Source organism: Dromiciops gliroides, chromosome 2, assembly GCF_019393635.1.
Source record: "Dromiciops gliroides isolate mDroGli1 chromosome 2, mDroGli1.pri, whole genome shotgun sequence".
Taxonomy (NCBI): domain Eukaryota; kingdom Metazoa; phylum Chordata; class Mammalia; order Microbiotheria; family Microbiotheriidae; genus Dromiciops; species Dromiciops gliroides.
In genome coordinates, this window is record NC_057862.1 from 121,966,175 (window position 1) to 122,254,532 (window position 288,358).

The 288,358-nt window shown below is 41.0% G+C and overlaps 9 protein-coding genes and 1 pseudogene across 14 annotated transcripts in view; 6 read left to right on the top strand and 4 right to left on the bottom strand.

Moving 5' to 3' along the window:
• Positions 1 to 17,648: 17,648 nt before the first annotated feature.
• On the top strand, positions 17,649 to 19,127 carry MESP1 (mesoderm posterior bHLH transcription factor 1). Its single transcript, XM_043980471.1, has 2 exons — positions 17,649 to 18,371; positions 19,065 to 19,127. Exons 1-2 carry the CDS (start codon positions 17,649 to 17,651, stop codon positions 19,125 to 19,127), a joined length of 786 nt encoding a protein of 261 aa, XP_043836406.1.
• Positions 19,128 to 42,085: 22,958 nt separating this feature from the next.
• WDR93 (WD repeat domain 93) lies at positions 42,086 to 90,459 on the bottom strand. Its single transcript, XM_043980387.1, is given in 18 exon segments — positions 42,086 to 42,586; positions 46,598 to 46,787; positions 52,618 to 52,774; positions 53,461 to 53,524; positions 53,912 to 54,122; positions 62,926 to 63,057; positions 65,020 to 65,148; positions 69,494 to 69,564; positions 73,466 to 73,626; positions 73,628 to 73,638; positions 74,270 to 74,351; positions 75,058 to 75,090; positions 78,803 to 78,918; positions 80,595 to 80,673; positions 83,016 to 83,080; positions 85,150 to 85,345; positions 87,828 to 88,212; positions 90,335 to 90,459. Coding segments are annotated over 17 exon segments (2,061 nt in total). The 5' UTR covers positions 88,092 to 88,212; positions 90,335 to 90,459; the 3' UTR covers positions 42,086 to 42,486.
• Positions 44,963 to 45,404, top strand: LOC122738337 (60S ribosomal protein L36-like). The gene has a single exon (XM_043980388.1). The coding sequence runs from the start codon at positions 45,013 to 45,015 to the stop codon at positions 45,328 to 45,330; it is 318 nt and encodes a 105-aa protein (XP_043836323.1). The 5' UTR covers positions 44,963 to 45,012; the 3' UTR covers positions 45,331 to 45,404.
• Positions 90,460 to 90,559: 100 nt separating the features above from the next.
• Positions 90,560 to 100,913, top strand: PEX11A (peroxisomal biogenesis factor 11 alpha). The gene is made up of 3 exons (XM_043988221.1): positions 90,560 to 90,903; positions 93,897 to 94,012; positions 98,901 to 100,913. Exons 1-3 carry the CDS (start codon positions 90,848 to 90,850, stop codon positions 99,470 to 99,472), a joined length of 744 nt encoding a protein of 247 aa, XP_043844156.1. The 5' UTR covers positions 90,560 to 90,847; the 3' UTR covers positions 99,473 to 100,913.
• A 1,803-nt stretch (positions 100,914 to 102,716) lies between these two features.
• Positions 102,717 to 120,963, top strand: PLIN1 (perilipin 1). 6 transcript variants are annotated; one of them, XM_043990332.1, is made up of 9 exons: positions 102,717 to 102,844; positions 103,589 to 103,647; positions 107,992 to 108,196; positions 109,200 to 109,282; positions 110,547 to 110,811; positions 112,516 to 112,700; positions 114,297 to 114,482; positions 114,959 to 115,198; positions 117,913 to 120,963. In XM_043990332.1, exons 2-9 carry the CDS (start codon positions 103,603 to 103,605, stop codon positions 118,309 to 118,311), a joined length of 1,608 nt encoding a protein of 535 aa, XP_043846267.1. In that variant the 5' UTR covers positions 102,717 to 102,844; positions 103,589 to 103,602; the 3' UTR covers positions 118,312 to 120,963. The 6 variants fall into 6 exon arrangements, with proteins under 6 accessions (XP_043846267.1, XP_043846271.1, XP_043846272.1 ...); XM_043990336.1 differs by lacking the exon at positions 117,913 to 120,963 and adding an exon at positions 117,236 to 117,495; XM_043990337.1 differs by lacking the exon at positions 117,913 to 120,963 and adding an exon at positions 117,239 to 117,495.
• A 2,842-nt stretch (positions 120,964 to 123,805) lies between these two features.
• On the bottom strand, positions 123,806 to 128,088 carry LOC122739437 (ras-related and estrogen-regulated growth inhibitor-like protein). Its single transcript, XM_043981179.1, has 4 exons — positions 127,950 to 128,088; positions 127,503 to 127,556; positions 126,062 to 126,138; positions 123,806 to 124,231 (listed from the first exon to the last, which is right to left on the bottom strand). Exons 1-4 carry the CDS (start codon positions 128,086 to 128,088, stop codon positions 123,806 to 123,808), a joined length of 696 nt encoding a protein of 231 aa, XP_043837114.1.
• A 9,970-nt stretch (positions 128,089 to 138,058) lies between these two features.
• KIF7 (kinesin family member 7) lies at positions 138,059 to 160,542 on the top strand. Its single transcript, XM_043980096.1, has 19 exons — positions 138,059 to 138,111; positions 139,149 to 139,498; positions 141,695 to 141,895; positions 142,385 to 142,790; positions 143,948 to 144,488; positions 145,672 to 145,794; positions 146,441 to 146,668; positions 147,294 to 147,412; positions 148,778 to 148,902; positions 149,985 to 150,137; positions 150,452 to 150,654; positions 152,183 to 152,380; positions 152,955 to 153,080; positions 153,280 to 153,456; positions 156,393 to 156,608; positions 157,747 to 157,953; positions 158,313 to 158,511; positions 158,613 to 158,759; positions 159,188 to 160,542. The coding sequence occupies exons 2-19, from the start codon at positions 139,171 to 139,173 to the stop codon at positions 159,559 to 159,561; spliced, it is 4,071 nt and encodes a 1,356-aa protein (XP_043836031.1). The 5' UTR covers positions 138,059 to 138,111; positions 139,149 to 139,170; the 3' UTR covers positions 159,562 to 160,542.
• A 758-nt stretch (positions 160,543 to 161,300) lies between these two features.
• TICRR (TOPBP1 interacting checkpoint and replication regulator) lies at positions 161,301 to 201,261 on the bottom strand. The gene is made up of 22 exons (XM_043986537.1): positions 200,247 to 201,261; positions 197,369 to 197,660; positions 196,445 to 196,683; positions 195,484 to 195,715; positions 192,833 to 192,962; positions 191,112 to 191,251; positions 188,504 to 188,725; positions 184,860 to 185,020; positions 183,729 to 183,829; positions 183,319 to 183,412; positions 183,141 to 183,220; positions 182,677 to 182,904; positions 182,084 to 182,180; positions 181,826 to 181,883; positions 179,358 to 179,501; positions 176,454 to 176,544; positions 176,000 to 176,061; positions 173,697 to 173,831; positions 172,953 to 173,107; positions 164,037 to 166,245; positions 163,694 to 163,816; positions 161,301 to 161,968 (listed from the first exon to the last, which is right to left on the bottom strand). Exons 1-22 carry the CDS (start codon positions 200,904 to 200,906, stop codon positions 161,853 to 161,855), a joined length of 5,769 nt encoding a protein of 1,922 aa, XP_043842472.1. The 5' UTR covers positions 200,907 to 201,261; the 3' UTR covers positions 161,301 to 161,852.
• Positions 201,262 to 205,295: 4,034 nt separating this feature from the next.
• Positions 205,296 to 206,596, bottom strand: LOC122738386 (annotated as a pseudogene).
• Positions 206,597 to 271,067: 64,471 nt separating this feature from the next.
• The window catches only part of RHCG (Rh family C glycoprotein), a 25,186-nt gene continuing 7,895 nt past the window's right edge, over positions 271,068 to 288,358 (top strand). The window contains exons 1-5 of the mRNA XM_043987949.1: positions 271,068 to 271,254; positions 281,500 to 281,686; positions 284,021 to 284,171; positions 285,033 to 285,180; positions 285,643 to 285,809. Coding sequence (XP_043843884.1) covers positions 271,068 to 271,254; positions 281,500 to 281,686; positions 284,021 to 284,171; positions 285,033 to 285,180; positions 285,643 to 285,809 — 840 coding nt within the window. The remainder of the gene's footprint in view (positions 271,255 to 281,499; positions 281,687 to 284,020; positions 284,172 to 285,032; positions 285,181 to 285,642; positions 285,810 to 288,358) is intronic.

A 288,358-nucleotide genomic window follows, 5' to 3' on the forward strand; every position in this document is an offset into this window, starting at 1 on the left:
TTCATATGTCACAACTTAACCTTTTTTTCAGTACCTGCTGTCTTTAAGGGACTGCCTGACTGTTCTGGGTATTTCCTTAAGGCCAGACCTAAAAATACAGAAGAATGCTTGGCACACTGTCCCAGAGAGCTTCAAAGGGGAAATTATATAGTTCTGGCACAGGAGTGTTAACAAGTCCTGCCTCCTGCCTCTCTATTGAGGAGAGCTGGGGACAAAAAGTTGTGGAATATTGGGGCAGAAGGACAATTGTAAAATTGCAAGGGATTATATTTTACCACCAAGGCATTTCAAAGATTTGACACATAGCCTTTTTTTTTTTTCCACATAGCTTTTTTTTTTAAACAAACAAATCTCATATGGGGAGAACACCTTTCCATATTGCAAGTGAAGAAACTGAGACATAGAGAGCCATGGTTTCACCAAATACCCATCCTGCTCCAGGTGTGCAGCTGAAAAATAGTACTTATGCTCTAGCTTCTTAAAGCAGGACTCTTGGTGATTAAGGTATACTACTTGTCTTAAAAGGGCAGCTAAGTGACACAGCAGATACACTTCGGAAGCCTGGAGTCAGGAAGACTGGTCTTCTTGAGTTCTCATCCTGCTTCAGACAGTTACTAGCTGTATGACCCTGAGCAAGTCGCTTAACCCTGCTTGCCTCAGTTTCCTTATCTGTAAACTGAGCTAGAAAAGGAAATAGCAAACCACTCTAGTGTCTTTGCCAAGAAAACCCCAAATGAGGTCACAAAGAGACATAAATGAAAAATGACTGAACAGCAACACTGTACTAGAAACTCAACACAGAATTAGAGGATCAAAGATTTAGGGATAGAATCAATGGATGAATGAACAAGCATTTAACAAGTGCTTACCAAGGCACTGTGCCTGGAGGCTTAAATACAGACCTTGCCCTCAAGGAGCATATGCTCTAACATGGAGACAACATTCAAACAACTGTACAAGATGGATTAGATATGGCGAAAATGGGAAGTGAGGCCAATTAATCTAACCACTCAGACCCAGAAGGGACATAAGGTGGTTAAAGTGTCAGAAGTAGGATTGACGCTGAGATATAGGAGAATCTAGTTTTTTATTTTTATCTTTTAGTGAGGCAATTGGGGTTAAGTGACTTGCCCAGGGTCATACAGCTAGTAAATGTTAAGTGTCTGAGGCTGGATTTGAACTCAGGTACTCCTGATTCCAGGGCCAGTGCTTTATCCACTGCGCCATCTAGCTGCCCCAGTGCGGGATCTAGTTTAAGGAGGAGTCAGAGCAAGAAGATCCTTGGGCGAAGGTCTAGGGTTAGGAAGACCTGAGTTCAAATTCAGTTATAGACACTTATTCACTGTGTGACCCTGGTAAAGCCCTTAACCTCTGTTTGCCTCAGTTTCCTCAACTGTGAAATGGAGTTAATAATTGCACCTATCTCCCAGGGGTGTTGTGAGGATCCCAGGAGATAATATTTGTAATGTGCTTAAATCAGTGCCTGGCACATAGTAGGTACTAGATAAACGCTTATCCCCTTCCTTTCCCTTTGGGTCTGGACCCAGCTCTATTGCAAAATAGCAGTGGAACTTTGAGTATAACTCTCTTAACCACTTTGGTAGGCTACATTAATAGGTGGCAAAGCGAATAGAGCACTGGACTTGGAATCAGGAAGATTCATCTTTGTGAGTTCAAATCCAGTCTCAGACACTTCCTAGCTGCATGACACTGGGCAAGCCATTTAATCCTGTTTGCCTCAGTTTCTTTATCCATAAAATGAGCTGGAGAAGGAAATGGCAAACCAATATCTTTGCCAAGAAAACCATGTCACGAAGAGTTGGACATGACTGAACACTTCCACCACCACCACCACTACCACACCACCAGGATACATTAAAACCATTATTACCACCACCACCACAGGATACATTAATAGTACCACCACAAACAACAGGATACATTACCTCTTCTTCCTTCCTCCAAGAACCCCATATCACATCCTCCTAACAGGAATGTTGTGAGGATAAATGAGATAATGCGAGGGAAGGGCGGTGAATATCTCTGAAGAGAAGTGCCATTTATTCAAGACAGGTTTATCAGCAGAGCCTCCAATAGAAAATGAGGGGCTTCAGCTTGATCCTAGCCTAGTCTCTACTAATTCCCTCCTCCTCCCTCTCTCCCCTTGGTCCCCCTCACTGTCCTGGGATTTCCACTCTGATGCATATCCAGTTGATACTGTGGAAGAGATAACCAGATTATCATGGCATTGGAATAATTTATTCCATATGGTGACCTAATTTAGGAAGCTGTGAATTCTTAATATCCTAACGGAGGGAAAGGAGGATGTGGGGGAGTCGCTGCCACCAGAAAAGTCTAATATAGGAGTCCTAAGAAGTTACCCAAGACTCAAATGGGTCTGTGATCTCATGGATTCGAAGGTTCCCTCCTACCATGCAAATAACAACCCAGCCCCACAAGCCCTAAGAGATCAGGGCAGGGAGATTGGTGTTTTAGCTGGAAGATAGTAAACAGTTTAAAATGCAAATTTTAAAGAGGGCTTCAATTACTGGGATCTCACCAAGTGTTTCTTTTAATTAATTCATGGTACAGTGGAAATACTGGGAGTCAGGGGACCTGGTTTTAATACTGCTAGCAAGCTGTCAGAGGCACGCATTTCAGGTTCCTGAAACTTGATTTCCTTATTTGTGAAATGAGGGGATTGAATGATTTCTAAGTTTTCTTCTAGATCTAACATCCCATGATTTAGTTATTGTTACCTTCCTCCTACCCTGTCCTGAACAATTCCCACCTACGTAAGATGTGAGAAAAATGATTAGATAGGAGGTGCTTTGAGATCTCCAGAAGTAAAAATCTCATGTGTTTTGAAATGAGGCCACCCAAAGAATTGGAAATTGAGGGGATGCCTATCAATTGGGAAATAGCTGAACAAGTTGTGGTATATGATTGTAATGGAATACTATTGTACTTAAGAAACGATGAGCAGGATAATTTCAGAAAAACCTGGAAAGCCTTATGTGAACTGATGCAGAGTGAAGTGAGCATAACCAGAAGAATATTGTCCATAGTAACAGCAATAGTGTATGATGATCAATATGAATGATTTAGCTATTCTTAGCAATGAGATGATCTAAGACAATTCCCAAGGACTCATGAGGAAAAATGCTATCCACCTCTAGAAAAGAACTGATAGAGTCTGAATGCAGGTTGAAGTATACCATTTTTCATTTTGGGGTTTGGGTTTTTTTGTGTGTGTCTCTATTTTCTTTTACAACATGACTAATATGTAAATATGTTTTGCAGGTTGCACATGTATACCCTACATCAAATTGCTTATGGTCTTGGGGAGGGAGGAATGGAAGAAAGGGAAGGAGATAATTTGGAACTCAAATTTGGGGGGGGGCGGTGAGGCAGTTGGGGTTAGGTGACTTGCCCAGGGTCACACAGCTAGTAAGTGTCAAGTGTCTGAGGTCAGTTTGAACTCAGGTCCTCCTGACTCCAGGACCAGTGCTCTATCCACTGTGCCATCTAGCTGTCCTGAACTCGAAATATTTAAATATTTTTACAAATGTTGGAGAAGCTGTGGGAAAATTGGAACATTAATCCATTGTTGGTGGAGCTGTGAACTGATCCAACCATTCTGGAGAGCAATTTGGAATTATGCCCAAAGGGCGATAAAGCTGTGCATACCCTTTAACCCAGCAATACCACTTTTGGGTCTTTTTCCCAAAGAAATCATGGAAAGGGGAAAGGGACCCACATGTACAAAAATATTTATAGCTGCTCTTTACGTGGTGGCAAGGAATTGGAAGTTGAGGGGGTGCCCATCAATTGGGGAATGGCTGGACAAGTTGTGGTATATGAATACAATGGAATACTATTGTGCTGTAAGAAATGATGAGCAGGAGGAGTTCAGAGAAACCTGGAGGGTCTTGCGTGAGCTGATGATGAGTGAGATGAGCAGAACCAGAAGAACATTGTACGCAGTATCATCGACATTGAGTGTTGATCTACTGTGATGGACTATATTCTTCTCACCAATGCAATGGCACAGAAGAGTTCCAGGGAACTCGTGATGGAAGAGGATCTCCAAATCCAAGGAAAAAAAAAAGAACTGCGGAGTATAGATGCTGAATGAACCATACTATTTCTTTTGTTTTTGATTCTGTTGTTTTTTTCTATTTTGAGGTTTTTCATCATTGCTCTGTTTTTTTCTCTTATAACATGACTAATGCAGAAATATGTTTAATGTTATTATGTGTATATATATATAACCTATATCAGATTACCTGCTATCTAGGGGAGGGAGGGGAGGGAGGGAGAAAAATCTGAAATTGTAAAGCTTGTATGGACAAAAGTTGAGAACTATCTTTATATGTAACGGAAAAAAATACTTTATTAATTTAAAAATAAATAAATAAATAAAAATTTTTACAACATGTTAAATTGTTTTTATATGTCATTGGGAGAAATAATAAAATACTATTCAAAAATTTTTTTAATTTAAAAAAAGAAATGAGGCTACCCTCTTCTTTTCATTCTTCTCCTCTGAGAGATGGGATGGGTAGAGAATCTGAAAGGTGAGTACAATTTGAATGAGGGGAAAAGTAGGGAGACCTGTCAATAACTAGCTACCTAAACTTTTTTTTTTTTTTTTGGTAAGGCAATTGGGGTTAAGTGACTTGTCCAGGGTCACACAGCTAGTAAGTGTCAAGTGTCTGAGGCTGGATTTGAACTCAGGTCCTCCAGAATCCAGGGCCAGTGCTCTATCCACTGCGCCACCTAGCTGCCCCCTTCTACCTAAACTTTTTACAAGTCACTTCATCTCTTTGGGCCTCAGTTTCCTCCCCTGCAAAATAGGATAGGGATAGGGATTGGACTTGTCATTTAATTGGGATAGGGAACTCAGATGAGGAACCCCCTCCACTAATTCAGTCAGCACTTTGTAATTTATAGTCCATTTCCCTGTTGTTTTTTTTCCAAGTCTCAGTTAAAGTCTTACCTTCTGCAAATAATCTTTCCCAATACTTCTTAATCTCAGTGCCTTCCCTCTGAGAGTGCCTCCCCCCCCATATCTGCTATATGTCTTGCTAGTACATAGTTGTTTGTGTGTTGTTTCCCCCATTAGGTTGAGAGCTCCCCAGCACTTGGCTCAGTGCCTGGCACAGAGTGTTCACTGTCTTGAGAGTAGCTGGAAGCTTACCCCATCCTTCTGGGCTCCAAAGCCAGTTTGCTATTTATTCTCCATGCCAGGCTCCTTCTATACAAGCGTTAATTAGAACAGATGACTTCCAAGGATCCTTTTTTCTCAGCTCTGCAATCCTTTGCTGAGGTTGTACCTCCTGGGCCCATCACCTCGATTCTCCTAATGCCCTTTTCTCTAGGCCTATACAGACTATGGAAGTACCACCCTGACTAGAGTTGAACTTGACCTTGGATTTGGACAGGGACGCATCTCTCTTTCAAGAACACAGAATAAGGTAGTTTTTCTTAAACAATCAGATCTTCCTGACCTTTATGTAGTGAGTCCCATGGGGACACAGAGGCACGGAGAGCTGACCCAGAGAGTCCATGATCCAGTGGTGACCAATGATCACTCATGAAACTTGGTTGTTGTTTTTTTTTGCTGTAGAGGACACTAAGCTTAGGAGCCTTTGAATAATTGGGAATCATTTACTCAGTATTCCAATGAGGCCACTTGTCTGAGATGAGAAGCTGTTTCCTTCCCCTGGGGCCTCTGGCTCCACTGGGGAAGTCTTCAACCCCAATTACAGGATTAAGCCTTAGTTGGTTGGTGTTTACGTAGCACCTTTTATTAACACTCCTGTGTTGGGGAGGGGAGAGGGTGGAGGGAAGGGAAGGAACTGAGGTGGGAGGAAGGTGAAATAAATGGATGATCACCAAGTGAGGAGGTGGAATTCAACAGGTCCCAGGAGTCCTGACACCCAGCTCTTCGTGGAGGAGCAGCTCAGGGCTAAAGCCTAGGCTGGGATGGGGAGGAAAAGGGGGAGGTCCTGGGCCCCTGAAGCCAGTGACCTCTGGCTGTGCGTTTGTGAACTCTCACCTTTACTGTTGGTGAGTTTTTCTGGAGTCCCCGATTCCCAGCCTTACACTTCAGCAGCTTCAGCAGCAACCCCACTGCCGGGAGCGTGGAGGGAGCAGCTCTGGGCACTTGTCAAAACATCAGCAGCCTGGAGAAGGTGTGAAGTCCTCACCCCCAGCAGGAGGGGAAGCCCTTCTCCCTGGGTCCGGAGAACTCATTAACTCCAGCAGCTCCTAAATGAACTAACCAGCAAGGGCTTGTAGATAATGATACTTCAAAGGTGAGGGTAACCAATGGAATGGGGAAGTGGAAACTAAAGGTAGTACTGGAAGTGATGATACTAGACAGAGATCCTTAACTGGGGTAGTGGTCTCTGTCTGTCCATGGCTGGTCCAGTATTCCGGAGATCTCCTCCTCCTGGAATGTCGCCTCCATCCTAAAAACTCACCCTTCAAATTCTCTGGGAGATCTCCACAGTCAGATTTCCAGCATTCAGTCTCTCTCCAATGCTGGTAGCATTTTTATAAGATTTAACTTGATTATAGATAACTCAGAATAAAACATTGCACATTGTTGGGGAGACCTGGCCCAAGACACACTAAACTTATAGTCCTGGACCTTAAGCATAGCTCTTATCTTGGAATTATTGGACAGTTCTTTAATTTTTGAGGAGGGAGCAGGTTTCGGTAAAAGATTGCATCAGGTAGGAATAATCGATCTACTCCATAGGATTAATAGTTTTTTGGTGAGGCTAGTCTTTCATTTATTCAACTAGCATTTTTTAATGTAAAACATTACCATATTAGTTATTTTGTACAACGAAACTTGAATAAAAGAACAAAAAGAAAGTGGGGGGAAAAACATGCTCCAGTCTATATTCTTTTTTTTTTTCAGGGCAATGGGGGTTAAGTGACCCTTGCCCAGGGTCACACAGCTAGTAAGTGTTAAGTGTCTGAGGCTGGATTTGAACTCAGGTACTCCTGAATCCAGGGCTCTTTTTAAAAAATTTCCCCCAGTGTCTGGAGCTCCATTTCCTCAAGGAGTTTATACTATAGAAGGTGGTCATAAAAACTAGCTTTATTTTGGGGGTTTGCCCTGTGATTTCATGAAGGATGAAGGCTCCTGGTGGGGAAACCCTACCTATCCATGAAATCAGGGGCTTGTATAGAGCTCCTAATCTTAGGAAATTGTCTGGGGCACTGAGAGGTGAAGTATCTATGGTCACACAGCCAGTACATTTCAGAGGCAGAAACTGAACCCAGCTCTTTCTCATTACTTTTCTGTTTGCAAGGCCCTCCCGACCTCTATTCACCATGCTACACTGCTTCTCTAATCTGTTCCAATACAAATGACAATACCATAGGGGCAAAAGAAAAATAGAATGTGTCATCTTGAGCTCAGAATAACAGATTACTATCAGCTACCATCTTGTGGTGATGGTGGGGGTGGGGAGTGGGGTGTGGGAGACAAGAGGAAGTGACATTTGAGTTGGGCCATTAGGATGGGAATGCTTTCAAAAGGTGGCAGGAAACAAGGTGAGGGGAAAGGGAGTTCTAGATTTAGAGAATGGCTTCAGAAAAAGCAGAGACACAAGGGAGCAAACATTTTAGATCTGCTCACCCTCCCCCCACATACGTAACTCAGAATTAGGGTTAGGGTTAGTCTCCCCCCACACACACACACAAGCACACACAGGCACACACACCCACACCCCACTCCCACTCCCAAATTTGTCAGTGGTTCCCTATTAACTCTATGATGCAATGCAAATTTCTACCTACCTTTTCATATTTATTTTATATTATTTCCTTTCACACACTGTACATTCCCACCAAAGTGGGAATAACTTGACTGTTATTCAAATTCAGTATTCCATCCAGTGCCCCAAGCCTTCGCACAGGATATGCCTCATGCCTTAGCTGCACTGACTCCTTCCCTTCTCACTTCCTCCTCTTAGAAACCTTTAGTTTCCTTCTAGGACATTTCAAGTGACAGCTCCTATGGGAAGCCTTTTTCTGGTCCCTCTAGTTGGGGGCACCTCCGCCCTAAAATTATCTCTGTATCAATGTTGTAACCCCTCTCATCCCAGCATTGTAAGAATACGAAGTCCTCTCATGGAGTTTTTATCTTTTATCTCTAGTACTTATCATAGCAGTAGACAACTAATAAATGTTTGTTGAATGGAGAAATGGCCTTTGGAACCTCAAGGGAGTGGCCTAGATTGGCTAAAGAGTAGAGTATGGAGGGAAAATGTAGTAGATAAATTTAGAAAGGGAATTTGGAGCCAGATGGTGAAGGAAGGGCTAGGAATACTAGGATTCAGGATACTGGACTTTATCCAGCAGAGGATGAAGGACCACTTACAAGAAACTGTAACATAGCCCGATCCCTAAGAAGTCAAATACCTGAAGCTGTTATGTCGAAAAGGACTCATCACTTATACGTTTCAGGTTTTCCTGTCATGACTGGTCATGTGGGAAGGACCAGATCGATTACTTCAGTAGGAAACCTGAGTAACAGGAATAGACTCCGTCTGGAGCTGCCTCTGATCAAGCAGGGAAAAATTTTTAAATGATTGTCCTTTTGGTCTCATTGACTTTAAATTGGCCTTTAGGTGCTTTTCATGGTAGCTGAAAATCAGGAACGAGGCAGTGCCATCCTACTGGGGAATAGATGTGAAAGCAATATAATTTTATGGTGCCATAGGAAATGATGAAATGGAGAATTTCAGAGAAACTGGTAAGCTCTCTCGGAACTGATAGCGGAGTGAAGGGATCAGCCGGCGAATGCTCTATCCAATGATAACATTTTAAAACAAAACAACTTTGAAAGACTTTAGAACTCTGATCAACACGATGATGAATCATCAAAAGGATGAAGATAAAACATGACATTCATCTCCTGACAGAGGCGAAGCATGTAAAATGTGTAAAGAGATAAGCATTTTTAGACATGGCTAATGTGGGAATTTGTTTTGCAGGACTTCCTTTATCAAAGGTTTTGTTTTTCAGGTTTGTATTTTTTATTTGCTCAGTGGGGAGGGGGGCAGTGGGAGGAACAGATTAATTTTGAAAAGCCTGCTAATTGGGACAAACAAACAAGAAGCAGATAAACTGGCATGTGGGCTTCCGTTATGACTGGAGGAGATGCCTAGGAGAGGAGGTTGAAAGCTTCGCTTTGAGTGGGAGAAATCCAAAAGCGACAGAGATCTCCAGAGATTTTCTGGAAACCTTAAATCTAACCTCAGAGCCCTGGCAAAGGCCCTGAAGGGGAGAAAAACATTTAAATCAGACAGAGCAAGGGGGCATCATCCTCAGGAATCTATCAGTAACTGGTCCTAACTCTTCTTTGTGCACAGCTCAATACTGACTCCCAAGGACCCCCACCCACACTTCCCTCAGCAAGGACCTTTCTATAATGACATTTGGCTGACTTTGGATTAATGAAGATCTGGGTTCAAGTGCTATCTGACATATATTAACTGTGTCAACTAGGCACACTAAACCTTTTAGTGCCCCCAGGAGATTCCTTAAATTGGAGATAAATTAGGGAGAGTTGCCAGATGGCATTGGTAGAGGGAGATTCCACACCTTAGACTAGGGCAATATAATGAAGTCTTGAGTTATTTGCTGTTGTTCAGTCACGTCTGGCTCTCTGGGACCCCATTTAGGGTTTTCTTAGCAAAGATACTGGAGTAGTTTGCTATTTCTTTCTCCAGCTCATTTTACAGATGAGGAAACTGAGGCAAACAGTTATACTTCCTCATTAATGGAAGAAGAGCAACTTGGGAAATCTTTGGTATAGTGCCTCAAGGCTCCCTTCTCAATTTGTCCTGGGGTTGCCTTTGACTGAGGAGGGGAAATTTAAAAAATAGTTGTGTGACCCACCTATTGGTGGACGCCATCCCACTTTTGGTCCTCAAAGCCTGGTACCCATATGGAAGAACCGTTCTACTGACCCTTTCTGTGTCTTTTCTATTCTTAAAAATTATTCTTGCCAATATTGTTTGATCCTATGAATCACAGTGTACACTTTTGCACATTCAGATTTAGAGAAAAAGAGGTATCGAATGCTTACCTTTCAAATCCCTTTACATCTGAGAAGCGTCTTGGGTCTTTTCAATGTCATTTCTACCTGTGATTCTGTATTTTCGAATAGCCCTCCCATTTATTCCTACCGAGTTATATCACTGATTTGATTTCAGCCTTTGGAGTCAGATGTTTCTATCTAAAACTCAGGTTCCCCTCAGCTTGATCTAAAAGGTCAAAGACACTGCACTCTGTTCCAGGGGATCTTTTCAGCGAGTAGTTTTCTCAGTTATGGTTTAGCAGTGACCTTTAACATAGCCTGAGGCTGACAGAGGATGATGTTTCTTTGTTTTTTGTTTTGTGTGGGGCAATTGGGGTTAAGTGACTTGCGCAAAGTCACACAGCTAGTAAGTGTCAAGTGTCTGAGGCGGGATTTGAACACAGGTACTCCTGTATCCAGGGCCGGTGCTTCAGCTACTGAGCCACCTAGCTGCCCCCTAGATGAGGTTTCTGAGAGCAAAAGAGGGTATGAATGATCATGTAGCTTTTTCTGTGAGCTATCTCTGGCAACAGAATGTCTCCAAGTGAATGGATGCGCCATCTTCTCTCCTCCAATCAACTCCTCAGAGAAGAGTTTGTATTTTCTGAGAAGTAACTGGTGCGGGTGAGGAGTTGTCTGTGATTGGGGGCGTGGGGCAGGGTTGGGGGGGGGAAGGCAAAGTTACTCTGTGGGTGTTTAGGGGAAGACAAAGACTAACGAGAAAGGGAAGAATCTTAGGATTCCAGAATTGAAGGTACCTCAGAAGCCACAGAGTCAAGCTTGACTAAGAATCTTCTCTACAAAATCGCCAAGTAGTCACCTAGCCATTTCAGAAAAACCTTCTACGCATGGAACTCTCTAACTCTCCAAACAGCCCATTCCCTTTTTGGTCAGCTCTCCTTGTTGGGAAATTTTTCTTTATACCCTTCAAAGCTAAATCTGCCTCCCTGTAACCTCGACTCACTGTTCCTAGTTATTCTCTCTTGGGCCAAGCATAGCGAGTCTAATTCTTCTTGCACAAATCAGCTCTTGAATTACTTGAAGATAAGTTATCATGTTTGCCCTAAGCTAAGCATTCCTAGTCCCTTCAATCAATTCTCCTATTACATGGACTAAAGACCCATTACTCTACTGGTTGCCATTCCTTGAACCTAAGTCCTTTCCAGTTTATGAGTAGCCATCCTAAAATGTGGTGCGCTCAGCACAATAATCCAGATGTAGTCTGAATGGGGAAGAGGACAGGGGAATTAATAACAGTAACAACAGCTAAGAGTTTTAAGTTTTGCAAAACACCTTTTTTGGGGGGAGGGCAATTGGGGTTAAGTGACTTGCCTAGGGTCACACAGCTAGTAAGTGTCAAGTGTCTGAGGCTGGATTTGAACTCAGGTCCTCCTGAATCCAGGGCTGGGTGCTTTATCCACTGCACCACCTAGCTGCCCCAAAGCATTTTCTTTATCTGTAATATCTCATTTGATCCTCACAACTACCTTGTGAGATTGGTGCTACTTATCAGATGCTATTAATTCAGGAATTAGATTTCTTTGGCCCCCATTTCAAACCACTATTGACAATGAGCTTTCATTCCATTAAAATTTCTTGAGTTTTCCTTTATAGAAAGGAATTGTTTCTAGCCATGTTTCTCTTGAAAGGCACTTAGAAAGGTGATTTTCTGAACCCAAGAGCAAGAATTCCCATGTTTACTGAATTTCATTTTATTAGAATCCAACTCAGTTAGCATTTTGAGACTTTACTTGGATGCCACCCCTTTCATGCTCATTATCCCTCCTGGCTTTAAGTCACCTGCAAATTTGATAAGTATGCTGCGATATTCTAAGTGATATTTGTATAGTGCTTTAAAGTTTGCAGAATTCTTTATCTAGATTATCTCATTTGAGCCTTACATATTACCCCCATTTTACAGATGAGGAAAAAGGTTCAGATTCAGTGGTTTAACTAGTAAGTATCGGTAGAGAGAATTGAACCAAAGGTTCTAAATCCAAGTCAAGGCTTGTTTACACTGCACCATGCTGTCTATATCTTCATCAATGTCATTGATAAAAATAGTAAAAGCAGAGAGCCAAGAATGCATCCCTCAAGACACTTCACTAGAGACCTTCCTCCAAGCTGGCATTAATGAAGGAAGGAAAGGAAAGGGAGATTAGGGAAGCACTAAAAGGGGCAAAAGTTGGAGTTGAGAGGGAAAAGGAAGATTTTGCTTTTTAATAATTAATCAGCAATGCACATGTATAAGCTATATCGGATTGCTTGCTGTTATGGGGAGTGGGAATGAGAAGGAAGGAGAAAAATTTGAAACTCAAAATCTTAGAAAAAATGAATGTTGAAAACTAGCTTTACATGTAATTGGAAAAAATAAAATACTATTTACTTAAAAAAAAACACAAAAAATAATTAATCAACAAGGACCTGTGATGTTCTAGTCACTGTTCTAGGAGCTGGGATGCGAAACAGTCCCTGATCCCAAAGAGCTTACAATTTCATGAAAGGAGATAACATAAGCAAATACACAGTAGATACAAGTCAAATTTGAGGAAAAGGCTATTAATTAGTAGGTGGGTAGGATCACAAAAGGCTTCATGGAGAGGTGGATGGATCCTGAGCTGAGTCTTGAAAGAAGCTAGAGATTGTTATGGGTGGAGGTGAGGAGGGGAAAGTATTCCATGCATAGAGAAGGGAAAGTGTCATGTTTGAGAAACAGGAAAAAGGCCAGTTTGATTGGACTGTGGCGTGTTTGAAATAAATAATGTAATAAGGTAGGTTGGGCAAGGATGTGAAAGGCTTTATGAACAGAGGAGTTTATTTGATTCTGCAAGCAATATGGAACTGTTGTAGTTTGTCAAGTGACTGTTTCTTTTCTTTTTTTTGGTGAGGCAATTGGGGTTAAGTGACTTGCCCAGGGTCACACAGCTAGTAAGTGTTAAGTATCTGAGGCCGGATTTGAACTCAGGTCCTCCTAACTCCAGGGCCAGTGCTCTATCCACTGCACTACCTAGCTGCCCCTAAGTGACTGTTTTTAACCCTAATTCTGACCTTTGCCTTCAGAAAAATCACATTAAAATGGGGGACACAAAGACATTAAAAAAAAGGAAAAGGACCTATTTGTATAAAATATTTATAGCAGTTCTTTTTGTGGTAGCAAACAATTGGAATTTTAGGGGATCACCATCAATAGGGGATGACTGAACAAGTTGTGGTATATGATTGTAATGGAATATTATTGTGCTATAAAAATGATAAGCAGGATGATTTCAGAAACATCTGGAAACACTTATAGGAACTGATGCAAAACAAAGTGAACAGAACCAGGAGTACCCAGTACATTGTACACAGTAACAGCAATACTGCATGATGGTCAACTGTGAATGATTTAGCTAATCTCAGCAATATAATAATCCAAAATATTTCTAGAGAAAGAATTGATAGAGTCTGTATGCAGATTGAAGCATAATATTTTTCATTTTCTTTATTTTTTGTGGGTTTTTTTTGGTCTGTTTTCCTTTATAACATGACTAACATGTAAATGTTTTGCATGACTACACATGTATAACCTATTTCAAATTGCTTACTGTCTCAGAGAGGGGATATGGGAAGGAGGAAGGGAGACAATTTGGAACTCAAAAAAAATATTATAAATTGTTTTTACATGTAATTGGGAAAAATAATAAAATATTATCCCAAAATGGAGGTGGGGGGGATAGCTCAGAATGTGTGTGGGAGATCTGTGGAAAATACTGGGGAATAGAACGTAAGATAATCAATTATTATGGGAATGTTTATCCTAGAGAAGAGAGGGATTAGATGACCAATGGTTATCCTCAATCAGGTCTGTCAGATAGAATATAGATTAGATTTATTCTGCTTGACCCAGAGGGCTGAATTAGAAGCAATGGTAGATGCTGCATGGAGGTAGATTTCGGTTTAATAGAAGGAAGTCCTTCCTAACAGAAACATACAAAAGTGGGGTAGGATCCCTTAGGGGATTTGTGAGTTACTAGAGGATTTCAGTTGAAGGCTATGTGACCATTTATTGGTGATTACTCAGAGGAGTCTCTGCAGATACCATGATTCCTGAAGGTCCTTTCAACCCAGAGATTCTGTGAACAGAAAAGAAAATGTGGAATGAAGGGACAGTGTCATTGAGGACAGTGGCAACCTGGGGCTTAGGAGAGAAAACCATTATGGGGAAGATCAGAAAGCAGGGCAAGGCTAGATAGCTACTGTTCCACAACTCAGAAAGAGATCAATCAGTCAGCTCATTACATTGTGCTTAGCATTATGGGAGATCCCTCATCCAAAATCAGAGAATCTTTGAGCTAGAAGAAACCTTAGGAATAACCTAGTTCAATCTCCTTGTTTTGCTGATGGGGAAAAATACATATAATTATCCTTGCTTTTAAGCATCTTATAATTGAATTAAAGGAAAAAAACACATTTGCACATGAAACATTAGAGAATGACAGTCACTTAACAATATTGAGAAAAACCTTAAAATCCACTTATCACCTACTGTGTGCAATACATTGTCCGACATGCTAGGGGGGATACCAAGATTTATAAACATGACCCCCTTCTCTCAAGGAGTTTATAACCTAGTAGATTTTGTTATAAAGTGTTAGATTTAGTAGGAGATAGTGCAAAATGAATGTGCTGCAGAGGAATTGGGACTACAGCTGAGCTTTAAAAGATAGGTAGGATTTGGGCAGGCAAAGAAAAGTGGGAAGCTGCTTGGTCAATAGCAAGTAAAACAGGCAGCTCCCTAGCTAGAGTGAAACTCATAGAAGGTATATAATAAGGTCGATTTTCTAACATCACTTAGTTTCAGTGTTAGAAAATTCTGATCTCCATCAAAAGTAGGTGTTTATTTTGTGACAAGTAAAGAGAGCTGCATGTGCTCCATTCAGCTAAGCCTCAGAGCTTTCAGTGTTTTGGAAGCACACAGTAGAATTTAAAAAGGGGGTTGGGGAGGTGGAATTTAAAGACCTTACTTAGGGATGTAAATGGTTTGCTTCTACTGGAGACAATTGTCTTCTGAGTGAGGTAGCATAATTCTCTATCCCTGGTTCTATTTTTGAAATGGCCAGACCCCAAAGATCCAGGACCATGCCTCTATTTCAGGGGTTCTTAACTTGGAGTCTTCAGATTCCCCAAAGGCCTATGGATAGATTTCACAGAGCTTGTGAACTTGGAGGAAAAACATCTTTATTTTCATTAATCTCTAACCGAAATTTAGCATTTCCTTCAATTACTTAAAAACAATATTCTAAGAAGGTGGCCAAGGGGCAGCTAGGTGTTGCCATGAATAAAGCACTGGCCCTGGATTCAGTAGGACCTGAGTTCAAATCCGACCTCAGACACTTGACACTTACTAGCTGTGTGACCCTGGGCAAGTCACTTAGCCCTCATTGGCTGGGAAGAGAGAGAGAGAAAGAGAGAGATTGAGATTGAAATAGAGCTTCAGTACCCTAGATTATTATTCCTTAGGTTAACAAGACTGAGTGAAACCTAAGCAGGAGAATGACTATCTAGAATTATGTAGGAGGGAAAAGAAAATGGACAAATTGATGGATGGTAGGGTACTCTGAAGTGCTAATAAAAGAAATACACCTGGACCCAGAGGAAGTGTCCCTGAACTTCCCTGAGCTCATCTGACCTCATTTCTTTGGTCCACTAAGAGTCTTTCTAGGCTATGGGCCTTCAGCTAACTCTTTTTTTTTTTTTTTTTGGTGGGGCAATAAGGGTTAAGTCACTTGTCCAGGGTCAGGTGTCTGAAGCCAGATTTGAACTCAGGTACTCCTGAATCCAGGGCTGGTGCTTTATCCACTGTGCCACCTAGCTACCCCCTCCACCTACGTCTTGACTGCAAAGGAGAATAGCATCTTGCACCTCAGGAAATCTCCAATCTGCTTTCAAATTTGATCCAATGGACATTCTGGATCTGACTCACTGGTCTATTCTTCCAATCCCTGGCTCCTCCCTCCATCCTCCAGGCTGGACAGTACAGAATAATTTTCCAGCTTAGTGAGACCAGCAGAGCAGCTTTCAAGAATCCAGTGGCCTCCATTCCTACCCATGCTGAGGCATAGAGGAGTATTATAATTTAACCTTATTACCACATAACCACTTAGCTAACTAATTTTTCCCGACTGCATTCTAAGGAAACTGAATCCGACCTCTCTGAGGTTCCTTTTAGCCTTATGATCAATAGAAAGGAAATAAGCATTTTTTTAAATTAGTGAGGCAACTGGGGTTAAGTGACTTGCCCAAGGTCACACAGCTAGTAAGTGTTAAGTGTCTGAGGCCGCATTTGAACTCAGGTACTCCTGATTCCAGGGCCGGTGCTCTATCCACTGCGCCACCTAGCTGCCCCGAAATAAGCATTTCTTAAGTGACTGCTATGGTGTTACACTTTTACAAATATTTGATCATTTGATCCTCACAACAATCCTGAGAAGGAGGTGTTATTATTACCCCCATTTTACAGGTGGGGAGACTGAGGCAGACACAAGTGACGTGTCCAGGGTTGCATAGCTAGATTATAGGATCTGTGTTTATCATAAATCATGTTTAAGATCATGGGATCACACACAGAGCTGGAAGGGACATTAGCCACCAGCACCTCATCATTCTTTGACATATGACTGCCCTTCAGTATTCCGACCTCCTGGGGAAGGCTAATGGACCCTACATACAAATGAGCAAGCTGAGGCCTGGCAAGGTGCAACAACTTACCCAAGGTCACACAAGTTAGTAGCAGAGCCTGAAATCGAAGCTAGGTCCCCTTTCTTCCAATTCAGTGCCCCTTCCACCATACTAGGCTCCCTCTCAGGGTCCACTCAGATACACACACAGATCACCCCGAGAATTCTCAAAAACTAACCCTATTCATTCCTTAAACCCTTACCAGCCCAATGGAGATGTGAAGATGCTTCCCTTGAGCCCAGTCCAGCGGCACGGGAAGGTGCTCGGCTTCGGATCCCTCCTCCCTTCCCTTCCCCCATCCTTCCACCTAAACCCTGAGCCTGGGTGGCTCAGTCCTAGCCCTTCGCGGTCCTGGTAGATCCGGTGGAGACATGCGGGACAGGCGCCAGCCCCCTCCCCGGCCTCCTTCCTGCGGCCTTTACACCTGCGTCCAGATAGACGTCTGTGCTCTCACCCTCCTGTCAGGTCCCCGGCTGCCCCAGAGCTTCGCCTCACTGCTGGGATCTGCCTGCTGCTCCCATGCCCGGTCCACGTACTCGAGGGGCAGGGGCCAGGGGCTAGGGTGGGGGGCCCGCGGGCTGGTGGCCGAGGAGAGGTGGCCTCGCACCGGCCCTCAGATGGCCATCCAGCCGCGCCCCACGCTGACCAGCCCGGGTTAAATTCGACACCCCAGGTTCAAAGGGCTAGTCCCTCAGGCCCCAGCCCTGCTCTGCTTTGATGTGCTGATGGGGCCTGGAAGGTGCTATTTCGCACCTCCAGGCTCGGGATAAAGCGGGCTGCGATCCCCACCGGCTCCTCAGACGCCCCTGCTCTCTCTGCCATGGCCCACTCTCCGGCTCCGCTCCTCGGCCAAGACTCCTGGCTCCTTCCCCAAGGCTGGGGTTGGGGGGCTGCGCCCCAGCAGCAGCCGCTGCCGTCGGAAGGAGACTGCAGCTGCTCTCCGGCCTCCTCCTCCGACTCCTGGGGCCTCTCCCCCCCTGGACCCCAAGCCCGCTTCCACCCCTCCAGCCACACTCCCAAGCCGCCGGGCACCAGGACTGGCGTCGGGGCCGCGGCCGGCCGGCGGGCGGGCAGGGGCCGCCTGGGCAGCGGGCAGCGGCAGAGCGCCAGCGAGCGGGAGAAGTTGCGGATGCGCAACCTGTCCCGGGCTCTGCATGACCTCCGGCGTTACCTGCCGCCTTCTGTGGCTCCCGCCGGCCAGAGCCTGACCAAGATCGAGACCCTGCGCCTGGCCATCCGCTACATTGGCCACCTGTCGGCCCTGCTGGGGCTCAGCGAGGAGAGCCTGAGGCGCCGGAGGAGCGAGGCTGCACCCCGCAGCTGTCCTCTCTGCCCCGATGGACTGGGCTGCTGTCTCGACTCGACCCACGGCCTCAGCCCGGCCTCCCCGGTCCCCCAGGCCAGCTCTCCCCCGCTCCCCGACGGCTGGGAGTCCCCATCGTCCTTCCCGGTGCCACCCCAGCTTGAGCGATGCGGGGGGCAGATCCTTAATGCTGATACCCTGCTCCTAGAAGAACAGGTGGCAGATCTGGACTCGTCCTCGGTGTGTATCTCTTTCCCGCCTTTTCCCCACTCCCCTGGCCCTTGGTCACTTTCGCCTTCCGGCCAGTTTTCCTCCCATCCTCTCCCCTCCCCTCCTTCTGCCTGGGGTAGAATATAGTTTGTGCTGGTTATCCGCTTCGAAGTTCCTCTGCTGACTCCCACAGTCCTGTCTGGGGGCTCGGAACCAGTGTGGCTCGGGTGTAGGGTCACTTAACTGGTGCAGGATGGGAACTGAACAAGAGGGCCAGCCTGGGGGGAGGGAAGGAGAGGACAGAACAGGACAAGAAGGGACGGGACAGGACGGGACAGGATTGCTATCATGTGTCAGACCTTGGACAGGTTGTAAAATTCAGCACCACTTGAGTCTTTCTTTCTCATTCACCTGGGTACACAAGCATCATTCATCCCATCCCTCCCTTAGCCCCATAGAGCGTGTACCTCGGCCTCACCAAAAGTGGACTTCGGGAAAGGGGGGAGGGAAGGGAGAAAGGAAACAGGAAAAGGGTTCGGTGATCGAGGTTTCCTCCGTGTGGTATCCCATTAGTGTTTTTTTTCCTACCACCTTGACCATATCCCGTTCTCTCGCACGCTCTGGGGATCTCCTGCCGAGGGAGGCGCTGGTAACCATGGGGAGGTGGCGCCCGAGGGGACTTCATTTCTGACCAAGCATGCCCCTACCTCCTGTCCCCTACAGATCTTTCCCGGAGACGTACTATCCTTGCTGGAGACCTGGGTGCCTCTCCTACCACAGGAGTGACCAGGCTCTCGGAAAAGCAGAGCTCGAGTGGGGAGTCCAGCCCCATGGATGATGACACTGAGCCCTTCCCTGCCTTCTACAGCCAGGCGGAAGCGGTTGACACAGCTCCTCCAACTCAACTCGACCTTCCCCAGAGTTCCAGAACCGAGAAGCTGGGCATTAGAGAATTGAGATCAAGACTGGGAATGGAACGAGCCGGCAGGAAGAGCAAGATCCTGGTTAAAGACTCCAGGCTGCCTTTAACTTGAGTTGAGCTCACTTCTATCTGGGCCTCAGTATGCAGCTAAGGACTTTGGCTCCAATCCCCCAGCCATTGGGAAGCCGGGTACTACCCGCCCAGGTGTGATCTTGAAATACCACCTGAGAAAAAGACTAAGGGCATTCCCCCAGGAGAATTGGTTAGGAGCTGGAGGCATTGACTGGCACGTTGGGCCTTAAGGGATGGAGAAGGAAGGAGGGAGGAGATGTCTCCTCTGAATTTATTTATTTGTGAATAAAAAATCAACTGCTTTTGAATATTGTAAATTGAAAAATTCCTTCTGCCTCAAGGCATAAATCCTTTATCTAATACCCTTTCTGCAGTCTGAGTCTTCTACTGTCTGTGTGGGGACGACAATAACCCCTCTTTCCTAAGAGCTTTTCCTCTTTTGCATCTCCATATCAGAAAGGGAGAACATTTGTGGGGGTGTTACCCTCTCCAATCATCTACCATTCCTGGTAAAAGCATAAAGAGCAATCTTCACCCTAGCCAATTGAAGGGGCTTTGCACCAAGAGTAAGGGATTAATACCCTTCAGGAATTTTCACACTACTGAATGTAATAATTTTATTTAATATATACAGTATTTCATTTCATATTGTAATTCCTTCTGGATTAAAAAAGTATATGTACCTTTCTACCTACTAAGAGCCTCTCCCCTTCTGCATCACTCTGGAATGTGATCATTAAATGTTTGTTGTTTGAATGAATAAATGAGTATCTTCATTAGAGAATGACGTGCATTTGGAGAAAACCAAAGGGATTTGTCAGAAAATGGGTCCCAGAAAGGCTTCCTTCCATAGAACCAACCTAAGGGCTTTGAAGCGGATTGGGAGAAGTCCTGAGCTTGGTATCTATGGAATGCTCCAGACCTTGAGTTTATGGGTGGAGGGGATGTGGAGAGTTAACGGGTCAGTGATGCTCTTGGTCCAGCATATAGGGTGGGAATGGGATTCTTAGGACAGCTCCCTGAGAAAGCTAATGGTGCAGTGGTTAGAGTGCTGGGCCTGGAGTCAAGAATACTTGAGTTCAAATCCAGCCTCAGACACTTACTAGCTGAGTGACCCTAAGCAAGTCACTTAACCTGTGATTGCCTCAGTTTCCTCAGTTGTAAAGTGGGGATAATAATAACACTTACCTCACAGGATTGCTGTGCCGATCATATAATATTTGCAAAAAAAAAAGTGCTTAGTAGAGTGACTGGCACATAGTAGGCATTATATAAATGCTTATTCCTTCTCTCCCCTTCCTGAGGGCAGGGACAATTTCATATTTTGTCTTTGTCTCACTGGCTCTTGAAGACATTAAGATTTAATGTTTATTGTGTTTAGTTGCTAAATAAAGTTTACGAAGGTCAAAGATTCGTAAATACAAGTCCATAAGCAAAGGAATAGTACCACCATTTCTACACAGATCTGGGTGACTTTCCCAAGATCAAACCTATTTGAGAATAGCTTAGATCAGCTTTAATGTACTGTTCTCTTTATTGTCACATATTTCCCTTTTTAGTGGCTGCATTAATGCTTCTGTTCAAGATCAGGTTCATAGATTCTATACCATCACCACCTACCCCCTCTTCCCTCTCCCCTTCCCCATTAAAATTATTATTCTCTTTCATTGAGTCATATTCTACTTCCTGGCTTCTCCTATGTCTGTTTCTTCTCTCTTCCATTCTTCCTTCCTTCCCTCCTTTCCTTCCTCCCTCTCTCCCTCCTTTCCATCTTTCTTCCTTCCTTCCTTCCTTCCTTCCTTCCTTCCTTCCTTCCTTCCTTCCTTCCTTCCTTCCTTCCTTCCTTCCTTCCTTCCTTCCTTCCTTTCTTCCTCCCTCCCTCCCTCCCTCCCTCTCTCTCTCTCTTTCTTTCTTTCTTTCTTTCTTTCTTTCTTTCTTTCTTTCTTTCTTTCTTTCTTTCTTTCTTTCTTTCTTTCTTTCTTATCTGTCTCTGTCTCTTTCTGTTTGTTGAGACACCATTATTCTTCTAGTTACTCAGGTACACGACCTTGGAGCCATGAGTCATAGCCCTCTCACTCTTCCTCCCACAACCCACAGCCATCTGGAGACGGAAAATATATTTCAGTCTTCCGAATCTACATCTAGGTTGCAGTCTACATGCAACTATCCAGTTCTCCCCTTTCATACAGAAGAAGTGCCATCTCTAGTGAGCATTAAAGATGTTCCAATGATCTGGGAAGACTCCAGGGTGGTGACTGGTGGGGAAGCAAGGTGTTATCTGTTACCTCTGCTTCCAGACCCACAGTTGGCATGTCTTATTAAGTCTATCTCCTCAACATCTCTAGCATCTGTCCCCCTCTTTCCAATCTCACTACATTTCAGGCCCTCATCATCTCTTACGTGGACTACTGCAATCCTCTCCTTAGGTCTCTTCCATCTCCAATCCATTTCTTCCCACAGCTGCCAAAATGATATTCTTTAATTACAGGTGTCATCAAGTTACTCCCTTGTTCAAAAAACTCCAATGGCTTCTAAGCTCAAATGCAAATCCATCTTTTTCATATTTGAAGACCTTCCCAGTCTGGCTCTTCCTTACCTTTCTAGACTTCTTACACAGTGGCCCCCTTCATGCACTCAACAATTCAGCCAAATGAGCTTCTCTGTTCTTTGTCATACATCTCCCATCTTTGTGCCTTTTCACAGTCTGATGCCCTCTGTTAGGGTCTACTCTTTACTCTATGGGAGTTGCCTACTAGCCCATATCACAGATACAAGACACTCTAATGTGTGAAGTATTGGATAAGAAACCTAGACTGAATGTTAACATTCTCACTATACCTATAGTATGTTTTGGAGTATGGAGACTGGTTCATGAGAGTTGAATTGAATCAGAAATTCAGGCCATAAACACAAAACTTTGACATCTTCACTATTTATATGAGTTCATGACTACCTGTTCAGGGGAGAGTTTCTTGGAAGCCTAGTCAAGTTACTAAAGAGCAGGCTCCTGTCTCTTTGAGAACAAGTCCAAAATTAACGATGATATGATGATTCATCTCCCTTTCCCCTTACCTCCTTCCTTTGCCCTAACAACTAGCTATAATGCTTACAAATCCCAGACAACGGACCTGGAAGCGGAAGTAACAGATAACACCTTGCTTCCCCACCAGTCACCACCCTGGAGTCTTCCCAGATCATTGGGACATCTTTAATTCTCACTAGAGATGGCACTTCTTCTGTATGAAAGGGGAGAACTGGAAAGTTGCATGTAGACTGCAACTTAGATGTAGATTCGGAGGACTGAAATATATCTTCCGTCTCCAGATGGCTGTAAAAAATATCCTTTAATAAACTTCATTGGGAGGTGTAAATGTCCAAATTTGTAAATCTTGTCTAGTGTGGATGCTGATTTAATTAATCAATCAGTCAATCAATACACATTTATTAAGTTCATTCTATGTGTCAGACACTGAGCTAGGCACTGGAAATACAAAGACAAAGAAGGGGAGAGACAAAATGCAATAATTAAATATACCATTACATATATATATATATATGTATATATATATATATATATATATATACATACACACATGTATGCACATGGGGTGGCAGTTAGGTAGCAACATGGATAGATTGCTGGACCTGGAGTCAGGAAAATTCATTTTTATGAGTTTAAATCCGGCCTCAGACACTTCCTAGCTGTGTGACCCTGAGCAAACCACTTCACCCTGTTTGTCTCAGTTTCCTCATCTGTAAAATGAACTGGAGAAAAAAAATAGTAAACCATCCCAGTACTTTTGCCAAGAAAACCCCAAATGAGAGTTTAAGAGTTGGATATGATCAGGGGCAGTTAGATGGCGCAGTGGATAAATCACCGGCCCTGGATTCAGGAAGATCTGAGTTCAAATCTGACCTTAAACACTTGATACTTACTAGCTGTGTGACCCTGGGCAAGTCACTTAACCCTCATTGCCCCACAAGAAAAAAAAAAGAAAGAAAGAAAAAAAAGAAAAAAGAGTTGGATATGATCAAAGTGACTGAACAACAAAAATATGTGTGTATGTGTATATATACACATACACACATATACATATATACATACATATGTTTTGTAAATCTGGGAGGACGAGGAGGAGAAGAAGGGAGGAGGGAGGGCCAGCAATCAGGAAAAGCTTCCCGTTTCGGGTGATGCTTGAACAGTTTTGAAGGAAAAAAGATTCTAAGAGGCAGAGGCAATATGCAAATACATTCCAGGAGGGGAGATGGGAGATGGAGCAGCATTGTATATGAGAAGCAGCAAGGCAGCCAGGTGAGACTTAGGTTCTATCCAAGGAGACCAGGAGAACTGGATCTGAGTAGAAACTAGAGCAGTCCGTCGCAAAGCAGAGCCTGAATCAGGCAAAGTTCTGAATATCAGTGGCTGGTGAAAAGGTCATTCTGAAACCTGGTGCTCCCCTTCTCCATTTTCATCACATGCACCCCTTCTCTCTATACATACACACAGATGTATGTGTGTAATAATATAATGTAATAACACATCCTGTTCTTATAGTGACAAACAACTTCTTCCTTAATCCTTTTTATAACCTGCAGCAGCAGGTGGTACGAGACTGTTCCCTAGACATCTCAGAGGTGAAAGGGTAAGCAGGAGGAGGTTTGAGGGTGACTGGGAGGAGCTCCATAGGAGGGGAGCCCTTGACAATCTCTTTGTTTACTTACTATATTTAATAAACTACATGGCCACCAAAAAGTTGCTTATAGATAAAGAGTGGGTACAGAGAGCAAGGACTTTTCTGCAGGGTTGAGGGCAGAGTTGGGGTGGGCCAGAGATTTCACAATTTTAATAGCCCTAAGTGATTATTTTATATTATATTTTAGGGTAGTTCAGAACCAGGTCAGCAAGGTTTTCTTTTTATCTTTTTAAATAATAAAAGTATTTTGTTATTTTCCAGTTACATGTAAAGATAGTTTTCAACATTTGTTTTCATAAGATTTTTAGTTTCAAATTTTTTTCCCTTCCTCCCTTCCCTTCCTCCCTTCCCTTCCCCCTCCCTAAGACAGAAAACAATCTGATATAGGTTATATATGTACAGTCACATTAAACATATTTCTACATTAGTCATGTTGTGAAAGAAGAATCAGAACAAAAGGGAAAAACCTCAAAGAAGAAAAAAGAAAAGTAGAAACAGTTCGATATGCATTCAGAATCCACGGTTCTTTTTTTCTGGATGTGGAGAACATCTTCCATCATGAGTTCTTTGGAATTGTCTTGGATCATTGCACTGCTGAGAAGAGCCAAGTCTATCACAGTTGATCATCAAACAATGTTGCTGTTATTGTGTACAATGTTCTCCTAGTTCTAAGGCTTTCTTTCTTTCTGGGTCTTTTTAAAAAGTCTGAGGATTGGGTCTGCTTGCACATGAATATAGAGAAAATCTTTTGGGGGCTGTGAACAGCCCCCAAATTGGAATAGAATGCAACCTCGTGGGGCAAAATTATAAACTATGTTCCCTCAGTGGATTGGTAAAGTAATGCCTTGTCTTTCTAAGGGCTAAAGACTGAACAGGAATTGATGTGTGCTGCATAGTGTTTCAAGGTTATCTGGGACACCTAAGTGCAAGCTCAGCCTGCACCTATAGGTTTGTGTTTGACCCCCTTAAGAATCAGAAGATTTACAACTGGAAGGAACCTTAGTGACCACCTAGTGACTAGGTATTTTTTTGAGAGGTAGGGCAAGGAGGGTCAAGTGACTTGCCCAGGGTCACACAGCTAGTAAGTGTCAAGTGTCTGAGGCTGGATTTGAACTCAGGTCCTCCCGAATCCAGGGCCGGTGCTTTATCCACTGTGCCACCTAGTTGCCCCCATGACTAGGTATTCTTTGTTTTCTTTTAAAGTATTTTATTATTTTCCAGTTACATATAAGGATAGTTTTCAACATTTGTTTTCACAGGATTTTTAGTTCCAAATTTTTCTCTCACCCTCTTTTCCTTCCCTCCTCCCCAAGACAGAAAGCAGTCGGATATAGGTTGTATATGTACAATCACGTTAAACATATTTCTGCATTAGTCATCTTGTGAAAGAAGAATCAGAGCACAAGGGAAAAACCTCAAAAAAGAAGGGAAAAAAACCAGTCCAAAAGTAGAAACAGTATGATTCCATCTGCATTCATAATTCACAGTTCTTTTTTCTGGATGTGGAGAACATTTTCTATCATGAGTTCTTTGAAATTGTTTTGGATCATTGCACTGCTGAGAAGAGGCAAGTCTATCCCCATTGTTCATCACACAATGTTGCTGTTCCTGTGTACAATGTTCTCCTGGTTCTGCTCCTCTCAGGATGACTAGGTATTCTTAATCTTTGCGTGTGTGTGTGTGTGTGTGTGTGTGTGTGTGTGTGTGTGTGTGTGTGTGTGATGGAGGAAGAAGCATGTGAACTGGGGTTTGAAAGATAGGTAGTAATTCAACAGGCTAAGAAAAGTAGGAAGGGAGAATGGATCAAATTCATTTTAGAGAGTTGTCTAGGGATTTTTGAGTGCTTAAGTGACTTGCCTAGGGTCACACAGCTAGGGACATATAACATCAGTGGTGGGACGTGTGTCTGTGGTGGGACTTGAACCAAGATCTTCCTGACTCCAAGGCTAGCTCTCTCTCTACTAATTTGCTCAGGTAAATTTGTTGGTAATAGATAATGGACTATCCGAAAACAGAATGGACAAATAGTCTGGATTTATCTGGGTCACCAGCTTGAGCCGTAATTCCAAACCTAGTTTCCAAGTTATATTGATTGGACAGTGATTTATAGGTTCTCGAGGTATAGCCAGCTGGACCTCAGGCATCAAAATAAAGCGTCTTTGTGGGGTTATTTCTTAAAATACTTGTTTTGTTACCCCCACATATTTCTATCTACATCTTTATTGAGCATAATTTGGATAGTGTATCACCACTGATGACTTTCACATAAGAAGTAGACAAGGCGTCATCTAGAAAAGGAGAAGGCCCAATCATGTAGCAAGAACAAATGATAACCAACAGCCCCACTGGTATGCATAGAATGCTACAGTCTAGCCTTATAGGAGATGGCATTAGACTCTTATCTCATGGGATGAGAAGGCTTGGACAGGTTGTAATCTGTACCATAGGAATGGAAGTACTACCCACATCCATAACAAGATTGATCACTGATTCACTGACATATGCAGATTATAGTGGGGAGTGGAGAAGAGAAGGTAAGAAACCAAAGATAAGTATGATATCTGTCATTACTTAAGTGTATTAGAGAGTTGCAGAATCAAATGTTCTAAGAGGTTTGAGGTAAAAAAGACTGTCCCCTCCAGAGGGGTTCAGGGAGGGCTTCGTGGAGGAGGAAGCACATGAACTGGGAAGTTTGAAGGATGATAGGTAGCAATTCAATAGGCTAAGAATGGCCCAAATCCATGTTCTTCCAGTTACAATGCCACAGCAACAAGCTTGGTGACACATATTCTGCTGTCACAGGAAGAGCCCATCACCTACTGGGTGTTGCCCTAGGAAATGCAGGGAGCCTTCTCAGGGGAGGCCCCTTTCCCCAGAGGATGGAGCAAAGGTGCCCCATGGGGCAGCACATTTGGCTTCACCACATTTTGGAAACCAACTGTGGTACAGTGCTCGAGCAGGAAAGGGCTCTGGGCAACTGTTTGCAGAGCCCTCTGTACCCAGAAGGCCCTGCTGGAGCCGGGACCTATAGATGGCATTCATCTACATTTGACAAAAATATATGGTGTGTATGGAGGCTGTATACAAACCAGGAATGTTTCCTGGGAAGGCTGGAGCTCTAGCAGGAAGGGGGCGTGGGAGAAGGCTTACTTCCCAGCCCAATCTCTCTCAGCTCTGGACTACAGCTGGCTATGGAACTGGAGAACTGTCTGGGCCAAGTTATTAGCACCGAGGTGCTAATGGAGATTCACACCGAGGTGCTAATAAACAATCACCTCCTCCTTTCCCCTCCGCCAGGGCCTCAGAGAGGGGGGGAGGGGTCCACCACAAGGAATGGGGTGTGGGCTAAAGGGTCCCGGTTACCTGCGAAATGACTTGCTAATAACTTTAATTCCTTCGTTCTAGGAGCTGAGCCTTTGACATACAAATGGTTTTGCCTCCGCCAGCCCTAGTGTTAGGCTTTTCTCTTCATCCCTACACTGGAGTCAGTTAGGGCCCTGCCTTCCCAGCAGGTGGGACAGAAGCAGGATGGGACTGGGGACAAGCTGGGGAGCAGCTGAGAATCAGAGGACGGGATGACCTCTCTCCCTAGTTCACTGCCCAAACTTTGAGAAATCCTCCAATTTCTAGAATGCCCTCTCTGACCCAGCCAGCTTCTCCTCTCTTGTCTAAGTCTCTTACACTCACTACCTGCCCTGTGTAGTTTCCCTCTCTTAGTAAAGCACCTTCAGTCATACATTGATGAGAAAATGGAGGCCATCTATCTAATCTCCATCTCAAAGTTCCTTCCTTTCCGCCTTTGCTATAGTCTTGGAGGAAGAGCTGGCTCTTCTTTCCAAGGTCAACCCTTCCACTTGTATTCTTGTCCTTATCCTTTCCACTTCTTTTGGGAGCTTCCCTAACCTTCTCCTTTTCTAATCTTCAGTCTTTTCCCACAAGTCCCTGCCCAGCTGCCTCTCCCATCCTTAATAACAAAACAAAAAACCTTGTGACAACCCTTCTGCCTTCTCAAGCTATGTCACAGAATTACATAATCACAGAATTTGAAAATTGGAAGGGTCTTCAGCTACTATCTAGTCCAAGTCATATCCTAAAGTAGTGACCTCCAAATTTTTTGATCACACACCCCATCGGTAAAAATTTTTGAGCATGCAAGCCTGATATGTGTTTATTTACTTATTTGGAAATTATATATATATACATGAACTTCTGAACTAATAATTACGTATATTAGAAAACACGTAAGAGACAAATTTTAAAAGGATGATGTAAAGATGAAGTAATATTTGGTCTTAGAGCTGCACTTTAGGAAAATCGATTTGGCAGCTGTGTGGAGGATTGCTGGGAGAAGGAAGAGACTTGAGGCAGGGAGACTAATTAGGAGATCACTGAAATAGTCTCAGTAAGAAGTGAGGAGAGTCTGAAATACGGTGGTAGCTGCCGTGAGTAGAGAGGAGACAGATGCTGACAGCAGATAGAAACCACAGGCATTGATAACTTATTGAATATGTGAGGTGAGTGATAATGAGAAGTTGAGGATGATACTGAGATTGTGAACCTGAGTGACTGGAAGAATGGTGATAGATTTGACAGAAATAAGGAAGTTCCAAAGAGGGATGGGTTTTGGGGGGAAGATAATGTAATGAGATCTGAGAAACAGATCACAAACAGTGAATGCCTATTTATCTTTTGAGACCCACTATTCTACCTAAAAGGAAAGGTATTATTGTGGTGCAAGAGTCTGCCTCCTAAGGAGCACTGGTGGCAGTCACCAGGGAATCTGGGAGGTGGAGGGTGAATACTTGGAGGGAGAGGACATTTTCCCAATGGGACCTGCACTGCTGTTGCTGCTGTGGTCATTTCAATAGCAGTTAGGTTAGTAGTTTTTTGTTTTTTGTTTTTTTTTAAACAAAAGAAACAGTATGGTTCATTCAGCATCTATACTCCACAGTTCTTCCCCCCCCCCCCCCCCCCCCCCGCCGGATTTGGAGATCTTCCTCCATCATGAGTTCCCTGGAACCCTTCTGTACCATTACATTGGTGAGAAGAACATAGTCCATCAACACACAATGTTGATGATATTGTGTACAATGTTCTTCTGGTTCTGCTCATCTCACTCATCATCAGCCCACGCAAAACCCTCCAGGTTTCTCTGAACTCCTCCCGTTCATCGTTTCTTACAGCACAATAGTATTCCATTGTATTCATATACCACAACTTGTCCAGCCATTCCCCAATTGATGGGCATCCTCTCAACTTCCAATTCCTTGCCACAACATAAAGAGCAGCTATAAATATCTTTGTACATGTGGGTCCTTCTCCCCTTTCCATGATCTCTTTGGGAAAAAGACCCAAAAGTGGTATTGCTGGGTCAAAGGGTATGCACAGCTTCACAGCCCTTTGGGCATAATTCCAAATTGCTCTCCAGAATGGTCGGATCAGTTCACAGCTCCACCAACAATGTATTAGTGTTCTAATTTTTCCACAGCTTCTCCAACATTTATTATTTTCCTTTTTTGTCATTTTAGCCTATCTAATAGGTGTCAGGTGGTACCTCAGAGTTGTTTTAATTTGCATCTCTCTGATCATTAGTGATTTAGAGCACTTTTTCATATGGGAATAGATAACTTTGATTTCTTCATCAGAAAACTGCCTGTTCATATCCTTTGACCATTTCTCAATTGGGAAATGACTTGGATTCTTATAAATTTGATTTAGTTCCCTATATATTTTAGAAATGAGGCCTTTATCAGAAGTACTGGCCATAAAAATTGTTTCCCAGCTTTCTGCCTCCCTTCTAATTTTGGATGCATTGCTTCTGTTGGTACAAAACCTTTTTAATTTAATGTAATCAAAATCATCCATTTTGCATTTTATAATATTCTCTATCTCTTGTTTGGTCATAAATTGTTTTACTTTCCAAAGATCTGAAAGGTAGACTATTCCTTTCTCTCCTAATTTTCCTATGATATCACCTCTTATGTCTAAATCATGTATCCATTTTGACCTTATTTTAGTATAAGGTGTAAGATGTTGGTCTATGCCTAATTTCTGCCATACTATTCCATTTTTCCCAGCAGTTTTTGTCAAATACTGAATTCATATCCCAGTAGCTGGAGTCTTCGGGTTTATTAAACACTATATTACTAGTGTCATTTACTACTGTGTTTCCTGTGCCTAGCCTATTCCATTGATCCTCCACTCTATTTCTTAGCCAGTACCAGATAGTTTTGATGACTGCCACTTTATAGTAAAGCTCCAGGTTTGGTACTGCTAACTAACCCCCCTTCCTGTGCTTTTTTTTTTTCATTATTTCCCTTGATATTCTTGATTTTTTTTGTTTTTCCAGATGAATGTTGTTATTATTTTTTCTAGCTCTATAAAATAATTTTTAAGTAGTCTGATTGGTATGGCACTGAATAAGTACATTAATTTAGGCAGTATTGTCATTTTTACTATATTAGCTCTGCCTATCCATGAGCAATTGATATCTTTCCAATTATTTAGATCTGATTTGATTTGTGTGAAGAGTGTTTGGTAATTGTGTTCATAGAGTTCCTGGGTTTGTCTTGGCAAATAGACTCCCAAGTATTTTATATTATCTACCATTACTTTAAATGGAATTTCTCTTTCTATCTCTTGCTGCTGGACTTTGTTGGTCATGTATAGAAATGCTGATAATTTATGTGGATTTATTTTATATCCTGCTACTTTGCTAAAGTTGTTAATTGTTTCAAGTAATTTTTGAATTGATTCTCTAGGATTCTTTCCGTATACCATATCATCTGCAAAGAGTGATAGCTTTGTTTCCTCCTTGCCTATTCTATTTTCTTTTGCTTCTCTGATTGCTAAAGCTAACATTTCTAGTACAATATTAAATAATAGGGGTGATAATGGACATCCCTGTTTCACCCCTGATCTTATTGGGAAGGGCTCTAATTTATCTCCATTGCATATAATGTTTGCTGATGGTTTTAGGTAGATACTGTTTATTATTTTAAGGAAAGCTTCACCTATTCCTAAGCTCTCTAGTGGTTTTTGTTGTTGTTGTTGTTTTGTTTTTTTGGTGGGGCAATGAGGGTTAAGTGACTTGCCCAGGGTCACACAGCTAGGAAGTATCAAGTGTCTGAAGCTGGATTTGAACTCAGGTTCTCCTGAATCCAAGGCCAGTACTTTATCCACTGTGCCACCTAGCTGCCCCTCTAGTGTTTTTATTAGGAATGGGTGCTGTATTTTGTCAAAAGCTTTCTCTGCATCTATTTAGATAATCATATGATTTTGGTTAGTTTTCTTATTGATGTGGTTGATTATGTTAATAGTTTTCCTAATGTTGAACCAGCCCTGCATTCCTGGTATAAATCCCACCTGGTCATAGTGTATTATCCTGGTGATCACTAGGTTAGTAGTTTTTTAACATGAACAAAAAAATGTGTTGTGAATCCCCAGGGTAATTCAATGTACAACTCATAATAGTTGTTAGATTTATTAAGTGCTTATAGTAACTATAATGATAACTTTTGGATAAAAAAGCTCCAAATTAAAATTTACATAATTATAAAATATAAATTTAATCCTACATATAGTTATGAAAGCTAAATGTAAAATGAATTATACATTACAAATATTTTATGTGAGACATTCTATAAGAATTTAAAAAGTCATCCAGCAAGACTTCATTTGCTTACTATTATCTGTAAGACTTCATTTAAATTTCATATTACAATTCTTTATTTTACATATTTTGTTGAATACAAATATCATTTTAATGAAATAAGTTAAACTTGGAAGATATCTAACACAATACAATAATCATATAAACTTAATTTTGATGTTAGACTTTTTTATTTGAACAAAGATTTGCACTATTTGGCTCAACATCAAGCACAATCTGAAATCTAGTTCTGCGTCAGGTTTATTTCTGTATTTCAATTTGAAACAATAATAAAGTAGAAATGTTTGCTCACACAAATATGTGTTGGGAAAATGGTGAGAAAAGCTCTCTTGCTGAGAGAAAGAAATTAATTTTTTGTTTTTGACCAACTAGCCAAATGACAAAAATGAGTGGCCAGTTAGGTTGTCAAATATTTATTTTTCTGCTGGTTAGTAAAAAGCACTATATTAAAAGATAAATGTGCTTGATGTTAAATTGTATATATTGCTTCGTTTTTAACAGTGTTTACATTTATAAACTTGACTTTCTTCTCTTCTACCATGAACTGAGAATTGGTTACACTACTACAGAAATTCCTCTGAGTGAATGACCAATGTGGCCATCCAGTTCATTTGTAAATCCACCAGCTAGAGGAAGAGTCTCATAAGCAGAGCATACACTGAAATTAGAAAAGAGCCTTAATATTATTGCAGTGAGAGACCACAGAAAGTTTGTGATGGTCTGTGATGGTGTGATGGTTATGATGCACATGCTGTGAGCAATCATAATCATGGTTTTCAAACAGCCTGACAATGGTATGATAAGATCAGAAATCTGACTGTCTCTTGGGACCATGACTGAGCTTGAATGTTTTTTTTTTTTTTTTTTTTTTTTTTTGCGGGGCAATGGGGGTTAAGTGACTTGCCCAGGGTCACACAGCTAGCAAGTGTCAAGTGTCGGAGGCCGGATCCGAACTCAGGTACTCCTGAATTCAGGGCCGGTGCTTTATCCACTGCGCCACCTAGCTGCCCCCTGAGCTTGAATGTTGAACCCTTGTGGTAGGTTGGAAACAATACATAGTCAGAGATGGTCAGAGTTTGATATCATTTTTGCATGAACACCAAAATCATTGTACATGTGATCATAATGGTTTAAAATTAATGCAAAAACAAACCTCTAATACTTGAAACATGCACATGCTTGTTGTCACAGGAGGAGAACGTTTTTAATTTTTAAAATTTAAAAAGCAATACATTTTTAGTGATAGCTTGAGGGCCAAAATTCAGAAGGGGGTAAGGTTGGGAATGTTTACAGCCAAAGGCCTGGGGAAAGTTTATGACACCCTACCTCACCTGAAGTAGCATGGTACCCTCAGGGAGAGATAGGAGGCAGCATGTGCCAGGCAAGTCAAATCACCACTGTCTCAACCATCACTTTCCCATCACAACTCCTGCAGATATCCCAGGTCTCTTGACCCAAGAGATGTTATATGTAATGTTTCACACTCATGAAGTCCCCTGCAAAGGCACAGGAGGAAGTGTTTTATCTCTTCTTTGGAGTCAAGCTTATTCTTTATACTTGTGCAAAATTATATTTCCATTGTTTTGTTCTTATTCTTTCTGTTTATGTTACCATAGTCATCGTGAGTATTGTTTTCCTGGCTCTGCTTATTTCACTTTGCATCAATTGAAGATTTTCATGCTTCTCTGTATTCATCACCTGAAACATTTCTTACCACAAAGTAATATTTCATTACTTTCATGGCCCACAATTTGTTTAATCATTCCTGAAGCAATGGGCATCCTCTTTGTTTCTAGTTCTTCATTACTATGGAAAGGGCTGCCATAAATATTTTGGTATATATGGATCCAGCCAACCAATAGCATTCATTAAGCACCTACTATGTGCCAAACACTATACTAAGCACCGAGGATACAAAGAAAAGCAAAACTCTGTCCCTTGAAGACAGGGACTCACTTTCTTTTCTTTTCTTTTTTTCTTTTTTTTTTTGTGAGGCAATTGGGATTAAGTGGCTTGCCCAGGGTCATAGAGCTAGTAAGCTTTAAATGTCTGAGGCCGAATTTGAACTCAGGTACTCCTGACTCCAGGACCGGTGCTCTATCCACTGTGCCATCTAGCTGCCCCCAGGGACTCACTTTCTAATCAGAGAGACAACCTGCCTTTCTCCTTCTTCTCCTTCTCCTGAGGCAATTGGGGTTAAGTGACTTGCCCAAGGTTACACAGCTAGTAAGTGTTAAGTGTCGGAGGCTGGATTTGAACCCAGGTACTCCTGACTCCAGGGTCAGTGCTCTATCCACTGCGCCACCTAGCTGCCCCCTGCCTTTCTTTTTGATGATGATCTCTTTGGGTTTTAGTGTGGGGTGTGAAATCTCTGGGTGAAAGGGATATTTTAGTCACTTTATGTGCATAATTCAAATTGCTTTCCAGAATGGGGCCAAGGGTCTCTTAATTGCTAGAGCCCAGGGCCTTTTCTCAGTTTTCATCCCTCTTGCTTTAGGTCAGGAAGACCGGAGTTCAAACCTGCCTTAGACACGCTGGTTTTGTGGCCCTGGGCAAGTTATTTAACCTCTCATCTTTTGCTTCCCTATTCACAAAAAGGGATTAAGAAAGCAGGATCTCACAGGACTATTGGGAGGATCGAATGAGATAACATAGAAAGCATGTTGTGAAGCTTAAATGATAGTTATTATTGTTGTCATTGCAATTTTTATTTATTTATTTATTTTTATAGTGAGGCAATTGGGGTTAAGTGACTTGCCCAGGGTCACACAGCTAGTAAGTGTTAAGTGTCTGAGGCCCGATTTGAACTCAGGTCCTCCTGACTCCAGGGTCGGTGCTCTATCCACTGTGCCACCTAGCTGCCCCATGTTATTGCAATTATTAACCTGCTTTGTATCATTTTGCATTGTTGACAACTCCTTTCCAAAATTTTTTTCCTCCCTAGGTTTTTAGAACACTACTCTCTCCTGCTTCTTTGGCTTGTCTGATGTTTCGGCTTGTTGGTTGACTCTCATTAGTCAGTCAACAAACAGGCATTTATTAAGTGCCAGGCACTGTGCTTGGCACTGGGGATACAAAACTAAGGTGAAACAGTCCCTCTCCTCAAAGGTTTTAATTCAATTGCGGGGAGACAACAAAGACATGTTTATACAAAATAAATACAGAGTAATTTTGAAGGGGAGGAGATTAGCCGCTGGAAAGATCAGAAAAGGTTTCCGTCAGAGAGATGTTCCAAAGGAAAACAAAAGGCAACTCATTTATTGTCTTATGCCCAACAATGTGGCAATGATGATTTTTTTTTTTTAGTGAGGCAATTGGGGTTAAGTGACTTGCCCAGGGTCACACAGCTAGGAAGTGTTAAGTGTCTGAGCCCGGATTTGAACTCAGGAACTCCTGGCTCCAGGGCCGGTGCTCTATCCACTGCGCCACCTAGATGCCCCAATGATGATTTTTTTAAAAAAGGAAATAGTAAATGTTAGAGAGGTTTCAGAACCTTTCACATAAACACAGTATTGGAGGAGCTGTGAATTGGTCTAACCATTCTCAAAAACAATTAGGGATTGTGCTAAAAATGACAAACATATTAATAGCTTTTGACACAGAGATTCTACTACCAATGAATGAACCCCAAGGGGGTCAAAGGCATAAAAGGTCACATATACACTTAAATATTCATAGCAGCACTTTTTGTAGAAAAAAAAAAGAATGTGAAACAAAGTAGCTGCCTATAGACTGGGGAATGACTAAATAAAATGTGGCATGAAAATATAATGGAATATTATTTCACCATATGAACAAATGAATATGAAGAATTCATGGAATGATTTGAAAACTTACAGCAACTGATTCAGAATATAGTAAGCAGAACTAGGAAAACAACATAAACAATGACTACAACAATCTAAGGGAGAGAGAGAATAAAGGAGAAAAGTTAAATGTACCTCCTTCCCTTCTTCACAGAGGTAGAAAATGATGGGTGTTACTACTATTAGACGATTAATATTTTTGTTGGTTTTGTTGAAATGCTTTTTTTTCCCCTTTTTTAAAAAAAACTTTATGATGAAGGATGACTTGCTGGGTAGCAAAAGAGGAGGGATATATTTGGAATGATGATGGAGCAATGAAAAGCATCAATAAAAATTTAGCAAAAAAAATTTTTAGGGGGCAGTTGGGTGGCACAGTGGATAAATGGATTCAGGAGGTCCAGAGTTCAAAACCAGCCTCAGACACTTGACACATACTATGTGACCCTGGGCCAGTCACTTAACCCTCAATGCTCCGCTCCCCTTCCCCCCCCATTTTTTTAAAGAAAGACCAGAGCTGAGTCAGGAAGGAAAGAAAAGATTCAGGAATAGAGAGATGGAAAGAGTGCTGGTTTTTGAGTTAGAGAACCTGCTTTCAAATCCTTTTCTTTAGCTGCAAAATTAGCAGGTTGGACTACATGATCTCTAAAATGTCAATGTTGGAGAAAAAAGTTTGGCAGACTGAATCACAAAATAAATATGTATTTTTCTCACCTCTTTCAAAACATTTAATGGTAGATGATATGATGGCAAAGTTGCAATAACCAGAGGAAGAACCAGTGAAACACCAGTGCTATGGCCCGTATCTTTGTAGGCCATGTGTAAGATGCTTGTGTACCTGGAGTTTCATTTCTGTATAATCTTAGATCTCTGAAGCCACACCAATTTTTATAGCTGCTTCATAGAAATAAGGTTTTGTTTCTCCTTCGGATTAACTATGATAAGCTAAGTCAGCAATCTGTCTCCTCTGAACCCTACTCTGGTCAATTTCCTCCTGTCATAGTCACACTTAATAGGCTCTGAACACATCTCTAAGGTATGCCTGGGTTTTGTAGCTTCTCCCTCTGTCGCTAGTTATATGAGTAGCACCTTTCCCCCCAGTCATTTAACTATGAAATGGACAACTAATGAAATGCATGTTGCATCAAGGATTCTAAGTAGCCACTAATAAAAACAGAACCTCCTCCTAACACCCTTCTGAGGCTTCTGACACATTCAACCTGAGAAGATACAAATGGGACACCTGGTAACCCAGGGACAAAAATAGAATTCCAGGATCTCAGAGACAGTTCACAATGGGGACTTAGAAGCTTTAAATGCTCCCAAAGTCTGATCCAGGGCAAAGTCTGATGGCTGCCTCCTGGTCTGAGCACTGCAACTTTCTGACTGGGTTTGGCTAAGAGCGTCAATAGAATGATATTGGATTTGAGTTAGTATGGGCCAGCTGGGAAGCTCTGCTGGTTCAGAGTCACAGCCCTGCAGGCTTTTCCTTGGGCTGGGATTCTTGCTCTGGCCATTCCTCTGGAGGCTTCAGATTGGGCAGGAGACTGGATCTAAGATCTTCCTCGGTACCTGGGGTGTGAGGCTCCTCACTTCTGAGCACCATTCCTGGCAGTCCCTTCCTTAGTCCGAGTAGATCTGTGACCTAGAAGTGGGTATGGGTGACAAAGCTGACAGTTGATTCCTGTTCCTGTTGGAGTTCAAGATGTTTTGGGATAAGTCTGGCACCTCCTTTTGCCCTCGTGCTCTGCTTCTTCCTAAACTGGGGGGCTGATCCCGTTCCCAGTATTCCCAGACTTGTCTGTCTCATTATGGTGACTTTGGCTGAAAAAATGGCTCACTGTGAATTTTTTTTTTAGTGAGGCAATTGGGTTTAAGTGACTTGCCCAGGGTCACACAGCTAGTAAGTGTTAAGTGTCTGAGGCCGGATTTGAACTCAGGTCCTCCTGACTCCAGGGTCGGTGCTCTATCCACTGCGCCACCCAGCTGCCCCAACTGTGAATTTTTTATTGGAAGTCTGGTGCATTTTCTAGATCTGTTTGAAAGAATTTTGGGGTTTTTTTGTTTGGTTTTGGTTTTTTTTTTTTTGTGGGGGTAGCTCACTGTACTTCTTCCTGGCACTCCACCATCTTCTAGCCTGCCATTCAGATGAGACTCATGATTTACCCCACCTAGAATTCATTTTATTTTTAATTTATTTTTTTTTTTAGTGAGTCAATTGGGGTTAAGTGACTTTCCCAGGGTCACACAGCTAGTAAGTGTTAAGTGTCTGAGGCCAGATTTGAACCCAGGTACTCCTGACTCCAGGGCCGGTGCTCTATCCACTGCGCCACCTAGCTGCCCCTAGAATTCATTTTTATGATAATTGTGCCAAGAGTTATATTGTGGAAGAGAATCATTGTCCTTCCTGATGTCACCCTGAACAAGTTAGGGAATATACTCACTGTAGGATAAGATAGATTTCTATACCCAACTGAGTGCATATGTTATTCCTTCTTTAAGACTGTTTCAATGATAGTAATGTTCAAGTGCTCCCTCCTACCCCCATCATTTTTCCCTTTACCGTAAAAGCTCTTTTACAACTCTTTTAGGTGAGATAATTTCCATTCTACCTCACCCTTTCTTTCTCCCAGTGCATTCCTCTGTCAGCCCTTAATTTTATTTTTTTAGCTATCATCCCATCATATTCAACTCACATCCATAGCCTCTGTCTATGTATACTCTTTTTTTTTTTTTTTTTTGCGGGGCAATGAGGGTTAAGTGACTTGCCCAGGGTCACACAGGTAGTAAGTGTCAAGTGTCCAAGGCTGCACCTGAACTCAGGTTCTCCTGAATCCACGGTCAGTGTTTTATCCATTGCGCCACCTAGCTACCCCCTATGTATACTATTTCTAACTGCCCTAAAAATGAGAAAATCCTTAGGAGTTACAAGTATCATCCTCCCATGTAGGAATATAAACAATTTAACCTTATTGAATCCCTTATGATTTCTCTTTCCTGTTTACCTTTTTATGTTTCTCTTGAGTCTTGTATTTGAAAGTCAGATTTCCTATTAAGCTCTGTTCTTTTCATCAGGAATGCTTGAAAGTCCTTGATTTCATTGAATATTCATTTTCCCCCCAGAAGAGTCATACTCAGTTTTGCTGGATGGGTGATTCTTGGTTGTAATTCTAGTTCCTTTGCCCTCCAGAATATCATATTCCAAAACCTCTGATCCTTTAATCCAGAAGCTACTAAATCTTGTGTTATCCCGACTATGGCTCCACAATATTTGAATTGTTTCTTTCTGGCAACTTACAATATTTTCTCCTTGACCTGGGAGCTCTGGAATTTGGCTATAATATTCCTGAGAATTTTTTTTTGTTTTTGTTTTTGTTTTTTTTAGTGAGGCAATTGGGATTAAGTGACTTGCCCAGGGTCACACAGCTAGTGTTAAGTGTCTGAGGCCGGATTTGAACTCAGGTCCTCCTGACTCCAGGCCCGGTGCTCTATCCACTGCGCCACCTAGCTGCCCCATTCTGGTTTTTAAGGTGTCATTTTCTTTAGTATTTTTGTGCCTCTTTTACCAAGATGTTGACATGCTTTTTTCATTATTTTCTTGCACCACTGCGATGTCTTTCCCCAATTTTCCCTCTATCTCTCCTATTGGATTTTCAAACTCCTTTTTGAGCTCTTCCAGAAAATTTTTTTGGTCCTGAAACATATTCACATTTTTCTTTGAAGCTTTGGATGTAGCAGTTTTGATTTTGCTATTTTCTTTTAAGTTTGTGTTTTAATTTTCCCTGTCGCCGTATTAACTTTCTGTGTTTAAGTTCTTTTTGTTGTTGTTGTTTGCTCATTTTCTAGACTATTTCTTGACTTTTAACTATTATGTAACTATTATGTTAAAGTTGGGCTCTGCTCCTGGGGGGGGGCACTGTCCCAAGCTTTAGTGGTTTGTTGCTGTTGTTGTTTATTGTGGAGCAGTTTTCAAAGCTCGTTCTGAAACTCTGTAAGTTTTCAGTTCTTCCAAAGTCATATGATCTAAGGAGAGGTATGTTTACTATTCTCGTGGACTGTGCTCTGGTCTGTGAGTGACCACAAGCACTCTTTCTGTCCTGGAAGCCACAAGTTCTGGTGTGCTATTGCTCCTCCTTGCCCTGAAACTACAATTCAGGACTATGATCTACATCTGGGTATAGGCGATGCAACAGAATTCTGCATCTAGTGCCAGGAAAGGATCTCCTATAATCTCTTTCTGACCAGTTGTCTGACCCCCTTACAGTCTGTGGGTTGAGAGCTCCGGAAGCCATAGCTGCTGCTAATTTGGTCACCTCCAAGGCTTGCTGCTAGAGTGCCCTCTACTTTACTCCACTGCAACAGACCTTTCCTGCCAACCTTATAAGTTGTCTTAGGCAATCGCTTTGTGAATTCTGCTGTTCCAGAATTCATTTTTGAGGAATTATTTAAAGTTGTTTGGAGAACAACCATCTTGATACCACCTCTGGGAATATACTCTCAAATACTCTTATTCTATTATTTGTTTCCTTTTTTGTAGCTTTTTTCTGTTTTTAGCATGCAGAAAAAGGTAAGAGCCTCGAATTCTATAACTCTATTAGACTTTGTCTTCAACATTTATCCTAAATTCATCCCTTTCACACTGGATTTGGTGAATAGGCCTCTAAACTTCATGATTTTGTAGACTTAAGTCATATTCCTGAGGCAGTGTGGAAATTTATTTTGATTTGGGGACCCTACCTTTAGGCTGAGATTAGAAAGCCTTAGGCCCTCAGGGTCTCCCCCCTCCTCCTCAGCTTCAGCTGAGCGAAAAAGCCCCGTGGGCTATACAAGACGCCAGGTCAGACAGCTGGGGGTGGGGGGAAAGCCCCCAGCTCCCTCTGACCTGAGTGGATCCCGGATAGCCTGTGCTGAGGCATATGAAACTTGGAGCACACCCCCCGCCCCCACCAGCCACAGCTCTGGCTGGCAGATTAGCTTGGTCTGTGGGGGCGAAGGAAGCCCCAAGATTTGAGTGGAGAGAAGAAAAGGTATATATAGACCTGGGAGTGAGACTAGGAGGAGGAAGGATGGACTAGAGAAAAGGAAGGAGACTGACTAAAAAAAGGAGGGGGACGGACTAGGAGAGAAGCTGACTAGAGGGGAGCCCGGACAAGGACGGAGGAGAGTTCGGTTCGGAAAAGAAGAGCCGGGTCTGACAAGGTTACAGGCCTTAATACAAACTAGGGAAAGTGTAACGTGCCCTGAGGCTGGAGGCGGCTAAGGCCCTTATTGTATTCAAGAAGTTCAAAGAGCAGCAGGTGCGAAAGAGACGCAAGAGACGCAGTGGAAAGAGCCCACAGGAAAGCAGTCAGGTTGTACACTTTATTTCCCTGTATTCCTAATTTTAAATAGTATCTCATAAATAAACTCTGATTATTTGGTTAAGAGGCTTCTTAATCTTTAGTCTATCAGTTTGGGAGCAGTGTGGTGGAACTTTATAAACAGCCCATATTAAATTAATGAAGTCAGATAGCCAAATAGTCACAGTCCCCAGATTAATCCTCCAGTCAGATTAGCTCCCCAAATTAGGCTAGTCATTTAAAAATATTCTAACATTTGAATGGCGGCCATGGCAGGACTTACGGCCCAATTATAATTTTTCTAAATTTATCATTTTTCATATAATCATAATTTTTCATAAATCCAATTATATATAAGTTTCCAGGTTAGTTATAGTTATGAATAATTAATTTTTGTACAGCAGGAATACAAATCTTTTTTTCTTTTTTTTTTAATTTTAGTGAGGCAATTGGGGTTAAGTGACTTGCCCAGGGTCACACAGTAAGTGTTAAGTGTCTGAGGCCGGATTTGAACTCAGGTCCTCCTGAATCCAGGGCTGGTACTTTATCCACTGTGCCACCTAGCTGCCCCTATTTATCTTTTTAAAAACACTTTTCTAGCTATATGCCTTTCAAGAATTGTAACAACTGGGGCAGCTAGGTGGCACAGTGGATAAAGTACCAGCCCTAGATTCAGGAGGACCTGAGTTCAAATCCGGTCTCAGATACTTGACATTTACTAGCTGTATGACCCTGGGCAAGTCACTTAACCCTAATTGCCTCACCAAGAAAGAAAGAAAGAAAGAAAGAAAGAAAGAAAGAAAGAAAGAAAGAAAGAAAGAAAGAAAGAAAGAAAGAAAGAAAGAAAGAAAGAAAGAAAAAAAATTATAACACCCCAAACCGTACTTAACTTGGTCCAGAAGGTGGGAGGATGCTCTCTTGTTTTAATACCTTTTCTACCAATATACAGTATTTCTGTTGGCTTGTTTGTCTGGAACAGTGTATAGTGGATTGATGTCTTGACCTAGCTACTGATTTCCCAATCCAAACAAGAACCAAATTCAGCTAGATGATTTTCCTGCTGACAATTGAATTGAGGATTTTTAATTACTGTTATGAAAAAATATAACCATACCTCCATAGAGTTCTGTAGACACTAGTCCTGTTAGGATTTGTTTTTGATTTGGGACAAGAGATCACAAACAGCTTTGGGACAAAGAGACACCAAACAACATTTGGTGACTAGAAAATAAATTGCTCTTTATTTGGATGACTCTATCCGATTTTCAATTCAATCTGTACAAGTGTGAGAGGAAAGACCGACCAGTTGGAGTCCCAATAAGTAGTCTTTTCACTCTAGTTTCCTCTAGTTGTCGTGTCAGACTGATGTCCTAATGCTAATTTTGGGAAGGCTGTTCCTCATCTCTGGGGTACCGTGCTAAATAAAGTGTTAGCCTTTTGACATCATATTCCTTCAGCAATGAACAGTCCTGAAGTCATCAACTGTTTGGGAATGGGTGGATACAAGTGTAAAAACAAACAAACAAAAACAACCAAAAATCTCTTGACAGCGAAACCTATAAATACCGGTCTAGGTGACATCTACGCGGAGCTGTAGAGCCGTAGTACCTTTCTCATAGGACCCTGAGGAGCAGATGACCGCGTCACTTTTTACGGCTTTCTTTCTCCAGAAGTAAGGAGCTATTTCGTAGTTGAAGCAAGCATTCTGGCCCACAGTCCTGGGTATTGTTAGAGTTCTTAAGTCTGCCAACAACATAACCAAGGAAGTGTGAGGCAATGTATTTATGTTTATTGTTCCTTACGTCCCTGGGGTTTTATGTGGATCAGAGCTTGGGTTAATAAATGAATACCTCAAGAAAGACAGGAATCATGTGCTGAATTTTGCCCACTCTGCAAAGTGATATAAATTGGTAAAGGGAATCTTTAATTCAGGGACCAGATAAAGACAGCCTTCAATAATGTGTATATAGTGTGACACAAACTAAAACCCAACAAAGTACAAACAGTGGGTCCACATTTACAATGATACCCAAATTCTAACCTTTTCTATTTAAAAACACTAATAAGTTTTTATTTTAATGTGGCTTTTTACAAAGGTCTCAGAGTGGGTGGAACAGTTGTAGGCAATTCAGGAAAATTTCAAGTTTGAAACTTTGACTGAAACTTTGAAACTTTGACTACAATTTAACTCCCTTAATGTTACACCCTAACTTTAGACCCAAATGAAGATATTTTAGTCTCCAGGGACAAGTGAAAACAAAAGATGGAAATGAAATTATTCTGAGAGACCTTTGCATTGAGTCCCAAGTGAGTGGGAGAGTAGAAGGTTCCCTCATGCGATGATGTACATTATTAATTTTCTCACCGGGACCTAGTCAGAAAATGTGGGGTAAACATGAGTAGCATTAAAATAATTTGTTGATCAAGCCCAAGGAAATATTGCTAGAAGGCATCTATAATTAGGATCTATAATAAGGACTGGAGGCTGAAGAGAAACAGTGTCACACATACAGTTAATCTTTGAGTAACAAATGTCCCTTACATATGAACTTCACTCTACTGAGGAGCTCATCTCCTCAGCTGGCACTGAAGGACCCGTTGCCCAGAGATCCCCAGTACCCGATTCAGAGAGGCCTTTTGCAGGGATTCTGTACTAATGGTGACAGTAGAAAAATTATGGGACACATAAATATGTAAATAACTGTGTGGGGTCTAATGGCTTTTACCTAGGATCTAAGTATCTTCAAGTAGGACAATGCCTCAAATGGTCTAGTAAAGTTATGATGTGGCCAGCCAATGTACTTCAAAGCAGTACCTGCAAAGCTCCCAGAGTCCCAGACTCCCACACAAGTTGTTACTGTAAAGCTTCACAGCTCCTTTGAAATAGCCCACATTAGCAGCTTTTCTAAACCCAAGGGCATCATGATGCCTGAAGCTTGAGGGAGCATATCAAGTTTACTCAGAACCCACTGTTTATAGGGTTCAGTTATATGGGCTAAATAGAAGTCTGGCCTCCGATACTTACTAGCTGTGTTAACCTGGGCAAATCACTTACTTCTGTTTGCCTCAGTTTCTTCAATTATAAAATGGGAGTAGTCGGGGCAGCTAGGTGGCGCAGTGGATAGAGCACCGGCCCTGGAGTCAGGAGTACCTGAGTTCAAATCTGGCCTCAGACACTTAACCCTTACTAGCTGTGTGACCCTGGGCAAGTCGCTTAACCCCAATTGCCTCACTAAAAAAAAAAAAAAATGGGAGTAGTTATAGCACCTATTTCTCAAGGTTGTTGTGAAGGTTGTGAGATATTGGTTTAAAAAAAAAAAAGCACATAGCACAGTGTCTGGCACATGGTAGATCCTATAACAATACTTAGTGCTTCCTCACCTTCCAGCCCCACTTCGCAGCCCCCCATTTAGCAACCTAATTACTTATGATTTTGTTTCAGTGGAAAAATGTATTTCTAAATCAGCAAGACCCACTGAAGACACCGAGATGGACAGGGCAAGCTCATGGTGTGTGGCAGAAAGTGCCCTGGCCTTGGAATAGACTCGTCTGGGCCCCAGCTCTGCCGTTCTGTGCCTAGGGGCTTTTGTCCAGGTCTCTGGGTCTCATCTGGAAAATGAGAGGGTTGGGCTAGATTGTGTCTAAAAGTCCCTCCTAGCTCTAGTGCTCTAAGTGTGAAATAACATGAGACACACAGAGGTTTCATGGCACCATCTACTGGCTACATCAAGAAGTTCTGTATTAACGATTGGACTCGGGCAAGAGTCCATTTAGGGACAGAAATCGGTACAAGGAAATGTGATCAATTAGGTGACAAATGTGTTGTTCGTTTAGAGCAGAGGTTCTTAACCTTTTTTGTGTCATGAACCCTTGGAAAGAGGAAGGGGTGTATAATTATCCCCATTTCACAGTTGAGGAAACTGAGGAACATCAGAGGTTAAGAGGTAAGTACCTCGGGTTACAGCCAGAAAGTATTTGAGGCCAGATTTCAGAAATCTATTTAGCCTTGTTCAGATGTGAACTATACAAACAATGGGTCCTGAGCAAACTCAAGTTTCAGGCATGATCATGATGCTTTTAGAAAAGCTGCTAGGGACATATCCCAGAGTTCAACGCTCTTTCCTTCCTTCTGTTGTGGCTGCCGTTGAGGCTACAGTCGCGCTGCAGCCATGGCTATCCGCTACCCCATGGCCGTGGGCCTCAACAAAGGCCACAAAGTTACCAAGAACGTTTCGAAGCCGCGACACTGCCGCCGCCGTGGGCGCCTGACCAAACACACCAAGTTTGTGCGAGATATGATCCGGGAGGTGTGTGGGTTTGCCCCTTATGAGAGGCGAGCCATGGAATTGTTAAAGGTCTCCAAGGATAAGAGAGCCCTAAAGTTCATCAAAAAAAGGGTGGGGACTCACATCAGAGCCAAGAGGAAGAGAGAGGAGCTCAGCAAGGTCCTGGCTGCCATGAGGAAGGCTGCTGCCAAGAAGGACTAGACTGGACCCTGCCTGCCTTGCCCCAGTTACCCAAGAAATAATAAAGATTTGACAAACAGGAAAAAAAAAAAAAAGCTGCTAGGGGCAGCTAGGTAGCGCAGTGGATAGAGCACCGGCCCTGGAGTCAGGAGTACCTGGGTTCAAATCCAGCCTCAGACACTTAACACTTACTAGCTGTGTGACCCTGGGCAAGTCACTTAACCCCAAATGCCTCACCAAAAAAAAAAAAAAAAGCTGCTAATGAGGCTATTTCAAAGAGGCCTGTGAGGCTTTAAAGTAACAACAACTTCTGTGGGCATCCTGAGGGACCCAAAGAGCTCCAGTCTGGGGGAGCAGATGGATTCTTTCTCAGAATGTTTTTCAATGCATAAAAACACATAAGATTCCAAAAGAATCCAAAAGAAACCAATTTATATCGAAATGCAATTATCAAACAATTTTTTTAAAATGGACCCGAGGTTAAGGATCCCTGGCTTAGGTAATGGAAACCAATGTTTTCTGAAGTTTCTGGGACAGGTTGTAGAATATCTTTCTTCAGAGGTTTTTAAAAAACCACATAATAAAGTTCCCATTTTTCTAAGATTGATTAGGCAGTCTGTTTGGAAGCATTCTGAACTGGATAATAGATTTGGGGCTGAAATGGACCTCCGGTAATAATAATCCTCTCACAGAGGCCATTCAGTCCCTCATACTCATTTTGCAGATGAAGAAACTGAGGCTCAGAGAGGTCATGTGACATGCTCTGGGTCACACGGCTAGTAAAGGCAAAAAGCAGGATTTAAACCCAGATCTTATTGCCTCTCAAGTATCCATCCTTTTGATTCTGTGAAAAATCAAGGAAGAAGTCTTAACTGGTGGCCTACCGTTAACATGCCAATTAAAGACTACTGAGTTGGGCCTGATTTGCAGGAAACTGTCAGCACGACTAAAGATGTTTATTTTCTCAAGATGATTAATAAAGTGAAGAACTCTGGGATCCTTCTCTTTAAAAAATGCATTGTTCCCTCAAAGTACATTTAAAAGATGAATTGTGAGAGAAAATATGAGATGAGCGGGAGAAAAAAAAGAAGAAAAGTCCTTCACACTGCCCTAAGCTTAATAATACTCTATTTCCACTAACCTATACAAGACATGAGAACAAGAGTGTGGAGCTGGGCGATATGCTGAAAATGCTCCTCCCATCATAAAACCCCAGTTTTTCTAAAGACAGAGAAAGTCCAGGCTACCTGTTTGGGTGAGATAGAAGGCTCTAACTGGAATTATTTACCGGTTTTGGAGGAAAATTTCACATCTCTTATTCAAGGACAACTGATGGGTAGAGTTGCTTGGTTCTGATGAAGAAGGGTGAGAAGATTCATCTTTAGATAAGGAAGCCTTTATTTGTTTGTAGGAATCCAATTTAAAAACGAAAATGCAGTGGCTATCACTCTGATATTTAGCACCATCTTGTTTGTCTCCTGAAAGAGAGAGAAAAGGAAACTCCATGTTCTCTGAGATGTAGCTTCTTGAAACTGTGGGTCACGATTCCATATGGGATCACATAACTGAATGTGGGGGTCATGAAAACTTTGGCAACAGTAAAAGGTTATGTGTATTTATTTTATATACCTATATACCTGGAGTCAGATTTCTCAGGCAAAAAGGGGTCTCAAGTGGAAAAAGTTTAAAAAGCCCTGCTCTAAGATATACTCTGAAGTCTCTGCAATGACAGATAGTTTGGATGCCAGCAGGCATGGGCAGTCCCTCTTTTAGAGGTGGCTTTATTTCTCCGATGGGACCTTTTAATTCTGCTTGCATTTGCTGTCTTTGAGTGCCTGGTTTATATAGAATAGAATGACTTAGAGGTGCTGTGGGCAGCTAGGTGGCTCCGTGTATGGAGCACCAGCTCTGGAGTTGGGAAGATCTGAGTTCAAATGTGAACTCAGACACTTACTGGCTTTGTGACCCTGGGCAAGTCACTTAACCTGGACTGCCTCCAAAAAAAGAAAAGAAAGAAAAGCATTGCTGTGAGGTACTCCCAAGATTAAAAACAAAACAAAACAAAACAAAAAAACTAAAACCATCATTCTTCAGGAAAAAAGTTAGGAGAAAGCCTAGTGACTAGAGAAGATCTACCTGACTATCAGTATCAAGGTGTCACAGGATGGGCAAATGTTATTAAATTACTGGATTGTCTTGGGTTCTTATGCTTCATTTCTAGACTGCTAAGTGAGTTAAGCTTTGTCCCTTCCTCACAGAGGCAGGAAGCCTAGCGTTTGAGTTATTTGGAGATCAGAAGCAAGGTGAAATAAATGAGGCAGATCTCATTAGATTTTTTTTAAATTCCCACCCAATTTTATTTTATTTTCAATTTCAGATTTTCTCCCTCCTCCCCCCTCCTTCCTCTACCTCTAAGGCAAGAAATACAAAACTCATTATAAATTTTGAAGTTACACAAAACAAATTTCCACATTAGTCATGTTTAAAAAAAAAAGAAAGGAAAAAAAGGGCTGTTAGTTTAGAGTGTTGGGACTGGAGCTGGGAAGACTCATTTTTGTGAGTTCAAATCTGGCATCAGATACTTAAGTTGTGTGAACCCTGGGCAAGTCACTTAACCCAGTTTGCCTCAGTTTCCTCATCTGTCAAATGGCAAACCACTCTAGTATCTTTGGCAAGAAAACCCAAAATGGGGTCATGAAGAATTGGACAGGACTGAAACAAGTGCACAACAACAAAAACTGTTTAAAAAAGAAAAGAAAAAGAAAAAAATGCTTAAATCTGAACTCTGAGTCCATTAGTTCTCTATTTGCAAGTTGATAGCATTTTTTATTACGAGTCTTCTGGAACTGCGGTAGGGATTAGATTTTAATCTCACAAATAAGAAGTCTGCCACAATAGTTAGTATTAAGTACTGTATGATATGATTATGGATTTGAGTCAGATTAAACTCTGAGGATGGGGTCTGGAAGGTACCCAGCCCTGCCCCAGTATAGTTCGTTTAGAAGTTTATTGCTTGTCAAATTCTCACTGTCTCCTTTAAGTTTTATTGCCAATTAACAGTATTTTTACTTCTGCTCAGTCTCCCCACTTGTCAGCTACATATTAGTTTTGTCTGCAATCCATCATGTGTCAGAACCCCAGTCAGTGGGTCAGGGAGTTAGCCCACCAATTCAATACTTGGGACTCAAGAAGAAAGGACGGGGCTTGGCACAGGATGCAGCAATTGAGTTGAGACCAGATGTTAAGTGACATGTCTCTTTTTCTCAGAGCAGAATCCCCTTGGCCCTGGGGTCCCAACAATGGATTATTCTTTTCTTCCCAACATAACTGAAGATAAATTTTAACCCTGTCATCCTTAACAATGCTGAAGCACCTGAGTGACTCTTCCTGTTATTCAGGTTGAATATCTTTAGCGATGGGCCTGGAGAGGGGAGTCAGTGGGAACTGTGAGATCTGAAACATCTGACTGTCACTCCCCTGTTTCCTCTTCCTTTGGTTTGACCTTGTTCCCCCTCCCCTTTTCCCCCTTGTTCCTGGAACACGTATGCATGTCTCCATACATTGATCACGAGCTGAACACGCACCCTGGGTGAGACAGGATTGGATGTTAGATGGTGAACTCGACCTTGTGTGCGTGGGGACTTCCCCTCTGACCGACATTCCTATATGAGGTCAAGGAATGTATTGGCTGGCGCGGCTCGGGCATTGAGCTTGCCCATTCCTATGGGAATGTAATAAATCTGTCTCTGCTTGACTTGGTGGTCTCCTCGGGTTATTTGGGTAAACTGAGGCAGTTTGCTCCATACAGTACTAACCAAGGAGCTTCCTAAAGGAGAATAAAGGATGGTGGAACTTCAAGCAACATGTAGGGGAAGGGTTGTTTCTGCCAGTATTAATTAACACTTATTTGTGCAGTACAGAGTTCAAGTTGGTCTCCGTCTTCAAGAAGAAAGTCAAAGGGTTGAAGGTACACATCTCTTTTCTCCTTTTCAAGGAGAATGAAGATCTCCTTGAAAGAACAGAGATATTTCAAGGAGGAAACAAAGAAGAAAAAGGATGTGAAGAGGCTGGGGGGGGGCGGCTAGAGAAGGAGGAAATGTTATTTACCAAGATACAGAAAGGTAGTAGAACATGACACAGACAAGGAAGTGAAGAAAGACCACTAAACATTTGCGTTATGTGATAGGTAATCATAAAAAGAAGAGCAGCACACATTTGTATAGTGCTTTAAGATTTGTAAAGCGCTTTACAGACACAGCATTTAATCAAAGCTTAGATAGGAGATTCCTTCCTATAGATGTGGGAATTGGAGCTTCTTTTTCTCCAAGGAATCATGACGTTGACCCACAGGTGCCACCATGAAGAATGAAGAATAGATAGAGGGGGTAATTCCCTGACAAAGCATACCAAGGGAGTTATTTTTCAACCTAAAATAAATAAGGGTCAGGAGTCCTCCGGCGGCAGGTATCTGGTACATAACAGAGGTTCTCCTAAGACTTGTCACTTGATAACCACTACTCACTTCTGACAGTTTCTGAAGGAACTCAACAGCCATACTAAGGACTATTGAATCCTAAGGGGGAGGGGGAAATGAAGTTCTTGGAGGTGGCAGTTTCTTCGCCATTCCTAATTAAAGGCAGGGACTTAAGAGAAATATGGATTTAGTCAATGGACAGTGGCTAAGAAGATGGTGCTTGAGGAGATTTGGATTTCTGAGCCATAGCTTAGTAATATGGAAATGGTGGGTTTTAACTAGGGATGGAGTGCACCTAACAAGGCCTTTTTTTTTTTTTTTTTTAGTGAGGCAATTGGGGTTAAGTGACTTGCCCAAGATCACACAGCTAGTAAGGGTCAAGTGCCTGAGGCTGGATTTGAACTCAGGTACTCCTGACTCCAGGGCCGGTGCTCTATCCACTGCGCCACCTAACTGCCCCCTATAAACACTATTTTAAAAGCCCTTGTTAAGGGGCAGCTAGGTGGCACAGTGGATAGAGCACCGGCCCTGGAGTCAGGAGTACCTGAGTTCAAATCCAGCCTCAGGCACTTGACCCTTACTAGCTGTGTGATCTTGGGCAAGTCACTTAACCCTCATTGCCCTGCCCCCCCAAATAATGTTTATAATTTAATAAAGAGGGATTTAAACTGAAAAGGGATGGAAAGGAATAAAACTATCTAGTTCAATCTAACACAATTAATTTTATATAGAACAGCAGGTCAACAAAGGAAGAAGAGGAGAAGAGAAAAACAGTACTTCATAGGAGACCATATCTTAGAAGAGAGGCTAGTAATTAAGCCCACTTAACTTATGTGCTTATGTACAAATGTGCAGAATGTGAGCAAGGAGCCAAGAGTCCCTGAGATCCTTATGCAAGATGACAAAATTAATCTTGTAGGTATCATTGAGACTAGGTGAGATGGGACTCATGATGGGAATATGTCTCTAATACCTTAATCCAATGCACAAAATAGATAAAAGATAGACTCACATGAGGAAAAATCCAGGAACATATGGTAGCGAGTATTTGGGAGAGACCCAATGAAGGAAAAAAGAGAAGTGGTTTTGTTGTGGGATTATACTATAAACCACTTAAAAGGAGGCATTAGGCGACAAATTTAAGAAACATCATGAGCTTGGTACAGAAACGGAATAGTGATGGAGGCCTGAAACTATTTGGATTTCTGCTAGAACTTTGTCAAATTCAGAGACACTAACCCATTTGTCCCTTGCCTTGGTGATAATTTCATTCTTTAAAAGGTGGAGAAAGTGATGAAAAGAATAAGTAGTCTCAATCAGACTCTGACTAACAAGCAAATATCTTGGTGTAGGGGATAGGGCTTTGGACTTGGAATTAGGAAGACCTGGGTTCAAATCCTATCTCAAACACCTACTCACTGTGTGGACCTGGGCAAGCCTCATAATCTCTCACTTATAAAATAAAGGCTATGGACTCAGTGGTCCCTAAGGTCTCTTCTAGTTCTAAATCTAAAATCCTATCTTCTTGGTGAGCTCGGAGTAACTATTCCAACTCAGAATTCATGGAAGAGAAGGAGAAAAAAGCCAGTCAGAATCAGACACGTCGCTTAGATTTTGAGACAGCAGACTTCAGGAGGGTCAGATAAATGACAAGTGTGACATGATGGCTTCACATTTTACATGGGGAGTGGGCCCAAGAGGGAGAGGAAGCTCTCTCAAGAAGAAAATTCGGCAATACTCAAGAAGTAGAAGCTATTCCAGTGAGGAGGAAAAGACAGAGCTCTCTAAACAGATCACTGTGCTACAAAGGGAATTCAACCTTCAAGTCAGGTTTTTAAAAGACAGAGAAGGGGGCAGCTAGGTGGCACAGTGGATAGAGCACCGGCCCTGGAGTCAGGAGTACCTGAGTTCAAATCCGACCTCAGACACTTAACACTTACTAGCTGTGTGACCCTGGGCAAGTTACTTAACCCCAATTGCCTCACTAAAAAAAAAAAAAAAAAAAGACAGAGAAGACATAGGAACACAGTCTCTGAAGAAATGATCGCACTGACTACAAAAGTGAAGTGTGTGGTAGTTGTGAGCGGGTGGGAGCATATAAGCAATGTGGAATTTCCAAGAGTGAGAGTAAACAAGGTTATCAAGGAAGTCTATGAACAGAAGGAAAGATGGGCTGGCCAAATGGCAATCCCAAGGAATAATAGGTGAACATTGTCTCATGGGAGGACATGGACAAGAGTAGCATTGGGCCAAGAGGCACAGATGGCTTAGGATCTGCATTCAGTTCAGTGAGATCACAGATGCATTACAGTATTCCTCTCACTGAAAGGCTAGAGGACCACTTGTTGAATATGTTGCAGAAGGGATTCTTGGCCAGGTAGGGTCTGGACTAGATTGTTTCAAGGGTCCTTTCCAGCTATGACATCCTTGTTTGTGTGTTGTTGTTTTTTTGTGTATGAGGCAATTGGGGTTAAGTGACTTGCCCAGGGTCACATAGCTAGTAAGTGTTACGTGTCCGAGGCTGGATTTGAACTCAGGTCCTCCTGAATCCAGGGCCAGTGCTCTATCCACTATGCCACCTAGCTGCCCTATGACATCTTGTGATTCAGTGAATATTAAAAGTAAAAGAGGTCTTAAGAACATTTAGCCACAGCTCTCCAGTCTTTACATTTACATTTATTTAATTTAATCATTTGACACCCTTTCTCACTTGGATCTAGTGCATTTACTTTGTGAATGGAACTACAAGCTGAAAAGAGGGTCCATTTGGCCACATTCCCTGGGTTTTCAAGCTATCCTCTATCCTTGAACAGCAAAGAATTATTCTTTCTTACCCCGGATAAACACATGTTGGCCCTCTGAAGACAATGCAAACACGGGCTGCCAGGGGTTTCCCAAAAGATAAGAGGGAGGGAGACCCAATTCGCAGATGATCTGTGACTTGGTCACATCCATGAGATATACTGATCCATCCCAAATAAAGAGCAGGACCTGGGGAAGCAAACAGATTTTGCAGTAATTACAAAGATAGTGTATTACATTGCCAATATACTTTCCTTTTTTAAAAAATTGTTATTTTTTGTGGGGCAATGAGGGTTAAGTGACTTGACCAGGCTCACACAGCTAGTAAGTGTAACGTGTCTGAGGCTGGATTTGAACTCGGGTCCTTCTGAATCCAAGGCGGGTGCTTTATCCAGTGCGCCACCTAGCTGTCCCAGCAGTATACTTTTGTTACAGAAAGATCTCTGGAGACTGCTGTGGGGTGAAAATGATTGGGAATCCTAAAGTATAATAATGGTAACCAATAGATAACATCATACTAAAGAAGAGTTGATATTGCTACTAGTAACCCAGTGCCTGGAGCCAACAAGAGCTTTAAATTAAAACAAGAAAAGTAGAAAACAGTCTATTAAACCGTTTGTTTGTGTGCTGGAGTATTACTTGTTATCTCATGGTATTTGTATAATAACCAAAGGGGTTGCAATTTCAGGCGCCAGCATTGGGCGAAGAATCAGGCACATCCTACCAGGTGCTAAAAACAGAACCAGGACGCAATAAACCCATCAATGCTTTGGAGGAGTTCCGGGTCCTCCAAAAGGATGAGCTCCATTCCTAGGAATAGTCTCTGCTTATTTGGGGTCTTCACCCCATTTTAAGATGGGAAGTTACTTACTTACCATGGAAGGTAAGAACGAGATGGGAGCCAAGGCACAAATGGTTTCATTTGGATGCTTCACAGGTCTGTGAAAAACAAGACAATGTTGTGTATCTTGAGAAGCTCCCTCAAGGAACAAGGACAACTAGGAGAGCCTTGCTGTTCAAAGGCACTGATCTGTTGGCATCTTCTTCTGACATTCCATGTGCCTGAAAGTGTGCTTGCTGTTGTACACACATCCATATGGAAGAAAGTCCTTGATTCTGACCTGATGGTATCATCCCCTTTCTATCCATCTACTCATTAAAAATGAGGATGACAATACAGTGTAGGAGAGAGATGATGAAGCAGAACTGCTTTTTTTTTTTTTCAGGTAAACAGTGAAACACAAAAATGCTTGCCACATAATATAGATGTGTTTCTCCAAATCCACAGAATGCACAGACACAATACATTTTGTCTAGATCACTAACCTCTCTACAACCACACGGATGCTGGGTTCCCTGCATCTTTCAGCTTTTATCAGGTGAAGAGACCCATCAGTGCACAACACCAGCACCTCCACTTTGGTGGCGGCCATGACTGGTGGGAATGAGCATTCCTTGGTGTTGTCAGGATTTTTCATGAAGTGAATACTTCTGCATAAACACCCCTCTGGGAGGGAGACCACAGCAAGTAGGAATCCTAGGAAAAGCAAATACGCACAGCCTGGTCAAAAACCCAGAGGCTGTGTACAGAGGCAGAAGATTCTTTCTCCAGAAGGGAATCAGGATAAGCTCCATGCAGAAGGAGGGTGCTTGAGCTAGGTCTTGAAGGAAATACAGATAGGTCTTGATTAATGCAGGTTTAAATCATGTGAAATTTGATTTAGTGTGAATTATAAAATGGTATCACATCACATAATGTAAGCCAAAGATATGAATGAGAGGAATGCCTACTGGCAAATCAGGATAGATTAGGTAGGGAAGAAACACGGGGCCAACCAATCTTCTTCTTCTTCTTCTTTTTTTAAAAATACTAAAAATTTTTATTTATAGTTCTGGGTTCCAATTTTCATCCCTCTTTTCTTCCCTCCCAAGGCAGCAAACAATCAGATAAGGCCAACCAATCTTAAGAGAGCTTTTAGGACTAAAGAAGGGGTTGTGGTATTAGCATAAAGAGTGACCTCATTCATCAATCAATCAGTCAATAAGAATTTATTAAGTTCCTTCACATCCCAGGCACCACAGACACAAAGACCAAAAGGAAACCATTCCCACTCTTGAAAAAAAAAATTTTTTTTTGGTGGGGCAATGGGAGTTAAGTGACTTGCCCAAGGTCACACAGCTAGTAAGTGTCAAGTGTCTGAGTCCGGATTTGAACTCAGGTACTCCTGAATCCAGGGCCAGTGCTTTATCCACTGCACCATCTAGCCGCCCCCTATTCCCACTCTTAAGGGAGAAAACATATATATTTATAAGCATATATAGAAAAAAATCCAAAATTTTTAAATTTTGGGAGGGAAGGAACTAACAATTGGGAGAATCAGGATAAGCTTCATATAGAAGAAGGTAGTGCTCGACCTAAGCCTTGAAGGAAATACAGGTATGTCCCAATTAGTGTGAGTTTTAATAATGTAAAATTTTATTTAGTGTGAATTATACAATTAAAAAATTATAAAAACAGGTCACATGTAATTCGAGCCAAAATTCAATTAATGAGATGCCTACAAACTAGTTGAAGGTTTTAACATGCCACCATATCTTCAGTCTAGACTTGCCTATCATCATGTGTGAATGTGGCATGCTGTGCACCATATTACTAAGACTTGTGTGAATTTTTTTAAGGCTCTTAACAAAATTGACAAAAGAAGAATACTTCAGAGGGAGACATTGCCAGTACAAAAAGAAGAGGGTCGTTATTACATTAGAACAAAAAAATTGATGTTATTGAACAGCATAAATGTGATCATTGTAAACTCTAAAACAGAATAATATGGCAGAATGCCTGAATCTATGGTATTGCATATTCTAAAACATACAGGTAGAAAAAAAGAGGAAAAGTTGCATCAGCTTTTTACGGTTTGCAAACAACTATAAGGAAGAGTAGTGTTAATATTTTATCCTAGTCCATCCTTCACATAGCTGGAAAAATGATCTTCCTCAAGCCAAGGTCTGACTGTGTGACTTGCCCCCTACTCCATAAACTCCACTGGCTCCCTATCACTTATGGGTTATAAAATCCTCTCTTTGGTGTTCAAAGCCTTTCATAATATAATGTTCTCCTAACTTTCCAGTCTTCCTACACTTAACCTCCTTCATTGTATTCTGGGATCCAGTGAAACAGGCCTCCTGAGCAGTCCTCAAACAAGAAACGCCATCTCTCAATTTCACCCGTTTTTCCTGGCGGTCCACTATGCTTGGAATTCTCTCTCTCCTCTCAATCTCTTCACTCCCCTGACCTCAAGTCTCAGCTGAAAGCTCACTGTCTACAGGAAGTTTTTCTCCATCTCCCTCAGTTCTAGTAGCTTACGTCTGTTGATTAATTCTAGTTTATCCTGTCTATAGCTGGTTTGTACATAATTGTTTGCATACTGTCTCCATCATCAGACTCTGAGCTCCTTGACAGCAAGGACCAAGTCTGGCCTTTCTTTGTATCTCCAGTGTTTAACACAGTGCCTGACACACAGGAGGCACTTTAGTCTTTACTGACCGACTAACTAATAATGACAGAAATGTAGTGTCTTTCTGCTGGATGGATTGAAGATCCCAATTAAAAAAAAAACTCCACCTATCCCTTCTTAGAGCAGCTACTCAAAACAAAAGCTTCAAGTTTACAGTATGGAGAGTTCAAGTTTTACAGTGCAGGCAGTTAAGTAAAATGAAAGTGATGTGCACAGTGAAGAAATTTTTACTGCAAGTAATAGTTGGTACATTAAAAATTGAGTTCAGTGGCATAATGTTAAAATTATGGGAGAGGTGCCTAGTGCAGACAAGGATGCTGCAGCTAAATACCCTGATGTTTTGAAGAAAATAATCAAAGAAAGTAGATGCATGATCAACACACTTGTTTTTGTTTTTGTTTTTTTGGGGGCCAGGCAATTGGGGTTAAGTGACTTGCCCAGGGTCACACAGCTAGTAAGTGTTAAGTGTCTGAGGATGGATTTGAACTCAGGTCCTCCTGAACCCAGGGCCAGTGCTCTATCCACTGTGCCACCTAGCTGCCCCCAACACACTTTTGATGTGGAAGAAATGGATTACTTATGGAAAGGAGGCCTTTCAGAGCTTACATTTCTTTTCTTTTCTTTTCTTTTCATAGTGAGGCAATTGGAGTTAAGTGACTTGCCCAGGGTCACACAGCTAGTAAGTGTTAAGTGTCTGAAACCAGATTTGAACTCAGGTCCTCCTGACTCCAGGGCCGGTGCTCTATCCACTGCGCCACCTAGCTGCCCCACAGAGCTTACATTTCTAAGAAAGAAAAAACTCAACCACGATTTAAAGTGTCCAAGGATCATTGTTTTCAGAGCTAATGGGGGGGTTATATATTAAAGCTGATGCTTATTGATTTCCAAATCTCTTGCTCCAAGAGGTGAAGCTACAATTATCCATTGCTTCTGGATCTTTGGTGGTCAAGTAAGAAAGCTGGGTGACTAAAGCTGTTTTCAAAGTCTGGCTTTCAAGTTATTTTAGCACAGCTATTGAAGAACATTCCAAGGATAACAATGTGGCATTTAAAGCATTACTGATTTTAGAAAATGCTCTAGGTCAGAGATCAGCAAACTATGGCCTGAAGGCCAAATCTGGCCTGCTGTTGCCTTCCTGGGTCCAACAAGTAAAGAATGGTTTTTACATTTTAAAATGAAGTTTTATGGTATTTTAAAATGTAAAAAAAAAAAAAAACCCAAACAAACATTCTGAGCTGGGGGCATACAAAAGTAGTAAAAAAGCAGGTGGTACAAAAGCAGTTGGGACAAGATATGGTCTCCAGACCATAGTTTGTTTGCCCAACCCCTCCCTCCCTAGGTCACCTGACTGCCCTTTATTCATTGTACGAAAATGTTAGCATGCAAATTTTTTGAGATGTGGATAAACCTCTCAGTACCTAGCAATGTATGTTTGAAGATTTAAAGAAAAACAAGACAGTTCATTCTATGCTACTAAGATATTTTAAATAAATTTTGATGTTTTTATTGTATAGTCTGTGCAGACATTACTTAGTTATAAACTGGAGTCAGAAATATATATTTTCTTATCTTTTGCCACTATATTATATTAATTGATAAACTTATTTTTTAAAACCCTCATTGTATATTTCCATTGGGCTAGAAACAACTGGCATATTTTACATATGATTGTACCTGTGAATAATGTGAATTCAAATAATGCTATGACTTCATGGGATTCATTATTCACACTAATAGGGACCTACCTGTAAGGTATTCAATGAGGAAAAAAGCATTCCAGGCATAGGTGATGATATAGATTAAGCAAAGGCACTGATATGGAGTGCCATGCATAAGGAAATAGTAAAGAGGGTTTGACTAGACTATAGTATTCAGGAAGGGGATTAATGTATAATGAAGCCGGAAAGTTAGATGGGAACCAGGTTCTGAAGAATTTTAAAGGGCAAACAGAGCAGTTTATATTTTATTTTAGAGGCAACAGGGAACCACTGGAGTTTATTGACTAGGGAAATGACAATGGTCAGACCTGTGCTTATGAAAAAATTATTAAATTTTTTTCTATAAACAAGCATCTGCTTTCTCCCTCTTGACTTACTCCATCCTCTTATTTTATTTTATTTTTGTTTTATTTTTTAGTGAGACAATTGGGGTTAAGTGACTTGCCCAGGGTCACACAGCTAGTAAGTGTTAAGTGTCTGAGGCCGGATTTGAACTCTGGTCCTCCTGACTCCAGGGCTGGTGCTCTATCCACTGCACCACCTAGCTGCCCCATGATTTCTTAAAATAGGATATGTAAGCTCTTTTTTGGTCATGGTTTTCAGTTAGTTCAATGATTCTGAAATTTTCTCTTTTCAATTTATTTTCCAGGCCAGTTGTTTTTGCCATGCAATACCTTATATTTTCTTCTAATTTTTCACTCTTTTAAAAATATTTCTTGTTGTCTAATGGAATCATTAGCTTCAATCTATCCCATTCCAATTTTCAGGGAGCTATTTGATTGGGCAAAGTTCTGTATCTCTTGTGCCAATTAATTTGGAATATCAATTCTCTTTCTAATTCTTTCTTCCATATTTCTAATTTTTCTGATTTTTCCCCTAGCATTCTCATTCCAGTTTTTTTAGCTTTTGTTCTTTAAACTCTTGCTTCATCTCTTACAAGAATTGTAGTTGAATTTGTGCCCAAGCTGTGTTTTTCTTTAAGGCTTTGCTTGTAGAGGTTATGAGAAAGGAAGTAAAGGTAATGCATACGGACTAATTTTTTTCTAAAAGTTTAAACTATGAAAGAGAGAAGAAATATAGAATGATTGTCTTGATGGGATGGTAGGGTCTAGCAAAGATTTTGTTTGTTTGTTTGTTTTTAGTGAGGCAATTGGGGTTAAGTGACTTGCCCAGGGTCACACAGCTAGTAAGTGTTAAGTGTCTGAGACCGGATTTGAACTCAGGCACTCCTGACTCCAGGGCCGGCGCTCCATCCACTGCGCCACCTAGATGCCCCTTAGCAAAGATTTTTTTTAATGATGGAGGAGGCTTGAGCATGATCGTAGACAGCAAAGAAGAGAAATGGTAAAATAAGAGATTAAGGATTGGAATAGGGATGGTTGAAGAGGCAATCTACTGGAGAAGACAACAAGGGATAGGATCAAGCACACATGTACAGAGAATGATGAGAAGGATTTTCTTATTAGAGGCTGCTATAAACGAGGGGAGAGTTGGGGAATTATGTCAAGAGGTTTGAGATGCCTTTATTTATTTAGTAATGTATGAAGCAAGGTCTTCAGTTGAGAGTGTAGAGGAAGGGTAAGTAAAGTTTGAGAAAAGAAGGTTTGAAACAGCCTCTGTGTAGAGTAGAATAAAGAATCAATTAGGGAGGGGTGACAGGATTACCTTGCTGCAATGAGGGCCCATTTAAGATCAGATAACATACATCAGGAGAGGACCTGGTCGGCTCAGTTACATGACCTCTAGCTTTGTTCAGCAGCATGTGAGTGGGAGAAGGGGCAGAGTGATGGAGTAATTAATCCAGGGTTGAGTTTTGGCAAAGCATGAACAATGACAAGACAAAGGGTTAACAGATTCAAGAATAGAGGACAGTGTAGAGTTGAACTGGATAACTATAAGGTAGAAACTAGGAAGGGAGTAAAGTGAATTGAGACTAGGACCCATGGCTTGAGAAATTATTGAGATATAGAGGAATTGGTCATGATAAGGATGGAGAATAAATTTGAGAAGGGTAAGGTATGGGAAATGATGGAATGATAGGAGTAGTGGTATACAGGTAAAAAGTTTAACAAACAGCTCTCTTAAAAAAAAAAGGAATGAACACATAACACACCTTTAAGTTACATCTGCATCATCAGCATTTTCTCCGTCATCTTCTTAAGTTTGGGTGATGAATAAAACAATAAATCCAACTCTGATTTTATAGTTTGACAATTCTGGAGGTATAAATGCTCACAATGAAAATTTAACGATTGGCTCTCGTGACTTGGTTTGAGCTGGCACTAGTTCACCCCAGATCAGAAGTTATGACCAGCTCAAGCAATGTTAATATTATTCATCTCAAGAGTGGAACATCTGTGGGTGATTATGGAGTCTAGACTGTGTATGGTTTAGGAGATTAAGGAATTGAAGGGTTAAGGTGTTTGAGGGAACATCAAGTCCTCTATGGTGAAGTCCTCTAGTAGAAGAGCAGGAATTAGGAGGAGAGGAAGAGTGAGCCAGGTACTGAACTCCTTGAGAATGGAGACTGTTCCCTAACTGATAATATGGTCAAAGGATATGAATAGGCAATTTTCAAAGGAAGAAATCCAAGCTATCAAGAACCAACTACATGAAAAAGAATGTTTCAAATGATAATTAGAGAAATGCAAATTAAAGCAACTCCAATGTTCCTTCCACCTCACATGCAACAGAATAGAAAAGTTGAGAAAAGGAGAAAATGACAAACATCAGAGGGGCTGTAGGAAAACAGGTACATTGATGTACTTTTGTGGAACTATGAATCATCCAGGCATTCTGGAAAGCAGTTTGGAACTAAGTACCCCCAAAATTACTAAACTGTGCATACCCTTTAACCCAGTGATACCAATACTAGGTATATAACACCAAATAAAGAGGAAAGGGACTAACATATGCAAAAGTATTTATAGAAGCTCTTTTTAATAGTTGCAAAAAACCCAGAAAACTTAGAGGGTAACCAACCATCTATTGGAGAACAGCTGAACAAACTGTAGGATATGAATGTAATGGAATACTAGTATGCCATAAGAAGTGCTAAAAGGAACAGTTTCAGAGAAACCTGGAAAGATTTGTATGAACTAATGTAGAATGAAGGGAGCAGAAATAAGAAAACAATTTATACATTCATAACAGCACTGTAAAGACAAACAACTTTGAAAGTCACAAGAATTCTGATCAATGCAACATGGACCAATTATAATTCCAAAGGACAAAGATGAAACAATGCCTGACAGAGGTGACAGACTCAAGATGTAAAATGAGGCATTGGCTTACGTGGGAATTTGTGAAGTTTAACTAAGCATGTCTGTTACAAGGTTTTTTCTCTTTATTTTTTTTTTTCATTTGAAGGGGCAGGATGGGAGTGAGAAAATAAATGATTGTTCATTTTAAAAAGTAAAATAAAATTACACTTTAAGAAGTAGGGGCTTGGAGGCCTTTTGATAACAGCTACCTTAAACTGAATTGAGAGAGAAATTTTATTAATAGTTAATTTATATAGTGATATAAGGTTTGTAAAGTGCTTTACACGTGTTATTTCATTTGATCCTCACAATAACCCTATGAAGTAGGTGCTATTATCTCCATTTTACAGATGAGGAGAATAAGGCAGACAGGGGTGAAGTGACTTGTCTAGGGTCAAACAGCCAGTAAGTATCTGTGGTAGGATCTGATCAGGTCTTCTTAGCTCCAAGTCCACTGTACCACATAGCTTAACAGGCTGAAATTCAAAGGGGGAGAAATTGCTGAGTAATGGAATCAAAGGGAAAAACCACGAAGAGTATTCCAATGCTTTCTTCAGGACCAGTGTGATGAGTGAGGAAAGAGATGAAAGAGAGTGCTGTTTAGCATGGTCAGGAGTGTGGTATCACCTTGTGGAAGCCAGTTCTCTATGAGTACTAAAAGACGGAAGAATCTCAAGGGGAAAAGATACAAAATGGAGGAAAATCTTTTAGCTTTGGAACAGGAATTTCAGAGAACAAAATTTCAGAGGGCAGGCAGAGAGGAAACAGGATATGGATATAGGAAATATGTTATAGAGTTGATGAGGATAAAGATGAAAGAAGGGAAGTAAAGATTAAGGATGGGGGTGATTAAGTATCACAGTGATTGGGAGAGTAACAAGCGATGGTATTTTGTTAGCTTTTTGGAGTAGGAGAGAACTCTTTTGAAGATGGCAGAAGTATCAGAGAACGCTATTTATGGTAATTGAGTCTTTTCCCTCCTCCTTTATATACCAATGCCCCCTTTTTAATATGTCCTAATCATTTCTGAATCCACTGGCCATTCCCTTAAAGTAGATGACAATGGTTAAGCAAGATTTATAAAAAAACAGGACTGAAAGCTTATTTGACACTGCTTTTCTGCAGTTCTCCACTTCTCTAATGGGGGGAATATAAGAACACTACTTGATCAAGACAAACTGAAAGATATGTATTCTATTTTAAATAATTTTTTTCGATTACATGTAAAAACATTTTTTAACACATTTTTAAAAATTCTGAGTTCCAAATTCTCTCCCTCCTTCTCATCTATCCCTCTTCTCTAAGATGGCAAGCAATTTGATATAGGTTATACAAGTGCAATCATGCAAAACACATTTCCTTATTAGTCAAAGACACGTATTCTAGCACCTAGCAAAGAACCTGCATATAGAACATGTTTGACAAATATTTGCTGAATAGAGAGTAATAAATGAATGGCAGGATAGTTCAATTGGCTCAGGATGGTAGCAACAAGAAACAGATATTGTGAAAAGAAGGCTAGATTTAGGATCAGAAGACCTTAGTTCAAACTTTGATTCTATTACTACCAGTGTGATCTTAGACAAGTCACTTTACTCTCTGGGCCTCAAGTTCCTCAAGAGGGTTGGCTTGAACCCTTCTACCTATAAATCTATGATACTGTGATCTTAATAAAGGTCACCTTCCATCAATGAGCTATACCAGGAGTTTTCTATAAGTTTTAAGACTACTCAGAAGACCCTTCCGCATTGAGACCTTCTTATATGTCACCATTACAAATGAGCCCCCCAAAGAGGCTGCTTACCTCAGTTAATAAGATGGAAATAGACAAATGGAGAACGCACCTTGGGCTCTATCCCACAAAGTAATTACTCCATCATCACAAGCCAGCAGTAGGTAAGATGTGCAGGGGCTGATGGCTGAATTGGAAATTGGTGCTGCCGTTGGCCACACTCCATCAGGCTTCTGATCAGGGTCTAATGGAAGGGATACTTAATTTACTTCAAACCTTTTTTTTTTACCATGAGTTCCTCTTATTTTTCAGTCCTTGTATGTTAAATTTTAAAAATTCAGCATTTTAGAACTTGTTCTGAGTTTAGGTTATCCAAACACATGGTCCCTAACCAGGTAGTAGTAGTAGTAATGAAAAAGTAGATAACAAGTGATATGGGCAGTAGGGATCTGATGAGAATAAAGTTATCAAAAGTTTAGGCATCTTTCACAGCTCAGTTGCTTTGATAATCTCTCAAGAATGATCCTGCTTTTCAATGGTCATTTCCATGGAGATTTGGCTCAGTACCTATACCTCTTGTGCCTTCTGAATAGATGGAGGCAATAGAAGAGCTTCTTAGAGAAGAAAGGAGGGAATAGAAGAGCTTCTTTAGAAGAATCTCCATCAACTAGTACAAGAGTTGTCACAGGAAGAAAGGGGCTCTGTGAACCAACCTTATTGACTGGTCTTAGCTTTAGGAAGCATCCCCTCCTGCCATCTACCAGGAAACCAGGGACTACTTGGCATCTTGCCACCCATCCTGCCACTGACCCACTTAGTCCAGAGAGCAAATCACACCCACTTCCTAAATTAATCTACTCAAGTTTTGGCATTCTGCCTGAGGGCTGAACTATCCTGATTGGTCAATGACTGAAAATTCACCTAACTACCTGCCTCAGACCAGGCTTTACATCCTATCCAATCATCCACCAGTACCAGGGCATTCCTCAGGCATTCTGCTATAGACTTTGATGTACAAATGCAATGCCCCACCTTACTCCTTGCTCTTCTCTCTGAAAACACCAAAAATTAAAATTAATACTACTCGCTTTCCCTGAAAAGGATAGAATCAGCTGATCTATGGCTCCACTCATAATCCCAGATCAACATTCCCTGCTCTGACCACCATTCCCCATGTGTTGTTGTTGTTTGCCCTTCATTTTTTTTTTTAGTGAGGCAATTGAGGTTAAGTGACTTGCCCAGGGTCACACAGCTAGTAAGTGTTAAGTGTCTGAGGCCAGATTTGAACTCAGGTCCTCCTGACTCCAGGGCCGGTGCTCTATCCACTGCGCCACCTAGCTGCCCCTTTCCCTTCATTTTTGAAGGGTACTAATAACATCTTGGATGATGTCTTGACTCACATATGAATTGGATTTAAGTGAGGCAGAGTTGCAAAAAGTTGTCAGCTTCCCTCTCTCTTCCAGAGTCATCAAAGTCTAGTGGCAAGACAAAAATCAGAATGACTGGCAATGGTCAGGGATGTGACGGATGACCTTGGTGTCTTTGATGTCTGACCAAGCTCTAAGCACTCCGCAGTGCCTGCTTCAGCCATCCTCTTGGCTGTTGGAACAAACTGTTCTCATCTACCCATTCCACCGGGAGAAGTCTTCCTATGCTTGGGGTACACATCCCCCTAGCTCACTAACAGGTTTGGGGCCTGTCAGTTACCCTCAATTTGGCTTAATATGCATCCCAAGATGGTTTTACTGGGGTGTCGCTGCTGCACATGCCATAGCTTCTTGGAGCCACAGGGAAGAGTTGGGTGATAGGTGGACATCAGAGGTGAATGAAAAATCCTGAAAAGGGTTCAGCAAGCCTACACAGCAGAGGTGCTAGTCCTCCCTGAATAGCTCATATACCCATGTGTAGTATTCTCCTAATAGACTGTAACCTTCTAAAGGGTAATTAATTGTCTCTCTTTGGTTTTTGTATTCCTACCATATGCAATAAACCCTTAATAAATGCCTTTCAATTTATGATGATCCAGGGCCCAAGCCATTCCATATTTTTAGAACATGTGCTACCCAGCTGCACCCATAGGTGGCCCTACTCACAGTTCCTAAAATCCTTCTGGGTGATACCGGAAGTTAAACTTCTAATAAGCCACTGAAATTAATGGAGAAATTTAGATCTGAGGAAGTTTCCTGTCAGCAGAAAATTATCATACCAATTTTCTCTTTCTCTTTCTCCTTCTCCTTCTCCTTTTCCTTGTCTTTGTCTTTTGGAGGTCGGATAAGCGAATAGAGGAAGAAATTATGATTTCCAGGCCAGTGGACACCCAGAGCACAGGCCACACCTGAGAAATGAAAAGAATGTTAAACAAAGCTGTGAAGTTGGCTTTCATTTACCTAAATGGCAGATGAGTTGTAACCCTTATTTATACCAGTGGTAGCTCATTCTGACAAATACTGACTATCCTGTTTATAGAGATGAGCCAGATAGGATCTTGGGTACCCAAGTGTGAACTCTCTTGGATGGAATATGCTGACTTTGTTGCTTAGTTTGTTGGTCATTACTGTACTTTATGCTGCTCTTGAGCCTTCTTACTATGTAATTCCCAAGGGATATATATTTTGGATTAATTTTTCTCAAAATATTTTCATTTGTATGCTTTCAGTTTGGGCCTTATGTGATCTCTCTAGAATTTACATCCTTTTCTAGGTTTGGAAAGTATAGTATGTGGTAATGTACTGCTATGAAAGTTTATCTCTTTAGGAGACCTGATGCTGAATCTCAAGTTCTGACTTGAGAAGGAATGAGCTCCTCATTCCTTTTTCTTTTTACGCCAAATTATGCCTGCTCTCTGAGATGGAGGCACTAAGGCAAGATTTTGGCACAAGGCACGATCTCCTTGTTAGGCTGGACAAAGGGTTAACCCAAGAAGGGAGCCTCCAAAGTAGCTGGTAGTTCATTAGTGATACAAGTACATGACGAAGTTAAGAATATATAAAAAGAACAAATGAAGAGGCCCGAGTAGAACAGGTAAGTCAGTATTGTGCCATGCCCTGCCCAGGCTACATGCTCATCCTTTTGTGGGTGGGAAACATGAAATAGTCTATCAAAAAGCAAGTACACACATATGTACACAATTGTTATGCTAACAACCAGGGGGATGTTTTAGAATGATGGGGAAATTACATGTAGCTGTTTTTATCTGTAGAATAATTATGTTAATTCTGTGGTTTTGGCCCCCAAAAAACAGAGTGTCTATCACATTCCTGAACAGGGAGCTCATTCTTGAACAGCAGAGGGTAAGGATGAGCACTAAAACCTTTCAAGCAATATAATGAACAAAGGTGAACTTGGTCAGTAAAGTTTTACTAACTATAAACTGTGCTTCTCAGAAAAAAGCTTATGCAGCACTAATCAGCAACAGCAGGAAACAATAGGGGATCATCCTGAAAAGGAAAGCTTGGAAGATCTTGAGTATCTGAAACCAATGTTGGCAGAGTTTGAGTTTTATACAAAGTCAGATTTCAATAACTGGAGAAATATTTATTGTTCATGGATGGACCAAGCCAATTTAATTAAAATGTTAGGGGGTTTTTTGTGTGAGGCAATTGGGGTTAAGTGACTTGCCTAGGGTCACACAGCTAGTAAGTTGTTAAGTGTCTGAGGCCGGATTTGAACTCAGGTCCTCCTGACTACAGGGCCGATGTTCTATCCACTGCGCTACCCAGCTGCCCCAAAAATGTTAGTTCTTAAAAAATAAAATAAAATGTTAATTCTACTTAAACTAATCTACTTATTCAATGCCATCCCAATTAAACTACCAAAAAGTCATTTTATTGAGCTAGAAAAGATAAAAACAAAATTCATTTGAAAGAACAAAAGTTCAAGACTATCAAAAGAATTAGTGAAAAAAAAATGTAAAGGAAGGAGGTCTAGAAGTACCAGATCTTAAACTATATTATAAAGTGGTAATTATCAAAACTATCTGGTACTGGCTAAGAAACAGAATAGTGGACCAGTGGAATAGATCTACAACACATTAGTAAATAACTATAGTAACCTTGTGTTTGAAGGCAAATCTCTAAGCTTTTGGGATAAAAACTCACTATTTTGTAAAAATTGCTGGGAAAACCAGAAAGCAATCTGGTAGAAACTAGGTATAGACCAATATCTTACACTGTTTACTAAGATAAGGTCAAAATGGATACATGACCTATACATAAAGGGAGATATAATTACAGAAGCATGGGACATGTTACCTATTAAATTTATTGATAAGAATTTATGAATAAAAAGATATAACATTGTGGGATATAAAATGGATAATTTTCATTATAATAAAGAGATTTTGTACAAATAAAACCAATGTAGCCAAAGTTAGAAGGAAAGTAGAAAATTAGGGGAAAAACTTTTTATAGGCAACCTCTTAGATAAAGGCCTCACATCCCAAAATATATATAGGACTGAGTCAAATTTATAATGAGTCATTTCCCAATTGATAAATGGTCAAAGGATATGAATAGGCAGTTTTTAGAAGAAATCAAAGCTATATATAATCATGAAAAAATGCTCTAAATCATCTTTTTTTTTTTTTCGGGGCAATGGGGGTTAAGTGACTTGCCCAAGGTCACACAGCTAGTAAGTGTTAAGTGTCTGAGGCCGGATTTGAACTCAGGTACTCCTGAATCCAGGGCCAGTGCTTTATCCACTGCGCCACCTAGCTGCCCCTAAATCATCTTTTATTAGAGAAATGCAAATTAAAATAACTCTGAGATACCATTTCACACTTACCACACTGGCTAAAATGATAGAAGGGGAAAATGACAATGCTGGAGGGGATGTGGAAAAATAGAGACACTGATATACTGAGGGTGGAACTGTGAACTGATTCAGCCATTTTAGAGAACTTAGTATTATGCCCAAAGAGTTATAAAAGTGTGTCTAGCCTTTAACTTAACAATTAACACTATTAGCTCTGTTTCCCAAGGTGATCAGGGAGAAAGTAAAAGACCCTATATGTTCTAAAAATAATGATAGCAGCTCTCTATAGTGGTAAAGAAATGAAAATTGAGGGGATATCCATCAGTTGAGGAATGACTGAATAAGTTGTGGTATATAGTTATGACCGAATACTACTGTACTGTAAGAAATGACCAGCAGATTGGTTTTAGAAAACATGGAGAGACTAAAATGAAATACTGCAGAGTGAAATGAGCAGAACCAAGAGAACACTGTATACAGTAACAGAAATATTGTTTGAAGAGTAACTGTGAATGACTAAGCTATTCTGAGTATTCATATCAACTATAAAGGACTTATGAAGGAAATTGCTCCCCACCTCCAAAGAAAGAACTGACATTTTGGCTTTCTCCAATATGGGGGTGGGAGGGAGGAAAACAAACTGGAACTTAAAACATAACAAAAATAAATAAATGAATGAATGCTTTTTTTTTAAGTGAGGCAATTGGGGTTAAGTGACTTTCCCAGGGTCACACAGCTAGTAAGTGTTAAATGTCTGAGGCCGGATTTAAACTCAGGTACTCCTGACTCCAGGGCCGGTGCTCTATCCACTGCATCATCTAGCTGCCCCCAAATGAATGCTTTTTTAAAAAAGGAAAGCTTGGAAGATCTCAAGTATCTGAATTCAATGTTGGCAGAGTAGAGACGTGGTGATCTCTGTGGCATTAACAGTAGAAGCTGTGAGAGGGCCCTGACATTTCATGCCCAACACTCAAATATAAGTTCATCCAGTCTCAAGAGTACAAGATGATTGATGTGGAGCCTCTAAGCCTGAAGAGAGAGCAATGAGAGCAAGGTTCTCCTCTGAGTTGCCTATCTCCTCCTTTCTCACACCTCTTCTATGACCAAAAATGAGCCCTCAGGGAAAATTCTTTATCAAGTGTTGGATCGTTCTCTAAAGTGGAATCCACACCTTTGGAATATTAAGGACAATCTAGCTTTAGAGACAGCTGACCGAAGTCAGCCTTTAATAATGATTAAAAAAATGTATTATCATCTATAATGGGCTAGCCTCACAACACCTGTGAAGTAAGTAGTAGAAATAGTATTATTACTCCCGTTTTGCAAATTGGGAAAACATTAGGAAATAAAGGAATATGAAGAAATTAAGATTTAGGGAGTTGGAAAGTATTTGCTCAAGGTCACACATAGCTAGTAAATGCAGGGTACTTAAACACAAGTGCTGTCACTCCAAATCCAGTGCTCTTTCCTCGACAACTTGGTGCTTCTCACCAGGTCCCTCTTTTCTTGTTCTTCTGAGAGAACACGATCAATACTTGCTCTCCAGAGGAGGCACTCAGGTGGAATTTAAACCCACAATCTCTTGCTTTAGAGACAAATGATTTCGTAACAAGGCATTTTTCTCTTTATCTTTAATAGTTTCTTTGCTCCGAAGGCATAAAGGTAAATAGACACTTTTACCACCACCACCACCACCACCCGCCCCTCCCCCCACCCTCCAATTGATAATTCCATGCCATCAGTGATAAGCCTTTGACTCTTATTCCCATTTTCCTTTCTCCTCTCCTATTCAAGATAAGACAGTACCTGCAGTATTGAGCCAGGATGGTGGGGCTGCAATTATAATATAAAATCTCTTTTAAGTGACTTGCTTAAGGGATTCCTCAAAGTAGCAACTTCTACAAAATAATAACCCACTTTTATTTTACCTGAGGGAACACTGGTTTCAGTTGGCAACATAAATATGTGTCCAGGGAGAAGAAAATGGAACACTGCAACACTAGGAGAGAAATAGATAATAAACAATGAGCTATGGAAGACTACCTGGCAAGGACAGAATCTTCTTCGGGATGGATGACAGATGGAAGAGATTTCAAGGCTCTATCTAGGGATGTGAGGGTTGAGCAAATTATACTGTATCCCTTGGGGATGACGGAGAAATTTATAAGCTGATTTGTATGTATACATATTAGTTTCAGCTGTCGGTCACCCATATTGAAATTATGTCAAAAGGTATTCCCTTTTTCAGAGAAGGTCTCTACACCCTCAGAAAGTATGCCTACATTACAGAAGGATCTGATTTTGAAACATCTTTTTTTTTCTTTGGATTAATCCAGACTCATTCTTGTTCCAATTCAGAAGACAACTGCAATCTTAATTATGGTTCAGCCCCGTGGGCTGGCATACTGAATATATACCAAGGAAAAATTCAAATTCAAGGTGTTTACTATACTAGCATTGGAAAGATTTAGTTTCAGATATGAAAATTTAGGTGATCTTGTGATCCAGCTGTTTGAACACCAGGAGAGTTTTCTGTCAAAGATATGCCAAATGACCCTAGTCACAATATTTGTCAAAATTTCTTCAACCATAACACAAAATTGCTTTTGTTTATTTGTTTGTTTTGGTATGGACCAGTGACTTCATTTTAACATGAATTTAGTGGTATTTAATTGTTAGATGGCATAGCCCAAATCATTGGTCCCATCCTAGTTATAGTTCTAGAAACACAGAAAGTCAGCCAGTCAATCAATAAACATTGAAGTGCTTAACATAGTCCAGGTACTGTGCTGGATGGATACAGAGAAAGGCAAAGGGCAAAAGTTCCTGCTCTTAAGGAATCTGCAGTGTATTAATAGGGGAGACAACATGTAAATCACTATGTACAAACAAGATCTGTCTGCCTATCTGCCTGCCTATCTATCTATCTATCTATCTATGATAAATTGGAGATAATCAACAGAAGGAAGTCACTAGCATTATGGGACACCAGGAAAGACTTCTTCCAGAAAGTAGAATTTTAGCTGGGAATTAAAGGAAATCTGTGAATTAAGAAGACAGAGATGAGGAAGGAAAGAATTCCAAGCATGCAGGATAGTCAGTGAAAATGCATGGAATTGGGAGTATCTCCTGTGAGGAACAGCAAGGAGGACAGTTCACTATATTGCAAAATACAAGGGGCTGAGTAAGGCACAAGAAGACTGGAAAGGTGGAGAGGGGACAGCTATGAATGGTACAACCAGGTATGAGGCAGAGACCAACCAATAGGCTACTGCAATAGTCTAGGCATGAGGTGGTGAGGAACTGCACCAGGGTGATGGCAGTGTCAGAAGAGAAAAGGAGGCATAAAGAAGAGCTGTTATGAAGGTAACATTGACAAGAGTTAGCAACATATTGGATAAAAGAGATGAGAAAGAAGAGTCAAGGATGACAACTAGGTTGCAATCCTGGGTGACTGGGAAAGCACAGAGCATAGTCCATTCATTATACAGAACCCATGCAAGCATGAAGTTCTCTAGGCAACAAAATTGTGTCTTGATCTTCCACAAACCCTCGTGAATGACAGTATCAAAGCCCTTTGTCTGAATGATGAACACTGCATACAGACCTCTGTTCTGCTCCTGGTATTTCTCCTGAATTTGTCAAACAGCAAATACCATATGGACCATTCCTTGGCCCTTTCTGAAGCCACACTGGCTCTTGGATAGAACTGTCCTTTTCCAAAGGAAAGGGAGTCCCATTTATATTTCAGTGTGTTTCTGTCTTTTGCCTGGGCCAACCTTCAACTTTGTTAAAGTGCAAGGAGGAAACCCCCAGCACTTATCTGTGTATATGCTATGTACATGCGGTAGACTTGGTATCCTCTAAGGAGAATATAAGATCCCTGAGAGCAGAGACTGCTTCAGATTTGTCTTTGTATCCTCACTGCTTAACATAGTTCCCACCATACAGTAAGTACCTAATAAATGCTTTTTTAAAATTATGGCACATAACAAACAGGTGCTAAGTAAAAATCTTACCTTGTTCTTTGTTGTCTTTGTTGTCTCTTTTACTGATCAACATTTTTTTTTTAATTTTTAGGGGGACAGGTTTTGAACCTGTGATTTTTATGGTCACAGAGAACTCCTGGGTGAGGAAATACTTATTCATTCATTCATACAGAAATGTATGGACTCATTCACTCATCCATTGGTTTGAAAGACAGAGTTGCCCTCTCTCAGCCAGCCTGGAAGAGCAGGATCCACTCATAGGCCAATGCTACTACAAATATCATAGGAGCTTTGACCTACTCCATTTCCACTCTGGGCCAGGTCACCTGTCCTTAGGCAACCTGGTGCTCCCTAGGGGCCATTATAATAACGCAAGACTTGCTTGGCCCACTGTAGTTCCCAACTCCCTTGGCCAAGAGATCCACCAACTATAGTCACCCTCCCTCAGGCAGGGATTATAGAAGAACACCCCACATCCTGAAATTCCTTCTGCTAATGCTGGTCAGCATCTTCCCATCTTTGCAAATTCTCTCCTATACACACTCCTTTTTCTCCTGTGACACTGCCACCAACCTGGTGCAGGTCCTCAACATCTCATATTTGGACTATTGCACTGCCTCAAGTTTCTTCCAACTCTGGGCTGCCCTCTCCTCAGTTATTAAAGTGATACTCCTCAAGTGCAGGTCTAACTAGTTCTAACTAGTTCTTTCCCCTTCTCCAAATGCCATTCAACAAATTGCAGTGGCTCCCTCTTACCTCCATGATAAAATATAAAATTCTCTATTGTTTTTTTTGGTTTTTGGTGAGGCAATTGGGGTTAAGTGACTTGCCCAAGGTCACACAGCTAGTAAGTGTCAAGTGTCTGAGGCCGGATTTGAACTCAGGTCCTCCTGACTACAGGGCCGATGCTCTATCCACGGCGTCACCTAGCTGCCCCTTCTATTGGCTTTTAAAGCCCTTCACAACCTGCCCTCTTGGTAGCTTTCCAGTCTTATTACAATTTGCTCACCTCCACATGTTCAACAATCTGGTGACACTGGCCTCCTTGCTCTTCCTCACACAAGACATTCCATTTCCTGACTCTAGGCATCTTCACTGACTGCTCCCCATGCCCGAAACTCTCCCTTCTCATCCCCACTCCCAAGATTCCCTGGCTTCCTTCCGATCTTAGCTAAGGCCCCACCTTCTGCAAGAAGCCTGCCCTGATCTTCCTTAATGCTAATGCCTTCCTCTATTGAATATTTCCATTCTATCCTAGCTTTTGTATATAGTTTTTTGCAATATTGGGTCCCCCATTAGACTGTGAGCTCCTCAAGAGCAGGGATTACCTTTGTCTTTCTTTGTATTAGCTGGAAATAGAGTCCCTTGTTGACTGTGAGTTTGAAACTCTACATGCACCTTAGTTTTACATTCGAGGTAAAATTGGCTCTCATCTGGTTTTCTAACATTATTGCATGAGAGCCCCACAAACACTCTACACTCTAGCCAAGCTGGACTCCATATCTATTTCTAATTTTACCCGGCCTTCAAAGCCCATCTCAGATGCCACCTCCTAAATGATGCATTCCCCAAGTTCCCCAGTTAGAAGATTTCTGTCTTTGAACCTCTCAAGACCCTCTATTTGACCTCTTCAATGCATTTAATCCTTTACTAACAGGTATATGATCTGTCCACCTACAACAGTGTAAACTCCTTGAGGGAAGAACTTATATTGTATTTCATCTTTGACTCCATAGTACTCCAATCATTGTCTGGTACATAGGGAGTGTTTAACAAATGCTGGTTGAAATGAATGGCATCCTGGATTAATTTCTGCCTGATTTCTAAGCCATGGAAGAAGATTAGAAATCTTGATTATACAAAGTTTCTAGAGATTATGAAAACCTTTGTTATTTTTCTTTTCCATCTCACCTTGGATTTCCCTCTGGGCATTCTAAATGCTGATACTTTTTAAATAAAACTTCAAAGATTGCTGCCTGGTGCTCCAATTGGCTATCTTTGATCATGTGGTTTTGCCCAGAGCCCAACCCATAAACCTCTTCTAACTTTGGAAAGACTTCCAGTGGGTTTTTTAAACGGAGTACCTGTGTGGAAAAAGAAGAAAATATTATTTGCACCATTCAACTTTATCTAACAGTTTGAGGACTAGATTGCCTATATGTATAAATGTAGTCTTTTTTCTTTTACTGTCCCCTCTTCTACCCTTCTCTTTTTCCTTCTTCCTGGCTTTCTAATATCTCTTCCAACATTTCTCATTTCTCCTGAAATTGCCTTCTACTCAGTCTTAAAAACTCAAGTACACTAAGTTATATGCCTATGTCTTCAATACTCTGTATTCCTCTCTTCTATGGGATGCAAACATTAATTGTTCTCTGTTTCTGTATCTCCACCATCTTAATTTACTCTGATCCATGGTTGAACTATCTCATAAAGTACATAGAATAGATCCTCACAATGCCTGGGCAGAGACAGTAGTAGTTCACTGCTACTTATAGGATAGAAGGCAAATATTTGTAAAACCCCACATTCTTTCTTTATAATAATCCTTCTTTCTTTTCCTCTTTTATTACTTTTATAATCTTTGTATTTGCAATACCAGAAATTAAGAGGCTCTTCATTTTCTTCTTGGCACTACACCTACAATCTGAATGGGCTGTCATAAGGTGGTGCCCAAGGAAGGAACAAATAAGTTGAATGGTATTTAATGGTATTTACCTGTAACTGGTTTGGGTGGTTTAAGCTTCATTATTTGAACTGGACCACTTAATTTAACGTCTGTTTTTATAGGATAATTTTCCTGTAAGAGAGAGGACTATAAACTCAAGAACTACAAGACATAGGGATATGGACCCATATCTACCAGCCCAATATAGAAAAGACCCTAAAGGAAAGCTTACATTTTGGAAATCCACCTGGGACTATGCGGAAATACCCCTGTAGGGTTGAATCTACTGTATCTTTGTGTAGAACATACTATATCTTTTTGTTACTCAGGGCTCATGCTCATTTTCATAACAGTATTCTCATTGATGGAAATTGATGCTCCATGCCTGTGTGAGGAAGGGTATTGGCAAGAACTTGGGAGAGGAGAGATCGGAGTTTCTTTTGTCTTTAGGCTTTAAGAAAGGACATGTGTGATTCCAGGCTCTCTTCAGGGAGAGGTTTTCAGAGGGGGTAAAAAGGACTTCAGGAGGGAGGCAATATATAGAGAAGCTAGCAGCAGCTCAAACACAAGAGAGGCATGGTTCTCAATCTCACCCAAAGGGAACTTCTCCATTTTCTCGAGTGTGGTAAGTTGGGAAGAGAGACATGACTTAAATGCTAGCTCCTCTACAAGTTGGCTTCTTCCCAGAGTTTCCCTCCAGGGACCTTTACCTGAAGGGAGCCTAGAACTGAATGGAGAGCTTACAACAAGTAAAAAAATTTGATACTAAAGGTAAATCTTCAAATAAATCTCTAAAATACAACCCAAATTTTGGAAATTTTCCTTAAAGCTTCTTTACCACATCTGAAAGATCTGATGATTCAACGGATTTCTGTAGGAATAAAAACAAACAAAAACAAAACAAAAATGTGTTCACCTTTGATATACATCCACTTTGTCCCTTCTAATTTCCCAATATGGCTCATGTAGTCTTAGATGCTTTGGGGACCAATAAGTATAATCATTCAACAAACATTTATTGAATTCTACCATGTGCATAACAAGGTAAAAGGGTTTATGAGTATATACAGAGTTTCAAAATAGAAAGATGGGGGGCGGCTAGGTGGCGCAGTGGATAGAGCACCGGCCCTGGAGTCAGGAGTACCTGAGTTCAAATCCGGCCTCAGACACTTAACACTTACTAGCTGTGTGACCCTGGGCAAGTCACTTAACCCCAATTGCCTCACCAAAAAAAAAATATATATATATAGGTGGCTTCCAGGAGATTATTACAATCTAGTTGAGAAGACATGAAACGACAAAATAATAATAAAAAATAGAACGTGATAAATACCATAGGAGTAGTTGTTTTAGTTGTTTTAATCATGTCTGACTCTTCATGACCCTGTTTGGGGTTTTCTTGGAAAAGATACTGGAGTACTTTGCCATTTCCCTCTCCAGATCATTTTATATTTTGAGGAACTGAGGTAAACAAGGCTAAATGAATTTGCCCAGGGTCATACAACTATGTAAGTGTCTTGAGGCTGGAACTGAATTCAGGTCTTCCTGACTTTAGGCCCAGCACTCTATCCATTGTGCCACCTAGATGCCCACAGAGTAGTACAAACAGAAAATGTTATAGGAGTTCAGAAGAGGAAGAAATCACTGTGGAGTAGAATGGCTAGGGAAATCATGGAGTGGTCATGAAGGAAATAGGACTTGAATTGAGCTTTGAAGGATGGATAGAATTTTGAATAGAAGGGGAAAGAAGAAGACAGGGCACCCCAGGGATGTTGAGGAGGGGGAGGGAGGGAAGAAGGGAGGTAGCATGAGTTAAGACTAAAGGTAAGGATGAACATGTTGTTTAAGGGACAGTGAGAAGAATGTCTTGGCTGGAACAGGGGCTTGATATCGTTAAATACTGGGAAAACAGAATGTAGTCAGATTTTGAATGGTCTTGAATTCTAAACTAAGTAGTTTGGGCTTTATCCCAGAGATACTGTGAAGCCACTGAAAATTTTTGCAGAGAGAAGAGCTCTTTTAGGAAATTTAATCTGGTGGTATTAGACAAGATGAATTGGAAGCAGGAGACACAAGAGATGAGCAGACTAGTAAGAAGGTGACAATATGAAGTGAACACAGTTATCTTTGTAATCGAGAAATATTTCGTAGTGGTTGCAGATTTATTAGGGCTGTTTATGGAATTTGCCTACAATAAGAGGACTGCTGTTAGCAATCACCTCAGCTAGCAATATCTCAGCACAGACACTGAATCACTTATAGTGAACAAACCTCTATTCCAAAGTCATCTTGCTACCTAAAGAGTAAACCAATAAATACTCAGGGAGCATCTGTTATGTGCAAGTCACTATTCTAGGAACTGGGAGAAATAAAGAAGCATAAAATGTGGTGACACCCTCAAGGATCTTATGATGTAGTTGGGGAGGTGTGAGCCATGGACGTAAAAAGATAACTGACAATAAGGGCAGTGCATGGTAAGTTCCAAATGAGTGGTGCAGAGAATACATACTACAGGAGTTCAGAAGAAGGATTTTAGTCACAGAATCACAATAGAGGTAGAGGACTTTACTACGTGGGGGAGTGTCGGGTCAGACCTATACTTAAGGAAAATCATTTTGGAGTAGGCGGACATGTGAGGCAGAAAGACAATTAGGGAATTATTGCAAGAGTCTAGTAAAGTGGTGATGAGGGCCTGACCTAAGATGGTAGCTGTTTTAGTAGTGAGAGGGTACTCATGTGAATTGTTGTGGAGGTGGAAACAAGATTTGGCAACTGACTGGGTATACAGGCTGAAGGAGAGTGAGAAGCCACTTTAGTTTCAGATCTAGGACAGACTGTAAGGATGGTGGTGCCTCAACAGAAATATGAAAGTTCAGAAGAGGGGGTGGGTTTGGGAGTAAAAATTAACAACTTCTGCTTTGGACATATAGAGTGTGAGCTGTCAAGAGACATCCAGTAAAATGCCAGTAGGCAATTTGTGATATGGAATGGGGCTTAGGAGAGAGAATGGGGCTATATATGTAAATCTGAGAGTGATATGCATGGAAATGATAATTAAACCCAGGAGGGCTCATGAGGAGAAGAGATATCAGAAACAAGAAATTAGATGATCCAGAATATAGCAGGGGAAGAGACTGAAAAGGGCCTAACCGCAAGAGAGAAAAATCACGGGTAAGCTTAGGAGCAAACCCCAAGAGGACACCAGATACACTGGCAAGGGAGGTGGGTATGGAGAGGAGTTTTAACCAGAACCCATAGAGGAATAAGACCCTAAAATAAAAACAGGAAGAGACCTTGTAGTAAAGGGGGTACTAGATAATGAATCAAATAATCTGGATTCATTGAATCCCAACGATGCTACTGTGACCTTGGGCAAATGACTTAACCTCTGGGCCCAGCTCCTTTGCCTATGAAATGGGGTTGGATTAGATGGCCTCTTTGGGACACTTTAGCTCTAAAATGACAATCTTATCGATGATGCTCTAATAATGAGACTGTATATATGACTTACTTTGAATGTCTATTTTCCCCTGAAATTTTTTTTTTTTTTGGTGAGGCAATTGGGGTTAAGTGACTTGCCCAGGGTCACACAGCTAGTAAGTGTCAAGTGTCTGAGGCTGGATTTGAACTCAGGTCCTCCTGACTCCAGGGCTGGTGCTCTATCCACTGCACCACCTAGCTACCTCCTTCCCCTGCAATTTTACTCTAATAAAATTTGATGTTGCATATGAACCGTTTTTGTATTGGTTCACAGCAGACTTTGGTGAAAGAAAGGCCAAGATCTAGATATTTTGAAAAGAACTCCCTCACTTTTGACCTGTGACTGGTGAAGTTGATCTGAGAAATGCAGGCCCAGGACAAAGTGTTTTCCAATCTCTTGTCATAGAAAGCAAACATACACGTGTATGTGTGTGTATATGTATTATGCATGTATGTGTATATGTGTATGTGTATGTATATATTATCTCTACCAGTGGACTACAGAGGTCATGCATCTTGCCTTCTTGCATATTCCTATAGCAATTAGCACAGTGAGAAATCAAGACAGGGAGCAGACCTGTGTGTGATTTCATTGGTGTAGAGAACTCTCCTTACTAAAGCAGGTTAGCATGTTCTCTGCAATTTATAGTGTTAGAGTAGCCTAGAGCACTGAGTGGTTGTGACTTGTCCAAGGTCCCATAGCTAGTGTGTATCAGAGGCAGGACTTGAACCTGGGTCTCTCTGGATTTGAAACTGGTTCTTTCTTCATTACATCACAATGCCTTTAAGAACAAGATCGATAAATATCTACTGATGAGAATTAAAGTTTTGAAAAATGTTCTTATATTAGACTTTAAAAATCCCACCAAACAATACAAAGTTAAGTCATATATCAAGGATTTCCCAGCTGAAAGCACTATGACTTGAATGTCAAATTCCAGCTAGAGAAACAGAGTTAGGAGAGCCAGACCAGAAAATAACCAGTTGGGGATGGACCTATGTTTCTAATCTTTTTCTTGTACTCTGGTATTCGGCCTAGAATGTAGTGAGGACTTGGGATGCAGAGAGAAACATACAGACTGAAAAATGAAACATTTTCTTACTATATGCAAGTGGCTAATTTTCTTCTTTGATAGAGAAGACGAATGGGGTTGCTCCATCTCCTTAAGCCAGGAGTCCTTGGGCAATCGATACACTTCTAGCCAAACATCCCCAGTTCCTGCATTGGGAAACCAGTCATTGAGCAAGTTTAAATAGGCAAAAGGTCTTTTGTAAAATAGTCTGCCTTCTCAGAACTTCTGGCAGGGGAATATTTATATCCTGGTAAGATGGAGGATGATGCAATCACTGTTGCAAGCTGTGACCCTTGAAGAGATTTTTCTACTGAGAGGAACAATACTTTAATAAGACCCTTTAGAATGGGATACTCAGCTATACAACTCTTCAATTGTCAACCAAACTATTGAGGTTACAGGCTAGAAAGATGAAGGATAGTTATATGAAGAAATGGAGTTTTATGAGAAAGCAGATCCCTCATACTTGAGCAGGCAATTTTGTTCAACCAGTCTCGGTGTTGGGCCCTTTTCTCAATGTTTTAAGTGTTCTAAACTCAATCTTATAAAAGAAAGATATCTGGAGAGGGAGATAACTTATACATGGGTGGGGAGGGATAATCATGGGATCCCTGATCAGTTGTGTTCCCTTTAGCCCACTTGATGAAACTAAGGGATGTAAGAAGCAGGTAATGGCAATCAGAGGCATAAAGGTACAAAGTAAATGTAAAGAAATTTGCCCCTTTACACGGTATAAAGATGGTGCTTCATTAATAAGACAGAATATAGGGCAGCTAGATATTGGCTGGCAAAGATCAGACTCAGTAAACTCCAATAGCTCCCTATTACCTCTAGGATCCAATATATAATTCTCTGACACTTAATGCTTTTCACTAACTGCCCCCTTCCTATCTACTGAATCTTCTTGCACATTCTCACCCCTCTACACTCTACAATCCAGCCATACTGGACATCTTCCCACACGCCATTTCCTCCATCTACACTGGCTGTCTGCCATGCCTGAGATGTTCTTCTTCCTTATCTCTGCCTCCTAGAATCCCTTGTGTCTTTAAAACTCTGTTTAAGTAGCACATTCTATGTGAAACCTTCCTCAATGTTTCCAGTTGCTAGTGACCTCCTAACTTATGTTCCTTTTCTATATATCTATATATTTTTCTCTATATATCCATGCATATATATGTTGTATGTACACTTGCAGGCTGCTAAGTGGCATGATGGAGAGAGTGCAAGACCTGGAATCAGGAAGACCAGAGTTCAAATCTGGGCTCAAATACTTACTAAATGTGTGACCTTGGGCAACTCATTTAACCTCTGCCTGCCTCAGTTCCCCAATATGTAAACTGGGGATGACAGCACCTACTTTCCAGGTGGTTGTGAGGATTCAATGAGATAATTTTGTAAAGCCCTTTTACAACCCTTAAATTACTATGTAAATACTAGTTATAATAGTGGTGGTGACGATGATAAACTTCTCGAGGACAGGGGCTGTTTCACTCTATTCCCAGTGCTTAGCACAGTATCAGGAACACAGCAGACACTTAACCAATGCTTACTGACAGGTCGACTATTATCAGACAAGATAACTTATTATCGAAGATTGCTGGACTGGGAAGGCTTTGAAAATATAGTCTCTACATCTAAAACCTGTTAATATGGAAACAGAAATTTCACATTCCTGACAGGAAGCTATATGAGAGCTGGACTTCTGCTCTTATGTGGAGTGGGATCTCATTTGAATGTTCCCTAAGGAAAAAAAAATGTATGTGTGAAAGAGATGGTAGGTCTGCACTCTTTAATAATAATAGTCTTTAGTTTGTCTTGCCTTGGAGAAGCATGGCCATAAAAATCCCTCCAGGAGAAACTTGCAAATTCAAACATGTAGTTTGCTTGCTAATATCATCCTGAAAAAAAAAAAAGAGATATCACTACAGATTAGGCTTAGCTCATAAGAGAGAAAAATATATTTCACTGTATTTTCTGGTTGACATTAGAGAGAACAAATCATTCAAATTTCTCATCCATATTAAAGGTGTTTCCCAAAAAGCATTTGATGAAAGGAGCAATACAAAATACCAATCTAGGCATTACATAAAAGATTCTTTCACTTCAATTAGGGAATAGGATAATAGCATATATCATTTTTATGTTCAAAATCTTTGGGATTTTCATCAATTTTCCAAATTCTTCTAATAGTTTAGGAAGACTTCATATCGCCCAATATCCTGGAAGACTAGCTGACATACACAGACCAAAGCCATCTAAGTCACTTTATTGAACTGAAGCAGGTTGCAGCTGACTCTAAAAATAAGGTCATTTTGCTAATCAGTGGCATATAGATTGTATATAGTTCTACTGAGTTTTTCTGCAACTTTACTCAACATCAATTTTTACAAAACAAATCAAAATTTTTACAAGGCAAATTTCTATTAAAATCACATATCATTAAAATAAGGTAGTGTTGGATGGAAGAAAATTGAGACATTAATGCACTGTTGGTGGAGTTGTAAACTGATCCAACCATTCTAGAGAGCAATTTGGAACTATGGCCAAAGGGCTATAAGACTATGTACACCCTTTGATCCAGCAATACCACTATTAGGTCTGTATCCCAAAAAGATTTTTTTAAAGGGGGAGGGGGGAGGGAGGGGGAAGAGGGAAAAAGTTGAAACTGGAAATCTTATGGGAATGGGTGTTGCAGACTATCTCTACATGTGGCTGGAAAATGATAGAATACTTTTATGGAAAAAAACATAATACTATTCTCTTATTATGTTGGGCTTGTAAGGGTACATTGTGAAATGTTCCTTGTTTTGTAAATCTGCAAAACTTTGCATTTGGAGATAATTGTGATTTTTATCTACACATGTGAGATTGCATATAATATAACATTGGCTGTTTTGAGACATTACTATATGGCACTGGGGAAGCAAGTGAAAGGACATTAATTATGCCTCCTCAGAGACTATAGAGAACTGTTCTGAAATTGGGACAAGGGCAGTGTTAAGTAAAATAAAACAAAATAATTTTTTTAAAAAGGGGGGGAAAGGGCCTTTCTATACAAAAAAGATCTGTAGCACCCTTTTTTTTTTTTTTTTGGTAGTGGCAAAGAATTAGGAAATGAGGTGATGCCCATCAACTGGGGAATGGCTGAACAAATTGTGCTATGTGATTGTAATGGAATATAAAAACCTGGAAAGACTTACATGAACTGATGCAAAGTGAAGTGAGCAGAACCAGAAAAACAGTGTATACAAAAAGAGCAATACTATACAATGATCAACTGTGAATGATTTAGCTATTTTCAGCACTACAATAATCCAAGACAATTCCAAAGGACTCATAATGAAAAATGCTATCCGCTTCCAGAGAAAGAACGGATGGAATCTGAATGCAAATAGAAGCACACTATTTTTCACTTTCTGTATTGTTTTTCATGTTTTTTTTTTCCTCTGGGTCTGTGTCTTCTTTCACAACATGACTAATATGGTAATAGGCTTTGCATGATTGAACATGTATAACCCATATCAAATTGCTTACCATCTCAGGAAGCAGGAGGTGAGGAAAGAAGTGATAAAATTTGGAAGTCAAAAATTTAAAACATTTTCTTTACATGTAACTGGGGGAAAATAAAATATTATTTAGCTGTGTGATTTGTTTGTTTGTTTTGGTTGGGCAATGAGGGTTAAGTGACTTGCCCAGGGTCACACAGCTAGTAAGTGTCAAGTGTTTGAGGCTGGATTTGAACTCAGGTCCTCCTGAATCCAGGGCCCGTGCTTTATCCACTGAGCCACCTAGCTGCCCCTAATAAAATATTATTTAAACAAATAAGGTGGTATTGTTACTATTCAATAAGATATAGATTGAATATAGCCCTACTATTAGTTTCTCTGTAAATCTGCTCATTTTTTAGGCATCAAAGTTACTCTAAAACAAATTTCTGTTTTTAAAAAATTGCATATTTCCTTTGGCCCTAAGGCCACTTTGGAGCAAGACTGTATTTTGGGGGGGGGCAGGGCAGGGGAACAGTTGGGTCAGTAAAAAGATTCTTCTCTTACTCTCTACCAGGGTATAGTATGTACTCTCTGGTGTGGAAAACATTGTTAATTGGGGGATGGGGCCTTTAATAGAGTAGCAGGGAAAGGTGGCTGTTTGGTCACACAAGCCCATTTTTCCTCCTAGCCCGACACATCCCTCCAGTGTTCTAATGTAGTTTTTGTATGAGTGACAAAAATGGAAGACTTACCACTTCATTGATGGCTTTTATTAGAAAAAGAAAATCCTTGTAAAAATAAAAGAGACGAACGACACCTGAAATAGAAAGCGAGTCGTTATAAAAGACAAGGCAGGCCAGTCAAGAATCTGTTTTCCTAATTATGTACTTGAATTCCTGCCCCAATTTACGTAAAATAATCTCAACTGGGCCCTTCCTGCATACTAGTTGTTTTTTTTTTTTGTTGTTGTTTGTTTCCTGATAACTCTCTGTTGAACAGCCCAAAGCTTTAGCTTCCCCAACCTTCTCTCCTCAAGCCACCTACGACACATTCCTCCCTCCCTCTCCGCTGAGGAGATGACTGTTATTTCCCTGGCAAAAAGTAGGCTCTGTGAAGCCAAAGGATGTCGCACTTTTGTCTTTGTATCACCAGTTGCCTAAGACAATGGCTGGCACATAGCAAGCCCTTAATAAATGCTTGTTGAATTTAATTAAACTGAAATTTAATGACAGGACAATCCCATGCATTAGCCCAGCTCCCCAACTGTCCTACCCAAACCTACCACTCTCATTTTAGCTTTCACCACTCCCCCCAACTTAAAATGTTGTTATCATTCTTGTCCCCTGAAATCCCCTCCATGGTTCTCTTTACCTATCTGAAACCTACTCATCTTTTAGGTCCCAGCTGAAGTGCCATGTCCTCCAGGAAGTTTTCCTCAATTTATCTAATCCATACTTATCTTTCTTTTCTGAACTGCTTCACAAGTTATCACTCACATCACCCATTTTGCCACTTTTAATCACATATTACCTTGTGGTTGTTAAAATTTTAAGTGTGTATATTTTTGCCCCTTCAATCAGAATGTAAGCATTTTGAGAATAGAGATCATATGATAAATTTCACACATTCTCCATAGAACCTCATTGCAGTACTCATTAAAAGCATGGACTTGCATATGTGTATATAATTTGTCTATATTTATAAAGTATATATGCTGAATTACCATAGTTCTTCTATTACCATTATTTGCACAGCCTAAAAAGGGCTTTACCATACGGCTGTATGGCAGCATTTTCCAATCCTGCAGACCTGGGTCCCTATTTCTAATCTGGTCTCCATCCCCACAAAATAGGATTACAAAGGGATTTGGCACACCACCAGTGACAGTTCGGGAAGGACCGTGGGTACCTAGTGTATTGCCCAAATTACGTTTAGACTTCAAATCAAGAAGTTAGAATAAAAAACAGCAACATTTATTTCTGAAGCTCCAATGTGAAGGTTTTATCAATAAAGAATAGGTGCAGATGGCTCCTAACACACTGGAAAAGCCTCAAATATGAGACCAATGATGGCTGCATGTCTGTTATATTGATGTACAGAACCAGCCTCACTAAATTCAAAGAGACTTGAGGGTGATTAATTTTTTAGCCACAACAACTTTGGGGGGCGAGGGGCAATGAAGGTTAAGTGACTTGCCCAGGGTCACACAGCTAGTAAGTGTCAAGTGTCTGAGGCTGGATTTGAACTCAGGTCCTCTTGAATCCAGGGCCGGTGATTTATCTACTGTGCCATCTAGCTGCCCCCACAATAACTTTTTAAGACCTCTAAAGGGTGGGGGCACAGCTAGGTGGCACAGTAGATAAATCACCGGCCCTGGATTCAGGAGGACCTGAGTTCAAATCCAGCCTCAGACACTTGACACTTACTAGCTGTGTGACCCTGGGCAAGTCACTTAACCCTCATTGCCCTGCAGCAAAACAAAACAAAACAAAACAAAACAAAACAAAAAACCTCTAAAGGGTTGCCCTCTGCGTCAGAAGAAAAACTATCCACTTAGACAAAACCATGGTTATTTTAGGTATAAAAGAAGCACACTGTGAATAATTTTCATATATGCACCAATGGGGCCAAAAAACCCTCTGCTTTTTTCCATAGTCTCACAACTGCTATATTACTTATACACAAGGCCTAACATTTGTTTAGACTCAGGAGTCGATGCTTAGATTTAGGGAGAAAAACAGACCCTAGTGTAGCCAATGAAATTCCACCCACACAGAAAAACATATACATCCCTACCAGAAGATAGGTTGCCTTTTGATCCAATGTAAACCTACAGGCATCTCTAGAATGAATAAAAAACAACAAACAAACAGGAAGAGTAAGTACCCATTTCATCCACAGTAGCAACAAATACTTCATTCCCAATTTCTGTAGCCCAGATGGACACGATCTCAACTTTGATTGCATCCCAACTACAAACCCGTGAATAATTGTACAAGGCATTGAAGACTCTCAGTCCTCTGGACGTCCCAAGAAACACAAAGCCTTTACAGATGGCAATGCAATTTGGTACACTTGAAAGCTGTGAAGACAAATCAGAGTGCAACAACATATGATCACCAGTTGTCACTGTTCTCATATTTAAGTACAGAAATCTTCTGTAATATGAGCTGCTTCCCAAGGAGAGAAGAATCTTCATGAATAGAATGTATGCTTCTGCCTCAAACCCCTCACATTACTCATTCTGATCCTCAAGAATTGACAATGATTTATTTTATCCAAGTACTCTTTCAGCTCTACAGGGTACAACTACCTAGCTGGGGGATATATGGAGGAAGAAGCTTCCCTCCCACCCTCCCTCCAACTCTTGTCTTTTCAGAGCTCAGAAAGAAAACTGCTGACTGGGGCAGCTAGGTAATGCAGTGGATAAAGCACTGGCCCCGGATTCAGGAGGACCTGTGTTGAAAACACTTGACACTTACTAGCTGTGTGACCCTGGGCAAGTCACTTAACCCTCCTTGCCTCACAAAAAAACAAAACAAAAAAAAGAATTCAGAGAATTTTAGGGGCAACTAGGTGGTGCAGTGGATAAAGCATCGGCCCTGGATTCAGGAGTACCTGAGTTCAAATCCAGCTTCAGACACTTGATACTTACTAGCTGTGCGACCCTGGGCAAGTCACTTAACCCCCATTGCCCCCCCCCAAAAAAAAAGAAAGAAAGAAAAAAGAAAAGAAAACTGCTGATCTCTAGCCAATAGCCTGCATTCCTGTTGGTTAAACTACTTTTCTATATGCCTTTAGGAGGTAATTTAAAAATATATCAAAGGGCTTTAGGGATAATTCCTTTCAGAAAAAAAAAAATTCTCATGAAGATGCTTTCAGGCACCAGCAAGGAAATAGAAAGCTATTAACCAAGAGGAAAGGGGGAAGGGAATAAGCATTTATATAGTATCTATTGTGTGGCAGGCACCATGTTAAGTGCTTTTTACAAATATTATCTCATTTAATTCTCACAACAACCCTGAGAGGTAAGTGTTGTAATTATCTGCATTTTACAGATGGGGAAACTGAGGCAGCCAGAGGTTAAATGACTTACTCAGGGTCACACAGTTCGAGGTTGGATTTGAACCCAGGTCTCCTTGATTCCAAACTTAGTGCTCTATCTACTATACCACCAAATACCTCCAGTAAGCTGGCAAAGGATGGGTAACCATCAAGGGGAACACAGAGCAATCTAGAGGTGTCAGCCTATGTTGGGTGAACATGTAGGGAAAGGAGTAGTACTGATGCCAACCTGCCTTCGCAGCCTGATTTCCCACTTCTCCACCTTGTCCTCTCATACTTTTGTGCATTTCTATAGCCATTCCCCACACCTAAAATGAAGACCACCTACCCCATTTGCCCATGAAATCCTTCACTGTTTTTTTTTTTTTTTGGTTGTTTTTTTTTTAGTGAGGCAATTGGGATTAAGTGACTTGCCCAAGGTCACACAGCTAGTAAGTGTCAAGTGTCTGAGGCCGGATTTGAACTCAGGTCCTCCTGACTCCAGGGCCAGTGCTCTATGCACTGTGCCACCTAGCTGCCCCCAAGACACTGTTCATGACGCCTTCCCTGATCCGTCCAGCCTGGAATCCCTCTCTCTCTAATATTTTATCTTTTTATTTGACCTCTCTTCTCCACTTATACTATAATTTACATCTTAGCTATTTGGGTAGCGGTCTTATCCTTCATACCAAATTAAGCCATTTTGAAGGCAGGGATTGTGTTGGTTTTTGGTCTTTGTATCCCTAGGGCTAGTACAGTAGCTTTCACCCAGCAAGTGTTAAATAAATGTTTACTGAATCAAATCATTGACTACCACAGATAAGGATAGGGACTGCATTTGTGATCTTACTAGTATTGGGAACGCCCCAGGGAAGAAATTCTCTTTACCCATACAGGTCCAGGTTACCTTTTCATTAACATAGTGTAAGAGGTTAAATGACTTGCCCAGAGGTTACACAATCAGCATGTATTAAAGCCAAGTCTTCTTGGCTCCTAGGCTAGCTCTCAAACCAATACATAATGCTATTTATCACAAAGAGACTAACAAAAAGAAAATACATCTAATACTATCTCTCACCAAAGATATGATAGGAAAATGTCTCCTCCAAACTAGATTCATTTTCCTCCTTCTTTTTCCCACTAATCAGAAGTCAACAAATAAGAACCTCAGTTGTCCCCAAGTTATATTTATTTATTTATTGTTACATTAAACTTGATATAATATTTAGGCAACCAGATGTTGCAGTAGATAAGACTGTTAGACCTGGAGTCAGGAAGACCTGTGTTCCGATTCAACCTCAGACACTTACTGGTTGTGTGACCCTGGTCAATTCACTTGACCTCTTCCTGCCTCAGTTTAGCACCTACCTCCCAGGGCTGTTGTGAGGATAAAATGAAATTATATTTTAATTTATTATATTTTAAAGTGCTTTGCAAACCTTAAAGTACTATATAAATGCTATTATTATTAAACATTGTAGTACCTATTGTACCAGCCTAATTTCAATAAATTTATATACCTGGAATTTCTGAGTTGGTAAGTAGACAGTTGGCTGGATTTTGATGATTGTAACTGCCTTTGTTGCTTCTCTCTCCTCAATGATTTCCCATGCCCGGTCAAACAGTAGGTTCACCAGTTTATTGATCATCCGGAAGGGCTGAGGCAGGGAATCGAGGATTTGATCTGGATCCTTGAGGAAATAATCACCTTCCTCATCCTTAATCCAATCCTGTTCTTCATAAGTGGGGATCTCTAGGGGTCCTTTGCGGATATATACTGGCATCTTGATCTTACTGGTCTACCAATTCTCATAACAAGTTTGCTTTGGGAGACATACTGGTAGAAAGTGGCAATTTTTTCCCAGAAACTTCTGCAAAGTTCTGAATTGTTGAAGGAATGAGACGCTTTAAAAGAAAGAAAAAATAGCTTTCTAAGGATAACACACAATTCAGATGGGTCTGATTTCCTAGAACTCAAACACAATGAGGATATTTCTTCTAGAAATCTGAACTTTCATTATACCAGGCTCCTTACCTTGTTCATTGTCAGCTGTGATATCAGGTGAGAATTTCTCTACTGATATTCAATAGCCTGCCTGATACCTTATCATTAAATCCCTGGAGACTTTTTTAGGTACTATTCAGGCATATTTCCTATCTTGAACCCAACAGAATGTATGACCATAAAAGAAGGAGACTGATTTTGCATATCACTTATAGAAACTGTTCTTATTACTTAGGGTTATTTCAGCTCCATTCTATGATTCAGTACTCTAATTGCATTGGGTCCTGGAATACCATAAAACTTGTTCGAGTAAAGTCATATATTCATTTAAAATAATTTATTCAAATATTTACAATGTAAAAATAAAGAAAATTTAAAATTCACATTGCAAAGATTACAACCTGCAGTTAGATGAGTAGTCCATTAAATTAATCCATCTATCTTGGGCAGCCACTGAAGACAGACAATGAGCCTGGCCCAGATCTAAATAAGAAGATGAGAATGAGATGGATTTATTTTTTAAAATGGAAGATCATGTTCATGTTCTCAAACAACTCGTCATCTTTTTAATATTTTTTTTTAAGTGAGGCAAGTGGGGTTAAGTGACTTGCCCAGGGTCACACAGCTAGTAAGTGTTAAGTGTCTGAGGCCAAATTTGAACTCAGGTCCTCCTGACTCCAGGGCTGGTGCTCTATACGCTGTGCCACCTAGCTGCCCCCTATCTTTTTAATATTATATGTTGCAAAGAAGCACAGATCTGCACTGGTAAAGGAATTCTTCACAAGGAACTCATAATAAAGATGAAATCACAAGTTAATTTTTTAAAAAAAGAAAAACAAAACTTCCAGGAATATTATAAGGCTATAAACAAGGAAAAACTATGATCTCAGAAGAATCACAACTGGAAGTGACCCAAAAGATAAGAGACTTTTAGTAGGCAGAAGTATGATGCAGAATATTACCATTCACCACTTACCTGCAGACATGTAGGACAGGGAGGTGGGGGGAAGGGTGCTCAGGAGAGAGAGGGGGAAATAAAAGAAATTTTAAAATGGTCAACTGACATCCACAAAACATTAAAAGAAGCAGAGGCCAGCCTCTAGCACATTGGTTGGATCCTCTATAAAAGGAATAAAATAGATGAGAATTATTTAATATTGGTAACCTGGAAAGAAGTTAAAATGAGAGGATTCTTAGGCATAGCTCTCCCCTCACCAAACCAAATAATACAAATAAAGAGCCACACAATAAAAAAATAATCCAATAATGACAAGAAGAAAAGTGAAAGAACCTGCCAATGTGATTTTTTTTTCTTTTTTTGGTGAGGCAATTGGGGTTAAGTGACTTGCCCAGGGTCACACAGATAGTAAGTGTCAAGTGTCTGAGGCCGAATTTGAACTCGGGTCTTTCTGAATCCAAGGCCGGTGCTTTATCCACTGCCACCTAGCTGTGCCCCCAATGTAATTCGGTTTTTTTGGGGGGGAGTTTGGTGAGGCAATTGGGGAGTCAGGAGTACCTGAGTTTAAATCCGGCCTCAGACACTTAACACTTACTAGCTGTGTGACCCTGGGCAAGTCACTTAACCCCAATTGCCTCACTTAAAAAAAATAATTATTATGGACGCTTGGTAAAGTACTCTTCAGAACGGATCTCGAAGGCCCTTTCCCACTCTAAATTCTTAGGCTATGACAACGTCGTTCAGTCAAGTCTGACTTTTCATGACCCCGTTTGGGGTTTTCTTGGCAAAGATACTGGAGTGGTTAGTCATTTCATCCTCCAGCTCATTTTTACAGAGGGGGAAACTGAGGCAAACAGTTAAATGACTTGTCCAGAGTCACACAGCTATTAAGTGTCTGGTGCCGGCTTTGAACTCGTGAATGAGTCTTGACTCCATGCCGGCGCTCTATCCCCTGCACTACCTAGCTGCCCATACCAGACAAAGAGAGGTCAACGGAAATTCTTGGGAGCTTTCTCGTGGAGAGGAGAGGGCTGGGGAGGACGCTACGGCGTGGTAGGACGCACCTGAGACACACGCGGGGACGGTAGGAGCAAACACCTAGGTGGCCACCAGCCCCGGAGGTTTCTGGGTTCCCAGTCGGACAGAGCGTCTTAACTAGAGCCTCGTCGCCTAGGTAACCTGCATATCCGGCTCAGCCTGGAAGTTTCGCGCTCTCCCATTTCGGCGTCGCTCAACCCTGTTGCCGAGGTAACCCTTACTTCCGGCTCAAGTCCGGAAATCCTTGAAGCTGCGACCTCTTCCGGCCCGGACGGGAGGCTCTAGGTGTGGGGCGGTCCGGGAGGAGGGGATGTTATATTCCCCTCCTACGGGACCTCTGTTCTCTACCCTCCCTCTTCCAGCCCCCGCCCTCGAGTAGTGCCCGCCCCAATGAGGGTGGAGGGAACTCGGCCCGGCGGGGCCTGGAGAGCGTCGAGTCACCCGCTCCCCGGGGGACTGGGGCGCCCTCTGTTCTGGTGGGGCTCCTCGGGCCACTTCTGAGCCCAGTGCGGTGGGGAAGTGGGTGGTGGGTAGGCGAGATGGACGCTTTCACTCGCTTCACCAACCAGACTCAGGGCAGGGACCGGCTCTTCAGGTGAGTCTGGGTTTCCGTCCTCCCACACCGGTGATCAGTGAGCTTCTCCAACCCCAACTGTGCCCATCCCAGCCCTGCTAAAGGCCCCGACTCCGTCCCCCTTCGCCGAGACGGGGTGCAGCTGGAGCCGACTCCCCGAGGTGACCTCTGTTCCTGCTAGCTTTCAGCTGCCTGGCGATCATATTTCTTTATGGACGTGAAAAGTGGCAAGCCAGCGAAAAGACAGAATCCCTGGGGCCCCAATTTAGTCTCTGCCCCGATGGGCCGAGCTAGCCCCATTAGAAGGAAGTGTTTGAACGGGGGCCAACTCCGATTCACTAAATCTTTTAAGTATATAACTTGGGGGAAAACGTAGATAAAATCCACAAAATCCAATTGGAGCGAAAACCTCTGCCCCGGGGCCCTTTCTCAAACTAAGGACGCGTTGTACTAATGCCTTTCAGTGTGGAACTCGGTGTACTCTTGCAAAATTCCTCATGGCATTAACTTGTAAAACCAGAAACAATGACTTTCTTGATAATTTTTCCCTGTGAAGGGAAACACTGGACTGACTCTCTTGGAGTTTTCTTAAAAAGGGAACTTTAGGGTCTGCCCTTGTAAGAAGGGAAACAACCCAAGAGGTGATCATGTCAGATGTCCTAGGAAATAATCCTGTGATGAATCCCTTTTTGTCACATACTTAGAAAAGAGATGCCCCTAAGAGTGCTCACTATTCCCAGCTTTTAATTAATGGGGATCATAGATTTAGAGTTGTGAGTGACTTAGAGATTATTGAACCTAACTTCGATTTTAAAGATGAGGAAACTGAGACTCATAGAATCTTAAATGATTTGCCCAAGGACACACAATAAAGTGGCAGAGCAGGAATTTGAACTCTGGCCTTCTGATTTGAGATACGGTACTTTTTTTCACTGCACCGCAGGATTTGACAGTTACATGTCTATAAAATGTTAATTAAGCACATATGGTTAGAAAGTATTTCACTGTGCCTCATAAAATCTTGGTTGGTAGTCAGCCTGATCAAATTCAAATTCAGGTAGTTAAATTTACAATTTCATTTGGCTATTTCCCCTTATTTTGCTAATACTTTTATAATGAGCTTCACAGCACATCAGAAATGCTACATTTCATCACACTTCTATAAAATATAAGCACACAGTGAATGGATACACACATGTTGATTGTACATCTACTCTGCCAGATCGAAGATCTTTGCTCTATCATTTTGCAGAACTTTATCTAATCTCCTCACTAACAGTTTGAGCAGACTTTCTTTAAAATGACAGGGTCTTCCTCTACTCTTTAAACTTGTCTTAAGGGAAACTTATTTTTCGACCTAATCAGAGGCCAGCTGAGCACCTATAGCCAGGAAGCACGTATATCTGAGTTTACTCAACTATACAATAAAAATTAAAATCTATAATAATGTAACCTCTTTAGCCTTATATGCTGAAATATTTTCAAAATAATTTGTCAGTATGTATACAGGACAATTCTATTTCTTATTCTTGATCAACTTTCATATATCTCTATATTCTTTGTATTTACCATTCTTTACAGCAACGTCATGCTTTTGTTGAATTAATATACCATAGTTTGTTTAGCTATTCCTAAATAACCGCAGGACATTTAGGTGATTAGGTGATTTAGGTTTTTTCCTGTTATAAATAACACAGTTATAAATGTGTACAACTAAATCTTTTTTTTTCCTGCTTGATTATTTCCTTGGATTATATTCCCAGGAGTGGGGGTTACCAAGTCAAAGGGTCTTATAGCTCTTTGGTGTACATCCAGATGGCTAGAAAGCACTTTTCTTTTTCTTCTTTTTTTTTTTTTTGCAGGGCAATGGGGGTTAAGTGGCTTGCCCAGGGTCACACAGCTAGTAAGTGTCAAGTGTCTGAGGTCAAATTTGAATTCAGGTCCTCCTGAATCCAGGGCTGGTGCTTTATCCACTGCACCACCTAGCTGCCCCCACACTTTTCTTTTTTTAAAGGAACTCCCTGTCCCCCAAATTTATCACCTTTGGCTCCCAAATCTTTGCTACAGCATTCTGAAAATCATTTTAAATTCGTCAGAAGGTTTAATGTATAGCTATTAAACTATGGTTAGAGAAATACAGTATAGAAAAACATTTTGCTATGAAGTAGTTAGCTAATCATATAGACTGCTAAAAGCATGGACTTGTGAATATCTGTGATTCACAGTTTCTAATTCATTGTGCCTGTATTAGGAAATAATGTTAGGAGCTGTAGATTGATACATGGAAATAACATTCTTCTATTGAACTAAGTATTAAAATGATATAGTATTCATTAAGTCGATTTCTATTTGTATATCCTTTTCCTATTTATTAGATTTAACCCCATATGAAAGCCACATATAAGAAAATATCTCTTTTTGTATATGTAATAATCCATATTGTTTTGCCTGGGACTGTCGTTTCTTCAGTGGCAGGAAGTCAGTCACTGGTGCTGGGATTTCCCAGTACAAATCAGCAAGATAGTTGCTTGATTTGTCAATGATTAACAGAGCTAGTATGTTCTCAGTGCTTGTACCTAGGGCTTCCTGACTAAGGCCAGTCCTCTCTATTCATTATGCCACCTGTGTTATACATGGCTTCTTATAGGTCCTTTATTTTATGTCTGGCCCCTTTTGTATACGTGATTTAAAGATGAGATGGTTTTTTGAGCAATTTTTTTTCCTTGATCCACATTAACTTTTATTCCCACCACTCATGTCAACAAAATGGCTGCTTTTTGCTGTTCACTGTATTATTTCAAAGCCCTTTGCCATCACCTTTGTGTTGCATTTTCATTACTTGTGCTACCCTTGGGCCTTGTGGAGTTGGTACAGAATATTCCTCTTATAAGTTCTGCTTCATAGAAATTATCCTAAGGACTTTGCCTTTAGCAATGTACCTTTCTCTTTTCCTCCTCATGAATTGTTTTGCTTAACTTGTAAATCATTTTCCTCACTTTTTTTTTCCATTCCAGAGCCATTCAATATACATGCATGTTGCTTAGATATTTATTAGAGCCTAAGGCTGATAGAGAGAAGGTGTTAATGAAGCTCAAGAAACTGGAATCTAGTGTGAGCACTGGCCGTAAATGTAAGTATCATGTCTCTTGAGGAACAGAGCCTCCCAGTTGAGAATCCTTAGCCTCAGAACCTTTGGCGTTCATATCAATTCCTAATCATGATTTATATTTGATAGTACTTGTTGATGTTTTCCAGTATTCCTGACCTCGTTGTACAGATGGGGCAACTGAAAAAGCCAAAGAAGTTAAATAATCTAATAACAAAGGGCCATCCCACAGGCACAATCCTGGGTTTTTGGTGCTATGCTGCTTCTTCCCACATAACCAGAACCAGTAGGACCAGTTCAGTAGCTTATTTTTGCACTAAAATCATCGAAATGTTTTGACAAGTCAAGAAAGATAAACAATTATTTCATATTTTTCTGGCTTCCAGGAGCTATAGTCAGGCTCTGTGAAGGAGTAGAGCAGTCATGCCAACATTTTCACCTGGCTAATGCCTACCCACTGCATGTTTCTGAATTTCTGTTTTTTTCTTCTTCACTTGGAGTGAATGATGGAGAGATGGGTAGCTCATTTTAAGCTTTTTTCCTAGCCACCTTAGTATGAAATATACAAAGTTAAGCCAGCATTTTACACCTATTTAAATCATTGCAATCACAAGTAATGGTAGAAAAAATCCATTATTGTTGTGTGTGATGTGCTAATTTGTGACAGGTGTTTTCTTCCTTCCTTCCTTCCTTCCTTCCTTCCTTCCTTCCTTCCTTCCTTCCTTCCTTCCTTCCTTCCTTCCTTCCTTCCTTCCTTCCTTCCTTCCTTCCTTCCTTCCTTCCTTCCGGGTTAAGTGGCTTGCCCAGGGTTACACAGCTAGTAAGTGTCAATTGTCTGAGGCTGGATTTGAACTCAGGTCCTCCTGAATCCAGGACCAGTGCTTCATCCACTGTGCCAACTAGCTGCCCCTTCTCCCTTTATTTCTTTCAGCTTTGAGAGACCATTGGCAATTCTGAACAGGGGAATGATGTATCAAAAATGTTATTTTAGAAAGATTGGTCTGAAGAACAAATGGTCAAGAATATTAAGGGAATTGATGATGAAAATGTGAAGGAAGGCAGCCTAGCAGTTTTAGATCTCAAACCACATTACAAAGCAGTAATCATCAAAACAATTTGCTACTGGCTAAGAAATAGAGTGATAGTTCAGTGGAATAGATTAGGTACACAGTACACAGTGATAAATGGCCATAGTAATCTAGTGTTTCATAAATCCAAATATCCAAGCTTTTGGGGCAAGAATGTACTATTTGACAAAAATTACTGGGAAAACTGGAGAGCAATTTGGCAGAGATACAGATCATCTTCTTACATTATATACCAAAATAAGATTAAAGTGAGTACATGATTTAGACATAAAGGGTGATAATATAAAAAAATTAGGGGAGCATAGAAAATCTTACCTGTCAGATCTATGGAGAAGGGAAGAATTTTGACCAAACAAGAGATTGAGAGAATCACAGGAAGTAAAATGGGTAATTTTGGTTAAATGAAATTTATAAGTTTTTGAACAAACAAAATCAATGTATCCAAAATTAAAAGGAAAGCAGGAAAATGGGGGGGTATTTTTACAGCAGATATCTCTGATAAAGGTCTCATTTCTCAAATATATTAGGGAGCTGAGCTGCATTTGTAAAAATAAGAGCTTTTCTCCATTTGATAAATGGCCAACAAATAGGAACAGGCAGTTTTTAGAAGAAGAAATCAAAGCTATCAATAGTCACATAAAAAAATGCTCTAAATCACTATTGATTAGAGAAATGCAAATTAAAACAACTCTGAGGTACCACCTCACACCTATCAGATTGGCTAATGTGACAGAAATTTATTCTACAAAACTTTTCAGGAAAAATTAGAATTGTTTCTACCAAAATCCACTTTGTCAGTGATTGAACAGGATCATTGTTCTATCCTGAAAGAAATGCCTTTTTTTTTTTTTTTTTTTTGGTGGGGCAATAGGGGTTAAGTGACTTGCCCAGGGTCACACAGCTAGTAAGTGTCAAGTGTCTGAGGCCGGATTTGAACTCAGGTTCTCCTGAATCCAGGGCCAGTGCTCTATCCACTGCGCCCCTCTATCCTAGCTGCCCCCAGCCATTCTTAAGAGAATTTGGAACTATGCTCAAAGGGTTAGAAAACTGTGCATGTCTTTTGACCTAGCAATACCATGACTAGGTCTGTATCCCAAAGAGATTTTTTGTTACTTTCTTTTTTTCTTTTCTTTTCTTTTCTTTTTTTTTGTGGGGCAATGAGGGTTAAGTGGCTTGCCCAGGGTCACACAGCTAGTATCAAGTGTCTGAGGCCTGATTTGAACCCGGGTACTCCTGAATCCAAGGCCGGTGTTTTATCTACTTCACCACCTAGCTGCCCCCCCAAAGAGATTTTTTAAAGGGAGGTGGAGAGGGGGAGGAAGAAGCTATTTATATAAAAATATTTTTAGCAGCTCTTTTTTTGTGGTGGCAAAGAATTGGAAATTGAGGGGATACCCATAAATTGGGGAACAACTGAACAAATTATATGATTGTGATGAAATATTATTGTACTATAAAAAATAACAAGCAGGATGGTTTCAGAAAATCCTGGGAAGATATGAACTGAGGCAAAACCAGGAGAACATTGTCCACAGCAACACTAGTATTTTAATAATGATCAAATATGAAAGACAGCTATTCTGATCAATACAATGATCTAAGACAATTCCAAGACTTAGGTTGAAAAATGCTTTTCACTTTCTCTCCTCTTGATCTGTGAGTGGCCTTGAATTGGATTGAGATAGCCATTGGAGCGATATGAGATAGGCACACAAAAAAACACTTTCATAATCATTCTAGCTACTCATTTTACACTCTACAGAAGTATTCTCCTCCTCAAGAGAGGAAGATCTCCTCAAGGGAGAGAAATCAGATTAACTCCCAAGTACAGATAGAAACATAATTTTTTCACTTTCTTTTATGTTTTATTTTGCTTTCTTTTTTTTGCAACATGGCAAATATGGAAATATATTTTGCATTACTTCACATATATAATTGATATAATTTTTTGCTTTTTCAATGAGGAGTGGGAGTGAAAGAGAATTTGGAAATAAAAAAATTTTTAAATGAATGCTATAAGTAAAGAAATATTAAGGGGGAAAAAAGAAAGATTGATCTGTCAAAGGTGTAAAAGATATATTGAAGGAAGGAGGCATGGGAAGTAAGTCTTAGAGTAATTAAATTGTAAAACAGCAACTCCCCTGAAAGATGTAGTAACTGCAGCTAAGATTAGAAGGAAAGAAGGAGACTGGGAGAAAAAAAAATTATAACAAGTTTCTCTTTTAAAGGCCTCATTTCTCAAATATATAGAGAACTGAATCAAATTTATAAGAATTTGATTGATTCCCCAGTTGATAAATGGTCAAAGGATATGAACAGGAAGTTTTCAGAAGAAATAAAAACTATAGCCATATGAAAAATGTTCTAAATCCCTATTGATAAGAGAAAGGCTAATTAAGACAATTCTGAGATAGCACCTCACAACTATCAGATTTTCTAACATGACAGATACTGGAGGGGATATGGAAAAGTTGGGACATGATTCACTATTTGTGGAGTTTTGAACTGATCCAACCATTTTACAGCGCAGTTTGAAACTATACCTAAAGAACTATAAAACCCTTTCACCCAGCAATACCAGTACTAGATCTGTATCCCAAAAATATCAAAGAAAAAGGAAAAGAACCTATTTGTACGAAATATTGATAGCAGCTCTTCTTGTGATGACAAAGATTTGGAAATTGAGGGGATGCCCATCAAGTAGAGAGTGTTTGAACAAGTTGTGGTATGTAATTGTGATAGAATACTAGTGTGCTCTAAAAAATGATCGGCAGGATGGTTTCAGAAAAACCTGGGAAGATTTATAGGAACAGATAGAAAGTGAAGTGAGCAGAACTAGGAGAACATTATACACAGTAACAACAATGTTGTATAATGATCAACTGTGAATGACTTAGCTATTCTCAGCAGTACAGTGATCCAAGACAGTTCCAAAGGACATATGAGAAAAAATGCTGTCTTCCTCCAGAGAAGTAACTGATGGAGTTTCAATACAGATTGAAGCATAATTTAAAATTTTTCTTTCTTTTTCTTTTTTCTTCCCTTTTTTTGCAAGATGGCTCATATGTAAATGTGTTTTGCATGATTTCACACATATAATTGTTATCGTATTTCTTGCCTTCTCAATGAGTTGGGGAGGGATGGGAGGGAGGGAAAGAGTTTAGAACTCAAAACTTTTAAAAAATAAATAATAAATTTGAGGGGGGAAAAGCATCACCTTCTTTTGGCAGGAGGTCTTTCCTGATCCTTCCCATCGCAGCTGCTGGTGCCTTCCTCCTCAAAGTTATCTTGCATTTACTCTGTATATAGGATTTAATGCTCATCTATATACATATTCTTTCTCATATATTGTAAGTTCCTTGAAGACTGGAGCTGTTTCATTATTGCCTTTGCGTTCCCAATGGATGGAACAAAGGCATTTAATAAATGCTTGTTGATTGGGAAAAAAAGAGAATGTAGTAATTGAAGGTTATGCTAGTGATAATTCAGCAACTCCTTCATGGCAGAGAAATGTTTCTGTATCACCTAGACATTGCAATCTTTATTTGTGAATGGCCTTGAATTGGAATGAGATAACCATTGGAGTGATGTGAGATAGGTACACAACAAAACACTTTCTTGCCTTTCATAATCATTCTAGCTACTCATTTTACCCTCTACAAAAGTATTCCCTTCCTCCACCAAGGTGCAGGATTTTTAAGACTGATAAATTGGTGAAAAGTAAAATTATACCACAATGATAACCTAGCTTTTCTCAGTGATTCTGTTTTCCCATTTCATTGTTAATGAGAAGCTATGTTAAAACTCATGGGTTTTTCTTACAGGGTTCAGACTGGGTAATGTGGTACATGCTGTCCAGGCAACTCAACAGAGCATCCATGTATCTGATCTTGTGCCCCGATTCTGCCTAACAATAGCCAACCTGAACCGTGTGATTTACTTTGTCTGTGACACTGTCCTTTGGGTGAGGAGTGTAGGACTCATCTCTGACATCAACAAGGAACAATGGAGAAAGTGGGCTGCACGTCATTACTACTATTCTCTCCTGCTGAACATCATCAGAGATGTGTATGAGGTCTCCTTACAAATGGAGAAAGCTGCACAGGAAAAGGCAAAAAGAGAGAAATCAATGCCCCCAAACCACCTAGGACCTTGTGTAGCTGATGAAGAAACAGAGTGGCTCCAATCCTTTCTCCTTCTCTTGTTTCATTCTCTAAGGAAGCATCCCCCCTTGCTATTAGACACAGTGAAGAACCTCTGTGATATCCTGAATCCTTTGGACCAGCTTGGTATTTATAAGTTGAATTCTGGCATCATTGGACTAGGAGGCCTCCTGTCCTCCATAGTAGGCATGATAACAGTAGCTTATCCACAGATGAGACTAAAGACTTGCTGAAGTTCTTTTGTGTTGGGTACTAACACCTATTTAAGAAGGTGACCCTCTGCATAGGATGGGCACCTTGCCTATGACTGATGTATTCAAACCACTTTTTTGTTCAATTCCCTATGCTTATGTGGGTACACGCACTACATGTGTGCGTATTCCTCTGTCCCTTTCCCCATTGCACTAAAAAAAAATTCAGAGGTGGTCTCTGAACCTACCTTGAAGGGTCGTTGTGAGAATCCAGTGAGATAATATAAAAAAAGCACTTATCACGGTGCCTGACACATAGTAGATACCATGTAAATGCTTATTTTTTCCCCTGCCTCCTGCTATTGAGGTAGGACAGAACTGAGTTTGCAGTTTTTAAACCCTCTGCTCTCTAATAAAGTTTTTGAGTAGTACATTTGATGTGTAAGAACTAATAATGGTATAAGGAGACTCACTCTGTTGATGAAGTTTTTCAGATACACAAAAAGAGTGAGCCCCATTTATTAATTATATATATCCTTCAAAATTTGAACTCATTACAAAAGTCATGTCTAAGCTGTCTAATTCTAGACTCCATAATCTGATGGTTAGTTGTTCTTAAAATAACTGCTTTCACAAAACAAAAGTCTGTTAATCTAGAAGCTGAGTATGAGTACGCCACTCACGGTTTTCTATGATAATCAGGTATTTAAGTTTATAGAGTATGGGGTGTAGTTTGTCCCTGGGGGAGAAAGAGCAGAGAGGAGGATGGATAGGGCAGAGTGTAAGGAGTGAAGTGCTGAGGAAAGAAAGACAAGCATTAAAAAGCATAATTTACTATGATCAGATTTGGAGTATTGAATTAAACTGGGAAGTAAGTTTTTATGCCATATGCTCACTCTATAGCAGCTACCTTCCTCAGACCTTAAGTCATTGGTGGATATATGCTAGTTCTGCTCTTGCAGATGTCATGGGATGGAAGTGAATTAGGTATGGCACACCATCAGTTAAGGGGTTAGTAAATGGTTTAGTTTAGTGGTCTAGTTTGAGTGGTTCTTAAAAAATATGTTTAATAGGACATATGAATTCAACTGCTAAAAGAAATTTGACTCCTATTCTTTATTTTTTTATTTTATTTTATTTTTTTGGTGAGGCAATTGGGGTTAAGTGACTTGCCTAGGGTCACACAGCTAGTAAGTGTCAAGGGTCTGAGGTCGGATTTGAACTCAGGTCCTCCTGAATCCAGGGCCAGTGCTCTATCCACTGCACCACCTAGCTGCCTCTGACTCCTATTCTTGAAGACGACATTCACATCCATGGCTTAATTCCATTTCTTAGGCAAGGCAGCAGATCTGGAAAAGAAATTGGGTTTGGGAATTTTTTAAGTAAAATGGAAGATGTCAGGCAAAGACAAATTTTCTCAATAACCCTATTTTTACATCATGATGCTCAATTGTAATGTAAATGAATTATGACCAATAAATTTTTGGACTGATTTGAATTCTTGTATTTTTTGTATGTGTTCGGAGGGTAGCATAAGAAGGTGAAAGTAAGGGATAACCCTTCTTCATTACAGTTAGGCTTCTTCCCTCTAAGGAAAACAATTCTCTAGAGAGAAAGAAGAGATCACTATTCATAGGAAGACTGTGATCTTGGAAATAAACCTCAAGACAAGATCAGTTCTGAAGTTTACCTTGTAAGGCTGATGAAATTTTATAGTTAGGTAAGATGGAGAAAAGCATTGTCTCTAGAATTAATATCAGAACTAATTGTGTGCTAGATTCTGAGCCAAGGAAGCTGCTCTTCCAGAAGGGTTCTTAGAACCAAAGAAATATAAAATAGACCTGTCGACTAGCTTAGGGGCTATCTCAGAAGAGTAGCTTCTGGTGCCCTTCAGCCTCCTATGTCGGGGCGGGGGTAGAAATGAGGCTCTTTCACACTCAGCAGCATTCCCAAGACCTTTTACCAATCCTCACCTCTTACTTACATTCTGGGCTCTAGGCTCCAGAGGGCAAAAAACACAGTTCCCTCAGCAAAGCTTGATTTTTACAACTGGAGCCCTATACTCCCCCTGGCCCCAAGCCATTCAAACATTTACTGACCTCTGTCCCCGACTGATTGCAGAACCTAACCTTATTAAGAATTTGTCCCGAAGCTGGGAGTGTGATCAGAGGGCATCTTCTTCATGCCTTTCACGCTTTTATAAATCAAGGACTTAAGCTCTGGTTAGGCAGATAAGTGCAAACTCCTTTGGAATTCTTTGTACTTAAAGCTTTAAGTGGAGGGTCACCAGCTTGGCTTTTTCGGTCGGTTGTCTTACCTATTTGTCACCACCAATGACCTATCACGGGTCACAGAGGCTTCACCAATCTGGCAGAAGTGAGATGATTATATTTCTATTGATAGCAAGGAAAATAAGTTTTTATCCTCCAACTTCTCAATCAGGGAATAACCCCCAAACCAAGTACCTTCCTACGAACTTAACCTTCCTGTTTATTTCCCTGGGGTCTGCCAAGTTAGCTCCTCAATACTATTGTTTGTTCTTCCCTTTTGTATAAAGAAGGATAGGTAGGTGTATATTCTTATTTGTCTGGATTCTTTTGTTAGCAGAACAAACCAGTCAAAATCTACCTCTCCAGGCTTAGGGGGGAAAAGTTGTCGCTTCTGCACTATGCTTTGGGAATATCTTATAATTTAAGACTTAAGAATTACCTGGTGAATTAAGTCCAGCAAAATTAAGTAACAGAGCAGAGCCTTAAGTTGGAAATCATTTGTCCAAAGGACACATGGTAAGTTTGGTGCTGAATATCCTATTCAAGATCCCTTCTTTACTTTGTAGCTTAGTTCCATATTCAAAAGTAGAGGTAATTCAGACAAACTCATTATGTATGAGATTATCTAAGGAAATTAACCAGTCAATAATCCAGCCTCAAGGTTTCCCCTTATGAACAGCTGAAAGAAACTGTAAGAATTGGATTGGTTAACTGAAAACTGACACAATTGAGAGCACCTTTTGTGGGAAGGGAGCTAGATTAGAAATAAGAGTTTAAGGGATATTGATAACATCATCTAGGGATCCAGGCTTCAAAAAGTCTGGAGTGTGCTTCAGAATATTTGTTGCCTTCCATATTCAAAGTTTGGAATAACAACTTCTCTAAACCTGGATCCCCTTCAACTCTAGGAACCACCCCCTCAGCTATCCAATCATCCATGTCAAAGTTAGGATTTGTCCAGGGGGACCATGGTCAGATTACCATGGTGGCCAGCTGACACTCCTCTTTTGTTCCCTCTCTCCTCCTTTGGCAGGAGAAGTGATTAGGACTTCCCAAGACTTGGCTCCCCAGAGCTACTGGAGATAATACTGCCTGAGAAGTTGTCCACCCTGCAACCTCTGCTATACAGCTGGCCCAGTGCAAGGTGACAGTCAGCTAGAGTGAGCTGGAGGGGGAGTAATTAGGGAGGTCTGCTGGGAAGGCATCCACCTTATTAGTGCTGCTTCCATTGCTTAGGGGGAACAGAGCTAGTGGTAAGTGTCCCTGGGAAGTTGTTGGGTGCCATGATAGCCCTCGAGGTAGTAACTGAAGGAGGGCACTGATTGTGAAGCAATTGGTACTCTGACACAAATGGATTTTCAGCTTGTGGCTGCATGTGTCAGGTACAGTGGAGGCAGGCAAATACCCCTCCATTCTGCCGTCCTTCAGAAGGAAGACTTGGTTTGTAGACTGAGTTCCTTTATTACGTAAGCATGGAAAAAAGGGACTTCAAGGCTCATTGGTCTGTAGAAAGAAGCATCCAGTACCTTTTATATTAAAGCTGGAAGCTGTGTCTTATCCCGTTTGCTTTTTTTCCTCCTAGTTTTACTAACAAAATAATCTACACCTCTGCTAATGCCCCTTGTTTCCTCCCTGATAACACCCACTTTTATCCACCTGGGAGTTTTGCTTTGTGCTGTCCTTACCACCATCACTGATTAGTAGAATCCTTGCTTGCTGAGGTCAATAGGAGGATTAAAGGTAACGGTAGTTCTGTGCCCTGTTTCCTATGCCAGAAACCAGAACCACCAGCTACTTACTGAGGTGGCCTGTCTCCAATACTGGGGGGACTGACCTTGGGAGCATAGGGCTGGACACTCTGATAGTCATGGGATCCTCTGCTTTTCAGACTGAAGTGTTGAGATGGCAGTCAACAGGAGCCCGACCACGATGGATGGAAACCACCCTGTAAGTTGTGCATGTTTAAGGCAATTAATGGGGACCTAAGGGAGGGGAACAAGATTAGGCAGGGAGTGTAGGTTTAGGAACTCAGTAACAGAAAATACCAGATTTTATTACCATTCCTGACTGTGAGAAAATTGTCTTGGTGTCTCAAAAAATTTCACCATGGTTAATGTATGATTTGAACTGATATCTGCAAGGTACTTAAGGAAGGTGGTAGAGAAATACTAGCTAGAAATATGTTTTTAAAAATTCTACAACTGTATTAGTAATCATAGTTTAAAAAGTCTTATAAATAGGATTATGGGATTCTAGAACGAGAAGGGACCTTAGAGACCATCATCTTCATTTTACAGATGAAGAAACCAAGATCCAGAAAAGGGAAATTAACTGGCTCCAACAGGGAGTAAGTTAGATTTCGAACCCAGCTCTTCTAACTCCAAATCCCTTTCTACTATACCACAATATAGCTAGTGTTAAGTGATTTAATGTGTCACCAGATTGAAATATCTTTAAAGTATCTCTGAACTTCTGTTACATGAAATGCTTCAACTCTTATAAGGGTATGTGCCAATGACCAGCAGGATCTCTCTGATTCAGACTCCTTTCGTGTCATTTGTGGAAATTGAGAATTACATACCCGAAAGAGTGTTCTTCCTCATCCTAGAGTTAGTCCTAAAACACCAATGTGCTAGAGGAATTCTTATAAATGCTACAAAGAACCAGAGACTGAGGAAGCTGGAAGGGACCTGAAAATACTTGGGCCAGCCAGGCCTCAGCCTCAGTCAGGTAAACATCTACATCCTTCAGAACAGGAGGCTCTATTCCCCTCTTAGCACCACTTTATATTTTGGCTCTGCCATAAATGATTCCTCTCAGCTGTGTCCAAATTTTCAGTTTAAGGTATCCTGAGTAGTGTTTTCTTGCTTATATCCATATAATTTTCTAGTTTCTGACTTACTCCAGGGGAGGGAACTATTTTTTTAGTTCACTCTATTCTATAAATGCCCAGGGTACTTTATTCATAAACACATAAAGTACTTGGCAATAAGTCATCTAACATATCTTCGTGACAGATATGTTTCTCCCTTTTGGATCACGAAAGTGCAGAAAGTTCATTTTAATCCCTTAAACCCAACATATGGCTGCCTGCCTTGATTGAATCTGCCTTCTCCTAGATTGTCCAAGGTACCTGGCCTCTGGTTGCTTGAGAAAATAACTTTACCACTATGTGTTTTAACACTATTTTGATTTATTTGATTTATTTATTTTTTGGACTGGGCAATGAGGGTTAAGTGACTTGCCCAGGGTCACACAGCTAGTGTCAAGTGTCTGAGGCCAGATTTGAACTCAGGTCCTCCTGAATCCAGGGCCAGTGCTTTATCCATTGCGCCACCTAGCTGCCCCTTAACACTATTTTGTTCATGCTTCAAACTAAAAGAAAAAATTGAAACTAAGAGTTACTGGTCCCAAGCCCACATAGCCTATGGACATCATAGCATTTCTCCAAAGACTTACAATGGCTAGTTGTCCCCAGTTGAGGGACAGAGATACAGCAGCTTTAGAATCAAGTTCAGTAAAAAGGAAAAAAGAAAAACAACTCACTGAATACGTAGTATAAGGAAAGGTGTTTCTTTTTTATTTGAATGGAGTCTATGGCAAGAAACTAGTTTGTACCATGTTTAGGGTTCTAACCAACCTTGGTTGGTTGGCTTGTTGGATTAGTGCAGGAAAGATATTCTAGCATTAAGGATCCATGTTCAACCCTCAGATCCCTGCAATTTGAATCTGGTCTTCCTCCTGCGTCTGTTGTCTATTTCACCATCATCATGAAAGAGAATTCAATACTACTCCTACGACTTAATTTTGATTAAAGGCTCAACCATCATCATCCAGTGCCCTCTAGTACTTAGTGACACTTAGATACAGAGATTAATCAAAGACGTGCCATTACCAATGAAGCTTACTTTTTGAGTCTAGCACCTGAGTTTATGATTATGCTAATATGTTCTCTTCCACTACTACACTTACAAGAGTACAAACACTGACATAGAACTCAGATATCTCATTTTCCTGAATGTTAGGCATATAGGGGAACAGGGGTATGAAGCAAAGTTGTACCATCAACTAGATGGTACAGTCATTTGCATTTGTTTACAACACCTGTATCTTAAGTTGTCCTGATTTTCAAAATAGGGAAAAAGAGCAAATTCTGGAAACTACAGGCTGGGAAGCTTGATATGATTTTAACAAAATTGAACAGCTTTTGTGATAGAAAAGAGTACAGTAATTACTAGGAGCAGCATAGGTTCACTGAAAACAAGTCATATCTAACTTCTTTCAATTGATAAGGTTAATCATTGGTAGTTCAGTATGTAAGAGATGTAGTGTATCTTAGTCACATGTAGATAAAATAATGAATTGTGGAGTAGATGATAGTGTAGATTCACAGATGACTGAACCAAGGAACCTGAGAAACATCGATTAGTGGCTGGGTCAACTTGGGATAAGATTTATAATTGAGTGCCACAGCCCTTTACCCTCCATCCAATACCATTTAACATTTTAGAAATGATTATCAAATTCACATATGACATAAATCTGGGAAGGGTAACTAATGCAATAGAAGACTGAATCAAGATTCAAAATTAACTTCCCAGGTTAGAAAACTGACCAAGATGGGGCAGCTGGGTGGTGCAGTGGATAAAGCACCAGCCCTGGATTCCAGAAGGACCTGAGTTCAAATCCGACCTCAGACACTTGACACTAGCTGTGTGACCCTGGGCAAGTCGCTTAACCCTCATTGACTCTCAAAACAACAAAAACAAACAAACAAAAAAGGTGTAAAAAGAAAACTGACCAAGACCAACAAAATTATATCTAACTAGTATACATATAAAGCCTCATATTTGGGTTCACAAAATTATAGATACAAGTAAAGGACAGGAGAAATCTAGTGCGGCAGAGAAGTTCCTTTGAAAAAAAGGTTACTGCTCATCACAAGCTTCATATGAGCCAACAGCATGATGAAGCTGCTAAAAACAATAATAACTGTAGGCTACATTTTAAAAGGTATATGGCATCAGTAGTATGGGAAGCAATTGTTCCATTGTACTATGTGTTGATTGTTTGGGCCACATCTGAAATATTGTGTTTAATTTGGGGCCTCATATTTAAGAGAGACTCTAACAAACCAGAGAGAAATGGGATGGTGAGGGATCTAAAAACCATTTCATATTAGGAAATGAGCTGTTTAACCTGGAGAAGTAAAAAAAAAAAAAATGAAGGGGGGATATAATACCTTTCTTCAGCTATTGAAAGGGCTGTCAAGTAAAAGAAGTAGTAGACATTCTGTGTTATTTCAGAAGGCATTACTATTAGCAAGGGATAGCAGTAGTGGTGAACATTTTCCATATATGTAGGAAGTTTCTGGTATTTTAGTTAGACACATCCAGTTGTAGAGGGACTGCTTCATTAAGTAGTAAACTCCCAATCATGAGAAGTATCCAAGCTATAGATCATTAACTCTATGTTAATTATTTTATAGAAGGAATTCTTGAAGTGGATGAGAAATTGGACTAGATGGCTTCCTTTCTAACTCTAAGCTTCCATTTTTATTCTATTTAATCTCACAAATTAAATCTATGTGCACCATTTCAAACATCTTTAACTGTGACATCAAGAAGTCCAAGGCGGGGCAGCTAGGTGGTGCAGTGGATAGAGCACCGGCCCTGGAGTCAGGAGTACCTGAGTTCAAATCCAGCCTCAGACACTTAACACTTACTAGCTGTGTGACCTTGGGCAAGTCTCTTAACCCCAATTGCCTCACTTAAAAAAAAAAAAGTCCAAGGGGCAGCTAGGTAGCACAGTGGATAGAGCACTGGCCCTGGATTCAGGAGGTCCTGAGTTCAAATGCGGCCTCAGACACTTGACACTTATTAGCTGTGTGACCTTAGGCAAATCACTTAACCTTCTTTGCTCTCCCTCACACACACCCTGAAAAAGATGTACTTTCAGTTGGGAGGAGGGAAAAACATAGCTTGGCCATTTGACAAAGAGAGACTAGTTTTTGCTGAAAACCTGGGCTATAATTAATAGGTACATTAATGTGCATCATCTTATTTTACCCATTCCCTTCCCCCATGGAATGAGTGGGTCTCCCAGAGGCCCCTGGCATGATAGCATTCTTTATTCCTTTGATTCTGACTGTGACTCTTCAACTTAGGCCCAATCTTATGTAAGGAAAAGGTGAGCGTGGAATTCTGCTGACAGAAATGGCAGGGTGGCAAGAGGGAGAGGGAAGAGTGAGGGGGAAATAAGGACGTCTTGAATGTTCCCTCTCCTTTCTAGGAGCAGGAAAATGTACTCCAGAGGGTCTTTCAGTTGCCTGTGGTGAGTGGCACCTGTGAGTGTTTCCAAAAGACCTACACCAGCACCAAAGAAGCCCACCCCCTTGTGGCCTCTGTGTGTAATGCTTACGAGAAAGGTGTACAAGGAGCTAGCAACCTGGCTGCGTGGAGCATGGAGCCTGTGGTCCGACGGCTATCAACACAGTGTGAGTTGCAGGGACCTGGGGCTCTCTGTCTGTCTGAATTTCCTTAGTCAGTCTCCGGAGAACCCTTAATTTCCACTGACGTTTCCACCGAGGTATAGAAATTGTTTTGGAAAGGTGGAGTGGGAAGAGATCTCCACCCACTGGGTAAGAGGAGATGCCAGTAACAGACAAGGCACCTCTTAAGCAATGCAGCCATTGGAAACAGTAAGGTAAGGTTGAGTCTGGTATGGATTCAGGGTGTGTAGTTCCAGCCCTAGAGAATTCAGAAGTTATTATAGCAGTATTGAAGAGTCCACTGTTCTCTCCACATTGAACATTTTCACTTATATTTCAGTAATCCCAGCACTTCCCACTGTTTTAAGGAGAGCTATATCTCAGAGATCTCCAGAGGTCAGTAATAAGAAGAGAGTCAGACTTAAAGACCTTGGCTTTGGACCCAGGCCTCTATAATCTTGAATAAGATTTTAAGCAAGACTTAACAGTCAAAGAACCAGAAATTTAGAATACTTCAAAGGACCAAGAGAATTTTTGCTTCAACTGGTATTCCTGGTCCAATGAATAAGGATTCTCAGGGCACTGTTTTCAGTTCCTTCACTCCTCAGGGAGTATGCAGCCCCTGAGATGTCACAAGCCAATAAAGAGAAAACTCATTAAAGGGAATGCCAATTCACCAGGTTCCTGCTAGCCTTCAATCCTAGGACACCACTATACACAAAAAACCTCTTTTCCCAATCTATCATCTATCCCCAAAGCTGACCTAGAAGTGAAACGGTCCCAGGATGCTCCTTCCTGACCCCAGGTCAATCTCAGGCCAAAGGACCCCAAGAAGATGATGTTATTTGGCATTAAACTCTAGGAATACACCTCTTCATGAGGTGTATTCATGAAGAGGAAAGATGTTCTAGATTTTCTTTGGCAATGTTCTGTAGCCTTATATATCTCCCAGTAAACTCTGGTTTCTCAAAGGGGGGTTTATTGACTTCAGTGCTGTTCTTTGCTTCAGTCACGGCTGCCAATGAGCTAGCCTGCCGGGGATTAGACCACCTGGAAGAAAAAATTCCTGCTCTTCAATACCCTCCAGAAAAGGTAAGGAAGTCTCTTCCCCATGTTTTGTATCTCAGTAACTGCTTCCTTTTCAGTCAATCAAAGCACTGCCCATGCCCCTTAGGTCTCAGAATTACTTTCTTCTACTTCCCAAAGAACATGATAAGGATGTTTTGGGGAAGGGGCATGGGAAGCTAAAAGATTCAGTCCTCATTCATGGAAATGCCACCTCATTGAAGCCTAGAGCTGAGCCCTACTTCCTCTTTGACCCTATGTTCCTCAGATCAGGTGTTTCTGTGGGTTTCATTGACTTCTGTAGCCTTGTTTTGGCCAATTTAGCAGAAGGAAGTAGTTCAGTTTGGCTGGGACAGAGAGCATGGATAAGCCCGGAGAGCTAGGTTGTGAGGCCTTGAATGCCAGGATCAAGAGTTTAAAGTCATTTGGTAGCTAATGGGGAATCACTGAAAGTTTTTGAACAGAGCGGTGGCAGCGTGTTAGGAAGATTACTTAGGGTGACAGCTTGAAGGATATATTGGAAGAGGCATAGACTGGAGCCAGGAAGATAGTACTTAGCGACTCCTTAACTGGCAATGAGGAGAGCTGAGGATTGAGAGTCAAAGGTGACTCAAAGTTCATGGGCCCAGGGGACTGATGAGGTTGTGCCCCTTAAACCTGTAGCTTAAAATAGGGGAGATCTCCTAGGTGCTGAGATCCATGTTCTTGAAATTTGGTTCTTTTGGGGTCCACGAGAAGAGGGGCTTCTAGGAAGTATGTCTGCCATCCCCTTTTGTCTTTTTATTTTTTTTTGCTCTGAGCCTTCAATGCCTGGGACCTTTACAAAGAAAATCCTTTTAGTCAACAAATAGGTATTAAGTCTTACTATGTACAAGACGATATAGTGCATAGAACAATGAACTCAGAGACAAGAGGACCTTGGTTCAAATCCCGCCTCAGATACTTATTAGCTGCGTAACTCTGGGCAGGTCACTTAACCTTTCTCTACCTCAGTTTCTCCAATTGTAAAATGAATAGGTTGGATTTGCTTACTTCTAAGGTATCTTCCAGCTCTAAACCTATAACCTGATGATCCTACTGTGCTTGGTAGTAGGAGAGATACAAAGACATGACATCGTCACTCCCCCAAAGGAGTTTATACTCTAGTATGGGAGTTGTGGTAGCTACACAGAGAAATACTGTACATGTCAGGGTTTGGTGGGTACATGAAAACGGCCTAAAATGCTCTGAAATAAAAATGTAAAAGTATGTTTTGGAGGGTGCTTTTTGTTGCCTTTTCATCTGCTTACAGATTGCCTCTGAGCTAAAGGATACCATCTCCACCAGGATCCGAAGTGCCAGAAACAGCATCAGTGTCCCCATTGCCAGCACTTCAGATAAGGTCCTGGGGGCAGCTTTGGCTGGCTGCGAGCTTGCCTTGGGCGTGGCACGGGACACAGCTGACTATGCCTCTAGCACCCGGGTGGGTCAGCTGGCAGCTGGAGGGGCGGACTTGGCCTTAAGCAATGTTGAGAAGGTGGTGAACTATTTGATGCCAGCACCCAAGGAAAATCCAGGTATCCGAAGCCCGGAAAGCTGGGGGGCGGGGGAGAAGGGAGGAGAGCAAGATAGAAATGAAGCAGAGGCATTCTACTGCAGAATGCCAGACTCTCACAGCTCCCAGAAAATCAGAAATGGTGTGGAAAGGTTAGGGATATGGAAGGAACCTGAACTATTACCCATCATTTTACAAATGAGTTCACTGGGGCAGCTAGATGGTGCAGTGGATAGCGTACGGGCCCTGGAGTCAGGAGTACCTGAGTTCAAATCCAGCCTCAGACACTTGACACTTACTAGCTGTGTGACCCTGGGCAAGTCACTTAACCCCAATTGCCTCACCAAAAAAGAAACCAAAAAACCAAATGAGTTCATCTTTTCTACTAGCTCGAATTCCATTGTGACTGAAAATGTGGGGCTAGGGAGCAAGGTTTCAGAAAGGAATCAGAATATAATAGATAGATTAGGAATCTGGAGACCACGCATCATTGTTCTGCCATTATAAGGCCCATGTAACTGTATTAATTTCTTTGGGTCTCTATCTCTCCATCTGCAAAAACTAGGGAACTGGACATCATGCTCTCCAAGGGTTCTTTCTTTTTTTTGGGGGGGGGGGCAGCGAGGGTTAAGTGACTTGCCCAGGGTCATATAGCTAGTAAGTGTCAAATGTCTGAGACTGGATTTGAACTCAGGTCCTACTGAATCCAGGGTCAGTGCTTTATCCACTGTGCCACCCTTTTCCAAGGCTTCTATGGGCATAACCTGAAAGAATGAAATGTGGAGTCCTCAGATCTTTTTCCAACATGCATTTGAGTTATAGAATGTTAAAGCCTAAGAAATTTTAGAAAGCTTCTAAATCCATTATTTTTTTTTTTTTTTGGTGAGGCAATTGGGGTTAAGTGACTTGCGCAAAGTCACACAGCTAGTAAGGGTTAAGTGTCTGAGGCCGGATTTGAACTCAGGTCTTCCTGAATCCAGGGCCGGTGCTCTATCCACTATGCCACCTAGCTGCCCCCACTATTTGATTTTGCAGATGAAGGCCCAGCATGAGAGTGATCTGAGGCCCAGAAAGTAGGAGTGATTTGTCTAAGATCACATCCCAAGTTAATGGCAGAATAGATTCTAGAACCCAGTACCCAATTCATCCATCTTTCCCGTAGACTAAGGGTTCTTCTTTTATGTCATCAGTCCTTTTGGCAGTCTGATGAAGCATATGGATACCTTCTCAGGATAATGCTTTTAAAAAATATAAAAGAAAATAATTGTCTTATAAAGGAAACCAATTCTATTGAAATAGTAATCAAAATACTTTAAAAATTATAATATAGTAATATTTCTAGCAGCAGGTTTAATAACAATCAGTCAATGCTAAACTTCAGTCAGAGATTAGTGAAATAAAAATTTCATTTTTTCCCCATTCTTTTTTTTTTGGCCAGGCAATGAGGGTTAAGTGACTTGCCCAGGGTCACACAGCTAGTAAGTGTCAAGTTTCTAAGGCCAGGTTTGAACTCAGGTCTTCCTGAATCCAGGGTCGGTGCTTTATCCACTGTGCCACCTAGCTGCCCCCTTTTTCACATTCAAGTTGACAGCCAGATTCTGTTCATAGACCTTCTGGGGTCCATGTACTGCAAGTTAAGAACACCTTCCTTAGACAGTCTCAGTATTTCCAGACATCACCATTTTTTTGGTTTTTCTTTTCTCCTCCTACCCCAATTCCAACCCAGCCCCAGTCCTGGAGCACCTTAGTCCTCCCCAAGTCCAGCAGAAGCTGCCAAAGCCAAAGCCCAACTTTCTTCAAAGAATTGGAACTTTAACCAACACCATCTCCCAGCACACCCTTGAGACCACAGTGCAGACTCTCCGCTGGGGCCATGCAGTAGCCAAGTGGATCCCCGGTGTGGCTCCACTGGTGAGTTTCCTCTTGGTCTCCAAACCAGTCAGCCCAAGACTTGGTATGCACTACCCATCTCTCTCTATCTCTACTGCTGCTGTTTTCTGCCCCTATTCTCTCAATCCTAGCTCAACCTTCTCAAAATCAAGAACTCATTCTCCAGTATGGACTGGGGGCTCCTGAGCACAAAGGCTTGTTGGGATCCTAAGATAAAACTGCAAGGAACCTTGGAGGTCCAACACCTTCATTTTCACAGATGAGCCCAGCAAAGTTAAGTTAAGCTCAGGGAGATGGCCAGTCATCTGAGCAAGGTTTGGGAGAGGAAGTGAGAGGGGTGAATAAAGGGTGGGCCTGGCTACCTTGTTCACATGGTATTCAATAGTAACTCACATTATATAACCCTTGACTGTTTCCAAAATGCTTTCCTCACAGTGACCTAGGGAGGCAGATAGAACCAGTATTATTATCCTTATCTTACAGATGAGGAAACTAAGGCTCAGCTAAGGAAAGGGATTTGCTTCAGAACTGCTTAAAATATGTTTTCTCTTCGTGAAATTGGAACTGTCTTTGAAAATCTCTTTACCTACAGTTTTTTTTTGTGTGTGTGTGTGTGTGAGGCAATTGGGGTTAAGTGACTTGTCCAGGGTCACACAGCTAGCAAGTGTCAAGAGTCTGATGCTGGATTTGAACTCAGGTCCTCCTGAATCCAGGGCTGGTGCTCTATCCACTGCACCACCTAGCTGCCCCTAAATAGGATGAAAGATAGTTTTTGTTGTTGTTGTTGGCTCCATTTGACTATTTTTTTTTTTGTGAAGCAATTGGGGTTAAGTGACTTGCCCAGGGTCACACAGCTAGTAAGTGTCAATTATCTGAGGCCGGATCTGAACTCAGGTCCTCCTAAATCCAGGGCTGGTGCTCTATCCATTGAGCCACCTAGCTGCCCCCCTACAGTTGTATTTACATACATGGACCTACCTGCTAGGCAGCTATGTGGCGCCATGGATAGCATGTTGGCCCTGGAGTCAGCAAGACTCAAACTCAAGGGGCAGCTAGGTGGCCCAGTGGATAGAGCACGGGCCCTGGAGTCAGGAGTACCTGAGTTCAAATCAGGCCTCAGACATTTGATACTTACTAGCTCTGTGACCCTGAGCAAGTCACTTAATCCCAATTGATTCACCAAAAAAAAAAAAAAAAAAAAGACTCAAACTCAAGTTCAAATCCAGCCTCAGACACTTATAAGCTGTGTGACCTTGGGCAAGTCACTTAACCCTGTTTGCCTCAGTTTCTTCATCTGTAAAATGAGCCAGAGAAGGAAATTGCAAACCACTCCAGTATCTCTGCTAAGACAACTCCAAATGGGGTCATAGACAGTCGGATAAACCTGAAACAACTGAACAACAATAGCAAATACCCATGCCTTCTTTCACAAAGGAATATTTACCCTAGAACTTAGAGAGTCTATGTAGTTCTGATTCTGAGTATCAGGAGGATGAGCAAGGTCTTTATGCATTAGCCCCCTTGGGAATTATTGGCCCTTTCTTTTCTTCCCTTCTAACCCCCTTTCCTTCCCAACACACATCCTTGCTCACCTTCTGCTGTTTGGCCTCCTCACAGAGCACTATGGCCCAGTGGGGTGTGTCAGCTGCCATGCAGGTGGTGTCGAGACCCCGATCCACATCAAGGGGAACTTGGCAGTACAACCAGGCTCAGGAAGAGGAGGATGAAGAGGTGGAGGAGGAAGAGGAAGAGGAGGAAGAAGAAGAACTAGAAGTGAGGAAGGAAGAGAGCAAACTGAATGAGGTGAAAAGAATGAGCCAAGTAGAGTGTGGTGTCTTTTAGGGCAGGCAAAGGGGGAGGGCCAGGCTCATTACATTTAGGATAGAAGGGCTGTGGATGATATTTCTGATCTAGCATTGTTCCCACCACACACCAAACTGGCTCAACCCCTTCACTTTACAGATAAGGAAAGGTAAGGCCAGAAGGCTAAGGGACATGCTCAAAGACACACAGGTGGTAAATAGCCAAGACAGGATTTGAATCTAGCGCCTTGACTCCAAAACCAATGACTATTCTTTCCATTATTATTGCCTCCCCATAGAGAAAGGTCCCCAGATCAAGGTGGGAGTAGAAGGAGCTGGTAGGGACAGGATGGCTGGACATAAGAAGAAGGTCTAGAAGATGTAGGGGATGCAGAGTAGCAGAATGGGATGGGCAGCAGGAGGGTGTTGGGGGTCAGGGGTTGCAGTGAGGTCACTAACATGAGTTCTTGCTCACAGACCGTGCCCAATAACCAGAGCCTCTTGGGCAGTGTGGTTCACACTTTGCAGTCTGCCTACTTAACCACTGTCTCCACTGTAAAGTGGGCACCCCTTGCCATCTGGAACAACACTGCTGGAAGACTGTTTCACCCCAGTTCTGGTCAGGAGACCTTTGCCAAAAGCAGGGCAATGTCATTATCAGATGCCCTGAAAGGAGTTACAGATAATGTGGTGGACACTGTGGTGCACTATGTGCCGGTGAGTAGTCCTCTGTGGCCACCCCCACCCCGGGAGGCCTGGAGAAGGGCCAGTGGCAACTGGGAGGATGCAGAGCCTAAGACCAGTTGAGGAAGGGCACTGAGGGCTAAGTGCTGAGTCTTGTGGTCAGGTTGGACAGAAGGGTCACGTCCTCTAATCAGGCCTGGAGAAGGAAATGGGAGGATTGGTTCAAGTCTCAGTCCTCATTAACTAATTTAGGAAAAAATTTGAATTATGGCATCATGGAATTTTGAAGCCAGAAAGGATCTTAGATCAATATTCTAGTCGACTTTTCCTCTTTGAGCTTCAAATTCCTCATTTATAAAATAAAGGGGTTAGCCTTGATGACTTCAGAATTCTTCTCTGCTCTGTGACTCTGTATTTAACAATTCTTCATCTTTAGATTCCCTCTTTTCTTTTTCATCTTCCCCTCTCTGGCCCATGGGACTGAGGATCATCTGAAGTGGAGGTCAGGGCCCCCATGTGGAGACTGGAAGTCTTAGCCTCAGGAGTCTCTGAGGAAAACAAACCCAATTATCTTAGAAGTCAGGGAACAGGGGCAGCTAGGTGGCACAGTGGATAGAGCACTGGCCCTGGATTCAGGAGAACCTGAGTTCAAATCCGGCCTCAGACACTTCATACTTACTAGCTGTGTGACCCTGGGCAAGTCACTTAACCCTCATTGCCCTGCCCCCCCCCAAAAAAAAAAGAAATCAGGGAACATTAGAATGTGAGAGCCAGAATAGATTTTAGAGATCATTAGGCTACCCATGTAATTTACAGATGGGGAAACTGAGGCCCAGAGTCGTTAAATGATTTGCCCAAGGTCATAGGAATATACATTTAGAGTTGGAAGGGACCTCAAAGGTCATATAGTCCAACTCTCTCCTCTTACAAATCAGGAAACAAAGACTTCCCTGAGGTCACAAGTAATAAGAGTCAGGGCCAGTTCCTCTGATTTCTTCTGCCTGCACACCCTGATAGTCAATGGTAAAGTTAGAACTAGATTTCTGATTCTCCTGATGCTCAGTCCATTGGGCTACAACCAAAACCTACTGAACTGTATGTCCCTCAAACTAAGGCCTAGTTCCCCAAGAGGCTCCTCTCCCAGCTCCAGCTGGAATGCTTTAAAAGGAAAAGAAAATTAAACTCTCCCCCTCGCCTCATTGTCAGGGAAAGTCACAGTTCCTGTGTTTGAATTCTCTAGGTGTCATTCAATTCCCTCCTCCTCCCTCTTTGTTCTGATTCCCCTACCATGGGTTTATAATTAGTAGCTGGCACTTATATCCCACTTTAAGGTTTGCAAAGCACTAACATCTACTGCCTCATCTGATCCTCTCAATAACCCTAAGAGGTCGGTGCTACTTATTATTCCTATTTTATAGATGGGAAACTGAGTCTGAAAAAGGTCAAGGGACTTGCTTAGATTATTATTATATTATTATAGAGCTAGTAATCTTATCTGAGGCAGGATTAGAACTCGGGTCTTCCTGTCTCCTTGTCTAGCCCTTATCCACTGTGACAATTAGCTGCTCTATTCTCGGACAAAACAGGGCTTTTTAGAATACAGATATAATTGCAAAGGAAAGCAATTCATCCAGAGGCTGCCCCAGAGATGATGTAAAGCACTATAATATCCATTCCAGGCATTATTAAGCTGTCAGGAACAACTACTGAGCTAACTATCCCTTCTGAGAAAGGATTTACTGTGACAGTCATGCCCTAATGGGCACGTGAAGGCCTTCTGAGGGACCTTAGCTATCCTGGAGGCCTTCAGCTTGGCTCCTGCAGAACCTCAGAGTCAGAGGGGCTTCAATGGTCATCTAAAGTCAAAAGCCCATTTTCTTTTTTTTTTAGTGAGGCAATTGGGGTTAAGTGACTTGCCCAGGGTCACACAGCTAGTAAGTGTTAAGTGTCTGAGGCTGGATTTGAACTCAGGTCCTCCTGACTCCAGGGCTGGTGCTCTATCCACTGTGCCACCTAGCTGCCCCAAAAGCCCATTTCCAAGCATTTTTAGTCACTCTACAATTCTTCCAGCAGCCCGTGACCATGGCCAGCAGCTGTCCCTGGTGCCTCCCCGGTGTTTTCAGCCTTTCTGTGGCTTTGCTGTTGATCCTGACCAGATATCACTTTACCTTTCCATTTATTTTCTCTTCTACAACACAGCGATGGGAATAATATGGACCCTGTGTCCATGGGAGAGTTGTGAAGAAAATGCTTTGTAAAACCTAAAGTGCTATAGAAATGTGACTTATCTGTGTACTCCACAATGCCTCACACCTTGCAGATGCTCAATAAATGCCAAGTGAATTTTAAAAATTTTATTTGTGATATATAATTAAATTTTACACATATCTCAAACATAGATATAATATATACATACACACATATGACATATATAATGTATATTTTCTACATGGTTATATTTAGATATACCTAGATACATTCTAGTACATATAACTTAGTATTTTAAATCCTTCCTCTTCCTTTTTTTTATAAACAGGCAGTTTTCTTTTTTATACAGTTAAATAACTGTTTTGTAAATAATATGTATGACAAATTTGTTTAAATATTCAAGTGAATTTTTAAAAAATATTGAATCTAACCAAGAGAGTAAAGTATAGAGGGAAAAGTAGAGCGAGTGGGTGAATGAGGAAGGGTGAGGATTATCAAATGAAGGCCCTACTCTCTAAATTAGACCCTTGGCTCTCCAGCTCCCCAGGTTATCACTGATGGAGCCAGAGAGTGAGTTTCGGGATATAGATAACCCTCCATCGGAGACTGATCGAAGTGAAGGTGCCACTTCACCCACCCCTGAGGCCCCAAGCAAACTACAGCACCGGGGAAGCCTGAGGAACACCCGCAACTCCAACGCTCTCTCCTTCCTGGGCCTAGAAGACAAACTCTTTACACAGCAGATGCCCCAGCACCGCAGCTCCCTCCATCGTAGCCCCACCTTTGAGCCTGAGACATCTGCCACCAGCCGCTCCATGTTTTCTTCCTACCACCGGGAGAAGCCCACCCGGCGTGTCAGTGACAGCTTCTACCGGCCCAGCGTCATGGAGCCCATCTACAACCGGGTCCATTACAGCCAGCTTTACAAGAAGAACTGACCTGGGCCAAGGTCCCTGCAGGACCAGTCCTTCCTCGGTGCCTTCGGTTGGTCCCCCTGGTCAGTGCTCATGCCCTGCTACCATTGCCACTCCCAGCTTATTCCTGCTGCCTCCACAGAGAAGAGCAAAACCTAGATCCTAAGAGAACTCGATCCAGTGACCGTGTCTGCCTACAACCTACATACTCGCTCATTGCTCTGACAGAATCCTAGATATCCCAGTAGATGGATCCCCCCTCTCCCTGCCTGCTTGCCAGAAAGGTACCACCAGCATTGAGACTAACCTGAGGGCAAAAACTGAGGGCTTTTGGTGGTTGGAGCCACCAAAAGCAAAGAGTGAGATGAGGCCTGCAAACTCATCGCATGGAGGAGCTCGCAGGGAAACTGAATCAGGTCTAAATATAATGAGATTTGAGGACTCATCCATTTAAATTGGAGCTGTGTCCTTCAAAGTAGTCCTCTTGGAAGCTGATGCAGTCTTGCAATGGTGCAACCCTTGCTCAAACATGTTTAGAGATTTTCTCTGGCAATAGCCTCTAGGGCCTGTTTGCAGCCACACAAGAAAGCCAGCTTTCCTCTCTGTAGTCATACCTCCCAAATAGGAAGCTAGATGATCCTTTGGAAATCATCTAGTCCAACTGCCTTGTCTTATGGTTGAGTAAATGAAGGCCCAGGGAGGTTGTTACTAACCCAAGGTCACATAGGATGGAGACCCAGGTCATTTGACCCCAAATCCACCTCCCTCTTACTTTTTTTGTTTTGTTTGTTGTTGGTGGGTCAATGAGGGTTAAGTGACTTGCCCAAGGTCACACAGCTAGTAAGTGTCAAGTGTCTGAGGCCAGATTTGAACTCAGGTCCTCCTGAATCCAAGGCCGGCGCTTTATCCACTGCGCCACCTAGCTGCCCCCTCCCTCTTACTTTTGAACCAAGATTGTATTTCTCAGATGAATGACCTATCAGACTTAGCTCCAAATGACTTTTGGCTATTTCCAAAAATCTAACGCATCCTCCAAGGAGGAAAGGTTTGTAACCAATGAGGTTATTCAAAAGGATGTGTTGCAAGCCGTGAAGAGAATTCCCACAGAATTGTCCCCAAAGTGTTCTGAGCAGTGGTTGTATGTGCTGGAATAAATGTGTGGGTTTTCTAAGGGACTTCTTTGAGGGAGACTATTCATTTAGGCATATAAAATGTAGGACATTGGTTTAAAAAAAAACAGTCCCATGATTTGATAATCTCACCTTAGCTAGTAACCCTTCCTTCCATTGCATGTGGGTTGGAGGCTGTTTATAGACACATTTCTTTGTCTATTAAAATAACACCTACCTTCTCTAGTTTTCCATTTGCATTTTGATTTCAGGGTTATCCAAGGGCAGAGTGATGAAAGAGGTGACTACTCTGGGTTTCTTTCCACCCTGGGCTTCTATTATGCACAACCACAGGGAATCCCAAACCATTTTCTTTATTGTTCCCTTAGCTACATCAATAGAATTTGAGCTAATACCCATAGCACCTTCTCCCTAAGCTTCTTCAGGATCCCTTTATGTTAACCCTTACTGATGATGCCTCTTGCCTGCATGTATATACATACTTTGCTAAATATAAAAGCTCCACGCCCATGCAACCCATGAGAATTCCCTGGTAGGAGGAAGCAGAATCTTTGTTTCAGAAGTGTTCCTGCAAATTGACTCAGTTACCTGGTGGAGATCTTAGGTGTGATCACTTTGTGGGCCTCAGAGATGTCCAGTCTGTACCCAGTGATCTGGCCTAATTCCTATTGAATTACTTCTATGCAGTGTGCAGAGACAGAGAAACGATATGTACCTGGTCTGTGCAGACAAGAGGCAGGGACAAGGACAGATCAGGAAGTGTGTGGTCAGAGCCTGTTTTGAGAGTCCTCAGTCTGATCCTAAGAAAGATGGGCATCATTTCCCATTGCTTAGCAGGGGAGAGTGTTGACTAATCCAAATATGGAGAGGGTGGCCTGGGCCAAGGACAACAGAAGAAAGAGAGAAAATGGGGAGTGAGAGAAGAGGAGGGCAGGAAGAGGTGAAGGTTAGGACTCATGGGCTTCCCTGAGACCCTTTAGAATAAGTGAGGAAAGTCTTTGGGGATGCTCTCAAACCACAGCTGTCCTCCTACCTCTCTCCTTGTCCTTTGCAAGAGAGGCCCAGACAAGGTGGAAAGGCGGATCTAGTCTAGGATGTCAGGAAAGGTGAAGAGATTCTTAGCTTTTCCTCTGAGGGAATAGGACAAACAACATCCAAGAAGACAGATATGTGTATCATACCCTGGGTCTCTTTCCCACAAAGGTCCTGAGCATGTGTTTCTCCATGTTGTACAGTCATGTCACAGTTCATGGAAAGAAATGCAACCGACAAACATCCCTTTGTTCCAGGGAATCCCTTAAAACTACTCTTCCGTCTTCAAGCCACACTCTGCCATTCCATCTCTGTGGGAAGACTTCAGGCTCCTCCTCTCAACCCCCTTTACCATCCTCCTGGGGTCAATGCCAGAGACTGTTCCAAGCAGTAGGATCTACCTACCTATAACTACTCCTATGCCTCAACTATTATAGATGTACAATAAACACAACATAATAAGCAACTGTACAATGAATACTATATAAATACAATAAATGTACTGTTGGCTTGACTGTGGGTCTCCCCTGTCTCTTTCTCCTGCATCCTCCTGGGCTCAGGCCAGCCTAGAGCTGTAAAACTAAGTCTCGTCATCTTCCTGAGCTGCTCAATTTTTAAAAAGCCCTTGGAAAGATGTGGAAGAACTGCTCTTCCAGGATCTCACCCTTTTGCTGAATAAGACAAACCCAGAAAAACATGACCAGAGGACTTTCCTATCTCAGTAGAGGCCTCTCCCGAGTCATCATATATGAGAATGGGCTCTGGAAGGCATTAATATTCTTCTGGTCCACATGCCCACCCCTTTCTTTGGACTGATCAGGGACTGAAGGGTAAATCAAATCTCCTTCCTCCTACAACGAAATCTCCCTGTGAACTGGTGCTTCTCAATTTTTCACCCAGTAGTTGTGCACTAGGGTGGAGTGGGAGGGTTGGGAGGAAGAACCTTGTGGTTTCCCAGGGTAGAGTGTGGCAGAAGCTCCAAGAAAAAAAAGGGGGCCTAGTGCCAACCCATTGGTAAAACCCTCCTAGCCAGTCCCTACAACCCAAAGTAATTGGGAATCTAGAAGCCAAGCTAGAAAACAGATCCTAGGTGGGGTGGATGGGGAAAGTCTTCAAGAAAGGAGGTTGGGTGCTGTGGTCTTCTCTCATTGGCCACACCAGGCAGTGGGGAGGCCCCAGCCCTGAGCTCAGGGATGCCTGAGCCTCAGAATCTTATTCAGCTGCACTACCACCATCACCTCCCAAGCTCTGGCCCTTCTCTATATTCTCTGGGCCGGGTGGATCCAAATTGGGAGAAGCCCCAAGCTGGTCTCTCCCAGGATCCCCAGAGCCCAGCCTGCAAACCCCCTCTAAGCCTTCCTCACTTCCATCAATACCCTGACTTGGTCATCTAACACCATGCTCATTGGGGGATCCCCGGGGCTCCCCCCTTGCCCAAATCTGGTTGGGCTGTGAGTTTGGAGGGTAAAAATGTATGTATGTTCTCCCTGCACCAAGCCTGGGATGGGAGACCAGAGTTAATCTCCTACAGAGAAACTACCACTACCCTGCAGTCCCATTCCTCTCTCTGAAGACCTCATCGCCCTGTCTTCCTCCACTCCCACCCAAGTGTTTGTAAATACTTTGGAATCCTTTGCCCCTATAAGAAGGAGGTTTTTAAATGTGTTATTTACTTCTATATTAATGACAATTGCTATAAAATAAAGGGTTAAAAAAAATATTCTTCTGGTCCAGCTTAGCAAGATGGTCGAGGGATCTTAAGACCGCTGTCAGCTGTGGGGCTATTGGAATTGCTTATTTTTATGTAATTAGTGTAGTTTGAGGGGCCTGTTGAATATCCTCCCTTGAATTCTCTGAAATTCCCAGCAGGAGAAATTAATTTCTTCACTAGTTCCCTTTGAAAAACATAAATATCTCTAGGAGGTTTAGCACCTTAGAGTTGATGAGATTAGCAAGTAACTTAATAAGGTCCTGAGGGAATGACACACCACATTGCTAATTTTTTAAACGGGATGGAGGGGAGAACAGGAGAAGGGAAAGTTAGGATCCAACAGGGCCTGATTTTGGTGGCCTTGGCTGTAAGGATCTGTAGAATGCCAAGTGACAGACAACATCAAGTCCCTGAGCAAGAATGGGAACAGAGGGTGAAAGATCTGGGAGGGACGATGAAAATAAATGTTGTCTACTCCACAATTTTGCTAGAGTTGGCCCTAACCAAAGGATTCTAGAATGGAGAGTTGGTCACTGTGGACAGTGGTTAGTTACTTAAGGGCCACGGATTTGGTCCCTTGGAATTCTCATTAGTAGGAAGCAGCAGACTCGGATATGAGCAGGAATATTAAAACTGGGTGTCCTGTCTGTCTCAAATAGTTCTCCTGGGATTCTTGGCAAAAAGTGCCCAGCTGAGTTTAGCAACAGAGGGGCAAAAGGACCCCAGGAGTCAGGGGAAAACAGAAGGGGACTTATACGAGCTGGGATTAGGCAACTTGATGCAAGATGCAAGATGCAAGATGCCAGATGCCAGATGCCAGATGCCAGATGTGGGAGTGAGATGTGTGTAGTAGATCTGGCCGCCAAAAACCTTTGAGGGGAAACTTTCCAAGGATCCTGCTTTAACAGGGACCTATGAATTCTGACCTGTGAGTATTGTCCCCTTCTTCCCCAAGTCATTATGAAGAATGAGAAAGTCTCCATCATAGGGAATTTATTCTACAGTCACAAAGCACAACTTCACAAAGATCCAGCCTCTGGGGCTTACAAAAAAGTGTCAGAACTACAAAGGATAGCTTCCCCAAGGTCAGAGAAACATGGCCAAGATTTAAGGTTAGTTGCTGTTACTCCAAATTCACTCCTAATTCCACAATGCCACATTGCCATTGACTTCAGGGGCAGTCATATTGAGTACCTGAGACCAGACATACAAGGCTACAAAGGATTCCTCAGATATGGAGGACCTCAGATAAATAAGAACCACTCAAGTGCCACATCTCACAAACTAGTGTTTGCTAGAGTTTAGGAAAATGGAACTATACCTAGAGAGAATGGCCCGTGTGCTTCATAACAGGCTCAGTTACATGCCAAGTCTAATCTGGAAGCCAATGCCATCTTGGTTGGATATTAATCTGGGAGAATGTAAACACCCTAGAGATGGTTGTTGAAGGTGGTGGAGAGGGCACTGGGCACACGAATTAAAAGCTCATTGAGAACAGGGAATGAGAGCTCTATTTCTTTTCTACTACCTTGTCCCAGTCCCAGACAACGCTCTAGACATAATAGGTGCTCAATAAATGTCTGACTGACTGACTGACTGACTGACATAACTTACTAGGAGGGAAACTGATGCCGGGTGAACCAGCTTAGAAGGAATCTGTTCTCTTTCGGGCAAATACTGCTGACATACTCTTAACAATACCTCGGATCCCAGTACCTCGTCGGGGTGGCAGTTGCGCCTGCCAAAAGTGCTGGGCTAGCCCCTGGAACACCATAAGGGCTCCATGAGAGGCCTCGGCTGCTGACACCTCATAGAAGTCACAGTTCAGGGTGAGAGCCAGAAGCCGCCCTTCCTCAATGGAAACTGCCCGGTGGTGGCCCAGGTCCCGCTTATTGCCCACAATAACAATAGGCACCTTCTCAGGGCTCTGGCCCTCCTTGGCCACCTTGATGAACTGGACTTTGGTGGGAAGAATGTGGAAACTGGCCCTGTCACAGATGCTATAGACCAAGATGAAGCCATCTGCCCACTGGATCCTCTTCTCTTCTGTCGAATGCTGGTTGGCCTCATTCTGAGGAGAGGAGGAGGAAAAGCTGAAGTTGAGTATTGAGGGTAAAGAACCACTAAAGAGGTCAATCTGGGGATTTAGGGAAGTCTTAGAAACTACAGTTCCTTCCTCTTTTGTGAGGCACTGGCCAAAGGCAGGGAGGCGTTTCTAACCTATTTTTTTTTTTTTTGGTGAGGTAATTAGGGTTAAGTGACTTGTCCAGGGTCACACAGCTAGTAAGTGTTAAGTGTCTGAGGCTGGATTTGAACTCAAGTCCTCCTGACTCCAGGGCCGGTGCTCTATCCACTGTGCTACCTAACCCCTAACCTATTCTTTCATGGTAATTCATCATCTGCCAACCCTTCCTGGGGCAGCTGGGTGGCACAGTGGATAGTGTGCTGGGCTTGGAATCAAGAAGACTCATTTTCATGAGTTCAAATCCAGTCTCAGAGACTAGCTGTGTGACCCCAGTCAAGTCACTTAACCCTGTTTGCCTCAGTTTCCTCATCTGGAAATGGCAAACCACTCCAGTATCTCTGCCAACAAAACCCCAAATGGAGTCACAAAGAGTCAGGCATGATTGAAACCAACAAACAACAACCCTATTTGAGCTCTTTGGTTTTATGATATGGATATCATAAGCTGAAACTAAGAAACTGAGAATATCAATCTGCATCTTAATAAATGCTCTCTCCTTTCCCAAAATATTTTATTCCCAAGGCCCAGGTTACAGAACCTTCTGGAAAAGTTCCCCTCCAGTGCCCCCCTCTCCTTATCCCCCCTCCACTTCAAGGGCCTTTCCTTTGCACCTGCCTCCCATTTACAACTTACTGATCTTGTACATAGTTATATGACACACACACTTGTCTCTCCCCTTATAATGTGAGCTCTCTGAAGTCAGGGACCATGTTTTTGCCTTTCTTTGCACCTTCAGTCCTTAGCACAATGTTGGCCATATAATAAAGCCTTAATAAATGCTTGTCGATTGGCAGAATTTTAGCATAGAAAGGAACCTCAGATGCCATCTAATCAGAGAATATTAGGGCTAGAAAGAACCTTTAAGATTATCTAATCCAACCTCCTCATTTTACAAGAGCCAGAGAAGATAAATGTCTTGTCCAAGGTCACACAACCAGTTGGTATCAGAGACTGGGACAGAAGCATTGCATCATGTGGACCCCAAACCAGGAGCTGCCAGAATCTCAGGGTGGGGGTGGGGGAAACCTTCTTTGATATGTGTGTCATGGAAACCAACAGCCCAAGCCTGCCCATATGGCTCCTCATGAGGCATGACTGGGTAGCAAGAGGTACCTAGTTGTCGGCTGGATCAGGGAGTATCATGACATATATCTGACATTTTAAAAAGTGCTTTAAAAGGGCATCTAGGTGGCACAGTGGATAGAGTACCGGCCCTGGAGTCAGGAGTACCTGAGTTCAAATCCAGCCTCAGACACTTAACACTTACTAGCTGTGTGACCTTGGGCAAGTCACTTAACCCCAATTGCCTCACTTTTTAAAAAAGTGCTTTAAAGTTGATAAAGCCCTTTACATATGTTTTCTCACTACAAGATGCCATTATCCCCACTTTAGAAAAAGGGAAACATCCTTAAAGAGGCTAAGTGATTTGCTCATGGTTACCAAGCTAGCAAGTATCACATAGAAGATTTGAACCCAAGGTTTTCTTGACTCCAGTGTACTAGGCAAGAGGTCAAGGCTTAAGAGATCACTCTATGTGGTAGACACAACAGGCCTGTCTGGTGCTCTCTCTTGTCCCCTAGGGCCCAAGATGGAACCTCTTTTGGTCTCTCATTCCACCAAGGAAGTGCTGATTCCTACTTGTGAGGGTATACTCACATGGGAACTAGGGAAATCCCAGATGTGGAAGAGAATTTTCCTGCCTTCTACGTCCAAGCTTCGACTGTAGATTGATTCTGTGCCAGAGAACAAACGAAACTGTGTTTTTCAATCTTGGAAATCTTTGCCACCAAAGCCCTTTTCCTTTTCTGTTACCTTCTTATCCCTACCACACAGATTCCAAATTATCTCCACGTCTGCCATGACATGAAGGTTAGAGAGGAGAATGTGAACATCGAGGGAGCACAAGATTTGGATGTTGTAGGTTCAGAGGAAACAACTCTGTTTCTACAATACAGCATTCTTATTGTCTCTGGTAAATCGCAAGCTTATTAAGGGCAGAAACTACTCATATCTTTGTCTTTGTACCCCTACTGACCAATACAATACCTAGCTTATAGCAGGCCCTTAAATTCATGTTGTATAGGGTTCTTTTCAAAGCTGAAAAAATAATCTTGTGGCATCAGTGGTGGGGAATCTTTGTTCTTTGAGAGTGGGTTTAATTTTTGGAAATAGTCAAAAATCATTTGGAGAATAAGGTGGTAATCAGCCTGCCAAGCCAAACAGAGGTGTGTCTATAAAGTAAGGAGATACTGGTGGTTCCTAAAGACTCCAAAAGAGTTTAGTAGCTGTACTGTTGGGATGAGCCCATAACTTCCCTTTCTAGAGGGTGACTCTAGGGGAGATAATATTCATTTGAATATATCAGTTATGCCGACCAATCTCATTACCTTATATTCATGCCTCTTTCTTCCCTCCATCTCCCTACCCCAATGTTAAGGAAGCTTGGGATTGGTCACTAACCTACTGGGGAAGAGTAAATGCTCCAAACATAGATCCCTCCAGACAGGTGGGATAAATGACTCAAAGGAATGGTTCAAGCCAGGTGGTAGAACTGGTCATATGACCAGGGTAGAAGCACTAAAGAAGGGACAAGGGGGAGCAGGGCAGCCAGGTAGGACTGGACATGCTGACATCAAATGAGATGAGAGAAGGCTCATGTGTTTGTGGTAGTGTTGAGTGCTGGAGCTGTGATGGATGGGAAAAGACAAAACTCTGGTGCTATATGTTTAGGGCAGTTGCCAGTCAAGAAAAATAAATGAGAGATTCGTAACCACGAAGAAGAACCAAAGCCAGGGTTGGAGAAGAGCAGAGAGCTGACGGAGGGACGGAGGCTTCCAAAGGAAAGGCTGAACTTAGAGGGGGCTTCCTGAGCTCATAGAGGGAAGGTGACAAAAGGTCTCTGAGCATGATCAAAGCCTCATCAGTCTCATTAGCTGCTTGGTCCCCAGGAAGGTCATAATTAGGGCTGGCACTGGAGGCTGTGCCAATTATCACTTTTGTCACTTCCTCATCCAATTAGCCAACAACTCATGTTCTGTTAAGTGGGCCATGCTTTCTGCAGGAACATCTCCCCAGCAACAATGAAGCCAGGACTCACCCAGGTCTCCATATTCTCCAATGAATCGTCGGGTCAGGAAGCGCACAGTCAGGGCTGTAAGGCAAAGCGAAACAGAAGGAAAACATGGCATCCATATGGCCAAGAAGACCCTAGTTCTCTCTGATCCTAAGCACTGAGAGAGCTGCCTAACATCACAGAGGACACCTGTTGGGTGCTAGCTGAACATTGGGCTAAGTGACTGTCAATGGGTGAGCCCTGGGCTGGACACAGTGGCAGCAACCAAGTTTTGATTGGTCCAGGTGGGTGCTGTGTGATACTTGTCTGCCAGGGATACCTGGCAGATAGTCAATTTGTCAACATGTTCATCTCACCCATTACCAGATGGCTCTCAATCAGCCTTTCCCTCCCCATTTTCTGCCCCCAACAGCCCTTCCTGTGATGGCAGAAGTATAAGAATATGCCCTTGTGTAGGATGGGGGCTCTTACCTGACTTCCCCACGTTCTCTGCTCCCATCACCAACACATTAGCTTCCATGGTGAGAATGGCAGGGTCAGGTGTCTCGAACAAGGTTCTGCACTCCAGGGTAAAGCTGGCACTTCGGCGCAAGGGGAACCGGAGGACCATTGGGAGAGCCCGCCTTGCCCTTCTACTGAGCCGCTGAAGACGCTGAAATGCCAACTCCTTTCCTGGCCGAGGCACAGGTAATCAACATGGGTCATACCATCTCTGGGGGGGCGGAATGAACAGGACAGAGGGGGAGGACATATACAGAGCACTTATTATTAGGTAAGACTCCCTCAGAGTATGTACACAGAGGCTATAGCACTATGAAGAAGACACCTAGCGGGTGTACAACCAGAGTGGGCATATCTGCACACCAGGACCTCCCTCCACCCCCATAGTGCATATAATTAGTAGTCCTAGAAATGCTGAAGTCAGCTAGGAGAGGGGCACCAGAGAAAAGAGAGGACAGTGGGCAAAGCCACCTCTAAATTCACAGATGCAGTGTCCTTAGTGCCCTGGGTTTGGAGGGGTAGGGGACCTTGGGAGTGGAGAGGAACATCTGGCATCTGACTAGCAGCCAGAGAGGCAGCTAGTAGGAAAGAACAAAGGGGTTTATCAAAGGACTAAGGGACATGTGTATGTATATGTGTGTATATATACGTGTGTATATGTGTGTATGTATATACATATATACATACATACATACATATATTTGTGTGTGTATATGTACACACACATATATTCTACCTAGAAATAACATTTATCTATGCTCATTGAGGCAAATAGGCAGGACTATCCCTTTTCTCCTCTTCCTTCCCACCTCTTCTTTTCCTGCAATTCAGCTTGATTTTCATTTAAATATCATGTTCATTGTGAGCTATATAAAGATGGGGGCAGACAGACACACAGTATACTTTATCCTGGGGCTCTGTCCCTCCTGGGATAACCTGGGGACCCCAAGCATCCCAGCAGCTGCCCTGAGCCCTATAACCTGGACCTTTTTACTTGCTCCAACCCAACCTAGCTATCCATATGATGCATATGGTTTATGAAAAAAATGAGTCTTTGGGAAGTGGTGTTGATGTTTGCTGGTACCTCCCAAGGAGGTACCCTTTTTCTGTGGTCATTACAGTGCAGTGGGCTGAACATTCTTCTTCTCCCTCTCCTCATTTTATCCTATAAAAAGAATATTTGGTTTGGAATCAGAGCACCTGGATTTGAATTCAAACTCTGTTAATTATTATCTTTCTCTATCTACTTCAAGATTCTCTCCCACTCCAATCCATCCACCACAACCTACCAAAGTGGTTTTACTCAAAAGGACAGTCTGATCAAGTCTATATCCAGTGGCTCCCTATTACCTCTAGAATCTCGTAAAACTCAACCATTTGACATGTGAAACTCTGGCTCTCTCTTTTCAGTCTTTTTACTCCTTGTTATGCATTATATGCTCCAGTTAAACTCACCTAAGAACTAATCCAGCCTCTTCATTTCACAGATGCAGGAAACTGAGGCTCAGAGCTGAACAAAATACTCCAGATGAAGTCTGACAAAGGCAGAGTACAGTGGGGTTATCATAATCCATATTCTTATAAACTGTATTCCTGTCCCCTACCATGACCCTCCCCCCCCCCCAGATCATATTAAATTTTGGCTCCTGGGATAGCCATATGGCACTGGTCCTGGAGTCAGGAGGATCTGAGTTTAAAAAGACACTTATTAGCTGTGTGACCCTGGGCAAGTCACTTAACTCTACCTACTTTAAAAAAAATGGCTGTCAAATCACACTGCTGACTCATTTTGACCTTGAAGTCCAAGTAGTTGTTCAGAGCAGCTGCTTTCCAACTAGACCTGCCCCATGTCATACTTGTAAAGCTGATTTTTTTTTTTAAACTGAGTACAAGACTTTGTATTTATTTCCAGTGAATTTTCCTTTGCCAGATTCAGCCCAATGTTGCAGCCTGTCAAGATCCTTTTGGATCCTGATTCTGTTACCCAGAATGTTAGCTGTTCCTCCCAGCTTGGGGTCAACTGCAAATGTGATGAGCATACCATAGATGTCCTAATGAACCTCCATTTTCCATTAGCAGCTCTGCTTGGTTTCTACTCCACAGAACATCATGTCTCTTCCAGGATAAGCAGATTACCTGAAATCTCATAACCATGAAGATTAACCCAGTTTTTGATACTCAACACCTTCTCAGTGCCCTCTGATTGGAGGGCTAGAGGGTAGAGCAGGAAACCCCTCCTAAAGCCTTCCTTTTTAGAAGGCTCAGAGCTTTGCAAATAACTACAATTCTCATCAGTGGCTCAGTTTGGTTTCCATTCCATGGAACATGGTACCAGGTACTCCCTGGTGGTCCCACCCCTTCTCAGCTACCTTTTGTGTTGTCTTCCCCCATTAGATTGTAAGATCTGTGAGGGAAGGGACTATCTATCTTTTTCTTATTTGTATTACTAGTGCATAGAACAGTGTCTGGAACATAGTAGGTGTTTAATAAATGTTTATTGAATCGAATTGATAAAATGTTCAATCGTATAGGGCCAAGCACAGATCCTTGAGGTATTTCACCAGAGACCTCCTACTACATTGATGTTGTGCCATTAATAACTACTCTTTGAGATGGGTCATCAAAGCAGTTCTGAAAGGATCTGATTGTGTTATTGCTTAATCCATATTTCTCCATCTTCTCCATAAGAATAGTATGGAAAATTATTGAGAGAATTTTCAGGGTCCTTATTAGCTATTCCCCAAATAAGCCAACATAGGATTCAGGCAGACAGGGAAAATGCAGTTTATTCACTAGAATGTGACACACACATCACCTACTGTGATGGTAATTTGTGTCTTATTATTCTGTAGGTGACATATATGTGTGTGAGTATGTATGTATGTATTTATGTATGTGTATATATGTGTAAGTATATACTCAACACTTTCTATTCACACATATATACCCATCCATTGGGGAGTGGCTGAAAAAAATCATGGTATGTGAATGTAATGGAATACTATCGTGCTGTGAGAAATGAGGGAACAAATGTGTATGTGTGCATATCTATATCTATATGTGTACACATATATGATATAGATTGATTTATCTATCTCAAATATGTATATGTATATACACATATACATATGAGATCTCTCTCCTTTTTCTCTTCCTCAGCTACATGAGACAAACATTTCTTATAAAGCAGTCATGGTAAGAGAAAGTACAGCATGTAGGCAAGAAAGGATACTTAATAAAACAAAAAGGGGATACTTATTACTTGTTACAAATACCAGAACAAAGAAAACAATACCTTTAAAAAAATTTTTAAATCTATCAGTCAGTCAATAAGCATTTGTTAAGGGCCTACTAAGGGTTTTATTAGATAAGATAAAAAGAAGGAAGGGGATGACTTCCTTGAACTATTGAGATCCTCTGAGGTTTTTGTTGTCCTTAGTTATAAAGTTATTAGGAGGAAGGGAGGTATTGCAGGAGCTATTTGATAAATGTCAAAGAGGCAGCACAACAGAAAGGAAAAAAAATGGCAAATATAGGGCAAAATGTAGTCAATTATGTCCTTCCCAAGATCCATTTTCAATAATACTTTATCAAAAAATTTGCTCAAATCCAGGTAAACTATATTCTCAGCATTCTAATAATCTTGTCCAAAAAAAAAAGGGCAGTGTGAGTGGGTGGGAGGGGCTATGTCTAAAGAAATGAATTGTTCTGAATGAAGTTGTGTTGGCTCTTTGCAGTCACCAGTTTCTTTTCTAGATGTTTGCCAAGCATCTCTTTAATAATACTTTCTAGAAGTTTCCCTGGAATTGAAGTCCGGTTCACTAGTATATATTATTTGGTGACTCTGTTCTCTTCCTTTTTTTTTTTTTTTAACTTTTGAAAATTGGGAATCTGTTCTCCAACTTTTCAGTGTCTGATTTTCTAGAATCTTTTGAAGATGACTGACAATGACTCAGCCATCACACTTACCCTAGGAGGCTTTCTCCTTATTTATCTTGGAAATCCATTCCCTATTAGTCATTTTTGTTCTGTGCTTTTCCAAGTCATTCTTTTTTGGAGAGAACACAAAAACAATATAAGAATGGAGCAGCTTCTCTCTATTGTCTATGGGTCATCCAGTTAAAAATGTCCAAGTTTCCTATCACTAGTGTAACATGCCTCTAGGTTGGGCTCCTCATCTAGTCCCTTTTTTGCTCTAGGTAGTCAGTAGAGTACTTGAGTTCAGGGGAAACACTTCTATTTTTCCCTTCACTGACCTTCATCCAAATATTCTCCTTTATGCTTCCTTGGCAATAATTCTTGGATTTTCTCCTGAGTATACTTTTCCCCGCCTTTTTTAGGGGCAATGAGGGTTAAGTGACTTGCCCAGGGTCACACAGCTAGTAGGTGTCAAGTGACTGAGGTCGGATTTGAACTCAGGTCCTCCTGAATCTAGGGCCAGTGCTTTATCTACTATGCCACCTAGCTGCCCCCATCTACTTATTCTTGCTTGTGGCCTAAACATTAGGCATTTGAATATAACATATGAAGCTATGGATTTTCCTTCTGGCTCTTTTTTTTGGATTTTATGTCCTACAAATTTTTGGGTATCTCAGTTGCTGTTCTTATTTCCTTGTGACTCTTCTTTATAGTATCTATTTTTAAAACTTTTTTTTTAGTGAACAGAAATCTATTTTTTTCTCCCTCACTCCATTTCATCGGGGAAAAAAATACTCTTCACAAATATGCATAATCAAATAAGATAGGGGCAGCTAGGTGGCACAGTGGATAGAACACTGGCCCTGGAGTCAGGAGTACCTGAGTTCAAACCTAGCCTTAGACACTTAACACTTAACTAGCTGTGTGACCCTGGGCAAGTCACTTAACCCCAGTTGCCTCACTAAAAATAAATAAATAAATAAATAAATAATCAAATAAGATAAATTCATTCATTGGCCATGTCCAAACACATACACACATATATGTATATATACACATATATGTGTGTATATATGTCTCAATCTGCCTCCTGAGTCCATCATCTCTGTCAAGAGGTGAATCAGTATGTTTCATTAATGGTCTTCTGGTATCATGGATGGTCACTATGTAGATCAGAGTTCTCATAGTTTTCAAAGTTGTTTGTTTTTAGGTGGGTGCTGCTATTGTATGAATTGTTCTCCTGGTTCTACCCATTTCATTCTTCATGAGTTCATATAAGTTTTCAAAATTGTTTAGTTTTACTATTTTGATGTTATAATATAAATTGTTCCTCTGGTTCTGCCCACTTCTCTTTCCATCAATTCATGTATTTCCATGTCTCTTTGAAATAAATTTGTTTCCTGTTTTCTTACAGCAGTCATATTCCATTCCATTCACTTGCCACAATTTGTTTAGCAATTCTCCAGTTGTTGGTTATCCCCTTAGCTTCCATTAAAAATGGGCAGCTAGGTGGTACAGTGGAATAGAATGCCAGGCCTGGAGTCAGGAAGACCTCTCTTCATGAGTTCAAATCCAGCTTCAGATGCTTACTAGCTGTGTCACCCTGGCCAAGTCACTTAACCCTGTTTGTCTCAGTTTCCTCATCTGTAAAATGAGCTGGAGAAGGAAATAGCAAACCATTCTATTATTTTTGCCAAGAAAACTAAAAAAAGGGGTCATGAGTCAGACATGACTTAAATGACTGAACAACATTATATTATATATTTGTACATGTAGGATTTTCCCCTCTTTCATCTTTTTTTTTTTGAGGGGTGGGTATAGGCTTAGCAGAGGTATAGCTGGGTCAAAGGGCATGTATTATTTAGGAACTTTTTGTGTATAATTCTAAATTGCTTTCCACAGTAGTTGGACACATTCACAACTCCACTGTTTTACAAAAGCCCTTCCAATGTTTGTCATTTTTCCCACCTTTGGTTATCTTTGCCAGTCTAATGGGTATATGGTAGAAACTCAGAGTTGCTTTAATTTTCATTTCTCTAACTATTCGTGATATGGAGCATTTTTTCATATGGCTGTAGAACACCTGGGTATATTTCCTTGAGAATTACTTCTTCATGTCTTTAAACCATTCATCACTTGGGGACAGGCTCTTATTATAAATTTGAATCAGTTCCTTATATTTTTGGAAATGAGACCTTTATCAAAGAAACTTGTTGCCAAGATTTCCCCCCTGATTGTTTCCCTTTTAATTTTAGCTTTTTGAGTTTGTTTAACAACTTTTTAAGTTTATGTAATCAAAATTATTCATTTTATCTTCTTTGATTTTCTCTATTCCTTTTAGTCATGTACCTTTTCTCTATCCATAGATCTGTGTGTAATTTTTTCTTTGTTTCTTTCATTTTTTAATGATATAACCTTTTATATCTAGGTCATGTATCCACGGAGCTTTTCTTGGCATAAGGTTTAGTTCTAATTTCTTTCATAGTGCTGTCCAATTTGGTCAGCAATTTTTATCAAATAGTGGGTCCTTATCCCAGTAGCTGAGGTCTTTGTGGTCATCAAAAACTAGGCTACTTGGTTCATTTGTCTCTGTGTTGTATGCCTAATCTATTCCACTGATTGTTCTACTTTTTAATTGGTATCAAATTGTTTTGAGAATTGCTGTTTTATAATATAGTTTGAGATCAGGTACTGTTAGGTCTTCTTCATCCCTAAATTTTTGAAAGATATTTTTCCCCTTAAGATTCTTGATCCTTTGTGCCTCCCTATGAGTTTTGTTATTATTTTTTTCTAGTTCTCTAAAGTAATTCTTTGGTAGATTGATTAGTATGGTTTTGAATAATTTCAATTAATTTAGGCAATATTTCCATTTTTATTATAGTGACTGTGGGTCTTCCCAAGAGCCATAAATTTTTCTTCAATTATCTAGGTTTGTCTTTATTTATACAAATAGTGGTTAGTAGTCGTATTTATATAGTTCTTGTGTATGTATTGGCAGGTAAATTCCCATGTATTTTATACATTCTGTAGTTGTTTTAAATGAAATTTCTATCTCTTCCTGCTGGTTTTTAATTTAACTGAGGATTAAAGAAATGGCCTCTTCTCTCTTCTCCTCTCTGTAGTACATAACTTGGGAGATTTACATAGGCAATCTTCTCACAATCCTATTTTTTGTCGAAAGCCTATTTGATTAGATTTGCAAGACATCTGGCACATATGTTCTTATAGTCATTCCTCTGTTTCCTGACCTTGCTTCTATATTCTTGCCAGCCCCTGTCAGGTATACTCCATCTCTGGCCAAGAATCTTTCAATCCTATATTGTAAGCTGTGAGGCAGAAATCCAATTCTCATTCTCAGCACCTTCCTAGCCAACTATTCACTTCCCAAATTATTTTTTCTCTTCTCTTTTACCTTCAGTGAACAGTGGTGACAAAAGCACAGCCTGTGTGTGCCCCCCTTGGTCTTCAGTTTCTTGCTCGAGACTTTTTAATTACTGACAACACTTTTTAGGTTCCTTCAGGAAATGTTATTTGTGCCCATGAAAATCAGCAGAAGTTGGTGGTTGTTCTAAGTTTTTATGAGTCTTAGGTGCTTCTTTGTTATGACTTGGTTACATGTCCCAGGAAGATAATTAACCTATTAGGTTGACAAAACCTGAACAGGGAATGATCCACTACTGCTTCTGGATGATCTCTCAGCTCATGGCTTTTGTGGATATCCTAGATCATTCTTTGGAGTACAAGGAACAATAGTTTACTAAGCTCCTACTATGTGCCAGACACTGTCTTGAGCATTTTACAAATATTATCTTATTTGATCCTCATGCTGACCCTCTAAGTAGGCACGTGCTATTATGGTCCTCATTTTACAGTTGAAGAAATTGAGGCAGAGGTCAAGTGACTTGTCTAGGATCACGGAGCTAGTGTCTGAAGTCAAATTTGAATTCAGGTCTTGACTCCAGGACCAGAACTCTATCCATTTGTACCACCTAGCAGCAATCAATCTTCTTTTTCCTCTTCAGGAAGACCTTCAAATACATTTTAAAGTTTTCTTTGTACAAGTATGTCCTTTTCCTTCCCTTTCTCTGGTTTTCTTTAAGTGTCACCGCAAGGACCACCTTCTGTGTGAAGATTTCCTGGTTGTCCATCTCCTAGTATCTTCCCTACTCCCACTCTTCCTTCTCCCAATTTATCTTTTATTTGCTTTGTGTATGTTTTGTGTACACCTACATATGGGCTTGTCATCCTCCTCAGAATGTAAGCACTTTGAGGGCAGGACCTTTTTGTTTTTGTCCTTGTATCCCCAGTGCCTGGAACATAGTAGGCATTTTAATAATCACTTGATTGATTGATCTGTAAAAGATGGAATTAACTCAGGTCTTTGAAGCTCCATGATACTAATTTAGTTTTTTCTCAGGCCTTTTTGGGGGCCTGTTTTCCCTTGGATCCATGAGAAGCTTGTGAGAAAAACCTTCCTTTCAGCACTTTCTTTTACATTTCTTTACAGTAATAATACAAAACACTTTATATAAGTTATCTCATTCAAGCCCCTATCCCAGCCCTCTGAGGTAGGGGCTATTACTGAAAAGTTTAAAAAGTTGGGGAAATTGGGGCTAAAAGAAGTGTTTGGCCCAAGATCATGTTTGGCATGATTTGAACCACTTCCTCCTGATTCCAAGTCCATCCCTTTATTCACTGCACCATGTTTGTTCTTAGCACAAACAGCACCAATTAACATCTATTCACCCCTTATTTTTTCATGGCACTGTTGTTTTCTCGGACACTGAGGATACAAAGACCTGGGAAAGCCTTCACAAATAACCACTGCACTGCCCTTGTCTGACTGTGGCTCCTGACATGTAATGGGAACACCGGGGGAGAATCAAAGAATTTCCCAACCAGTAACTTGTGGAAAGAGGTTCTGGAAGGAATGCAGAGTTGTAACCCACTGGGCAGTTAGGAGGCATTGCCTTACTCTGGAATATCAAGTTTCCAACTGGAACCTCCTCCCCCCCAATTACTTATATTTTTAGTCTTGTCATGAAAATCCAACTATTTCTGGGGAGCCATTAGTACAGAATGCTCACATAGCAGAAGGGGATTGTGTGATGGGGAAGGCAATATGTGCTTTTAGGGATGCATGGTGTGTGTATGTGTGTGTGTGTGTGTGTGTGTGTTCCGAAGTGTGGAGAATCGTCTTTTCAGTGCCTGTTAAGACTGGTCTCCTTTACAGTTGCCAGGCCCCTCCCATGCTGGCTCCCTCCAGTCCTCTTCCGAATTCCCTCCCTACATCTTTCTTAGAGGAAGCTTAGGATAGTGGACAGATCACGGGATTTAGGGTCACAAAAGTAGTATCCAAGTCTTGGCTCTACCACTTGCTAGCTGTATGACCTTAGGCAAGTCACTTTTGGGGCATCAGTTTTCTCATCGACGTAGTTATGTTAATTGCCCTTTTCTCCCCTGCTTTTTAGATGCCCCCGAACCCTGCCTCGGTCCTCCAATTCGGTCTCCGCTCCCCACAAGGTTTGGCTTCCCCGAAGTGGCCCCCGAATTCTTGGGCCCGGCCAGCTCCCGCCTCCTGCATTCTCCTCCCTCTCTCTCCACTGTGGGCTGGGCCGAGGGATGGAGGGAAGGGGGGCGGGATTTTTTTAGGGTGAGGGGGACGAGATGACGGCATCAGGTTGCGCCGAGGCGACCCCAGGTCCCAAGTTTGACCGGCTGGACTGAGGAGGGGTTGAGGGCCAGTCCGGGAGCAGGTGGGGGTAGGGGCCGGGGGCCTGGGGCAGAAAGTCGAAGGGGGTCAGGGATGGGATGGTAGCTGCTTCTGCATCTCTGCGCCTCTTGCCGCGTACCAGGTCCAGGCTTTAATGGGGCACCGGGAGCCAGTAGGCTGATCAGCGCCTTCGTCCTGTCCTGGTGGGGGCTGCCCGTGGAGCCTCCTCCTGGCGCCCGCAGCTGCCCCTGGGAGTGGAAGGGCCACGTAGCCCTTGAGGGGCCGGTCCCGCCGGGCCAGCGAAGAGAGCTTTTCTTTCCTCCGCGCAGTCCCGGGCTGGCCCTGGCCCAGCTCCGCGCTGCTGCTTTGTAAAAGTTGGGGAAACTTCGAAACGGCCCGGCGGTGAGGAAGGAGCCCGGGTGCGGGAGGGAGCGGCGGCGCGGGGCTGCGGGGCCCGGCGAGCCCACGCGGCGGCCGCACTCGGGCTCCGGAGTCCTCTGGGTGAGCCCCCCTATTAACCCTTTCTGAAAGACGCGGGGCAGGGCCGGAGTAGGGGTGGGGGGGGAGGGAGGGGTGGTGCGGGGAGCGGGGGCGGGGCGGGGCGGGGCGGGCGGAGTTGCGGGTCCTTGGTGGGTTTTCCGGCCGGCTTTGGGCAGTTATTCCTGACCCGTGGAGTTCAGCCTACCGCACTGATCGGGTTCCCAAACAAAGTTCCATAAGAATAACAACCCCCTGCATTTCTATAGCGCTTTAAACGCCTCCCGGGGAAGAGGGGTACCAAAGGGCTCTGAACTTCGGTGCTACATTTTATCACGGACACATCTCTGTGACGTAGCTAGGACGGGATTGTAGTCAGTCTGGCTAGGACGGTAGTAACCTAGTTGCTACTGTTTGCAGCTTTAGGTGCAGTCAACTCTCTCTCTTTTTAACTGATGAATATTGTGGGGCTTCGTCCAATGCCAGGGGCTCTGAGGAGAAATTCCCATTTTATGTGTTAAAAGGATTCCTGTCTTGTTATCTTAACCTGTATGTAAAAAGAGAAACAGCCCTAGAGAAGTTTTCAGTTACATTTTATATCTTTTTCTAATGAACAAGAATTTTCTCTCCCTCTCACTACTCTCACCCTAGGAAAAAAACAAAACAAAATACAACCCCCCAACCCCCTTTGTAACAAATATGTAAAGTCAAGCAAAACAAATTCTCACATTGGCCGTGTCCAAAACTGTGTGTCTTATTCTGCATCCGGAGTCTATCACCTTTCTGTCAGGAGGTGGGAAGCATCCTTCATCATGGTTCCTCTCAAATCATGGTCATGGAGTTGGTTAAAGTTCTTAAGTTCATTCTAAAGAAGTTTAGTGACTTGTCTGATAGCAGATAAAAAGAAGAATCACTCCTAGAAACTGTATCTCCTATAGTGTTGCTCTTTTGCTGCAGGATGCATTAATTCAGCAAGCATTTATTAGGCTGCTGTGGGCAGGTACGCACTACATTGTTGGGTAATGGTAAGAAGCTTTTTTCTTCTCTCTTCTCTCCAACAGTGGGCTGTGCAAGGCCCTAACCATGGGACTGGAAGCCCCGCTTCCACCTAAGGCAGAGGAGACACCTGTGAGAGTGGCCCTGCGTGTTAGGCCCCTTTTGCCCAAAGAGCTGCTACATGGACATCAGAGCTGCCTGCAGGTGGAACCAGAGGAATGTCGGGTCATCCTGGGCCGAAACCGGGCCTTTGATTTCGATGTGGTGTTTGCAGAGACATCTGGTCAGGAAGTGGTGTACCAGACCTGTGTGCAGCCTCTCCTAGAGGCTTTCTTCGAGGGTTTCAATGTAACTGTATTTGCCTATGGTCAGACTGGCTCAGGGAAGACTTACACCATAGGAGAGGCCAGTGTTGGTGAGTGCTTTTGTTGGGGCAGGCCTATTTGTCCCTATTCCCGAGACACGGAAGCACTACATTCCCACATTTGCTGTACTGCCTCTCCCACTCCCTTCCTAGAGTTTTACTTAACAATATTTCACTCTCCTATCTTAATTCCTATGGAGAAGGGGGGAGGGGACATTCAAAGAAGCTTTCAATTGACTAACTGAATATTGATTAAAATATGAAATCTGGATATACATTTCAAACCCAATTCCCACCCAATTCTTGGTGCTGCTCTGGAGGGTGTTAGTTGTTTACATTCTCAATATGAATCAACGACATGATGTGATTGCTCAAAGTAATTATCAATCAATAAGTTTTAATTAAGGGCTCTTTGGGGAAGTTTCCCTTGTGGGTAAAGGGAGTGAGCACCTCTCTGGCTGCCCTAAAGTAGGGACTGTCCAGACTTTGTACCTGTCTGCTGAAGTTCTGAGATCCCCTGAATCTCTTGTACTCCCCATCAGCTTCCCTCCATGAGGATGAACAGGGAATCATTCCTCGGGCCATGGCAGAAGCCTTCAAGCTCATTAGGCTATATTAGTAAAAGTCTGGCATAAAGGGGCAGTTAGGTGGCGCAGTGGATAAAGCACTGGCCCTGGATTCAGGAGGACCTGAGTTCAAATCCGCCCTCAGACACATGACACTTACTAGCTGTGTGACCCTGGGCAAGTCATTTAATCCTCGTTGCCCCGCCAAAAAAAGGCAACAGTCACAGTATTGGAGGAGAGGAGCTATATATAGTTGGGATCCATGAACAGAAGGTGGGACTGATGGCCAGCTCCCTACCCCTGTTGAGAACACATCTAGAGAAACATGTTTGGTCTTAGGTGCCATGTTTTAAGGACAGTGAGAGGTGACAAGGATGGTGATGGATGTAGAAACCACGGCATATGAGGAGCTATAGGGATGGTTTACCAGGAAAGGGGAAATTTAGACGAGTACATGGAGACATAACAGGTGTCTTCAAATACTTGAGAGCATTTTGAGACTTGTTCTGTGATGCCCCTAAGGACAGAATTAGGACTAATAGAGGGAAGTTACAGAGAGGGGGAACTTGTCTTCATTTAAGGAGAGTAGCCAGATAATAACTTCCTTAACACACACAGTGGAGAGTTCTCCGTAGAGCCCCTGGCGTTGTTTGAAGCCCTCGGAGATTCATGTGCTTCTAGCACACAGGAAAAGGGTAGAAAGCTAGAAGCCAGTGAAAAATGGATAGAGGGAGGGGCAGCTAGGTGGTGCAGTGGATAGAGCACCGGCCCTGGATTCAGGAGGACCTGAGTTCAAATCCAGCCTCAGACACTTAAGCCTTCCTGCCTATGTGACCTTGGGCAAGTCACTTAACCCCCATTGCCTCACCAAAAAAAAAAAAAATGGATAGAGGCGACTATACTGAGGAATGCAAACAGTAACAACTAAAACTCAAGATGGAATAAACTGACTCATGAGGAATTCATACATGGAGGGGAAGGTTGGATAAGATGACCTCTAGCTATTAATATTTTATGGTTCCATTGCCAGATTTCTTTGACTGGTTTTACAGAATTTTTTTTCTCTTCCTCATTTCTTTTTTCTTTCCTTTAAAAAAATTATTGTTATAAAAGATGACCCACTGGGGGCAGCTAGGTGGCACAGTGAATAAAGTACCGACTCTGGATTCAGGAGGACCTGAGTTAAAATCTGGCCTCAGACACTTGACACTAGCTGTGTGACCCTGGGCAAGTCACTTAACCCTCATTGCCTCACAAAAAAACGAAACAAAAGATGACCCACTGGAAGGGGATAGAGAAAGGGTTATGGGGAGAAATCTAGATGTTGTAAAACCAAAATATATTCATAAAAATTTGTTATCAAATGGCCTCATACCCTTGGCCTACTATCAGCTCCTGTTCCAACCCTGAATTACTTCTGTTCGCAACCCTAAGTGCAGTCAGCTATAGCCCTTTTAAAACTGATTTCTTTCTTGCTTTATACTCTTTTTGTGGGTGCTGGAGGTATATGAATATGAATATTGTGGGTCTCTAAGCAATGTCAAGGGCTCTTTGGGGAAGTTTCCCTTGTGGGTAAAGGGAGTGAGCACCTCTCTGGCTGCCCTAAAGTAGGGACTGTCCAGACTTTGTACCTGTCTGCTGAAGTTCTGAGATCCCCTGAATCTCTTGTACTCCCCATCAGCTTCCCTCCATGAGGATGAACAGGGAATCATTCCTCGGGCCATGGCAGAAGCCTTCAAGCTCATTGATGAGAATGACCTGCTGGACTACACCGTGCATGTGTCCTACCTGGAGGTGTACAAGGAGGAGTTCCGAGACCTGCTGGAGGTGGGAACAGCCAGCAGAGACATCCAGCTGAGAGAGGATGACAAAGGAAATGTTGGTAAGAAGCCCTCTGTGATTCTCCTTGAGAGGAATCTCCTTTGGGACTCTTCAAAGGTCTGTTAGGATTGGTTGAGCTTTTCCTAGTTTTTCTGTTCCATAAAACAAGGTCTCCATGTTTCTTGAAAACATGTTATATCTCCCCTTGGGCATATTACATTGTCAGGTGCCACTGTGCTATGGGGAAGTAAACAGCAGAGAGTGATTTTAGGAACAACAGGGTACAAAGGGCCGTGCAGAGACGTCCTGATTTGGGGTTCTTTCTTAGCTTCTGTCCCTGTGGGCCAAATCCGTGTGTGTCTACTGCCCTTCTCCTGGCTTAATGAAGGGAACACCAGTCCGCTGTCATGAGCATGCCCCTGAATCTCATGGGGGAGGAAGGGGAGGTGGACCAGAACTGACCACCATTCTGGGGTCCTCACTTTCTTCATTTGGCTCCTACTAGGAACCTTCTTCCCTTGAAGTGCTAATGCAGTGTTTCTCTCCACAGTGCTATGTGGTGTCAAGGAGGTAGAAGTGGAGGGTCTGGATGAAGTGCTGAGTCTGTTAGAAGTGGGCAATGCTGCTCGGCACACGGGGGCCACTCATATCAATCGGCTGTCCAGCCGCTCCCACACCATCTTTACAGTGACCATGGAGCAGCGCCGAGGTGCCGGCCGCCTGCCTCGCCTTCCCTCTGTGGGTCCCATCTCTGGCCAGCTTCTCTCCTCCAAGTTCCACTTTGTGGATCTAGCAGGTTCTGAGAGGGTACTGAAAACAGGCAACACTGGTGAGAGGCTCAAGGAGAGTATTCAGATCAATAGCAGCCTGCTGGCACTGGGCAATGTCATCAGTGCCCTGGGTGACCCTCACCGCAAGGGCAGCCATATCCCCTACCGGGACTCCAAGATCACCAGGTATGTGTGAGCCTGTGTCTCTTCACCTTTGTCATGTCCAATGTGTCTGGGGAGGGACAATTCCATATCTGGCACGGGAAGGGCAGCCTGGGTTCTCTTCTGGTCCCTGGGGACATACCTGTGATGGTTGGGAATCAGATTCCATTTCTAGAAGCAGTTTTACCAATTGGTAATGAGAAATGCTACAATATAGTAGATAAAGAGCTGGCCAGGAAGATTTGGGTTTAAGCCCTGCTTCTGACACAGTCGATTTGAGTTTAAGCCTTGCTTCTGACACAATCAACTGGCTATCTGACCCTGGGCAAATCATGTATTGTCTCGGTGGAAATTCTCTTCTAAGGCATCTTTTGGGTCTTTCTTGGTTCTCTGAGACTACATAGTCTCTGTCTCCTGTCTCTGTCTCTTTGTCTCTCTCTGTCTCTTTCTCTCTCATTTCCTTGAGACCATGTGCTGTCTCTCTGGGAGACCACATGGGTCTTTTGAGACTTTTCTCCTGCTCTCACTAACTGGCATGCTGAAACTTTCTCTCTGCCTCCAATATCATGAGGCCTTAGACCATGAGGATTTAGGGAGACACGTGGTCAATCTTCTACTGGTATAATTCCGATAAATTAATAATATGCTTACTACCCCCCCCCCAAAAAAAGAAGGAAATTCTCTTAAGACTTTAAGTTGCTAAGAAGGTATCAACTTGGTTTGGAACAGGATGTTTGCTCATCCAGGAGTTCCCAATACTAATGAAATCACAGGTCTAGTCCCTATTCTTGTTTTGTTTTGTTTTTTTAGTGAGGCAATTGGGGTTAAGTGACTTGCCCAGGGTCACACAGCTAGTAAGTGTTAAGTGTCTGAGACTGGATTTGAACTCAGGTACTCCTGACTCCAGGGCTGGTGCTCTATCCACTGCACCACCTAGCTGCCCCCTAGTCCCTATTCTTAATGTTAATGGGCAGAAAATTAAAGTTACCATAGATGAGAGTGATAGAGGCAGGAGGTCTTTGGTTCCTGGACCTGAGATACTAAAGACCAAGGAGGTGATATGTTTCAGGGAATGGCATAAAGGGATCTTCAAATGTAGATGCTCCATTTTGTCCCTCATGGGCGACCAATATAGCTCATTATAATTGCAGCCCCAGTTACAATTGCCTGGTTCTCCACAGGATCTTAAAAGACTCATTGGGTGGAAATGCCAAGACAGTGATGATTGCCTGTATCAGCCCTTCTTCTTCAGATTTCGATGAGACCCTCAATACTCTCAACTATGCCAGCCGGGCCCAGAACATCCGCAATTGTGCTAGGGTCAACTGCCGGCGGGAACCAGAGCATGTGGAGGAGCTGCAGCTGCAGATCCGAAGCCTGCAGCGGGCCCTAGAGCAGCGGCACCGCTCAGAAACTCGCATCATCCACAGGCCTGAACCTGTACACCGCCAGCATCGTGCTCCAGAACTGCCCGCCCGCCTGGTAGCAGAGTGCGCCCGCTATCGGGCTTGCACCGACGCAGCCTACCACCTCTTGCTGGAGCTGCGGGGAGAAACAGGGTTGCCTGAAGAGATGACCCAGAAAGTTCGGGAATGGCTTTGTAGTGTGGAGGGGGAACGCAGTGCCCTGAGCTCTGCCTCAGGACCTGACAGTGGCATTGAGAGTGCCTCCACCAATGACCAGTGTTCCCGGGTGCTTGGGGCAAAACCGTCCAAGGCTCAGGTATGGCAGTAGGATAGTAAACACATGGGAAGTATGGCTGTTGGCCCCTTGGTCATTGACTATGGGTCCCTTTTTCAGGGCTAAAAGGAGGCACCATGGTATTGTGGAAAGAACATTGGACTTGGAGTCAGTGGACCTGGGTTTGAATACTAGCTCTACCATCTATTGCCTTTGTGACTCTGGGCAAGTCGTTTTGGTTCTTTTAGCCTCAGTTTCCTCATCTGTAAAATGAAAGAGTTAGAATACCTCAGGGGTTCTTATACTGGAATCTTTGAACTTGTTTTAAAAAATATTTTGATAGTTATATTTGAGTATAATTGATTTCCTTGATAATCCATTGTATTTTATTTTATGTATTTAAAAATATTATTTTGAGAAGGGCTCCACAGTCTTCATTAATGTGAACATGACACACAAAACATTTAAGAACCTCTAGGACTAGATGAATTCTAAGGTTCCCTTCATGCTTTAAATCCTATGATCCTAAATCTGTGCTGTGTGAGGAAAAGGTAATATCTGGGAAGAGTTAACTGAAATTGGGTTGAAGTGTACCTAAAAAGAGAAAAAGGTAATAGAGATGGCATGAGACCTAAAAGGTTCCTTCTGTGGCTTAGGAAGAGGCAAAGAATGCAACCTAGAAAGAGAAAGACAGAGACAGAGACAGAGACAAAGAGGAGAGAGAGAGAGAGAGCAAGAGAGGGGAAGAGGGAGAGACAGAGAGAGAGCAAAGGAAGAGACAGAGATAAAGAGGGAAGAAAGAGTGAGAGGGGAAAAGGGAGAGAGAGACAGAGAGAGAAGGGAGAGACAAAGGGGAGAGAGTAAGGGGGGAGAGAGAGAGAAGGAAGAGAGACAGAGACAAAGGGGAGAGAGTGAGAGGAACTAGAGATGGGAGGAGGAGGGGGAGAGAGAGAGAGAGAGAGAGAGAGAGAGAGAGAGAGAGAGAGAGAGAGAGAGAGAGAGAGAGAGAGAGAGAACGAGAGAGCGAGCAAATGCAATGCAGGCTTTAAGAGTAGAGAGGACAGGATAGGTGTGGGTAAAATGAGAAAAAGATGGGCTGTGTTTAGACAGTGAGTATAGATGGCAGAGGAATCTCCAGGAATTGCTTTCCTTTGGGGGAATGCACTAGGGAAAGAGATGCATGCAAGGACCCCTTTCCATAATATCATTTAAGTTTTTCTCCAAGGGCCATGAAGGAGGTGGGGAACAACAGCTGCTAAGCCTGCAGAGCCAAGTAGCCCGCCTGGAGGAGGAGAACAAAGACTTTCTGGCTGCCTTGGAAGATGCCATGGAACAGTACAAGTTACAGGTAGGGCTCCTTGCAGATTTATACCATGTATCACAGGGTCTGGCACAGAATGGGCACTTAAATATTTACTGACTGCGTGACTCAACATAAAGAGAATGTCAGCTTCTCCCAGTTCTTCAGGTGTTCAATCCCCAGTCATATCTAAAATGCATTTTGTATTGTTGGAACTTTTTGCATTCATTTCTATGGCCCCTTCCTGTTCTTGGTCAGTTAGCCTGGATTCTGGATGCTGAAAGCTATAGGTCTGAAACGCTATCTCCCACAAGCTTTGTACACACATATGGGTAAAGATAGAAGGTCATCAGTATTATCGCACATTGAATACCCACCATGGGTATGGTGACACCATGCATTTTATAATCTTGGTAAGTTGCTTTCTGTTAGCTTATAGTCTGTGAAGAACACTGGGTTTGGAGTCAGGAGGGACCTGTGTTCAAATATTGGCTTTGGCCTTTACTGTCTTTGTGACCCTAGGCAAGTCCCTTAGCCTCAGTGAGCCTGTTTCTTCATCTTTAAAATGGGGATAATCATCCTTGCATTTCTTACTTCATAAGTTTTGTGGGATTTACTCTGTAAACCTTAAAGCACTATATAAATGTTAGCCGTGATTGTTATTGTTACCATTGTTATTTCTAATGCATTGTAGAGTGACCGGCTTCGGGAACAGCAAGATGAGATTGTGCAGCTTCAGTTGCGTCTGGAAATGACCAGGCCTGGCTGGGGACCCACAGAATTACTGCAGGGCCTTCCTCTGGGGGACCACACCCTTCGGCCCCACACGGCCCCTCTGGAAGCAGTACGCTGTCATGCTCTTGGCATGTCTCCGACCCCCTTATTTCTTGAAAATGAGAATGGGAGAGCCCAAAAGGGAGAGGTAAGGGCCAGGGATGAGTGAGAAGAGCTGTGCTTTTTTACCAAGAGCTCTCTGCCCTGGCACTCAGAATGGCTTCACATCACAGGGTGGGGCTAGGTGTTGATTCTCAAAACAAGAGAACTGAAGAAAACTATCACATGGCAGAAGAAGAGGGGAGTCCCTTCTTTCAACCCTCATGGATTTCATCCTAGTCCAGCTCCAGTAGGGGGTATAAATTAGGGAACACGGCAGTGGACATTGCTCTGTAGCATCTGATCCCTCTACACCTCTTTCCTCCATCATTCTATTTTCCTAGCTGTGAAATGCTGATGGTTCTTTTTTGGAGCTGTCCCAGATAAAGGGGTGGGGTTTGACTAAAGTGGGGCTGAATATCACACAGGAAGCCAGCATTTGGCATCTCCTACCTCCCGTTACCTCTGTGGGTAGGTTTTTTCCTCCAGAAAGGGAGGAACCGGGTCTGTCCAATAGTCCCAACTTTGAAACTTACTTCTCAGGAGCTGAGGACTGGAGGCTAACAAAGCCTGTGAGAGGCTTTGTGCTGTAGGCTTATAGGACTAAGAAATGAGAATGGGACCCTCAAAAAACTTTAGGTTTGGCCTTTATACCTTACTTCTCCTTGGGGCAGCTGATTAACAGAAAGGAAAACATGGATGAGGGACTGGAAGCAGCAAGGTCTGGAGGTCATTCCTTTTCATCCTCAGAGGAAGAAGAAGAAGAACCCAAAAGGTCGTTGCATCTTCGAAGGTAAGCTGTAAGCAATTTCTTCTGGATGTTAACTTTTTTTTTTTTTTTTTGCAGGACAATGGGGGTTAAGTGACTTGCCCAGGGTCACACAGCTAGTAAGTGTCAAGTGTCTGAGGCTGGATTTGAAGTCAGGTACTCCTGAATCCAGGGCCGGTGCTTTATCCACTGTGCCACCTAGCCACCCCTAACTTTTTTTTGTAGGAACCTAGAAGCTCCCCTAGGCAGCAAGAAGTTAAAAGAGTCTTCTTGCCCTATGATTCTTTTTTTTTTTGGTGGGGCAGTTGGGCTTAAGTGACTTGCCCAGGGTCACACAGCTAGTAAGTGTTAAGTGTCTGAGGCCAGATTTGAACTCAGGTACTCCTGAATCCAGGGCTGGTGCTTTATCCACTGTGTCACCTAGCTGCCCCTTTATTAACTTTTAAATTACCCAGCATTTATTTTCTCTCCCTCTCTCTCCCTCCATCTTCCCCATGCAAAAAAAGAAAAAATAAAAAAAACCTCTCATAACAAATGTACATTAAGTGGGGACAGCTAAGTGGCACAGTGGATAAAGCACTGGCCCTGGATTCAGGAGGACCTGAGTTCAAATCCAGCCTCAGAAACTTGACACTTACTAGCTGTGTGACCCTGGGCAAGTCACTTAACCCTCATTCCCCCCCCCAAACCCCCCAAAATGTAAAACAAAATGTACATTAAGTCAAGCAAAATACATTCCTATATTGGCCATGTCCAGATATGTGTGTCTCCTTATGTATATTGAGTCCATCTCCTCCCTTGTGGGGAGGTGGAAAGCATCTTTCATTGTTGGTCTGCTGGGATCATGATTGTTCAGAATTCTTAATTCTTTCAAAGTGGTTGTTTTTATGGTGTTACTGACATTGGATAAATTGTCCCCTGGGTTCTATTCACGTCTGTCTGCATCAGTTCATGTCTTCTAAGGCTTCTCTGAAACTGCCCCTTCCATTGCATGTTACAGCACAGTGGCATTCCATCACATTCATATACACTCAGCCATTCCTCAGTTCAAGGGCACCCCTCAGTTTCCAGTTCTTTGCCACCCTTAGAAAAGCTAATCGGTTGTTCTTTTTTTTCCTTTCATTGTCTTCTCTTTCTTCTGGCAACTCCTTGGCTCTTCCTGGGATGCCATATGAGCATTTTTTGCCATATTCTCTCTCTAATCTACCATTACCTTTTCCCTGCCCTTTTCAGCAGCTTCCAGTGCTGAATGATGCCTTCAGTGACCTTTGACCCTTTGATGGAGGTCCTACTACCTTCAGAGTCTTTAACTCTAACCCTTGTTGTTCCTTTGAATGGCCACAGTTGTGGGTAGAAAGGGTGTCTGCTTTTCTGGGTCCTGCCCTCTAGAAATGGCATTGGGAGCTGGAGCAAGAAGGAAGCCGCTATCCAATGGCATGGAGAACCTCATGGAGAGAATAAAAGCTTGGAACTTAACCTAGAGGAGCTGGAGACTGCTGCTCATATGGCCAGAGGTGGGTGGAGCTCTCAGCATTGCAATTGGCAATACCAACCCTAACCCCATTTCCCTGCCCCGGCCTTCTTGTCTCACCAGGAGCATCCTAGGCAGAGGACACTCCAGCTCTGTTTTGCTTGGGGCGGGGGAAGCCCTCTGCATAAGACTTAATGTACTGAAATATAGTTTCTCAAATCGATTCTTTTGAGCAATAAGACAACTTTCTCCTGGTCTCCTATTCCACCACCACCACCCCAACCCCAGCCAAGTATACACTCTGTCTTTTCCTGGAACATGATGTTTGATTTCTAAGTTGGAAACTGTCACAAGGAAAGGAAGGACATATCACTTCTGCTCCCTTTTTCTCTGGCTGCAAAATGGGGGGGGGGGCGGAAATTCTCCTTGGGGAGTGACACCCTTCCTCCTAGATTACAGAATCAACAAGTTTGAGTGTCATCTTCCTCATTTTACAGATGAAGAAACTGAGGTCCAAACTGGTTAAGTGACTTGCCCAGAGTTATATGGGTAGTAAGTGTCTGAAGTACAATTCAAACTCATGTTTTCCTGACTCCAGGTCCAGGGCTCTATCCATTGTATTCCTCTTTCTCCTTAGGAGTTCTTAACCTTTCTTGTGTCATAGACCCCTTTGGGAACCCTTCTCAGAGCAATGCTTAATGCATAAACTTAAATACATAGGACTTCAAAGGAAACGAATTACATTGAAATAAAGATATAATTTTTCCCCAAACGAGTTTAGATACCCTCTGAAATTATGAAGCATAGGCTTCAGAACCTCTTACCTAGATGAAGGGTCAGCCCCCTGGAAGCAGGGCAGGGTGGCTCAGAGAGCCTTTTTCAGACCCCAGGAAACATTCTCACCTTCTACCCCAAAGCCATTGAATCCTTGGGGAGAAGGTAGGAATGCTTGGGAGAAACAGAAGCTGCCACAAGTCTGTTCTTCTCCCTCCCTCAGACCTCTTGTATCTTCCTCACACTTGGTGCTGTTAAACTCATGAGTAGCTGTCCCTGTCACCCTTTCCCCTACTCCCCTAAGCAACCCTGGAGACAACTTTGAGTATCTGTCATCTTGGGTTGTTACAGCAGCTGGTGGGAGAAAGGAATCAGCTGGTTGTGGACAAGGCCCCTCTGTCAAGGCCTCAGAGTGGCGTCTGGCACAGGCCCAGCAGAAGATCCGGGAGCTGGCTATTAACATTCGTATGAAGGAAGAACTGATCGGAGAGCTAATCCGAACAGGTGATCAGGTGGCTTGGGATCCCTCTTTCATTGCTCCTGAGTACCGGGCAGCTCAGATAGACCCCCCCAAAAATATAACTCCCTGACGTGTTTGGTCCTCATTTCCCTTCTTGGTGATCCCACAGAGGGGTTCAATTTCTTGTCCCAAGGGAGAATCTTCCTATAGATTTGCTTAGTCCTAGGAGTTGTTTCTAGGGATTGGGGAAAACATACATTCCCCTAGACAAGACACTGAGGTGATGGGTGATAAAGATGGTCAAAGCTGGGTCCTCCCACCCCAAACCATGACATCTGTCCACACTGTGGGCTTCTAGGGAAGGCAGCCCAAGCCATGAATCGGCAGCATTGCCAGCGGATTGGGGAGCTGGAGCGAGAAGCTGATCGGGTGCGGGCAGAGCTGAATGAAGGCCAAAGACAGCTTCGGGAGCTGGAGGGAAAGGAGTCCCAGGACCCTGGGGAGAGATCCCGGCTGCAGGAATTCCGCAAGAGAGTTGCTGCTGCCCAAAGCCAAGTACAGGTTGGTGTTCTGAAGGGTATTGGTAAGTCCCATGAAGCAACAGTAAGGAGGAAACTCTTTGCTGATTACATTTTGATTCCCAAGTAAAAGGTTATTTGGAGTCTGGAAATTTGGTCTCTGATCATAGATTTCACCATGTTACTTTGCAAAGTTGCTATTCCTTCTTGCCTTAGCTTCTTCATCCACTTAATAATGAATCTCTTCTGTCCTCCCAGGTCTAAAGGAGACCAAAAATTTTATAAGAAGATGCAGCTGTATAAACAGTGTTGATTATGAGGAAAGAGCTTTGTAGACTTTAAATACCTGTGAATTATTATTTTCATTATTATTATTATGAGGGTATAATGTATTTTTTTGTTTGTTTTTTTAGTGAGGCAATTGGGGCTAAGTGACTTGCCCAGGGTCACACAGCTAGTAAGAGTTATGTGTCTGAGGCCGGATTTGAACTCAGGTACTCCTGACTCCAGGGCCGGTGCTCTATCCACTGCGCCACCTAGCTGCCCCTGGTATAATGTATTTTTTAAGCATCGAGTCTAACTATTTTAAGCCGCTAACAGATTGGAAGTTGAGAAGTGGTTTCTGCCTTATAGATAAGGAGGGAAGAGGGGGAGACTTGGATGATAGGTGAAACAAACTATGCAGCATCTGAGGGCCTTTGTTATCCAAAGAAGGGTGGAATGGCCAGGGGACAACTTTCTGGGGTGGGTATAATAGGGGGCTTAGATTTATATAGTGCTATAAAGCAAAGTTTCTTAAACTGTGGGTTGTGACCCCATATGGGGTTGTGTAACTGAATGTGGGGTTTGCAAAAAATTTGGCAACAGTAAAAGTTCATTATACCTATTTTATGTACCTATATACCCATGGTTGTGTAAAAATTTCTCTGGCAAAAAGAGATTGTGAGTTGAAAAAGTTTAAGAAGCCCTGCTATGGAGCAGCAAAGGGCAGCTAGGTGGCACAGTGAATAGAGCACTGATCCTGGAGTCAGGAAGACCTGAGTTCAAGTGCATTGTGCCACCTAGCTGCCCAAGCATAACCAAGATTCAATAGGGCAGTCTCGGGGCAGCTAGGTGGTGCAGTGGATAGAGCACAGGCCCTGGAGTCAGGAGTACCTGAGTTCAAATCCAGCCTCAGACACTTAACCCTTACTAGCTATGTGACCCTGGGCAAGTCACTTAACCCCAATTGCCTCACCAAAAAAAAAAAAGATAAATAAGTAAGTTTCTGGGGCGGCTAGGTGGCGCAGTGGATAAAGCACTGGCCCTGGATTCAGGAGTACCTGAGTTCAAATCCGGCATCAGACACTTGACACCTACTAGCTGTGTGACCCTGGGCAAGTCACTTAACCCCCATTGCCCTGCAAAAAAAAAAATAGGGCAGTTTCCTGATTCCATGTTTATGTTATTTCCATTATACTTTGCTGCACCTCTACGAATGTGGCATCTCCATGGACCCACTAGTTCCATGGTGCCAGGAAGGTGGCTAGCCTGAGTTTTGGGGCTGCTGACTAATCTTTCTATTGGCATAGGTCCTGAGGGAGAAAAAGCAGGCCACGGAACGTCTAGTGTCACTGTCAGCTCAGAGTGAGAAGCGAGTACGGGAACTGGAGAGGAATGTGCAAGTCATGCGTCAACAACAAGGGCAGCTGCAGAGGCGGCTTCGGGAGGAGACAGAGCAGAAAAGGCGTCTGGAGACAGAGATGCATAAGAGGCAGCACCGAGTCAAGGTCAGGGGCTTTGAGGTTTGGTGCCATGAATCTGGAAGTCAGGAGCTGGTGATGAGGCTGGGATAGTGAGGTTGGGCATGGTCCATGGAGACTTAGAAAGTGAAGAACTCAAGACAAAAGCCTCCAGGGGCGGGGGGGGGGGGCAGCTAGGTGGTAAAGTGGATAGAGCACCGGCCCTGGATTCAGGAGGACCTGAATTCAAATCTGGCCTCAGACACTTAACACTTACTAGCTGTGTGACCCTGGGCAAATCACTTAACCCCAACTGCCTCACCCCCCCCCCAAAAAAAAAAGCCTCCAGGGACATATTTCTGAGAAGCAAAGCGAGGCAGCAGGAGCTAGGTTGGGCAAAAGGGAGGAGTCAGAACAGTTGAGAATATGGGTGGTGGGGCTTCCTTCACATACAACATACCCGGGCTAGGGTGAAACCCTCCCCTTCGATGCTAGGGTGCCGTTACTGGAAAATCCTAGAGGAAAGAAGTAGCCTTGTAAACAGCATTGTTCTCTGGTGTCTCACCTACTGATCTGTTCCAATCCCTTTCTCTTGGCTTTCTGGCTCTGGTCCTTCCTTTAGGAGTTGGAGCTCAAGCATGAACAGCAGCAAAAAATCTTGAAGATTAAGACAGAAGAGATTGCAGCCTTCCAGAGGAAGAGGAGGAGTGGGAGCAATGGTTCCGTGGTCAGTCTGGAGCAGCAGCAGGTACCTGTGGTTAAGAGGTTGTTGGGGAGGCCTTCACTGACCCCCTCTACTGATAAAGTCACGTCCTGAGACTCAGGGACCTTGGATTGCACTTCAGAATTCTTTGGAATTGTGATCCCAAGGAGGTGAATGAGAGCTGATGACCAGCTGGATTGAGAAAGAAGTGTGAATTGATATGGTCTAATATCTCTTCCCTTAGAAGATTGAGGAACAAAAAAAGTGGCTGGACCTGGAAATGGAGAAGGTCTTGGAGCAGCGGAGGGCTCTGGAAGAGCTGGGGGAGGAACTGCGCAAGCGGGAGACTATTCTGGCTAAGAAGGAAGCTCTGATGCTGGAAAAAACTGGGCTCGAGAGCAAGAGACTTCGATCTAGTCAGGTGAGCATCATCAGGTCAGGGACATCAGGAACAGGAAGAAGGCAGTGGCCATCATCTCTCAGGAGAGAGAGAAGTTAGAGAAGGCTCGCTAATTGGGGATTCCTACATAATCATCAGGAAGATGCTCAAGGACCAGATTTTTAAAGAAACCTATGTTTTCATATTCAAATTCAATTAAAATACTTATTTGATACCTGTTGTGTACACTGATCTGAGTTCCATAGGATAAGTAGAAAATCTGATCTTTTCCCCAGGAAATCTATAGTGTGGTTGAAGAAATGCCCAAGAGACAATCAAATACAAAAACCAGGCAGCATGTGATCAAGTATTAAAATGTATAGACAATGGGTACTTTTTTTTCTTTCTTTCTTTCTTTCTTTCTTTCTTTCTTTCTTTCTTTCTTTCTTTCTTTCTTTCTTTCTTTCTTATGGGGCAATGAGGGTTAAGTGACTTGCCCATGGTCACATAGCTGGTGTCAAGTGTCTGAGGCTGGATTTGAACTCAGGTCCTCCTGAATCCAGGGCTGGTGCTTTATCCACTGCGCCACCTAGCTGCCCCAGACAATGGGTACTTATAGTGGGTATTTATACTATGGTATAGAAGTACTGGATTTGGAGTTAGAAGATCTGAATTTGAATCCCAACTCTACCACTTTGAGTCTCAATTCTTCTGTAAAATATTGATACATCATAGCTTTTGTGAAAATCAAATGAGATAATGAATGTAAAGTGCTTTGTAACCATCAATGGCTGTATAAATGTAGGTCATCAATTTCTGTTTATAGGACAAAAATCTACTACCAAGCTATTAAAATTTTTGCTATTTGTGCTAATCAACCAAGATCCACCATCTTGCCCTCTCACTCTATTCCTCCCCCACCCCACATTGAGAACACAAGAAAACCAAAACCCACTATAAATATGTATAGTCATGACCAAATTGGCCATGTCCAAAAAAAAATTATCTTATTCTGCATTCTTATTCCTTCACTTCTCTATCAGGGAGTAGCATGTTTCCTCATTTGTTCTCTGTAATCTAAGTTGGTCATTATATTAATAAGAGTCCAGCAAAATAGTATTCCATCACATTTAGATACCATAACTTGCTTATCCATTCCCTGATTTATGGGTGTCTTCTCACATTCCCACTCTTTTCCACCTCAAAAAGAGCTATATTTTTTTACATCCGTAGAGTTGGTTTTGCTTAAGACTAATTCCTCTCTTAGTTTATCCTTATCATTGTTCATTCGTATTTTTTTGTGTTTCTCTTTGCTTGAATTTCTTTCTTTCTTTTTTTTTTTTTTTTGGCAGGGCAATGAGGGTTAAGTGACCTGCCCAGGGTCACACAGCTAGTAAGTGGTGTGTCTGAGGCTGGATTTGAACTCAGGTCCTCCTGAATTCAGGGCCAGTGCTCTATCCACTGCGCCACCTAGCTGCTTGAATTTCAAAGTTTCTCAGCTCTGGGTTTTTCATCAGGAATTCTGAGATATCCTCTATTTCATTAAAGGTCCATTTTCTCCTCTGTAGCATTATAATCAGTTTTAGTAGCTAAGTTATTCTTGGCTATTAAGTCCACATCCTTTGCCTTCTGGAATATCATATTCCAAATTCTTTGCTCCTTTATGGTGGTGGCAGCTAAATTCTGTGTGATCCCAACTGGCTCTTCAGTACTTGAATCATTTCTTTCTGACTGCTTGCAGTATTTTATTCTTAGACCTGGGAAGGTCTGGATTTTGGTTGTGATGCTTCTGGGAGTTTTCATTTGGGAGTTTCTTTCAGAAGGTGACTGGTGGATTCTTTCGATTTCCACTTTTGTCCTGGCACAGTTTTCTAAAAGAAAAAGAGTTCTTGACATTTTTTTTTTTGGTTGTAATGTTCACATAATATAATGATGCTTAATTTTTCCTCATTGATCTGTTTTCCAGGTCAGTTAATTTTTGCTGTTATACACTGGATCTGTGACCTGGAACTAGGTAATGGGTGACAGAGCTGCCAGTTGGTACTTGTCCCCTTTGCAGTGCCCCAAAATAGGTTTGAGGGTTCCCTATATGTGTCTGGAAATTCCTCTTACCCTGGTGCTCAGCTTTTCCCTGGGCCCTGGACACAGTACTCTGGGCACTGTGTGTTCCTAACCCAATCCAGTCCTCAGTGTATGCAGACCTCTTTTTTATCTCCCTATCTGGGCCAAAGGACTCATGGTAACTTTTTTTGTAGTATTTCTCCATCAGAATTCTTCCTTGCATATTTTCCAGATCTTTTTGGAGGAGTCTGTGGTGGGGAGCTCATCACACTGGTTTCTACCACTACCCCATCTTGGCCCTACCCTATTGAACTATTTCTTAAGACTGATAGAGTGACAAGGTCTTTATATATATATATATATATATATATATTTTTTTTTTGTGAGACAAGGTCTCTATTACTCATCACACTGTTCCCATAGTAAAAACTTCAGTAGATCCCTACTTATATCAACAAATTCTTTCGTCTGATTTTTATGACTTTCCAGTCTGACCTCACCTTACCTAGCCATTTCTTTTTACTCCACCGTGTGCACTGTCTAGTTTAATTAAATGTTTTTCTCATGTCCCACCAAAGACTCATTCCTACCTTTGTGCCTATGTTTATATTCCCCTGTTATATCCTTCCTTTGTTTACATGCTATTCATTCTGTAAGGCCCAGCTTCAGTTCTACTTTCTCCATGAAGTTTGTCCTAATTCTTCTAGCTGTCATTGGGCTTCCCCTTTCTTGAACTTAGTCTGAAGCACACTACTTAGTACTTATACTACCTTTCATTGTTTGCTATTGTTGCATGTGTGTCCTGTATGCCACCTAAATTCCTAGCTTCCTAGGAATAGGGAACAGTGTCTAGTCTAGTAAGTGCTTCTCTCTCTCTCTCTCTCTCTCTCTGTCTCTCTCTCTCTTTCTCTGTGCAGGCACTGAATGAGGACATTGTGCGAGTATCAAGTCGATTAGAGCATTTGGAAAAAGAACTGTCTGAGAAAAGTGGGCAGCTCCGGCAGGGCAGCGCTCACAGCCAGCAACAGATACGTGTGGAGATTGACAACCTGCGACAAGAAAAGGACCTGCTGCTTAAACAGCGACTAGAGATTGATAGTAAACTGAGGCAGGGCAACCTGTTATCCCCAGAGGTATTGTTCTGCTTGCACTTGAGCCCTCCCAAGCCCATGAATCTCCTTGTAGAATGATGTATCCCAGGCACCAAAGTTCCTGACATCCTTCCAATTGCTGGACCTTCCCCATTTATCTTGAGGCAAAACTAGATTAGAAATAATGAAATCAAACTTTTATGGTTTCTGAAAATCTTTGAGCGGAGGCTGGATGACCACTTGTCAGGACTATTATAGAGGAAAATTCCTTCCAGCTCAGCTTGATTATAAGAGTTGATGGTACATTTTGTGCATAGTCTCATCTATCTTCTTCATGAATAGAGTATTTAAGAACACAATCTAGGATTATGGAATATGGAAAGAGCAGTGCATGGGATGTCAGGAGCCTGGAGACTTAGGTTCTAGTTCTTGCTGGTTTACCTTTCTGAGTCTGTTCTGTCATCTATAAAAAACTAGAGGGTTGGACTTTGTGATCTCAGAGATCATTCTAGCTCTGAAATTCAATGATTCTATGCAACTCAAATTAAAAAAAAATTTTAAAAATTTTTTGCAACTCAATTTTGCACATGGGCTAATTTAGTAGTCATTGATGGTACATTTAAAGTACCACACTAGGTTTTCCCCCTATTAATAAGGTGGCTTTCCTTGTAACCCAGTCATTTGTTTACTCAGGGAAGATCAATTAATTGTAATAAATCATCTTAAAGCCAGGCTGGCAAATTAGTCACAAGGATGAACACAGTACATTTGTAAGTTATCTGAACTTTTCTTGTATTTGTTATTTTGAATTATTGATAGCAGTGGTTCCAATAGTATACTCCAAGAAACTTCTCAAACAATACATGGAGTTCTTGCCATTGGGCTGGGCTCATGACTGAAATATTCAGTTTGATGGAAATGGGCATCATCTCTCTTTACACACTGATGATACAGGGACAGGCACCAAGGGATTGTTGGTTCCCCTGTTCTTGCATTCTTTAGTCTCTAGCAGAGGTCAGAGCTATATTTTGATTTTTAAATCAAATATTTACTATTGCCCATGCCAAAATAGGCCCTGCATAGAATAAATTTGTATGTGTGTGATCTACTCAGTACCTGGCACACGGCATAAGCTTAATATACATTACTTCCCCAAGAGTCAGTGTCTGTGTCCCCATAGGAGGAAAGGACTCTATTCCAGCTGGATGAGGCTATTGAAGCTCTGGATGCAGCCATTGAATATAAGAATGAGGCCATCACATGCCGTCAGCGGGTGCTACGAGCCTCAGCCACTATGTTGTCACAATGTGAGATGAACCTCATGGCCAAACTCAGCTACCTCTCTTCCTCAGAGACCCGGGCTTTGCTATGCAAGTATTTTGACAAGGTAGGCAACTACCTCAAACACTACCATTTCTTATCTGACCTTTGATTCTATGAGACACTAAAAAGGCATCAAAGAATAGCTAATTTCTTTGGTGAGTCTGAACGTAGAATAAACCACAATCTGCAGGGATTCCTTAGCCCTCCCTTCTCCATGAAACCCCTTTTCACCTAAACCCAGTGCTGTCCATAGGCCGAAGCTGAGTGCCATGTCTTCACTGCTATCCTTTCTTTCTGACCAACGTGAGATGGTCCCTGTCTAGATTTCACTTAGATTTTGGGCCTCCAGGGACAAAGCTATGAGCCTCAAAAGAGCCTCAGGGCTTGATCAGCTGGTAAGGCAAAGCCTGGGATTTGAGACAGGTGGTAACACTTCGGGAAGAACAGCACCAGCAGCAAATCGCCTTCTCAGAACTTGAAATGCAACTGGAGGAACAGCAGAGATTGGTGTACTGGCTGGAGGTAGCTGTGGAACGGCAACGACTAGAGATGGACCGCCAGCTGACCCTGCAGCAGAAAGAGCATGAGCAAAACATCCAACTCTTGCTCCAGCAGAGCCGAGGTAATGCCCATTTCATTCACTATGAATTAGTATGATCCTTTTTCATTATCTCTGTATCTCCTCCCATGGCTCTTCCTACACACCTTGATTCTTATATCCAGAGCACCTGGGTGAAGGACTAGCAGGCAGCAAGAGGCAATATGAAAATAGGATCCAAGCTCTGGAGAAAGAACTGGGCCGATACATGTGGACAAATCAGGAATTGAAGCAGAGGCTGAATAACTTGAATTCCACAGGCCAGAGCAAAGGTAAAGTTTATAGTCGATTGCCCATCTCGATCATCTTAATTTCCCTTTGGGATGTTAAATAACTTATCATAGGTGGATTCTCATTAAGCTTAGCTACCAGCCTCACAAATTCTGAAGTGGGAAGGAACAGAAAATAGAACTCCACGCAAAGGCTGGATGACTATTTGTTAAGTATATTAGAGTGGAAATTCCTTTGTGTAAGTATTGGACTAGAAGGCCACTGGTGTCCCTTCCAACTTTCAAGTGACGGGAATATCTCACCAGCAAATTTGAGCTGCTTCTAATTCTGCTCATTTTTTTGCCCCTCGAGACATCAAGGCTGGAGGAGCCATCTTCCTCACCTTGGCAGTGAGATCACCTCTATGTTATAATTATGAGACTAAGTGTCCTGATATCGACTCTTGACAAAGTTGTGTTCTTGGTGACAGGAGGGGAGAAGCGGACTGTGTGCACTGAGAACAGAGCATCTTTTGCTGCTGGAATGGAAGAGGAGACTGTTGCAGCTTCTGAGCAGCTCTGGCAGGCATCACTTAGTGAGGGAACTCCTAAGGCCAGGGAAGAGATTCGAGACTTAGTGCATGCACCATTACCATTGACATGGAAGCGCTCATCCCTGTCTAGTGATGAGCAGGGTTGCTTAGAGGAGCTCAGGCAGCGAGAAGTATCTGAGCCCCTACTTGGAAGGATGTTGCCTATGAGCGAACCACTTCTGCCTCGACACCTGGGCCCTTTGCCCAAGTCAAGAAGAGAGTTACGAAGAGCCAGTCAAGGGATGATTGATGTTAGGAAAAACCCAGTGTAGACAAATTCCAGCACCTGCCTCAGAAGTTGAGATTTTTATGTGAATGGTGTTGCTCCAGTGGACAGAACTATGCTATTCAATGATCAGTGAACTGGTGGTCTACTGAAGGATGCTAATGCTCAAAGGTACATGTCTATTGGAAGCTAATACCAGCCTGTGGGATTTCAGTGATAATATATGCAGCTGAGATTGAGGACCTTGTAAATGTATTTAAAAAGTATGTTTATTATAATTTTGTAATAAATAAGCTTTAAGGTGAGTTTTAAGAACCAAGGAATGAGTTTGTAAAGGAATTTCAGCTTCTATTTTTATCAGGATGACTAAAGCAATGACACAGAGGAGGGGAAGGGAGTACCTTTGATTTAATTTGATATAACCAGCACAAAGGAAGCTATTTAGGAAAACCCACTTCCTTAATTGACACTTTCAGCCTAGGTAAAGATAGTCGAGTATAATAAGCAAAGTATTGAGAGTATGGGGCTAAATAATCTAGGGTCTAAGTTCTCTTTCAACCCACACCACTGATTTAGTAGCAAATATATCCATAAACTGAAAAAAAGTAATGTTGTCTTATCCCTGAGATAAACTGTTTTGAATTCATAGGCATTTTTCTGAAAGGCAGAAAGTAGTAAGATGTTTCAAAACATGGAAATATTACTTTAAAAAATCTTATTCTAAAAAAAAAAAATCTTATTCTGGAAAACATACCCTTAATGACAAGTAAAGAAGTTTATACTTGGATGATGGTCACAACTGACTCAGGCTAGTCATGGCAAGGATTAGAAACCTGGTAGAAATAAAAGCTTATGACATTTTATATGTTCTCATTTGATGGTCATAGCTCTGTTTGATAGAGTGCTATTCCCAACATACACACTCAATTGGGTGGAGTAATCTCTCTACCCCTGCAGGAAAATAGGAGGAGAAGGGGATAAAGAGAGAGGGGCAAAAGAAGGAAGGGCAGATTGGAGGAGGGGACAAATCCCTTTTGAAGAGGGATAGGATGAAAGAAGATGGATAATAGAATAAATATAATGGGGAAGGGAAGAGGATGGAAGGGAAACAGTTAACAATAGTAATCATGAAAAAGAAAAAAGGGAGAAAAATTGTACAAAAAATATTTATAGCAACTCTTTGTGGTGGCTAAGAATGGAGAATCAGGAATGTCCATCAGTTGAGGAATGACAGAAGAAGCTTTGTTATATGATTGTGGTGGAATGGTATTGTGCTATAGGAAATGACAAACAGGATGATCCCAGAAAAACCTGGAAAGACTAATGAACTGCCGTATAATGAAGTGAGCAGAGCTGGGAGGACATTGTGCATAGTGACAGCAGTACTGTTCAATGAGCAATTGTGAATGACTTAACTACTCTCAGCAATGCAATGATCCAAGACAATCCCAAGGGACTAATGATGAAGCTTACTATCCACCCCCATAGAAAGAACTGATGAAAAGAGCACTTGTGGATTGTACATCTATAACCTGGTTGCTGTCTTGTGAAGGGGGGAGGAAAGGGAGGGAGAAAAATTTGGAACTCTAAATCTTATGAAAATGAATGTTGAAAACTACCCTTACATGTAACTGGAAAAAAATAAATGTTTGTTGCAAAAAATAAAAAAAAAGTGCTATTCCTGATTTTACAGATGAGGAAACAAGCTCCCATGTTAAGTGACTTGCTTAAAGTTACATAGATAGTAAGTGGTAGAGACAGAGTACCCTCAGGGCCACTGTTCTTTCTCCTACTCGATATTGCATCTGTACATTGAACTCAGTGCTTCAAGTAACAATTTATTATATTATACAAAGGGAATGTGGACAATTTCTTCTGCCACATTAGATGTGATCTTGCTCCATCTTGGGTGAGGTGTGGAACGGAGGTTGATGGAGAAATTGAATGCAGGGAATAATAACCCCCCACTTTCTAGCCAAACTCCAAGGCCTGAGAACAGTAGAAGAGGCTTGAAGCCAGGTCCCCAGCACCTTTCTGCCTGGCTCTCTCTGCCCTTATCCCCTGTACTTTCTCAAATAATTTAAAAAGCCCTTGTCTCCAGCTCCGAAAAGAGACACAAGCATTGCAGAAATCTCTTCGCTCAATCGCACGAAGGATGAGCAGGGTTTTCTGTGTTATTTCACAAATTCATTCATAGCATAAGCCTGTGAGTGTCCAATACATCTGATGAAAGTCAGTCTTTGGACTGAAGAGAGACAAGAACAGAGAATCCCTGTTGTGCCAGGCCAGAATGGCCTTTGGCAAAGTTGGTAATGGCTATATAACCAACCAATTTTACTAGCTGAGCAGCCTTTTCCGAGTATAAGTTCTATTAATAGGATGTCTCTGGGAGATTGCTATATTGAAAGGAGATTCTTGGTCTGCAGGACTTGGAAATATGTCCATCTCTTCATCTGTAAAAAGGCAAAGATTTAGAATTAAGTTACCAAGTACTGGAGGTAGATATAAAGATGGATGGGAAAGTTTTAAGAAGACAACAGTTAAATTTGTAAGATACCATACAGTGTTAGGCTCAGACTCTCAATACTATGGAGTATAAACTTTTCATCAGCTCCTCCAATCTTAATTAAGGTTATTCAAACATTCATCTATCTGAACAAAGCTTCTTAAACTATGGGTTGCAACCCCACATGGGGTCGTTTAACTGAATGTGGGGGTTGCAGAAAATTTAGCAACAGTAAAAGGTTATGTATACCTATTTCATGTACTTATATACCTGGGGTTGTATAAAAATTTTTTGGGCAAAAAGGGGTCCTAAGTGGAAAAAGAAGTCCTATACCTGAAGATAAAGAGAAGGGGGAGCAAAAGCCAATCAACAATGGTATGCATTTAGTTTTTCAATTCTCCTTTACCTTCAGTTTGATTTCTCAGGATTGTGGGCTTAAACTAATTTACATGACTTATAATTTTAGTGTTTTTTTAAGAGGCATAAGAATGAACTAAATTATAGCTCAATGGTTTTAAAGTCTTTATGACCACTTACATTCCCAATAAGTATGGTCAAAGAAAGAAATCTATTTACCCAGTGTTGTTAACAGATTGTTAATTTCTCAGGTTAACTTCTCAGGTAGGATGAAAGAGAAGCAATTTTGTTTACAATAGTCACAAAAAACAGGTTTTGAAGCCTCCTTTCCCCCCTTTTTGGTCCAGACCTAAGATTTCATTGGTGTAGGGGAACTCTTGGTGAGGAAATTCCCTCTATAAATGTAACTGTTCTGTAATTTAGAGAGTTGCCCGGGGGAATGACAGGTTAAATGACTTGCTTAGCCAGGGTCACCAAGCCAGAATTTGTCAGAAGCAAGACCTGAATCCAGGTTTTTGACTCCCTAGGTCAGTTTTCTTTTCTTTCTTTTTTTTTTAGGCAGTTGGGGTTAACTGGGGTCACACTGCTAGTAAGTGTCAAGTGTCTGAGGCTGTATTTGAACTCAGGTCCTCCTGAATCCAGGGCCTGTGCTCTCTCCACTGTACCACCTAGCTGCTCCCGGTCAGTTTTCTATCAACTACACTACACTAGTTATCATTAGAATGGATGGCATAATTATCAGATGGTGACATTATAAATGCAGATATAAACTCAGTGACACAAATTATAGAAAAGTGCCCAACTGTGGTGTTAAACATACATCTATTCTTTACCAATTAGCCACCCTCATTCCACCCCTTCGCAGCTTTTTTACTTTTCCAGCCTAGCTTTTTCTTGGGGGTAATGGTCAGTTTCTATTTTCCTGTTTTCAAGAAGACTAAAGTGCTTGGAAGAATGCAAGGAGTTTTTATAATAAAAAAGCTTGGCAATCCAAATCAGATTTTCCGAGATGGGGACATAACATCGTAGGCTATATATTAAACATTTTAGAACGTTTAGAATGCATTCCACTTTCCCTAACTCCTTAAAAACATTTTATCTGATAACTCTGGGCTAACTTAATTCCTAGTGCTTAATGCATGGGATACTCAAATACTTCCACTCTGGAGTTCCCTATACTGATGAAATCACAGGTCTAAATGAAAATAAATGTTGAGCTGGACTGGCAGCCAAAAAAAAGGTCATAGTTTTGACACTGGCAAGAGTCCCTAGGATTTGCTGATCAATAACGTAGGTTACAATTTAGATGGCTTACCTCTAATATCCTTTCGCTGAAAGGAAGGTGCTTTTCCTTGGTATAGTAGTGGAGACTGGGTCAGTGCCCGAAGACCACTAGCAGAAAGACAGCTCTTCACAGAACAGTTAGGTGGGGTGGAGCCTAAAGAGATACCACACCACAAATACATAATTTGGTCCAGTGCCTGACACATAACAGGCACCTGAAAAATACTGGCTCAATAAATGAAAAAACATGCTGCCACATTCCCCCATGGACTCCGGATACAAAAAGTATAAGCAAGCTCATCTTTCTAAGAATTTCATCTCTCACAATTCCCAACAATAAGCAAATTGGAAGAAGACTTCAAGAATATACTTACCTGAAACGAATACCTCATCATCCCCCATGGAAGAAGGCTGCTTTTTATTTCTACTTGGAGATTTCCTTTCTTCCTTGGTTTCGTTATCAGCAGAAATGACCTGGTTCCCTTTTTGGCTGCCATAAGATCTGGTTTGGAGCTCAGTTTCTTCCTTAGAGGAAAGCGGTCTTTTCCTAGAGAACAATCCAAATTGCCCCTTTGAAAAACTGTCCTCCCCTCTAGGCTCACAGTCGCTAGAAGGAGACTGATCTGGAAGCCGATATACTCCTTCAAGTTCAAAATCCCCCAAGATGGGAGTTTTGCTGATGCACTGCTCAAAAACTCTCTCCTTTCCCTCCTCTTCAATACCAGCTATGTTCCCCAGGAGATCAGAATCTCTTTCATTTCTCCCGCCACAAGAATTAATATTGCTGTCTACTGCCTTCTTTTTTCTTGGCCAGTCTTGGATTGTATCAGGAGTGGTTTTCCCTTTGTGCCTGGGAGATGGTGTCCAGGGAACCCAAACATCTGTTGGGGAGGGGGAGGTGGTGCTAGAGGGAAAGTGAGTTGGAGTATAAGACTGACAGATATACATCTGCCTCCCATTCTTGCCCGGGGTAGTATGGGAAGAATGAAGACAGGGAGATGAGACATAAGCAGCTTCAATTTGGCTAGGTTTATTCTGGTGCGACAAGCACTCAATATCAGGAAAGTTCTCTTCTCCCAGATATGTATCCACCTTTTTTTGGTTTTCAGTACTGACAGAAGTAGATTCTACCCTTTTAATACGAAGCTTGGGTAGGCCGGAGGCTTGCATCTCCAGCTCAACCTCATAGGTTGGAGGGCTAGCAGGAATCACTTTCAGATGGTCTTCTGAAAGCGGAGGTGAAGCTTTTGGATCAGCTAGTCGTGCTGCAGCCTGTCTCTGCCTTCTATCTGCAGTACAACGAAGGGCATAAGATGGTACCAAAGGAGACTTGGGCTTATCAGGTGGAGAAGCCACCTCATTAGATGTAGAAGGCTGTTCATAAGTAAGAGCCATACTGAACCCTTCAGTTGGTCTTACAGAAGTTTCTGTGCTATCATTGCTCTGGTGTTCTCTTGCATTCTGGGTAGTGAATAGCAGAGAGGAATCAAGCCATTCACACCCTACATCAGCTAATGGGCAAAAGTGCTCACTGGGGGAAAAAGGAGAAGGAAGGTTTACTTTTTTCTGCTCCTTTTTAGGGGATGAGTCTATAGTTGCCATATCTCTTTGTTCAACTGTAGGATCATCAGAAGTATTGAATTGGTGAAGTGGCAAACTTCTTTCAAGGATGGAATTATTTCTGTTCATATGTTGTTTCCTGGTCTTAGAAGGTGGTGGAGGGTGACCATTACAAGGTTGAGTTACCCTTGAATTCTTTTTAGGAGTTGAGATAAGATTACAGGTAGGAGGTGTGACTGTCATAGTTGGTGACTTCTGTAGCATCCTCCAACCAAATTCTCCAAGTTCAGCAGGAGAAAGAGATTTCCTAGTTGGAGTCTTTATTGAAGCATCATGTAGTGGAGAATTAAATAGGGTTTTTTTTTGGGAAGAAATAGGTGGTGTGAATGCAGCAACCACATTCCCTGATACTTTTATGTTTTGGGCAGTTTTATCTTTTAATTCATTAATGTATTCCACTGACTGAGAAACTGTATGTATGAGAACATCTGGGTCTTGGTTTCTCTGATTTAGAGGTGCCACTGCAACTACTTGGCCAGGTTTTCTTGGAGATGCAGAGGCTGCTGATTTCTGAGGTGTTTTCTGGGAGTGCTTAATGGGAGTCAAATAGTTAGTATTAGCAGTCTGGATAGTTAATGGGACCTGGGCTATAGAACATGAAACATCAGCAAGACTGGAATTCCTCTGAAGTGACCAAGGAGGAGTCTCTAGAAGTTCAGGTGTCTGACTTCTTGGCCTTTTGGGAGTTCTTAATTCCATCTTCTCAAGAGGAGAGGGGGATTCTTTTTGCAGGGAGCTTCCCTTCTGAGGGATTACTTCTGCCTCAGATAGTGATGTAACTTCTAAGTCAGGTGAAAAGTCTTTTCTAGAATTCTCACAAGCCGTCTGATCTGTCGATACATTTTTTGAAGTGGTTTTTCTTTGTTTTCTTGGAGTATGATATGACATTTGTGGTGTTCGTGGTGATCTCCTCAGAATTCTGTTAGTGGGGGTCCAAGGCTGTTGATCACTTTTCCTAGGAGTCTATAAAGAAAGTGACAATGATCATTTCAACTCAAATATTATAACCAGTGTTTTTTTTTTTAAATACAGGCAACTGGTAAGCTTATGCCTGGCATTCCCATAAAGACCCATTTGAGAGAGTCACAGAATAAGAAAACAGGAAAATAAGAGAAAGTAGAGGTTTTGACTTTTGGTTGAATCCAAGTCTAAAACTGTGAAGTTTTCTTTTCTAGGTAACAATCAACTTTGACCATTTTCTTCTCCCCATCATCAGCTCCAATTCTGCTGTCCAGTTTGTAAGACTTACCATTTTGGAGAGCAATCTGGAATTATTCCCAAAGAGTTATTAAACTGCCTATACCCTTTGACCCAGCAATACCACTACCAGGTCTATTTCCAAAGATGATTAGGGAAATGGGAAAAGATCCTGTATGTTTCAAAATATTCACAGCAGCTCTCTTTGTGTTGGCAAAGAACTGGCAACTGTAGGGATGCTCATCAATAGGGGAATGGCTAAACAAGTTGTGGTATTTGATCATGATGGAAGACTGTTGTGCCTATAAGAAATGATGAGTTTGTTGATTTTAGAAAAACATGGATAGACTTGCACAAAATAATGAAGCGGGAAAGGAACAGAATCAAGACACTGTTGTATAAAGTAACAGCAATAATGTTTTTTGTTTGTTTGTTTGTTTTTTGGTGAGGCAATTGGGATTAAGTGACTTGCCCAGGATCACACAGCTAGTAAGTATCAAGGGTCTGAGGTGGGATTTTAACTCAGGTCCTCCTGAATCCAGGGCTGGTGCCTTATCCACTGCACCACCTAGCTGTCCCAGCAATACTGTTTTAAGAACAACTTTGATTAAGTCATTTTGACTATTATAAATACCCAAACTAATGACAAAAGACCTATGAAGGAAGGCACTATCTGCATCCAGAGAAAGATAAAATATGTATAGAATGATTTTGTACACACACACACACACACACACACACACACACACACACCCCTAATGGTATCCATCTCTAGGATGGGATAGGGGGAGGGAATTTTTTTAAAAAGGAAAAAAGTTACATGATAACTATACTTTTTTTACAAGGTTAAGTAACTTGTACATAGTAGATTTGTAGTTTTCAAGTGCAATCTTTTTTTTTTTTTTTTTTAGTGAGGCAATGGGGGTTACTTGCCCAGGGTCACACAGCTAGTAAGTGTTAAGTGTCTGAGGCCGGATTTGAACTCAGGTCCTTCTGACTCCAGGGCCGGTGCTCTATCCACTGCACCACCTAGCTGCCCCTCAAGTGCAATCTTTTAAAAAAAATACTATGTTATGGAAATGATTGTTTTATCTCATAAATTAAAATAATTTTTTTAAAAAATTAAAGACTTATGGTCTCTATAAAACTTCAAAAAATTTTGTATAGTACAATTAAAAACATTTTCTCTAATTGTTTTCTGTCATTTGATTCATAACATACCCACTCTCCAAATAAAATTTGCATTTCATATGGTTATTTCCATCTGTTGGTCCTTTTTTATGTACCTTTCACCTCCTACTCATATTCTGTTCTAGCCAAGCATACTTTGTCCCCACAGATCCAATTGCCTTTTATCTCTTGGCCTTTCCAAGATCAACCCCAAATATCTTCCTAATTATTGTTATTTTTATAAATACATTGATTCTCCACTAAAACTTTGATCTGATACTTCATCCTAGTATCAAGGTGAACTTGTGTTCTTGACCACTCACTCCTCAATCTCCTTTGCTGGATCTTCATTTAGGTCCTGTCCTATAATCCCATAGGGCTCTGTCCTAGACCATCTTCTCTTCTCCCTCTGCTAGTTTACTTGGTGATCTCATCAACACCCATGGATTCAATTATCATCCCTATGGGGATGATTTTCAAATCCAGTCAATCCAGTTCTAACCTCTCTGCTAACTTCCAGTCTTTTTTTTTTTTTTGAAATTTATTTATTTTTCCGTTACATGTAAAGATAGTTCTCAACTTTTGTTTATACAAACTTTCCAGTTTCAGATTTTTCTCCCTCCCCTCCCTCCCCCCTCCCCCCCTCCCCTAGACAGCAGGTAATCTGATATAGGTTATATCTATATATCTCTCTATATATGTATATATATACACATATACACAATAACATTAATCCTATTTCTGCATTAGTCATGTTATAAGAGAAAAATCAGAGCAATGATGAAAAACCTCAAAATAGAAAAAACAACAGCACCACAAACAAAAGAAATAGTATGGTTCATTCAGCATCTATACTCCACAGTTTTGTTTTTTTTTTTCCTTGGATTTGGAGATCCTCTTCTATCATGAATTCCCTGGAACTCTTCTGTACCATTGCATTGGTGAGAAGAATATAGTCCATCACAGTAGATCAACACTCAATGTTGCTAATACTGTGTACAATGTTCTTCTGGTTCTGCTCATCTCACTCATCATCAGCCCACACAAGACCCTTCAGGTTTCTCTGAACTCCTCCTGCTCATCGTTTCTTACAGCACAATAGTATTCCATTGTATTCATATACTACAACTTGTCCAGCCATTCCCCAGTTGATGGGCAATCCCCTCAACTTCCAATTCCTTGCCACCACATAAAGAGCAGCTATAAATATTTTGGTACATGTGGGTCCCTTTCCCCTTTCCATGATTTCTTTGGGAAAAAGACATTGCTGGGTCAAAGGGTATGGACAGCTTTATTGCCCTTTGGGCATAATTCCAAATTGCTCTCCAGAATGGTTGGATCAGTTCACAGCTCCACCAACAATGCATTAGTGTTCTAATTTTCCCACAGCTTCTCCAACATTTATTATTTTCCTTTTTTGTCATTTTAGCCAATCTGACAGGTGTTAGGTGGTACCTCAGAGTTGTTTTAATTTGCATCTCTCTAATCAATAGTGATTTAGAGCATTTTTTTCATATGGGAATAGATAGCTTTGGTTTCTTCATCAGAAAACTGCCTGTTCATATCCTTTGACCATTTCTCAATTGAGGAATGACTTGGATTCTTATAAATTTGATTTAGTTCCCTATATATTTTAGAGATGAGGCCTTTATCAGAAGTACTGACCACAAAAATTGTTTCCCAGCTTTCTGCCTCCCTTCTAATTTTGGATGCATTGCTTATGTTTGTACAAAAATTTTTTAATTTAATGTATTCAAAATCATCCATTTTGCATTTTATAATATACTCTATCTCTTGTTTGGTCATAAACTGTTTTCCTTTCCAAAGATCTGATAGGTAGACTATTCCTTTCCCTCCTAATTTACCTATGGTATCACCTCTTATGTCTAAATCGTGTATCCATTTTGACCTTATTTTAGTATAAGGTGTAAGATGTTGGTCTATGCCTAATTTCTGCCATACTATCTTCCAGTTTTCCCAGCAGTTTTTGTCAAATACTGAGTTCCTATCCCAGAAGCTGGAGTCTTTGGGTTTATCAAACACTACATTACTAGTGTCATTTACTACTGCATTTCCTGTGCCTAGCCTATACCATTGATCTACCACTCTATTTTTTAGCCAGTACCAGATAGTTTTGATGACTGCTGCTTTATAGTAAAGCTCTAGGTTTGGTACTGCTAACTCACCTTCCTTTGAATTTTTTTTCATTATTTCCCTGGATATTCTTGATTTTTTGTTTTTCCAGATGAATTGTTATTATTTTTTCTAGCTCTCTAAAATAATTTTTAGGTAGTCTGATTGGTATGGCACTGAATAAGTATAACTTCCAGTCTTCCATCCTGAAATGTCCATTGGACATCTTGAACTGGGTGTTCCATAGACATCTTAAAAACAACATGTCTAAAACCGAACTCATTATTTTTTCCCCAAAACCTTCCTTTCTTAATGTTCCTATTAGGGAAAAGACTGGAAAGCTTGTGAGGGCACTACCATTCTACCAATCACTCAGGTTTGAAATCTAGGTGTCATCCTCTCCTCCTTCAGTGCCACTGCCCCTGCCCCATGACCTTACTCCTGGATGACTGCTAGCTGGTCTGCTTGCCACGAGTCTCTGTCCACTCAGAAGTCTAAATGATCTTCCTCCAGTGCAGGTCTGACCGTGCCATCCCCCATCTACTCAAGAAACTCCAGTGGCTCCCTATCATTATTTGGCCTTTAGAGTCCTTATAACCTGGCTTTCTCTGCTCCTGTTTTCCCCACTATTCTTCTACCTTACAGCTCCCCCACTCCCCTTCCCTTGTATTCACTGATACTGACCTCCTTGTTGTTCCTCAAACAAGACCCTCCATCTCCCAACCCTGAACATTTTCACTGGCTGTCTCACATGCCTAAACGCTCTTCCTCTTCACCTTTGATTCCAGGCTTCCCTAGCTTCCCTCGAGTCCCAGCTAAATCCTGCCTTTCACAAAAACCCATTCTTGATATCCCTTAATTCTAGTGCCTCTCATCTACATTATCCCATAAATAGCTTGTATAGAGTTGTTTTCACATTTCCCCATTATCCTGTGAGCCCTCTGCGTCTTGCCTTTTTTTGTACCCCTAGCACTTAGCAGAGTGCATGGTGCATTGTAGGGGCTTTGCTAATAAATGTTTATTGACTGATCCACAAGCAGTGGAACTGAACAAAGACTACTGGGAAACCTGAAAAGTAGTTTGGTACAACGTAAGTATAGACTGGCACGTCCTACCATATACCAAGATAAACTCCAAAAAGGTACATGACAGACATAAAGGGTGCTATCATAAACAAATTAGAGAAGTATGGAAGAAATTACCTTTCAGATCTATAGATAGAGGAGGAATTAGTTCATGACCAACTGAGGACAGAGAGGATCACAGAAGACAAAATGGCCAATTTTTGTCATAAAAAAATAAAAACCAATATAGCAAAAATGAGAAGGGAAGCAGGCAACTGGGAAAAATTGTTACAGTAAGTTTCTCTAATGAGTCTCATTTCTAAGATATAGAGAAAACTGTTTAAAATTTATAAGAGCCACTCTAATTGATAATGGTTAAAAGATCTGGCCTTCTGTTGTGGCTGCCATTGAGGCTGCAATCATGCTGCAGCCATGCCCATCTGCTACCCCATGGCTATGGGCTTCAACAAGGGCCAGTTACCAAAAACATTTCGAAGCTGCAACACTGCGGCTGCCATGGGCACCTGGCAAACACACTAAGTCTGTGAGAGAGATGATCCCGGAAGTGTGTGTGTTTGACCCAGGCCGTGGAATTGTTAAATGTCTCCAAGGATAAGTGAGCCCTAAAGTTCATCAAAAAAGGGTGGGAACTCACATCTGAGCCAAGAGGAAGAGAGAGAAGCTCAGCAATGTCCTGGCTGCCATGAGGAAGGACTAAACTGGACCCTGCCTACCTTTCCCCAGTTATCCAATAAAGATTTAACAAACAAACAAACAAAAAAGATCTGAACAAGTAGTTTTCTAAGGAAGAAATCTAAACCATCACTAGCCATAATGGGGAAAAAAAGCTCCAAATCACCAGTAATTAGAGAAATGAAAATTAAAGCAACTCTGAGGTTCCACCCCAGAGCTTACAAAAAAGGAAAATGAAAAATATCAAAGGAGCTCCAGAAAAAACAAGGTACATTATCTGGAAGACAATTTAAAACTGTACCTCAAAAGTTAATCAATTGTGCATATACTTTGACCCAGTGATACCACTACAAGGCCTATAACACAAAGAGATCAAAGAAATAGGAACAGTCCTCTTTTTGTGGTGCCAAAGAACTGGTGTCCATCAACTGGCTTATTATACATGAATGTAACAGAATACTATTGTGCCATTAGAAAAGATGAAAGGGACATTTTCAGAAAAATGTGGGAAGATCTGCATGAACTGACAAAGAGTGAAATGAACAGAACCAGGAGAATAATTTATGCAACAACACTGTAAAGATAAACAACTTTAAAAGATTGAAGAACTCTGATCAATGCAATGACCAACCATGATTTGAGAGGTCACATGATGAAACATTAGAATGACCTCCTGACATAAAAGCGATGTACTTGGGGCAGCTAGGTGGTGCAGTGGATACAGCACCGGCCCTGAAGTCAGGAGTACCTGAGTTCGAATCCGGCCTCAGACACTTAACACTTACTAGCTGTGTGACCCTGGGCAAGTCACTTAACCCCAACTGCCTCACTAAAAAAAAAAAAAGCGATGTACTCAGGGTGCAGGTTGAAGCATATTTTTTGGACATGGCCAATGAAGGAATTGATTTGCTTGATTGCATGTTTGTTACAAGAGTTTTTTCTTCCCACCAGTTGGTGATTGGGGAGGCAAAAGGGAGAGAACATAGATTTCTATTAATTGAAAAAAATAAAATTGACTACACAAGTGGAGTTTAACTTCTGGCAGGTCTTATCAACCTGGAAAGTCTTTGAGTACTGACCCAGGAAACAAAACTACCTTTTCCTCAAGTATCAGCTTAGCTCAGAGAGGATCAATGTTAGAGTGTGGGCAACTAGGTAATAAACATTTTTAGCTCCAGCAACTCATGGTTTGTGATCTATACTGGTGGAGGCAGATCACAAAATCTCATATCATCTAGTTCAACCTCTAAATCATAAATCCTTGAATTATAAATAGATGGATTACATGTGCTTGTGTCTTGTATATTGTATTTGTAAGCCCCCTAATAAAGGCCACATCTAATCCTTACTTATGACTCCTAAGAACATCATAGCCAACTTAGTACCTTAAGATGCTCATTATAAGGCATTTACCTCATAAACAATAGGCTTTTCAGAATCCAATGGGTTTTTTGGAGACCTTTTAGTTCCGTGCAATTCTTTTGTGGGAGTAGTCATCTCAGAGACTGCACCAAAAAGAAGCCTCTTGGGAGAACGGATACCCTGAATTATAGGACATTCCTTAGTATCTAAAAAATAAAGCATGAAAGCATTTTAGTGCTATTGGCTCTCTCCCTATAGCATAAAGAAATCCAAATTATAATTGGAAAAATAAAATTTAGCTTAAAAAAAGATCTATTACATTGATGCTTTTGTGCATTTTGTTAAATATTTGCTACATAACCTGCCAACTTCAGCCTATATGTTAGCAAATACAGGAAACTAGCTGAACGTGAATGTTGCAAAAAAACAGACAAACAAAAAAAGCAATACAGGTAACTTGCTTTTCATGATAATGAAAAGGAGGAATGGCATGGATAATATAACATATATAAGATTTCACACCTAATTTGAGACTTGACTGTATAGCAAAAGTTCTGGGTTATCATAGATTAATTTCTCTTGAATAATGAAAGGACCATGTCATGGGCAACATGCTATACTGGTTCAAAGTACATATATTCCAGCAGGAAGCTGGAAAAGTTTTTCCACACAGAGAAAGCTCAGTGCATGTATATCATATCCCTAACTCAAGCAAACAGCAGATTTGACATTTCCCCAAAGTACTATATTACCTCCCACCCATCAAAACTGACTTCTGAGAAGTATGTAAGTGACCTGATTCATCCTTCTGTCTCAGGTACACCTTCTGTATATTTCGAGGCTTTGGCTGTGAGATAGGGTAGAAGGAAGCAGAGTTTGTTCTCACAAATGACAGATGCTTGATGCGAGGACTTCGTCTCAAACTCATTTCTAGAAAAGCAGAATGATAGCCAAGTTATCCAGGGAAGATAGATCCTTGCCATTTTCACAGTAAACAGGAAAAATATTTACGTTACAATGATTAAAAGAAAAGATGGAAATTCTACACCAATCACTAGTTTAGTAGTAAGATTTCTTAAGTGTTGCTACAAATATACATAGTGTTTAGGATGTGGCCCCATGGAGGGACAGAGAAGCACTGACCTACTAGATGTCTTTTCCTGAAGTTCCATAAAAACCAATGTGGACATCACCTTTGTTCCATTTTTTAAAAACTCCAAAGCACTTCACAGAAAAGCAGGTTATATCAGGCTTCACCCTGATTCTATTTCCATTTGAATAAGGATCCAAAAAACATCTAAATAAGGTCATAGGAAAATGCCCAGAGCAGCAAAACTCACAGAAGAATGTGCTGAAATCATCTTCTAACCAAGAACGGCTTGGAAGGTCAGAAGGAGGGAGATGCTGTGCTGATACAGGAGTTGGGCTCAACCCCACAGTCACCCTGACACAGATCCAGTCTCAGGAAGTCCCCACCAGAGAAGGAGACCCCCAGAGCCTCTGAATCAGCTGAAGCACCAGTGTCATCTGGAACTAAGCTCACAGTCTGGTGAGTGGGCTGAGCCCTGGGCAGGGGAGAGACTACAGGGGTCTATGCTGGTGCTAAGGCAGAACTTGGATTTTACACCCCTACTGAGAACCAGGTGGTAGGCTCGAGTAGAAGTGGCCCAGGTGGGGGAGGGGCACAGGCTCATCGGAGCTAACAACCACAACACACAAAGCTGGTTGATTGGCAAGTTGGTCTGGGATCATCTAGGACCAGGAAATAGGCCTGGTGAGGGAAGAACCTGATTCTCCTTAAATCATACCACCTGTGACTTCTTAAGCTTGGGATACTGCAGCCTGGAAACAGTGCCCCACTTTAAGGAGCTAAAAGTCTAGTAAAAGAAAGGCAAGATGAGCTGACAGAGAAAGGTGAGGACCATAGAAAGTTTCTTCAGTAACAAGGAAGACCAAGGGGCACTCTCAGAGGAAGATGCCAACATCAGGGCCCCTATATCTAAAGCTTCCAAGAAAAATACGAATTGGTCTCAGGCCATAGAGGTGCTCAAAAAGGACTTTGAAGATAAAATTAGAAAGGTAGAGGAAAAAATGGAAAGAGAAATGAGGGTGATGCAGGAAAGACATGAGAAAAAAGTCAACAGCTTGAAAAGTCAAATGGAAAAGGAGGTACAAAAGCTCTCTGATGAAAATAATTGCCTAAGTATTAGGATTGAACAAATGGAAGCCAGTGACTATGAGAAACCAAGACACAATAAAGCAAATCCATTTGAATAAGGATGTTATTTCTCCATAAACTGCCTCAGTAACTTTAAAGGTATGAAAGAATAATTTATACTACCGTTACAATGATATCATGTAATGGCCAAGATTTCACTTAAGAGGTGGCCGCTTTTCTAGAGTGAAGTATGTGTTCATTCATAAGAGCATTTATTAAATAACCTGAAGCATTTTTGTCAAACCACATAATATGATAGTCGTTTTCAAATAGCTGAGTTTGTCATCTGGGAGATTAAACCTATGTTGAGTATTTTAGAGAGCAGAAATAGGACTAATGAGTAAAAGTTACACAGGGACAGATTTAAGATGAATATAATTAGGGGGCCGCTAGGTGACGCAGTAGATAAAGCACAAGCCCTGGATTAAGGAGGACCTGAGTTCAAATCTGACCCCAGACACTTGACACTTACTAGCTGTGTGACAAGTCACTTAACCCTCATTGCCCTGCCCAAAAAACAAAACAAAACAAGACGTATATTCATCTAATTATATTATTAGAGCTGTCCGTAAATAGAATGGTCTATTTCTTGATAGGAGACCTCCGTCAGTCACTGGAAGTATTCAGCAGAAGTTAGATGACCATCTGCCTATGAGGTGAGGGGATTGTTGGATTAAGTAGGAGGTTAGACTAAATGAACTCTAAGGATCCTTGCAATTCATGCCCCTTCAACTACAAAAGTCTGAATTACAATCATGGGCTTGACACCATCATCATTTTCTATAAAATGCTTTAGAATTCAGGATAAAATAGAGAGAAAGTTGGTGTATTAAGACTAAGGAAAAGTCAAAAGATAAACTTAAATTCCCCAAATACCCACCACATTCTTCTTTTTCAGGGGATTCTTCAACAACATCTATGTCAGGGCCAGGGTCAGAGGACCTTGAGAAAAAGGAAAATGATGCATGTGAGTTTTATTACACTTGAGTAGGGATCATCCTAATAACCTCTCACCAGAGAGCCCCATGACTATTAAAATTCTTGAGACTCAGACAATTCCCTATGTGCCCAAAGTGGGTGTACTAATTTCCAATCTGAACATATTAGGAGTCAGTCAACCACCCGTTGGAAACCCAAAGTTTTACATTTCCAAGTTATACACATTTTGGTCATTTTTCTTTTGAATACCCAAACATGCCTCTACCTCTGAAGATACAGCTTTAGCCTAGGCAGACAAGATCTGAAGTTACAGGAGATGTATGGTAAAGGTCACACTAAAACCAAAAAGGGTACAGTGATTTAATGAAGCAGATAAAGATAAGAACGCCACTTACCTGCCCTTAATTTGTCTTTGAAGTAATCTTCTAGACACCTGTTTGTGCAGTGGAGTCTCTGATACCCTCTTAGTTAGCAGTTTATGATAATCTAAATGACGAAAGAAGCAGAAATTACAAACTTTACATGACTTTATAATGGGCAAATATTAGCATGAAAGGTAGCAGCCTCAAATTTCAAGTGATTTGAGGAGGTAGATGGCTCGCGTTAGTGACTGCTGTGCTAATCAGGACAGAAAGGATCTTAGTCCTTTTCAATTTAATCATCGTGGGATAAGACTGGCTGGTCTGTCAACACTAAAAAGGATAATGCATATAACATTTTGTAGACTTTCTCCTAAGAGTTTAATGACCTATCATGACACACCAGACCAGTAAGTTGGCTAGTTCCATAGAAAATAGCAGAATTGATTTTCTTAATCTTATTTCTTAACATCCTTTTAGTACTTCAGAATTGAAGCAAATGGGGTTGTGATATCTACTGCTACCATTAATTACATATGTGAAATATATTGACCTACATTTTATAAAAACCCTTACTTCTACCCATGTACTATAAGAGTTAAATAAAATGGGATAAAGCAGGTGTGACTGGTAAGCTGACGAGCTTTTATTTTTCTACCTGTGTTGCTATAAGAAACATTAATAGGGGGGGGGGGTTGGCGGGGGCAGCTAGGTGGCACAATGGATAAAGCACTGGCCCTGGATTCAGGAGGACCTGAGTTCAAATCTGACCTCAGACACTTCACACTTACTAGCTGTGTGACCCTGGGCAAGTCACTTAACCCCCACTGCCCCGCCAAAAAAAAAAAAAAAGAAAGAAAGAAAGAAACATTAACATACACATATACAAATTTTATGTTTCTGTATACATAGTGTATCCCAAAGTCTTGGTGCAATCTTAAACTATTAAAATTTAAAACTGGACTACGACTTGGGACATGTTATATTTTAAGAAAACAGAGTTAAATAGGCAAGTTAGTTATAGTGATCATTGAATGACATCTTACCAATAAACTAGTTTAAACACAAATATGTAGCTTTGTAACAACATGGATCCTTAATGTTACCCCGACCTACCTCTCCAAGATCAGCTCTTATTACTTCTCTGCATTTACTTTTTAAATTGGGGGGGGGGGGGCAGGGCAATGAGGGTTAAGTGACTTGCCCAGGGTCACACAGCTAGTAAGTGTTAAGTGTCTGAGGCCAGATTTGAACTCAGGTCCTCCTGAATTCAGGGCTGGTGCTTTATCCACTGTGCCACCTAGCTGCCCCCTCTGCATTTACTTTTTGCTCCTGCCCCAATGGCCTGCTTTATCACTCCTGTGAGTAAATAGTTCATATAATATTCTTCCTGCCCTTTCTTCTCCATTTGTTTAAGGCTCATCCTTTCAACATCTAGCTCAAATATTACTTTTTCCACGTAGACTACTTTAACTATCCTAGCAGGTGATCCCTCTCTTCTTTGTGTTTCTGTTATACTTATTGGCTATACTACTTCATCATACAGCATCCTATATTGCTATTTTTTTTCCTTTTGTGTTTATGTGAAGATTTCAAGCTCCATATTGGTAGGACTATATCATGTGGGCCTCTGGGTTATCAGTCATTAACAACAATTAGCAGCTAGCATTTAAATAGTGGTCTAAGGTTTGCATAATACTTTACACATGGGAAGTTGGTGCTATTATTATCCTCATTTTATAGATAAGGAAACTGAGGCAGACAGGGGTTAAGTGACTTGCCTGGGGTCATATAGCTAGTAGGAGGTGGGAATGGAACTCATCTTCCTGACTTGACCTCAGGCTCAGTGCCCTAATTCATGGTGCCTCTTAGTAGTATGTGCACATAGTAGGTATTCAATAAAATGTTTGCAGCTATTGTTATAAAGTAGTATTTTCAATCATATAAGCTATTTTATACATAGCCTGAAGGATAAAGGAAACGCATCCTATTTTACTTAAAACTATATCAAATTCCGAACCTAAAAATACAATGGAGTAAAAAATATCTAGAACCTCTATCTGTATTAAACCAATCAGCTTTTTTTTTTTAAAAGCTAATCAGTTTTTAAGGGATGTTCCAAAGAGGGTGGGGGAAAGTAGGGAGAAAAGAGATCATAGCTGCCCTTCATTAAGCCTGGCCTCTAGGGACACTCCTAAGAGCTATTTAGCTTAGCTGTGAAAAACCTTTCCCTTAGTTCAGATGAACCAAGATTTGTAATTTTGAAAGGGGGCTATTACTAGGAAACCAAGGGAAAAACAAACTACAAAAGTAGAGAAATGGGCAAGATTACACAACAGAGATTACTGTTTATCTTCAGCCTTAGCTGAGTTAGATACTGCTCTAAACTATTAATATTCCTCAGATGAGGTAGATTTTCAGGTTGATACTGTTGCTAGGTCTGGTGAGATTTGTTTAGAACCTGGTCCCCTTGATGATGAATTCACTGCTCTATCTGACTTATGATTCTTCTGGGCTTCAAGCCATCCTTCAATGGCTGCAATGCATATTCCCTAACCAGTTATTAAAGCTTGCTATACCTACCTTTTGGGAGAAGCTTGGTTTCTTCACCTAATGTTTTATGCTGGCATTTAAGCCTAGTTTCTCTAACAGTCATGTGGCTTATATATAGCAGCTACAGTGGCTCCTGCCATCTCTTAAGAAAGGTGGAGGAGGGGTCGGCTAGGTGGCGCAGTGGATAAAGCACTGGCCCTGGATTCAGGAGGACCCGGGTTCAAATCCGGCCTTAGACACTTGACACTTACTAGCTGTGTGACCCTGGGCAAGTCACTTAACCCCCATTGCCCCGCAAAAAAAAAAAAAAAAGAAAGGTGGAGGAGATAGTTATGATGGTTAATCCTTTCTTACTTGGAGCTATTCCTACATGGACACATACAGTACCTTGAATCTCCTTGAAGTTGTCAGCTTTGTATTTTAGCCCTTCAACAGCTGACACTGAATGACTTCGGGGCAGTTTTTTCACAGATCTTTTTGAAGGAGAAAGCGTCTCTTGGTTGAAAAGGTTTCTTCGAACTTTGGTCACTTCTGAAACCACCAAAAAAATATTATTTTTGAGACAAGAGGGATATTTACTCAAAGCAAAAAGGCTTTAAAAAAGCCAAACCCTAAATAGGATCAGATTAAAGTAGAATTATTTGGATTTATGAAGTATTCCTTTAAATATTTCTTTCTTGGGCAGCTAGGTGGCGCAGTGGATAAAGCACCAGCCCTGGATTCAGGAGGACCTGAGTTCAAATTTGACCTCAGACACTTGACACTTATTAGCTGTGTGACCCTGGGCAAGTCACTTAACCCTCATTGCCCCACTTAAAAAAAAAAGACAATATATTTAGAGTTGGTGGGGAGTTACAAAGGTTATCTGGTCCAATACACTTATTTTTTAGATAAAGAAAGCAAGGCCCATAGATTTGTATTTTGCTCAATGATTTACTTAAAATAACACTGGTAGTAAGTGGCAAAGCTGGGATTTGAACCCAAGTTCTCTGAGTCCAAATCCCCCACATTTTCTACTATACCATTTTGCTGACTAGCCGATTATAATAATCCCAACTCTACCCTCATTAGTAATTTATTCTACAAAACTTTTCAGGAAAAATTAGAATTGTTTCTACCAAAATCCACTTTGTCAGTGATTGAACAGGATCATTGTTCTATCCTGAAAGAAATGCCTTTTTTTTTTTTTTGGTGGGGCAATAGGGGTTAAGTGACTTGCCCAGGGTCACACAGCTAGTAAGTGTCACGTGTCTGAGAACGGATTTGAACTCAGGTACTCCTGAATCCAGGGCTGGTGCTTTATCCACTGCGCTATCTAGCTGCCCCCAAGAAATGTCTTTTTGAGATGCAATAATAGTAGCTAAAATTTCTCTAAAGGTCAGATTTTTTTCAGTGCTTTCTTTTTATTTAACACCAAAGAATTTTAAAGATGGAAGTAGAGATTTTGAGGTGGTTCTATCTTCAAGCAATTCAATGGCTAAAACATGTAATCAAAGAATAAAATTTTCCTGAGTGTCCTAAATGGGCAAGGCACTGTGCGGGGGTTGGGGGGCAAGGAAAGAACTATATATATTGCCTCTGCCTATAACTCAGAATCTAGTCGAAGAGACAAAACATACACAGAATGGGAGACAGATTGTGCAGTAGAAAACCAGCTGAATTTACACTCAGGAGACCTCGATTCAAATCTTGCCTCTGCCTCTCACTGTCTGTGTAACCTTAGGCAAGTCAATTTTCCTCTCTGAGCCTCGGTTTTTTCAAAGGTAGAGACTCCCCAATTCCTGATGAAAGCTGACATTCCTGTTGTAAGGGAGGTTTTAAAAGATCCTCCAGGTTTGTTAAGCTCCGTATGGGCTACCAATCTGTAAGGGCCAAATTTAATATGGGAAGAGTTAATTGGGAGGCTAGCTGCAATATTGGGACTCAAAAACAATGGGGAATCTTTAGGTCCCGAGCCTCCTCTCTTCCACATTGCCCCCTCCCCAATTGTGTCTCCCAGACTGATAAGAAAAGAGATTAAAAGGCCTCTTTTTAAAGAATAAACAAAAAAAAACCAGGGTTTATTGATGGGAAAAAATAAGGACAAAGAAAAGCAGGAAATACGACCTGTAAATTTGCCCACCAGACTCAGCTGCTTCATTTGGCTCTCTCTACCTCCCTGCATGTCAGCGCTTAACTCTCTTGCCTGCCACTGTGAACTCTTCTCTCTCTCTCTCTCTCTCTCTCTCTCTCTCTCTCTCTCTCTCTCTCGTCTCCTCCCCACCTCTTCTCTACCCCCCAGAATAAAAAACCCTTCTCTCACAGGAAACCCGAGCCAACTACCCACACACCCCAAGCCAATTCGCTGGCACCCCAGGGGTGGCGCCCAATGCTGGCTGGGGCACAGGGTTTCCTTGCATACCCCTGCTTGGCAGAAGGAGCTGGGACTCGGGTTTTCCGTGCATGCCCCCACTGGGCGGAGGGAGCCAGGGCATGCCCGGGGTGGAGGCATGCCTGAGGTTTTCTAATTTTAGCCAAAGATGCGGTCCCCAAATCACAATCAATTCTTCCACTGCTCATTAACACTAAGAAAGTTATGCTATACAATATTTGTGTTGAAGACTCAAATAGCACACGAGGAAGTTTTGTCTCCATTATAAAATAGTCCCTGATGTCTGACTTATCTTTCCTATGAGGGAGAAGTTAAATCTTAATTAAATTATTGGAAACTTTTAGCACATGTGCTCTAGGTCACGTTAGTGGGTATATTTTACCAACCAAAAACCCTACATAGTTCAATAACTGCCTGCAGGGACTTCAACATGTCTACTTAAAGATAACTTCTCGTATTCCACAGAGGAAATAGAGAAACATACCTTGAACCAAATCTTTTACTGGGAGTGGCGGCTGCTGATGACCAGGATGAAAGTTTTCCTGAAAGTTCAAGAAAATCTGATATAAGTAATTTTCTGAATTAATTTCTATTAAAAGAATAAAAGTTCCATATGGATTAACTGGAGGGGCTGTTATTGGTGGGGCTTTTCTCCTTGTATGAAAATCACTGTTCATAATTGGAGTAATCTTACAATTGTAATTCCCTGGTTTATCCTCTTTCTACCATGGGAACTCCTTACTTTTTTGGCAGCTCTCTTGGAAACCTTAGGAATTTCAATTTGCCGAAGATTTTGTGCTGCTTCCGTCACACTCCTATGTCTTGTTAATGCATGTTTCCTATTTTTAAAAAAGTGAGAACCAGTTAGACGAATAACTGGATAGGTGTCAGAACAGTTCAGGGGCAGCCAAATAAGAGCATAAAAGATAAAGTTACAAAAATCAGTATAGTTCATGTTCCCTTAGGACCATATTTATAGCCAAACAAATTAAGCATTCCCAGAGGTAGGGTACATTTAAATAATTATGAATAAATCTGAGAAAAGTTCAAAAGCTGGGCTGAAATCCTAAATGTACGTAGATGGGCTAAGACCCCACTATCTGGATGAATATGAAGGAGCAAAGCAAGACCTGGGTTTCATCTGAGGATTTTTGAATACTCTGTGGAGTACAGAATATTGTATTATTTTCTAGGTAACTTAAGAGTCTTGGATATTCAGTGTATGTCATTCAGAAGGTTAGTTCAGCACTGGTCAATCACTAACAGGGAAAATAAAGATAGGACTATGGCTCTAATAAGTCCATTGTTTCTAATAAAACACTGGAAGATATTTACCTTTTCTTGGCTGATCGGCTACGTAGCTCCTCCAGTTGGTCAGATTCAGTGCTGACCGACACTGTGCTATGAGTATGTGGCACAGAAAGTGTTGGTGATCCACTCTCCTGTGTCATGGAATCATCGCTGAAGAAATCTGCAGGAAGGATGACAGCCAGCTTCTGGGGAATCACAAATCCCAGGCCATAGTAAAGATTTCCAAGTGTCTTTGGAATGGAGTCAATATACCTGTGGAATAGATTGTTCAAATGCAAAACAGATAACAAACATTCTGCTCTTCTCTAATTCTCTTTTATTATCTAACACTAACTTCAATTTGCTGCAAATTCTACATGGTTTTAACACCTCAATCCTGATGAATTCTATGTTTCTATGAATTTCCATGATTTGCATTTCTATGGTACAATTCGTATAGAAGCCTTGATAAGATAACTTTAAAACTGATTGTCGTCCATCAAACTTACAATTCCAAAATTTCCTCCAAAAACCCTGATAAATATGCTGGATCCTCAGTTAAACAAACTGCTCGAAGCAAGTTTGTCACCTGAAAAGATAAAAAGGAAAGGAAAGAGAATTGACCCAGGAAAGGTGAGGCATTTAATACAGCCGTTCCATTGACACAAAACTAAACTATGTACTTGCCTCCTCTACTAAGTTCTCCATGTCATCTGAACTGTTCTGTATTGAAGGGCACTGCAAACACATCTCCAAACGAAGAAACACCTGAAGCTGATACCTATATAGACCAAAAAAATGCCGTCACATCTACTGTTGCTTGACTCCTCCTTACAGCTTAGCATAGACAGCTCTCCTTGTTAAAAAATAAAACAAAACTTAACAAAAACAGCTTCAGAGAAATATGTTTTACTCCATTTAGATGGATATAGTTATTAGGTAATCACGAAATTCTTAGAAACTATGTTAGAACACTATGCAAGATTAATTAGCGAAAATAAATCCCTAAATAGCCAGCAAATGTATTTTAAATGGTACAATAGAAATTAGAGGGCTTCCCTCCCACCTTTTTTGAGGTAAAGAAAGTATTTCCTTACTCTCTGACTTTGGCTTCCTTGTCCAGATTTTTATTCAATTGCTGTCGAAGACTTTTACTGGTCTTTAGGAGATAATTTTTTACTCGATCTAGACAGGTCATCTGTAGATACAGAATCATTATATAGTTTTAAACAGGCTATATACAAACACCTCCATTTCTGATCTTTCTCACAATCTATTCTCCATTATTACAAAGAAATTAAAGAGAAAAGGATCTTTATGTAAAAAAAATATTTAATAGAGCTCTTTTTGTGGTAGCCAAAAATTGGAAACCAAGGTGTTATCCTCCTATTAAGGAATGATTAAATAATGTGAATATAACGGAATATTATTGTGCCATAAAAAATGAAGTGGAAAATTTCAGAATAAACTGGGAAAACTTTCATAAAAAAAATAAGCAAAACTAGGAGAACAATTTATACAATGAAAATAACATTACAGAGAAAAGCAATTTTGAAAGACTTTAGAACTCTGATCAATATAATGATAAACCATGAGTCCAAAAGAATAAAGATGAAACATACCATTCAAATCTTGGACAGAGGGGTGATGGACTTAAAATGCAGAAAGAGACATACATTTTCAAGGATGATTTATGGGAGGGGGAGGGGAAGGGAAGGATGGATTAATAAAATACTCTTTACTAGAAATAATAATAATAATAAAAACAACAACAAAAAAAGAAAATGTGCCCAAAGGAAAAAAATGCAGTTCTTAACTAAAGAAAATCGTGATGCATTATTTAATTTGGGGAAAGGTCTTTCCATCTTCCACCTTTTTTGGGGATGAACAATACAATGAGATTTAATTTAACATTTAATGAAGGAACTTATCTAAGCAGGTACTAGCTACGTGGGTTAAATAGATTTATTTCAATTATGGTTGACTTTGGAGCCTTCAAAGGAAACAACACAACTGAGAAATCTGTGAATGGTAAGCAAAATGTGGTACTGACTCAAGAGAAGATAAAATTTCAACTTTAACTCATATTTCTATGTAGACACAAGAGCCCTGATTTTTGTCAATTTACTTTCCAATCTTGTGACATTTTAATCAGGCACAACATAATATGTGAGATTTCCTTCTATCAAAATATTGGACCTTTAAGAAACATTAGAGATCTTCCTTACTTCTAAATCTTCTAAATCTTTTGTGCCTCTGGATTTCAGGAACATTTTAATGGCTAAGATCATATTCTGGGCACTTGTATGTGTTAAAACTTCTCCCATAGCCACAGTTTTTTGGTAGTTTTCATTTAAGTGAGATAATAGTTCTTCCTCAGTTTTAAAATCTGTAGAAACAAAACATTATATTAAATTCAGCTAATATTCATTTGGCATGCTTTTTAAACACTATTTTCTGTGCAGATAATAAATAACTCAAGATAACATATTATAAAAATAGCTATGACCCTCCTGAGAAGATATAGAAAGGATGATTGTTTAGAAATCTTTCCCAAAATCAATATGACACACCCATGACAACTTAATGATTTCCCACCTAAAGAGACTTAATTGAGAGGGGTTGAGAGCAGTTTTCATCTTCATTTACATACTTTAGGCAAATTCCATAATAGTTTTCCCCAGTAATCAAAGCCAAAAATTGACAGTGGACCCAAATAATCAGATGCATTGGCCCTATATTCAACTCTATAAGACTGATGTTTTGCATATTTAGCATAAACATCTGGCAATGCATCCTAGAAATTATCTGTGAAAGGACTGATTAATACTAAACAGAAGTAACAAGGTTTCAGCTGCAGTTCTACTTGGGGAGTGTGACCTATTGTTTGATCTGACATGAGAGGATTAAAAAGTTGCCAGAAAAAGAATAAAAACCAACTTGACATTAAAATATGTTGGGCCAGTATTTTAAAAGGTGCAAATTCAAATCAAGTCTAATAGTAGCAGGGTATTACTTAAAAAGAAACTTCATTTGGAGATTCCTGACATACTGGAAATAAAGCGCATTGAACTTGAAGGAAAGGACCAAAATCAAATACTGGCTCTGCTACTTTCTACTTCGGTGACAGTGGGCAAATCACTGCATCTCTCTGAGCCTATTTATGAAGATGTAAAACAAAGGGGTGGAGGAGACAGGGTCTAAGGTCTCTTCCATCTCTGGATCTATAAATGACTAATTTCAGGACACTTGGGAAGCTCAACCTTTTTTGTCAGATTTATTACAGAGAATAAGAGACTAAGATATGGCTTTCTACTGTATTTCTACTTAGGAGGGTACCATAGGTATCATGACTCTGTAGTCAGAAGCTAAGGAGACTGGCACATTTCAGAACTAAGTATACATATAGATGAATGAACAAATACTGGGAAATTTGGGACAAAAAGACAGAAACAATTTCATTCTTTAAAATTCCAGTTTCCAGTATAAACAATCATTTCCTTTCAACAACAACAAAATCATTTTTATGTTTTTGATGTTTTTTTGTCTTTAATATGCTTTACTAGCTCCTGCTTTTAAAATTAATTTATATTACACATTTGCTATCTTATCTTGTTGGCTTGTTTTGTGTCTAGATCCCTAACTAAATTATGAGCTCTTTGATAACATTCTATATATTTTCCATCACTAAGAGCACACAATAACAATATCAGGCATGCTACTGGGACTCAATAATTACTTTTGTTTTATTTTCAAAACTTTTATCTTGTTTTTAATGTAGTTTTTAGCATCACCTTCATTTCTGAATATATCCTTTCTTTCCTTCCCCTACTCAGAAACTTATTCCTTTTCACAAAGATTAGAAAAGAGGAAAAAATGGTGTTCAGCAAAACTGATAAACACACCAACGGTTTCTGATAGTACATACACTATTACATATCCACTGTCCCTCACCCCAGTAGTGAAAGGACCCTACCCTGAAGGTGAGTTAGTGACTGATGAGTCCTTGCCTGGAAATACTCTAAGATGTGCCAGTCATGCTGCTCCCACTCTCTCCTTCTGGCCTTTCCTCCAGCCTGCTTTACCTCTATACTGCTGGCCAGCCCCCAAAGCAGGTGGCATTCTTTTTCCTTCCCAGCTTACTTTCATGTTTGTATTCCCCTACTAGAGTGCAAGCTCCGTGAGGGTAGAGGCTGTCTAGTTTTCTTATACGTCTCAATTTTGTTGATATTTCTCTGTAATCTGGGTCCATGGAGTTTGATTTCTTGAGATCAAACCCTTTAAGTTACTTAGTGATCACAAAGAATCAGAATAAGGAAAATACCTTTAGGGTAGGGAAAATTGGCCCGAGAGTCAAAGAACACTTGATAGGAATCTTTATCTTCACAATGAATTAACAAAGTAGAATGTGGAGAACAGAGATGAAAACAACTCATCTACCCCATCTCTCAGTTTGTTCTCCAATTCTGACACAGAAATTATTCTTATCCTTATACTCAAAACTATTCCTTCTACTACATTCAGTACTAAATCATTGGCAAGGGGATGCAAAGGTAATCTATCCATAATCTACTTTTTTCACTCGTACTATTTTTTTTTTTTGCTTGGTATATCCTCCCTCTCCAGACTAAATTCCAACACATCCTTTAAAGACCAATTCAAAATGCCACTAGTCCATGAACTTTCCCTGATTACCTCTGATGCTCTCCTGAGACCCTTAATTTACACTGTTGTTCAACTCTCTAATGCACTTATATAATACTGTGTGGGTTGTAGCTTTCTATATATACTTTATCCCCTTACTAAACCATAAGCTTCACAAGAACCATGTTTTATCTAAACTATGTATCTTGGGATTTAGCACACCAGAGACTGAATAAACACTTGCTGAATCTAAATCCTACACAAATATCATTTGAAGATACTGATAAAATAATACTTTCCATGTGTACGTGATTTTTTTTTCCAGGGCAATGGGGGTTAAGTGACTTGCCCAGGGTCGCACAGCTAGTAAGTGTCAAGTGTCTGAGGTCGCATTTGAACTCAGGTACTCCAGAATCCAGGACCGATACTTTATCTACTGTGCCACCTAGCTGATTATTTTTTATGATAATTAAATAACTATCAGACAAGGATTAAAATTCAATGTGTAAATTGCCCCTTCATTTACACTATCTTCCAAGTGACATCATTCTGTACTCAGAACTCTTCTGGTCAAATTAGGTAAGAACAAATATTTTTGTGAAAATGCCTGGGCACCAACAGATTTCAAGAAAATTCAACATCGTGAAACTGGGGTTGAAAATAAAATTTTGATGCCACTTTTTCCATTGGTCCTACATTTACCAAAATATTCATAGCAACAGTTTTTTTGTAGAAGCAAAGCGCTGGAAACAAATAAGTGCTCACTGATCGGTAATAGTTAAACAAACTGCTATATGAATGAAATGGAATATTACTGCACCATAAGAAACAATATATAGGTAGAATTCAGAAAAATATGATAAGACTTTGAAGTCAACAGAACTAGGAAAACAGTATACATGTCTATAACAATGTAAATTGAAAGAATAATAAAACAAAAATGAACTCTATATGACTAAAATAACCAAGCTGGACTTGGAGAAGAACTGGGAAAACCAAAGAGCTAAGAAAATCAATCTCCTCTCCTTTCAATGCAGAGATAAAGGAGAATGTAACTGCAAAGTGATTATGGTGAAAATCAAAATGTACCATTAAAAGATACTTTAAAAAAGAAAGAACACATTAAAAAAACAAACACAACGAGTTCAGGTATAAGCCAGGCAATCTACTGCAGTGGGCTTATCTGTCAACCACGCAGCTTCAGCCAACTAGAGGGTGTAACAAGTACCTTTAGGTTTGGAACTTCTCAACATTTTCCCTCTCTCTTCCAGTTTTTCCTCAGTTCTTCTAGAGCTTGCCTTTTGGACTATTTTCTCCCCAGCTGAGGAGGATGGGCTGCAATCTGGCTGAAGCTTTTGAGCTTTTACATTCAGCCTTGCAACATTCAACATCTTTAGAGAACGTGACATGCTCTTCATCTTTTGTCTGACTGGTGTACCAGGGACTCCCCCTGGAAAATATCAAAGGAAGAAAAAAAAATCATTTCTAAGGACAATTAAGAACTTATTCAAACCATTCTACAGAATTATTTCAATAAAATATAAGTACTACAAAAACCACAAGAGACATATAATAGGAGAAAAAAAATGGAGTTCTTTCCATTTAGGCTTGGGAACCAAAAAAACCATACCACGATCAGACACCACTTAGCAGGTTTCTATAGATTTTCCTAAATCTTCAGAAAATAAGAGTTATCCTAAGGTTTCCAATGAACATTTTTATATTATGACATCAGGGCAATGCCAATGAAGACTTGTTAATTCCAGTTCTAGAAACTAAAAATTGCCCATTATTGAGATATTTGCTGTTTCAACATCTCTTCAAAGAGACATATTAGTAAAAATAAAGCAAGAGCCTCAAGGAAGACTATCTCTTGAAAATAATTTTGTTGACTTTTGGCCACTGTGGCTGCTGGAATGGAAGCAGTCCAGCTTCTATACCTCTACTCTAGCAAAAACCTAAAAATCATACCAGACAAATAGTGGTCACAAAATCTAATGAACAACCACAATTAACTGACTTCATCTTTCCAAAAACCACATAGTTGGTCAAAAGCCAATAGACTATATAAGAAAGGCAACAGTGCCAGCAAAGGCAGTGCCAAGAATTAGATGGAAGACTACCAATATGACCAGAGACTGGTCAGAAATAGCAGTAACCTGCAAGTCTTTGTATCAACCCCCTCCACCTCCACTCCCCACCCCCTTTTTTTGGGTGGGGCAATGAGGGTTAAGTGACTTGCCCAGGGTCACACAGCTGGCAAGTGTCAAGTGTCTGAGGCCGGATTTGATCTCAGGTCCTCCTGAATCCAGGGCTGGTGCTTTATCCACTGTGTCACCTAGCTGCCCCCCACTCTACTCTTGAAATAGCTCCAGCAGGGATCCTGTAAGCCCCCCAGACCAGCATCAACCAGTCCAAGTGCTAGTACTCAAACTAAGCCACTCTAGGCTCAGGACTCCAAGATCCACAGCACACTGAGACACTAGAGGGCACTAAATATCTGGCACTCTGAACCTCGATCCAGGGTGGGCCTAACCCCAGGAATCAAAGCCTAGCACAAGAACCCAAATAACCTAGGTTGAGATGAAGCAAATTGCCAAATATAAAATGCATTAAGAGGTAGATTGTGGTCCTGACACAAAGCTTCAATTTAGGAACTAAGGCTGGTAGAATGAATAAATAAAAGATATATACTACTATAAAGAATTCAGGAGGACCTGAGTTCAAATTCGACCTCAGACACTTGACACTTACTAGCTGTGTAACCCTGGGCAAGTCACTTAACCCTCACTGTCCTACAAGGAGAAAAAAAAAAAAAGAAATAGAAATATAATAGATTTAGGGTTGCCCAAAAATTCAACCTAGAAAGAAAAGTAACTTTATAACAATGTCAAGTAGGGACTTAAAGGGGAAAAAAAATAGGATTTTCCACTTGTGCTGTATGAATACCTAGAAGAAGTGAAGAGAAAAAATTAAAAGCTCTGGAGGAAAGTAGGAGGAGAATAAGTAGTTTACCAAAGTAACATGCTACCTCCAAATTATAACAGACCAAACAGAAATAAATAACTTAACTAGACAGCAAGAAATATTAGAATAAAATCAAGACCAAAAAAATAGAAGAAAATATAAGGTATCTGCTGTCAAAAACAGCTGATCTGAAAAAAAGGTCAAGGAGAAGGAATTTAAGAATTATAAGACTGTCTAAAAATCATGATTTAAAAAATCCTGGTGACTACTTCAAGAAATCATAAATTAAAACTACTTTTATCTATTAGAACTAGACAGCAAAGTGAACCTAGAAAAAAAATCCATTAATTACCTCTTGAGAGAAACTTCAAAAGGCAGAAAGTCACAGGAATATTATACTCTAAATTTAGAGGTACCACATCAAAGAAAAAAAAATTTATAAGCAACAAGAGTTCAAGTGCCCACAAGCCATAGTCTGGATTACAGAAGACCTAGTAGTTTCTACTATAAACAAGATATTTTTGAATAATTATTCCAAAAGGCTTGCAACCAAGAATAACTTACCCTGTGGTAGTAAGGCCTAAAGATAAAGGTAAAAAGAAAAAAAAGAAGAGAGCAATTGAAACATTTAAAAACATGGAGCAAGGAATATAGAAGGAAGAAGAAATAAACAAGAAAAATTTGAAAGTAATGGTCTGAATTCATTATATACTTTTTAAAAAAGGAAGTATGGAATAGAGATTCAATTTCAAATATTATTATTCACTTTTTGTGTTCTACTTTGCATATGGAAATACTAATTTTTTAAAGATTTAAGTTCAAAACAAAAAGTTTTTTAAGAAGAGAAAATAATTTTGTTCTATACATACGTTTCTTTTTGTTATCTTCCTGACTAACTGCAGTAAATTCTTCACGAGATTTTCTCTGGTAGAACTCAGAGAGAAAATGTGTTAGCTCTCCTTCTGTCTTAGAAGATTCTTCCTTATTAGTTGAGGTAGCCTGTAGTAACCTGTATATAAATAAAAGTCAAACTATGGTTCACACATACAGTCAAATAACTCATTTATGTAAAAACTATTATTTATACAGTATTTTCTTCACAATTCTGTGAGATGAGTATTACTAATATCATTTTACAAGCAAAGAAAAAGATTTGCCCATGGTTACACGTTAGCTAAGGGGCAGAGCCAAGACTAATGCTCAAGTCTTTTGGGCTTATTCAATTGCCTTTCAAAGGTCAAAATTCCAGAAGTCTATCAATGTTATTATTGTAATTTAATTTTACTTTATTTTTTTGTGGGGCAATCAGGGTTAAGTGACTTGCCCAGGGTCACACAGCTAGTAAGTGTCAAGTGTATGAGGCCATATTTGAACTCAGGTCCTCCTGAATCCAGGGCCGGTGCTTTATCCACTGTGCCACCTAGCTGCCTTAGTCTATCAATGTTTTTAAAAGAACCGAATATCCTTCCAAAAACCTGTCAAAGCTCAATATAACTGCTTATATCTTATTGTTAAAGGACAGTATCTTGCTTCAAAGTTGTTGTTATGTTTAAACTACTTGGTCATATATAGCAAGTGATTTTAAAAAGTGTCTCATTATCAAATGTGAATGAAATTAGTTCCAAATAATTCCACTGGATTATATGGAAAGTTAGTTTTGGATTATTGATAAGGGTCAGAGAGAGTAGTTAATTGACTTCTAATTTTTTGTCTCTTGATCATTCAATTCTGTCTTAAGTCTGGGAAGAAAACTCAAGCAGAACCCTAACCAGTGGGTGAAGGTTAAATGTCTATGGAATTCTGAGAATTGCACAACTTTCAAAATTACCAGCTTCCATTACTTGATGTAATTTCAGGCTGGATGTGTGACCATGAGAACAGTAAATGTATATAGCTATCATAGACTCGAACCCCCCCCCCCCCTTTTCCCCTCACTAGAGGCACATAACTTTTATGGGTAATTATGTGAATAGAATTAACATTGATTTCATGGTATATAGTTCTAGTATACCTAGAGATCACATGCCAGAAAAACCCAACAGATTACGGTTTTGTTAGACCAAATTCTACAAAGCACATGAATCCTGCCCTCTTGACAAATGTTTATTTCACTGGATAAATTTCACCATAAACAAATGAACTAAGTCATTTAAGAGAATAAAGTTCTCTTCACTGGTGAAGTTAAGTAATTCACTTCATCAAAATGACAATATGAAGGGCATCAAAAAGAAAGAATGATATTTTGTAGAATACAAATTTCTAACAAATTAAGCACTGAATATATAGTCAAACTGATTATAGTAGATAAAACTATTTCAGATAATCCAAAGAATAGATTTAAAATAAGTCCTAATTGCCTTTAGGATATATTACAATTTTTTTTGAAGCAAATTCCTAATTATTTTTGCTTAGGTTGATATTAAAATAAATTTGTATTCCCTTGGCACGTATCAGCTGGATTTTAGAAGGTACATACTGGAGAAGCATATTGGCTGGCAGGGAAAAAGCCACAATCTAGATAATCCATATGCAGACAGCTGAGAGTTAACATCAATAACCAAGCAATAGAGAAACAAACAAGTTGTTTTACCAAAATGATTCCATTAAATTTGAACTTGCACCACTGTGATTAGAGAAAGGAAACCACTTTTCTACAATTGCAGCATTCCAAGGATGAGTCTGGCCAAGTTCCTGCTGGGCCCACTCAGGAACAGGAATATCTACTGGGGGGAAAAAAAAGGGTCATAGACAGGAAGAAATAATACATTACAAACAAACTGAAAATTTTAGAAAACGTGACCTTCCCTCCCCCTTTCAATTTCTCTCCCCAAAGGCCAAATCAAGAACTATTATTATTTATTTATTTTTTTTGGTGGGGCAATGAGGGTTAAGTGACTTAGGGTCACACAGCTAGTAAGTGTCAAGTGTCTGAGGCCACATTCAAACTCAGGTCCTCCTGAATCCAGGGCCCATGATCTATCCATTGCGCCACCTAGCTGCCCCCAAGAACTATTATTTTTAAAAAAATTGTTGTTTGACCAACAAATCCCAATATTGGCTATGGAACATGATATTAAAAGTGCAATAGTTGGGGCAGCTAGGTGGAGCAGTGAGGGGCAGCTAGGTGGAGCAGTGGATAAAGCACTGGCCCTGGATTCAGGAGGACCTGAGTTCAAATCCGGCCTCAGACACTTGACACTTACTAGCTGTGTGACCCTGGGCAAGTCACTTAACCCTCATTGCGCCCCCCCCTTCCAAACAAACAAAAGTGCAACAGCACCAACAAAACAAACATATTTGCAATTTTCATTCTAACAATACTTTCCTACAAATTATAAAATGTATCTCTGGATTGGGGTTCTTGACCTGGATCCACAGAACTCCAAGGAGTCTGTGGATTGATTTCAGGGGAGAAGGGGGTGACAGGGGAGAGGGGCGTCTGTGAACTTAGATGGGAAAAAGGTTACCTATTTCAATATAATTAGTTTCCTTTTATTTTATATATTTAAAAATATTATTCTGAGAAGGAATCCATAGGCCTAACCAGATTGCCAAATCAGTCCATGACACAAAAGTTAAAAAACTTTGATAGATGTTAGATAGTAATAAAAGTTATATGCACGTGCCTATATTTCTTAGTTTTAAAATAACATTCCATTGAATCTTCCAGTAAAGTACCACTTTTATGCCTTATGATATGGAGGGACCCTGGATTCTTGAAAGCTATATGTATATAATGTGAGCTCGAACAGGTTTTATTAAACTGGAAAGGCCTGGTCAGAGGCCATATCTGTTATCCAAGGACCAATCTAATTATATTCTGGGACACTTGTTGCCAGATTAGTCACAGAGTGATGAATATTTCTCACTCAAACTTCTTAGAGGAACTGGGACCTCCATTGATAGAGGGAGTACTCACACCAATAAATTTCAAGGAACTACTGCCTATAAAATGGCTTAAGTGTAATAAAACATCTAACAGTATTGAGAACATGATGAAAAGCAGATTAGAAGACAAACTTTTGTTAACTAATTACTACTTCGCTGCCTAAAATTATAGGTTTTTTATTGTTTTCTGAAATGGAATTCTATTAGATCAGGTCTGGTGGGGAAATTATTAAAATATGGCTCTCTTTTCCAAAAATATAACTTCCAGAATCTCTTTTTAGTGACCTGTTTTTGAGAAATATATTCAAAATTGAGAAGAGATAAAGCTTTATAAGTTGAGGAAATCTTATATTTCCATAAAGAACAAAAAGCTTATCAGTTCTAATACATTTCAACCAGAAACATTCTCCCACAAATAGAAAAAATAATTTATATTGACACTCTATACACAGCATAAAGGTGATGACCTTAGATTATCTGCAAGACTGACTAAAGTCAGTGTCTTCAAATTTACTCTGAAACAAAGTCAAAGTAGAGCATGGAGAACAAGTAAAACATTCTGCTTCCCGTCTATCCAACAAACTGCTAAATGTTTGCATTCATTTGCAAAACACAATTTTACCTGCTTATTAAAAAATTATGTAGAATTACAGTATTTACACTTGTGATCTACAATATCCAAAAATTCAGCAATGTTTAAGTGAGCAAATTTGACTTTACTTTTTGATGAGGTCAGTTAAAATTAGAGTAAACAAAAAAAAAATTGCTCCTAAATCACCACTGAATGTGTTCAAACATATTCAACTCCTATAAACAGTAAAATTTTCACTCTGAGGGCAACAATGCCAAGGGACTTAGGTTTGTTTGATTCCTGGCTCTGCTACTTACTACTTATACCATCTTGAAAATGTTACTTAACCCTTCTGGGTCTCAGCTGCTTCAAATGTAAAATATGGGAGTATATGAACTCCTGGAGTTTTTTTTTTTAAGTTTTTGATCTGAGGTGCATGAATTTGCTTGTTTGTATTTCAATATAATTGGTTTTCTTTATAATCCTAGGTATTTAATGAATTGAAAAACAGTATTCTTAGAAGGGGTCCATAGGCTTTACCAGACTGTCAAAGAGGTCCATGACAGAACAAAAAGTTTGGAACTCTATCTCTTTGGTGATCTCTAAAATTATCCATAAGTTCCTTTCCAGCTCTAAAGTTCATGATCCTATGACAATTGCCATAAGGAAGGTAGATACAATTCAGTTCTGCAGTGATTCTTTGTCCTTATGGACAGAGAAAAAAAGCTTATTTAAGGATATTTGAGCTTAACCTTAAGTTTAACCTTAGCTTATGTGCTTACCAGAAGTATTAGAATTTTCATGTGAATTATGAATCTGGTTCAATACACTATTTACAACATCAGGTAGAAGGTAAGTTGTATCCTGAAGATTTTCTGTCACATCTTTATGGAGATTTTCCTGAAAGTCACTGTGTTCATTTCGAAACACAGTAAGAATTGTAGCAGTGGTGGAAAGAGGAGATATAATTCCAGTACTAGGTGGCCAGCCTTCATCAAGAACTACATCAGCAACCTACAAGTGGAAAAGGAAATCCAAATGATCTTAAGCCTATTATTGTGATGTCCAGACCAGAATGTAGGTTAGTGAAAAGTTAGAAGTTGAAAGTTTCTTTTTACATTTATGGTTAAATTAGAGAAAATATTGCTCCTTGGTCTGAAACAGCAAAGCATCATTTCACAATAGAGTCAATAAAGGAAAACAGGTAACTGACAAAACAAATGAAAACCTGGAATACAAAACTCCAAAGGAGTAAGTGCATTTATGGTTGTTGTATTATCCCTTTATGAATTTTATCTCATACTAGTCCATCTGGAATCTAAAATGGTGTCAAATGGGCACCTTTTCTTTCTGGGTTCCATACTTTCATGTATATATACATACACAAATATCTGTGTTCTTTTTTTTTTTTTTTTTTAGTGAGGCAGTTGGGGTTAAGTGACTTGCCCAGAGTTACACAGCTAAAAAGTGTTAAGTGTCTGAGGCCAGATTTGAACTCAGGTACTCCTGAATCCAGGGCTGGTGCTTTATCCACTGCGCCACCTAGCTGCCCCACAAATATCTGTATTCTTACAAATTGTATACACAATTTATTTACATCCATGAACACAGACACTAGCATTCACAATTATCAAGGCTATACCATATGTTCTCCAAATTTGGGAAACATACTTTACTATGTTAACATAGAAAGAGATATAGTTTTTCTCTTATATGAAGCTATTTTATATAAGCAATATTTACCAAATGTAATTCTTCATCCGAAAGCCTTCTAACAAGTTGCTGAAACAACCTCCCTTGTTCTGATTTCTCATTCTCCAAGCTCTGTAGCATCCAGCTTTCTGTGGCAAAGCTGCTGCTCATTGGGTGAGTCCAGTGGGTTACAGTGCCATTTAAGAAAATACTGACTGGTCTCTGAAAGTTCCTTTGATGCACAGCTAAAGGTTCAAGGGTGACTGTCCAACTTTGCTGAGGCTCATTACCTGTTTCATAAAGAATAACATTAAATTTCAATTTAAGAAAGATATTTATAAGAAAAATGGGGAAAAAATAAATGACTTTGTCAGTCGTGGTTCAAAAGCAATTATTTGATTCAATGTCTATACTACAGTTATGGAGCATCAGCAATAATGTCACTGATTCTGCAGAGGAAGGCAAAGAAGTAGCTAAACGGAACTACTAACAATAGACACAAATTAGTTATGTAGATGATGTCTTCAAAATTATGGTTTAGAAATTCATGGGAAAGAATTCAAATAGTACTTACTAAGCATAAAAAAGGAGACTTTTAAACCAAAACTCAAAAAGCCTAAGGGCTAACAACCTCTACATGGAGATTCACCTTTATTCTATGACTTCTTTGGTATGTTTACATCTTCTGATTCATTTCACAAATAATTCAGTAGCTTTGATGTCAAAATATTGCATATGTACTTCAAAAAATAGCCCTTGACCCAAAGGAGCTTATAATAAGACTTAATAATATTAAAACAAACAGCAAAAATCTGCCATATAACAAGAAGAATAGCGGCTTACATCTATGTAGTGCTTTACAATTTGCAGAGCCTTTCTCACAATGACCTTATAAAGAAACTGAAATGGTTTGTTCAGGATCAGAGAAAGTGAGTTCTCACATTTAGCTTCTGGTTAACGGCCTTATTTTCTTACCTTCAACAGGCAGGAATAATGTTCCTTCTATATGTGGGAATGATGCCTGGTGTCTGGGTGGCTTGCACAGCAAGCAGTTTAAAGTAGATTCAAATGGCAAGCTTGAAATCCATGGGGAGAACTGGAGTTGAGCAGGTCCTGGGTTAGCCTTCACCCTTTCACAGTAGGGCAACTTTTCACCATCTTGATTAAAGCACTGGGTTACAATTTCAGAAGGCAAAATAGTACCTCCTACACGGTGGAACAGTTCAAACATTGTCCAGTAGCCAAGATGGTCTGGGGAGTCCTGAAGCTGAAATAAAATCAGTCTCAAGTCATCAACCAGTAATAATAAAAGAAACGATAGGAAAGCCAAATCTACACCTGTATTAGAGAATCAAATTATTTAATTAGCAAATTTAGTCAGCAAAGGACAGTTAGAAGTCTCCCACCTTGGTCTAGTTTGAGAATATAGTATGGAGCATCCATACCATTAAGCAAATGTCCACAACCCTTTCCTATCTTTCCTATTTCTTTCTCTCTCTCTCTCTCTCTCTCTCTCTCTCTCTCTCTCTCTCTCTCTCTCTCTCTCTTTAGCGAGGCAATCAGGATTAAGTGACTTTCCCAGGGTTACACAACTAGTAAGTGCTAAGTGTCTGAAGCCAGACTTGAACTCAGATCCTCCTGACTCCAGGGCCAGTGCTCTATCCACTATGCCACCTAGCTGTGCCTCCTATTTCTTATAAAGAAAATAATACTTCCCCAATAAGAAAAATAAAAGTAATACAAGGCTTGTAGAATGCTCAATTTGCCCTTTCTTTTGACTCAAGTTCAGTAGAGGGCCAGAATTTGTAATAGGTTAAGTTTTTAAAAATGATACCTGTACCAAAAAAAAAAATAAAAACACTTGAATAACCACCAAAAAAAAATGTTTCCAGGTCCCATCCTGATTCACCTACTTCCAAATAGCATGAAACACAATAAAATTCTAGAACAAGGGAATTTTGAAACACTTGGAAGTTATTTACAAATGTTTATTGATACTTTATTATTATTTTTTTTAAATCGTCACTTTCCAAAGATCCATGCCAATAAGTATGCTCCCTTGCAACAAAGGATGGGGAAGCAGAACCAATATATTGGTCATATCTTAGAGTTTGTTTTAGGGAGATTTCAACAATTCATTAAGCATTGATTAAATCCTACTATGTACAAGGTACAAGTCACTCACCTTCTCTGAGTCAGAGATAGGAACTAGACCTATGATTTCAGTAGTAGAAGAGAACTCACCGATGAAGAAATTTCCTCTAACAATACAAGTTAAACCTTCCCTGCAATTTCTATCTTAGAGAGTTAGCTAGAGCACTAAGTGGTTAAATGACTTGTCCAAGGTCTCTCAAATGATTTGCCCTCTGACAGTAATGTGTCAGAAGCTGAACCTGAGCCCTAGTCTTCCTATTTATAAGGCCAGATCGCTAGTCATCATACTATGTTGCCTAAGACTCATCTACTAAACTACTAAACCTAGCTGAGATCTGCCAGGGAGTTCCTACAGAACCCTTACTGTACTCTACTTTCAGGGGATATAAAGAATAAGCTCCTCAAGGAGTTTACAATCTAAAAGGATGATAGGCTTTAGAGCCAGAAGAAAACTTAAAAGACATCTATTCCAATTTCCTCATTTTACAGATTACAAAATTGAAATGTTAAATAATTTGCTCAATGTCATATGGGTAGTAAGTGACAGAAACAGGATTTAAAGCTAGGTCTTCTGGCTCCAAATGCAGTGTTCCACAAGTTCAAGAGCAATAAGCTAATTGCCTTACTACTTACATGCATCCAGAATGACCATAAGAAACAAAATCTAACAAATGCAAAGAAGGGATCTAGATAGAGCTATGAAAATCTGAGATGGGGAAGTGCATTCAAATAAGAATAGTTCAAGGAGAGATGTCATAAGTACTGGGAAGAAGTGGAGAGCAGGGAGTCCATAAGATGTCAACATGTGAGTTCATCAGCAAACATTTCTTTGGCATCTATGGGAAGGACAGAATTATATAATTGGTAATTTTACCAATTTTGAAATCAACTCAACCTTGATTAAGCCCCTACTGTGTATAAGGCAGAAACAGCATAATTTAGTGGACAGTTACACCAGATGATAGAAAAACCTGAGTTTAAATCCTGATAAGTTTTAGTTGGGTGACCATAAGCAAGTTCTTTAACCTCTAATGTACACCAAGTATCTATTTGGGAACCATAGATTAAGCTGTGCTGGTGGTGGAAGGAGCACCTCCATGCTAACAAATTTGAGAAAAGTCTGTTGTGACAGAAAGTTGTCCTTCACTTAAGATAAATGACATGGGCAAAGGAAAGTCAAAGTGCTATGAGAAATATGAATTAGGAGATATTAAATAAAAGTCATTTGACAGAAGAAACCGAATCCAAAGAAAGTTAAGTTACTTATCCAAGTCACACAACTCTTTAGTGGTCAAACAGTTCAAGAAGAAAAATCAAATACACTACATATATTGGAAATGTGAAGAAAAAACCAACAACAAAAAAACCAAACCAGTGCTGATACCTAATAAGGGTGAAAAAACTACAGTGAGTGTTTCTGCTTTATAAACGACCCAAATGAGTAATTTATTTCTACTTCGGGAATAAGAGGCAGCTCAGAGAAAACAACATTGTATTTGGAGTCAGTGGACTTGAGCTCCAAAAAGCTCTACCACTAACTTTGTAGCGCTGGGCAAGTCACTTTATCTCTTTGGGCCTATTTGCTTAAATACCTAAAATGAAATGGCCAACCCAGCTACGGTCCATGACTTTAAGGCATTTAACAAAAGCTTCATTTTGTCTGCACCCACAAGCATTTCCTTCTGTGTCATAATCCTACCTTAGAGATTTCAGTAGTATCCACCCAATAAAGAGAAATCTTTCTGCCCATCAGAATTTCCTGAACTCTCTTGGGCAATAGTTTTTCCATGACCACTTGGGTGGTGGGTGTTAGGTGTTGGGAATGGGCATCACTCCTGGCCACAAACTGCAGCAGCTCCCTTTGGGAATGAGGGCATGGGGAAAAGAGGAAAACGGCATTCATGAAGCCTCCGAGGTCAGCATCAGCTCCCCCAGGCTCATCGGGGGACCCTAGCAATCGTCTCCTGCTGCTTCTTAGGAAGGGCTTTGTAGGCGACGAGATTTCGGGCAGGTCCCACTGGTAATCCAGCAGGGTTTCCGTCAAGACGTTCTGGATGTGAGTGGCCCTGGTCGCAGGGCCCGGCAAGTGAGGGCGCTGGGCCCGATCCCCGAACCTGGCTTCCAGTTCTTCCTCGAAGTCTTCCCAGCTGCTGGGCCCCAGCTCACGGAAATCGGAAACCCGCGACGGCCGGCTCCGGGCCCCCTGAGAGTCAAAGAACTGGAAACCCCAGCGAACTCTGCCCAGGCCGAAACGGCAGCTCAGGTAGTTCAGGAGCCGGAGGGCGACTAGCTGGATGTGGTTCTTCCCGACGGCACCGGCGGTGTCCAGCAGTAGCAGCACGTTGTGACAGCGGCTCATGTTGCCTGAGGGGGGTCCGCGCACCCTTCGGAGGTCAGGGTCGCGCGACCCCGGGACGACGCCTCCGAGATCACCCTCGCGCCCCCCAGGGCCGCCCCACCGAGGTCGGCGTCGTGCACCCCGCCTCCTCTGCAAGCCCTGCCAGGGGCCGCGAGCCCCTTTCCCAGTTTTCCAACTCCGGGGACCACAAGTTTGTACTTCTCCAGGCAGAGCGCCCAACTGCGCGGACTCTGCTTTGCCCCTTGCCTACAGCATTCCCTTTATGCCCGAACTCGCTCCTCAGGGATTCTCGTTCTCTTAGCAGGCGTTTCTCTTTCTTTTCTCTGGCTAAAACCTGGGTTCGGGCCTCCCTTACCACAAGGCCATCGCCATTCTCTTCTTCCCTTAGTCAAATGCCTCCCGCGCTCTCTATGAGACGCTCCCATTGGCCGAGAGAGCTCTTAGCTCCCGCTCGGCTCTGAACGACACTCTGTTTCTATTGGTCTCGTCCTTACGTAGATAAAATGAGCAACGCCCTATCTTGTCGCTAACCGGAAAAGCTTAGGAGGAAAAACCAGCTCTGAATGGGCCGATTCCATGACGCTTATATAGGGGCGGGGCCACCCCGGAAGAAGCTGTGTGCTCACTGGCCTGAGTTCTGAGTTTAAAATTTAAAGACTTGTGGGGGGGATAGGGGCGGAGTTATAAAGACGTCTGAGTACGTGCATGCGTGCGTGTTGTGTGTGTGCTTGCGTATTTTTTGTGGGCGAGGAGGGAGTGTTGGTCTTCCTTCCATAAGAACAGGCTTGGAGGCAAACTGTAACCAAAATGTTATCGTATGATAAAAGGAAAAAAACAACGAAGCAAACAGGACGCTGAATTAACATGAATAATCTTGGTGAGGAGGAGAGATGAGGACATGCTCTTTTCTCATATCGTCGGAGAGTTGGGGACTATGGGCGTGGCATATTTCTACAATGTCAACATAGATTGTGGTATCTGTTGGTTTTGGTTTTGCTGAACTTTGTTGGCAGGATGACTGTATAGAGATGTATAGAAAATGACTGTAATGTCATTCACTTCTGTTTTGGACAAATCTGTTTAAATACATGTTAGATCCCTCATTAAGCACCTTGAGAATAAGTACCGTCCTGTAGTTAGTGCTTAATAAATTGTGTGAGATAGGAGGAATAGCAAGCTGGCCATCTGGATCTTGTAAGAATATTGAAAAGGTAGGCCCAGAAAAAAAATACAAAAAAAAAAAAAGGTAGGAAGGGGCCAGGTTGTAAAGAGTTTTAAATAATTAGGAACTTTATATTTGATCCTAGATGGTAATGGGGGCATTTCTGTTTTATTGAGTGTGGGAAGAGAGGACATGGTCAGACTTGGAAATCACTTAGTCACCCAGCTTATTGGTTATGGTTGTTTGACTCTACATGACTTCATGGACTTTAATCTAAGAGGTTCTCTTGGCAAAGATACCCGTATGGTTTACCATGTTCTCCAGTTTGCACTCAATTTACAGATAAGGAACTGAAGCAAATTAGGGGTTAAGTAATTTTCCCATGGTCACACTGTTACTGTCTTGACTCCAAGCCCAGTGTTGTATCCACTGCACCACTTAGCTCATTATAGAGATGACACTTAACCTATGTCTTGCTGACTTCAAGGCCAGATCACCGTCTCTAAGTTTCCTTGAGTATGCTGATCATTTTCTTTTGGACTAGAGCTGAAATTTTATTGGTGCAGGGCAGCGGTCTCCAGACTTTTTTTTTTTTTTTTGAAAGTGAGCTCCTATCAGCAAAGCTTTGGGTATGCACCTTCAATCCATCAATCAGTATTTATTAAGTAGCATTCAGCTGTATTCTCATATAACTGCAATGAAAGTATATATTTGAATGTCTGAAAACACATATGGCTTTCCTTAGTGGTATTCATGGTACCTAGGTGGTGAAGTGGATAGAGTGCCATGCCTGAAGTCAGGAAGACTCTTCTTGAGTTCAAATTTGGCTTCAGATACTTGGTAGCTGTGTGACCCCGGACAAGTCACTTAAACCTGTTTGCCCCAGTTTCCTCATCTGTAAAATGAGCTGCAGAATAAAATGGCAAACCACTCTAGTATCTTTGTCAGGAAACCCCAAATGGGATCATGAAGTCTCAGGCACAACTGAAATGAATGAACAGCAAAATTTACTATGTGCCATGCTAAGCATGGGTGATACAAAAAAAATTTTAATTAGTCCTTGCCTTCAAAGAGCTTGAATTCTAAAACTACATTTTAATTCTAAATCTGTGTCTAAATATGTATATATTAATGTATTAATGCATTACTGTACTATATGTACAATATAAAGCACAAAATAGGAACTTTAAAAGGATGAGATAAAAATTAAATAATATTTCATTAAAAAAAAGTTTGGTTGGATTGTAGAGTGCAAGAAAGGAATAAATATATAAGGCTGGAAAGGTAAATTTATTAATGACAAACACTTTTTTCTCTCACTAAAATGTTATTAATATTTTAATATTTTATAAAACACATAATGCTAATTAGTAAGAGCAATAAATCAACAAACATCTATTATACACTTATTACAAACAAGGCATTGTGGATAGAAATAGATGAATGAAAAAAATCTGTACTGGAAAGGAGCTACATTATTTTTTTTTAATTCTTGTGCATGCCCTGGGGGATGGGGTATACTTGAAGATAATAATTCTCTGTTAGAAATTAAAATGTCAGTTAATTTTGTTGGGGAATTTATCAGCCTGGATTTCTGGAGATAACAGAATCTCACCCACCAGCTGCATCCACTGACATCAAATAACTTGTGTTGCAAATTGAAAAGAAAAAGCTTTATTGGCATGCAAAGGAAATTTGCTTGCTGGTAGCACTTTCAGCTTCTTAGGGTACAGATTTTTTTAAAAATAAATTTTCAGGCTTACTTAGTATATACAGCTAATCACCAGCATTCTGTGGCAATTTAGGATATCTAAGTAGCACATTTCACAGAAGGGAGAGGGAGAGGAAGGGTGAATCAAACAGAGAAAAGGGAGTGTTTTGGGAGGCATATTTGGGATTCAACTGGGAAGATTTGTTAGTGGAATGAGAAAACATTTCCTGCCCAAGGGCAGAAAAGGAAGTGACCAAATACTTTTACAATTGTTAAAGAAATACCCCTGCTCTAATTTTTCAATTCAATAATTTATTAAATACTTACTACTTATCAGGCAGTCTCTGCTTGGCACTGAAGATACATATAAGAAAAAAGAGACAGCCCCTGCTCTCAAGGAGCTTACGGTATAACACAAAAGGAAGCTGAGAAGTGTGTGTGGGGAGGGATCAGTGGGTATTTGGCATGGGGACATAGTTTTCCACGGAATAGAAGTCAAGTACAGCTGCTGATGGAAAATAGAGTTATCAAGAAGGTTGTGAGCCCTCTGTAAAGGAAGTTTTGGGGCATTTAGTGCTCTGTCCATCAGCCTTCCAATCAGAGCAAGGTGTAGACTATCAAAACCTGAGCCATATTTTGTGGTGATGAGATTTCAGGTGATACTAGGGAGTAAGGGGATGGGATGGAATGGGCGTGTTGTTCCTTGGAGTCAAAGCTAAGCAGAGTGAATTTATTTTAAGATACTTTTTTTGGATGTAATAGATATTTAATGATTTAGTGAAATATATTCCAAGAATTTATGTTGGATAACATTTTATCCACAAAACAACTACTTCAACCAAAGGTATAACCTAGAGAAATCATTTTAATACTAAAAATTAGCCTATTTTAGCTTATTTAATAATTTGACTGTTTTGTTCAAAAAGAAACAATAAAATATATCATCCAAAAGAAATTACTCACTGTGAAACCATAACAAAATTACCCTTATCATTACATTTATTTATCAAACTTCCAAATGTATTACTCTAAATAATCATAAAATAATTATGAAAGTCTACAAATAACTTATAAAATTCTTGAAACATGGGAATAAATAAATCCATCTCAATTGCTCTCCAAAACTTTTCTCTAGTTCTTCCAGTCAGAAATTTGGTTTCTTTCTCTGGCACATTGTTTTTTGTTTTTTTTGGGGGGGGCAGTGGGGGTTAAGTGACTTGCCCAGGACCACACAGCTAGTAAGTATCAAGTGTCTGAGGCTGGATTTGAACTCAGGTCCTTCTGAATCCAGGTCTGGTGCTCTATCCACTGTGCCACCTAGCTGCCCCTCTCTGGCACATTGTTAAAAACACTATCTTATGCATTTTAGTTCTTAGACACTTAGGTTTACATTTTTTTTTAATTTTTAGAAATTTAATCTGAAGGTTACAAAAATAAGGAGACATCACATGCTTAAGTTAGCAAATCAAAATAGTTTATTTCTCTTGGTATTGAATTAAGAAAGGATCAGGAGAGGTTATTTAAATAATATTCCTGGAGGAGCTAGCGTTTTCATAGCTAACTCCGTCTCCTGAATTTTTTGCATTATTTTCAGTGAACAGGAAACTGTTTCTCTTTGTAGGCTCCTGGTTCTTTTCTTGATTATTGGGGAAGAGGGTTAGGTGTTAAACAGGCTTTAAGATTCCCCTAAGATGCCAACTACTGACATGGTGACTGAGTCATGACTGACCAGCACTCTTTGATTGGATTGTTGAAGGGAGACACAGCTCTTCTTAAAAAGATGCTGAGCATGTTCTTTAGGGGAGGGCAGAAGATAAGGCTGGATAATGCATGTGAATAGTTGTTTTTATTGCTGGGTGCTTGACCATCATTCTTCTCAATTGCACAAAAATCATTTTCTTTTCCTCACCAGGTTTTCATCCTCCTGTCTTCATCTTGCACTGTTGAACATATTAGTACCAAAGAGCCTACCTGTTTTTGCTTTTGTTTTTTTTTTTTCAGGGCAGTGGGGGTTAAGTGACTTGCCCAGGGTCACACAGCTAGTAAGTGTCAAGTATCTGAGGCCGTATTTGAACTCAGGTACTCCTGAATCCAGGGCTGGTGCTTTATCCACTGCGCCACCTAGCCGCCCCCAAGCCTACCTGTTTTTTCAGTAATCTCTGTTAGGTACTGGTGTCAGAATACTACCCAAGCTACATATATAAGAAGAGGTGGAAAACTTCCAGTTCTCCAGCTTCAAAGAACTTCCAGTGTTTTTGTGTATCTGAAACTTTTTTACCCCCACAGACCATGTGATGTTTGTCAGGCATTTCCAAACCTAAAACAGGAATACGATACTTCTGGGTGAGGTATTTCTGCGACTCTTGTAACCTCTCAATAACTAATTCCATCTCTTTTTTTCTTTATGGCTTGCCATATAGCTTTTTGTTTTTGTTTGTTTTTTTGTTTTGAGATGCAGTGAGGGTTAAGTGACTTGCCCAAGGTCACACAGCTAGTAAGTGTTAAGTGTCTGAGGCCAGATTTGAACTCAGGGACTCCTGAATCCAGGGCTGGTGCTCTATCCACTGCGCCACCTAGCTGTCCCTTTCTCTTTGATTTCTGATGTAAACATAGAATAGTTATATTACCTTGGGAAACTCATTTCATCTCTGAACCTCTGTTTTCTTCATCTTTTTAGTTTAAGAGTATAGGTCTCATGATCCCAGTCCCTAATAGTGGGGATAAAGGAGCTCCCTGGCCCAGTTGGGTACTGTGCCAGTGGAAGGGTTCAGCAGCGGTGGCAGAGGGGCTGCCACTCCCTGACCTTGGGGAGAGCATCTTTGGATACTTCTTTAGTGAAAGCTACACAATATAATCAACAAGTAATATATCATAATATTCAGTGAATATAACAGCTTTTCAGCAGGAGTCATGTAATATTTTCCATTACACAATGAAAAAATAGGCAAAAGTGAACTCTGATTTCAACTCAACAGAAAGTTTTCACTGTAAATCCATTCTTCTTCCTTTGAGAGGGCTCATAACCTTCCTGGTAACTCTTAAGACAGACAGCAAAGTTGAAGTACTCATTAAGACATAGCTACAGGGGTCTCTTATCCAAGAACAAGAAATAGTTTTTATGATGAATGGGATTACCTGGTATACGGTGTACTTTAATGGTTACATTTTATTTCTCTTCGGTTTGAGCAATGTAACTAGCCAAGCTGGTGAATTTATTTTTAGATACTTCTTTGTTGAAAGATACACAATGCAATTCACAAATATGTCATAATATTCTGTGAATAGAACAGCTTTTCAGGAGAAGTCATGTTGTAATATTTTCCATCATGCAATGAAAAAAAAATACAGGCAAAAGTGAATTGTCTCTGATTTCAATTCAACAGAAAGTTTTCATTATAAATCTGGTCTTTCTTTACATGGTTCTGCTTAATGGATGGTATTATAATTTTAATTTCTTATTTATGTTTGTATATTTTAGTTGTATTTTTATATAACTATGAGGAACAGCAAGAAGGTCAGTTCCACAGAACCAAAGAGGGCAAGAAGCGGGAGTGATTTCCAAGACTGGAAAGGTAGATTGGGACCAGGTTGTAAAGGATTTTAAAACCCAAACAGATATTTCTATTTCAGGCAGTCAGTAAACATTTTTTGAATACCCACAATATGTCAGGCACTTTGCTAACTGCTGGGGTTACAAAGAAAGGCAAAAGATAGTCCATTTTCTCAAGGAGCTCACACTCTAATCGGGGAGACAGCATGCAAACAATTATGTATGAACTCGTTCCATAGGAGATAAACTGGAGATAACCACAGAGGAAAGACTAAGATTAAAGAGGACTAGGAAAAGCTTATTGTAGAAGGGATTTTAACTGAGACCTGAAGGTAGCTAGGAAGGTTAGGAGGCAGAAATGAGGAGGGAGAGAATTTCCAGCATAGGGGACAGCTAATGAAAATGCATGGACTTGAAAGATGGAGTGTTATATGCAAAGAAGTCAGTGTCACTGGATTGCAAAGTTCATGGAGGGAAATAAGGTGAAAGAAGACTGGAAAGGTAGGAGTTTTGAATGCCAAACAAGAGGATTTTCTATTTGATCCTGGAGGTGATAGGGAACTATCAAAGATTATGGTGTGGTGACATGTGACAACAGAATGTACCATAGGAAGATCAATTTGACAGTTAAATGAAGTGGGGGAGAGACTTGAGGTAGAAAGACCAACCAGCAGGCTATTGAAGTAATCCAGGAATGAGGTAACTAAGGCCTGCTCCATAGTGGTTGCTGTATCAGAAGAGAGAAGAGGACATATATGAGAGATGTTATGAAGGTAGAAAAAAACAGGACTTGGCAACTGATTGAATATGGGGGAGTGAGAGAGTGGAGAGTCAAGGATAATACCTAGGTTGCAAACATGTGCTTGTGAAGATCATGGTACCCTTTATAGAAAAAAGGAATCTAGGATGAGAGGAGGGTTAGGGGATGGGAAGATAATTAGTTCAGTTTTGGATTATATTGAGTTCAAGTTCTACAAGACATCTAGTTTGAAATGTCCAATAGTTGGAGAGGTAAGACTGGAGATCAGGAAAGAAGTTATGACTGGGCAATAAATCTGAGGATTATCTGCATAGAGCTGATAGTTGAATCCATGGTAGCTGATGAGATCACCAAGTGAGATGATAGATGGAACACTCTTTTGGAGAAGATGGAACATGACTTGGATGATGATACAACAAAGGAGATTGAAAAGGAACAGACAAGTTAGAGGAGAAGCAGGAGACATCAAGGTTTCACTAATGTGTCAAGATGGAGAAGGAAGGAGAGTGTAGATGGTGAAGAGGTGATGACTTGGGGAAAGAGCTTAGGGGTAGAGGGATTGGAAGTCACAGTGAGGAAAAAGAACCACCTTTGCGGTTACAAGGCAGATGGAGAGGTGTAATGACAATAGATTTTAATCAGTTTCAGAGTTCATGAACATGCAAGTGGCTCATCTATGAGTGATGACAAGAACAAGGGTATAACTTTCTTTGTGTGTAGCCAAGGTGGGGTAGAGGTTATGGGAAATGAGGAAATTGAGGAATGGGGAGGTTAGGGTGTTTGAAGTAGCAGTTATATGTATATTGAAGTCCCTTAGTATGAAAGCTGGAGTTGGGGAGGAGAGAAATCCTGTGAGACAGGCACTGAACTCATTGAGGAAAGAAGGGAAATGCACTGGAGGTCAGTTGGCAAGCTGCAGCTACCAGAATTTTGATTGGGTAGTAGAAGGGATTGAGAGAACCTCAAAGGAAGAGAGGTTACTGGGTGATGGTGGTAGAGAGTCAGCCTGTAAGTGACAGTGGGGAACAAGGAATATTCCAGTTTCCCCACTTCTACCAGTGAGTTAGGGAATAAGTGAGAGTGCAACCAGTGCTGAAAAGGGTGGCCAAGGAGGCTGTCACTAGGAAGGAGCCAGTCAGTGAAAGCCAAAAGATGGAAGGAAGGACTTGGAAAGGAAAAGATATAAGCTGAAGACAAGTTTGTTACTTATGAAGTAAGCATTAAAGAGAGTTGTTGTTGTTGTTTGTCCTCCATTCTCGAAGAGGACCATGACACTGGGGTGATGTTGTGACTTGCACTGAATTGGATTTCAGTGAGGGAGGGCTGTGCAAGGTCACCAACCTCACTCTTTCCTCCAGAGCCATCGGGGTCCAGTGGCAAGATGTACATCAGGAAGACTAGAGATAGCCCCAGATTTTTTAAGGCAATTGGGGTTGTGACTTGTCCAGGGTCATAGTAAGTGTCTGAGGTGATATTTGAACTCAGATCTTCCCAACTAAAGGGCCAGTGCTCTATCCACTGTGCCACCTAGCTGTTTAAAGAGAGTGGAATAGAAGGGATAGGTAGCTTTAGAGTGGAATGTTGTCGGGCTGGGTTGAAGGGGATAGGAGGATGGAGATCAAAGTTGGAATAACGATGGGGGGAGGAGGGTTTAGGATCAATAAGATGGAGAAGGTGTGGTAGAGCAGTGGTGTGCTAGAGACAGCTTGGATGGGAGAGTAGTGTTGATTGTTAGATTTTTCAGTGTGAGCATTTACACCTTAGAAATTGACAAACCACTACAGATCAGGGCTTGATTTATTATTTTGTTGATTTCCAGACTTTGTTTTTTGATTGTCTAGACTAAAGAAAACGATGGAGGAAATGTTAATAATGTAGATTAAATTTAAAAGTGTGTTGTGAGTACATTTTCCCCCCAGAGAACTGTTTGGTAAACATTTATCAGTATAACCGTAGGTGGGATTTTGTTAATCATTGAAGAATGACTTCAGGTGGGTTATTAATATCGCTAGGTTGGGATGTTGCCCACAGGGTAGAGTCCTCTCAGGGATTTAGGAGGCTGTGGTAGGGGATAGAGGGAGATGAATGGTGTCTTTCTCCATCCCCTGCAGTCAGGAAGAAGCCAGGAGAAGAGATCTCCAGGTGATGGAATGGAGTGTCTGTCCCTTACAGACAGACAGGGTTTCCTGAAGACAGGAAAAGGCTCACCTAGGAGACTGACTCTCTTTCTGACCCCTGTAGTCAGTAAGGGCCCCCTGAAAGCAAGAAGAGGCCATGTAAAAGAGATCTAAACGGTCAGGAGTTGGAATTGTTTTGGCTCCATCATATTTAATCCTATAGTCAATAGGAAGCCACTGGAGTTAATTTTTAATTTTAAATAAAAAAAAATTTTTTTAAAATTTTTTGCCACTGGAGTTTATTAATAGAGTAAAGGGGCGTGCGTAACATGGTCAGACCTGTGCTTTAAGAAAATCACTTTGACAAGTATATGGAGGATACATTGGAATAGGGAGAAATTTGAGGTAGGGAAACCAATTAGGAGGCCATTGCATTAGTTCAAGTGAGAAGTGATGAGGGCTTTCTAACTGGAAAGAAGAGAGGACGTGTGTGTATACATGCGCATATACACACATGTACATATGTATTTCTATGTATACAGGCACATGTATGTATGTATACACGTGTATGTATAGCTAGATGTGAAATGTTCTGAATGTAGAAATGACAAGATTTGTCAATTGCTTGTTTATGTGGTGTTGAAAGTGAATTTTTGGGAGAATAGAATTAACTCCATTTTGTTCTATATTCACCATTTTGCTGTGTATAACCCCTGTATGAACTGCAAGAACTGCAACAGCTGGTTCCCCTCAGAGCCTTTCTTTGCTCCCCTAATTGGTACAAAATGATTTAATTGCTTCAAAAAAAAGAGAACTATAGTCTTTGGAATGCTTCCCTTCTTTATCTAGCCTGACAGGTAGTTCCCTTTGATTTAGTGAAATTAGTTGTACTAACAAAGACACATCCCTTATCTATTTCCTGTAGCTAACGATGCACATTCTCCTTAACAAGCACACTTTTTTATTTCTAAAACCAGTCACAGTATAATGAACAGACATCTTTTTTCCTTTGTTTCATGTAATATATAAATACTACTAGCTGAATTGTGAATGACACACATTCCCATCCACTGCTGGTGAGATGTGCCATACTCTAAGTGTATAATAAAACCTCTTTCTCTGATTTGTGGTGTCTTATTGGCAATAGCTAGTTGAACCAATAAAAAAAAAATCAGGCAACAATTGTGGTGACCTCGTTGGGACTGGCTGATAATCATCACACATCCCTGTCTTCAAGAACTTTCCAGGTGCTCATAGGTAAGTTCATCAAATTGGAACCTTTTAGAGAGGGGACAATAACAGGGGTGATAAAATTGCAGTCCCACACTTCTTTGTTCCAGATCGAGAGACCCACAGATACAGGTTAATGTTTTATGTATTTTTTGTTCTGTATTGTCTGATTGTCTATTTTTTATGATCACTATATTATCTTGGCCACCCTTTCTATATAAATTCTTGAATTCTGTTCATTCTGACATGAGACTCTAGTTGTCAATGTTACTTATCTCTGCCAAAATAATGACATAATCCTGATGTAATCCTCAAACATTGTAGTGATCAGTGGCTGACTTGATCCTTAGCTGCAGTGGGCAATAATGACATTGTTTGTGGTGGTCAGTGGTTGATGTAATCCCCAGACTTTGGTCAGTGGTCAGTATGACATCTATTCTAGAACAAAACCCTCTCTAGGCTCCTGTTGATGAATTGGGAAAAACTCCAGGAAGGGCTGAACTGAGACCATACTTGCTAAGCTCTGCCAAACTAAATGGCTATCCTATACTAGGTGAGCTAGGTGGCTCAGTGGATAGAGTGCTGGACTTGGAGTCAGGAAGACTTGAGTTCAAATGTGACCTCAGACACTATGTGTGTGACTCTGGGCAAGTCACTTAACTGTGTTTGCCTCAGTTTCCTCATCTGTAAAATGGGCTGGAGAAGGAAATGGCAAACTACTCCACTATCTTTGCTAAGAAAATCCGAAATGGAGTCACAAAGAATTGGACATAACTGAAAATGGCTGAACAATGATACTTGTTGTTCTTAATGACCCTGACCATTATTATTTGGTACCTTTGATTATGAAGTTAAACCATCTCATTCCCAATAAACTTTAAGTAGAAAATAAGGACAAGAATTAGAACTCTCTTTTGCAAAATTTCAAAGCTTTCAAAAGATATAATCTCATCTCTGTATTCCTAATTTTGGTCAAATTGGTAATACAGAGAGGAGGAGGAGGAGAAGAAATTCTTTATCTATTTGCAGCAATTTATGGCATTGTAAACCAATTAGAGATGAATTTGTGACTGAAATTTAACTTTTTATTATGAATTTCCAAAATATGCTTTAAATATTTTTATAAATGCTAAAATATCCTAGTGAGATTTTTTTTTCCAGGGCCGGGTTGTGTGTGTGTGTGTGTGTGTGTGTGTGTGTGTGTGTGTGTGTGTGTGTGAGAGAGCGAGAGCGAGAGCGAGAGCGAGAGCGAGAGAGAGAGAGAGAGAGCGAGAGAGCGAGAGCGCAAGAGATGCTCCCTTGAATTAAAAAAAAAATTTAATTTTGTGGAAGTTTCATACAAATAATACCTGGACCCTTTTATCACTCTCTTCCCTGGAGAGTGACAGATTATTATTTTAGAGTAGGAAAAGAAGATGATTTCACCAACTAGAGAATGCCAAGGAAGCCTTAAAGCAGAAAAAAGGAGAAACAAATGGATCTGCAGTTTACAGTTTCCAAACTTACCTGGTGCTTATGCACCACATATCCCACATATCGACTCTTCAGGAAAGACGTTTAAATCAAAAACACAATTCCATTTAAGAGAATGTTTTTGTTTTACCTCTGTCTTATGTGAATGATTTAATGGAGTCAAATTGCCTAGGTAAATTAGAAGCAAAGTTACCTAAGAGGAATTAGAATAGACTGCATTTGCAAGTTCTTAAGGAACTAAATTGAAAAAGTTTTATTTGAAGTTTCAATTTTGATCAGGGAAAAGTAAGGTGTTGCAGTTAATTGGTATTGTATAATTAAACCCGCTGCTAATTGAGAAAGGGGAAATTTCAGTGGAGTAAAGAAAGCTAGTTTTGTAGACAGATGGAGATATTGTGAAGTAAAGACATGAGGGATTGAGAAAGTAGTAAAGGAGAGTATAAGGTTGAATCAGAAAGAGGTACAGTTCTAAGGGTTTTAATCAGTCACTGGAAAGAAAGAGAAAGAAAGTTTTTAAAGGGGTATTGGAGACTGTTGAGATGTAAAGCTTAATTAGAAGGCAATGGGAAGTTAGAGTTTGGATTTCCCAAAGAACAAGAATATAAAACTAGTGATTTTCTTTACCCAAGTTGGCATAATACAAGGTCTCATCTTTGCCAGCTATCAAAAGTTTAGGTATTTACTTAATATATTTTACTTTATAATTCATAAAAATGATAATTAGTTTTTGGCCTGGAGCAGTTAGAGGTTATGTGAATTGCTCAGGGTCACACAATCAGTATGTGTCAGATTTTATATATCCCTGTAAATTACATGAGTCCTTACAGTCCACTTTCTGGTCCTAGGGTTTTCGACTGGCCACCCCTGTATAAGGCATAACATCTACATATAAAACTGATTTAACATAATTACTTTCAAGAGTTTAAGTAGGCAACTCTATCACTTTTCCTTCTTACCCCATTTCTCCTCCACCCCCATTCATTCCCTTTAAAAGGTCTTTAGCACTTGGATTAATTGTTTACTGATGTTTTAAGAAAAGACAAAGTACCTGGTGTGAAGCTCTGGAGAGGGCATTCTCTGAATATCTGAGGCAGAAGAAGTACTCACACTGAGGGGATCAGATTTCCATTTAAAATCAGTGGTTCCTAGGGGCGGCTAGGTGGCGCAGTGGATAAAGCACTGGCTCTGGATTCAGGAGTACCTGACTTCAAATCCAGCCTCAGACACTTGACACTTACTAGCTGTATGACCCTGGGCAAGTCACTTAACCCCAATTGCCTCACCAAAACAAAAACAAAATCAGTGGTTCCCAACTTACAAGTCACTCATCCCTTTGGGGCCTTAGAGCTATTAGAAAAAAGCCAGCAGTATGATTTATATTTAACTATCTCCAACAAAATATATGATATGACAGTATACTAAATAAGCAAACATACTATCTATAGACAAATGTCTTGAACATATTTATATGATTATTTTATGTTAGTAGATGCCATTAATAAAATAGAAATCCATTTTAAAATGTTACTAAATTCATAGCAGGTTCTGTCATGATGTATTTTCTCCATCAGTGGATACTAGTTTGATTCAATAAATATTTAGTAAGTGCTCTTTATTGTGTGTAAGTATACTACCTGCTGGAGAGCCAAAGCCAAAATAGATTAGACCCTGACCTCAGTGATCTCATATTGCGAGACTAATGATAAAACTATGATGGTGGGGTGGGGATCATTGAAATATTTTATGTTAAAAATATATATTTTTCTAAAAAGACAGTTGTAGCAGTGTACCTAAGTATAAAGAGTTGGAGATACATACTATCAGAGCTGAAAATTGCAATTATACCTGTCAAAGCAAGTACCACAAAACAGACCATATTATGAGGTGGCAACTAGAGAGACAATTGCTGAGGGGGTAGAGGAGAGACTATGATGGTATAGGCAGGGAAGGAATTCACCAGGAATGTGGGAAGACACTACCTTTCACCTTCACTGTGTCATGGGTGGTTTTCTAACTCAACAATCTGCCCTGTTGGGTTCGGTTGTGCTAATGGAGGAACACCCTCTTCCCTAGAGAACCTGACCCATGCCCCCATGGCTTAACTAATGCTCCCACAAATTTTTCTTGAACAAGGTAGGGGAAGGTGGAGGGGGAAGATGTGGTGATACTGTGGGATGCTTATGTTAATTAGGTCACTGGTTAGGGTGGGGATTGAGATGGCGGGTTAGGGGCAAAGAAAAATAAATTTGTTTCCTAGGATGAAGCCATGGTTTCTCTGCCCCCCCCTTTTTTTATTGTGTTGTTTGCTAGGTAGAAAAGTGTTGGTTGTCTTTTGTGAATTTAGGGGTAACATGTTACTTGGATTCTGAATTATTTGAGGACATGAGAAAAACATAGCTGTTCTATATTTTCTTCATTTTCCTTAGTGAGGGAGGGGTGCAGAAAGAAATAAAGCTAGTCACTCATGGTATCCAACTACTCTTAATCCAATAGACATATGGACAGAGTACAACAAACCAACTATGCCTTCAGCAAGATTTCAGATTAGAGTGAATCTAGGATTAGAAAAATATTCCTTTAGATAATGCAATAAAATAATAAAATTCATTGGGAAAAATAAAAGATCTGGAATACCATGAAAAATAATGAAAAGAGATATAGAACAGCACTTACAGATCTCAAATTATGTGATAAAGCAGCAGTCATCAAAACCACATAGTATTGGTTGAAAAATAGAGAGGTAGATCAATGGAACAAATTTAAAAAGGGAGAATCTGAAACAGTGGATTGTTTGATGAACTTGAAAACATAAATTACTTAGAGAAGAACTTTCCCTTTGATTAAAAATTGCAGGGAAAACTGAAAAGCAGTCTGTCAGAAATTAGGTTTAGATCATCACTTTATACCACATTGCATAATACATTCTAAATGGATATATGACCTTAATATTAAAGATCATACTATAAAAAATTAGAAGATCACTTGTATACCTCTCACAGTTCGGGGCAGGAGATGTACTCTTAATGAAACAAGTGATAGAGGCAGTTACAGAAGATGAAATAGATAACTTGGATCACATGAAACTGAAAAGCTTCTGCACAAACAAAATGACATGTGCCTAGGATAGGAAGAGAAGTAGTTGAATGGGAAAAAACAAAAAAAAATTGTCAAATTTCTTTGATAAGAGACAATTAGCATATATGTATCTATCTATATATCTATATATATTTGATCAGAACAAAACCCTAGTTTCTCTTAAGGGAGAAGGTAGCCCCAAGCTTATACTTACTGGCTTGGCCTGTATAAAAGGCCATCATTAATAGTGAGTAGCCAACAAACCCATTTATCTAAGCAAACAGAAATTGTAGAAGCTATACATATTAGAATATACCAGAAAATACATGAATGAATGAGTTTTTTTAGATGGAAGTAAGACGAGTCAAATCAACTAGCATTTATTAAGCACTATTGTGTGTCAGGAGCTGTGCTAAGCATTGAAGATGCAAAGAAAGGCAAAGAACAGTTCCTACTTTCAAGTAGCTCACAGTCTAATGGGGAGAGAATGTGTAAACAACTATGTAATATATATATATATATATATATATGTATGTATGATAAAATTGGAGGTAATTTCAGAGGGAAGATACTAAGATTAAGGTAGACTGGGAAAGGCTTCTTGCAGCAGAGACTTGAAGGAAACCAGTGAAGCTAAGGAGGGGGGAGATGGGGGCCAGTCAGCTTAAATATTCAGGGTTTAGAGATGGAGTATCATATTTGAGGAACAATGAGGACGTCAGTGTCCCTAGATTACACTGGATCCCTGGAGTACATAAGAGGGGAGTAAGGTGTAAGAAAACAGGACAGGTAAGAAGGAGCCAGGTTATAAAAGGCTTTGAAGGCCAAACAAAGGATTTTTTATTTGATACTGGAGGTAATAGGAACTCATAAATTCTACTGGAGTTTGTTGAATAGGGTATGATGTAGTCAGACCTGGGTTCTAGAAAGATCAGTTTGACAGCTAAGTGGAGGATGGATTGGATTGGGGAGATACCTGAGGCAGAGAGGACCAACCAGCAGTCTATTGAAATAGTCTGGGTGTGTAGTGATGAGGTTGGGAGTGAGATGAGATATCTGTTACAAACAAGTGAGAGGGCCCAATCTCACCCAAGCAGAATTTCTCTTTGAAGTTTCTAGGGCGGCAAGCAGGAACTCAGGACTGGCTTCTGCGGGCTTCAAAACTCTTTCTCCATGTGTATTTCTCCTAAAGAGTCTCTGCAACCATATATATCTCTCCCCCAAGAAGCTCTGGCTTCAGTTCTGTACCTTACATAGGTACATAGTGTTGCCTTAAGCATTCCACACACATCTCTTTCACCATATGCATCCACACACAAAATGCCCCAGGCTTAGTTACACTCTGCCTGGTTAGACTGAATTATTCAGTCAGTCCACACTGTTGGTTCCCTTCTGTCCTGTCTCCATGTTTTTACTTACCATGTCTTATATCTCATTTCTTCCTGTTGAGATCCTTTTCAATCATTACTCAGATCAGGTGCTACCTCCTCAACAAAGCCTTCCTTCCCAGATCTTCCTCAACCAATACTGACCCCTCTGTCATCTGACTTCTTATAGCATTTTATCCGGACTGACTTGCACTAAAATTCTTTCTTGTAACTTAGTTATTTGTCTACATGTACAATTAATTCTAATAAGATGATATACTACCTGAAGGCAATATATAGTTGTTGTTTTTTAGCTTTGTATCTTTATTGCCTTGTATTTTTTTCCCAGTGAGACCTGTGATTTTATTGATACAGAAATTCCTGGGAAAGAAATTCCCTCTATCAATGCAGATCAGCACACGCTCTGCAATTTATAGTGTAAAGGACTGAAATTCATAGTATTAGAGAGTTGCTTTGGAAATAGTGGGCACTTACTAGGTATTTCTTGAATTATATAAATTTGAATGTATATTCTGACACTGACTGATTGTCTAACTTTGAGCAAGTCCCTTCCCCTCTCTGGGTCTTAGCTCCCTCATCCAGAAAATGAGGAGGTTAGACTAGGTGATCTTTAAATTCCTTCTAGCTCCAGCAATCTGATTCCATGGCTACAAATCTGTATGGTCTGGGAGACTTCCTTTTATGATTGCAAACACCATTTTTGTGTCATCAAAGAGCACCCATAGAGATTTCTTTTTTAGTTATTTGTAAATTACCAAAACTAAATTACTAGCAACCTAGCTGTTATCTTTTTTTGGTGGGGGGGGGGCAGGGCAGTGAGGGTTAAGTGCCTTACCCAGGGTCACACAGCTATAGCTGTTACCTTTTCAAAGTTTCTGTTTTGTTTTTCTTTCTGGGAGAAGCAAGATGTGTATATGGATTATTGTGAATAAACCAAAAAACATGGTTGGATGATAGGTGGGGTTAACGTGAGCTTCTTTATCAAATCCTGATATGTTACAAATAACTCCCCTTCTCAAAAATAAATCATTAACTTAGTGGTAATTATATGATTCTAAAGACTAAATATTTTTTTGAAACACTCAAAATTTTGAGTCAGAGGGTCTGGGTTCAAATCCAAGTTTTGCTGATTACTACCTATGTGATTTTGAGGAATTCACTTAGCAGTTTCCTTATTGATTCCAAAGGATAATTGCATTAATTATCTGATGTGTTACCTATGCCCTGGGGAAAAGAAGTAGGTAAAAAGAAGGAGATTGGATCACAGATTTCTATCTGGAAAGGACATAGAGGACATCTAGTCCAACTCTCTCATTTTAAAAATGAGGAAACTGAAGTTTAGATTGGAGATGTATTTGTTTAATGTTCCAAGAGAGTGAGTTAAGTCAGAGTGAGCCAGGTCTCCTGATTGTATCAATATTCTTTACATTGTCCCTATGGCAGGACCCTCTATCAAGTTATGGATGGATAGTACTTAACTTGGGGGTAAGAAACCCTGTTTTCTGCCCTATGCCTATTCTCTAGTTCTTTTTTTCTACTCTAATACTCCATCTCTTATCTTATCCTCACTCATATCTTTTTTAAAATTTATTTTTTTCAAAGCATTTATTTTTTCTTTTTTCCAACACATTCCACCAGCTGCCATCTTGAGATGGGGAAGGAAAACAAAACACTTTCAGCATCTCCACACATGCATATACATACGTGTGTATATATATACATATATATATATATGTATATATATATATATATATATCCTTATGGGTTGTCTTGTATTGCTGAGAATAGTTGTCATTCACAGTTCTTCATCAAACAATATTGCTGTCACTGTGCACAATGTTCTTCTAGTTCTGCTCACTTCATTATACATCAGTTCATATAAGTCTTTCCAGGCCTTTCTGAATCATCTTGCTTGTCATTTCTTATAGTACAATACTATTCCATCACCATCATATACCACACCTAACAAGTATAGTTTTAGACCAGCCCTGGCACTTTATCCAGTCCACCATTTAGCTACCCCCATACATACAATTACATATATATAGTCAAGAAGAACAAGTTCACACATTGACCATGTCCAAAAAATGTGTCTCTTCTGCATATTCAGTCCATAACTTCTCTGTCCGGAAGAGGGCAGCATTCTTCATCATCAGTCCTCTAGAATGATGGCTAATCATTTCAATGATCAAAGTTCTTAGTCTTTCAAAGTTGTTTGTTTTTAAAATGTTGTCGATATTGTATAAATTGCTCTCTTGGTTCTGATTACTCTGTGTCACTTCTTATAAATCTTCCCAGGTTTCTCTGAAACTGTCTCTTGCATAATTTCTTTTTTTTTAATTTTTAAAATTTTATTTATTTTGGTTTTTTTTCCAATTTTTTGGTGGGGCAACGAGGGTTAAGTGACTTGCCCAGGGTCACACAGCTAGAAAATGTCAAGGGTCTGAGGCCAGATTTGAACTCAGGTCCTGCATCCAGGGCCGGTGCTTTATCCACTGTCATCCAGCTGCCCCCTCTTGCATAATTTCTTATGGTACAAAAGTATTATGTTATCTTTGTATACCATAATTTGTTTAGCCATTCCACCAACTGATGCGAACCACCTTAGTATCCTGTTCTTTCCTACCATGAAAGAGACTCTCCATCTCTATTTTTGTACACATGAGTCCTTTTTCTCTTTATTTGTTTCTTTGGGGGTATAGGTCTGATAGTCTCATCACTCATTTTCCCTTTGCTAATCCCTCTCTACCCTTTCCTGACTAATCTTTTTTTATCCCTGTTTTTTTATCACTTATTTTCCATTATCATACTCCCACCTTAAACTTGCCTTTAACTTTTGAACTCTTAGAGGGTAATGAAATATAAAAAATTAAGAATTTGTTATTATTACCATTTCCAAAGGAGCAATGTCACCATTACCTATGATTTATCTTCTTCAAAACTGCTATTTTTATTACTGACAGTTTTATAGCAGTTTAAGATTTGCAAAAGTTTTACATACATTGTATGCTTCATTTTTCAAAAAACCTGTGTAATAGGTACTAGGGAAATTATTATCCCCATATTACAGTTGAAAAAATTGAGGCTTAGTGGCTAAGTGACTTGGCCATGGTTACTTTTTAAGCGTACTTATTAAGTATGATTTTCCATTAAAAGTTAAGCCCCCCCCCCTTGAGGATTTTCTTAAATCTTTTTACATTTCCAAAGTTTAGCACATAGTTTAGTATATAGTTTAAACATAATTCATGAGGAAATACTGTAGACACATGCAATTACCACTAGAGGGCATAAACATCACCTTTTCCCAAGACACACAGAAACCAATGACTACTTGGAAAGACTTCCAGTCAATCATTCTTTCTTTCAAGTCACTCTTGGTTGGATGTATTTAGCACTCAGGGGCTTAGAGAATATTAACGGAGAAGACAAGTTGTCAGGTTCCGCTGATACTTCAGTGGGGATATATAGCAATAGACAAAGAATCTGTATAAACCACATGGCAATATTAATTGAAAACCAAGACAGTTATTGGAGAGTTGCTTGCTGTGAGTGAGAGAGAGAGAGAGAGAGAGAGAGAGTGTGTGTGTGTGCTTGTTAGCATAATATAGGCCAGCATATATAAGGATGTGAAATGATGGGGGGACGTTGTGAGAGTGAAAGAGGAGCAAGAGAGATTAAGACGCTAGTAGGTTACACAGCTCAAGAGGGCTAGGGGCTATGAAGCAGGCATTTTGACACAATGATGGCAATTACCCTGATAAGGAAGAATAGAAAAAAAGCTAATGATTCTGATAAAGAAAAGAAGGAAGAGGAAGCAAAGGAATACATCTAATATAGCTCAGGGGAGCCTTTTGACTAGTTCAGATTTTTAGAGACACTAAACATAAAAGGATATGCTTATAACCAAGCTTGGTTGGACAAAAGGACTAGCACAAACCTATGAAAATGTGGCCAACAAAATTGAAGCCAGAATGAAATAAGGCTTATGAGAAATGGACGGGAAGACACAAATGTCTTTTATGTCTTTTTTGGTTTTTTGTTTTGTTTCTTTTTGGTGAGGTAATTGGGATTAAGTGACTTGCCCAGGGTCACACAGCTAGTAAATGTCAAGTGTCTGAGGCTGGATTTGAACTCAGGTCCTCCTGACTCCAGGGACAGTGCTCCATCTACTGCGCCACCTAGCTGCCCCTTCTTTTATGTATTTTTGGAACAAGAAGAATGGACCTCGGTAACAATACTGTTGAAGCAGATGGTTTAGGGTTAATAGATCACACTGTCATAAAATTCAAGTTCAAAGGACTCTCAGAGATCATCTAGTCAGAGGATCACAGGATTAATAGCTGGGAGGGATCATTCTATCTAGGTCAGCACTCCCATTTTACAAATGTAGACACTGGAGCCTAGAAAGGTTGAGTGATTTGTCCAAAGTTAAGTTAGTAAACAAACACAGAAAGAAAGCAGGAAGCTATCCAGGTCCAATTTTGTTTCATTTTCTCTACTAAGGAGAAGGATCTTCAAATTTCAAAGGGCATAGTGAAGAAGAAGTAAGAGAGAATTGAAGTCCAAGAGAGGTAAGGAGATAGTAAAAGCTACTTGATGTGAATTGAAGTCTGAAGGACTAGAAAAGCTATATACCAAGGTACTAATAGAATTTGCTGATATAATTATGGAAGTGTCACTGGTAATCTTTTTTTCCCCTGGGGTAATGGGGGTTAAGTGACTTGCCCAGGGTCACACAGCTAGTAAGTGTCAAGTGTCTGAAGTCAAATTTGAACTCAGGCCCTCCTGAATCCAGGACCAGTGCTTCATTCACTGCGACACCTAGCTGCCCAGTCACTGGTAATCTTTGAGGAACTGTGGAAGACAGGTTAGACATCAGAAGACTGAATATAGCCTAAAGTTCATATTTCAAAAAGGAGGAAATCGATGGAAAAGCATTCATTAAGTGCTTTCTATGTTCAAAGGACAGGGGATACAAATAGAGAAGACAGGTGGTCTTTCCTCTTAAGAATCTCATATTCAAGGAGGGGCAAAAAACATTATATAAGAAGTTTTAACTACAAGTCATATGGAAAGGTTTAATGGTCCTTAGGGTGCAATGGCAAAGCAGATAGTAATACATCTTCTTTAATGTTATTTTCACTAATACAGCTATATTTATTTCTGATGTTGAACCATCTGATGGTGCCAAGGACTTTGGTGGTGAAAGCTTTCTTTTCTATATCTTCAATAGTTGTAGATACTGAGGAAGTAGGTACTATAGCACTCAAAGAAGCAATTACCTGTACAGAAGATGATATATACTGGATAAATTGGAGATTATTAACAAAGGGAAGATATTAGCATTATGGAAACTGAGAAAAGCCATCTCCACAAGGGGTGATTCCTTGGTTGATGGTTGCAGGGGCTGGATTTGAAGCAGGGTTCATGGTTTGGAGAGCCATGCTTGTTCCTGGGACTTTTGAACTCAGAGTCCTAGGCTGATTTTATCTGAGTCTGAGGTGATCTAAATGGAAGAACAATTTTGAGAAAACACCCCAGTTCTACTTCCCAGAGTCTCTTGTATTTGCATATGATTGACCTCCTTCCAAAAGAGGTGATAGTAACTTTTTTGTTGTTGTTTTTTATAGTAACTCTTAAGTACACAAGTTTATGAACCGTTTTCCTCACAAAAATCCTCTAAGTTCAGTTGTCTTAGCATTGTTAGCCCCAACTTATAGATGAGGAAAATGAGGGTCTGAGAAGTTGAGTTACTTACCCATGGTCACACAGGGAGTAAGTTGTAGATCTTGACATTGAAATGAAATTCTTTTATTCTAAATCCAATGTTCTTTCCATTATAGGAGGACGGAGAAGGGGGAGATATTTCCATATAAGAGAATGGGATAGAATGTTCAAGGCAAACTTCCCAGAATGAGTGAGGCTTGAACAAGGCCCTGAAATATTTAGATAAGTGGAAAGGAGGTGCAAGGACATAGCAGATGGAGGGAACAGAATGAACCAATCCTTAAAATCATGAAAAAACATGGCACATGTAGGAACAGTATGTTACAAGGCCCTTATGACGCCCAAAGAATCAATTCCAGTTAATTAACCTGTATATTTTCCAGGCATTTCTATTGTAAAGCCAGCAATCATGGTTTGGAGAATACTGATCTGCCAAGTGTTAACTAAGAAGATAAATACACACTGTGCTCAGATTATGCTTTGTGCAGCTATGTAAGTGGGGCAAGTCACTTCAAGACTTCATTTTCCTCATCTATAACGTGGGGATTAAGCTGCATTAATTCTATGATCCCTTCTAGTACCAAGATTCTTTGGCTTTTATTCTTTTCTTTTCTTTTCTTTTTTTTTTTTGAGGCAATGAGGGTTAAGTGACTTGCCCAGGGTCACACAGTTAGTAAGTGAAGTGTCTGAGGCCAAATTTGAACTCAGGTCCTCCTGAATCCAGGGCCAGTGCTTTACCCACTGTGCCATCTAGCTGCCGCTGGCTTTTATTCTTTTAACACAATAATGAAGAAAAGGATCTATTCTTTTTTTGAAAGGGTAAAGAAGATAACTTAGACCATGCTCTTCTTGAGCTAGGCAGGCTCTCATAAAATTTCTTTGTAGTAAAAACAGGTGAGTTGTGTCTTGGGTTGACATACGTAAGTAAGTAAAAGATGCGGTGGTTTTTTTTTCCTATTAGAGCAGCTATCCATTAGCTTTGTATCCACATCATCATTCTGACCAGGACAATTAGACATTACCTTGATGGTGTCTGGAGCTAATCTGCACTTTTGTTTGCACTTTTATAATGCTGGGAAGTGGAGAATCGTAGCCTGACACTCATGGAGACCATCTGGTGGTCTGGTATCAGTATGGGTGCTGCCAGCATATAGGAACATGACTCAGCAGGAATGCAGAAAGCACAAGTCAACACTATAGCAATGTTGCCACATCATTAGAACTGGAGGGGACTTCAGAGCTCTTCCAGTCCAATTGAACAAATATTAACTAAATTCACATTGTGTGCCAAACACTGTCCTAGGCCTTGGGAGAGAGTCAGTGTTTAGGTGAAATACTATCCTTGGGTCTTTTAGAGTATATAGTCAAGCATGCAGAAGAAACAGATTGAGGGAAAAAATATTTATTCCCTTTTTTCCCTTTTTTCTTTTTGTGGGGCAATGAGGGTTAAGTGACTTGCCCTGGGTCACACAGCTGGTAAATGCCAAGTATCTGAGACTGGATTTGAACTCAGGTCCTCCTGAATCCAGGGCCAGTGCCTTATCCACTGCACCACCTAGCTGCCCCTGAGGAAAAATAATAAAATGTCCTGATGAGCCAACCTAGGTCAGGGAAGAAAGCTCAAGTTAGCCAGAAGCTCTGAGCCAGTAAATGAGTTTACTTTTTCTGATGAGCCAACCTAGGTCAGGGAAGAAAGCTCAAGTTAGCCAGAAGCTCTGAGCCAGTAAATGAGTTTACTTTTTTCTGTGCGAGCATCACACACTAGAGGGTCACTGTACCTATCCCCACCCCCAGTTTTGGCTTCTTAAAAGTACAGTCCTGTCAGGTACCAGGTTAGAATAAATGTGCTTAAAAATAAGCAACTGTTACCAATCTTTTAGATTGTCCAGAGGAAATTTTTCTGAATGAAATGTGATGTGCCCTATAAGAAATAATGGGTTTTTGTCCAAAGTTCCCAACCAGGGGATATTGATTTAGATTGATTGAATCAAGTGAGACTGACTGAGAGTGATTGACTTTGCTAATTAACCCACTTAAAGTTAAAGCCACACCTGGCTCACTCCCAAGAGGGAGTGTTCTCAGAGGCTGTGGATTATGAACATCAACAGGAGACCACCCTCAAGTCCAGTGAACTATTGGATGTGGGTGATGCTAACTGATCAGCTAGAAGCAGTGTGCAAGGACAGCCTCTTCCGAGGATCGCATGAAGGGCTGCTTCCTCTCTCAGTTTGTTGCTGGAACCTCGTGGTGGTGACAGAAGACTTGGGAGAAGAAGCAGGAAAGGCAGAACTCTTATCTCTCCTCTAGGGTAGATAGATTTCTTAACTTCCTGAACTCTACTTGTTCTCTACTTTCTAATAAATGCTTAATGCCAAACTTGGTACTAAAGCTTCTAATTTATAAGTAAACCCTAGCTAGTTTTCCCTACACTGGGGACAGGAGAAAGGTGACCACACATTAAATTTTAAATGACACAGTCCCCAAATAATGCAATTTTTTGGTGCCATAGGTGCCCTGGCACAAGGTCATATATGTGTAGCATGTATGCTCCATGTAAGATACTTAGGTCCAATGCGGATTTTGTATTTGCACTGAGGAAGGTGTACATACAGCCCAGGGTTTGTGAAACCCTTCCATTTTACAATAACTGTTGGGGACATAACATATACTTGAATCTACCAATCAAATTTACATTTCTCAATTTCTTTTTTAAAAGGTGCTGTTTCTTTCTTTTTTTTTTTACATATAAGGTATTTTATTTTTTCCGTTACATGTAAAGATAGTTCTCAACTTTTGTTTATACAAGCTTTACAATTTCAGATTGTTCTCCCTCCCTCCCCCCCTCCCCCCTTCCCTAGACAGCAGGTAATCTGATATAGGTTATATCTATATATCTATATACCTATACATATAGATATAGATATATCTATACACACACACACATATATATATACACATAATAACATTAATCCTATTTCTGCATTAGTCCTGTTATAAGAGAAAAAATCAGAGCAATGATGAAAAACCTCAAAATAGGAAAAAAAACCAACAGCACCAAAAACAAAAGAAATAGTATGGTTCATTCCAAAAGGTGCTGTTTCTTTATTTAAAAGAGCTGTATTTTTTCCTCTATGTAAAGGTGCTTGTTGTTTATATTATTGCACTGCTAGTTTTCTGTAGTTATTAATACTATTGCTGCGGGGCAGCTAGGTGGCTCAGTGGATAGAGCACCGGCCCTGGATTCAGGAGTACCTGAGTTCAAATCCGGCCTCAGACACTTAACACTTACTAGCTGTATGACCCTGGGCAAGTCACTTAACCCCAATTGCCTCACCAAAAAAAAAAAAAATACTATTGCTGCTTGTAGCTTTCTTCATATAATTTCTCTTTCCTTCCTTCTCCTTAGCTATATTCTCTATAACTGTCTGCATATAATTTTATTTACTACAAGCACACTGATTTTTAAAAAATTCTTCTAAAAATATTAAACTTTGTGAAACAGCAATAAAAATTTTTGAAGAAAGGTACTCATGTCCACATGTGTTGTCTTAATGTATAGATGTGGCTTGTGGGTTGCATGCATAGATTTCTATATATGTGCAATTTCCACCTTGAGAGGAGTAGGAGAAGAAGGGTACTTGCTTATTCCCTCACCTATTCCAAGGTTTTATTGGACTAAAATTATGTCTATCTGTTTCCACAATTATTGCTGGTCTGTGGGTATGATAGGTTCTGAACAAAAGCTGTTCTAAAGACAGAGAGTAGTCCTTAGCTTATGTTTGCTAGCTTAATTCTTTACCAACAAACACTGGTTACAGAAAAGACCACCACAAAGAAAGGGAAGTTGAGGAGATTCCTATAAATTAGGGAATGGCTGAACAAATTGTGGTATATGATTATAATGGGAATACTATTGTGTTATAAGAAATTATGATTTCGGGGCAGCTATGCGGCACAGTGGATAAAGCACCAGCCCTGGATTCAGAAGGACCTGAGTTCAAACCCGGTCTCAGACACTTGACACTTACTAGCTGTGTGACCTTGGGCAAGTCATTTAACCCTCATTGCCCTCACCCAAAAAAAAGAAAGAAAAGGAAAAGAAATTATGGTTTCAGAAAAACCCGGAAAAACTAACATGAACTGATGCAAAGTAAAGCAAGCAGGGGGCAGCTAGGTGGCAAAGTGGATAGAGCACTGGCCCTGGAGTCAGGAGGACCTGAGTTCAAATCTGACCTCAGACACTTGACACTTACTAGCTGTGTGACCCTGGGCAAGTCACTTAACCCCAATTGCCTCACCCCCCCCCAAAAAGTAAAGCAAGCAGAACCAGAACATTGAACACAGTAACAGCAGTATTGTACAAAGATCAACTGTGAATAACTTGGCTATTCTCAGCAATACAATGATCCAAGACATTTCCAGAGGACTCATAATGAAAAATGCTATCCACCTCCCAAGAAAGAAATGATGGAGTCTGAATTCAGGTCAAAGAATACTATTTTTCACTTTCTTTTTTGTTAGTGTCTTTTACAACACAACTAATATGGAAATATGTTTTACATTATTGCACATGCATACCCTATATCAAACTGCTTACTGTCTCAGGGATGAGAGACAAGAGGAAGGAAGGGAAAGAATTTGGAACTCAAAATTTTTAAAAAATGAATGTTAAAAATTGTCTTTACTTGTAATTGGAAAAATAAATACTATTAATAAATTTTTATTTAATAAAAATAAAGTATTATTTTAAAAAGAAAAGACCATCAGAAATAGCTGATTGTTGTTTGTCTTTCATTCTTAAATAGGACCATGGCAGCAGAAAGGTGATGTCATGACTTGCAAGTAAATTGGATTAAAGTGAGGTAGGCTTGTACAGAGTCACCAACCTCACTCTCTCTTCCAGAGCTGTCTGGGCCCAGTGGCAAGATATAGAACAAGATGACACCAGAAAAACCAAATAGCAAGTAAACCCCTCCCAACCCCTCCCCTCCCCTCCCCTCCCTTCCCCTCCCCTCCCCTCCCCTCCTCTCCCCTCCTCTCCCCTTCTCTCTTCTCCCCTCCCCATCCCTCCTCTCCCCTCCTCTCCCCTCCCCTCCCCTCCCCTCCCCTCTCCTCTCCTCTCTCTCCTCTCTCGAGTATATTCTCTACACATTTCTCTTCTGAAGTTCTCCGGAACCATATGTTTAAATTCTAAGAAGCTCTGACAACTAACTTTACCTTTTACACAAGTACACAGCATTATTTCAGCAATCTCTCCACTGATTTGAAGTCACATCTCCCTTTGCAAAGATGACAACATGCAAAATGACCCAGGATTGGTTGGAAGCCCAGTTAAATATGTTTATACATATTTTAAACTGGACCATTCAAAGAATTAGAAACTGAGGGAATATCTACCAATTGGGGAATGGTTGAACAAGTTATGGTAAATCTAGGGAAGACTTTTATGAACTGATGCAAAGTGAAGTGAACAGAACCAGGAGAACAATCTATATAGTTAGAGAAATATTGTAAAGATGATCAACTTTCAAAGACTTACTAATGCTGATCAAGAGAATAATTAACCACAATTATAAAGGATTTATGACAGTATGTTATCCATCTCTAGAGAGAGAACAATGGAGTCAGAGTACATGTTGAAGAATATTTTCTTCTCTTTCCTTTTGCTTTTTTTTGGACATGGCCAATGCAGAATTTTGTTTTGCATGACTATACATATTATAATGGTTTTGTTTTTCTTGCCTTCTCAATGTGTGGAGATAGGGAGAGGGGAAAGGAAAGAATTTGGAACTAAAAATGAAATAGAATAAAAATTTTTAAATGAGTCACAGGCTGCAGAGAACATGAAATAAATAAACAAATAAGTAGGGCCACTAAATCAAATGTCATAGATGAGTTCCCTTTTCTTTTACTAAATCAACAAAGAATGAAGATAAACAGAATAAGCCCAAATTTTCTTCTGCATATGATACGTCAAAGCTAGGTGTTATAGTATAACGCTTAACACTTTACTGTTTGCATTTTTAGTTGTTAATATATGTGTATGTATGTATATATATCTATATACATATATATGTGTATAAGTATATACATATATATGGAGAGTGTGTATCTGCTGAGTACTTTATGACACATATACACATGTACACACACATATATATTTGAAAGTCTGTCTCATTTTGTAGGTGAAGAATGAGGCCCAGAGATGAAAGTTTCTTGTTCAATATCCCACAGTTATTTGTGGCCTTGGTGCAACAGTGATACAAAAGTAGGGAGAGGACACTTCCTTCTTCTCTGGGGAGATGTGAAGAACTACTGGTGCAAATTGTTGTATATACCATCATATACAGTCACTATGCCAATTAGTTTTATTTAATTGTAAAATAACTTAAAAATTTTTTACAAGACTTTACCTAAGTTTCTTATAAGGGAGGGACCTAGGAGTGTGTATTAAGAAATTACTGGTATAAAAAAAACAGGCATCAATAAAACCTTTAAGAAAAAGTAAGAGGAGTAGAGCAAGGGCCTAGAGAGAAGGTAGTGTGGTGCACTGAAAATATCAGTTGATTCAGAGTCAGAGGGTGTAGGTTTGAATCCCAGCTTCTCTACTTATTGCCAGTATGATCTTAGACTAACCACTTAAACCTCTAGATTTCTGCTTCCTTATTTGGTAACCAAGAGGGTTGAGCTAAGTCACCTCTGAGATCCCTTTCAGGGGCACAGAGAGAGTGGGTAATAGGATGCAGCAAGGGTGGAACTGGGTAAAACAGTGGAACTGGCAAAAAACAAGAGCTGGGTGGAAGTTTTCATCTTACCTGTTTTTCAGAAACCATGGCCATTTCCACTGTTTTCTTTCCTGCCTTGACAGGAAAGCTGTGACAGGAGTCATTAGTACTTCCTGTCCCCAATAAGTTATTTGCTGAGAAGCGTCTATGGGTCCAAAGTCATATAGAGCTATGAGGTCATATCATTTAGCCCCTTCACTCTATAGAGGAGTGAACTGTAACTGACCTAGCAATTGAACTCAGGTTCTTTGCCTCTAGATCAGGAATGCTTAACTAGAGGTCCACAGACTTCTGTTTTTTCACTGACTTCTAAAAAAAAAATTGAGTATTTCCTTCCATTATAGATACAGGTAACTATATTAATCCTTATAGGCTTCACCAGATTGTCAAAGTGATCCATGGCATAAAGAGATCAAGTATTCCTACTATTTTTCTATTGTTATATGATGTCCATAGTGACACTCTTTTGGGTTTTTTGGGGTTTTTTTTGTTTGTTTTTTTGTGGGGCAATGGGGGTTAAGTGACTTGCCCAGGGTCACACAGCTAGTAAGTGTCAAGTGTCTAAGGCCGGATTTGAACTCAGGTACTCCTGAATCCAGGGCCGGTGCTTTATCCACTGCACCACCTAGCTGCCCCAGTGATACTCTTTTGATGAAAGCTGCCCTAAGATAATGTGTATAATCTCCAGCTTCCCTCCACATGCTCTTCCTTTTCTGTGCTGAGAAAATCTCACTTTTCCTGAAATAAATGAGGCATGGCAGAGGCCTGCCTTATTGGGAACAGGGAGAGCCCGGAAACGCAAGGCTAAACCTGGCTCACCTCTATTCACATGGAAATGCCCTAGGATACTGACTTCTGGAGCCTCCATTATGATCTCAAGGAAGAAAGACAATCCATAGTGGGTTACAGCAGAGAGCTATCAGGTCAGAGTGGACATGCTTCCTTTCCCAAATACTCATACAGGTTCTATCTGTTTGTGTTGGCTGTGATCCATGTAGGATCAAGGGATCAGGCAGGCAGAGTGAGTATGGAGCAGTTGGAATGTAGTATCTTTGCTAACAGGATCAAATTTCTTTCCTAGAAATATCTGAACAGGAAACAGAGTCCCTAGAGTCTAGGAACCCTGGCCTGGATAGCGCTGGCTCCTACAAGGGTTTGGGTCTAGTTTAGATAATTCCTGCATCTATCCTCATATCAATTAATCACTCAGTCAATGAACATTTATTATTGTGCACCTATGATGTGTCAAGCACTGTACTAGGTCCATAGACAAAAATGAAAGAGTCCCTCCCTCCAAGCTTCTGGAGAGAAAATATGTATATACAAAATAAGTAGAAAGTCATTGGCAGCAAAGGGGCCTGGCTTAGAAGGTATCAAATGAGCAGAGTTTGTAAGAAAGCAAGGATTTTAAGAGATAGAGGTGAAGTGTGAATGTATTTCAGATATTCTGGGCAACCAATGCAAAAGGAGCAGAGAAGAAACTTCAAGCGTCAAAGGTGAGGAGGCAAGAAGGCCAGTTCAATTGGACCATAGAGTGTGGGAAGGGAGTTGATGTATGATGTCAGAAAGTAGGTGTAAGCTGGCTTGTGGAGGGCTATAAAAGCTAAAGAGAGGTGGGGCAGCTAGGTGGCACAGTGGATAAAGCACCGGCCCTGGATTCAGGAGGACCTGAGTTCAAATCCAGCCTCAGACACTTGACACTAGCTGTGTGACCCTGGGCAAGTCAGTTACCCCCCATTGCCCTGCAAAAAAAAAAAAAAAAAAAGCTAAAGAGAGGAATTGACATTTGATGCTAGAGGCATCTGGTTGTATAAGAGCTAAACTTTCCCTGTGGCATCCTGTTCCTTACAGAGAGCTCTAAGAAACAAACATTCATCATTAGGGAGAGATAGAAGTGGAGTTAGTTACCTGGTGAAAAGTCCTACACTGGAATGGGTAATGAAGATCCAGGACCCTAGGTGGTACAGTGGGTAGAGCACTGGGCTTGGGATCAGAAAGACTCATCTTCCTGAGTTCAAATCTGTTTTCAGACATTTACTAGCTGTGTGACTCTAGGCAAGTCACTTAATCCTGTTTAGCTCAGTTCTTCATCTGTAAAATGAACTAGAGGAGGAAATGGCAAACCACTCTGTCATGAAAACCCCAAAAAGGATCTCAGAAGAATCAACTGAAGAACAAGAAAAAATGCAAATCCACTCTTTTCAATGGAATAACAGTTTGAAGGTAATTAGAGAGTTGGAGGTGATTTTGATGCTGTGGTCCTCTAAGCTGGTTGTCCTGTTCCTCCAATGAACTTGTCAGCCATTGGCCCTGTTCTGGTCATACTCCAGTCAACATTCTCTGGAGAATTCTGGGAGGCCAGACCCTTCCTCAAGTAGTCATTCTTGCTGTTTAATAAGGCTGGGTCTTTACTAAGTTAACAAAGCATATGGAACATTTGTCTTTTTTTTCCAAAGAGAAGAAAGAAAATGGACCAGCTAGGGTATAACAGCAGCTACAAAAGTGAATGTATAGTTAATTTATGAAATTATGAAATGGGGGCAGGCACACCTGGTTTTTTGGGCACTCTCTGGAAAAGCACATGGTGGCAGTGGGAAATGGGACTACAATCACAATTTTAATAGGCACAGGAGGTATAGAGAAAAGTGGCAAAAGGGGTACAGATGGATTAAAAATGGGGATAAAGGATGGTGCAAGAAGAAAGTATGAGGAAGAAGTTGGGGAGGGAGGAAAGACACCATGGATTAGAGTAAGAAACACTAGGTAGCATGGACCCAATGGAGATGGAAGACTTAGCAGGGCAGGAGTTTGAGGTCCTCTTAATTACTCAATAGAGTGTTGGTTTTTTTTTAAGTGGGGCAGTAAGGGTTAAGTGACTTTCCCAGAGTCACACAGCTAGTGAGTGTCAAGTGTCTGAGGCCAAATTTGAACTCAGATCCTCCTGAATCCAGGGCTGATGCTTTATCTACTGCACCACCTAGCTTGCCCCCTCTCAATAGGGTTTTTTTGGAAAACAGACAAACTCTTACCTATGCCACCTTGGGGTTAGTTCATTAACATATCCACATCATCCACGTCAAAGTTATTGGTAAAACTTTAAAGTCATCATGTCAAAGTTGTCAGCACCTTTTTTATATTCTGCAGGTTTGGAGCTGTGAAAGTCTGGAATTTACATATCATAGGATTCTGACAGCAGCACCTGGATGGCTTCTGCTGATTCAGCATATCTTACCAGCATGTGAATTTTCGTTATTTTTTTATGCTCCTTTGATCTTTGGGACAGTTTGTATGTGACTTCCAGGTTCTCCTTTGCAATCTTATTTCCTGCTATTGTCCCTTTGTACTGGCTACTTATAAACTTACTTACTATACCAACTAGAAAGGGCGGGGTGGTAGTTAGGGGGATCAGAACAAGATACAATTTCAACACAAAAACAATAATGGCAAAGGATTACTCCATGAGCTACAGTACTGTCACATAGTTTATGTGGGGATAAAAGGAGCTGGAAGAGTAAGAAAAATCAGAATGTAATTAATCTCACCAAATTTAATTATTGAGTAGAAAGCATTTTACTAAATGCTTCTTAAGGAAGGTAAAGAATTGGGATTAGCTTTGAAGGTGAGCCAACCTTCTTTCACTGAAGGTATCTCCTTCCAGAAATTAAAGGAGGGGCAGCTAGGTGGCGCAGTGGATGGAGCACTGGCCCTGGAGTCAGGAGTACCTGAGTTCAAATCTAGCCTCAGACACTTAACACTTACTAGCTGTGTGACCCTGGGCAAGTCACTTAACCCCAATTGCCTCACTAAAAAAAAAAGAAAGAAAGAAAGAAAGAAATTAAAGGAGGCCCTTAGAGTGATGTTTGCAGAATTCTGCTGCAGGACATGTCCTATGAACCATGTTACAAACTTTATAAACAGATTCTAAGGTGCCTAGAATAAATACCTGTCTGTCCATCTAATAAAAGTCCATCACCAACACTCTCTGCTAATTCCTCTTGAACCCCTCATTATTTGGGGAAGGCAGAAGGAGGTTCAACAATGTGTAGCATTTCATCCTGCTTTTTGGCTTAAGGTTCATTGTTATGTCCTTTGCTGGGTGGGGATGATGAACCATTTTGTGAAATACATTGGAATCTAAAAGAAGTCCTCTGAGATGATTCACCAAAAAAGTAAGAGCCGGGATATTGTGGGTGAAATAAGAAGCAAGGCAAAGAAGAGGAAATGAAAGGGTAGGAGGTCAGAAGAAACTTTTCTCTAATAACAAAGCAGGTGGGCTGTCCAATTAGTAATAATTTGTATTTTTGTAGTGCTTTACAATTTAGAGTTCTTTCTTCACAATAGCTCTCTGAAATAGCCTGAGCATTATTATTTCCCTTCTACAGGTGAAGAAACTAGAGAGGTTAAACTAATTGTTACATGGCTAGTAAGTAGCAAAGCAAAGTACTGAACCCAGGTCTTATGATTCAGTACTACACGCTAATCTTGAGGAACCACCGCTGGTACCCAAAGCAGATGAGGTACTGTGGCACTCCCTTCTCCACCCAAGGGCCTTTCCACACAGGACCCACGTACGCAGTTGGACTGCGTTCAGTTCTAGGGAGTCTGGCTCCCAGTTCTCATACTCTTTGACTCATCAAGCCCTTACTCTGGAGTCATAGCTTAAGTTATGGCTCACAGTTAGGGTTTCCAAAAAAAGAGGGAGAATAAAAACAGTATTTGATGTACAATGTGAATCTTCTATGATAGTTATCTTCTTCCTACACACAAAGAAAATGTTAAACATAAAAGACTCATTGCCCACCTCAACAAAATGACTTAAGATAAAGTAATTTATAGGCGTTGTTAGAATATGTTGGGGGGCTGCTACTTAGATTTCATTCAAGCATATAATAGTTTGCAGGACCACTCCTTAGGCATTTTACATTTCATTTCAGGTCTACGCTGTAATTCATAATATTTCTGCTAGTAAAATGGTCATGCTTGGGCTGACTCTCTTGTCAGCGGCTATTTTCTCTGATAGTACTGGAATAAGTTCTGGAGACTCCTCTGCTGCCACCATTTACCTCTGACTGGATGAGAACTCAGGTTCTTGTGAACTTACAAGGTTGCTTCCAAGCCTGGACATGTCTACCTTGGGATTGATGCATGGTCACCTAATTGGGAAAGGAAGGATAAAGGAAGACATGGGCCCCCATCAACAATCATTTATCAAATGTTTACCATGCACCAGGAAAAAGGCAAAAAAAAAGTCTTTGTCATCAAGGAGTTTATATCCTAATGTGGGAAGCAAACATTAAATATACCAAGGTTCATACAGAATAGAATGGAATTCTGTGTGCAGGAATGGAATAGAATGCCATGGAAACTAAGAGGTGGAGGTAATGAGGGAGAGAATTCCAGGAATAAGGGACAGGAAAGGAAGGCAAGGAAAAGGGAGGTAGAGTTTAATGGATGAGGAACAGTGAGTTGGCTGCTGGGGCTAGGTTGTAGAATACATAGAGGTGTAAGAATACTGGAAAGGTAGAGAGGGGCCAGGTTGTGAAGAGTTTAAAATGCCAAACAGAGGACTTTATCCTATAGGTAAAAGGGAGCAACTGGAGTTTATTGAGTGACATGGGCGGGACCTGAGCTTTAGGTAAATCATATTGGCAGCTGGGTGGAAGACAGTCAAAGAGCAATCTCACCAAATTGAATCCATGCTCCATGTGGGATTGGTGGCGCCCATCTCCTCACTCCTTCACAAGCAGCTCAGAGATAGAGTACGTTACTGTCTGTGTGGGACAGTCCAAACAAGAGGCTGTCTCTTCTTTAACTGACACAGTATCCCACTTCCTTACAGCTGTCACAGGGCAAAGGAGGACCAAGGGACCTCTCAGGGCTTGCCACATGACACTAAAATGTCACGTTCTATTGTCTCCAGGCCATCGTATGGCCAGAAGCAGGTGTATGGTAATGTCCATGTGGTAAATCAGAGCCAGGAAGGGGAATGCTTCATGGGATTGTCCTTTGATACAATAAGATTTAGAGCTAGAAGAAAAGTTAGAAAACATCTATTTCTCATTTATCAATGAGGAAAATAAGGTTTAGAGAGATTGAGTGACTTTCTGAAGGCTACACATAGACATCCTGTGTTCTTTCCTCTGCACAACGCTACCTCTCTTACTGTGGGAGTAATTTTCCCTGACTTGTTGGGTCCCTGGAGAAGCCGAAGAGCACAAATGAAAATATACTGTTTGGGGATATAGCACAGGTTCTACCCTTGTATTTTCTTTTTTTTTTCTTTTTAGTGAGGCAATTGGGGTTAAGTGACTTGCCCAGGGTCACACAGCTAGTAAGTGTCAAGTGTCTGAGGCCAGATTTGAACTCAGGTACTCCTGAATCCAGGGCCGGTGCTCTATCCACTGTGCCACCTAGCTGCCTAGCTGCCCCTGTATTTTCTTTTAATTTCTTCAAAAGTCATCTGTGAATGTGGGTATATTTTCAATTTGGAATTACACCAGATTTCTTGTGCCCTAGGTTTTTGGATTTCAAAATATTCAGATAAAGGAAAGGTAGAATTCCATGGTCTAATGTTTGTAAAGAGGAGGTTAACACAGGAAGGAAGGGAAACTCTCCAGAATGGAATTCTGGAAATACAAAGAGAAACGATCCTGAAGACAAAGAAAAAAGAAGAGCTAACTAAAGAGACCAAAGTGGATATACAGGGGACTCACCAACCAACTTATATTTTTAAAAGACAGGTCTAGAAGATGAAAGTAAGGGCACATAATGGGAGATGAACACAAAAGCATGGTATGAACATAGAATAATAGTGTCAGGAGTGCTAAGATGCAGAATGAGCTGAGCCTGGCAGGGAAGGATAAATCCATTTTATTTGTGTTTGTTTTGATTTTTAATTCACTGTATTAAGAAAAAGGAGAAAAATGGTTAGGATCACTGCTTGGTGTGGAGGGGATGATGATAATAAACAATAGAGAAAAGGCAAACCTGCTCAATTGTTTTTCTCTTCTCTGCCAGGGATAATGACATTTGGATTGGAAAGAGCAGGACAGAAAAAAAAATAGCTGATAGGGTACTGAAATGCAAGATAAGGAGAGAAATAGTAAGAGAACACTGAGCTGCCCTTGATGAGCTTAAGTCACTGGGCGAAGATCATGTATATCCCAGAGTAGTAAAAGAGACCTGGTGATGGCTAAAAGATTCTGGAGAGCAGGAGAAATATGAGAGGGGGGGGGAGAGGGAGAGGAAGAGGGAGAGGGAGGGAGAGAATGAGAATCTACAAATACTAGATCATGGAGTAGTGTTTTATTGAAGCCCTTTTCTTTCTTCCTTCCTTTCTTTCTTTCTGTTTTGTGAGGCATTTAGGGTTAAGTGACTTGCCCAGGGTCACACAGCTAGTAATTGTTAAGTGTCTGAGGCCAGGTTTGAACTCAGGTCCTCCTGAATCCAGGGCCGATGCTCTATCTACTGTGCCACCTAGCTGCCCCTGAAGCCCTTTTCTTTTTATGTTGCAGTTACCTCATTGTAATTCTTCTTTCCTCTTAACCAAATCCTCCCCCATTATAAAGAAATAAATTAAATGCAAAAGTTGGTCATTTTTCTGACCTAAGCACAGAAAGGATAATGTAATTATAAAATGTGGTAATTCCAGATAGTCCTTTTATGAGTTAGAATGAGTCAATTGAATGAATCATAAAGGAAAGAAAGAAACAAGGCTGCCTATGTGCTTTTAAATGCTTTAGAAATATTTTCTCATTTGATCTTCACAGCAACCATGGGAATTATTATCCCCATTTTACAGTTGAAGAAACTGAGACAGATGAAGGTTAAGTGATTTGCCCAAAATCACACAGCTAGTGACTCTCTTAGTCAGGATTTGAACTCGTTTTCCTTGACTGCAGGCCCAACACTCAATCCACTAAATCACCTAACTGCCTCTAAAGATGAGGGGGAAAAGAATGATTAAGCCATTGCTCAGGATGACCTTTAAAAGTCAATTCATTGAAAAAAATTTTTAAAGGGGCAGCTAGGTGGCGCAGTGGATAAAGGAATAGCCCCGGATTCAGGAGGCCCTGCGTTCAAATCTGACCTCAGACACTTACTAGCTGTGTGACACTGGGCAAGTCACTTAACCCTCATTGCCCCTCAAAAAATAAAATAAAATATATTTTTTTAAAAAGTCAATTCATTGAATCTGCAAATCACATTTGAAGAGGAACCCAACTCCTTACAGCTCATGCTGAAGAATCATGGAGTTGGAGAAAGGGAAGCTATGAGTTTGCTGAGATCTTAAATAGCTGAAGCATAGGCAGGGGCAATCATCACAGAAAAAGGAGCCTGGACTCTGAGAACAAGGATGCTTAGTTCAATCAGGCATGAAATGTTTTGGAACAGAAGCTGTGTTGTGGAAACCTCTGTGCTGTAGAGCCAAAGGTTGTAACCCTATTTCTCCTTTATCCTCTTAACATTTCTTCAAGAGAACCTGATGCTTTTCCTCCAGGCACTGGTGGGGGGGAGGGGGCGGGGGAGTTGTTTAGTATTATTTGTTTTAAGAAATACTTTCTCTTCCTAACAATGATAATCACCAGCAATTTCTGGTTGAGATTGTTTTAATGGAGAATATAAATTGAAGGGAAGAGAGATATAGAGCTACCACTAAGTATTTTGCCAGAAGTGTTGTCTGTGGCTGGGTACATGCAGCTAACAAAAAGATAAAGAGAATTACATATCTTATTTATATTATTTCTCAGAATGGAGGAGGAATGTTTATTTTTTAACACTGCTACATTACCCAAACAAGCAAGTTAAGCAAAATACATTGGTTGTAACTGTGTATGATTTTTTAATGAACCTAGAGTACCTCACCGCTCTCTCAAGAGGATAAAGGTCCTTTGAAGTTAAAATTGCTTACTGGATTTATCATAATTCTGATGTCTTTCAATGCTCCTTTCCTTTATGTTATTGTAGTCATTTTGTAAATGATTCTTCTGATTCTGCTTACTTTGCTTTGCTTCATTTGATAGAAATCTTTCCAAATTTCTCCGAATTCTTCATATTTCTTGTTCTTTGTGGTACAATCATATTCCATTATATTAATATACCATTATTTATTCAGTCATTTCCCAATTGATGGGTGCCTACTTTTCCCCACTTTTGTTTTTTTGCTAACACGAAAAGTGGTACTATAAATATTTGTGTTTATATGGAACCTTTCACTCAGTTCTTGACCCTCCTTAACCTATAGACTCAACTGTGGTATTGCTAATGACTTTGATTCTGTGTAAAATTCTAGAATATTTAAAAAAAATCAAATGAGATTTTACATATATGTGTGTATCTATAATATATATAGAGATGTGTGTATATACATGTATAGATATGTAAATATACACATATATGCTGTACTTCACAATTGTTAAAGTGCTGTATAAATGCTAGCTTTTATCATCATAGTCACCATAGTCGTCATCATCACCATCATTAAGGGATTGTTAGTGAACACCTAGGAAAAGGAAGCAGTGATCAGCACTGATGACAAAGAGTCAACTTGGGTAAAATCCAGGGAGACCATAGTCAAGCCAGGGTTCAAGTAAGTCTCTCACACTGTAGAGTGGGGGAAAGAGTACTCAACTTTAAGCCAGAAGACCCATGTTTAAATTCTGCTCCCTTCACTTCATAGCTGGATGACCTTAGATATTGGACCAATCTCTTTAAGCTTTAGTTCCTTCATCTGTAAATTGAAATGATGAGACCTGTACTTCCTGTATCACAGGTCTGATGGGGGGGGGGTAGGTGTGGAGTACTATATAAATACAATTTGTTATTACTGTATACCTTGAAAAGACTGCCGTGGTTTGACATCCTGTTGTGGGCAGTGAGGTGGCATGGTAGTTAGAGTGCTGGTCTTGGAGTCAGGAAGACTCATCTTCCTGAGTTTAAATCTGGCCTCAGACACTTAGTACCTGTGTGACCCTGGGCAAGTCACTTAACCCAGCTTACCTCAGTTACCTAATATACAAAATGAGCTGGAGAAGTAAATGGAAAACCACTCCAATATCCTTGCCAAGAAAACCCCAAATGGGATCAGACACTACTGAAAATGACTCAGTTTTCAAAGTGGATGTTGTGGAGGAAAGATGAAGGGGCCTGGAAAGAGAAGGAAAAGGGAAACCCTATGGACACAGTCGTTGGGGGAGAACTATATCTTTATTCCCAGGTGGTAGCAGCAGAAAATTGCTCAAGCAAACAGTGTGAGAACAGTTCTCCCCACCCAGGCAGCTTGGAAGGGGGAAACATTACATTACATTACATTATACCTCATTGGAATATGGGAAGAGCAAAGGACTTGGGGGTGGGGAATGTAATCTATTTGGCTGGCTGGTTCTTGGACATCACTAGGAGGGGTGAACTGCACCCAAGGACAAAGACAAGTAGGAGCCTCATAGTTAATTGAAAGCACAACCTGGATTCCTGACCTTACTGGATTTTATGACTCGGGCTAATTAGCTGACCTATAAACCTGAGAGAAAAAGAAAGAACTAACTGCTCATGTCTAGCTCAGGCTGCTCTCACCAGTAATGGAAGGAATGATGGGGGAGGAGGCTGGCTGGGTGCCAGGACCCCGGACAAAACCTGTAAAATTGCAGGCTATCTTCAGAGAGACACTAAATCAAACAAGAGGTTTATAAAGAGTATTTGCCCCTTTGAGCAGAATGTCTGTGCTAGCTGGTTAGCTGGCGGGCAGTTATGGCCCATCATCACCTTCATGATGAATGTTATTATTCCTGTTATTATTTATGATAATAAGTGTGGTCATCCTAACCTCTCTCATTTAGCACTTAATAAGTACTATTTGATGATGATAATGAATAACTAAAGGAGTCAGAAATAGTGAGTAGGTTTAATTTGTCTGGCAAGACTCTTTGGCAAGCTCTCTCCATATTAACACCTGTAAGCTCAGACTCCTTAGTCTCAGATACATACACACATGTGTATGTGTATATGTATGTCTTTGTACACAAAATACATATATGCGTATGTATGTATGCATGCATGCATATTGTCCTATTGGCCTATATAGAAAGAATTAGAATGATTCAGAGATGCTCTAAGTAGGAAAATTATTAGATATACATCAGCATTATCCCATAATAGATGAGTTTGAATACCAAGTAACAACAAATCATTCATTCATTTATTCACTCAACAAACCTTAGGTAAGTCCCAAGTTATGGTAGATACTGAGAATATGGAGATGTCTTGACAAAGAACTTGCTCTCAAGGAACTTGCAATCTAATAGGTGTGAAATAAATAGATAGCTATGTATGTATATACATACCACAATACAAGGCAAAGTGATATAAATACAAAGATGAGGTTGAGGCAATGTACAACAAGAAATTTGGGAGAGGTCTCTTTCAACTTGGTGGTAAAGGGGATGTTGCTGTAAAGTTCTTTAGGAGCAGAAGCCTTCATGGAGGAAGTGGTACCTGGGCAGGGCCTTAAAAGAAAGGAAGGACATCAATAAGATGGACATGGGGGGAGTTCATTCTATCCTTCTAGGCATGGAAGACAGCATGAAAAAAGAAAGATCTGAAAATGAGAAAGGGCAGCAGGATGGGGAGCGGCCCACTTTGGTAACTGAGAGAGTGTGAAAAGGTAAAATCTTAGATAAGGCTGGACATGGAAAGTGGAAGCTGAGCGTGGGTGACCTTGAATACCAGAATCAGGAGTGTGTGTATAAGAAATGTGGAGCTTCTCAAGGTTATTGAAGAGAGGAATGATATGGAAATTGAGCAATTCATGGGAAGGCATACTTAGGTGACTAAAGGATGGGTTGAGGAGGAGATGGAGTTGGAAAGGGCATAGAGTGGAGGCAAGAAGGCTGATTAGGAGTCTATTAACAATCGGTTAGGTGAGAATCTTGGAATTGGAAAGGATCTCAAAAGTCATTTAACCCAACCTATATCCAAGAAGAGAATCGCCATTACAACGTATCTGATAAGTGGCCATCTGGTCTTTGCTTGAAGACTTCTAAAGAAGGGCAACAATTGCCTCCTAAGAGCAGACCGCTCCATTTTAGAATGGCTTTGATTTGGAAATTTTTCCTGACTTCCAGCCTCAATTTGCCCCTTTGCATTTGTAACGATTGGAATGACGCCCCCTGCTGGAGACTTACTGTACAAGAGTTCCACCCATGAAGCGAAGGTCTTTGAGGGCAAGACCAGGAGTCTTTTCTTTGGCGTCAGGAAGTGACACGGGCGAGTGGGAGGAGGAAGGAAGAGACTGGCGCTCGGTCTCACGCTCTTCCCTTTGGACTCTGATGGAGAGCGGAGCTAGAAATGTGCTCTCCCTTTAATAGATAGGAATCTAGGCCTTTTTCTTTCTCTTTACCAAGTTCTTATTCTCCTTAATAAATGCTTAAAAGTCTAATTCTTGCTAAAGCTTATAATTTATTGGCAACCACTCACTAGATATTTTAGACAGTTTAGCTAGAATTTTAGCCCTTAACACATTTTCCATTCAAGGGGCCAAACAGAACACACAGAATCCCTCTTCCTTGTGACAGCCCCTTAGATACTTGAAGACCAAGATGAAGGCCAGAATTATCATGATTACAATGGGAATTTAAGGGAGGAAACTGATGTGAGAGACATTGTAGAGGTAGAAATGAGTTCTGTTCATTCCAACCATGGGTCCTTAGGAAGATGGGCAATTTCCCAGTGTGGCAGCAACTCTTGTGAATGACATAGAGAGGCAATAAGGCTGAGATACTTGTCATAATAAATACCAGTCGGATTGGACTGGCTGTAGCAGTTGACCTGTTGGGCCCAATCCTAAACCAGCCTACATTTCATCATTCAGGATTTCATATACTTTCCCTGAAGAAGATAAAAGGATATCTCGAGAAGCAATATACAGTGACGTTGCTAGATCAAGCAAGCAGTTTGGGAATGGATTGTTTATCTGTCTTATCCCCTTGGAATATGGGGGCAGGAATTGAGGCCTGCAAACTGCCTGGATTTGCACATACTAATATTCACCAATTTAAAAAAATGCTCTTGGGCAGCTAGGTGGTGCAGTGGATAAAGCACTGGCCCTGGATTCAGGAGGACCTGAGTTCAAATCCAGCCTCAGACACTTGACATTTACTAGGTGTGTGACCCTAGGCAAGTCACTTAACCCTAATTGCCTCACCAAAAAAAAAAAAGAAAGAAAGAAAGAAAGGGAAAAAAATGCTCTTACTAGAGATCTTTAACAGTAGTATAAATTCTTGGCTAGATGTAATGACTGCTTGCCAGCTCTTTGCCCCTACTAGTTAAGGCAGAGAGTTACAGTAGAATGAACACTTGTTTGAGAGTCAGAAGATCTGGGTTCAAGTCCAAGCCCCAATCACTTGTTGGTGAGTGACCTGGGGCAAATCATTTTGGTCTTGGAGTTTGTGTAACTCACTTGCTCTGGCCCAAATCTCCCAGGGTGAGAGGCCTGTTACATCTTTCAACCTTTAGGGTTCTCCAGTACTCTAATAGGGTTGAGGAGTATCTCTCCTCTGCCATTGGCTTAAATCTCCACCTATTATATTCCCCCATTTTAGGGGCACAGTAGTAGGTACCCCGGTTCCATTTAACCACTTAGCATCATATTAGCTTTTACAAAGGGATATTTACTTCAAAGATACAGCAAGAACAAACAGACAAAATTCCCCTTACATTTTGGGAAGATAATCCTCCTTTACACAACCTAAATCTCTGGGGAGTGTAGGGGGATTAGTATCATTACTTTCAAATCCAAAACCCAGCCCAGGTTAGGACTGGGCTTCAGTGCTGGGCTGGCTGCAACATCTGGCCTGGATTCCTGGAACAAAGCCTGTCCATGGCTTGCAGTCTGCTTGCTGCCTGTGCTTATAATGTAAAAGCACAAACAAAGGGGCCTATCTCAGGGACACATGGGAGGTGGGGGTGGAAGTGGGAAAATGAGGTGACCCTCAGGCCCTGGCAGTTACTCCTAGGTATTTCCATCTGTGAGTGAAGGATTCCTTTCCCTGATTCAGTAAAAAACCCCAAAACCAAAAAAAAACCCAAACAAATAAATAAACAAACCCTGGCAAGGTTCAATCTGGCAGTTTTAAAGATGGGGACAGTTCTAATCATTCAGCCAAAGGCTGCTCAACCATGTGGTAACTCAGTGCATTGCAGAATGTCCATGCATTCATCAGTCCCATAGCCTTCCAGAGGCAAGTCTCCTTGTATCTTCCATATGGTTGACACCATTTTAGGTGGTCTAAGTGTGGAAATTTATTTTGATTTGGGGACCCTACCTTTAGGCTGAGATTAGAAAGCTTTAGGCCCTCAGGGTCTCGTCCCCTCCCCCTCTGCTTCAGCTGAGTCAAAAAGCCCAGTGTGTGTGTGTGGGGGGGGGGGCGGCAGCTAGATGGCACAGTGGATAGAGCACCGGCCCTGGAGTCAGGAGTACCTGAGTTCAAATCCGGCCTCAGACACTTAACACTTACTAGCTGTGTGACCCTGGGCAAGTCACTTAACCCCAATTGCCTCACTAAAAAAATAAATAAATAATTAAAAAAAAAAAAAGCCCAGTGGGCTATACAAGACGCCAGGTCAGACAGCTGGGGGAAAAAAGCCCCCAGCTCCCTCCGACCTGAGCAGAGCTATCCGAAAGATCCCGGATAGCCTGTGCTGAGGCCCAAGCTGCTCGAGCACCCTGCCCCCCCCCACCACCAACTGCAGCCCTGGCTGGCAGATTAGCTTGGTGTGGGGGCGCAGGAAGCCCCGAGAGTTGAGTGGAGAGAAGAAAAGGTATAAATAGACCTGGGAGTTAGACAGCAAGGAGTTCAGTGAAAAGGAGAGATGGGGCTGAGAAGGAACTGGGCTGCTGAAGGAGGGCGGAGAAGAGGTCAAGAGGCGGCTGGTGAGATTAGAAAGGTGGTGGCACGGCAGACTAGAGACGGGGCTACAAGGATGCAGGAGAAGACTAGAAGGACTAGGAGCAGGGAAAAGAGAGGCCAAAGGGCAGACTGACGGAGCAGACAGACAGAAGGTTGGTGAGAGAGAAACACAGGGGTTCAGCGGTGGCAGTAAGGAGGAGAGAAAAGTTAGAAGCAGGGGATTTACAAAGTGAAAGGGGCTCGGAGTTAGAATAAAGGACCTGAGTGCCCTGAGGAGGTGTGGCTAAGGCCCTTATTGTATTAAAAAGGTTATAGGCCTTATTACAAACAAGGTTAAAGTGTAACGTGCCCTGAGGCAGGAGGCGGCTTAGGCCCTTATTGTATTCAAGAAGTTCGAAGTGCAACAGGTGGGAAAGAGAGCAGTGGAAAGACACCCCAGGAAAGCAGTCAGGTTGTACATTTTATTTCCTTGTATTCTTAATTGTCAGTAGTATCTCATAAATAAACTCTGCTTTGATTATTTAGTTAAGAGGCTTCTTAATATTTTGCTTATCAATTTGGGAGTGGAGCAGTGTGGTGGAACTTTATAAATGGCCCACATTAAATTAATAGCAGTCAGATAGCCAAACAGTCAAAAGTCCCCAGATTAGTCCTCCAGTCAGCTTTAGCCCCCGAAATTAGGCTAGTCAATTCAAAATATTTTCACACTAAGTGATGTAGGAGGTTGTATGATATGATTATGGATTTGAGTCAGATTAAACTCTGAGGATGGGGTCTGGAAGGTACCCAGCCCTGCCCCAGTATAGTTTGTTTAGAAGTTTATTGCTTGTCAAATTCTCACTTTCTCCTTTAAGTTTTATTGCCAATTAACAGTATTTTTTACTTCTGCTCAGTCTCCCCACTTGTCAGCTACATATTAGTTTTGTCTGCAATCCATCATGTGTCAGAACCCCAGTCAGTGGGTCAGGGAGTTAGCCCACCAATTCAATACTTGGGACTCAAGAAGAAAGGACGGGGCTTGGCACAGGATGCAGCAATTGAGTTGAGACCAGATGTTAAGTGACATGTCTCTTTTTCTCAGAGCAGAATCCCCTTGACCCTAGGGTCCCAACAATGTGTTATTCTTTTATTCTTTATTCTATTTCTTTGACTTCCCAACATAGCCGAAGATAAATTTTAACCCTGTCATCATTCTAGAATTAACACAACTACAAAAGAATGCTAAAGCACCTGAGTGACTCTTCCTGTTATTCAGGTTGAATATCTTTAGAGACAGAGGCCGGGAGAGGGGAGTCAGTGTGAACTGTGAGATCTAAAACATCTGACTGTCACTCCCCTGTTTCCTCTTCCTTTGGTTTGACCTTGTTCCCCCTCCCCTTTTCCCCCTTGTTCCTGGAACACGTATGCATGTCTCCATACATTGATCACAAGCTGAACATGCACCCTGGGTGAGACAGGATTGGATGTTAGATTGTGAGCTCGACCTAGTGTGCGTGAGGACTTCCCCTCTCACCAACATTCCTATATAAGGTTAAGGCATGTATTGGCTGGCGCGGCTCAGGCATTGAGCTTGCCCATTCCTATGGGAATGTAATAAATCTGTCTCTGCTTGACTTGGTGGTCTCCTCGAGTTATTTGGGTAAACTGAGGCAGTTTGCTCCATACAGGGTGAAAAAAGGGTTAACAGAAAAACCTAAGACCCAAGCTTTAATTCAGATATTAGCTCCAAAAGGGAGTTAGACCCTAGTTAATGGATAACTTACAAGTCAGGATGCTAGGTTCTCTTACCCACAGAACTCAGTGCCCATTACAGAACAGAGGGAGCTAGGCTGTGAAGGCCTAAGACTATAACAATAAAGGAATTGACAGGCTATAGAAATTTAGACAAGAAACAAATGAAAAATGAAGATATTTTGAAACTAGCCATGGGAATCAGAAAGAGACATGCGCAGAAAAGGCCAAATTTGTCCCCAGATTCACCTTATGACAGGTAAACCCCCAAAACACACCTCCACTGGAAAAGGTACCTGCCTCGGGGGTTGGCTTAGGACCCCAGGAACTCCAAATTGGGATAAGCCCTCCCCTGTACCTCCCCAAGGTGGGGAATATTATAATGAGTAGGATAGGCCCTCCCCTGTACCTCCCCAAGGTAGAGATTATTATAATGAGACTGATAAATCAATGTATCTATACTATAAATATAACTGTCTTTTCTTTCACTATTCGAGAGATACCTTTGCACTTTTCTGGTTCTCTCCCTGTGATCACTCACAGCATTGCAATAAAACTTGGTAAACTGAGTCACTGCGTCTTGTAATTCTTTTGGGATGATTTACGATCAATTTGACCCCAAATTCTGCCCACATCATAAGGTGGCCTCAAAATTGCATTACATTTGTAAAATGGGTGTAATAATATCTACACTCTCTACTTCCCAGGGTTGTAAAGATCAGATGAGATAATGTGTATGAAATGCTTTGTAAAAGCTATGTCAATGTTTGTCCTCCTCAGTTTCGGTTGCCAGAGGTGATCCTCGAAGGACTAGGAAGTAGGAGCCATGGTGACTTGAAGCCAGCCTGCCCATGATGGAAGCCCTGAGGAGCCAGAGTGCCTGGAAATTGAGTCTGAGGAGAGTTTTGGACTTGGACCCGAGACTGTGCAGAATGCACAGAGCTAAACTATGAACTAAATCCCCTTTCCCTCCCCAGAGGTGGTACAAGGAGAAGGGAGTTTATGCCTCCCCTGTGTAGGGGGAGAGAGGTTTGTATATTTGTGATCATGCCTTTTGAAGTAAATATTCCACTTTGTAAAAGCTCCCCTTCTTAGGGGCAGGTGAGTTGATAAATATCCATCCTTCTTTTCATAGCTCTAGAGATATGGTTCTGCTAGAAAGCCGGGGGGAGCTGGAGAGAGATCTAAAATTTGTGAACTGGGAGATGTGGTTTCCTGGTTTATTCACTTTCTGTGTGAAAGGGAGTGGTATCCTGAGGCTCAAGCTAAGGCTACCTTCCCAGCTTTGTAGTGGCTGGGTGTGACCAACATTTGGACTGTGTTCTATATTAAGTAATAGGCCAAGTGTCTTTCTTCTCCTTTCCTTATGGGGTTTTTGCATATAGCCCAGCAGGAGGGTCGTCTTGGCTTTGGTGCTTCCCAGGAAATCAATGAGTTTCATGAGGAAAAAATTGAAGGATTTATATCTTGTTTCTGCCACTTACAACTTGGGAACCTTCTGGAAGTTACTTAACAAGACAAGTCAACAAGCAAGTGTTGAGCACCTACTATGTGTCAGACATTGTACTAATCATTGGGGTCAACAAAGAAAGGCAAATAACAGTTCCTCTTCTCAAGAACTTATTGTTTGGAGAGTAGGGACTGGTTCTGGGAAAACTAGGTGTAAACAACTAAGAGGTATATAAGATAAATTGGAGATAATCTCCAAGGGTAGGCCAATTGTATTTATTCCATTCATAGGAACCCTCTGACTAGAGACCCAGTTCTATTTAACCACTTAAGTGGGTCTTTAGTCAGAGGGTCCCTAAGAATGGGGTGAATACAATTGGTTAGGGCTCAGACTGATAGCTAAGAAAAGAAACTTCCCAACCTCCTCAGAGTACTGGAAAGCAGGTAAGATGTAACATATAGTCCCTGAGACACTGGGGGCAGCCATGGTACATAGATTCAATCCTGGGTCCTAACCTTTTTGGATCTTAGTCTTTACTTCTGAAAAATGGGGAGGTTGAACTAGATGACTTCTAAAGCCCCTTCTTACTCTAAATCTATGATCCTGAGACTTGAAATTGTTCCTAGGTGGGAACTCATACTGTTTCAGGGCAGCAAGTGCTTTTCCCATGGGCTTTTCTCTCTCCTTCCAGTCTTCAAGCTTGGGAATTAATTAGTCTTACACTGACCTGAGTGCCATGGGTCTTCTGAGTAGAATCAACAAGGAAGGAACTAAGTACCCAGAGAAATTCATGCAATCCCATTGAATTTATCATCCTTAGATCAGGAAGTTCTCAGATGTCTGAGAAGCAGACATCACTGTTATTATGTTATGGGGAAATAGATGGGGGTTTGGGATAGGGAGTCTTAGGAATTCCTCTTTAAAGAATTACACCCTCTTGCACTCAAAACCAATTAGAATAAAATAATAGTTTATTTAAGGTGCTAGGGAAAGGAAACCAAGAGAGAAATAAACCAAGAGAGAAATCCTTAGATTTCTCTTGGGAAGAAGGCATGGCACAGAGGTGTGGCTCTAAGATACCAATCTCCTCAAACAGGAGGCAAGCAGATACTTTTATAGAGGACTGATGGGGGTGATTATCTGATTGTGGAGAGCTCCCTTTTTGGGGGAGGACCATCCCCCCTGGTGGTGGCTGGGGGAAGTTGGGTGAGGGGCGGCTCTGGATCTCTCAAGCCATCTCTGTCCCAGCAGCCACACCTAATCTTATCTCCCTGAGGGGTGGGGGAGACTGGAATGAAGGGTGGTGGTCCTGGAGCTAGCTCAGCCCTGATCCAGTGCCACATCTCTTTACGTGTGTCTGTCTTTTGGTTTAGTTTCTCAAGGAGAAGGTTCTTTGATTTACCCCAGAGAACTTCTGGGGTACGATAGGCCTGTAACATTACCAAAGCATCACTATAATCTCATTGACCATCAGGGACTAAAGGTTATGGATGTGAACCAATTTTGTTCAGTTGTCTGACTCTTTGGGGTTTTCTTGGCAAAATTACTGGAGTAGTTTGCCATTTCCTTCGCCAGCTCATTTTATAGATGACGAACTGAGGCAAACAGGGTCACACAGTAAGTGTCTGAAGCCACATTTGAACTCAGGCCTTCCTGACTTCTTGAGCCTGGAGTTCTATCCACAAATCACCCAGGGTATGAACCAAAGAAACCTATAAATGTGCATTACATTGAAAAAAAGGGTATACCCGTACAAGTTTACCCCAAATTAATCATTAACATTACATACTGCAAAAATTTCCAAACAATGCTCTCTACTATTAAGTACTAATCAAGATGATAAAACTGACAAAGTTGATAATATAAGATCATTGATTCCCAGTAGTTACTTACAAGCCACAACAGCTTGAAGACCAAACCCTTTGTTCGACTGAGTCCCAAAGGAACTTTATCTCCTGTTTAGAGGTAATCCAAATGGGACCTACTCCTAGTACCATAGATCTTCCCTAACAATGGGGGATAATAATTGTTAGCACTTCATAGTGTTTTAAAGTTGAAAAAGTTTTTTGTTTTTTACCTAGTGCTTCATCCTTGCTACAACCCTAAAAGGTAGGTGCCTTTTTATAGATGAGGAAATTAAGACAGGCAGAGATTAAGTGATTTGCCCAGTCAGTAAGTGCCTGGGGTCAAATCTGAACTCCTGTCTTCCTGTCTCAAGGTCCAGAGCCCTGTGGATTGAGTCATCTAGCTGCCTCCTTCCTTCTTTCCTCTGAGACAGGAACCAACAAATCACAATGGCATAGAAGGAAGAACCCTGGATCAGGAAACAGAAAACCTGATTTTTGAATCCTAGCTTTGCTACTGGATTACAAACTACTCTGACCCATGTGAAATGAAGGGGTTGAATTAGATGTTCTCTAAAGTCCCTTCTAGCTCTTAATCCTGTGATTTGACTTGATTGTAGTTGAAGGGTAAACCAACCCAGGTACACTCAAGGATAAAGATTTGACTGTAAAGATGACAACAGGCTTTTAAAACTATGTTGAGGACAAGAGGAAAATCAAAGAAAAGATGGAAGAATGAGAATGGAGAGAGTTTAAAAACTCAATTCCCATTTTGCTTCCATTGTTTCAACAAAAGAGAAAGAGCTTCATGTGGTGGCATAGAGTGTATACACACACACGCACACACACACACACACACAAAATGTCCCATAAGTCTTACTTAAAACTGCACTAAGATTTTTGGAACACCCTGAGATATTTGTGTGATGTTTGTGTGTATGTATGTATGTATGTATGTGTGTTTATATGCATACATGCTCAGTGTGTGTATATATATGTAATACATATACACTAACACCAATGAAATCATGGATTTACCAAACATAAGTATGTATTAACAACAAAGGATGATTTAAAAAAGATTTTATATTCTGCACAATATCCAATTAACAAGCATGCTCCATTCTTCTGAATTACTCTTGAGATTTTACAATGATTTGCATTTTCCCAAGGTAAAGTCAGTTGGTAGCAAGAGCTTGGTCCTGGTCCCTCGATATTACAACATCAACTGGCCAAATGAGTATAATAAATCACAGTATTGTACTCATAAGTGATCCTACTTGCTAACATCTCATTGAACATGTTTTGATTTAGGGTAGAAATGTAGTATGATCTCTGGTTAATAATGTTCACTGGGTACTGACAAGAATCAGATGCTCATGACTCAGAATGATTCTCAATGTCCATAAGATGTTGTTCTTTCTGAATTAGACCTGGTGAGAGCAACAATAATGAAAAACAACCCCATGAAAATACAAACAAAGAAATTAAGTAAATAAGTAAATAACTAAAATTTTAAAAAGAAATAAAACCATTTAAAACCATAAAAAAAACCCAAGCCCATGAAAGTTTACAACTGTCAATGTTATTTTAAACATAATAATAACCAGAGATCAGAATGGCTGAATCAACCAAAAATTTCCAGAAGAATGGAGCATGCTGGTTAATAGGATGTTGTATAGAGTAGAACATCTCTTTTTTTTTAATGTATGGGCAGGGGGAGGGTGTATGAGTATGAAATATTTCATATATTAGCAGATTTTTTTCTCTCCCTATTTTTCTTTTTTCAAAAAAGATTCCATGTTACATGGAATAATTCTTTTGTGAAGGGGAAGAAGAGGGACAGGGAGAAATTTAGGTAAGGTAAAAACCAAAAAAAAAAAAAGAAAGAAAGAAAGAAAGAAAATTTATTCTAAAAATGGTTAATGAAGGCATGAATTGAAATGGTGGTAGTTAGCATTGAAAAGGATGCAAGGAATATCTCACATTCTTAGGATTTCTAGAATTTGACAAATTATCTAATAAATTAACTTACTCTGGTGTATTTACTTAATTAAATTATTATTTATTATTTTTATAACTTTTTTCTTTCTGACCTGTGATTTTATTAACATAAGGAATGTTTAGTGAAGAAACTCCCTCCTCCATTACAGAGCTGCAACTGTTCTATAATGTGCAGGTTTTTTTTCATAAAAGTATTTTATTATTTTCCAGTTACATGTAAAAATAGTTTTCAACATTTGTTTTTATAAGATTCCTAGTTTCAAATTTTTTGCCCTCCCTCCTCCCTCCCCAAGACAGCAAGCAATCTGATATAGGATATATATGTACAGTCACATTAAACATATTTCTCCATTGGTCATGCTGTGAAAGAAGAATCAGAGCAAAAAGGAAAAACCTCAAAAAAGAAAAACAAACAAAATAGAAATGGTATGGTTCAATCTGCATCTAGATTCCATAGTTCTTTTTTCTGGATTTGGAGAGCATTTTCCATCATGAGTCCTTTGGAAGTATCTTGGACCATTGTATTGCTGAGAAGAGTCAAGTCTATCCCAGTTGATCAGCACACAATGATGTTTTTTTGTTTTGTTTTGTTTTGCTCTGGGCAGTGAGGGTTAAGTGACTTGTCCAGGGTCACACAGCTAGTAAGTGTCAAGTGTCTGAAGCCAGATTTGAACTCAGGTCCTCCTGAATACAGGGCCAATGCTTTATCCACTGTGCCACCTAGCTGCCTCCAACACACATTGTTGTTGGTGCTGTGTATAATATTCTCCTGGTTCTGCTCAACTCACTTAGCATCAGTTCATGTAAGTCCTTCTAGGTTTCTCTGAAATCTGCCCGCTCGTCGTTTCTTACAGCACAATAGTATTCTATTACATTCATATACCACAACTTGTTCAGCCATTCCCCAATTGATGGGCATCCCCTCAATTTCCATGTAATGTACAGTTTTAAAGAATTACCTAGGAGAAGTAGGAGTTAAAGTGATCCTCCCAAGGGCCACTCAGAGTATGTCAGAAGTGGGGCTTGAACCCAGGTGTTTCTGACTCCAAGGCCATCCCTCTATCCATGAGGACATACTGCCTCTCCTACTATAACATGTTAATAAGCGCTAATGTATTCCTGAGAAGGGCTCACTGCTCTCTCTTCTCCCAAATAACACATGGGCATTTTAGTACTGAAGACAATGGCTTGAACCAAAGATATGATGATGGTTGGAATTTCTGGTGCCCTTGGTAAGCTGGAGGATAAGATATTTGGGATCAGATGGAATTCTGAGGCACCTCTCAATTCACACCATGTAACAGGCAGATTTCTATCATCATGTCCGATTAATGTAAAGGTAGGATCTAACTCACCTCACTTCACTTAGCCCTGATAAGTTTATCAAGTAAGAACAGGCTTGATTCATCAGTATGTATGAACATAGTCTGGAAAACTCCCTGGTTACAAAAGGAAATCTGCTTCTTTTGGGTGAGGGACTTGGATATGCCTTCTGGGACCTATATAAAACTATTGAGATAGTTAAACTGGAGATTCTGGGAGCAGAGGAGACAGAACTTCGAGGTCAGAACCCCTGGGGAGGAATTATTTGTGGGATGTAAGGAGTGCATTGGCTTCTTCCCTCCTCTCTAACCTATCTCCCAGGTTGTTGTGAGGATTAAATGAGATAATAACCATAAAAGCACTTAGCATAGTGCCTGGTATATAGTAAGCGCTATATAAATGTTAGCTTTTGTTAGCTATTACTAGTTTTCAATCATGGAAGAATCACATTGGTGGAGGATTGTGAGCTACAGTATTAGAAGAAACAACCCCCAATCTATCAAGTCTATCCCTAGAGACCTGAGAGGATTTAGTCTACTTAAATATTTTTTTTTCAGGACTTGGAACACTGTTTCTTAGATTGTGCTCCATGGAACCCCCCAGGGATTCCACAAAGCCATCCAAGGGATTCTATGAAGAAAAAAGTTGTAATGGCAGATAACTATGCCTCTACAACCCATCCATTTTGCTGTTTGTATTAGTTGTACATGATGCATGCATTTGGTTGATGTGGGAAATCATTTGAAATTAAAATAGATTAAATAAATAAATAAATATCTTTTGATGTTTTTATATCTTATGCCTAGTAATATATGACACAATCAGTTGATTGTTGGTCACTCTCAGTTGAAGACAGAGGGAATTATTGGTGTCCATTTATATCCTTGGTTTTTAGTTGTCTTCATTATAATTTTTAGTACAAACTTTTATTTCATATAACTTTTCTTTTTTTTTCCTTTTCTTTTTTTGGCAAGGCAATTGGGGTTAAGTGACTTGCCCAGGGTCACACAGTTAGTGAGTGTCAAGTGTCTGAGACCAGATTTGAACTCAGGTCCTCCTGAATCCAGGGCTGGTGCTTTATCTACTGTGCCACCTAGCTGCCCGGGTCTCATCAGTTTTAAAGATGCAAGCTGCCAATCAAAGGAGGCCACCCTTCGCTATATGGTAGGTCACATGTGCCTCCATCTTGGGCAATCTGCCCAGATAACCCTGGATAACATTTTTCCCCCATTTGAAATTTGCCATCCCAGGCAAATAGACAGGGGTGCTTTTTTTTTTTTAAAGCACAGGTCTCATCCCAAATTCAGAACATTTCTATATGGTCCCTGAGGAGGCATAAGCAACACTCTTTCATTTGCTTCCTCAGTGAAGACTAGCAAAGACTCAGAACAACTAATGTTACATTATCATATGCAATCCCACATGTACAGATAAAAATCATAATTATCCCCAAATACAAAGTTTGGCAAATTCACAGAACAAGGGGCATTTCACAAAATTCCCTGAATTCAACAAAATAAGAAGCTTTTTACAAAGTTTACCCAGTATCTCTGCTCGCTTAGCCTTGGTCTTATAAGGTTTTTCTCAATCCACAAGGAAAATAAAGAGCAAAGACAAAGAAAACTGGCTTCTATCTGGAATAGAAACCTGGTCCACACTGAGCTTTCCAAGCTCCATGGAGCTCTCCCTACAAGGATTTTTGTCCTCAAGTCAACTTAGTATTATCCCTTTTGCAAATGAGAAAACTTATACTGGGTAGAAATTTTTCCAATGATCCCCTCAGTGCATAAGGTCATTTAATTGGGGCCAGTAGGGAGGGCTGTCCTTCCACATTGTAGCGTGGGGGTATTGTGTGGCTTGAAGGGAGCCAGAATTGATATCTCTAGCTGCCCCTCCCCACCTCATCCCCCACCCCTTTCCAAGGAAGGCTTTATTTCCTGCCAGGAGGAGAAGCAGGAGGTTAGGGCCAGAAGTCTGGCCATGCTACTCTCTTCAGAGAAAGGGATGCCAAGCTGGAATTATATCCATCTGCTCCCTTAAATATTGTTAGTTTAGTCTAGGAATGTAGTTTTCAAATTCAAGCTAAACTCCTGATTTCTATTCATTAGTGGGAAATGAAAAACCTAAGGTTTTTTGTTTGTTTGTTGTTGTTTTGTGGGGCAATGAGGGTTAAGTGATTTGCCCAGGGTCAAGTGTCTAAGGCTGGATAAGCCTAAATTTTAGAGCCAAGGCTTGACTCCCTTCTTTCCAGATAACAGTTCCGCAGGGAACACATATGGCAATTAGAGAACCCCACTTATCCAACTTGATAGCAAAAGAGAAATCAAAAAAGTACATGTAGAGAGAGCATATACTATACAACACCAAATGAAGGAGCTTTTGCATTGGGAGTGAGGTCACTCAGCTCAACCAAGAGAGAGTCCCAGATCTCACCCACCAGGAAATTCCCTCAAGTCTCTAGTGTAGCAAGTTGGGGATAGGAACATGATGGAAACTGACAGTTCCTCTCAGGCTGACTTCTTTCCATAGTCTTATTTTCTTTTCAGCAACCTGAAGTGGGGTTGGCATCATCCATCTTCTCTCTCAAAGCTGGAAACCAGACATGCCCAAAGTGATTGCAGAGCCCAAAAAGCTTCAAGAAATTTGAAGGGGGCAGTTAGGTGGCGCAGTGGATAGAGCACCGGCCCTGGATTCAGGAGGACCTGAGTTCAATTCCGGCCTCAGACACTTAACACTTACTAGCTGTGTGACCCTGGGCAAGTCACTTAACCCCAATTGCCTCACCAAAAAAAAAAAAAAAAAGAGTGCTTTAGTCTCTACATTCCTTCAAATTTCTTTCTTTTCTTTTCTTTTTTTTTTTTTTGGTGAGGCAATTGGGGTTGTGACTTGTCCACGGTCACACAGGTAGTAAGTGTTAAGTGTCTGAGGCAGGAATTGAACTCCGGTCCTCCTGAATCCAGGGCCGGTGCTCTATCCACTGCACCACCTAGCTGCCCCCCAAAGCACTCTTCTTTCTCCCACTCTCACCAATTCCACCCTGCCCCTCACACAAGCATGAAGCATTGATCTCCACTAGTAAGGAAAGTCCTTTACCAAAGGGCTTTGGGACTTGGCTACATCTATATCTCTACAAAACCCAAACAAACCAAAATAACAAAAGCAATGCAAAAGATCCCTCAGCTTCCATGCAAGCATTCAAGTTAACATAAAAACAAATAAAGGACAGATTTTATTATACCTGAAGAAAGTGAAAAGGGCTTGCACCTGAGGTGTAAACAATCAAAACAACTCTCCCTTTCTAGTGAACCTTCACCTGGAGTCCAGATTACTACTAATGCACTATGATTATACTATATACTAACTGTTGAAGTTCCTCCCCACCAATAAATAGGGAAAGTACTTGGAGATGATAGAGAGTCAACACCTTTCCCTCCTGATGAAACCTCCCTCCATAGGGATCTACTCTAGAATTATAGTAGTACTCCAAAGTCCTTTATTAAGTTATGCTCCAAATAACAAAGGGAAGAAGTTTCAATTAAATCTTTTGTAACACAAGAGCACCTTGGCACTCCCTGCCTTTATATTTCACTTCTCCAGGGTCATTCAGTATCCTTAAGGGGATTTGGAGTGTGTCTAGGCTCCCTGGAAATGACTCTACCACTGATGCTATTCCCCAGTTGGAGGGGTGGGCCCCTAATTCCATTTAGCCAAAAATGGTTATATTTGTTTTTAAATGGAAACATTTACTTAAGAAGGTATATAATCAAAATATACAAACTTATTCTCTCATCACATGGGAGGCATAATCCCCTCCCCTTTGTACCACCTCAGCCTCTGGTGAAGAGAAGAGGATGTTAGGTTCATACCTTAACTCAATTCTCATAGAGCACAGTCCCAGTTCCAAGTCCAAAATTCCCCTCAGACTTGAGTCCCAGAAACCCTGACTTCTTAGGACTTCCATGCTAGGCTGACAGGTTGCACAATCCTGCTTGCCAACCTGTCTCCAAAGGCACCATGCCTCTAATTCCCAAGTCCCTTGGGGAGCACCTCTGACAGCTGAAACTAAGGAGGATGAACAGCAGAACAGAAACAAACACCCAAAGTCCCATTTCTCAGAGCCAGGATAAAAGAGGAAGAGCAGGGGAAAAAAGTCCTTCCCTTCTCACAAATTCAATTTATGGCACCTAAGCTGTAGGTGAGCTGTCACCTGCATCCTGCCGACACAGTGGATAAGAGTGTTGGAAGAGAAAGGAGAATCAAGAATGGTGGGAAATAATTCTTGCCAGTTTTAAAGATGCAGGCAGTTAATCAAAGGCTACCCTAACCCAGGTGGTAGAGGATGCAGAAGTCTTCATGTTAGGCAATCTGGACAAGTCTACACAAACCCATGTTCCACTTCTGAGTTTGCTAGGCATAATCTTGGAAAGTTCTGTCCTTGTGAATAGACAAAATTTCATAGCAATCTTCTCAGCACCATATCATTAATACAGATACATGCATTCATATTTCTTCTGATAATCCTCAGGTTAGTACTTTATACAAATAGAGCATCTGTCTAGTTTGTCAAGACAATTAACATCTTGTTTTTCTTGAAAAAAAGAAAAAACTCATCCCCACCCCATCCTCTGACAGATTGCTTGATAGATTTCTTGGTGAGTTCTTGTTTGATTGAGTGTCCCAAATATTAATAGGGAGACATTTTCTTCATACCCTGGAAAGAATAAGCGTCATCTTTGCCTGGATGCTGTTTCCTCTCTAGATTTTCAGGACACTGCTCTCTTCTGGTTCTCCTTCCTATATGATTGTTTCTTATCAGTCTCTTTTGCTGGGTCTTCATCCAGGACCTGTGGGTATCCCCTAAGAATTTGTCCTGGGCCCTTTTCTCTTCCTTCTATCAGAATATCTCACTAGGTGATCTCATCAGCTGTCATAGGTTCAATGATCATCTCTACTTAGATAATTTCAAGATCTATACATCTAGCCCTCCTATCTCTCTCCTGAGCTCTGGTCTTACATCATCCATTGCCTCTTGGACATCTTGGACTGGCTTACTGTAGGCACTTCAATATATTCAAAATAAAATTAATTATCTTTTTCCTCAAACCCTCCCATCTTTCTAACTTTACTCTCAAGGGCACCACCATTCTCCCAGTCACCTAGTCTCAGAACCTTAGAGGTCATCTTTGACTTTTTACTTGCATTCACCCAACATATCTAATGTGCTGTCAAGTCTTGAAGTTTCTACCTTCACAATACCTTCTGTACACATTCTCTTCTCTTCACTCACACAACTACCTCCTTGATTCAGGCCCCCAACACCTCATACCTAGACTATTGTAATAGGCTGGTTGATCTTCCTGCTTCAGGTCTTTTCCTACTTTAATCCAGCCTTCATTCAGTTGTCAAAGTGATTTTCCTGAAGCTCAGGTCTTACTTCATCAAATTTTCCATCTACCTCCTCTTTAATAAAATTCAGCAGTCCCCTCTTATCTCCAAGGTCAAATATAAAATGCTCTGTTTAAAGTCCTTCACCAAAAAATAAAATAAAATAAAAAAGGGGAGGGTAGCTAGGTGGCGCAGTGGATAGAGCACCAGCCCTGGAGTCAGGAGTACCTGAGTTCAAATCCAGCCTCAGACACTTAACACTTACTAGCTGTGTGACCCTGAGCAAGTCACTTAACCCCAATTGCCTCACTAAAAAAAAAGGGGGGGGCAGCTAGGTGGTACAGTGGATAAAGCACCGGCCCTGGATTCAGGAAGACCTGAGTTCAAATATGGCCTTAGACACTTGACACGTACTAACTGTGTGACCCTGGGCAAATCACTTAACCCTCATTGCCCCACAAAAAATATAAATAAAATAAAAATAAAGTCCTTCACAACCTGGTCCCTTCCCGCCTTTCCAGTATTCTTACACTGTACTCCTTTCTACATTTTCTGATCTAGTCCCAATGCTGACCTCAGTTATGGTTTCCTCAAACACAATACTCCATCATCCAGATCTGCCTGGGTTGCTTGCTCTCCTTTCTCACTATTAACTGCTGGCTTCCTTCACATCTCAGCTCCAATCTTAACTTCTTCAGGAGGCCTTTCCCAGTAACCCCCCTGCTGGTGCCTTCCCTCTGACATGACCCGACATTTTCATTATATATATCTTCTACACATAAGCTATGGAAAACAGGTAAGACTGGCTCTTTAAAATACCTTTTTTTCCATTCATGGGCAGAGGGTAGACCAGGGCCAAGGCTGAGAGAAACCACTGGAACATGTAGGTGACCTTGTACAGAAAGCCTGGCAGGAAAATTCTGATCATCCCAAGATAAGGTTGGAACGGGTTAGGGGGTAGCAAGTGCAATGAACTGAGACTATCAGCCTAGAAGAAAAGTTATGATCCTTGTTCTCAGTCCCTTGTTGGAGGCCCCGTTGTGGGCCAGTGAGGTAGATTGCTGTGAAAGGGGCAAGGACCTAGGAGACCATAGACTAGATATCTCTGAGAGATAACCTCCCATTTACACTGTAATATATCTTGTATATGCATAGTAGTTTGCATCTTGTTTCCCTCATTAAAATGTGAGCTCCTTGGGAGCAGGGATCATATATTTGCCTTTCTTTTAAATTTCTTTTCTTTTTCTCAAGAAACAAAAACAAATCTATTTTTCTCTCTCCCATGTTGCCTCCTTCCACCCCAATGAATGGGGATGGGGGTAGGTGGGAACCTTATAACAAATATACATTGTGGAGGAAAAAAGTTAAAATAACTACAATGGCCATGTCCAAAATATACATGTTTCATTCTGTGCCCTGAGTCTGTCAGGAGGTGAGTATACTTCATAATCAGTCTGGACTTACTTTCTATCTCTAGTGCAAAACAAGTAGCAAGCATTTAATAAATAATTAACCTTACTCTTAGGTGCTGTAGTGGATAGAGAGTTGTGCCTAGTGTCAGTAAGATCTGGGTGCAGCTTCAGACACTTATTCTCTTACTAGCTGTGTGACCCTGGGCAAGCCTTCATTTATCTCAGTTTCCTCAATTGTAAGATGATAATAATAATATCTACCTCCCTCCTATTGCAGGGATCAAATGATATAACATTTGTAAAGTGCCTGGCACCTAGTAGGTATTTAATAAATGCTTATTTCCTTCCCTTTTTATCTTCTCAGGGTTTGAATAGAGATCCCTTCTGGAGCAATGAAAATTTGGTTCCTCAGATGTATGCAAGTATAGCAAGGAAACTATTTTTAGAAAACTTATGACTTTCTGGAGGTGGGGTGAGGAGACTATTTTTCACATTTATTTTTCCTATCCTTCAGGAACCGAGGGGAAAAGAAGCACGGGATGGCTCCAATGGTGGTTGAAAGACAGGATTCAGGTGTATCAGTGGAGCTAGACAGGGAGTCCCAGGACCATAGAAGGAGAGAGCTGGAAGTTGGTGACACATCAGATTGAAAGAAAAGGAATCCTGCAGGATGAAGGCTGTGAACAGAGATGAGGAAAGGTAGAATTTCTATATTATCAGGAGAGTGTGAGCCCCTCCCACACAGTGACACTAGCAAGTGCTGATGAAGCTGCCAGACCAGGGAATACCATTCTCCTTCATGACCTTATCGTCCCCAGAGCAGTGTCCCATGCTCAAAGCTGGTCAGTGGGAATAGGTTTGGGTCAACAGGTATAACCCAGAGGGGAGCCTGCTGCAACTGGAAGCAGATTTCTTGTCTCTCTTCTCCCTGCACCCCAAGCTGCTTTTGACCCAAGTGGGGCCTCTATTTACACGTACACACCCATAGGTGGAAATTAAGCAAGGCAGCTCAGTTTTCAGGGTTGCTTGCTTCCTGGGTCATGGAGGCAGTGACTCCCTTAGCAGTCCCATACTCAGATTGCCAAGTTTCTTTGGCTTTGGTGACTGTGGAAATGCTAAGGTAACCACTTTGCCTTTTCTCTCTCTTTCCCTTCTTTTTTCTTCCTCCCTGAGATTCACTCTTCCTATATCCTTTTTTGCCTACCTAGTCTTTTTATGGAGGGGTGGGGGTGGGGCAATGAGAGTTAAGTGACTTACCCAGGGTCACACAGTTAGTAAGTGTCAAGTGTCTGAGGCCGGATTTGAACTCGGGTTCTCCTGAATCCAGGGATGGTGCTTTATCCACTGTGCCACCTAGCTGCCCTTGCCTACCTAGTCTTGATCCTTGTCTACTGTGGCCTTTGAAAACTATATAATTTAGATCAGGGTTCTTAATTTTTTTTTGCAATAACACCCTTTGGCATTTTGGTGAAGTCTATGGAGCTCAAAATGGTTTGTTACATCCATAATCGAAGGAAATACTAAATATCATTTAGGGCTTAGTGAAAATAAAGATTTTTTTTCCCTCCATCCATGACCCTAGGTTATGAGCTTTTTTTTTTTTTTTGGTGAGGCAATTGGGGTTTTGACCTGCCCAGGGTCACACAGCTAGTGTCAAGGGTCCGAGGCCGGATTTGAACTCAGGTCCTCCTGAATCCAGGGCTGGTGCTCTATCCACTGTGCCACCTAGCTGCTCCGGTTATGAACTCTTGATAGAGATCAACCTTGCCTCCATTTCTCTAGTCCTAGAATTCCTCATTTGAGGCCAGGGGAACCAGGAAAATGAAAGGAGAACAAAACTGAATACATATCTTTGTACCAGGGAAAACAATGGGTTATTAATCAGTTAACTAGCTGCTTTAAAAACCTATTGTTTTTTTAATATATATATCATTTATTGTAGCTATATTTGATTAAATATTATTTTTTTTTTTACCTTTTAGTGTGGATTCACACGACAGTGAAGAAAAACAACTTTAAAAAATCCTTCTGGAGCCTATGTGACTTGCATTTTGTACCATCCTGTAGTCCACCTGGAAGGGCCTCAGAGGCAAACCACAGTCCAGATAGGTTGTGACTTGTCCAAGCCACATGGGGAATAAATGGTAGATTCAGAAGTTGAACCCGGAACTTCTGATTCCAAATCCAGGGGCCTTTCCATGGCACCATGTTGTCCACATTTATACATGTGGCCAATATGTTGATTTATTTTGCTTAACTTGTATTTATTTAAACAGATCAATGCAATGAATCAAACATGATTCCGGAGGACTGATGATAAAGCATGCCACCCACTTCCTTAAGAAGGCATAATGGGGGGCAGCTAGATGGCACAGTGGATAGAGCGCCGGCCCTGGAGTCAGGAGTACCTGAGTTCAAATCCGACCTCAGACATTTGACACTTACTAGCTGTGTGACCCTGGGCAAGTCACTTAACCCCAATTGCCTCACTTAAAAAAAAAAAAAAAAAGAAGGCATAATGGAGTCAAGATGCAGAATAAGACGGACATTTTCAGACATAGCCAATGTGAGAATTTGTTTTGCTTAACTACATATTTGTTACAAGGATTTTTTTTTGAGGGGGCGGCACGGGAGAACATAGTGTTGCAGAGAGACAAAGATGGGAAGGAGGAGAGGGTGGTCATTGAAGCATTTTGTAAAATGCACAAAATAAAAACGTACATGTGGTTTGTGGTGGAAAAAAATTGGAAGTTGAGGAGATGCCCATCAATTGGGGAATGACTAAACAAGTTGTGGTATATAAATTTAATGGAATACTATCTATTGTGCTATAAAAAACTATGAGCAGGATGACTTCAGGAAAACTTGGAAACAGGTAAATGAACTGATGCAAAATGAAGTGAGCAGAACCAGGAGAACATTGTACATAGTATCAGCAACATTGTGTGATGATGAGCTATGAATGACTTAGCTCTTTTCAGCAAATACAATGATCCAAGACTATTTCAAAGGACTCATGATGGAAAATGCTATCCACATTCAGAGAAAGAACTGACGGAGTCTGAATGTAGATCGAAACATACCATTTTCACTTTATTTTTCTCTTGCTTCTTTTCTTTTGGCCTGTTTCTTTCATAACACAACTAATATGGAAATCTGTTTTATGTGATTGTATGTACATAACCTATATCAAATTGCTTACTGCCACAGGAGGGGATAGTGAGGGAGGGAGATAATTTGGAACTCAAAATGTTAAAAAAATGAATGTTAAAAATTGTCTTTACATGTAATTGGGAAAAGATAAAACGCTATAAAATAAAATAAAATGCAGAAAATGGAATAGAAAGAAGGCCAAAAGGAACCACAAAGAAGAACAGTTTTGAGAGTTACATACTGAATACTATATACTTAGAAAAGCAAGTTGTACATAAGAGAGATTCGTAGTTTCATGTACAACCCTCTTTTTCTGTTCTCTTATATGGAAATACTCATCTTATTTGATATTTAAGATCAGAGTAAAAATTTAAAAAGTCAAAAAAATAATTCTATTTGTTACAATGGAGGATTTTGGCAGGGGGAAATTCATCGGGAAGTGATAGCAATAAAATGAATAAGTTTTAAAAGAATGAGTTCTTAAAATTTTTAGAAGATGAATTTTAAGTAAACAAAAATAACATCACAAAGCACTTGGTTTAGAGATTCAAAATAATGAGTGTATTATAATGTGTGTTGGGCATTGAAATTGTTTGCTCAGGAGGGCAGCTAGGTGGCGCAGTAGATAAGGCACCGGCCTTGGAGGACCCGAGTTCAAATCCGACCTCAGGCACTTGACACTGACCGTGCGACCCTCACTATTGGGAAAAGTTATATTAAGTTGTTTGGGGATATATCACTGAGTAATGTTCTTTAAGGACTCATTCTTTACTTGTTTGAGGGAGTCTTGAGACATGGTCCCCACTCTTCCCACTTGGCTCCTTCCTGGATGTTTAGGGACTGAAGTGCAGTGGGATTTCTCATCCCCAGCCTGGCGCTGAAACCTCAACCCTCAAGGGATCGTAGTCAGCCTAAAGAAAAAAAAAAGACAAAGCAGTTAAGTGCTTACTATGTGCCAAGCACTTTACTAAGTGCTGAGGGTATAAATACAAGAAAGCAAGACAGTTTTTGCCCTTAAGGAGCTTCCCAGCTAATGGAGGAAGGCAAACACAGGAAGAGGAGCTGATTTCCTAGAACTACGGTGGACTTGGTTGGGAAATGGCACAAGAGATAAGGAAGCCTGGTTCTGGACAAGGTCAAGGAAAAGCTGAACTATCAGAGTTGTTCCAAAGGTAGAGTCTCAAGTTCTGGCGGAAAGGAGATGAGTCAATAAATCTGCAAGCATTTATTAAGTGCTTACTGTATAGATAATGAAGAGAATACTTGAAAAATCCTAAGTGGCTGGACCTTATTATTATTATTATTATTATTATTATCACTATTATTATTATTTTTTGAGGCAATTGGCCTTAAGTGACTTGCCCAGGGTCACACAGCCAGTAAGTGTCAAGTGTCTGAAGCCAGATTTGAACTCAGATCCTCCTGAATCTAGGACTGGTGCTTTATCCACTGTGCCACCTAGCTGCCCCCTAACCCTATTATTCTGTTTCTTTTTTTTCCATAAAGGTATTTTATTATTTTCCGGTTACATGCAGAGATAGTTTTCAACATTTGTTTTTATAAGATTTCTAGTTTCAAATTTTTCTCCTTCCCTCTCCCATCCTCAAGGCAGCAAGCAATCCGATATAGATTATACATGTACAATCACATTAAACACATTTCTGCATCATTCATGCTGTGAAAGAAGAATCAGAGCAAAAAGGAAAAACCTCAAAAAAGAAGAAAAAAACAGAAATAGCATGGTTCAATCTGCATCGAGATTCCACAGTTCCTTTTCTCTGGATTTGGAGAGCATTTTCCATCATGAGTCCTTTGGAACTATCTTAGACCATTGTATTGCTGAGAAGAGTCAAGTCTATCACAGTTAATCAACACACAATGTTGTCGATACTGTGTACAATGTTCTCCTGCTAACCCTATTATTCTTTACCCCCTGCTGTGAATTGATGTCCTTCCTTTCAGAAGAGGATGTGGCAACTGTAGTATTTTTCTTTTTCCTGAATTAGGTATGTGTTAAGTGAGTACACCTTTATTTTTTTTCTCCTGGAACTGAAGGAATAAACCAGTAGAATCGTATCTGAAGAATATAAACCTGTCCCAAGCCCAAGGAACGGCATTTTTTTTTTTTCTGGCTATAGTTTCCATTTTCCATTAGCTTAAACTCCCTTGACTTTTTCACCGGGGGCAGAGGAAGGATCCGAGTGACATCCCAGAGGAAGCTTGAGTGCCTGAAGTCATTTTTTCAGGTCCTCTTCCTAGGGAGAGGCACCCAGAACCAGACAGGACTGCTACCTTTGGGATACCGCTACACAAACCCTGCCATCCATTTCTATGTGTACAAATGGTGTGCTAGGTGTGTTTCCAAAGCATTGGTTCAAGGACTGTTAAGTCAACTGGGGGAAAATGCTTTAAGACTGAAGGTTAGGGGGCAGCTAGGTGGCGCAGTGGATAAAGTACCGGCCCTGGAGTCAGGAGTACCTGAGTTCAAATGCGGCTTCAGACACTTAACACTTACTAGCTGTGTGACCCTGCGCAAGTTACTTAACCCCCATTGCCCTGCAAAAAAAACCAAAAACCAAAAACCAACCAAACAAAAAAAGACTGAAGGTTAGGAGGAAGAAAAGTGGGTAGAACCTAGATTTCTTTACTATCAAAGAACACAGGGGACTTAGAGGGACTAGCAAAAGGAAATGGCAATGTTGGTCAATTCTTTGGGGATTCCTTGACAGTGGGTATGATTTTACCATTTCACATATTGGAAAAATGACTAAGTATAACGTATGCTGAATGATTTTTAGGGGTCCCACAGTAGGACCAAGAACTCACACCTTTTGACTCTTTGTCCTTCTCTTTGGTATAATCAGCAGACAACTGAGTATTTTTTTTTTTTTTTTGCAGGGCAATGAGGGTTAATTGACTTGCCCAGGGTCACACGGCTAGTAGGTGTCAAGTGTCAGAGGCTGGAAGAACTGAATATTAAAAGGAAGATGGCAAGAACAGGAATGGAGGAATATGAAATCTCATTATGGAGAGATGTAGCAGTAAAAACCCTGGCTTGAAATCACAAGAGCTAGGTACAGATCCTGGCTCTGCCAATTACTTCCTTTTGGTAGGCCACTTCCTCTCTCTTGGCCTCAGTTTCCTCATTAAAAAAAAGATGATGTCTAAGATCCCTTCTAATGCTAAGTCCTATGACTGTATGTATATTTTAGCGATCATGCATATTTTACTTAATTTGCAAATACTTATTCAGCACTTATTACATGCCACCATCTTGCCAGACATATGACAATAATACAATATCTATGTGTTAGGAGCCAGCATACATACCTCTGGCCTCCATCCCAAGTCATTCTTTGGAAAACTCAAACTTAGTCCACCCCAAACTCCACGTTGAGGAGAAAGAGCTGTGGGGAGATCCTAGGCCTATTCCTTTATCCCTATTATAGCTTCTTTGAGTCCATAACCAGGCTGGGTGATAAATTCCACAGTTAAATAAAGATCAGCTATGGAGGAGGGGAGGAGGCATTCTGATAAACACTAGAGTGATGGGAGATACACCAAGGTAGCCAGACCCCACCTTGGAAGCTCTGGTCAGTCAATAAGCCTTTATTAAGGACCTACAATGTGCCAGGTACTGTGCCAAGTGCTGGTATTATAAAGGAAAGCAAAGACAGTGACTGCTCTCAAGGAACTTACAGCCTAATGGGGAAGACCACATGCAAACAACGTGTATGAACCAGACACATACAGGATAAATTAGAAATAGCGTCAGAAACAGTATCAACAACATTGTGTGTTGATAACTCTTCTCAGCAATACAATAGTCCAAGATAGTTCCAAAGGACTCATGATGGAAAATGTTCTCCAAATCCAGATAAAAGAACTGTGGCATCTAGATGCAGATTGAACCATACTATTTCTAAATTTTTTTTGTTTTTCTCTTTTGCTCTAATTCTTCTTTCACAGCATGACTAGTGTAGAAATGTGTTTAATGTGATTGTACATATATAACCTGTATCAGATTGCTTGCTGTCTTGGGGAGGGGGGAGGGAGAAGAGGGAGGGAAAAAAATTTGAAACTAGAAATCTTGTAGAAACAAATGTTGAAAACTATCTCTGCATGTAACTGGAAAATAATAAAATACTTTTATGATTAAAAAAAATAGAAATCGTGTCAGAAAGACAGTGCTAGCATTAAGAGGGCTAGGAAAAGGTTTCTTGTAAAAGGGGACTTGACCAGAGGTAAAGGTGATGAGAGGGAATTCCAGGCATGGCAGACCTCCAGAGAAAATTAACTCAGTGGGGAAATGAAGTGTCTAGTTTGAAGAGCAACAGGGAAGCCAGTATCACTGGATCCCTAAGTGGGGAAAGAATAAGGTATATGAAGACTGGAAAGTTAGGAGGGGGCTAGGTTATGATGGGTTACAAGTAGAATCAATAGGACTTGGCAACAGATTGAATATGGGGAGTAAGAGTGAGGAGGCAAGGATATAACTAGACTGTAAGCCTAGGTGATTGGGAGGATGACGGTATCATCAACAGTAACAGGAATTAGGAGGATGGGAGGATTTGGGGGAAAGATAATGAATTCAGTTGCAGACATATTGAGTTTAAAATGTCTATGAGACATCCAGTTCAAGATGTCCAATAGGCAGTTGGAGATAGGAGTCTGGAGGTTAGGAAAGAGGCCTGAATAAGGAGATCTGAGAATCATCAGAATAGAGACAAGAATTGAATCCAAGGGAAGTGATGAACTCACCGAGGGAAATTGTATAAAGGGCAAAGAGAAGGCCTCCCAGGATGAAACATTAGTTCCATAATTGTGGTGTCCACATTTACCAAATTTAAAACTGGAGTTTTCCATTTTAATTTTAAATTTAAACCTGGAAGTACGATCTGCTAAAGGACTTCCCTTTTGCAAAACTTCACTAAACGTATCTCTCTTTTCTTGAAATTTTGACTCTCTTGGAAAATCTGGGATGTCTAGTTGATATCCCCATAAATACTTCCATTTGAATTGATGGAATTCAGAGAGAATAGAGCCAGAACAGACACTAGAGACCCTAGTCATGGTAGGAATAACTTGGGACCTGGGCCAAAGATACTCAGGATCCTTTGCCAAGTGACCTTTCTCTTTACCAGACTATAGTAGCTGTGACTGTGTGGGTTAGATGGAGTAGGCAGGGAGAATAAAATGCAGTCAGACAGTGATTGTCCCAGTGTAAATAGTGCGATGATTGCTGGTTTGCGGGGAAGCCCTGTCTCACAGCAGCAGGGCTGGTAGCAGGAAAGGTGAACAATTACTGTTTTGATTCATCCATGGATCAGTTTCCCTCCCCACTCACATGCCTGGTTCTAAGTTGCCAAAGCGAGAGCCCTGCCCTGTTTCTCTGCTTCCTGTGAACAGTCATCACGTCTAATTATTCAGCAAGCCACAGTGATAACACACAGACTTGAGCAGGAAGGGGAAGCCAAAGACTCTTCCAACACACCTTTAATTAGTTAAGCAAATCAGAGCAGCAGAGTTTCCTAAAGAACATCGTCTTCCACAGTCTCATGCTAGCACCTTAAAGGATGAGTCATTTACATGTAATCAATCACCTGGAGAGACTTGGGGCAGGGAGGTCAGATTGGAGGCTTTTATAAGAACCCGAGTGATAAGGACTTGAACTAAGATGATGGTCTCTAATTGACTGTGAGCTCCTTCCATAGTAGGGGATGTGTCATACTTCTTTGTATCCCCCACAGGTCCTAGAAAAGTGGTAGGTATTCAGTAGGTGCTTAATAAGTTATCTGGTTGGTTGCGTCCTAGAAGTGGTACCTGAGAGCTTAGTTAGAATAATTGGCCACAAAGGTTTAGGCTATCAGGAGCCACAAAAATGTGAACAGGGAACTGGAATGAAAAAGTTTTAAAAGCATAAGGAAAGTTTAAACATGATGTGGCTTGAAAGACTTAGGAGAGGGTTTCTGGAATGAACTCCTTTTAGGAGAGATAAATCATTTTTCACTGGCTGATGACCAGTATCCTATAAGTGAGATCCCATATTGAGAGTCAACATCCTACAAAGTAATAACTGCTTTCATCTGGACACTCAGGCCTGGATAAGACTTTGACTCCCAGAGAACATGCCCTCCCCTCCCAGTAAGAAATTCTTGCCCCAGACTTTCCATAAATTTCCCTTCTAGGACCCTCCCCACATAACAGAAGTCTTTCTCTAGTTGTTTTACTACCTTGAGCGTACCAATGTTATACCCAGGATGTCTGTAATCTCTGACTCTCAGTACAGAACCAGACCTTCCCTTTTTTTCTTAGTTATTCATGCCCCCACCATGATGCCCTTGATGTCATTTCTCAGGTACAGTTATGGTTGCTAATAAACTCACTGTCCCATGTGTACTCACCAGGCTCATTCCATTGCATGGTGCTTTACCTTGTAATAATGCTTCTCTGGATGCCATGGGGTTCTATGATTTACAGCCATATAGCACCAATGGGAGAAGGATATCAAATGAAATGATACATGCAGAGCAGTTTGTAAACCATAAGGTGTTTAGTATGTCATTGTGCATGGAGAGCTAGCTTCAGAGGCAGGAAGACCTGGGTTCAAGACCTGCCGCTCTGTGACTGAGAAAGTCACTTAAATCTTTAGGCAGCTCTCCAAGGCAACTCTTCAAGCTTACAGCTTGTAGATATCTTCTGTATCGGTAGGGAGATTTTTTATTAGGAGTTCACTGTATCAATGAAAGAATTGATTGTCCAAAAATTAAACAAAAAATGAGGCTGTGCCCTTGTAAAGGAAAAAGCAAAACAAAACAACCCTGGCAGGCAAAGCCGGAGTTCTGTGGCGATTCTGGAAAAGTGGAAAAGGCTGCGCTGGAGGGAGTCAGACAATTCTATCTTTCTTTTTTTTTTTTGGGGGGGGGCAATGAGGGTTAAGTGACTTGCCCAGGGTCACACAGCTAGTAAGTGTCAAGTGTCTGAGGACAGATTTGAACTCAGGTCCTCCTGAATCCAGAGCCAGTGCTTTATCCACTGCACCACCTAGCTGCCCCGAGTCAGACAATTCTAGCATAAATAAGGATAGGAGGGCCATGCCCTGGCTCAAATTCTTCCTCAACAGACCCCATATCCTGGTATTACCCACTTTGTCCTGAAGCAGGAACTTATGAAGCATTTCTGACAGTGTAGGTGATTGTAGCTTTGGGGTACAGAACTGAATGAAGGTTTTTGGGACCCAAACCCTGACTCACATTTTCCCCAATGCATTGATGTTGGAGGGAAAAAGACTGTAGGATTTGCACCCCCCCTCTCTTTCTCCCAGTGGTTGGTATATGATGCTCTTTACATTTCTATTAGAAAAAAAAGACCAGATAGGAGATCCAAAGAAACCCCAAGATGTGTATTTGCTCTCTTCTCTTCCTTACCAAGTCAGAATCAATCTCAAATCTCCCCCTTACCGAGTTGCTGCTGGAAGTATGGTGAGTAAAGCTTGGTCATTTCTTTCTCCCATCTTCCCATTCCCAGTACTAATAGTTCTTTAGATGGTACCTCTTGATCTTTCTCTTCCTCTTGTTCACTATCAGTGGGGGGACCAGTGGCCAAATGCAGAAAACTCCCTTCTAAAGACAGGTGGAGTCTTTGAAGCACCCCTGTCCTGTTAGAAGCACACAAGGTCAGATCTTGAGGGTTCCTAGTATGACCTCTGTCTCCCACTGAGAATAGCCCCAAACCAGTCCCCAGGCAGCCCCATCTCTCTGGACAGGAAGCAGAACTTGTCAGCTAGCTCTTAACCTTACTCTGCAATGTGATCCCTGCCCTCCTTGGCCACACCCCCTGTCCCTGAGTTATAAGATCTCCTTTTGCCTCAAAGCCACCAGAGCACCAAGGTTTTCCCTCCCCTTGATACTCAGCTCCTTATTCTCTTCTGGGTGCCTGTAACTGCCTGCCAGAGCAGCAGCTAGGGAAGTCACCCAAGATGACATGGAATACTAACCTTCGGTGGCGACTGCCACTCATCTGCTTCATCTTACAGGTGGCCATGGTGGTCCTTTTTGGGGTGTTTGTGCGCTACAATCCTGAGGCTGATGCACACTGGACTGAAGAGAAGAAGCACCGAAACATTTCCAGCGATGTAGAGAATGACTTCTACTACCGGTACCCAAGTAAGTAAAAATATAGGATTTGCCTTCCAGGCAACCGACAAACACCCTTCTCTGGGATCCTGTTGAAATCTCTGCCTGCACTTGGCAAACCTTCCTTCCTGAGTCTGGATAACCCTCCACCTCCACTTTTGACAGAGGCAATACCCTTTAGCCTTCTGCACTAGTCTGAGCTCAGAAGGTACAAATGCCCAACTCTGCCCCTCTCATTCCCATAATTCATGTTCCATATACCTTCAAGGTTTAAGCTGAGTGGGTCTTCACTGGGATCTTAGTGCCAAGGTCTGCTTTCATTGTGAAGGAGGAATAGTAGAAAATGGTTGGCTAAAATAAGAGCAGATGCCAAAGGTGGGGGGCTGGTCTAGGCAGGACCTTTTTCTTCAAAAGAAAAAAGGTTAAGGAGGAAACAATGTTGAACTAATTTTCAACCTCTCACTGCCCTTTAAGAATGTTCTTTCTTTGACAATAAACCTTAGCTCATGTCTGGTACCACTAAGATACTAACCTACCATACCTAGACAAATGCCTAGGGAATGGAAGAATTTGCATGGCCTGAAACGGGGTGTGTGTGTGTGTGTGTGTGTGTGTGTGTGTGTGTGTGTGTGTGTGTGTCGGGGGAGCAGTAAATTTAGAACTCAAAGGACCCAGATTTAATTCCTGGCTCTGCTCCTTTGGGCCACCCATACCAAGTCACTTCATGTCTCTGGGCCAAAATGATTGACTTGGACTAGATGATTGATCTATAATTTGACTAGGTCAGGATTACAGTCCATGAACAAGGGATGTGTGGATAGATTTCAGGTGATCATTTGAATGGTGAAAATCAAATCTTTATTTCACCATAATTGGTTTCCTTTGCAGTGCTATGTATTTTATTTTATGTATTTAGCACCATTACTCTGAGAAGGGGTCTATAGGCTTTATCAGACCAGCACAGGGGTCCATGACACCAAAAAGGTTAAGAATTCCTGAACCAGCTGATCTCTTGGTCTTTTCCAACTCAAAATCTATGATTTGATGAGCTAGAAAAAAAGTCCAGTTTTTCCTATTCTGTCCTGGACAGAACAGAATATAGCAAGGGCAACTTCTTTTTTTTTTTTTTTTAGTGAGGCAATTAGGGTTAAGTGACTTGCCCAGGGTCACACAGCTAGTAAGTGTTAAGTGTCTGAGGCCGGATTTGAACTCAGGTACTCCTGAATCCAGGGCCGGTACTCTATCCACTGCACCACCTAGCTGCCCTACAAGGGCAACTTCTTAACCTGGTCTCCTCCAAGTCCCTCTTTTATCCCCAGTAACATCCTTACTTATTGGAAAGGATCGAGGCTACACAGGGAATGGTTATTGGATTTGACATTAGGGCATCTTAGGGATTCTACCCCACTCTTGAAATTTTTGTTTGTCTATCTGCAAAGTGTTTATGATGGTGGTCTTAGCAGGGCCTCATTCTGATGCTTGGGAAATACCTGGAGAACACTGGCAAAAAACAAAAACAAACCCAAGGGCTACCAGTATTCGATTTGTGAGAATTCCAGAGAAGTCCAGATCATGGCAGTAGTGGGACCAAGAAGAAGTGGAGACTGCATTCTCTCCGCTATCCCATTTGGCTTGGTAGGGGGAGATAAAGAGCCAGAAGAAAACTTTTTTCTTCACCTTCCTGTCTTGAGCCTGGTGGATAGGAAAGCTTTCTCTGCCAATCCTGAGAATAAATGAGGAAGAAAAGGAGATTAGGTTTTAGATATCAACATACATATGGGGGAGGGACTATTATTTTGTAGCATGGGAATCTTGTGTTTAGGATCAGAATAAAGTCTGTACAGAGAGAGATCCACACACCCAGTTACTTACGTAGGATACAAAATAATCCACAGGACATGTAGACACCTCCGTTACAATATCTACACAGACTTTAGGCAAAAATGTAAAGTTAGGATCCTCCCTCTCTTTTCAATGTTCATATCTTTCCTCAGATCCTCTCACCCCCAATCTGCCCTCATTCTTATTTCAACTGAAGCAGATCAAGTGTAAGGTCTTGGCTCCACCTGTGGATATTTGAAAATTTTTTTTTAATTTTTTTTTTTTTTGTGGGGCAATGAGGGTTAAGTGACTTGCCCAAGGTCACACAGCTAGTAAGTGTCAAGTGTCTGAGACTGGATTTGAACTCAGGTCCTCCTGAATCCAAGGCCAGTGCTTTATCCACTGCGCCACCTAGCTGCCCCCGATATTTGAATTTTAATGGAGGATCCTTGAAGGAAAAATGCCAGAGGAAAGAATGGTAGAATTTCAGATACTGTCAGGATAAGGACCAAAAATACCCTTTCCCCTTTTGATACTAACTCTGCCAAACATGTACAGTCTAGTTCTAAAAGAGTTAATGTATGACTTCGAGTCTGTCTTAAATGCTTGAATTAGAGGAACCAGCCATCACCAGAGGTTCAGGATGGCTGTGGAACTGAAGGAAGAAATACATTGATCTTTTTCTAGCAAGCTGGTTTTCTGATTTCAGCTTTCTACTCCTACCAGTCAACAGGAGGCGTAAGGATCTGAATAGGTTGGGAGGGGCAAACTTTTTTTTTAACTTACTTTCAATTCTTGGCTAGAGATTGCTAACACCTGTGCAGGAACTTCCTTTTTATTCATTCAGCCCCCTCCCTTACCCTCCCACCACCATTAATGGGGCTAGTTTTTTCTTATTTGCTTTCCCTGGAGAGATCGGTTTAAGCAGGATCAGGTCATATAAGGAAGGGGTGGTGGAGAGGGTAGGCTTACCTATGGTGTACTAGTAGTCAGAACATCGAGTTGGGGAATACCCTTTGAGAATTTAATCTTAATTCCATAGCTAATTTGAGGGGATTTGCTACAGAGCTCTTATACCAGCCAATGGTCCCTGGTGAAGGCTGGGTCAGCTGAAGGCACTATTTCAGTAAGGCATGATGTTGATAACAAACCAGAGTACAGTAGAGGAGGAGAACCAGGATGGCTAGGGGTCTAGAGACAGAAAAAGAGTTAAAAGAATAGGATCCTAAAGAAGAAAAGACTTGGTAGAGGGGGAAAGGGACAGTGTGGGTTGGTTGTTGAATCATTTCAAACTCTTGGTGGCCCCATTTGGGGTTTTCTTGGCAAAGATACTAGAGTGGTTTGCCATTTCCTTCTCTGGCTCATTTTACAGACGAGGAAACCGAGGCAAACAGAGTTAGGTAACTTTCCCAGGGTCACACAGCTAGTGAGTATCTGAGGCCAGATTTGAATTCATAAAGATGAATCTTCCTGATTTCCAGCCCAGTGCCTTATCTACTTCACCACCTAGCTGCCCAGATGGCATTGTAGTTGTCCTTAAATATTTATTGCCATATTCAGAGGCAGCATGGCATAGGAAAATGAGCACGGATTTAGAGTCGGTCATAGGACTCTGGGAATGCTATTCAGTCCGTATCTGCATAACTCTGGCTAAACATTTCCCCTATCTGGGTCTCAGTTTTCTCATCTGTAAAATGGAGTTAGATTAGATAACCTATGAGGTCCTTCCAGCTCTAAATGTAAATATATGATATTGGAGCTATTGGACTTATTTCGTGTCACACCGGAAGCCAGGTCTGGTGCCAACAAGTGAAAGTTACGGGGAGGCAGATTCTAGCTGCATCGAGCAATTCTTTTAACAGAGCCGACCACCAACGATGGAAAGTCCCCGTGTCTCTAAAAGTATTTAGGGAGAAGTGGGAAGTGGCTTTGTCGGGAATATTAGGGTGGATTCCTGAGCTAGAAGTTAGATGAGATGTCCTCCAGAGAGGGTCTTCCAGATCTGCAATTCTGTGAGTCTATGACCTGCTCTGAAGCAGAACCACAACCGGAGCTGGAGTTCAACAGGGCTGTGCTCAGATTGCCATATTTAGAGGGTGTCAATTGCGCTCGGTGCTCTGGCAGAATAAAAACAATAGAGCTTAGCCTGCAGCCAGAAGAAGGAGCTAAAATAGCCTACTGTTCAGTCCTTCCTCCCCCTCCACCCCACCCGGTCCTGCTCTAGATTCCTATCTTCCCATCTCCCCAGTTGCAGCCTCATGCCAGGGGCCCTGGTCCATGGAGGCATTGCCCACTCCTTGACTGTTGATACAGTTAGTTAAGTTACTTGCCGGAAGCACAGTTTGTGGTGGTTGCTTAAGCATAAAAATTCCTAGATATACCTCTGTTTTGGAGTTGGAGGCCGACGTATGAAGAACGAGGTAAGGAAGAGATGAGATTTTGCTCTCTGAAAAAGAATATCAACTGTCCTTAGGATTGACCTGGGGAAGTTAGGAGGAGTTCTGATTACCCCCTCAGGACCACCAATCATTTGCCTGGTGCCATTCCAGCCCTGCCACTTACTACATAAGTGACCTTGGGCAAATGATTTTCCTCCTCTGCATGTCAGTTTCCTCATCTGTAGGTGGCTAGGGAGTTGTATTTGTAGTCAGGAAGACCCAAGTTCAAATCCTGCCTCAGAAAATATACTAGCTACCAATTACTTGAGCAAGTCTGCCTCTCCCAGCCTCAGTTTTCTCATCTATAAAATGGGGGCAAGCACCAATATCGCAGGTTTGTTTTGAGGATCAAATGAAATCATGCATGTAAAGTGCAGTAGAACTTTAAATCCTTAAAAGTGCCATAGCAAATGGTAGCTACGAGGAAATAATCTCGAAGGCACCTTCCAGCTCTAACCCTACACAGAGTAACCTGAATTTTCGTAGCATAGAGGAGAAAGCAGTGGTGGTCTGTTAGCACCGCGAGCTGCCTCAAGGTCTGGAATCTTGAGGACCAGCTGACCTGCTTTGCAGGGTCTTCCAGCTTTGGGTCAGGACACAGAAAAAAATATGCAGGAGCTCCCTCCTCAGAAGCTTCATCATCTGTCCGTGTCCAAAGGGCGAGGTGCTCGGGGCTGCCTTTTGTGGTTGGGAAGGCCTACAGCAGTGTGGAAGAACCATTTCCTTAATCTATAGAAAAATTCAAATGGTGCACACTAGTAAAAGGCAGCCTACATGCAACTCACTTCAGTGATTTGGGGAGGAAGGAGGAGGAAAGGGAAAGGGGGAAGAGAACAAGCACTTATGAAGTTTCTGTGATGTGCTGAGTACTGTGTTCAGCTTAAGCACTTTACAAGTATTATCTCATTTGATCCTCACAACAGCTGTGTTGTAAATGCTATTGTTATCCTCATTTTACAATGGTGGAAACTAAGCTGGACAGAGGTTGTGACTTGCCCAGGGTCACACAGTAAGTGTCTGAGGTCAAATTTGAACTCAGGTCTTCCTTACTCCCTGTGCAGAGCTCTATCCACAGTGCCACCAAGCTGCCAAAATAAGCCAGAAGCGAGATGTAAGATGTTCAACTCACTATAAAAATTAGAACCGGGAAACATAGACTTTAAATAAATTCAGTTCAATTCAAAAACATTCCTTAAGGGCCAAGGCACTGGGGATACAAAGACAAAACCAAAATGACTTCTGCCCTTAAGGAACTTATGTTCTACTGCAACATGACAATTTTTGCATAACATTGGTATAAAAGAGGGAGAATACGACCTCAAACACTTGACACTTGTTAGCTGTGTGACCCTGTCAGCTGTGTGTCACTTAACCTTCATTGCCCCGCAAAAAAAAAAAAAAAGGAGAATATATTCAAGTCATTGCCCCCAAAGGTGCTGTGAGGAGGGGAGAGAGGGAGACAAGGAGGAAGAGAGGAGAAAGAGAAAGAGGAAAGAAGGGGGAGGAAAGGAGAGAGAAAGAGGGAGGGAGAGTGAGAAAGAAGAGAGGGGAAGGGAGGGAGAAAGAGGAAGAAAGAAAAGAGGGGGAGGGAAGGAAAGAGAAAAAGAGGGAGGAGAAGTGAAAGAGAGAAGAGATGAGAAAGAGAGAGAAGAGAAAGGGAGGGAGGGGAGAGAGAGGAAGAAGGGAAAGGGAAAAAGAAAGAGAGAGAATATCTCCCTGATTCAAGTGTCTCCCCTCTAGATTAATCATCCTAAATCACCATGCTTTAACTCCCAGTTTACCAACCTTTAATAGCCGCACCCTTGCTCATAGGATGAAGTTCATGCTGTTCTGCCTCACTTCTATAGTCTCTCTCTCTCTTGTGTTGTTTTTTGTTTGTTTGTTTGTTTTTGTTTTGTTACTTCTGTTTTCTCTTAATCTGGCTCTACTTTACTGCTCCAACATATTTCCAAATACTCCCCTACAAAAACTTAAGTTCTAGACAAGTGCTCATTGCCTTGACTACTTTCACTTTTCCCTTTCTGCCACACTACCATCCCACTTTTCTCCACCTATTTAAATCCTACCCATTCTTTAAGACCCAGTTCCTTGACCTCTTCCCTGATTACTCCCGGCCATATCTACTTCTTTCTCTGAATTCTTGAGTTACTTACTGTACATGCCACTGATTTTGCCACTGTGTGTGTGTGTGTGTGTGAGAGAGAGACACAATCATCTTCATATTATTATCCAGTTGACTATGCATCTCTTATTTTCCCAACGACCTTGTAAACTCTTATCTTTTTGCATTTCTTTAGTCACAGGCACCACCCTTAACCAAGTATGTGTCTACTGAAATGCTGAGTAATGATCATCATTATAATAACTGAAAATAAGCATTTACATAACATATAATAACTAATAATAACTTATAATGAGTATTTATATACAGAGTGTCTCAAAAGTCAGTGTGGTTTAAAGCTATTTTAATAGCTTTAGTAATAAACTTATTCTTAAATTTATTAAACAAAACATATTACATACAAGTAAAATAAAAATATTAAATTATTAATAATAAAAAATAAGCTTTAATAGTTTAAGCTATTTTTTAAAAACTTAAAATAGCACTAAAGCTTTTGGGACACCCTGTATAATATTCTAAAACTTTAAAAATATATAATTTATGCTAATTCGATCCTCATAAAAACAAAACAAAACCCCAAACCCTGTAAGGTAGGTACTGCAGCTGCTATTAGCTTTCTTCCACCTTAAAAAAAAAGAGAAATTTGAAGTTCAGAAAAGTTATGACTTTCCTTTGGTCACAAAGATAACAAATGTCAGAGATGGAATTTGAATTTAGGTCTTGGCTGATTCCTAGTTTAGGACTCTTTCCTCTCTATCACAATACCTTAAAAAATTCAGGTATGCAAATATTTGAACTAAGAGATACTATAAAGGACATATAAAGAAAGATGCTGTCTGCATCCAGAGGAAGAACTGATAAATAGAAGTATTTATAGAATAATTATATATGTGTATATATTATACGCACTTATACACATACACACATATGTATATATGTGTATATACACACACACACACACACACACATATATATATATATATACACCTATTTGTGCCTAATGATAGCCGCCTGTAGAGCAGAATGGGGGGAAGAAAGGGGAAAAAAAGGGAAAAAAGAAATTTATGTGATAACTTTAGTATATATTTAAAAGGAATAGCAAGTTGTACATAATAGACTTGCAGTTTCAAGTACAATCATCTTCTTTTAAATTATATTATGTTATGGAGATGCTTGTTTCATCCCATAAATTTAAAAACAAACAAATAAATAAGAAGCCAAACAAATAAATAAATGCTATAGAATGAGGTTTTTAGATTTTCTACAAATTTTCAGTTATCCTGACATATTGGGTCTGCATCTATATAATAAATTGGTTGTACCATCCACACTGCACTGGGTACTAGAATTTAGAGGTAGTCTAACACCCTCATTTTTTAGTTAGAGAAACTGTTTCCCAGGGTTCAATAGCTTGCCCAAGGTCAGGCAGGTAGTAGGTTAGAGATGCATGATTTGAGCCCAGTTCCTCAGACTCAAATCCTGTGTTTTCCCCTCTAATTCATGCTGCCTCTAAGTAAGTAATAGGCATTAAATAAAAGCTTTTAAAAATGAATTGAAAGGAAGGAGATGGCCAGAGGGAGAGAAGCCAAAATCAACACTGGAAACTTGCCTCTGGCAAACTGCCTAGCATCTATTCCTCTGTCTCTGATAGAGCCAGCTTAGAATGACACACACAGGTAAGGATGTCAGGATGGACCTTAACCTGGAAGGATCAGATTTTTACAAATTTTATTTGTCAATTTAATAGCAAAGCCATGGGGGCAGGCAATAGTTTTTTGTTTTAGAAAACTAGCTATCAGGCAAAAGCCAGGGAATTCCCCACCCTTGGCTAGCATAAAAGCAATTATAATCCTCCTCAATATGAACAAATATTTAATTAGTGCCTACTCTGTTCTAAAAGCGAGTGATGCAGAGATGTCTAAGACACAGTCCTTGCCCTCTGGAAACTTATGATCTAGCTGGGGAGACAAGGGGTATATAAAATATGAATAACAATACAGGGAAGTAATAGTAAATATTAGAGGAAGGGTTAGAACCCAGGTTTTTCTTGACTCTCAAGTCCAACTTAATAGCACAATGATTTGATGTTCTTGGGATCAAAGATCATTACAGACAGTGACTGTAGCCATGAAATTAAAAGACACTTACTCTGGACCATATACTATAAAGCAAAGACATCATCTTGCTGATAAAGGTCTGCATATTCAAAGGTATAATTTTCCCAGTAGAAATATTTGGCTGTGAGAGTTGGACTAGAAGGAAAGCTGAGTGCTGCAGAACCAGTGCTTTTGAATTGTGGGACTGAGGAAAACTATTGAGAATTCCTTGGACAAAAGAGGCAGCTAGGTGACACAGTGGATAAAGCACTGGTCCTGGATTCAGGAGGACCTGAGTTCAAATTGGCCTCAGACATTTAACACTTACTAGCTGTGTGACCCTGGGCAAGTCACTTAACCCCAATTGCCTCACCAAAAAAAAAAAAAAAAAGAATCCCTTAGACAGCAAGGAGGTCAAATTAGTCAATACTTAAATAAATTAATTCAGACTATTCATTGGAAGGACAAATACAGAAACCGAAGCTTAAATACTTTGGCCACATAATGAGAAGATGGGATTCATTGGAAAAGACCTTGATGCTGGGAACGAAAGAAGGAGATGAAGAGGATGAAATGGACAGCATTAAGGAAGCAACAGACATGTGCTTAAACAGACTTTGGGAAATAGTGGAGGATAGAAGGGCCTGGCATGCTCTGGTTCATGGGTCATGAAGAGCCTGACATGACTGAATAACAACAATGAGGGTAAGGAGAGGCAGAGTGTAGTAGATGGAGAACACCCCTATTCAGACTTTATTCCTTATTCAGCTCTCTTTATCCTTCCTGGGGGAGGAGATGAGATGTACTTCAGAAGGGGAGGTTCCTGGAAGCTGCAAAGGAGAAAACAAACACCCAAGATTTCAAGAGTTTGTATCCTTTACTTGGAGGTTTCACTCCTTTAACTGGCTGTAACCACAGAGGTTTCTCACCTTGCTCTAGAACTTGTGTCCCTAATACCCCCCACTTCCAACCCCTGTCCTGTAGAGCAATTAAGGCAGAATTCAGTACTAGGCTCATTTTTACTGAAGGACCAAATTTTGATTTCTTTAAAAATTTATATTTCATTAAATATTTCCCAATTATGTGTAAAATTTTAAAAATTCATCTAAAAAACTTTGAGTTCTAAATCTTTCCCTCCCTTTAGCACCTCTCCCTCCTTGAGAAGGCAAGCAATTTGATATTGATTACACATGTAAAATCATGCAAAACATATTTTAATATTAGTCATGTTGTAAAAGAAATTACAGACAAAAACCAGTTTTTAAAAAGTATGCTTCAATCTACATTGACAACATCAGTTTTCTCTCTGGAGGTGGATAACATTTTTGTCATGGGTCCTTTGGAATTATCTTGGATCATTATCTTGATCAGAATAGCCAGATCTTTCACAGTTTTCATCCTTATAGTATTGCTGTTACTATCTTCAGTGTTCTACTGGTTCTGCACATTTCACTTTGCATGAATTCATTTAAATCTTCCCAGGTTTTTCTAAAACCATCCTGCCCATCTTTTCTTGTAGCACAATTAACTCTTGATTTCTAAACCTATGATTCCCCCACTTCTACTTCCAGATCCATATTTTACTTCCTGGTTTTATTTTACCGGCTTTAGGGAAACATTGCCCTAAGCCTGAATTCCACTGACAGACAAGATGATGAATCATGAGTATTGACCTCTGCTCAAAAGCAATTGAGGAGACCCATTCATTTATAATAAAGGGCTAGGGGCATAGGAAGACTGAAACCATTAAATAGTATGTTCCCTTTATAATAAGGATGTCTGGCTTTTCTTCCTGCAGGCTTCCAGGATGTCCATGTTATGATCTTTGTGGGTTTTGGCTTCCTCATGACCTTCCTGCAGCGCTATGGTTTTGGCTCTGTTGGTTTCAATTTCCTCCTTGCAGCTTTTGGAATCCAGTGGGCAATACTGATGCAAGGCTGGTTCCACTCCTTCCATGATGGCTACATCCTCATCGGTGTGGAGAAGTAAGAGGAACTGGGTGACTGGAGTGTAAGGCATGGGTTCTGGAGGAGTTGTGGGGGAAGGAACCAACCCTCTCAAATATCCTCCTGTGGCATTTTGTAATCACAAAATTTTAATCTGAAACCAGAGTAAAAGAACTGGGGAAAATCTTAGCAATCATCATGTACCACTACCTCCTCTTATAATTCTGTTGATCATTCATTTATCAAACATTTATTAAAGACCTACTATGTACCAGACATTGTGCTAGTTCTTGAGGTTGCCCATGCAAAAATGAAGTGATACTTGTATTCAAAGAGTTTACATCTTCTAGAGAAAGAAACAACCAGGACCCAAATAAGTCCAAGCAAAGCATAACTAAAGTAAATACAACATAATTTTGTGGGATCAAAGGCACTGACAGCTGGAAGAATCAGGAAAAGCTTTCAGTAAGAGTTGACACTTGAACTGAGCCTCAAAAAAAGCTCGGCACAGTGTCTGGTACATAGTGGGTGCCTAATAAATGTTTATTGGATTGAATGAAGAGACAGAGATAATGAGAAATCGCATTCTAAGCATGGGGAGGATGAGCAGCTTGAATAAAGGCACTGGAGGAAGGTGGGAGGAATGAAATGTCATATGCAAATAACAATAAGCAATTGAGGAATAGAGATGTAAATGCATGACTTGTTCAGGATCACATATTGTGACAGTCTCTAGAACAATTGCCCCATATACCTATCCCAACAGATACATATACAACTCCCTGTATTGTCAATGAGCACATTTAATTCAACTCAACATTGAACCATTACTGTGTACAAACAATTGCTCTGTGCACTGGAGATTGCTTGGAGGGGAGGAGACTTTGGTGGGATCTGGATGCCACAGGAAGGTCTGGCCCTTCCTTAGGGAGAGTTGGAGGGGATACTTATTCCACACTCTTTCTATGTTTGGTCCCCTCTTTTTGTAGGATTAAGTATTTTTATAACAGCCTAAGAACTACCACACTGAATCAGACAAACATCTATCCAGCTAGTATTGTGTCTAATAGAGGCACCTTTGGATGTGTGGTACTAATGCATAGTTTCCCAAGAGAACTATCTCAAAAATCTAGTAGTGGAAAGAGTATTGGTCAAGGAATGAAGAAATTTGTAATTTCATCTTTCATCGTACTTCAATTTTATTTTCATTTTTCAAAAGGGAATTAGTAATGTCTTCCCTGTCTACTTGACGATATTGTTGTCATGGTCAAATGAAACCATAATAGATGTTTGACCTAGAATGAGGAAGACCTGAATTTTAGTCCTGCCTCAGAAATGTAATAGCTATGTGTCCTTGGACAAGTCACTTAACCTTTTGGCTTTATCACTGCACCCTAAAGATGACTGGGACTTTCCATTTGACTTGTAGTCAAAATTTTCCTTCCTACCTTCCTAGTTAAAGCATTACTTTCTTTGGTCTTGAAACCATCTCTTATAAACTTCAAGGCATGTGACTTAGTTTTCCTGTACTGGAGTTTGATGAACACATGTAAGTTCTTAGTCTTTAGTTATATCTCCTCTTTGCCTTTATCTTGAGTCCCCATTTGATGAGTACCTACTGTGTTCAGAGCCTTGTGTGGAATATCAGCCTGAATCAGGCTTAGACCCTGTGCTTAAAGAGCTTATAATCTCAATAGAAGAGATGAGGTGTCTATACCAATAACTGTGATATAAGGTAGAACGTGGTCTCATAAGAAGTGAAACCAGTTGTGATGGGAGCTCAAAAGAGGGAGAGATCACATCTGATTGAGGAAGTCAAGGAAGGAAGAGGTCTCTCTAGAGCAGGCCCTTGAAGTGGAGGGAGTAATAAAGGGAGTGGGGAAAGGACAGCCTCTTGAAGGACATAAGGAAAGGCATGGCAGGTCATAGACTTAGAGCAGGAAAGTACATTAGAAGTCATTTAGTCCAGCCCCCTTGTTTATAGATGGGGAAACTGAGGCTAAGGATAGCTTGTCCATGGTCACACAGCCAGTAAGTGTCAGAGGCAGACTTTGAACCCAGGTCTTCCTGACTCCAGGCCTAGCACATAAGAACTTGAAGTCAGTAGCTAGTCTATCTTGGCTGGAATGTAAGGTACATGTACGAGAAGGGTGGGCGGTAAGGCTGGGCAAGGTAAGTTGTCAGCCAGATCACTGAAGGTCTTGAATGTCTGGTTAAGGTGTTTGGACTCGAGAACAAATTGAGGGCACAGTTCCTGTCTTGAAGGGATTTCAAATCCATCTGGGTGCCCAGCCTCTTTCTGACCTCAGGGATCCCATGCTATCTGGCAGCCCAAGGTGACTCACAAATTCCTCTGAAACTGTTTCCTTACAGCCTCATCAATGCTGATTTCTGTGTAGGCTCTGTCTGTGTGGCCTTCGGAGCTATCCTTGGTAAGGTCAGCCCCATCCAACTGCTCATCATGACCCTGTTCCAAGTGACCCTCTTTTCAGTGAATGAATTCATCCTCCTCAACCTTCTTCAGGTGAGGTCACTATGGCCTTGATGTGATTTTTTTTTTTTTTTGCAGGGCAATGAGGGTTAAGTGACTTGCCCAGGGTCACACTGCTAGTAAGTGTCAAGTGTCTGAGGCTGGATTTGAACTCAGGTCCTCCTGAATCCAGGACCTGTGCTTTATCCACTGCGCCACCTAGCTGCCGCCCTTGATGTGATTTTAAATTAGATGAGTAAAAGTAGACCAGCATGATCGTGGCAGAAGCAAGAACCTTTCTGGCCCTTCAACCTTCAGTCCAAGAGACTCATTCCGCCTCTCTTGTCTGGAAACCTCCTGGATACCTTTATAGGTCTGAGTTCAACTTAGAAAAAATCAGAGATTGTGAGTGGAAAAAATGACAGGAGGGGCTACAGGAAAAAAATGAGAAGAGAAGAGAACCCCAAAAGTAAGGAACCTTGATGGTCCCAAGCCTATATTCCATATCAGTTGGGGCAGCTAGGTGGCACACTGGCCCTGAAGTAGGGAGGACCTGAGTTCAAATCTGACCTCAGACACTTACTAGGTGTGTGACCCTAGGCAAGTCACTTAACTCCAATTGCCTTAAACATTTGGGGCCACCTCCAGTTGTCCTGTTAATATATCTTGCCACTGGACCCAGATGGCTCTGGAGGAGAGAGTGAGGCTGGTGACTTTGCATAGTCCTTCCTCACTTAAAATCCAATTCAGCAAGTCATGACATCTATCACAGTCCTTTTCGATAATGAAGACAAACAACAACCAGCCTTTTGAGAACTGATTGACACTGACATCTTTCTAGGGGCCTCAATCTCTGTCCTTGGAGGAGAAGTGATCCAGACAAGCAAGTACTGACTTTTCCTTTTCATGCCCAAGGTCAAGGATGCCGGTGGCTCTATGACCATCCACACATTTGGGGCCTACTTTGGACTTACAGTGACCTGGATCCTTTACCGACCCAACCTGAAGCAGAGCAAGGACCGGCAGAGCTCAGTGTACTACACAGACCTCTTTGCCATGATTGGTGAGAAATTCGTCTCTAATATTGGCAGGGACCAGGGGTGGGCTTTATTCAGCTTTGTTAAGCTCTGTTTACCTGGCAACCTGGTGGGATGGTCAGCAGCCAGCAGTATCCGGGCCACCCCCTCCTGCTCTCCAATCTGAAACTCAGAAAACAGTGAACCGTCAGGTCATGGGATCCCAGAGATGTCCCTAGTGGTGAAGCGAAGAGAGAAGGATTATGGGATGATTCATTCTCTCCCTGGATCACAAAGTCTCTGTCCCTCAGGTTGTTTACTTATAAAGCCTCATCCCGCATTTCCCCCAGTGTGTCCCATTGGCAGACACTACAGTAGGCAGAAGTTCAGTATCAGAACTGGTGGAGAGGGTGCCTACTATGTGTAATCCCGTGCCTTAACCCATTTTGTTAAAATTAATCTTTGTAGCATAAACGGTTTTAGTGCCTACTTAACTTCCTTTGTACCAGGTACCCTGTTCTTGTGGATGTACTGGCCTAGCTTTAACTCAGCTGTCTCCAACCATGGAGATGCCCAGCATCGGGCAGCCATCAATACCTACTGCTCCCTGGCTGCCTGTGTGCTTACCAGTGTGGCCCTCTCCAGTGCCTTACAAGGGAAGGGCAAGCTTGACATGGTGAGTGTGGGAGGTAAGATGTGGGGAGGGTGGGTGCTGGTGTTCAGGAGACACAGCTAGATGCTCCTTTGATATTTGGAGGGTTAGGAAGATGTAACTCAAAGGTGGACCAGTCACAACTCAAGCAACTTCTCCCTAAGACACCACAAGTGTTCTCCTTCTGAATGAAAACTATCAATATACTTGTCTCATTTCTACCATCTATTAATTTCCTCGAAGATTTATTATTCACATTTGTATGCCCCCCTTCCCCCAAAGGATGTAGCATAGGGCTTCACACATCATAGGCATTCAGTAAATGGTGGGTTTAGAAATGTCTTTTTAAAAAATCAAAATCAGAATTAGGTGACTGTGTGAGCTTATGAGTAGAAATCAGATGGACAATCAGAGGGTTGACATCTACTGATGTACAGTAGGAGCTCAAACTCCTAATTCCTACTGATATTGAGAGAGGGAGGGAGGGAGGGAGGGAGGGAGGGGGAGAGAGAGAGAGAGAGAGAGAGAGAGAGAGAGAGAGAGAGAGAGAGAGAGAGAGAGAGAGAGAGAGAGAGAGAGAGAGAGAGAGAGAGAGAGAGAGAGAGAGAGAGAGAGAGAAGAGAAGAGAAGAGAAGAGAAGAGAAGAGAAGAGAAGAGAAGAGAAGAGAAGAGAAGAGAAGAGAAGAGAAGAGAAGAGAAGAGAAGAGAAGAGAAGAGATGCTAAGGCTAGCTCTAAACACAATTGTGAAATGTGTCTTTGGAGCATCATGCCTTCTGGCTACCCATTGCTTTCTTCCTTCCTGTGTTGTATCTCATCCTTTTCAGGCCATACTCTCTGGATCCCTTTGCTGTCCAAGGTTACAGCTAGACTGATTCAACCTTATCTGCTAATATACTAATGGAGACTTTTGAGACCCTTCTACCCTAGGTAGCAAATGTGTATTTGGATAGTTCAACAGGAGCCTTCTGGGAACAATATTCAATTTTCATATATTATCTATCCTTCGTGGACCCCAACTGTTCTGCATCATGTGAATAATGGTTTCAACAATGAATTCTGATAGCATTAACATTTTCCCATCTTAAATATTAAACATTAATTCTATATAAAATATATAACAAATTTATAATAGAATAATATTAAATGTGATGTTATAAGATAGGCTGATTTTTTTCTATTTTACTCCAAAATTTCCCTGACCAAACCTATTTTGGGGCTATTTTCCAACAGAGTTGGAAGTCTATCTTAACTAATTCATTAGAGTCCATTTAATTCAATCCATTCCTAAATAAGAATCTTATCTATAGTGTAAGGGGCTAAAATTCTAGCTAGTCTGTCTAAAATATCTAATGAGTGGTCGCCAATAAATTATAAGCTTTAGCAAGAATTTAGACTTTTAAGCATTTATTAAGGAGAATAAGTATTTGGTGAAGAGAAAGAGAAAGGCCTAGATTCATCTATCTATTAAAGGGAGAGCACATTTCTAGCTCCACTCTCCACCTGAGTCCTCACGAAAAAGAGTGAGAGTGCCAGCCTTACCCCTTCTTCCTCCCACAAGCAAATGTCACTTCCTGAAGCCAAAGAAAAGCCACATGGCTTGCCCACGGGCACCTTCTCCTCATGGCGGAGTTTTCCTACAGTAGCTCTCCAGCAGGTGGCATCATTCCAATCGTTACAGTAGCATACCTAAGAAGTGGCCATCCAGCCTCTGCTTAAAGATTTCTCATAAGGGAGAATGTAAAATAACCCAATTCCACTACTGGATAGTTCTGTTGCTGGTTTTTTTTTTTCCTTACACCAATTAGTTCCCCCAGTTGTTCCTAGTTCTGTCCTCTGGTCCAAGCACACCAACTCTACTCTTTCATCTGATAACCTTTTGAGTATTTCAAGACAGCTATCCTTTCCCCCTCTGTCTTCTCTTCTCCAAGTCGCTTAAACCCTTTCTGCCTCGGTTTCCTTATCTGTAAAATGAGCTAGAGAAGGAAAGGGAAAACCTCGCCAGTATCTCTGCCAAGAAAACCCCAAATGGGGCTACAAAGAGTTGTAAATGGCTAAAATGAGTGAAAAACAGCAACAAACCTTGATTTATTGTCTTGTTGACTGCTCAGTTTAAAAGTCCTTAGTCTATACAGTCTCATGTCTCACTCAAGAATAAAATAAAGAGGGGCAGCTAGGTGGCGCAGTGGATAGAGAACTGGCCTTGGAGTCAGGAGGACCTGAGTTCAAATCTGGCCTCAGACACTTAACACTTACTAGCTGTGTGACCCTGGGCAAGTCACTTACCCCCAATTGCCTCACCAAAAAAAAAAAAAAAAAGAATAAAAGAAAGGTTTTTACCACCACCTTCCCACTGGGACTGTGGTTCTAAGGAGCAGTCTCCATTTTCTCCACCATACTCTGGTTGCTAGACTTGCCTGTATTCTTAACTGTATCATATGTGTTGCATTAATCAGACTTACCTACCTATGAGCAAAGAAGACTTAAAAAAACAAAAGCATCATCAGCCCCACAGACCATAAAATGTATAAAGCTACGTTATGCCTAAAAGCTCTGAATTCAGATCACAGTGGCT

Bases quoted from the DNA above. Each gene is read 5' to 3' on its own strand.
- MESP1 (XM_043980471.1), top strand. From the start codon at position 17,649: ATGGCCCACTCTCCGGCTCCGCTCCTCGGCCAAGACTCCTGGCTCCTT. The intron at 18,372-19,064 runs GTGTGTATCTCT...TGTCCCCTACAG, and splicing joins CAGATCTGGACTCGTCCTCG to ATCTTTCCCGGAGACGTACT.
- LOC122738337 (XM_043980388.1), top strand. From the start codon at position 45,013: ATGGCTATCCGCTACCCCATGGCCGTGGGCCTCAACAAAGGCCACAAA.
- PEX11A (XM_043988221.1), top strand. From the start codon at position 90,848: ATGGACGCTTTCACTCGCTTCACCAACCAGACTCAGGGCAGGGACCGG. The intron at 90,904-93,896 runs GTGAGTCTGGGT...TTTCCATTCCAG, and splicing joins GGCAGGGACCGGCTCTTCAG to AGCCATTCAATATACATGCA. The intron at 94,013-98,900 runs GTAAGTATCATG...TTTTTCTTACAG, and splicing joins TGTGAGCACTGGCCGTAAAT to GGTTCAGACTGGGTAATGTG.
- PLIN1 (XM_043990332.1), top strand. From the start codon at position 103,603: ATGGCAGTCAACAGGAGCCCGACCACGATGGATGGAAACCACCCT. The intron at 109,283-110,546 runs GTAAGGAAGTCT...ATCTGCTTACAG, and splicing joins TTCAATACCCTCCAGAAAAG to ATTGCCTCTGAGCTAAAGGA. The intron at 114,483-114,958 runs GTGAAAAGAATG...TCTTGCTCACAG, and splicing joins AAGAGAGCAAACTGAATGAG to ACCGTGCCCAATAACCAGAG.
- LOC122739437 (XM_043981179.1), bottom strand. From the start codon at position 128,088: ATGGTCCTCCGGTTCCCCTTGCGCCGAAGTGCCAGCTTTACCCTGGAG. The intron at 127,557-127,949 runs GTAAGAGCCCCC...TTTGCCTTACAG, and splicing joins AGAGAACGTGGGGAAGTCAG to CCCTGACTGTGCGCTTCCTG. The intron at 126,139-127,502 runs GTGAGTCCTGGC...TCTCTGGCACAG, and splicing joins TGGAGAATATGGAGACCTGG to AATCAATCTACAGTCGAAGC.
- KIF7 (XM_043980096.1), top strand. From the start codon at position 139,171: ATGGGACTGGAAGCCCCGCTTCCACCTAAGGCAGAGGAGACACCTGTG. The intron at 141,896-142,384 runs GTAAGAAGCCCT...TTCTCTCCACAG, and splicing joins GGATGACAAAGGAAATGTTG to TGCTATGTGGTGTCAAGGAG. The intron at 142,791-143,947 runs GTATGTGTGAGC...GGTTCTCCACAG, and splicing joins CGGGACTCCAAGATCACCAG to GATCTTAAAAGACTCATTGG.
- TICRR (XM_043986537.1), bottom strand. From the start codon at position 200,906: ATGAGCCGCTGTCACAACGTGCTGCTACTGCTGGACACCGCCGGTGCC. The intron at 196,684-197,368 runs GTAAGAAAATAA...TTTATGAAACAG, and splicing joins ATTATTCCTGCCTGTTGAAG to GTAATGAGCCTCAGCAAAGT. The intron at 185,021-188,503 runs GTACTTGTTACA...TTGTTTCTACAG, and splicing joins GAGAAGTTCCAAACCTAAAG to ATTTTAAAACTGAGGAAGAA.